At 47.0% G+C, this 234287-nt stretch overlaps 2 protein-coding genes and 1 long non-coding RNA gene across 14 annotated transcripts; all 3 read left to right on the top strand.

Annotated features, from left to right (window-relative positions):
- Positions 1 to 14526: 14526 nt before the first annotated feature.
- Positions 14527 to 25645, top strand: BGN (biglycan). Its single transcript, XM_031944748.1, has 7 exons — positions 14527 to 14637; positions 15273 to 15485; positions 16716 to 16929; positions 19170 to 19280; positions 20774 to 20867; positions 21050 to 21188; positions 24770 to 25645. The coding sequence occupies exons 1-7, from the start codon at positions 14527 to 14529 to the stop codon at positions 24965 to 24967; spliced, it is 1080 nt and encodes a 359-aa protein (XP_031800608.1). The 3' UTR covers positions 24968 to 25645.
- A 6604-nt stretch (positions 25646 to 32249) lies between these two features.
- On the top strand, positions 32250 to 64394 carry LOC116420375. Its single transcript, XR_004230652.1, has 3 exons — positions 32250 to 32392; positions 32659 to 32732; positions 64185 to 64394. It is a non-coding gene; the product is annotated as an uncharacterized LOC116420375 (long non-coding RNA).
- Positions 64395 to 64644: 250 nt separating this feature from the next.
- Positions 64645 to 171024, top strand: ATP2B3 (ATPase plasma membrane Ca2+ transporting 3). Of its 12 annotated transcripts, XM_031945134.1 has the most exons (23): positions 64645 to 64977; positions 78683 to 78880; positions 80352 to 80609; positions 81788 to 81913; positions 84231 to 84356; positions 85174 to 85218; positions 94814 to 94855; positions 102491 to 102655; positions 107446 to 107660; positions 110620 to 110862; positions 111915 to 112156; positions 114198 to 114432; positions 125631 to 125810; positions 127499 to 127586; positions 133567 to 133673; positions 137297 to 137488; positions 148204 to 148417; positions 151519 to 151730; positions 154448 to 154555; positions 156630 to 156812; positions 160672 to 160825; positions 169723 to 169728; positions 170650 to 170805. In XM_031945134.1, exons 1-23 carry the CDS (start codon positions 64773 to 64775, stop codon positions 170673 to 170675), a joined length of 3570 nt encoding a protein of 1189 aa, XP_031800994.1. In that variant the 5' UTR covers positions 64645 to 64772; the 3' UTR covers positions 170676 to 170805. The 12 variants fall into 12 exon arrangements, with proteins under 12 accessions (XP_031800994.1, XP_031800996.1, XP_031800995.1 ...); XM_031945136.1 differs by lacking the exon at positions 85174 to 85218; XM_031945135.1 differs by lacking the exon at positions 169723 to 169728.
- Positions 171025 to 234287: the final 63263 nt, after the last annotated feature.

Genomic DNA, 234287 nt, shown 5'->3' with positions numbered 1-234287 from the left:
CATCTCCCTCCCTCCCTCTCTCTGTGTCTCTCCTTCCCTCTCTGTCTCTCTGTCCCTTCCTCATTCTGACTTTGTCTCCTCTCCTTTTCTTCTCCTCTGTTGGTCTCCCAGCCTGTAGAGTCCCACCAGACGAAAGTGTGTCAGAGGCTCGGCCCCCGGTGCCCCCAGCCTTTCCCTCAGGGGGCTTCCCGGGCTCCCCAGTTGAGGAGAGCCGTGCACTTCCCTCCCCGGGCCAGCCGGGAGGGTGTCACTGGAAAGGCAAGGCAGGGGCCACTTTGGAATGAGAAGACAAAGCCGGCTCCTCCCAGAGCACCCAAATTCTCTCTACCTGAGGTCCACCAGGAGAGTCATGGCTTGAGGGAGTGCTCTCCTGCTGAGAAGCACGTCTTCCCACCCCCCACACCTTGTGGAAATACAGCCACCCACTTTTCCCAAGAGGCTCTAGCAATGGGAGGGGATGGAGGGAAACCTCAGGCTCAAGAAGGGGACCGGGCACGGAGGGATGAGGCTGCAGGTCTGGGCCATCTTGCCAACTCTGCTCTTGGCCTCGAGAGTCCTCCCAGGGCTGGGTAGGGCCCGCCTATTTCTGAGACTGAGTGTCTCCATCCCCCTTTAGCCAGCACAAGGGAGGGACGGGGGGGGGGGGGAAGGCTTCTTCCAAGAGACTGCCAGTCCTGCTGGCTGCCTCATGGTCAGTCTGGCTTGGGCTTCTCTACATGGGAGGGGAGGGGGACCGGTCTGTAATGAGCCAAGCTACAGCTGCCTGCAGGCCTCCAAGGTTCTTGAGGGGGTGGAGCTGGGAGAAGCTGGAAGCTTTTTGTTCTCCCCCCTCCCAGAAGGGCCCAGAGCCTGAGGGCCTCCCCCTCCACCCATGGTGCCATCCAGGGCCCCTCGGTGGCAAAGGTCCATCACTCAATCCGGTGCGTCTGGTAACCAGGACCCAGCCCTGGCTCAGCTCCACTCAGCCTGAGAGCAAAGAGAAGCCTGGCCCCCCGGGAGTTCCCAGCCTGGCTGAGGAGACAGGCGCGCGGCCCTCAGTTAACAGACAGATGAGGGGCGAGCTGGTGAGCCAGAGGAGATGCAGCTAATTGAGGCGTGTGATGGGGACTCAGCCTTTCCCCAAAGTGCCCATGCACAGACTACACTACAATAGTGGGAGGATGGAGGGTTCTCAGCCTGAGCAGGTCACGTCCCACCCTTCCCTACTCCCCCAGGTGAGGTCCAAGGTACTCTGGGTTCACTGGGGGCAGGGAAATAGGAAAGGCAAAGGCCAGCTAGCTTCACTCAGCCAACATTCTTACCGACTCGTCTTCCTGGACCCCCCCCCCATGAATTACTTGGTGGTTATGACTCCCCCCCACAGGACCAACTTCCTGTCATTCTCTTGCATGCACTAGGGAAACCAGGGTCCCGGGGTGAATCTTTCTGGAAGGGCAGGACTAGGATGTGCCTTGTAAATGAGGATTCACAGGTAAGGGGTCATCTTAGAGTAGTAGATGGGAGGGGGTGCCTTGGCCCAACTTTGGAAGGAGATTTAGAAGAAAAAAGACATGTATCTATATCTGGGTTGGGCTGGCACTTGTGTGAAGGGTGTGTCCCGTCAATTATTAGAGCGCACTAGAGTGCTTGGTTTAGTCAGTCCCCTTAGGTGGGCCACTGGACCGAGGAGTCGGGCTCCTAGTTGCCAAGCTCCCCAGCAAGGGGCCGCCTGCCAGGCCCTGGCCCGGACCCAGCAGCCTGAGGCCGGGGGAACCTGGCCGAGGCTCTGCTGAGGTGGCAATCCGGAGGAGCTCATATTGCCACCACTCCAATCCTCAGAGAGCCCAGATTCCTTGAACCCACAGCTCCCAGCAGCCTTTGGGGCTCTCTCCATTTGGCCACTGAGGGTGAGCTCCCTTCGCTGGGCACATACTCCAAGAAGTTTCTCCATTAGCGGGAATGGGACACGCACTAAACCAGCCAAAGTCTCATGGCACGCTCCTCGTGTCCAAGGGCTTGGATTTGGTGAGGACTGGCCAGACTAGGACTCTGGCCAGATCCGGCATCTCAGCCCAGGGCCTTGGGACCTGAGGAGACGGGCGGGCTCGGACATGGCTTCCGGATGGCAACAGAGGTCTGCACCTCTCTCCAACTCCTTGTTCCCCACACACGCTACACGCTTTCTCTTGTAGTCCAACAGTCCCATTTTCTTTCATTTAAGTCAGTCACTGGTCTGGGAGAGCAATAAGTCTCCCTCTTTCAGCCCTCACTTTGTGCCATAAAAAAAGCTGGCAGGCAAGCTGGCCAGGCTAACCAGCCACTCTGCCCTTCTTTTCTCTCTTTCCTTTTCCTCCTTTCTTCTCCCTTCTTGGACAAGTCTAAGTGGTTTAAAAGCAACAACAACGACAACAACGGGGCTTTCGCCTGGTGCTGGCCCCTGAGGAACTTGGCAGCTAAGGGCCTAGGACTACGGACTAGCCCACACAAGCTTTGTTTCCAAGGCTTGGCCGGCTCTCGGATTCTCTGCTCCAGGCTGGGGGTAGAGCTCCAAGCCTGCTCTGGCTTTCCTGGCCCTGGCAGGAAAAGCAGCTGCCATTGGGCAGAGAAGGGACCCCGGCAAGACGCTTTAAACCACAGAGAAGAATAGGCAAAGAAATGCACACACACTTTCCCAAGCGTGTTTTGTTCTGGAAAGTGGTTCCAAACACCACTAACCTGGAGGCCCTTTCCGGTGCCCTGCAGTGAAGCCAGGTCAGGCTCAGGGCTGCCCACGGAGCTGAGCTGGACCATCCCATGGATGGGGAAACCACAAATCGGGGGAAGAACCAGAGCTCAAACCCTGCCATTGTGCAGCAGATAGTTCACTTCCCTAGGCTCCGTTATCTTACCCCCACAATGAGGAAATTGGACCAGATGCTCCTGAGGTCCATCGGATTCCATCATCCTATGAGTGGAGTCACTTCATCCAAGGGCCTCAGTTTCCTTATTTGTAAAATGTGACAGGGACAGCTTGGGTGGCCTCTTCCTGAGATCCTATGTGAGGTCAATTGGGTCTCTTCCTTTCCTCTAAAACTTAGTTTTCTCCCTATAAGATGAGGTTGAACTAGGTGACCTCTGACATCCCTTCCAGTCCAAGGCCTAAGGGTAATTTGCAGAGGGGGCACCCACTAACAGGGGGATCAGGAAAACTTGCCATCAGAAGCGGCATCCAAGCTGAGCCTTGAAAAGCTAATGTGAAAAAGTGAGGAGCTAGGAAATGAACCCTTGAGAAGATTGGGGGGAGAATCAGAGAAGGAGGGGTCAGTGCTTCTGTCAGTCTCTGTTCGGGGTCCCCCCCAACTCTGCCTCCCACCTCCCTATTACTAGGAGCAGTTCTGCATGTCCTCCACTGAAAAACTCGGCTTCTTTCTCGATTTGGCCCAAAGGTGGCATTTCTTTCCCAATACCTAGAAAGGAAGCAGGCTCCAAGGCACAGCTTTCCGACTCAGTGAACATCTGCCTCAGCAATCAGCCCACGGTTCCCAGGGCACCTCGTCACCAAGGCCATTTCCTTTTCTCAGTCCTTTCTGGGCTAAACTCATGTTGTCTGAGTCAAAACTCCCAGCTGAGGGAGGCTGCCAGGCTTGAGGGAGGCTGTGGGAGGAGCTGGGACTTTCCCCAGAGCCTCTGGGTGTGGTCTGCAGACCATTCCCCTCTGAACCTGATCATACTGGATCAAACTAGAGATTTCTCTTGTACGGGGATCAGTCTCAAAAGAGAGAAGGCAGACCTCTCAACAGACAGGTTTCTTCTTTAAGGGAGAGGAAAAAGTGAGGAATCGTCTCTTGCCCACTCAACGACCATAGGCCTAGCCCTTCCTCTTCTTCCATACACCTTTTCCACTTTTGTCAGGAGCCTCTCAGCTTTTCATTGTCCCAAACACTGCCCCCCACCATGAACACCTTCTCTCCCGACTTGTCCCTGCCTCCATCGTTCCGCTCACTCCTCCAGGAAACCACCACCTAGACACTTTCCCGAGTCTCCTTAGTCAACTCCTATATCCCTCCTAGTGGATATCACTCAAAGGACCATTGGCAGGAACAGCATCACGGCCCCTAGATCAAGAGCTGGAAAGAGCCTCTGGCCTACTGCCCCAACATCTCCATTTGATAGAAAAAGAGACTGGAGTCTGATAGCTCCCGAGCAATATCTCCCCGTAGCTGAGGGAGCTTGGGGAGGTAGAAAGAGAAAGGAGAGAAGAACGAGAAAAAGAGGAAGAAAGCCAGGTAGGGTTGGGAGGAATAAAATGACTTCCAAACTTAGCCTGGGCTGGGAAGTGAGAGACTTAGCTTTCCCGTGTGTGACGTAGCCTGATGTAGTCTTAGGGATTTGTGAGACTGGGACTCTTTGCTGTTTCCTTCTGGTTAACAAACTATTCTCTCAGCAGAAACTCAAATGCCAGAAAGATGATGGGGGTGGGAAGGCAGAGCAGGGGGGCCATCTCCTTTTAGGGCCCCGACCTCAGACCTAATCTGAGAGTCCTCTCCTACCCCCAAGTCTCAGCCGGGCTGTTGGTCTGCTCAGTGCTTACTTTGGGCCAGACCTTCTTTCTGTCCTCTTGGCCCAAATCAGGGGGCAGCCAGATGTCTGGATGTTCCCACATCTGTGTGCTCCAGGGTCTAGCCCTGAAGACGGGGAGAGGGGATGGACGCTGAAATGCAGCCTTAATCTGTCCTGTCTCCAGCATGTCCCGGCCCTGGCCAAATCTGGCCCGAGCCAGCCCCACACCCAGGCCTCCTGATGGAAAAAGAAGTCACGGAAGGGAAAGTGTGACTTGTTGCCCTCCCACTACAGGCCCAATTTGGCTTTCTCCTTCCACTTCCCTACCTTTTAAAAGCCTGACAGCTGTGGAAAGGAGGCCAGCATGTTTAGAGGGCAGAGCCTGCCAAGGAAGGGAAGAGTTAAACGGCTGGCTTGGCCCACTCCCAGACCCCCCTCCCTGCCCCCTAGAAAGCATTCCCAGACACACTAATGAGAGCTGAGTCTTGCCCCAGCCAAAACACCTGTGACTCCATTCTTCCCTGAGATCCTGGAGAAGAGGGGGAGGCTTTGGGGGTGGGTGGGGAAGACAAGGGCACAGAGATGGCAGGCAGGAGCCCCGAGTGGGTCCCTTTCCCATCTCTATCCAGGAGCAAGTCTAAGGGCTGGGTCTAGGGTTATGAATGGGGAAACTTCACGGGCCCCTCCTGGTACCCAGGCACCCCCCTGCCGCTGATGGCTCCATATTGTGACAATATTGGTTCAACTACAAAATGGGCCTGAAATGGGATGGAAGCATTTGCAGGAAGGAAGGGGGAAAGTCTTCAAAGCTTGCTGCCTGAGCTGGGCGCCTCCCAGGGGGCTGCATGGACTGACTGAGACTGGAAAGTTCTCTGAAACATAGTTCAGCCAGCCCCATGCTTTGGACTAGACTTGCCCTCCTCTTCGCCATTTGAGGCCCTGGACCACTGCAGGGGAGCAAAGTGGGCCCCAGGCTGTTCTCCTGCAGGGATGAGAGAAACCTCAGTGCTTCTGGACAGACCCTTTAAGAAAATGTCAGAAGTTGGGGCGGAAAGGAGTTCCCTTTCCTCTTCCCGGGGGATTGTGGGCAGAGCAGCCCAAAAGCAGTACTTGAGCAGCTTTCAGAGAGGAAAGGCTCTGGCCGAAAAGTATGGCTTCCCTACCTCTCAAACTCAAGCTCCCTCCCAAAAGCTGGACTGGGACCTCAGAGGCATCGTGACCATCAAAGGAGGAACGGAAGCCAAAGTGAAGTGATTTGCCCAAAGTCGCCCAGGTAGCGATGATGGAGTCAGGGTTTGAAACCAGGGCCCGTGACCGGTTGTCGGGAAGGAGGGACGTCTGTGCCACCTACTCTGGGGAAAGTGGAATTGTATGGAAATGTTGACATGAGCAGAGATGCCATTTGAAATGGGAGGGGGGGAGGCAGCCAGCTGGCTGGAACAGAAAGAGAGAGCCAGAAGGGGCAGCACAAACTTGACAGGATACTGGAGGTGAGGATGCCCAGCCATCCCACCCTGGGCATGCAGCTTCATGTGGACTTAATTCTGAGTAAGGGGAATAATTAATTAGGGAGTCCTGGACAAGGGCAAACTTCCCCCCCCCCAATCCCTGTCTCTTCTCCAGCATGATTCCCCCACCAGGCCTCCAGACCTCTCCTAAAGCAGCTCCAAAGGTCTAATGGCTCCCAAGGGATTAGAGGAGCACACGTGCACTCCTTACCTTGGCATTTCAGGTCCTCAGAGCCAGCCTCTGGCTCCAGCTTATCTTTTCATCTCTCCTTCCCCCCCACCCAGAGGTCCTCCCTCTAGCTGACCCTTGCCTCCCTTCTTTGACTCAGTATCCAGAACGGCTGCCCTGTTCCCTTGTCTCCTCCTCTTTTTCAGCCCCCACATCCTCCAGAAAGCTTTCATTATCCGCTCCTAATCCGATACCCTTTTACTCTTGACCTGCTGCCCCACACACAACACACTTACCCAGTTGAGGCTTAAGCCTCTATGTTCTATAAATCTCAAAGAGCACCTTAATCTTATTCAAGTTTGGGACAGTGACGCTGTTGGAGTCTGGTTAAGATGGTCATTTCCCCCAAAGTCTCCTTGATGCCAGGGATTATGTCAATTTTTTCCCCTTTGCCAGGCCTGATACAGGACCTCCTTTGCACATAGTAGGCACTCAATGAGGACTTCCTGATTGATTGGTTGATTGATTTTAAAGCACTTGAAAAGTACAGGGTTTTGTATTGAAGAAGTGGTGTGACAGCTGAATGCATATAAGGGCTAAGGACCTGAAAGTCCCCTGACAATCACCTGGGGCTAGCCTGGGAGCCGAGGCACCTGAGGGCTAGCCTGGTAGTAAGGGAATCCGAATCTTTCCTTGTTCTGCCACAAACTAGTTCTGTGGCCGTGACTAAGTCAGAGAATCAGAGGCTTTGAAACTGGAAGCCCCCTAAGAGATTATCTAGTCCAACCCCTTTATGTTAGAAATGAGGAAACTGAGACCTAGACAAGTTAAGTGACTTGCCGGTGGTCACATAAGTAGTATCACAACTGGAAGGAATTAAGGTTCAGTCTTTCCACAAGCCTCTGCTGCTTCTCTCTTGGCTTCTTTCCCCCCCACCTGTCCAACAGGGGTCGCACTCAATATGCTCTGAGGGCTCGTTCTATATGTCTATGTCGCACTTTTGTCCAGGAGAGACTTAGCTGCTCTCCTAGGATGACTCACCCTAAACTGAGCCGGGCCTCTTGCCAGTCTGAAGCATTCCCTCAATAACGGGACATCTGTAACAGGACAGCATCATTTAGGGACGGAAGAGGAGACGGCAACAAGTTTCGAAATGCAGGGATCTCGCCAACCCGAAGAAGTCCCAACGTGGGAAGATCGGCGCATCGAGTAGACTTTGTGCGATGGAGGCCTGGAATTTTCCAGTCGGGCTAAACAATGATACCTGCGGGGAAAGAGTTCGCAGCCTGGCATCAGGCAGTCAGCATTTCTGAATCTCTCACCGTGGCCAGACACCCAGCAAGTGTGAAGGGTACAAAGAGATCAAAGGACAGTCCATGCTCTCAAGGAGCTCATGGCCTAATGGGGGACAAAACAAGCAAACTGTGACCCCACAAACCAGGGGAAGACTGGACCTAGTCTCAAAGGGAAGGCATTAACATCAAGAGAGGAAGAGGCTTCCAGGAGAAGACAGGATTGATGCCTGATGTTGGTTTCCAGGTGAACACTGAGTGGCCTTCTGGGAAGTTAGGGAATTCCAGACACTGCTGAGTGAGGCCATCTCCTAGCATCCATCAGGGTCAACCCCCACCAGAGGCCATTCTGAGGGATCATGTACGGGAGGCACAGTTCCAATTTTCGTACCTCACCAAGGCTTTCCGGCACACCCCCACCCCCGTTCCCGTCATAGATTCTAGGGAGACTAAAGGAGAGGAAGGAGCCCTTGCTTTCAGCTCATCATCACCTGCGGTCCATTATACAGATGACCTTGCAGGCCTTACATGGGCCTAGGCCCCCCATGGCACAGGACATGACCCCTCAAGGAGCCGCTGTGTTAATTAGGACGCCACAGCTACGAAGGAGAAAGGGGAGGGATGCTTTCTGGGGGTTGTGGCATCTAATTGGGTCTTGAAGGAAGTGAACAATGTCCACACTTAGAGATGGAGGATAATATGAATGAAGGCACTGAGATAGAAGGAGAACCGGCAGGGAGAGGCTTCCAAGCTTCCTGGGACTTGGCACGTGAAGGAGAGTGGGAGATGGGGCCAGAAAGGCCGCTTGGAGCCGTGATAGAGAGGGGTTTCAACGCCAGGGTCCAAAGTGTCCATTTTCCTGGAGAAATCATGGGAATGGAGAGTCACGGGAGACTTGGGAGGCAGGGAGGGAGACATGATGCTACTTGTTTGTTAGGAAGAGGATTTTAGCAGCTGCACGATGGGTGGGTGGATCGCAGAAGGGGGACGCCCGAGGCAAAGTACTCCCATCTCTGGGCCTTGGTCTGGCCTCAGACAACCTCGGAGAGCCTTTCCAGCTCCGACATTCTTTGGTTTTCCCATGCAATAGGCCGGCTCTGACCGTGGCCGTCTGCCCCGCCTCCCAGTCCCGGCAAAGCCGTCCCCAGCATAGAGAGGGATCCCCCAGTCGGGTCGCCCGGCAGTTTCTCCATTCACCCCCACCAGGCCAGCCGCCAGCTGTAGGCAGTGCGGTCCAATGGGTAGAACAGGATGTCAAGGAAGAGGCTACTTATTAGAGGGGCTGGGCAAGGAGGGGATTAGAGGCTGCCAGGGCTGGAGCCTATTAAAGAGGCCTTGTCATTAGCCCAGAGCTGGCTCCACTAACCAGATGGCCTGTATATTTGCTCTTCTCTCTCCCTCCATCTTTTACTGTTTTTCTTTCTTTCTGCTCTCCTCTCTCAGACTTTTCTCTCCCAGTCTTTGCTTCACTCACTCTCTTCTCTATATAGACCTTCCTCTATTCTTCTTCCTCTTTTTCCCCATGTCTCTCACATCATCTGCCTCTTCCTGTCTGTCTCCCTTCTCTTTTTCCCTTCTTCTCTCTCTCTCTGTCTCTCTCTCTCTTGTCTCTTTCTCTCTCATTCTCTCTCTGTGTCTCTCTCTGTCTCTCTGTTCTCTCTCTCTGTCTCTCTGTCTCTGTGTGTGTGTCTGTCTATCTGTCTTGTCTCTATCTCTCTCTGTCTCTCTTCTCTGTCTCTGTCTCTGTCTCTCTCTCTTGTCTCTCTCTCTTTCTGTCTCTCTTGTCTCTTTCTCTCTCATTCTCTCTCTGTGTCTCTGTCTGTCTCTCTGTTCTCTCTCTCTGTCTTTCTGTGTGTGTGTGTGTGTGTGTGTGTGTGTGTGTGTGTCTTGTCTCTCTGTCTCTCTCTCTCTCTCTCTCTCTCTCTCTCTCCCTCACTCCCCATCCCTCCTTTTTGGGTTTTTCCATCTGTATCCTCTTTCTGGATAACCCTTAGATTCTCTCAATTTATAACCTAACAGGAGCACGGAGCAAGGTAGAAGCGACTTCTCAGGTTCTCTAGTTCCAGCTTATCCTTTTAAAATGAGGATAATCACACCTCCTTCCCAGGATTGTTGTGAAGATCAACTAGGATAATAATCTTAAAGCCCTCAGCCTATGCCTAGCACAGAGTAATCCCTCTATGTCATTATTATTAAAGAAACTGATCTGGAGGTTGAGTCGCCCAAGGTTACACAGCTAAAAGGGGGCAGAGTCCAAATTTGAACCCAAGGCCTCGAACTTCACATACAGTGCCCTTTCTGCTGCTCTACTGGCTTCAGAGAGACCTAAGAACTATTCTTATTCTGCCATCAATTCAGTGTGTTCCCTTGATAAAGTCATTTGGCTTCCCTGAGCCTTAGTTTCCTCATCTGCAAAATGGTCTTGAAGTAGATGTCCCATCAGACTTCAGTCTCTGTGACCACGTGCCCCCCCCCCCACCGGAGGCTGCCTGTACATTGGTACATTCTCCTGGTTCGTGAGCCCCACAAGGGCAGGAACCACACTCTAGCTGAACTTTCCGGCTTCTCCAGTACCTAAACATGCACATGGCGGGTCGTTTTAAACATTGCCCGACATCTCCCGCCCGCGCGGTAAAAGACTCTCTCCTCCTGCCAATAAGGCTTCTGGCTTCACCTTCAGTGCACAGATTTTCCATGTCCTCATCTCCTCCTGGCCTGAGCTCTTCCCTAGCCCCCACACGCGAGGCTCGCATCTTGGTGAGAGATTTCCCTGCGGGCTCTCCCCCCCCCCACCCTCGGAGGTCATCCTCCCTCCCTCTCCGGCCCACACCCCCAGTTCCTCGTTCCTTCGGAGCCCCTGCTTTAAGGGGAAGCTGGGAAACCGCCTCTCACAGCCAGAAGGGATAAGGCCGGGCAGGCTCACTTGGGCGCTTCTGGGAGTGAGGGGAAGACAGCCCCTCGGGTGGACTGGGGGAAGGGCTGAAGGGAGGGGGCCTGGCCCTCAGTCTTCTTTCAAACTGAGTGCTAAAGGGCAAGGAGTGGGGATAGGAACCAAGACAGGGATGGGCGGTAGAGATGGGGATGGGGTGGGGACAAGGATGGGGATGGGAAAAGGATGGGGACAAGGATGGGGACGGGGATGGAGACGGGGATGGAGACAAGGATGGGGTGAGGACAAGGATGGAGACAAGGAGACAGGAATGGGGACACAAATAGGAAACCCTAAGCCTGAGTTGGGCTGTGAATGTGCTGGAGACTTTGATTGTGAACAAAATCAAACCTAATAGAGATATTTCTGTGTGAATAAGGTTTCCTGCTTTTCAAAGAGGTTTCACATTATCTCATCTGATGCTCGGGATGATAGAGGGGACTTACTTTTATTCCATTTTATGAGTGAGGGAACTGAGATTGAGCTGGCCAAAGCGACTGGCCCAACATCCCACGGCAAATCCGGAGAGTCCAACAAGGCCCACAGCTAATCTGTGGTCTGTTTATTATTTCAGACATTTCTATTTTACTAGAGGGGAAGTGCATAAGCCAGATGAGTAAAGAAACTCCCTCGGTTTCCCCTGCTGGCTCACGCTGGCCTTTGGGTGTGGAGAATCTTAGGCTAGCGTTCCTTTGTGCCACTTATACTGAAATGTGAGAGAGGCTGGGAGGGGGCATTTATTAAACACCTACTGTGCGCCAGACATCGTGCTTGGTTCTCCAGATACAAAGACAAAAGAGACAGCTTCTGTTTTCAAGGAGCGCGGATGTGTTGAACCAAAGTAGATAAAAAGTCATTTCAAGAGGGACCGAGTGCTAATCATGGTGGGAGAAGGCAGGAAATGCCTCCTGTAGGAGCTAAAGGCAGGGATCTTACAGGATGGAGGCAAGAGCCTATGTTGTGCAAAGGCGTGGAGGTGGGAACTGCATCGGTATTGGATAAAAACCAAGCAAGTTCCTTTAGCTAGAACAGAGCATTGTGATCTTGAGTGAGTCACCTGCCTTTGCTGGGTCTTTGTAAATGGTCTCAGAGCCCCCTTCGTGTGTGTGCTATTCTTGGGGTCTGTGACTCGAAGTGGGCTGGAGGGAATAGAAGCAGCCGGGGTGGGGGGGAGGGAGGGCAAAAATCGCAGCCCAGACAGAGGTGTGGCTCTGGGGTAGAGAGCTAGTGAGTGACGCCCTGGCATGGGCACACGGAGTGGCCACCGCTCCTGCAAAACCACCTATGCCCGAGCCGCCAAGCTTGGCCGCTGGCCCGCCAACTGGAAATGTTTTTCCTACCCTATAAGCCAGTCTGCAGCTGCAGCCTGGGCCTCCGAACAAACCCCGCTCTGTCCGGCTGGCGGCGGGAGAGAGGGAAGGGGAGGAGGCCAGGAGACAAGGAAAGCAGCCCAGAAAGGGCTGGTTTGTCTCCTCCTTGTTTCACGGGTCCAGGAGTGATGGGCGACGGGTGCCTCGGGCAGCCAAGGAGAGGAGGGTGAGCGGGACGCAGGCTGGAGGAAGCTGGAAGCTCAGAAAGGCGCACAGTGGGAGAATCCAGAGGCCTCAGTGAGCCGACGCACTCATTTTATGGATGAGGAAACTGAGGCCAAGAGAAGGGAAGGGACATAGAGCAAACAGCAAGTTGATGAGCGAGCCAGGACCGAACACCAGGCCTCTGATTCCCAGGCCATCACAGTGAGGTTGGGTCAGGGAGCAGAGGACGGGTTCTGAGGGGCCCTGGGGTTGCAGGAGGGAGATATTCTGGAGGATCTGGAAGCAGAGGCTGCCGGAAGGGAGCCATGTTGGGGCACGAAGATGAATCTTCTCTCCTTTTGGCTGCTCTGCCCACTGGGCCTTGTCCCCCAGCTGGTTCTTCGGTGGGTCGCGCTGCTCTGTCTCAAGCACAGTCCCTTGTTCCCAAGCCACAGCCCTCTGTGAAGCCCAGAGGGAGCTAGGGAGAACTAGGAGGCAGAGTCGGGGACACCTCACGACGACCGTCTTGTTGGAAACTCGTGTGAGAGGTCAGCGGGAGGTGTCCTCAGGTCCGCTCTGACCTCTCCATTTTACAGAAAGGGAAACGAAGGGCTAGCGTGGGCAGTAACCTATCCTAAGTCAGAGCCAGTCGGTTGCAGAACCGGGATGGGCTCGACCTCGAGCTCCCCCAAGAACCCTGGACCAAAGGCAGCCAGAAAGCCATGGCTACTTTAGCTTTAAAATAAACATTAGCCCCTTGGGTCCAGGAGGGAAGGGAGGGGGTGCTGGTTGAGCTTAAGTGTCCTCAACAGGCCGCTGGGCCCTAAGCCCTTCATTCTACCTACCAAGAAATTGGGAGCCAGTGAATTAAATGACTTGCCTAAAAGTCATCCGGGGAGTAAGCAGAAGTAGGATTTGCACTCAGGTCCACTGGCTGTCCCATCCAGCATGCCACCTTGTACCCCCTCCTTCAGCCAGTCCCAGGTACACGGGTATATTCCCCGGGTCCTGGCGGTCACCTTGGCTCTAGCCAATCAGAGTCTGTAACTCACCACACGGCCTCTGCTGACTCCCTGAGGTGCTCTGGGAAGCCTCTGGGGCCATTTTGAAATTCACTTTCTCCACCTGCAAATCTGCCACTGGCCCCCAGAAGGCCCGACCGTCCCTCTCTGGCACCCATTGGTGGGCTACCAACCTGGTTCCATTTCCACACCCCCGGCCCCTCTGGGTCAGAAAAGCCTCCCTCCCCTCTACAAGTACCCTCAGCCGGCCGCCCTACCCTACCGCACACGGGGCTGCTCAGAGCCTGGGTGGGCGGGAGCTGCCTCCATCACCCCCAAACATGCACAGCCCCCCTGCATGATGGAGGTAGCGCCTCAGAGCGAATCACCCCTAACTACTGTGGGTTTCAAGTGCGGGGAAGGGATCCAGGAGGCCCTCCCTGTCTCCCCAGCCTGACAGAAGCATGAGCAGCTAATTAGAAAAACATTTCAATTGCCTAATTAAGCTGTGTCCTCCTTTGGAAGGGACTGAAGGCTGCATCTGAGGGGGCGGGCTGCTTCTTGCCTCCTGCCTCCAAGGTCTGCTCCCAGGCTTCCACCAGTCCGGCCTCCTTTGGAGGATGGAGAACCCGGGACAGAAGCAGCAAAAGATTGAAGAAATTCCAGTATTAATGGAACCAAGCTGGATGGGGGCTTGGAGGCAGAGGTCCTGGCTTCAAATTCCTGCTCTGCTACTTACACTGGGAGCTCCCAGCAAGGCCTCTGCCCAACATGGGCCTCCACAAAATGAGGTGCCTTCCTGCTGTAGAGCTAGCACCCTATGTGTGACCCTGGCCAGGTCACTTCCCCTCTCAGATGTCTTTTCCCCTCCCTTCCTATGTGTACCCCCTTAACATGGAAACCTCTTTCTCCATTTCTCTGTCTCTGTCTCTCTGTGTCTGTCTGTCTGTCTCTCTCTCTCCCTCTCTCTTTATCTCTATCTCTATTTCTGTTCCCTTTCCTGCCTCTCCTTACTTCTCTTTCCTTTCTCTTTCTCTTCTCTCTTCTTCTCTCTCTGTCTCTTTTTGTCTTCTGTCTCTCTTTCTTTTCTTCTGTCTCTGTCTCTCTGTTTTTCTGTCTCTGTGTCTGTATCTCTGTGTCTCCCTCCCCTCCCCCTCCCTCCTTCTCTTTCCACCTCCTTCCTTTTCTCTCCCTCTCCTTTCCTCTCCTTTCTCCAATCTCTCTGTTTCTCCCTCTCTCTCCTCTCTCCCTCTCTCTCCCTCTCTTCTCTCTCTGTCTCTCTTTTTCTCTCTCTCTCCCTCATTCTCTCCTCTCTCCCTCTCTCTCCCTCTCTCTCCCTTTCTCTCTCCCTTTCTCTCTCCCTCTCTTTCACTTTCTCTCTCTCCTTTTTCTCTTCTTTCTTCTCTTCCTCCTCCTTCTCTCTCCTTATCTTCTTCTTCTGTCTGTCTGTCTCTCCCTTTCTTCCTCTCTCTCTGTCTCTCTCTCTCTCTCTCTCTCTGTCTCTCTCTCTCCCAGGAAGACCCTCAACCATGATGTCCTGCCAAGCTCACTGTACCTACCGACTCTGCCTTCGAACAAGGGTTTCTGGGTTCCCGATGGTGCCACCTGGGCAGCACGAAGCCACTGCCACCTCGGGCCTGCCCGACCTGGATGCCCTCACACCCACCTACAGTGCCATCTGTCCTTGGTGGCCTGCCACCTGCGTGGTCAGTGCTCAGACTGGGTGAGAAAACTGGCGGCTAGGGCTGAGAAAGGAAATTCATCCAAAACCATAGGCCTGCCGCTTCAAATCGAACAAATGAACCTCCCGCTCTTTGTCCTGGCGAATCTTGCCAAATTCTAATCTGTTGCCACGGTCCCCCACCCCCCAGTCTCTTGCCCAGTCCCACATTGATGGATCTGATCTTGGCCTTCCTCTGCTCCAGAGCCTTCTTTGGTTCCCCAGTGCCCCAGCATTTGTGGTTTTCCACCTTATGACTCCAACCCCTCTTCATCCTCACTCCCCCAGCTCCCCCTCCATTCCCTTCATTGTGGCCAGGCCCGTACCTCTGCATGCGCTGGGCTCCTTCTTCTCTTTTCCCACAGCAGCCCCCGTTCTGCCTCTAACTCCTCTAGACTAGCCAGAGTCTGGGCCTCTGCCCCTCCCAGTGGAGATGAATGGGCCCAGAGCTGGACAGATACATGGGAGAGAAGAACGGGGTGGGGGGGGAGGGTGTAGGCCAGAAAACCGAGGGCAGTGGCTAGAGAGGAGCTAACCCCTGGGTCCCAGCCCTTTGGCAGAAGATCTGGGACTACGATTTGGGTCTACTGCTTCCCAGCCCCAGATCCTGGGCCGCCGTAGCCTGAACCTCCCCCAGGAGGTGGCCCTGGGCCTGGCAAGGGAAGGGATTCCCTGAAGCTGATGGGAGCTCACCCGGACGGTGGTGGGGCTCTTCCCACAGGTCTGAAGACAGTCCCCAAGGAGATCTCCCCAGACACCACCCTCCTGGATCTGCAGAACAATGGCATCACCGAACTCAAGAAGGATGACTTCAAAGGGCTCCAGCATCTCTACGTAAGGCCGCGTCTCCCTTCCCCTCTGTGGCTGAGGCCCTGTTGGGGCAGGCCTGGCTGGGCCTGGGTCTGGAGGCAGAGTTAAGGGAGGGGTTCCCCCCGTGGCCTGCTAAAAAGCAGGTTTTTGTGTGGGTTTCGTGTGCTGGCTTCTGGAAGTGAAGGATCTGGATTCAGATCCTGCCTCTGATGCCTTGGGTGACTTTGAACAAATCCCTTCACTTCCCTGGGCCTCAGTCGCCTCCTTCATAAAACAAGGAGTGTCAGAGGTCTTCCAGCTCCAGAGCCCGACCCTATGAACCAATGTTTGTGTGTATGGTTGTGTTTGTGGAGAACAAGGGGCACTAGTGGTCCCCAGCTACTCCTGGTCACTACATCCTATTCTCAGAGTTGAAATGGAAGCCAGAGGATGGTAGCAGCCAGAAAAGCCACTTTCAGCAGTGAAACCCGGCTGATTGGCCAGCTGAGCTGTCCCACGCTCCCTGCGAGCTCCTGGCTAAGGTTGCAGTCAAAGAGAAAGCCCTTCCTGCAGTCCCCCACCTGCCCACCAGGGGAGACCCATTGCATTGGGATCTAGCCCAGGGCTTTGGAAACCTTCCACTCATGACATCTGTTTGCCCAAGAAATTTTTATGTGACCCCAGTTACACGGGTATACAAAGCAGGTCTGCAAAGCAAACATTTAGGGACGATAAGTCATAATTTTATGACCCTTATACAGTTAGGAGACCTCGTGTGGGATCGAGAACCACAGTTAAAGAAGCTCGGCTATGTTAGAATATTATCATTTCGGGTGCTGATTAATTCAGGCCCTTTTCACTTTGTCACATGGCACATCCTACTTTAGCACGTGTCCTTCCGACCCCGAGAAGTAAGGAAGACAGTCCTTGTTGAGACCAGGGGACATCTGAGGCCTGGAGAGAGGCAGCAGCTTCCCTGAGGTCACATAGTGAGCTTGGATTGAAAGCTTCCTAGAGCTCACAGAGTTTGAGATGTTCCCACCAGAGCAGGTGCCTTTGGGGTAGGTAAGGGGGTAGATGGGTACACACTTGGGAAGGAAGGAAGGGAAGAAAAAACTTCCCTTCCTTGGCAGGCCTCCAGCTGATGGTCCTAGCTGACCAACCAGAGCTGGCCATGTTGGGAGAAGAACCTTTGTTCTCCGTGCGCCTTCAGAGGGCCTTTCTGGCTTCAGGAATCTGTGACCCAGTGACTCTCGCCCTTCTTCCCTGTCTCAGGCTCTGGTGCTGGTGAATAACAAGATCTCCAAAATCCACCCTAAGGCCTTTAGCCCACTTCGAAAGTTGCAGAAGCTCTACATCTCCAAGAATCACCTGGTTGAGATCCCACCAAACCTGCCCAGCTCCCTGGTGGAACTGAGGATTCATGACAACAAGATCAAGAAGGTGTCCAAGGCGGTGTTCAGTGGGCTCAAGAACATGAACTGCATTGGTGAGTAGGCCTTAATCAATTTAACTTAATGCGAACATATCTACCTGGGCTATGGGCACGTCCTCTTGGGCGCATCTGATGGGAGAGAAGACTCCAAGCAATTAGTGTATCCGTAGCCCAAGACAGGAGAATGTCACAGGGAATCTGACCACCCTGGGAGACAAAAATACAAGTGTGTTTGCGTGTGTGTGTGTGTGTGTGTGTGTGTGTGTGTATGAGCATGCTATGTGAGTATGTGTGTTCATGTGTGCCTTCACGCGTGTGTGTGTGTTTAAGACCTCTGTGTGAACAATGAAGTTTTCCTACAAAGCACATGCACTAAAACTTAAGCCCTTGTGCTCTCAATCAATGCCTATTGACTCTTAATTTGCATATACGTCTAATGAGCCTGTGCATCTCGTTCCCAGCCCACAGAAAATTGAAGTAAGTTCTGTTGGGACGAGGATGGGAGGAGAGTCAGGGAGAAGAACATGCTAAATAGAGCTAGGCATGTTGACAGCAATAAGAAGAATCATGAAGTGCCCGGCAGGGAGGGAGGAAAGAGCCTTGGGCTGTTATAGCTCCACATCCTTGGGTAGCCTAGAAGCAGATATCACATTCCCACTTGGGACAGTGGTGGAGTCTGTTAGAACGGCTCCAAGTCACCAAGGAGTTGTTGGGTTGCAGCCGGTGACGCCAGTCAAAGAACGCAGGGGCCCCAACGCCTAACCTGCTCCTCCTCCTCTCACCCTGACTGTGGCTCTGGTGTCATTCTTGTCTTCTTTTCCCACTGGGGAGGAGCAAGCCCCTGTGTGGAGTGCGGGGAGGTGGGGGCTGGGTCGGAAAAGCCAGAACATTTCTATCTGGAGGAACTTTGGCAAGGGGAGACTGAAGGCAGGGGACGGGGCTCACTAGCTTTCTCTCCCTTGGTTTCTTCCCTCATCTTTTTTCAGAAACTTTGCTCTTCTTACTTCCGGATTCAGTCCGTCTCTCCCTCCCTCTGTCTCTATGTCTGGGACAACCACTTCAAATGATCACATATTCACAAAGAATCTGCCATATATATATATATACGCACACACACACACAAAGTATCTACTCTATACGAAGTACTATATATATATCTACTATATACTATATATATACTATGCTACTATATAAATAATATACTATGATCTACTATATATATAGTATCTACTATATCTGTAAAGTACTATATATATATATATATATATATATACTATATATACTATGCTACTATATATAATATATTACATATATTATATATATACACTATAATCTACTATATATATAAAGTATCTACTATATCTATAAAGTACTATATATATATATATCTACTATATACTATATATATACTATGCTACTACATAAATAATATACTATGATCTACTATATATATAGTATCTACTATATCTATAAAGTACTATATATATATCTACTATATACTATATATACTATGCTACTATATATAATATATTACATATGTTATATATATACACTATAATCTACTATATATATAAAGTATCTACTATGTCTATAAAGTACTATATATATATCTACTATATACTATATATATACTATGCTACTATATATAATATACTATATATATACTATAATCTACTATATATAAAAGTATACTATATCTATAAAGTACTATATATTTATATCTACTATATACTATACTACTATATCTATATAATATACTATATATATATATATATACTATAATCTACTATATATATATATACACACAAAGTATCTACTATATATATATATATATACACATACATACTGAATGTGCTCAATAACAGCATTCTGTTTATGATCAGAGTTTCTGATCAGAGGCACCGAGATAGGCCCCGAGCACAAATAATTATGAAGCAGAACAGTGCGGAAGAGAGAAAGCAGGAGACAAACTCCGCGCTAGCGGGGAGATGGCACATTTGACCAGGAGGATCACTGAAAGCGTCAGAGGTAGCCATTCCAGACTTGATGGCATGGGCAAAGAGTAGGGGAGAAGGTCAAGGATGTGGAGGTAGGGCAGGTCCCACTTATCGAGGTCTTTGGGCTTGCCTTTTGTCTCTCCCACTCCTTCCCCTGGCCTCCCCAGTCGAGCTCCTGTATGTGGGTTGCTCAGCTGGGGGCTGACCTTTATGGACCTAGTCAGTTCTGCTAAGCCTCTGTCCCGTCTCTGCTCTCTTGGCTAAGCCTTCATGGAATGTGGCTTTCGTTTCTTTCAGAGATGGGAGGGAACCCCCTGGAAAATAGCGGTTTTGAACCTGGAGCTTTCGATGGCCTGAAACTGAATTACCTTCGCATCTCAGAAGCCAAGCTCACTGGCATCCCTAAAGGTAATTGACTGGGCAGCTAGGTGGCGCTACAGTGGATATATCACTGACCCTGGAGTCAGGGGGACTTGAGTTCAAATGTAGCCTCAGACACTTGACACTAGCTGCGTGACCTCAAGCAGTCACTTAACCCCAACTGCCTTGCTGAAAGAAGGGAGGAAGGGAACAAAAGAAACAAAAGAAGGTAACTGCTTCTTTCCCACTCTTTCGAGGTCTTGGTTTTACCCAGAGAGAGAATTCCCACCATCCCTAGAAATCCTAGAGCTAGAAGAGATCATAGGGATCCTCTCTGCCAACTCACACCCTTGATCTTACAGAGAATATTGAGTAGAGATGAAACACAACCAAGTTGGATGAGGGTCTTCTGACCACCATGGTCTACTGCCAGGTCCCAGAGTCATGTTAATGGTGCAATTCCACATGATCTCTTCCCCTCTGGGGTGGGAGGAGTAGCGGGTGGCTACAGGGCAGCAGGTCCCCTCTGCATACTGGCCCTTTCCTGATGGGAGATGGACAAGAGCCTGTATGATATGGGTAGTGTATGGGAAAGGGACAGATTTCCCCTCATCCTGTTGAGGTATGGAACCAAATGTTGAGGTCAGGAACCGAATGTTGAGGTGTAGACCACATGTTGAGGTCAGGAACCGAATGTTGAGGTGTAGACCACATGTTGAGGTCTACATTTGGGGTACCTAAATGAAATTAGGGTTTAGTTAAGGTCTAGTGGCAGGTTTGGGGTACAGGGAGTCAAACAGAGTTCCCCTGCAACCCCCTTAGATTCGGCGCAAGGATACGGTGGTATATGAGGTCTAGTAGCGGCACGGATTCCCAATAAAAGCATTTATTGGCCCAGAGAGCTAGATTGATAAAAGAGATTTATTACTGAGTTTAGAAGTAGGAGATAGGTGAAGGTAGAGATAAGGAGGGCACTGGACAGAGGGTCCAGTGGACAGAGCGTCCTCACATGGCTACCATGTTTGGAATCTCTGCAAAGAGGGGTTCCCAGTGTGGTCCTTTTAAGTCAGAGACTTAGCTCGAGGGGCTTTGGGGTGTAGCCCCAAAGTTGGCTCAGATCCGGGTGGGGCTGGGACAGGTCAGGACCTTCTATTGGAATTCAAAGGGACCAGGATTTGTGAGTCAAAGGGTAATTTACATTAGCTAGAGGGGTTGGGAATCAAAGATTGGAATCTTTCCCGCATCAATCCCAGCATATTCCTGTCTAAACTCTTGCCTCTTTCCAAGTCACAGATGGGTCAGAGTGCAACAGCTCCCACTAAGATAAATCCGAGAATCCTGTGAGAATGAGTCTTTGTGCTGCCCCTGCTCTCCCTGCAGCCCTGCTCCTCTCAGAGAATGCCTAAGCCTATCAGACCCTTTTTTACTTCCCTCCCGGTTTCCCCTTCCCTCCCAGAAGGAGTTGTGTGGGACAAGACTGGATCTGACTGGCACTAATATTGGCCATTCTATCCCTCTCTCCACTGCTCTCTCGCCTCTAGATCTTCCTGAGACTCTAAACGAACTCCATCTGGACCACAACAAGATCCAGGCCATTGAATTAGAGGACCTTCTGCGGTACTCCAAGCTGTACAGGTCAGGTCCAGGAGCTGCTGAGGCCGTTGTGGCTAGTGCTGCCCCTCCCTCTTCACCTAAAGATGCCAGTTCGTTCTGAACAAGACCCGGCAGCTGGAGAAGAGAGATGGGCCTGCTAGCTACAGAAAGATGTCTCACCTTCCCACCCCTCAAATTCAATCATTGCTCTCTTCTCATTCCAGGTTGGGCCTGGGACACAATCACATCCGAATGATTGAGAATGGGAGTCTGACCTTCATGCCCACCCTGAGGGAACTCCACTTGGACAATAACAAGCTGGCCAAAGTACCCCCAGGCCTCCCCGATCTCAAATTCCTCCAGGTAAGAGTGGTCAAGCCCCAGGTCCCAGCATTCTCTGTAGGAATCAGGCCCGATCAGTTTACATCGCTAATCTCCCTGGTGACTTTGATCAGTGTGGGAAGGGAAGTCCCTTCCGGCCTCCGACCTGAAAGCCTGACGAGGTAAACCTTGAAAGGACCCAGGTTATTACTGTTGCTCAGTAGTGTCCAGCTGTCCGTGAGCCCATCTGGGGTTTTCTTGGCAGAGATACAGGCATGGTTTGCCATTTCTTTCTCTAACTCATTTTATAGATGAAGAGACTGAGGCAAACAGGGTGAAGTGACTTGCCTAGGTTCACGCAACTAGTCTGAGGCCTAATTTAAATATAGGAAAATCAGTCTTCCTAACTGGAGGCCCAGCACTTTATTCACCGCAGCGCCACCTAGTTGTTCAAAGGAGTCAAGAGATAATAGAAATATCTAGTTAACATGGAGGAAGAAGGAGACTTGGGACGGAGGCAAGCAGAGGCCAAGATGGGCTCTATTCCAGTAAAGTTGTCGTTTCATTGTTTTGGAAATTACTCTTCCAAGATGTATTCTTCATATCCCTGTTTCTGTGGGGAAATGGAAGCAAGCTCCATTCCCAGGCAGATCTGGAAGAAGGGAAGGGAAGCAAATTCTCTACTGATTTGCCATTATCCACACTTCCACCTCTTCCCTTAGTACAGATTCACACATAGAATCTATAGAGTCACAACAGATATCTGGATAATGCTGGAAGCTTTGCCAAGATCTCCACATCGTTCCATGGGACCCTCACAACCAGCGTGTAAAATTTTACAAATGAGGAAACTGAAGTCAGAGAGTAACGGGGCTTGCCCAGAGTCACCTGGCTAATGAGCAGGGGGGCAAGATTCTGACCCGGCCCTTCCACACTCTCGGCTCCATCCCTAAAATGACGCACCAGTGCAGGATTAGTCGTCCTGAGGAAGGCCTCCACCTGGCCTCATTCCTCCATGCCAGTGGGAGCTTGGGGGCAGTTGTGAGGAAAAATGGACAGGCTAAGACCTCTTCTGACCGCCCAGAAAGAGGATGGGGTGGAGGAAGAGAACCCTGAGAGAAAGAGCCCTTGAACTATAGATACAGAGATTATTGCCAATTTGGATAGCCAGGCGGTCCATGATGCCTTCGGGATCCCTTGGAGCTCTGAAAGAGCCTTAGGTTTAGCAAACCTGAAGCTTCCCTGAGAAAGGGGGTACTGAACTCATCCCCAGTTCCCAAAAAGGGGAACCCCAAAGCTGTAAGGTTTGGGGAGCAGCATGGCTATAGTGCATAGAACACCAGGCCTGAAATAAGGAAAAGTTGAGTTCAGTCCCAGCCTCTTGCACTTAGTTGTCGTGTGATCTTGGGCAAGTCACTTAGGCAGGAAAGGGGAAGGCTCACTCCAGCCTGGCCCCTCCCCTAGAACAGCATCTCAGACCCTCCCAAACATATGAGATCTGGCTTATCGGGAGATGCTGGTCATGGTTCAGGCCTGACAGAAGCAGGGTGAAGACCTTGGGATTCAATCCTTTCCCTCCTCCTCCTGCCAAAGAGCCCTGGCCTGGAAAATAAGACACCTGGTTCTGGTGTGGCCCAATGGGGTGAGCTGCTCTGGGGGAAGTAGGTCCTGAAGTTCTTCAAGGGTCCCTGTGGCCCTGACATTCTGTGACTCTGTGAAAGAAGACCCTAGCCCCCTCACTGTGCCTTTGAACGGGGAATGGAGGCGCCTCCAGCTGTGGCCATCTGGTGTAGGGGGGGGGAGGTGCCGAGGGGGAACCTGCAGCTGGCCTTGTCCCGGTGCCACACTCCCCATCCACTGAGCAGGGGTGCCCTCTCGTGGTTAGAGAAGATGCTTCCTTTTTCTTCTCTGAGATGCTCCCCCTTTAAAATGAGAAACAGAGACTGAGAGACAAAAAGAGAGATCTTTTCCCAAAAAGATTACTCTCTCCTTCCCGCCCCAGCCACCCCATGTAGCAAAGAATGGTCCCATGTTTCTGCTTCCAAGTTTTCCAGTCTGTGCTCTCTCAACCTTGGGCGGTCCTTAGAAACCTGGGCTTATTGGGGGCCCATGTTGAGCACCTTTTGGCAAAGGAAGAAGTAGCTAACGAGTCTCAAACTCTGTCTGGAGGATGGAGACCTCAAAGCCCAGCTAGTCCTAGCTAGACCTCCTGCTTGCCCTTCAGAGGGTCTTCTGGGCTCTTGCCTCTGAGCTCTCTGAGAGTGAGGTGAGACCTGGGGAATCGTGGATGGCAAACAAGATCTTTCCCACCATGAATCAAACAGAGAGACAGACAGACAGACAGACAGACAGAAACACAGAGACAGAGAGAGACAGAGAGAGAGAGGACAGCACTGCTCACTTTGGAGCAGCTTTTGTTACAAGAAAGTTCTTTCAGTTCAGTCATTTCAGTCATATCCCATTCTTTGTGACCCCTTTTGGTGTTTACTTGCTAAAGACACGAGTGGGTTGCCATTTCCTTCTCCAGATCATTTTACAGATGAGGAAACTGAGGCAGACAGGGTGAAGTGACTTGTCTGGAGTCACACGGCTAGTAAGTGTCTGAGGCCAGGTTGGATCTCAGAAAGAGGAGTCTTACTGGTTCCACACTTGGCGCTCTGTGCACTGTGGTGCCATCCAACCGTCCTACAGCTTTCAGTTTCTTCTCCTTCATCTCCCCCTCAGATTAAACACCCCTAGATCATCAAAAGATCTGTGATCTTAGACTAGGAAGGGACCCTTGAAAGCTAGTATGGGCCCCTCATTTGTTGAGGAGACTGAGGAGAGAATGAGCACAAGCAGTTTCTCTTCACCATAAGCACCAGGGAAACTGCTGTTTCCCAGGCTCACTCAGGAAGTGGCAGGCTAGGGTTCAGTCACAAAGCCACCAATACTAAAGTCAGGACTGGACATCCCAAGCCCCTGAGCAGAGCCTACCTAGGGATTATGGCCCCTGGAACAATGAAGTCCAATACTCCTGCATGTGGCTGAGGCAAAATGGAGCTGGGGGGTGAGAGCAAGCTTGCTGAGAACCTAGAAACCCAGGTATTCAAAGGGGTAGCTTGGGGGTAGACAGCCAGGTGGTGAGTGAAGCCCAGAGTGGCAGGAGAACGGATAAGGCCTGAAGAGGAGGAAGAGAACTTGGGAAGACACGAGGTGGCACGCGAGTCCAGCTCTCCTTCCTGGGCCTGGGCAGGGGGTCATAGATGTAGTGTCTTCGGGGAGAAAGCTCAATTCTGAGGAACACTAAATGGCTGCAATTGGAGAGGGAGAGCTGTCCCCTGAAGGGAGGAGTTTGTTAACAATAAAGGGGGTTCCAAAGGGAAAAAAACAAGCAGAGGGGAGAGGAACAAGAGAATAGGAGCTGTCTTTGCCACTGGCTACTAGTCTCCTCTTGCATGCATCTCAGGCTAGAGGGCATCAGAGGGAAGGAAGCAGGTCCAGGGAGAAGAGATGAGAACCACTTCCGGGCTCTTGGAGGCCCTGGAAGTACAGCCCACCATGTTGGCCTCTGTGGCCAAGCCCTGAGGGGGCTTATCAGCACACATATTAACCAGGTCTCTCCTCCTTCCCACCCCCAACAGGTGGTGTACCTTCACTCCAACAACATCACCAAAGTGGGCATTAATGACTTCTGCCCTGTGGGCTTTGGTGTGAAGCGGGCCTACTACAATGGCATCAGCCTCTTCAACAACCCCGTGCCCTACTGGGAGGTGCAGCCAGCCACTTTCCGCTGCGTCACGGACCGCCTGGCTATCCAGTTTGGCAACTACAAGAAGTAGAGAGGGGGAGGAGGCAGCAGGACCCCCTTGGGAAAGAAACCTGGCTGAGAAGGGAGACAACGGGAGAGAGACACAAAGAGGGTATAAGAGGAGGCGAAGTCATGTGTAAACCCAAACCCCAACGGCCCCACCCTTAGCCCAGTGGGAACCCTGCCTGGCAGCCACACTTGAACCCCAGACTCTGATCTAACATGAATCTGAGTCCCCGACTTCCCCGCAAACTTGCCCCAACTCCAACCCTAGTCCCGAGTGAGAGGCCTCATTCCTCTTGCTCTGGCTCCTGACCTGCCGCGTCCCATGCTGGAATTGAGTATAGATAGAGGTAGGCGTGAGGGGCTGGCAGGCCATGTGGTAGAGTGGGGGCTCTAGCTTTTGGTAGATTCCTTCCCCAGATCTGGTACTTTCAGAACTGAGGAGCCCGCCAGCCCAGTTAGGATTTCCCTCACCTACCCCCCACACACGCTCTCCCCATCCTCATCGATCTGAATCTCCAAAACAGATTCCCAAAGCTCCAGTTCTGGGCATTTCTTTGATGTGCTTTTATGCTGGATAGAGTTTAGTCCCAGTGTGTTGACCCAGCAGGGATGTCTCTCTCTTCCCCTTTCTCCTTTGCTCTTTCTCTACTCTGCTTTCCTTCTTTTGCTTCTTTCCCATCTTTTCTTTTGCTCCTTCATTTTTCTTCTTTCCTTGTCTCTGTCTCTTCTCTTCACCTTTTCCTTTCTGTCCTTTGTCTTTTCCCCTTTCTCTTGACTCTCCTTTCTTCATTTCTCCTGTCTTCTATCTTCCCTCCTTCCATCTTTTGCTTTCTGCCTCTTCTTCCAGGTCCTGCCTTCTTTCTTCCTCTTTTCTCCCCTTCCTTTCTCTATCTTTTCTTCTCTGCTCCCCTTTTCTCTTTCACTTTCTTCTCTCTTCTTTCTCTAGCTAGTTTGTCTTTCTTGTTCCCTTTCTCCTTCCACCCCAAAATAGTTTTCCCTTCCTGTTTTTCTCTGCTCTCTGTCTCCTGATTTTTTCCCATCTTTTTTCTCTCTGTCTGTCTTCCTCTCCCATTTCTCTTTCATTGCTTTTGTTTCTCTTCCTGATTTTTCTCACCCTCTCTCTCCCTTTTCCTCCTCCTTTATTTCTCTCATTTCCCCCTCCTTCTCCTTCTTTTTTTCTCACTTCCCTTTCTTCTCCCCTGTATCTCCCTCATTTCTCTCTCTCTCTCTTTCTCTCTCTCTCTCTCTCTCTCTCTCTCTCTCTCTCTCTCTCTCTCTCTCTCTCTCTCTCCCTCACTTCTCTCTCCTCCCATTCCTCACTTCTTTTTCTCCTTTCCTCTCTATCCTGCAATCTCACCTCCCCTATTTCCTTCACTTCTATCTCCTCCCCTTTCTATCTCACTTCTTTCTCCCCTTCCCTCTTTATTCCTCGCTTCTCTTTCTTCCACTGTCTCTCTCCTTTGGTTCTGTCTTTTCCTCTTTTTTCTCCCTTCCTCTTCTCTACTGCCTGTCCTTCAGATACTGCCATCTACTCTGTCTCACTCAGTCCCCAGGGAAAGTGGAAGCTAGTTCATTAACCCCTACCCCATGTGCTAAGAGGATTGTAGTTCTAAATGGTCAGAAAGAGGCTGGTGAAAGGCCTGTTTCTGAATGCCAGAAGAGATGGCTTTGGGTTAGGGACGGCATCGAAAGCAACACTAATGGGAACTCAAGGAGGGATCTGCCTTTTCTAGAAGCTGAAGTGGGAGAGGGCAGGATGTGACTCAGCCTCTAGCAGCAGCTTCCTCTCTTCCTTTCCCTGGTGGCCACCTTGGCCTTGCCCTCCAGACTCACCCTGAAAACCGTCAGGTGGAGGTGGATGGCCTCTGCCAAGCTAACTCCTCATCTGGCTGGGCCCACCCCTGCACTAGGGGGGGGAAGGGTACAGTTTCATCTTAGGGCCCTGGACTGGGAGGACAAAGATGCCAAGAGAATGCTTCTATAACACCCCATCTCCTGTCACCCCCAACCTAGCCCCAAGGAGCTGAGCTTCCTGTGAGAGGCAAGAGTAGTGATGGGCTTGCCCCAGGAGTAAGTAGTAAAGGGACTGGACTGCCTGCTCCCCCATCCCACCCCCCTCCCCTCAGCAGTCTTCGGGGCCCCTCCCCGGACTGTTTGGGGCACCCTCTGGTGTGACAGCTGTTGTTGGAATGATTAAAGAGCCAATGTGCAATAGGAAGCCCTGTGTGGCCCTTCAATGCGGGCTGGAGGGGGGCGGGGCAGGGAGGAGCCTGCTGGGGAGGTGGGGGCAGGGTGGGAGGCCCTCTCAGGCCCGGGCCCTCCCGCTGCAGCTGCTGCCGCTGCCTGCTGCCGCCTGCTCCATCTTTGGGGGCTGGGTGGGGAATGTGAGAAAAGCACCGGATTCAGAGTTCGGGAACCTCGGTTCAAATCGGGGCTTTGTGATTTACTACCAATCCTTTCTCCTCCCTGGGCCTCAGTTTCCTTCTCTGTAAAATGAGATTTGCAAAATGGCCCCCGAGGCGCCTTCCTACTGTACATCAATGATGTAGGAGGAGCCAGGCAGGGAGAAATCTGGGCCCTTGCACCACTTGAGCCCCTCCCTACCAATTATCAGTTTGGTTGCCACCTGCATCCAGCGAGCCTCCCGACCCTTTCCCTGAGGAGCTTCCGGTGGGCGTTAGCAGCCAGGTGTCACCTACAGCCCGGCCAGGGACGGGGCACCCAGGGTCGGGAGGTGGGGCAAGAAGGGGAGCAGGACTTTCCAGGCAGGGTCAGAAGATAACGGAAGGAGGAACCTGGTGGGGGGGGGGGGGCCGCAGGAAGACTAAGCAGGCAATGCCTGTGCGAGGTGAGGGAAACAAGTTTATAGAGGCCAAGCTAAGGACTCGGCACTCGCTCTCAGAGGCGGCGGGATCCCCAGAAGAATTCGGGGGGGGGCACACGAGCGGAAAGTTGACTTGGGCCAAAGGGCAAAAGCCGGACTGGAAGTGGGGGCGGAGCAGCCATTACAGAGGCTCAGACCACTGGGAAGCGGAGCCTTCCACCAGGACAATAGCTGAGAGAGGAGGTGGGCCCGAAGAAACGGGCTTGGGGGAGCTCTTGGATAGGCCTGCTGGAGAGAAAGGGACCAAGGAAGGCCTCAGGGCTGAGAGAATAATAGACGCAGGTTTCCTTCCTCATTGGGGGAGTGGCTCCTCGCCTAACTCACCCTCCCATCCCCCCCCCCAACACGCGTGTACACCCCGTCACACAAACGGTCGGTCCCACGGCCCAACACATTCCTGAACGCTCATGCTGGGAGAGTGACAAACGCCGAGCCGGCGGGGCCTCGGGACATCTGTTCTAGGGAGTGGTCTGGGGCACGTGAAGATGAAGTGACTTGGCCAGGATCACACGGCTTCTGGGGGCCACGTGGAACTGCAGCCAAACCCCTGACTCCGTAGCCCCCCGCCGGCCGAATGGGGCGGGGGGGGGGGCCTGCTGATAAACAGTAACCCGAGGTCGTGGGACACATTTTATTTTGCCAAGCGCTTCCTAATCTTTAATTGTGACGTCCTCCCTGCTGCCCCTCCCCCAGCCCTCTCTTTCCGTGGAGTCTCGATTCCTGCGGTGCCCGAGGACCCCGAACCCGGAGATTTCCTAAAGACAAACTCATCGGGGTAGAAAGGTGTGGGGGAGGGGCGGCTCGGGGGAAGATTCCACCTTTCCGAACCCGGAGAGCGCGCGAGCGGCGCACTTGCCTCGGGGAGCCAGAAGAAGGCGAGGAGGAGGAGCGCGGCCGCCGGCCGGCCGCCCTCGTGCTCGCCCGAGTAACTGCCCCTACAATGGACAGCGGCCACCGGTTTAAACAGGCGGGCCGTCGGGCGAGGCGGCCGGCAGCGCGCGCGCAGGTGGGCCCTGCTGGGCCCCCACGCCTTTCGCCGGCGCGCAGTTGGAGGGGGCCCAGTGGCCGGGCCCACGGCCCAGGCAGGGCCCTTACAATGAAGATTACACGGCCAATCAGGGGTCGTCATGGAGACGCGAGAAGGGGAGTAGAAGAAGATCGCTCTGCCTTTCAATAGCGTTTTCCGCGCGCACAAAGAAAGCCTCTTGGCCCGTGCGGATAAGTGGCCGGTTCCTGGGGTGCTCTCAATGAGGCACCAGGCAGGGCTGCGCTTCCGAATGCCAGCACGCGCGCTCGCGGGCCGCCGGGAGGCCTCCGGGCCCATTAAGGCCGGCTCGGGAACGCTCCTCAAATAGCCAAAGAAGAAGAGAATGGCCCGAGCTGGGGCCGGCAAACTACAGGGGCGAGGTCGCGGGGGCCGCCCGTCACAGCCTCGCCCCCGAACTTGAACATCATGCCGTCACTTAGCAGGCCACTGGATCAGCCCGTAGCCAACTGGGAGCAGAAATGGCACCCGATGGGCTTCTGGGAAAACGATGGAAACCAGGGCTTCCAGCCAGGAGGAAAGGGCCGTTAGGGAGATAGAAAGGTACCAGACAGGCGCCGCCCCCTTTGCTATAGGGAGGGGGGAGGGGAGGCAGGAGCGCATTAACAAAAGGACCCCGAGCAAGCCTGCAGGAGAGAAGCCCGAGCAGAGGGTTTGGGGGATGCACCAGAAAGTGGCCAGGACGAGAACGGAAGGACGTGTCCTGACTCAAGGCAGACTTGGGGTTCTTCCGAGGAAGAAAGCCTCAATTATCCACTCTGCTGCACACCTTGGGAGGGAGTGACCAGGACCAGGGAAGGGAGGCTCATGGGTTCAAACCCCAGGCTTCTTGGATTTCCCACCAGTCCAGAAAGCTTCATGCTCCTCACCGCCCACAAGCCCAGTCCCAAAATCCCAGCTCTCCGCCTGCATGTTCTACAGGGGAGGAAACTGAGGCTTAAGAGGGGAAAGAACTTAGCCAAAGTCACCCGTGGGATCCCAGATCAAGGGCTGGAAGGGACTCAAAGGTTAAGTACTCCAATCACTTCATTTTACAGAAAAGGAAACTGAAGCCCAGGAGGGAAAGTGACTTGCCCATGATTCTACAAGGCTGTAGAGTTGGAAGGGACTTAAGAAGCTATCTAGTGTAATCCCCCCCCCCAAAAGGAATGTCTCTATAGTACACCTTGACAAATAATAACCATGAGGAGGAGGAGGAGGATGGCAGGTAGTAGGCATGTAGAGATTACATTATCTCATTTGACCCTTACAAAACCACTGGGAGGCAGGTGCTCTTGTGTAAGGGATATGGAAACTGAGGCCAAGATAAAGTGACTGTCACACAGCCATTGGAGCCAGGCAGCCAACTTAGGCCTCCCTGACACCAAGTTCAGACCTCTAGCAGCCTCCCAGTCACTCAGTTGGCCCCTGCCTCCTGGCAGTCCATTCTGCCGCTGGCCTGCTCTGCTGAGGAAAAAGTACTGCTAAGCAGAGAAAATCGAGTCCCTTTCCTAAAGCGCTCCTTCAAATGCTTGTGGATGGCTCTGGTGTTTCCCCTGGCCCTTCAACAAGTCATCATGTTGAAAGGCCCCAAAGCCCCTTCTTCCCCAGCCCCCCAGCTTTCCTCAGGACACACCCTAGCTTCTAAAAGCAGGGTTCAGGACTGCTCCGGCCTCCTAGCCTCACACCTCTCTCAGCCTCTCCAGTCAGCCTCCCTTTGCACAGCTTCCCACAGAGTGGGTCTGGGGGCTGCCCTTTCACATGGCCCATGCTCAGGTTTTTCATTAGATCCACAATTCAAAGGAAAACAAGACTCTGCACCTCTAACATTCTACTGGGGAGGTGAGGGGGGAGCAAATACATGAAATATACCCAGAAAACATCTGCAAAATTACCCAGCCAGTCATTTGGGAGGGTGGGCAACTCAGCCAGGGGTCAGGAAAGGTTTAGTGTAGAAGGGAGCCCCTGAGATGGGCTCTGATGGAGCTGGAGGGGACAGAGGGGAAATGGGAGCACACGCAGACTTAACGGATTTGGTGAAATCAAGAAGTAGATAATAAAGCAAACCTCCACCCAGGTCTCAGGCCTAGCAGGCACCCGACTTCCTCACCTCCCCTTCTTCTGCCCAGTCACACAGTATCACTTAGTCTCAATCCTCTACTGTGGCCTCCCCACCCACTCAAAGCAACTGCTCCTACCCCGATTCCAGAGCAGAATCTCTCCAAGGACTTCCCCATCCCCCACCGGATCTGGTCTCCAACTGCCTTCCCAGTAGAAATAGAAACAATAGGAAAAGCTAGGTGTCCCTGGGCTCTTAAGGAAGCCTCGTACCACTACCCACTGCCCTCCCCTCAGCTCCAGGCCTCTGCTGGGAAAGGGCAAGGACTCACCCCCTATTCTTCAAGCAATGGGGAGCCACTAAGCGTTCACCTCCCCTCATTCCTTGTCACACCTCCTCAGACTATCTTTTCTCTCTTCTCTCCCTCCTTTCCTGGTCTGCCTCTTGCCCTTTATTATCTCCCTGTCCTTTTCCACAAACCAGCCCCTCTTCCCCCCTTTCTTCTCCTTCAAGTCCACGTTCTCTTTTCTCCTCCCCTCCTTTGGGAACCACTGTCCTTTATCCCTTCCTCCCCCGGTCCCCTCTTCTCCCTTCCTCCGGATACAATTCTCTTCCCGTTCAATTCAATATAAGCATTTATTTAACACCTATTATGTGGCAGACACCGTGTGGGGTTAGAGTAACACAGAAGCAAAAGGAGGGTGTGCCTCTTGCCCCTCAAAAAGCTTACTTTCTATTGGGGAAAATCAACATGGACGCAGATAATCAAATTCAAAATATATGCAAATTAAGTGCAAAATAATTTGGGGAGGGGGTGCAGTAAGAGCACTAGCAACATGCCAGGCATCCATCCGGGCATCCAAACGTGTCCTTCGATTCCCATAAATCACTTTCTTGCTCCTTTGAGGAACCCATCAATCAAAACATAAGTATTTTAGAGGCTTGGACCTAAGAAGGGGCAACTCGTGCTATCTCCCTTATCCCCCTCCGGGCTCTCCCCTCCTCTGTCCTTTCGGGGAAGCCCTTACCCTTCTCCCTCTCTCCCAAGACCACCAGCTCTTCCCTTCGTGTGTCTATAGCCCACCTTCTTCTCCTCCATGGCTCACCCTCCCTCTCAGAGCCAATCTCTCCTCCCCTTCTCTCCAGGGAGCACCTTCTCTCTAGTGCCCTCCCTTTCCAGGGACCACCCAGTCACCCTCCCTCCAAGAACAGCCTACCCTCCCTCCCTTCCCGGGACCACCCTCTTTTTCCCCTCCCTCTACCATCCTCTCCCTCCTTCCAGGGACCACCCTCTCCCTTCCCCTCCCCTTCCCCCACCCTCCACTACCCCCTCTCCCGTCTTCCACAGACCACCCCATCCCTCCCCTCCCCTCCGGCTGTCCGTGTCCTCCCTCCTAGAGATCTCAGAGCTGCGGCTGAAGACCTGCGGCTGGAGACCTGCGTGGCGTGTCGCGTCTCCACCCGTCCGGTGCCGGTGCCGTATGTATGTAGTGGAAGGACGCTGGCGGCAGCCACCCCCGCCCCCGCCCTCTGTCTCTCTCTCTTTTCCCTTCTCTCTCTCTCTCTCTCTCTCTCTCTCTCTCTCTCTCTCTCTCTCTCCCCCTCCCTTTCTCTCTCTCCTTCATCCCTCTCTTCCTCTATTCCCCCACCCCCACCTCACCCCCCCTCTTTTTCCCAACCCCATTGGCCGAGACCTGGCCTTTCTCCGGGGATTTATCTTATTTTATTTATTACTGTATTTTATTTTAGCCTTCCCCCAAAGCCTCACAACCCCGCCCCACCCGCAAGATCCCGCTGCTGCCTGGACCGGTGACCATGGCCGGGTAAGTCCTTCTCGCCCTGAGCCCCCACTTGGCCCAAGTTCCCCCCCTGAGCACCCCAGCTCTTGAAATCTACACCTAGGTGTTGGAGCTGGAGGAACAGCGGCTGCGTGTACGCTTGGAGATCGGGCCATGGGGATGGAGCTGGGCTCTAGGAAACCCGGGGGAGGGGGTGGGGGAAGAAGGGTATCACAGATGCAGGGATGTTGACGGGGAGGAGGAAGGGGAGACGAAGAGGGACAAGCGGTGAATGGTATAAGAGGGGGAGACGGTGCTGGGTACCAAAGGACTGTGAGGGAAGCCATACTGCGTTTGGGGGGCCTGGATGTAGTACGGGGACGTCATGCAGGGCTGAAAGTCAGGGTGCAGTGTGGGAGTCCCTGGTGCAGTTTAGGACCAGAAAATGCCCGGACTGAGATCGGGGGCAGTACTCGTTGCTCAGGGTGCAAGGCTAACGATGGGGGAGGGCGGTACGTGTGGCCGGGCCGGGGGCCGGTGCTGGGATGGCACAGGGCGGGGGCCGGGATGCTGGGGAGAGGATGGCCGGCCTAGCGCGATCGGGTCAAGGCCAACGGTGGGGGCGCCGTGGCTCGGGCTTTGCTGCCCCGCCCGCTCGGAGGGCGCGCGGCCCGGGCCGCCCCCGGGGCTGGGGGGGCCGGATGGATGTCTGAGGTACCTGCCGCGGAGGCGCACCTGCATGCCCTGCGCGAGCGTGCGGGCTACCGGCCGCGTGCGTGCCAGCGAGCAGGAGAGTGGGAGCTTGCGGGCCCGGCCGGGCCGGGAGGAGGCGGGCGGGGGCGGCCCGGCCCGGAGGAACGCGCTGGGCTGGCGGGGATGGGGGCGCGCGCGCGCGCGCTCTCCGCCCCGCTCCACCTGCCCCGACCCCCCAAGCTTGGCGCCGGGGGCGGGGGATGCGGTCACGCACGCCCACGCACGTCCCCGAATTGTCAAGGGAACCGGCGGGTGCGTGCGGGGCGTTGCGCGTGTGCGCGTGTATGCACGGACCCGGGCCCCCTCCTCGCGGACGCGCAGAGGGCGGTTCACAATACCTGCTTGTCCACACCCCCCCCCTACTCGCAGCTGCTGCGAGAGCCCGGCCTGGGCCCCACGTCTGGCCAAGCCCTTGACCGGGCCGGGCCGAGGTGCCCCCCCCCCCCGCCAAAGGCGCCGCCCCCCCCCCCAGTGTGGCGCCCGTTTTTAGCCTTATTTTGCAGAGGAGAAAACGGAGGCCCAGAGAAAGGGCCGTCCCCCTGAGGGTGAATGAGCCAGGAGCCACTCAACCCCACCCCCACTTCCACTCCCACCCCTGGTATCTCGAATTAAAGACAGTCTTGGGGTCCTGCTTCTGATACTTCCCAGTAAAGGACTTTCCCAGAATCCTAGCTAGAGAGCTGGAAGGGCCTTCCGTGGCCAGGCCAATCCCCATTTGACAGAGGAGGAAACTGAGGCTGAAGTAGGGACTTGAGCAGGGTCCCACGAGGTGCCAATGGACTGGGCTGGGATTTGAACCAGACAACTCCAATTCCCCTCAGACCGGGAGGGGGTAACTGCCTAAGGTCACCCAGTAACAGTGCCCAAATTTGAACCCTGCCTCTGTAACTCCAGATCCTTCACCTTTCTGGGCCTCCATTTCAACTGGAAATGTTTGCCCCCAGGAAGCTTTGTCCTGGAAAAGGGTCTCACTATATAACTGGGGAGGCTAGCGGCCTCTTTGTAGCCCAAGCTGGGCCCAAGCTAGTTACCCTCCCCTAGGGAAAGTAATACCAGAATCCCCTTCTTTGCTAGGGACATTCACCTCCCCCAAAATACTCTCATTTAAAGTACCCACCGTGTCCAGGCACTGGGAACACAGCTGGATTGCTCTCTGCCCTGGTGAAATGATGAGTGGGGAAGATAAGGCACAGAAGTAGCTACTACCCAAGGGAGTAGATGAGGAAATGGCTGCAGAAAATGCTGGGGATGGATGCACTGTGTGACCTTGAACTAGCCATTTCCTTTCCTAGGCAGCTTTCTCTTCTGTAAAAGTAGGGAGTTGGACTATATGGTCTCCGAGGTCCCTTCCAGCTGTGCCTCCTCAGTGCTATGTGTGACCTTGAATGAGTCCCACTCCTTTCCTGGGTCCGAGCTCCCTCCTTTGTAAAAGTAGGGGTTGGACCAGATGGTTGCTTCAGTCTCTCCCAGCCCCAGATCCAAGTCGAGTACGAGGTCATTTCACAGAAGGCAGAGCTTATTTCGACATTAACACATGCTAGGCGGTTTGGAGGTTAGAACAGAAGCCTGAGACGTGGCATGGCCCTAGAGCCCTTTTCCTTGATAATATCACCGGGCACCGGCCTTCTTCTCGTCCACTCCTCACACCATATTGTTCAGAACATAAACCACACCTTTCCCCAAGGAACACCAACCCTAGCCCAGAAGCAGTGTTATTCAGGGGACATGCTTTGCCCCTCACAGGGAACTCGTTTGAGAGAGTCATGGCCTATTTGGGCCACAGCAGTAATCCTGGGGTCTCTTCCTCAACGACCAGCCCCCCAATGTTTATGTCACCCAGGATCCTGATCTGGGCCCCCCGGTAGTGCCTCTGTCACCTCTTCACAGAAGGCACTCTGCCTATATCCAGTGAGAGGAGAGCCAGGAGGGGCTATCAGAGGGGCCAGAGCTAGCAGTGAGGTGAAAATCTAGGCTCCCCTGCTGCCCATAAACATTTTCTAGGTCTCTTCAGCTTGCTGCTCAGTGGGAGGCATGTATTAGAGAACTCTGCCATGATTCCCCTCTGCTTTTCATAACAACTTCGAAAGATCAGGAGACAGAAGGCTAGAAAAGAGAAATCACTTGTCCAAGATAACACAGCCAGTTAATGGCAGAACGAAGTCGACAATCCAAGTCTGTTCCCCAAAATGCGATTGGATAATCATAAACTCACCCCCTCAAAGTGGACTTTGTCTCCACTTGACATTTTGTACTAATCCCCTGTCTCTCCTCAGATGCCTTACCAGGCCAAGGGAAAACCCAAGTGGAGCCTCGATGTAGCAGCTAGTTCCCCTAGCCCCAAAAAGCTCCTTCCCTAGGGATCATCATGCTGGGATGGAAAGACCCCCAGCCTGGGGGCGGACTCAGAGGACCCTGGGCTCTAGAGTTGGCTCCCCCATCCCTTAGTAGCACCCTCCCCATGCCCTCCCCCTTCTCTGGACCTTGGGCTAGGGGCTGCTAAAGGCCTTTGCCATCGGTCTCTAAGGAGCTTGGGAGCTAGATGCACGGTGTAGGGGACGCTTCGGCGCTAGAGGAACCATTTTCCATGCAAACGACTCATGTGTTGATTTTAAATGATTTTCATCTCTTCATTAAAGTCAATTCCCTAAGGTCCAAGTTACAGTTTGGGTATTTGTAATTACATCAACATACTGTTAAAGATTTTTTCCCTGGTAGACTGACCTTTTCCAATTAGTTCTGACTAGAGGGGTTTGCTTAGAATGTTTAAATTAGGATGGATTTCAGTGAATTTTGCTTTGAGGACAGAACAGGGCCGAGAATTTCTTGATAGAAATCCAAAGACTTCATTCTGGGGCTCCCATTCATAGGAAGAGATTCAGAAGGAAGTCTGTCCCCCTTCTTTGCCAGATGAGGAATCTCAGGCCCAGGTCCAGGGTCACACACCTAATAAAACATCTGAGGCAGCTTTCGAACCCAAATTTTCCTAACTTCAGCGCTTATAGTTGAGTGGCAGGAGCAAGAGTACAAAAGTACAGATTGTACTCATTCTGGGACCATGGGAGCTGGTCTGGAGGTCCATGGAAAGGCAGGGTCCCCCTCAGGAAACACTCCTCTGAATCTAAAAGTTGGCTGATCATCAAGAACTCCAGTTCACCTGAAAGCTGATTGAGCCTTTCCCTAAGAGGGCCTTGGCTTGGACAGGAAGGTCTTGGCCCCTGAAAGGGAGGGTCTTGACTTGGAGAAAGAGGGAAGGGTTTTGAAGAGGAGGGTCTTGACCTTTGGAGAGGAAGGTCTTGGTCCTGGAGAGGAGGGTCTTGCTTGGCCTTGGAGAGGAGGGTCTTGGTCCTGGAGAGGAGGGTCTTGCTTGGCCTTGGAGAGGAGGGTCTTGCTTGGCCTTGGAGATGAGGGCCTTGGTCCTGGAGAGGAGGGTCTTGCTTGGCCTTGGAGAGGAGGGTCTTGCTTGGCCTTGGAGAGGAGGGTCTTGACTCGGAGGAGACCCTGGTTTGAAGAGGAGGGTTTTGGAGAGGAGGGTCTTGGCCTTGGAGAGGAAAGTCTTGGCCTCTGGAGAGGAGGGTCTTGACTTGGAGGAGACCCTGGTTTGAAGAGGAGAGTTTTGGAGACCCTTGGAGAGGAAGATCTTGGCCTCTGGAGGGAAGGGTCTTGACTTGGAAAAGACCATAGTTTGAAGAGGAGGGTCTTGACCCTTGGAGGGAAGGGTCTTAACTTGGAGAGGTTCTGTTTCTTCACCACATTTTGTGAGAGTGCCTGCCTATGGAAAATTGTCCACCGCTTTTCAATGCTCTGAGTGCCGACTCCCCTGGGGACGAAGGGCCCTTTTTGGTTATCAATCTACCGGCTTAAGCAATGTAAAATCTCCCCATTGGGCGGCCAAAACAAAAGTCCAATAAAATGTTGCCCGAGTCTAGCTAAGTCACCAAATGACAGATTTCAAGCTAGAAGGAACATTGAAGGTCATCTGGCCCAACCTTGTGTGTTACAGAGCGGAAGCTGGGTCCCAGAGAGATTGCTTGATGTGCTCAAAATTACCTCAGTGGTACGGGGGGAGGGGAGACGCTGAACTCGGGGCCTTCGAGTCCAAATCCAACACTACTCCTACTGCTCTCTATGGCTTCTGTCTTCTGTTCTGAGGTCAGGGCTGGGGCTGGGGCTGGGAGAGCTCATCCTCCTCTTGTTACAGATAAGGTCCAGAGAAACTATGAATAACCCAAGCGTGCACGTAGTAAGTAGCAGAATAGAATCTAAACTCTTTTGTTGTTCAGTTATTTTTCTGTCCGATCCAGCTTGGGGATCCCATCTGGAGTTTTGTTTGCAAAGATGCTGGAGAGGTTTTGCCTTTTCCTCCTCCCTTACATATGAGGGAACTGAGGCAAACAGGGTTAAGTGATTTACGCAGGGTCCCACATGTCTACCGAGTGTCTGAGGCCAGATTAAACCTCGGGAAGATGAATCTTTCTGATTCTCGGCCCAGTGCTCTAGCCACTGCACCACCTAGCTACCCCCTTCTGACGCTTAATTAAATTTAATTCATATTAAGTACTTCCCTGGGCAAAACACAGTCAGTTAAGAGGCTGAGTTTATGGTTTAGCAGCTGTGTCTGAGAGATGTCATCAGGGGTTGTGGGGGCTTTGGCTGGGAAAGGGGACGTGACTTCTGGACTGCAAGAGGAAGTGCGTTCCAAGAACAAGCCAAGTCTAGGCTGCGTGGAGCCCAGGACATAAGGATTGGAATATCACGGGACCAGAATGGCAGGATAGTTCGGGATTCGGAAGGGCCCTGCCTGCCGGGCAAGGAAGCTGAACTTTTATCTGGTGGGCGATATAGGCCGGCCCAGGGCTGGGGAACGAGGACACTGAGTCCCCGAAGCTCAGGCCGGACTGGCTGGGCGGTGGCTCCACTGAGCCTTCTACCCAGGGATGGAGCTTGCAGGATTCATGATGGGGGGGGGGGCAGAGGGAGGGGGTCAGCTGGTGGACTTGATGCCTACCACTCAAGAGGTGTGCTCCGGCCGGGCTGGGCTGGGCTGGAGGCCTGCCAACTTAAGCCAGTCCCTTCCAGCCTGAGCCAGTAGGAGAGCTGCCCAGAACTGCTGGAAGCCTCTCTCCTGCCTGCAGACCTTCTGCTGGGTAGGTGGGGTTGGAGGTTGGCCTGGGAATGCCGCCTGCAGGGAATGGTTTTCCTGCCCACGCATCAGCAGGGAAAGGAATGGGAAGGAGAGGGAGGGAGGAAGAGATTGGGGAGAGAGGAGAAGCTCTCAGATGTGGAGATTCTGCCCTCACTAGAGAGAGGTGTGCCATCTTATGCTCACGGGATCCTGGGACGGCAAAAGCAAAAGGGGCTCTGAGGCTGGCTGAAGCGAGCCCTCTTTGGACCGAGGAGGAAGCTGAGGCCCAGGCCCCAGAAGGGATTTGGCCAGGGGTCCTGAGCTAGAGCCATGACCCAGCAGATGGGAAGGGCTAGAGGCAGAGATTTGAACCCAGGGCCTCCAACTCCTGAGCTTTTTCCATTATGCTCTTTTACACTCACACACTGTCTCACACACACACATCCTCACACAGAGACACACACAGAGACACACACACTCACACACACACTTACACACTCACACACACACCCCCTTCACACAATACGCACACACTTAGGCATACATACTACACAATATATGTACCACAACACAATACACACACCTCCCTCACTGTGTACATACACATGCACTTCTATGTACCACAATACATACAACGTGCACTACACACGTTCCACAGGACATACACACTATACGATATCTATTCCACAATACATACAATGCACACACTCAGTAAACACACGAGAGAGACTCGCACAATGCACTTCACTGAGCATAAAGAAAAACAAAAACAAAGCCATGGAGCCTTCACCTGTGTGCCAGAAGAGAAGGCCCCGCTGTGAGCAAGGACTTTGGCCAAAATAGCTTCCAGCCAAGGGGCCGCTGGAGGGCTGAGCCTATCCCTGGGGGGCCTCAGAGGAACGTGAGGGGCTTGGCTCCTCTTAGCTTGTTCCTCCCAGCTCTAATTCCTCTGATCCTCGGCCCCCTTGTGAGCTGTTCTCCCTCCCCTTCTTCCGCAGACCTCTCTTCCAGTTCTCTGGTTACTCCTCTCTAACCCTGGCCCCGGAGAGCCCCCAGCCCCCATCTCAAAAACACATGCCCTTGGTAACCATGGGGATTGTGCTATGTGAACGGGCCACCCTGGCCTTGTCCCCACCGCTTGGAGACTCTTAAAAGAATTCTCTCCAACCTCAGCCCGAGCAACACCTAAACCTGTTAAACTAATCCTTAACTCAAATTCCCAAGTCTAGTCCAGCCTCTCCCAATCCCTTGAAGCTAGGCACCTAGGAACATCCAATCCGGCCCATGCCTGCCTACCCATCTCCTTGACAACACAACCAACAGGTAATCGTTTTGCCTTTCCTAGAATTCCCCCCGCCTCCCTAGGCTGTCCGTGAACCCTTGGGAGAACATGAAGCATTAGAAGTTATTCCTGTTAGCCAACTTAGATTCCCCTCTTTGCTACTTCCGCCCATTGCTTCTAGAACTGCCTTCTAGGGATTTCATGTCTCTTGTGGCTTCCGGAGAAGAATGGCTCTTTGGTTTCCAGAATTCAGCCCCTTGGTTTCCAGAATTCGGCCCCTCTGGCCCACCCCACCTTGATAGTTGGGGGATTGGTCCACCTGGGTGCTTTGCTTGGGGCTCCTTCATCCATTCTACACATTTAGAGGCACTCTTAGCCAGTTAGGAAGCACGGTTGGCCAATGATGCCCTAGCCAGATCTCCACATGCTCTTTACCGTTGTTTGTTCAATAGCTTCAGTCATGTTTGACTCTTCACGATCCCATTTTGGACTTTTCTTGGCAAAGATATTGGAGCAGTTTGCTGCTTCCTTCCCCAGCTCATTTTTAGGAAACTTAAGGCAAATGGGGCTAAGTGACTTTGCCCAGGGTCACACAGCCAGTAAGCGTCTGAGGTCAGATTGAAACTCAGGAAGAGGAGTCTTCCTGATTCCAAGCCCACTGCTCTAGCTACTGGGCTATCTGGGTGTTCATTCTATACAATCATTGGGTAGGGAATTCTCCTTCTGTCCCCAACAAGGAACAACCAGGAAATGGGAAAAAGTTCAGCATGACACTATTCCAGTTACCTCAAAAACCAGATCAACTGGCCCCAATATTCAAGGTGTCATGGTGAAGCGGAAAGACAGGGCTTTCAATCGCCTCAAATGCTTATTATCTGTGTGATTTGGGGCCACAGTTTCCTCTTTTGGAAAAGGAAGGGACTGGACTCAATGGCCTCAGGCATCCCTTCCAACTCTGTCCTATGATCCTTAGACAAACTGCTCAAGAGATCTCTTTGCTTCAAGGTGTCAACAAACCTTATTCTTATTGGGCACCAACCACCTGCCTGGCAATAATCTTGGTTTCTCATGAGATTCAGAAGATCTAAGACAGTCCCTGCTCTCTTATAATATAGAAGGCAAAGTGAGGCAGAGCAGACTTAAAGCAATGCATTGTGGGAGTAGCCCCCAAGTGTTAGAGGCACCTCTTACTACTTCTGTATGTTGTGTCTAGTCCAGCCTTCTGGAGGTTTCATCCTGCCTTACAGCTCCAAGGGAAGAATGGTCTCACTTGTGAGATCCCAGATTTGCCTTAGGAGCCTAGACCTAGAGCTAGAAAGAGGCCGTGAAATCTAACCCCCTCCATTTTACAAAGGAGGAAACAGAGGCCCAAGGAGGGGGAAATGACTTGCCTAAGGTCACACACAGGATCCCAGATCTAAAGCTGCAAGGGACCTCAGAAGTCAATCCCTCCATTTTGGGGTCCAAGTGTTGTAGAAAGGCAGAGGATCATGGATTTAGAGCTGGAAGGAACCATCTAGTCCAAAACCTTTATTCTACAGAGGAGGAAACTGAGCCTGAGAGAAGGGAAAGGACTTGTCCAAGATCTCACAGGTCATGAGTGGCAGAGCTGGAGTTTGAACTGTGTCTATGAGAGCAGAGGTGATCAAGGAAGAGAGTTGTTAGAATCAGACTGAACTGCAAAAGAAACTTAGCAATCATTTGGTGAAACTCCTTTGTTTTTCTGACAAGCAACTTGCCCAAGGTCATATTGTGAGTGGCTGGCAGGGGTGGGACCAGAACCTAGATCAATCCCTACTTCGACGAAGCCTAAGATGACACGCGTCCCATTTTTAAATGTGATCTAATTTGGGAGGGCCCGGAGTTGGGGGACTTAGCAAATGTGATGTTATGACTGAATTGATACTAAAAAAACTATTTTAACAGACATGAATGCTGAGAGGATGTAGGATGGAGGGCAAGGGGGTGACCCTCAGCCAGCAGTTCATACAGAAAGAGGGGTGTGGGTTTAGGCTCCTTAGGAAATAGCAGTACCATGTGATAAGCAAAGAAGCCAGAGCCCCCCAAATTCCAAGCTAGAGAAATCTCATGTTCCCCCTGCCAGCCCTGGGTGGGGCACATGCACCATGTTGGGTTCACATGTGGGTGGCTTAACCTATCTCTATAGGTTAGAAAGCGCCTGTGGTGGCGAGGGAATGCCATGTCCCCTGAGGAAAGATTGGAAGAGCCGGGCATGGTTTTTCAGCTGGAAGAGACTTAGGATGGAGAAAACAAAGTCATTTTGAAATTTGTGAAGGGTCATCACAAGAAAGGGAGCATCAGAATTTGGATGCCCTGGGTTTGAGCCCCACCTCTTGCACAGGCTGGCTATGTGACCCTGAGCTTTATAGGCCCCACAGCAGCTCCATAACATTCTTGATGCTGGAGAGATGCCATGATCCCTCCTAGAGGAATTTTTCTCACTGGGAGTTCTCTATACCAATGAGATTACAAATGCTGTCTAAATAAAAATCATAGGGAGAAGGAATAGGATTGTTTTCTGTGGCCTGAAAGGTCAGGGCAGACTTCGGGTGGAGGTTACAAAGGCAATGTGTCTCCGTGTGAGGAAGAATGTTCGGGCTGGCCTGGCCACCTTGAGAGGGAGTGAGCTCCTTGTCTCTGGGGGGCTCAAAGCGGAGACTGGCTCACCACCTGTCAGGTGTTGTAGCAAAGATTCCTACACTGGGGGGTGCGAGGGGGGCTCTGAGCTCCTTTCCAAATGGGAGTTGTGAGATTCCTGTTTCTCCTGATTCGGCCCCTTAAACCAGTTTTCTAAGTGTCCGCCCTGCTGCTTTTTCACATGTTTGCTGCTTCTCATATTCACTGCCTCCTGAGAGCCCTGAGCTCACGGCCTCTGTAGCATAGACGGGGAAGACGAGATCTGGCCCTTGATGACCAGGGAGTTCTGCCTCTGGCTGGGGGAGCATCTCTGCCTGAAGGGTGGGGGCAAAGCATCAAGGAGGTTTGGGGAGCCCCTGGGGTGGAAGGAGGGAGAGAGGTGGAGAGCAATGCAGGTTCCTTCTAGGAGAAGGAGTTTGGGGGCAGGAAGGGTCATCAGGGTGACTGAGCCACTCAGCTGCTCACCCCTCCTTCATCTCCACCCCTGCCCAGCCACAGAAAAGGAAAAAGGGCAGGAGAAAGGCCTTGGCCAAGATCACCCAGAATTGGAATGTCCCTGTAAGATAAGGTCTCCATGCCTTCTGACAGTACACCTTTCACATCCTGGCCAATGGAGTCTTCCTCATACACGGCTTCGCTCCCACCCTCCCCGTGCTTCAACAGTGTTCTGGTTCTAAGGGCAGCCTTCTTCCTTGAGGCTTCCCTCTGTGCAGGTCAGTTGAGGACTTGGATTCAAATCCCCCCTTTGCTACCCACTATGGGTGTGTCCTGAAGCAAATGTCTTCCCCTTTGTAAAGCTCAGTTTCCTGAAATATAGAACGAGTGGATTGACCAAGATGGCCTCCGAGGACTCCCTTTACCTCCTCTGGATGATCGTCCCCTTAAGCCTCAATTTCCTCTCCTGTAATTTGAGACAATTGGACTAGATGGCCTTCCAGCTCTAGACCTAGGATTCCCCGTTCAGCTCTGGAAGTTCCCATGGGCTGGCCCCAGCCTCCCGGGCTTGGCACAAACCCCATGGCCTTAAAATCCTCCCTGACCCAGCACCCTTTGCTGAGTGTCCTTCCTTGACTTCCACCACCCGGCTGAGAAGAAGCAGGGCCAAGTAGGGCCTGGACCTTCTCCCCTTCCCATGTCCCTTCCCAGTTTCCAGCAGCAGAGGCCAGAGTGAGGCACGGGGGTCAGTCATCATGGAAGGGCTGGCTTTGCAGCTGGAGTTGGGTCTCAAGAAGTACCTAAAATTGACGGGTCGATGGGGGGAGGGGGAGAAGGGTTTGCCGTCGGGCCAAAATAGTTCCCGGAGGGAAGAGAGCAGGAGCCCAGCGGAGGAACGTGGTGATGGAGGGCAAAGGGAAGCCTCTGCCTCCCAAAGCTTCCGCTCCATTCTCAGCTTTGGATCCATCAGCTCCCATTGCTAGAGTCGCTGCGGCCCGGGCGCTGTGCGGGACGCTGGAGTCAGAGGCCGGAAATGGAAGCGCCCCTGCCCTCGGGGAGCTTACGCGTGCTCACGTGGGCACCGGCGGCTCAGACTCCCTTCTGGGACTTCCTCCTCTAGAGGCCTCGTGGCCTCCGGCTCGCGAGCCACCTGGGAGTGTTTTGGACGGCGCCGACACCTGAGCCGGGCAGGCGGGATTAGAGCAGGTAGCGAGGGCGCGGGGGCTCGGCAGGTGCGGGGCGCTGACTGACGCGAGCAGGGGCTTAGAGCGCGGCCTGACATTCTCAAGTGTCCCGAGTTTTCTGGGAAGCGCCCCGCCCCCGGCACTTAGCGGGGACTTGTTGACCGGCCCGCATCCATCCGCGGCCCCTGCGACCTGCCGTCATCGCTCCCGCCCGGGCGTCTGCAGCGTGTATCTAAGCCCCGGCTCTATTCGCTCTGACATTTAATCAGCCGGTGTCCCGGCAGACGCTTTGTTTCCCGGGACGGGGCTTAGCGCCCCCACGGAGGCGGGCCGCCCCCGGGCCAGGTGGAAGGGGCCCTTTGTGCTGCGCGGAGCCAGGCGGACACCACCTTAGGTGCTCGGCAAATAGAAATTCAATTGAAAGAAAAGAGAGAGAAAGGGACAAAATGGAATCAAATTAGGGCCGAACAGAGCGAAGGCTTTGAATTGGATTAAGTTGAAGTGAATTAAGTTGAGTTGCGCCGAGGTGGGCGGGCAGGGGATGTGCGGGAGGGCAGGCCAGGAGAATGGGTGAGATGAGTTGCGAGAAATTGAATTAGAACTTCATTTGGCCTGTTTATTGTCTCCGCCGAGACTCCCCGGCTTCCGCGCCCTTCGCTTCCGTATCTCCTCATCAAGGTGCCAAGGGCCAGCTTGGCAAGAACTCGGGCTCTCTGCCCCCAATCCCATTTCTCCTCAGCGAGTGCGGCTGGAGGTGAGCCGGGAAGGGGCGGCCGGGGGGAGGGCCGCCTTCCGGGGAGGGCCACGGCAGTCTTCCCTGGGAGGGTGGGGCGGCCCCAGGGTCTCAGAGCTGAGCCCCCTGAGCCCACATGGTGATGGGGATGGAAGGGGCTCGCTTGAGAAACCACTCTCGGAGCCAGGAAGCCGCTTCCTTTCTCCCTTGGAGACCAAGTGCTCCCTGGCAATAAGAAGAAGAGCCAGCTCTGAGGAGCTGGCTGGCCTTGAGAGTCCCCAAGCAGCCTTTTCTCTCTCCTCCTCTCTCATCCAAACGTAGCCACCCTGTGGCCCAGTCCCCATGCTGAGGAAGAAGGAGCAGAGAGCCAGGGGACAAGGGGGAACCCAAACAGCCCACCTTCCAGTCACCTTGCTTCCTCTTCCCCGAGGACTGGAGCTGACTCTGGTACTCTCTCTCTTGAGTTTCTCACCCAAATGGAGGGCATGAGCTGTGCTGGGATCGGGGTTCCCAGATGAAAAATCCTAGGACAGAGTCCACCGAGTCCCCCCCCCCCTACAAAAATGGTGTTGGTGGTTTCTGAGCAGCCAGATGGGCAGGGACAGCCGGGAGGAGGGCCAGGCTCTAGGCTGTGCAAATGACTTATTGTGGGACCCTGGGCCTTCCCAGAGACTCGGCTTAGAGGGATCTGCAAGAGGCCACCGGAACATTTGGCCGGTCTACCTGTTAGCTCTGACATGATGCATTTGGAAAATGATTTGCAGTGATGGATGTTATATAAACCCCAGCTGTCATTAAATCCCAGAAGCTGAGACCGGGAGCTGAAAGGGGTTAGCAAGGCCAACACTTTCTGTTCACATGGAGAAAACTGGGGCCCGGGGAAGGGAAGTGACCTGTTCGTGGTCAAATGGGGATTTCTGGATCTGAAGTGGGAAAGGACCTCCGAGACCACCCAGCCATTTTACAGATGAGAAAACTAAGGGGAAGGTTACTGCTCCAAGTCACACATAGGATGATAGATCTAGAGCTGGAAAATGCTTCCAAAACCATCTAATTCAACCCTCTCGTTCTCCCCTGAGGAGAAATTGAGGCCTAGGGAAGTTGTGACTCGCTCGGGGTCACCCAGGTAGTAAGCAGCAGAGATAGTATTTAAGCTCAGGTCCTGTGACTCCCGAGTCTTTTTAACACTGCCTAGCCATGTGATCCCAGGCAGGTCACTTAGCCTCCCTAAAACTCAGTTTTTTCATCTGTAGACAGGATATAATTATCCTCATCCTCACCATTTCACCAGCATGGTGTGTGGAAAGTACTTTCTAAACTGCAAAGATGTGACATGTGTGCCTCTTATTTTGAAGTCTCGGACCTTGGAGGAGCTGGAGGTCAGGGCGGTGGGGCAGGAGGTCAGGGCTGTGTGCCGGCCTTTCCCAAAGCCATTGTATAGTTTTGCCCTGGGACCCCAACTCTTGCAGGAGAGGAGGAGTGTCCACCATAGATGTTGCTGTGGCTGTGGAAATAGGGAAAAGGGGAAATGGGGGTCAGATGAGCAGTTTTCCACTGAGATCTTTCTGTGGGGCACACAAAGGGAGAGCCGAGTGGCCCCGAGGAGCTGGTTTGCCAGCCGGGGAAACCTGTCTGCAGCCAGGTGTACACGAGTCCCAAACACCAGCAGTGTAAGATCAGTTGAGAGCACTTGGGGTGAAGGGAGGCACTTGCACCTGGGGGGATCAGAAAAGACCTCGTGAAGGAGGTGGCTTTGGAGCTGAGCCCAGCGGGATGCTGGGGATTCTGAAAGGCCGAAGGAGGGGAGAGCACATTCCAGGCCCGGAGGTGGCAGGTGGCGTGCTGAGCTTGGGGAGAAGCTTAGCCGGACTCTGGAGTTCTGGAAGGGAGCGATGTATAATAAGTATGGAAAAGTCATTTACAGCCAGGGCGTGAAGGGCTTTAAATGCCAAACGGAGGAGATTGTGTTTGATCCTCCAGGCTGTAAGGAGTCAGTGAAGCAGGAGAGTGCCCTGGTCAGCCCTGCCTTTTAACAAGATCACTTTGGCAGATTGGTGGAGGATACACTGGACAGAGGAGAGCCCGGAGGCAGCAAGAGCAATTAGAAGGTTAATGCAGTAGTCCGGGCCATAGGTGACGGGGGCCGAGCAAAGGCGCCGGGCTTGTGAGTGGAGAAAATCCCGGCTCAGAGCTTGGGAGGCCCCTCACAGAGCAGCTCGCCCAAGGTCTTTGTTTTCTGAATGTCATTCCATCATTTGTCACGTACAGTTGTCGTGACCCCGTTGAGGATATTCTGGCAGAGATACTGGCGTGGTTTGCCTTTTCCTTCTCTGACTCAGTTTACAGTGGAGGAAACCAAGGCAAACAGGGTGGAGTTGCCCAGGATCTGGGATCTGATTTGAACTCAGGTTCTATCCACCACAGCACTACCTAGCTGCCCTAATTGTACAAATCAGGAAACTAGGGATGCTAAATAAATAATATTTAAATAACAGAAATTATAAATATATTAAAATATAAACGAATAAATAAATTAAGGGCATATTGTAGAGATAACTGATGAGACTTGGCAATCAATTATTTGTGTGGGGTGAGGGAGAGGGAAGGGGTGAGGTTGACTCCAAAGTTCTGAACTCAGATGGCTTGGAAGGACGGTCAAGTCCTCAAAGGAAACTGGGAAGTTCAGAAGGTTGGATATGGAGGGAAAAGAAAACGAATTGCATTTGTGACATGGTGAATCTGCGGTGTCTATAAGACACCTGGCGTCCACCAAGTAGGGGCTGCTGGGGGCCTGGAATTCTGAAAAGCTCAGCCTGTCCACCTGGGACCCAGCTGCATAGATTCTGCCCTAAAGGAGCCCTAGGGAGCTCGCAAATGTGGACAGAGAGAAGAGTACAGGGCCCAGCATGCAACCTTGAGGGGCCCCATAGAAATCAGGGCAGAGTTGATGATTCAGCAAAGGACGGAGAAAGATCAGTCAGATGGGAAATTGGGATATAAACAGACACTCAAAACCAGCCAGTTTCTTTAGGCACAGAAACCCACTGCCCTTTCTGAACTGTTATTTGTGCTCCGCATTTGCTCGGTAAATCTGAGGGTTTTCTTTTTCCGAGGGTCAGCTTCAGTCCACAGGGAAGAGGGCAGGAAGGGGGTGCCGCTCTCAGAACTGACCCAAAAGACCAGTATCCCCTGTGCCCAAACATTGCCACTCTTTCTGTGATTCAGGCCACTCTTTCGTTCCCGTTTGGAAAGATTGTTGATGCGCCGTGTTCTACCACCTGCGGGGCCATAAACACAAGAACACTGTTGAGCTTTGCCTAGAACCTCCTGTGGAGCTCCGGGGGCCCAGTCAAGGGGCCTTGGTGGAATTGTCAAAGTTGTCTGTTAATTTGGGGTTGTTTTTGGAAGTGTTCTGAGGGTTCTGGGAGAACAGGAACAACCTGGGCTCTTTCTGCCATGTTTTGGGAGTGATTTCAGAACGTGGGGGTGGGGAAATCACACCGACTGGCCCTCAGCAGATCACCTGGCATATAGTAAGCGCTTACTGCGTGCTGGGTGTCTGGCTGCAGGCAGGCACTCCTGTTCCTCCTACCCCAGCACCCCTTTTGGGATGGCAGCTCTGTGGACCCTCTCCAATTAGTGGATGCACGGGAAGCCACACACCACTTCTTACTGTTACAGTAGGTGGAGCCAGGCCTGTCATAGGCTGCAGCTGTCATTCCGGCTCAAACCAGAGATGACAAAGGTCAAGCAAGAGTGACTTGCCAAGCTCAGAGATTCTGAGGAGCAAATCGCTTATGCCTAAAACCCAGAAGCCGAGCAAGACTCCATTTCATCCTCATGCGGAACCCACTCCCGCCCTCGTGGGCCAAAGGTGAATTCTCTGTGGTCCCTCCTGGGCTGTGTCTTATGTGTGTGCCTCCCCCCTATCAATTGAAGTTACTAGATAAGAATAACTTTCAAATGACTCTGTTCTGGGGCTCTGAGCTCTACAGATAGAAAGAACCTGAGAGACCATCAAGTCCAATCCCTCATTTTGGAGAGGAGGGAACTGAGACCCAGGGAGGGCAATAATAATATTAGCTGCTAGATTTACATGATACCTAAGCTCTTTACAGATATTTTACCCCATGAGGGAGAGGCTGTTATGATCCCCACTTTACAGCTGAAGAAACTGAGGTAGGTCGAAGTAAAGAGACTTGCTCAGACTTGCACAACTAAGAAGTTTCTGAGGCTGGATTTAAACTTAGGTCTTCCCACGTCCAGAACCAATGCTCTTCTCATGGCGGTACCCCCTAGAAGAGAAGGGATGTGTCCAAGGTGACGCATGGGAGCAGAACTCTTAGCTCCGAGGCCAAGTAGGCCAGCCCCTTCATGCGAGCTGTGTTGCAGCCAACTCCATCGGTCAGTTTTCAATGTGAGGGTTTGTACCTCAGCAAACTCTACAAATCAAGATTTGATCGATTGTTTTGTTGATTGTCTAGACTTAAGAAAGTGAGGGCAAAAATATTAATAATGCAGATTCAACTTCTGAGTACCGTGCAGCCATGCAGAAGGATGGGGGTGGAGGCGGAAAGCTAGTTGTTTACCAGCACACCCCGGCCTTCGTTTGACAGAGAAAGAAACTGAGGCCCAGGAAGGCAAAGGGATTTGTTCGGTGCCATCCATAGGATCTGGGAGCTAGAACTATAAAAAGGGACCCCAGGAACCATCTGTTCAAACCCTTTGTTTTACAGAGTGGGAGGTGAAGCTCGGAGAGGTCAGAGACTTGCCCAATTTGGTGTTCCTCCCACCTCTCGATTTTTTGCCCTCTCTACTACCCATATACCACTGGGTATCTTTGCCTGCCCAGGGTTATTTCCATAATATCACCCTTGTTAGAAAGTGAGCTCCTTCAAGGGAGAGACCAAGCTTTTATCTTTCGTCAGCACTTTGGACAGCACTTGGCACATAGTAGGTGCTTAAGAAAAGTCTTATTGATTTACTGGCCCCGCAAGGTGTAGATTTGCCGATAAGCGCTTAGCACAGTACATCTAATAGGTGCTTAATAAATGTTGACTGATTGATTGTAGTGGATCCAAATGAAGCGGTCTGTTCTCTCAAGTAGACTAAATGTCTCCTCTACAATCTGATTTGTGCCTGTCATTTACTCTTCCAGCTTAAGCTCCCTCCCTAAAATACTGAAATGTCTTGCTCACCCAGCCCTTGGCCAGGAGGTGGACTGTATTTAAAAAATAGCTTGTTATCCCACACATCCGATTATACCAGGCCCCAAACCCCATCTCCGGAGCTACTTCTTTGCCCCCCCCCCCAATACCCACAGAGCCTTTAAAGACAAGGCTTTCAGTACCCAGAGGCCACTCCAAAGAGATCCTTCCTGTCTTGACTGGACACTGAGAGCCAGAGACGTTCGTTTCCTGGCTCTCCTTCCAAGTCTCCAGGGAGTCAGTCCCCCTACCCACTTTGGCTCAGTCATACGGTGGGGAGACAGCCAACTCAGCCTGACTGGCTGCCTGGGCCCTGAGGGTCCCCGGAAGGAAACCTTGTTGGTCCTTCCTCACCAGCCTACTATCTTGCACACCCCCTCTCATTTCTGCTCCCTCTTGCCTCATACCCACTTTGAGCTGTTTCAGAAATCAGCTCCCGTGTCAGAGGACCCAGACCTGTTCCGCTGGAGGCCATTTATGGAAAGGAGTCTCCACAAGGGTCTGATCCAGGATAGCCACTTTGTACTCATTCAAGGGGTCCTTCTCCATCCTTCTAACCCTCCCACATGTGTAGAGGAGGAGTAAGTCCCCCCAGCCCATGTTGGTAGGAACCAGAGTGGGACAATATATCTTATATTCATTTAGTTCACCTCTGGAAGATGAGCGGATCTGGGCCGCTCTCATTCAGTTGGGCTCGGGATTTGGAATGAGAGGAAAAGAGCGAAAGGAGAGACCACGAAGTGATAGATGGAGAATCAGGTGACCTGGAACTAGCTCTGTCTCTGTTATTGACCCCGATACCAGGTTTCTTCCTCTCTGAACTTGTTTCCCCCTCTGTCAAATGAAGGGGTTGAACTAGCTGACCTTTAAGGGACCTTCTAGTTCCAGACCTTGGACTCTCTGTGTGTATTCTATTGTGTCATTCATTTCCTTTCCCTAAACCTCAGTTTCCCTCTCCATAAAATGAGGGGTTGGCCTAGCTGGCCTTTGAGGGCCCTTCCAGCTGAGATTTAGGGTCCTATGTATGACCTTGAGTCACTCACTTCCTTTTCCTGCACCTCTGTTTTCCTCTCTGTAAAATGAGAGCATTCCATGGTATGGCCATGAAGGCCCCTTCCGGTTCTCTCAGTCTTAAGTTCTGGGCTTGTCTCTTTCCTCTTTGAAGGGGCCCTAGAGGCTTCCTGCCCCCAACCCAAGAGATCCATCCTCATCTTCTTCCTCATCTTCCTCTTTGAAAAGATCATTTGGGGCTGAGTTCTAAACTAGGGATTCTTAACGTGGGGGTCGAGAACTTCAGAAAACTATTTCCCTATAAGTGACTTTCTTTGCAATCCCATGTATTTTAGTTCAGAAAACATCATTCTGAGAAGGGGTTTGGGTTTTTCTGGACGCCAAAGGTATCGATTAGCACCACACAAGATTTAGAACCCAGGCTCTAAGCTTTCCTTCCTTCCTTTTTCTTTTTTTCCTTCCTTTCTTTCTAGCTTTCTTCTTTCCTTCCTTCTTCAATGGCCAATTTTATTAAGTTCGCTACTTTCATAATGAAATCGCTTGAGATAAAAGGATCTGTGTGTTTAAATCAAAGAAAACTCAGCCAGAACTTCCAAAGCATTGCATTTTAAACTTCCATCAGTTCAAGTGCATGGCGTTATTAGTTGTCTGTATGTGCTGCTCTTTGCAGAGGGGAGACTTTCTAAGTGTGGACCCCTGAGTGGGGCCCCAGACTAGAGGGAGAATCTAGCTCCAAAAGGATTAGTGAGAAAATAGCCTCTCGGTCTAGTGACTTACCCAGGGTCACAAAACTATCAAGTATTGGAAGCAGAATTAAAAGCGCCCTTTTCCTGCCTATAAGTCCAATAGAAAGTGAGGGGAGCTTGGGGGCGGGGCTGGGGGCAACTAAAAGAGCTGCAGACACTTAGGGAAGGTCAGTCTCCAGCACCAAGGCTGCTTGCTCCCCAAAACTGCCTCCCTGTCCTTCTGAGAATGATCTGAGACAGGTCCCTGGACCTGAGGTGTGGGAGAGGAACTGAGGGAAGAACTGTGATGTAGGAGAGAGGTGGTAGGGGGCAGAGCTGGGGTGAGGGGAAGGCTTTTCATTCTCCTGGCCTGCAGGATGGAGCCTTCTCTGGGCCATGGGACTTTCCCCTTCCAGTTGCGAAGGAGGGGGAGTTTGTGAGCATGAATCTGTTCCTGGGGGCTCTATGTGACTACATGTGTTTAAGGGGTCAGATGTGGCTGATGGCGTATATGTGTGTAAAGGGGGAGGGGTGTGAGGAGGTGTGAGTGTGTAAATGTGCACATGGGGGGACCCCAGTGTCTGCTTCCTCTGGGCTCCATGCCACTCATACTGCAATGCAGTTTTCTCCTAGAAAAGCTCTGCTGTAATTGGCTAATTAGTGTCATTGTGCTTCCTCCTTGCCAGCCTCTCTCCCTGCATCATCCCCCTCCCAAGATGCTCCACTCTGAGCAGCGCTGCGTGTTTCCCCTCCCCAAGTCGAAGGGCTCGGCTCTGAGAGCGAGCCCCCAAGGTTCTCGCCAAGGAGAGTCTGACCTTCTCTCCTGTTGTGGCAGTGTTCCCCTGGGCCTGGGGTGGGGTGGGGGTGGGGACAGCGCTAATCACAGCAGCAGCAGGAGAGGAAGAAAGACCTGGCCCAGAGCTGGAAGGAAGGGAGGCCGCTTCCGTCAGGGAGCCGGGCAGTGTCCAGGGAGCAGGGCAAGGTCCGGGCAGCCAGAAGATTCACAAGAGACGGCTTGGGCTGGGGCTGGGAGCCGGGGCCCCGAGATCCTGGGGGCCCCTGAGATCCTGGGGGGCCCTGAGATCCCGGGGGGGCCCTGAGATCCTGGGGGGCCTAGCTCTGGAGAGCAGGCAGAGCTCCACACTCAGCTCCCGGCTGGTCCCTGACTTGCGAGTTTCTAGGGGTGTGGTGCCATACGGATGGGGAGACAAGGCCAGAAGCCTCGTTTTCCCTGGGAATGGCAGGGTCTGACCTGAGTATTTCAGCTCTCACTCCTGCTCGGTCCAGATGACAAAACGACCGGCCCAGCATTAAGATATGAGCCCAGTGAACCACCCTGACAGGGCGTGTAAATCCTCCCACTGCTCTTGTTGGCAATTAGGCCAGAGAGTCCTGTTTTCATCCATCACTCTACCAGTCCAGAATCATCAAGGGCTCCCCATTGCCTATTGGACCAAGGCCAGACTCCTTAGCCTGGCACTTAAAGACTCTGTGCTCTATCTCCAAACCCCTTTCTAGCCTTTCCTTGCATTGTTTCCCTACACAAAGCCAGTTCTCCCCTTCCCTGAAGCTGATCTCCCCAGCATCACACACACACACACACACACACACACACACACTCACACACCCCCCCACACCCGAGGCCCACTGCTGCCTTTGCACATCCCATGGTTTTTCCCTGAAAGGTCCCTCCTTTCTACTTTCCCCCTTTCCATTGTTTCTCAATGTCTACTCCCTCCATGAAGCCTCACCCATGCCAACAGCACAGTGACTGTTACCTCCTTGATGTACTGATGTGTGTCAGCGTGTGCCACACTCTCGGCTCTTCCGGACGGCCAATCCCCATCTCTAATTGAGTCCCGTCTCCTCAGCTAGCTTATGAATGCCTTGGCAGCAGGGCCGATGTCTCCCCCTCTACAGGGCCCAAGAGCAGACAATAGAAGCACCCGGCAAAAAACATTCGGCCTCGTGTCCTTGGCTGGAACAGGAAGTGATAAGATCTGAGAGGCTCAGAATCATGGGCTATTTTATCTTGGGCCATCTTCAGCTTTGACCCTTTGGTTACATGTTATTTCCAGCCCACCCCCAGTAGTTCCCTGAAGGCGGAAACAATCCAGGGGAGGTTGTTGCTGTGGCTGCCATTGTTGTCGTCGTGGTGTCGGAGGTGGCGGCGGTGCTAGTGGTTGTCACTGGTTCTGTATCCCCTGTGTGGTGCTTAACAAAGGCTTGTGTGGAGATCTGGTGTTGGTAACTCATGGCCATAGAGCAACTGGGATAACATTGGTGTTTTCAGAAATGGATTTTGAATCAAGAAGCAGCTTGGGAGGGTTGAAAAGACAGTTTCCCAAGTGTGACTCCTCTGGCAGCCTTTTGTCTTTGCGTTCAGAGGGCCCTTCAACTGAGGAGCCGCTGCGTTTTCTACCTATGGCTGCCCGTCCAACTGCAAAGCAGAATTTGAACACCAGACATCCTTCATCCACTTGGTTTTTCCTGTATGAATTGTTAGTTTGCTCTCCAACCCAGTTCAATACAACCCTCAAACCATGGATTAAGTGCCTACTATGTGCCAGGCACTCTGGATATAAAAACAAAATGAAAGTCAAACCCTGCCCTCCAAGATCGGCCTTCTTTGGTCGGCTTCTCCCCCAGGCTCCCTGTGCTGTTTCCCTAAGGGTTTGGGGGGTTTTTGCTTTCTAACCTTTTCAGTCTTCCTTTGGCACTGGGGATGGGGCAAAGGGAGAGGTCCCTTCTCTAGCCCTCACTCCTAGGGCATCCTATTCTTTCCAGAACCCGCCCTTCTCCAGAAAGCCATATCCCCTCTTCTTGGAGTCCATTTTTTCAAATTCCCCTCCCAAGTCTCCCAGCTCTAAAATCTCCTTCCCCCAGTCCCCCTACTCTACTGTCTTCAGCCCCACCAGCACACCCCCACCCCCTGGCTCCACTCTTTGCAGGAGACGTTTTTTGAATGGTGGCAAATTCTCTCAGGAAGTTTCATGAAGAAAGCTGGGCTGGGTACACACAGACAGCAACAGACATCCAAAGCCATGGTAAGGGGCGGGCGGGGCCTGGAGCAAGGCCAGGCGGTCAGCAAAAACGTAGCGAGCGCCTAGTATGTGGCAGGTCTTGGCCTACTAGGTGCAAATCGCTGGTGATCCAAAAGAACAAAGGCAAGGAATAAGAGCAATGGATAACTGCACTAGTACACTGAAATAGAAAGAGACTCAAATCCTGTTGGGAAGGTCTTCTGTGACAACTTCCATAAAGTCTAAACAAGGATGCATAGAATGAGAAAGGCTGGGTGCAGGGGGTGCTGGCTCTTGAGCCAATTGTTAAATTTCCAGTGTAGGCTTTGCCCTTTGCAAATAAGCAAATGCCACAAATTAGGGCTCGATTGATTTTGTTGTTTAGATTTAAAATAGTGATGAATAAAATGTGAATGATGCAGGTTAAAGCTAAAGGGGAGCCAGTTTTTAAATACCCGTCAGCACTGGATGGGTCAGTACTGGCAGTGCATGAAGTGAGACCATCTATCTACTGAAGGATCCAAATATAAGAGACCCAGAATATCAGTCTGGGATAGGGCTTCAGAAATCATCTCATGACCACCTTTCATGGAAAAACAGCGTGGAAGAGTGGACTGAGTATTGGCTCTAGAGTGAGGAAAAGCTACCTTCAAATCTAGCCTCAGACAGAAGCTTGTGTGACCCAGGGCAAGTTATTTACCTACTCCTTGCCTCGGTTTTTCCATCTGTAAAATGGGGGAAAAAAACTTACCTACCAGGATTGTTTAAGGACCAAGTAAGATAATGTATGTAAAGCAATTAATAAACTTGAAGGTGGTCAACAAATGCCATTTATTAGTATTTTACAGATGGGAACATTGCAGACAGTTGAAGGAATAGGAATTATCCGTTGTCACACAGTGAATTAATGGCCAGGTTCTAGTAGAACACAGGTTGGCCATCCAGGGCTCTGCATTTTTCTCCCTGCTCTATGTCCCCCCCGGAGATGCCTGGGTCCATCTCGATCCCTCTGGATCCATCTAGATAGCATTGGAGGGTCCCAGTCTTCTTTTTTTCATCCCCAGCATCCTTCCCCCATCAAGCTTGCCTTGAACTTTAAGCTTGTCCCGCTCCTCTCCCTTCTGAGACAAATGTCCACGGGAAAGTGACAAAGAGCAAATTTGACCCCCCTTCGAGGGAGCACATGCTCATTCTAAGAGGGGCCTTCTGGAGACAATGAGCAAAAATGCTTCTTTGGTGGAGATATCGAGCAAAGTGATAACTTGCTAGAGGAGCAGCCGTTTTATTACCCATCTGGCACCACTTGAGCTCCTGGTCAGGGTGGAGAGATGCCCTCCACAGGAAGGGAGAATGGGTCTCTAAATCACCCATTCCTTGTCCATCTCCACCTGGCGAAGCCTCCCCATCTCTCATGACCCAGCTCATGCCTTAGAGCTCAGAGTCACCATTTGACCCAAATCCATTCATTTTTTCACTCACTTATCGAGTATTTACTAAAGTACAAGGTTCGGCCATGCTGGAGGGCTCCCTTTCCAGTTGGGAAGACAGATCTCATTTCCAGGAAGCAACTAGAGACAAGCTAATAGAGCAGATTGAGGCAGCAAGAGCTCCCCTCAGATACTCAGCTCTATGAAGCCCTAGAATAAGGTGTTTCCCTCCCAGGAGCTCAGTTTCCTCCTCTGTAAAATGGCAGGATGGAATTCCCTAACGTCCAAGGGCCCTTCCGGCTCCCGAGCTTGCAGGTGAGGCTTTTCGGCAGCCTGTGCCTTAAAAAGAATTCAGAGCGGTGTTGCCAACAGTGCGGATGGAGATAGCACCGAACCGTCCTCACACGTCCTCTTAGAATTCCAATTCACAGCATGTAGACCTGGAAGACATTTGGGTTATGGTCTGAACAGAACTGTCAGACTCAAGGCTCCACCGGCAAACTCTCACATAAGGAGAAGCACATTCACATGTAATTGGGAGACATTTAACAAAATAAGTGGAAAATGCAGTCCACACAGAGAATGTTCTTTTGGGGTCTTTTAAGTCAATATGTTGCTCAGTCATGTCCAAGTCTTTGTGATCCCCATTTGAGGGTTTCTTGGAGAGATACCAGAAGGGTTCACTGTTTCCTTCTCCACATGAGGAAAGCGAGGCAAACAAGAGTGCTTAAAATCTACCAAGATCCAATGCATGAACCTCCTGGCAGTTTGAGGTTCATAGGAGGATCGAGTTCAATCTCCTCATTTGACAGGCATGGAAGCTGAGTCCCAAAGACGCCCAAGGGCTGACTTGGCTCTGACTCTAAATCCCAACTTGGTCCTGTGAGGGCTTCTAAGAAGAGGAGGGATAAGGAAGATGTGACTGAATGGTCCTGATCTCGTCTGCTTCTCGAATGTTAGAATGTCCACTCTGGGCATGTGGTTGGATGGAGCCAACGGCAGACCCCATTTATTTTAGCTTATAAACGAGGTGGGCCACAGTTTATGGAGGGAATAGAAGAAAGAGGAGAACCAGGTGTTGTCCTGGTTTCTTCCTGGAGTCTGATGGAGGATGGCATATGACCAAGACAAAACTCAGGGCTCAGATTCTCAGGTGATTCTGAGCTCCCAGCAGGTGGGATGAGCATGTGCTGGGGTGAGCATACAGCTTCCCAAGAGGTGACGAGTGAGGAGGTCTCTGGCCGCCTTCCATGAGAACTCTGGGCTCTCAGCTGGGCCCCAACACCCGGCCCTACCTGTTCAGTCCTACTTCCAGAGATCCGGCCCAACAGGACCAATGTGGTGTGATTGGCGATGGCTGTGATAGGCTTGTTTTCCCTCTACTGAGGTCTCGTCTTTGGTTTGGTTGACTTTCTGGTTAAAGGGGAGAGCAGGAAAATTAAAGCAGAGAGGTAAAGGAGGGAATTAGATTGGGGAATGAGTAACTTACCCAGAATTCAGTTTTTCTTTAAAAGGATGAGATTTGGGGGACCGGAGACTTTTGCCTGAGGAGAATTGTCTCTCCTAGTACCCTGTCTTGGCTTAAAGCTAGAACTCTTCTGGAGCCTCGGGGATTCTGGGAAAGCTGTGCGGGCACAGTCATTTCACAGAAATACAATAGAGAGGCCATCCTTGGACTCTGGGAGGGTCAGTGGCGGCCGGGCAGGTGGTCAGAATGGAGAGGGGCAATATGGGTGCAGACCCTGGAAGCAGAGTACCCGGGGTCAGATCTCACCTCTGGTACTTCCTATGTGACTCCTGGCAGATCACATCCATCCAAGCCTCAGTTTCTTTTGTGAAATGAAAGGATTGGCCTTGATGGCCTCTGAGGCCCCTCCCGGCTCTAGTTCTAGTTTACACTTTGTAAATGATGTTCTCCATCCCTGAACCACTGCTTCCCAGAAGCATCCCGCCCAGAATTGGCCATCGGGACTTAACAGGGACAGAATGGAGGGGAGGAACATAGACTGCCGCTGTTTGAATGATAGGTAAGTCTTGGCCTCCCAGCAAAGGTACCCCCCCAGAGGAAAAGGAGAGAGGGGGAGAGTTAAAAGGGATAGCAGCATCCCAGGCCTCCACCAAACAAAGAATATTCCTCTGGCGGAGGGCAGAGCGATGGGGGCACCTCTGCCAAGTAATCATAACAACATCAACTTATTTATAGGGCTTGAAAGCTTCCAGAGCACTTTAGCCACATAAAGCTCAAGGTAAGAAGCTGTTGGAAGCAAAGATGCTTAGGTAGAGGGGTAGGAAGGGTGGAGTTTCTGTCTAGATTTCTACTTATAAATAGCCAAGGTTCCTAAGAACCACAGTCACAGTCTCAGATGTGGCTGGCTGAGAAAACAAGAGGTTTGGGGCGCGGGGTGAAATGTTGAGTGAGCCTTCTGAACTTTTACGCTGTCTCTGGACCCCTCTGGCAGCTGAAACCTCCGAGGCCCTCCTCAGAGTCGGGCCCTCCAGTAAGTAAAGGAAAGGCTGCCTTTCGGTTAGAGATGGACGGACATGAAGATGGGGAGCGTCTTCCCCTTTGGGCGTGCGTGTCCTTTATGTGGGACCTCGGATTTAAAACTTTCCCTCCCCTTCCCCTCACTGTGCTGGGTCAGGGGTCAGGACGGTAATGGAGGTGACGTAGCACTGCCCTCCTGATATCTCATGGAACCCAGGTAGTGGAAGTACATTGTTCTCCCCACCTTAAGGATGGGAAAACTGAGAAAACTCCGAGGGGAGGAGAGTGACTCACGGTCTCCCACAGCGAGTAATTATTAGACTGGCAGTTTTCCCATTTATTTGTTGTTGAATTCTTGGTTCTCCCCAATCAAAGCTGAGGATTTCGGTGGGGATTTTGACCCCTTATATTTCCGAGAGATTGTTTTTTATTGACGCTTGTTCAGTTGCTAATCGTTGGCTTTAAAGAAATGGCCACCTGTCCCCCAGTCTAAACCTCGGCCTCCCTGAAGGCCGGTGCCCAAAGAGACCAACTGGTGCGGCTCCGGAATTCAATGACTCCGTGATCCCATGATTCTTTGAGCCGAGAATTCCATGCTTTTCAGAATCTGTGTCTGAGTCTCCTGGGTAACTGACTCCTTGAGTCCGGGGCAAGTGACCTTGGGAAGGTGTGTGCTCAGGGATGTCCTCTGCCGAAAGGTGACCGAGTTGCTGTTAGGGGCTAGTCTCGAGGGACTTCCGAGCCCCCTGCCTGTCGCCGGCAGGGGTGGGGGGAAGGAGGCAGAGGTGGCAGCTGCTGCTGCCCTGTCCCCACAGAAGGAGCCATTTGGCATTTTGCAGCATGTGCCCATGAGAAGGGGGGTGGGGGGATTGGGAGGTCTGTCTCTTTAAATCTATCTTTCTTTTTTCCTTTTCTATTCTCCCCCCCCCTTCATCCGCCTCCCTCCACTAGCACAAGTAGCAGAGCAGTGAGGGCCCTGGAGCTGCAGTGACTGTGCCTCTGAAATATTAATGAGGCCGTGCTCAGCCTCAGCTCCCTCCCCCCCCCCCCCGGCTCCCCGCCCTTCTTGGCTGAATGCAGGCCTTGTCCTTGGAACCATCCCCTTCCCTACCGGGTGGGCACAAAGGTGCGTCTGGCGGGGGAGGGTGGCGAGGAGGGCGTCGGACCCGGGGTGACCGAGGCACCCCGGGTCACGGACTCGTGGCCAAGGTCATGAGCTGCCCATTTGGGCACCAGCAGCCCCTGAAAAGCAGGATGGACCCCAGAGAGCCAAAGGATGACTGGGAGCCTATGAGAGCTCTGGCGTGGGGACTCCACTGTACACTTGGCTGCGTCCCCCACGGGGGGGGGCTCTGCCCCGGACACCTGCCCCGGCAGCGTTGGGGCACTCACCCTAGAAATCCTCCAGCCCAACCCACCCCTCCCCCAGGCCAGCTCTGCTACAGGCTGGTCAGCCCTGAGAGCCCGAGAAGGGCCAGTGAAGGGAGGAGCAGCCTTCCTGGGGTGCTGGGGAGGAGTGTGTGTGCTATGGATTCTGTATGTCAGCAACGTGTGAACGCCCAGATTTGTGCGCTGGCATGGGTGCGTGTGTGTGTGTGTGTGTGTGTGTGTGTGCGTGTGTGTGTGTAGGCAGCGTGCTGGTTGGTGAATAGAGATGTGGTGGGGGGCAAGTGGGAGTGCGTGTGTGCCGGGGAGATGTGGGGGTGCGGGAGATGGGGTCCTCCCTTCTCAACGTGGGCAGATTTCGCTCTTCCACTGCTTTGGTTTCGAGGGCTTGTGTGTACAAACCACGCTTGGGAGTGGGGGCGGCATGGCCACCTGAAGGGGTCCCAGGCTGCCCTGTCCGGGCCGCCCTCACTCGATGTGCCCGGTGGCTAGAGATGTCCATGCAGCGGACCTGCTTAGCAGGGGTGCTGCCTGGAGCAGCTATTGGGAAAAGGGCAGTTGTTGGGCTAATTTTCCCAAGTCCTCCTTCCCTTTTCCTGGGAGGGCCCAGAAGCGAGGCTCCTTCCCACTGCCTCCTTTCCAGGGTTCAGACATTCGTGGCACAAACCTGTATCTCTGAGGGCTGCTGCATAGAAGGTGTTACCTCACCCTCCCATCGAGGGGGAGGGAGAAAACTCCTGCAAAGCAGGGAGCACCTGTCACACTCATTGTGTCATTGGCTCCTTCCTTCAACAAGAAAGCCTGAGCATCTGCTCCATGTGGGCCCTGTATCGACGATCTGTCCTGAGGATAGAGAGCAAGAGTGGGGAGTAAGGAATGGAGTGCTGAGGCCAGCGTGTGTGTCTGTGTGTGTGTGTGTGTGTGTGTGTGTGTGTGTGTCTGTGTGTCTGTGTGTCTGTGTGTGTCTGTGTGCGTGTTTGGGAGGAGGATAATTCTCTGGGGGGGGGGCACTGTAAGGTGGGGAAGGGAGGCAGGAAGGAGCCCATAACATATGGGGGAAGGACAGGCAAGGAGCAGAGGCAAGCTGGAAGCCAGAGAGGGTGGGTGGGGTCAGGTTGGGGGGGCTGAGGAGCCACTTTGCTCAAAACGACCCCTTGGCTGTGGCCCCGAAGGGGAGCGGACGTTCCGTGGCTGAGGTGGGACCGAGCGCTCAGTGCTTGGAGAACTTTAGGAGTTGAACAGTAGGAAGTCTCGGGAGAATCCTCAGGAGGAGCAGAGCGGGCAGGCCCCACAACTGGCCAGAGCCTGGTGTGTTTTCAGGAACAGCCTGGCCTGGCCGGACCTGAGCTTCCCTCCGGGAGCGGGGCAGGAAGAAAGGCCGGAGCGCTGGTGGGGCCATCTCGGCGCTCTCCAAAGGCCCAGCTAAGGAGGCCAGACCTGCTCCCATGAGGAGGGACTCATTGAAGGGAACAAGGAGATCCAAAAGCCCCCCACCTACTGAAGGCGGCTTTTGGGGGAAGGGAGACTGCCGATTCCCCCTGGCCCACGAAGGGGCGATTCTGGTCGGCCAGCCCTGGTGCCAGCTGCTCCTTCTCACTCTCCTCCCCAGGCCTGCAGTTGGCAGCTGTTTTACTTCACTTGTAGGAATTGGCTGGGCTGTTAACCCCTCTGGCTCCTGTCGCCTCCCCCTATTTTCTGGAATTTGTGACTATTTAAATATAGATCAAGATCCAAAAGGGGGCTCAAGAGCCGTCCGGACCTCTCTCATTTGACAGAGGGGAAGATGGGAATATTTAAGGGTCAAGTGACTTGTCCAAGGTCATATGAGTAATGAGTTATCAGAGACCGGAAATATCTTTAATGTCAATAAGAGTCATGAGTTAGCTTCTGAGTACAAGAGCTCCTGAAATTCCCGATGCCACCTGTGGATTCAATATTCCTTTGTATTAATCAGGACAAGAGCCCACAAGGTTCCCTTGGGTAGAATTTTAAGGAAGGAGGACAGCAAGGGGCCAGATAATATACTGCGAAATAAATGTGCTTGCTAGTTGTATGATCTTGGCACCTCCCTCCCCCCTCCCTGGAGCTCAGTTTCCTCCTCTGTAAAATGAAGGAGTTGGCCTTGGAAGTCCCTTCCAGCTCCAGACTCCTCCCCCCAAACTTCTGCCGTTTCTACCCTGCTAATCCTCAATCCTGGTTTAGCCTCAACGTCCAGCCTCCCCACTCCTACTTCTGAGTCGCCGTGAGACGGTGCTGAAGGGGGCGCGCCATAGAGTCCCGCTATCTCCAACTGGTCTCTCACTACCACTGGACCCTTTCCCTGGTCTCCGCTCAGTCAGTAGAGGAGGTATGGGTGACAGAAGGGAGGAAGATAAAGCTCGGGACCAGGTGCTGCCACCGATAGAAAGGGAAGGAGTTGGGAGGAAGGAGGGACTGAAGTTGGCAGAGTGGTTGTGAGGATTGCTGGGACAAGGGTCTGCGGGAGAGAGCAGGGAGGAGGGAGGACTGACGGGCCCCTCCGGGACAGTAGGGCACTATGGGGAGAGACTCAGGGCTCGTGAGTGTGGAGGGGGGAGATGAGTGCTCACCTTCCTTCCTTTTCCCAGAGAAGGGGAGATAAAGATGAGCGATAGCTTGTCGCACTAGGAAGAAGACTTAGTGTCAAGTCTGAGCCCTGGGACCGTGAACAAGTCTGGTAATTTCGCTGCCCCTCGATTCTTATGAGAACGATCGTTCTGGTAGTGCTCCCTGCACCCCCTCCCTCCAGCAGTGTGTCTTGGTTGATTGACTGAACCCCGCCGGGCTCTGTGGCCCTCACAGCCTTGGATGGGGCTAGTTACAGTGGCGGCTCCAGCCGGCCGTGGGACTGCCTCTCTGTGGGCCCAAGTCGGCCTCCTATCCTCCGAGGCTCGGGGTATGGGCATTTCTATTTCATTTCAACCTTGAAGAAAGGAGGTTCAGCCTCCCCAAGGTCACACGGTTAGCAACGGCAAAACTGGGACCCGGCCCCAGGTCACCTGAGTGATAATCCAGCTTTTGACGAGTGTGGGCCTCAAAGAGCGGATTACGACCCCCCAAGGAGGTCACCTTGGAGAGAGAAGTTTCGATGAAATGGCAAGTGGGTGGAGACAGAAGCCTGTTTGTAAGGGATCGAGGAGGCAGTGGGTGGTTAGGAAGTGGAGGCAGGAGCTTAAACCACAAATCTGAGAGCTTGGCAGTGAAAGGGAGGAGAGGGAGGATGGTAGCTGGAGGACCCAGCAGGACCCAGTGAAAGTTTCCCCGAGACGGGGGAGCGCATTTGGAAGGCTGAGGGAAGGGAAGAGGAGAGATGAGTGTGAAGCGGGCCCCCCAAGAGGTAGGAGCAGATGGGTGGCAGCCCCACCGTGAGCAGCCGAAGCCCTCCCTGTGCCCCCTTCCCTCATCATCCGTTAGCAGGCACCAGGCTCACTGGTGTGGGCTGCCTCATTAGCTGTCATGGCACGCTGTGTCGTGAATGATGCGGCAGGAACCATGAGGGATGTTCGTGCGCGCAGAGCCCCACGTCATGTGGGAACGGGCAGAGCGAGGTGGCAATGAGGGGGAGGCACTGGCGCAGGGACAGGGGGGCTCCCGTTCCAAAAGGCCTTCCCATTAGGGTTCGGGGAACCTTCGAGGCATTCGACCGGTTGGCCAAGAGACATGGCCAGGGGTTAGGGAAGCCAGAAGTTTGGGAGGAGGAGGGCCAGGCTGCCGGGAACCCAGTCCCTGAAAACCGGGACGCCAGATGCCCTAACTCCTCAGCGATAACATAACAGCCTCAGCCTCTTTACAATTCGAACTCAGAGTTTGACTTGGACTAGGGACAGAAGTCAACTCACTTGTCTCAGATACAGGACCGAAACTTGACCTGGAGCCATTTAAGACGTGGACGTTCTTGGGGCGGGCACCTCAAACTCCTTTTCCAAACTAGGGCTGGGACTTGGGGACAGTTTGGTCCACTCAGAGCTGGACCAGAAGGGCCTACGGGGCTGGGGACATCCCTGGGGCTCCTCCGCCCCCTCTCCTTGACTCTTCTCTCTTTGACCAGGTTTTCCCAGTGCGGCGGAGACACCAGGTGTGCTAGATTGTAACGGGGATCCCCCCACCCATCTCCGAGAACAGCCTCGTCCATGGATCGGCCCCCTCTTCGGACCTCGACACACCACAGCGCTCGTGACTGTTAGCTGGCCGAGTTCCCAAAAGAAGATCGCTTCAGGCTTCTCCATAGCACGGAATCGTCGTTGCTGACCCCCTAACCAGGCACGTGGCTCACCCAGGCCACATGGCCCCTAAGGCCGGGAGGAAAGGTTGGGGGGTTCTGCCTGGGAAGGGTACCCAGGGAAGCCAGACTTGGGGCAGCTGAGTATGTCCATTCAACGATTCACCAAGTAAACGACCCCGAGAATCTGCTCACTGAAACCTGAGTTGATACGACTGTCTCGGTCATTTCGCTCCTGCTCACTTGGGCCTCCCTTCTTGTTCTCTGCTTTCCTTCTTGTTCCACCAGGTACTCCATATTGCTGCTCCGAGACCGCTCCGCTCGGCAGGGTTCCTCTTCCTCCAAGCAGCCCTCCCAGCAGATCCAGCCAAGTGCTAGCACCAAGCAAAGAAAGGGGTCACCAGTCGCCAAGGCAAGATGGGAGACGTGGCCAACAGCTCTGTCGGTCACCATGCCAAGAACCAGCAGCATGGAGCCAACCGGGCCGGGGGCTTCGGCTGCACCCTGCCCGAGCTCCGCTCCCTCATGGAGCTGCGGGGAGCCGAAGCTCTGCAGAAGATCCAGGAAACCTATGGGGACGTCAGTGGTCTCTGCAAGAGGTTGAAGACCTCCCCCACTGAAGGTAGGTGTGCGCCGTTCTCTGCCAGCCCTGATGGGGAATTGCCGGTCTGGAGCCCTTAGCCACCCAGTTGGCTGGGCACCGGAGGGCCGCTTCTCTACCTGCTTTCCACCCTACAAGCCAGGTACCCTCCTGCCACCATTTTCCGTCCCCCCCTTAGAGGTTCCCCCTTCCCATCTCCCAGTCAAAACTAACCCTCTTAGATTTCACGTCTTTAGGATCTCACTCTTGCTTTTCCAAATTTATCTTATGCTTCGGCCTGTACAAATAGTCTGTGGGTGCTAAGGGACTAAGGGACCTTTCCTCAGGTCATAGGAGTTAGAGCCAGGAGAGACTTCAAAGGTCATCGTGTCCTTCAAATGAGATCCCATTTGCAGAGAACTTAGCACAGTGCCAGCACACAACAGGCTTAATAAATGCTTAGCTCCTTCCTTCTTCTCCCTCATTTTACAAAAGAGGAAACTGAGTCCTAGAGAATCAGTGATGCGCCACTTACATATGGGCTCATAGGTTTAGAACCAGCAGGGATCTTAGAGGTGCAGCCCCCCCCCATATAATAGATGAGGAGACCGGGGGCCTGGGGGGTTAAGTAAGTTGCTCAGGATCACATAGCAGATGTCTGTGGTGACATTCCAACTCAGGCCTTCCCCATTTCAGGTCTGACACTCCATGCTGCCTTTCTCTGGGTAGATGGGGATGGGGGGAGAGGTGGGAGAGTATTGGGGAGGTGTTTTTCCCCCAAGTCTGTGATTCTGCAAAGGAAGGCGTTCACTTCACAATATGGAAACCGAGGGGAGGCATTAAGTGACTTGGCCAAGATCCCTCAGGTAGCAAGTCACTGAACCAAGACCCTCTGGGTAAATATATTTAGAATGGCCGGGGCATAGTGACGGGGGAGACACTCGGGGGCAGACGCGGCCGCCAAATCTCCCACAGAGTAGAGCAGCCACTCCTCTCCACGATTCCTCCAACGAGGTTGGAGGCCATTGTTTTGGCCAACAAGGGCTGAACGAGCCACATTTTCCCTTCCCTGGAAGAGATGGTGGCTGAGCCGGCCCCTAACAAAAAGGTGAGATTGGAATATGGGAAAACGAGGAGGAAGGGCATTCTAGGAGGAAGCACTGCAAATAAATGTGAGGAGGGGAAGGGGACCCAGCAGGTGCAGAGGAATGGCTAGAAACCAGTGAATGGGCGACTGAGGGAGAGCCAGGTGGAAAAGATTGGTTAGGGGAGGATTGCAATGGGCTTCAGGTGCCAGACTAAGGATTGTTGACTAGTAGATGGCCAGTGTGCATTCTCGACTCGAAAGCTTGGTAAATGTGCTGTAGTGAACATTGAGACCGGTTTGTTATTCTTATAAATGGGTAATTTTGAAAAATCCTCCCCACCTCGTAGATTAAATATTCCCCCTGCAATGTCATTAACGCTATTTCCTTGTCTGGCGATTCGGCCATCCCTTTTCCTGCACAGACTGCGAAGGTCAACTCCCGTATGGTTTCTGGGCCAATAACTAGAGCCCTGGGATTGTAGACTAAAGCTGAAGGAGCTTCAGGAGTTAACATATCCACTCCCAACCCTCCCTCCCTTGTTTTACAGAGAAGGGAACTGAGGCCCCCAGATGGAAGGGAACTTGCTCAGTGACACACAGGATCCTAGAGCTAGAACTAGAAAGGCAACAGAGGCTATCCGATCTACCGCCCTCATTTTACAGAGGGTAAACTGAGGCAGAGGGCAATGAGGTGACCTGCCCAAGGTCACACAGCCGATAAGAGCCAGAGCCAGGATTTGAACATAAATCCTCTGACTTTATTTATATTCATTTTTCTTTCACACTGCCCCTCCGTTAACATTGACTTGCCATGTCATCACATTCGTGAAATTAAATTAACAGAACAAAATCCCACATTAATGAGTTTGGGCTGTGAAATGAGGATAAAGGTACCTTTTTGGAGCCTGGTTTCCCGTCCCAGGGGTGGGTGGATTTGATTCCATTTGAAATGAGGAGCTTTGGGAACAGTCCGTGCCAAGGCCCTTCCCAGGACTGTAGGGAAAATATGAAATGAGCTCAGTAGCAAACAAATTGATCTCCCCCCAACCTTCTACCCCATCACCCCACCCACAGCTCTTTCTTATTCCTCACGTTTCCATCCACCTCAAGTCTTGTCCAGTGGACCCGACAATGTTTGTAACCCCTGTCCCTTTCTTTCTTCTACCATGGCCCTTATCACTGACCTTTCAAGGCCCTTCTCTCAAGGTTCCAGCATCTCCCCTCCCCATTCATCTTCCCGATGATCAAATTTAGCCTTTTGGTGGGACTATCTTCCATTTGTTCCCAGAATCCCTGCTTCCAGCTCTGTAGAGCTAACCCAGCAAAAGCAAGAAAAATGGATTCACATCTGGGTTCTTCCATTAACATTCTAGTCATATGGGAAAATCGCTTTTCTTCTCGGGGCCTCAGTTTTTCCATCTGTGAAATGGAGAGGAGGGAATACTAGCCATCCGTCCCATCCATCTCACAGATCTGTTGGGAAGCTTGAATGTCAGCGGGAAAGCGCTTTGGCAAAGTTGAAAGGGTGAGACAGATGGAAGGGGTGGATGTTGTTTTTCATGACGAACCCTTCTGGGATCTGTTCCCTGCGGAGCATTTTGAGCTCAGGGGATGATTCTGGAGAGTCACACAGTCAGTCACCCACCCTTCAGGTGGGGCTCTGCTGTGTCCCCAAGCCTAACTGCACCCACTCGCTTCTCCAGCAGAGGCCCGCTTGCCCAAGGAAGGGCCCGATCTGATCCTTGTATTTACCTTGGGGTCCCCAGTCAGTCATCTTCATCACTTCCCAGGGGCGGGATGGGGATTGAAGGCTCCCTCAGGGGGCTTGCACTGAATCCCTGAGTTGGGAGATGATAGTACAAGAGAGGCCCTCCACGACATCCCTGACAGGAGACCATCCGGCCTCGGCTTGAAGTCATTCCCAGGGGCTAGGCCGCACCTTCCTGCGAAGGTGTTGCCCTCTGCTTTTCAGTAGCTCTCCTCTTTCTGAGGAAGTTCTTCCCTGATATCAGATGGGAGGACTCCTGCGGTGGGGAGCTAATGCCACAAGGTGGTCTGCAGTGTCCTCTCAGCCCAATAGCCAGTCCTTGCTTTGTCTTCTGCATGCATTTCCAAGGCCTTTCTCAGCCTGGTCTCTTGTCCAGATGCTCTCGAGGTTAGAGGGGCCTTAACTTACAGTCGCAGCTGAAATACAGACTCTGGGCAGGACAGATTATAGCAGGCCTCTGTGGAACCTCCCCGGATTCAGACACCGCAGCCTAAAGACCCCATTCTCTTTCTTGGCGCCGAACCACACACTTGACTCATTGATCTTGCAATCCACTAGCCCCCCACCCAGATCTTTTTCAAATGGACTGCCATCTAACCATGATGCTGAACTTTTTGAGACCCCAGAGCACAGCTTTTTATATTTATTCCCATCAAATTTCTTCTTCCTAAATCCAGCCCAGTGTTCTAGCCCATAAAGACCTTTAGGGATCCTAACTGTTGTCCATTCCTGCCTCGCTTTGTATTGGAGAAGCTTGCCCTCAATGGCCAGGCCCTGGCCTAGGGCCCCCACGGGGACTTCTTTCCAAGTTGCCACCAAACAATCCATGATCTCCTTTGAGTGAAGCCAAAGCGGTGCCTTGAGTCCTCAGCGTGCACACGCACGGATGCTCACAGCCTTTCGGCCTCCGCCACCCACTCGCATTCACACTCAGACATGCACGCATGTCACAGGAGGATTCCTATCACACAGACACCATCCCCCTCCGTTCGGACTTTTGTCTTTCCCAGGTGTCGCTACCCTGCCTCAGTTGCCTTCTCAAACTGAAACTTGTTAGAACCTTGTTTTCTTCTTACCCTAGAACAGTGGTTCCCAAAGTATGGTCTAGAGAATCCTGGGGCTCTCTGAAACCCTTTTTGAGGGTCTACAAATTCAAAAATAGTTATTTCCAATATGGTAAATGTCTATAAATATAACCCAGATAAACAAAAACGCTTTGGAGAGATCCTCAATCATTTTTAATAGAATAAAGATACTGAAAATAAAAGTTTGAGAACCACTGACCTAGAACATAGCTACCGAGAATTTCTTATTCTAGACCATATCCCCACTATTCTATTCTCCTCTCCCAGCGTTGCGTTCCATCCAGGGATATCCATTTTGAGATGATGTTCAGGGTGGCCACGTTTTATTCCCTTCCTGACCGAACTTCCGACTCTCCATCCTCCGACAAGATACGTGTGAATATGTGTACGTGTTGTCACAGGACAAGATTCCTGGGCTCCCCAGGGCCGGCATGACCAACTCCCTCATTTATTGGGGGAGAGCCCCCTCCCACTGCATGGAGCTACCCGCTCTGCCTTTGTGGCCTTAGAGAGTTGTCTGGAGCTCTAGGCCCAGGAAGGAAAAGTTATTTGCTTAAAGTCACACATAGAACCCTGCATCTAGAGCTGGAAGGGAGTCACTTAATCCAACCCCCTCATTTTTCAGAGAGGGAAACTGAGGCAGGGGAGGGAAAGTGACTTATTCAAACACAGATCCCCTAACTCCAAAGCTAACACCCTTTAACTTGTAAACACTACTTCCCTCCCCATTTCTTTCCTATAATATTCGGTCTACTCAGCCATTAGGTTGCACTAAGTCAGCTGAAGGAGGGCCACCATTAAATCCTCCTATCCCTAAACTGGGATCTGAATGAGATTTCCACTAAAATCCTAGGTTCAGAGCAAAATGCTTCAAATCTCTGTAGTTGGGAGTCTCACTAGCTTCCCCATGCAGGAGCCCCCTTTCCAACCTCCAGTCCCTCTATGTGGTCACCGGGCCTCTGTTGGACACTTCTAGCTGAGGGATGTCACTTTCCTCTTTTAGTTAGGACTCAATAACACTAAAGAGGGAACTACAGAAGCTGCCTGGGATGTCTACCGGTGATGGGACCCTGGGCAAGCCACTTGAAGCCTCGTGGCTCCAGGAAACTCCCAGAGATCACCAGTGGGTTCCTCCCGGCACTGGCAGAAGTGTCATTAGCGATCACAGGTCGGCTAAGCCGCTGCCACCAAAGGCCTCTTTCGCAGCCTCGTTGCTGGGCAGGAAGCCCCGGGCTCCACAAGCAGAGGCCGAGATTGGGCGTTAGGTGATTATGAAGAGTTCACTGTGTTCGAGGCACTGTGTCCCTTCATCCCCAGCCCTTAGCACAGAGCCTGGCACGTGGTGGGGGCTTAATGAATCCTCCCTGAGGGAGTAAACTAGGCCCTAGGACTCTTGGCATTTGGAATCTACCAAGAGGACAGCCTTTAAACCCAGTCCCTGTGCCAAACCGGAGATGCCTGTCGTGTGAGAACCACTCTCTCTAATTTGGCAGGTTGATCACTGGGGAGACTCTACTAAGTCGAGAGAGAAAAGGGGATCCAAAGCGTTCCGGGAGGGGAATCCCCATCTGTACAAAAGCAGGCCTTGGAGACTCTCCTTGATCTTTCAAGAGCAGAAACTAAGAAAACCAGGCAGAGTTAGAGAGGTCGTGTCTAGCCCAAGGCAGTTACCCTGGTTAGTCCTCATGGCATCTCTAGGAAAGCCTCACCTGGCCAAGAAACGGCCAGTCAGGCCTGTGCCCATAGAAGCCACCAAAGGTTTTCAGCATTTGAGAAGGGGACTTTCTTTCTTTTTTTTTTTTAATTTAATAGCCTTTTATTTACAGGTTATATGTAGGGGTAACTTTACAGCATTAACAATTGCCAAACCTCTTGTTCCAATTTTTCACCTCTTACCCCCCACCCCCACCCCCAGATGGCAGGATGACCAGTAGATGTTAAATATATTAAAATATAAATTAGATACACAATAAGTATACATGACCAAACCGTTATTTTGCTGTACAAAAAGAATCAGACACTGAAATATTGTACAATTAGCTTGTGAAGGAAATCAAAAATGCAGGTGTGCATAAATATAGGGATTGGGAGTTCAATGTAATGGTTTTTAGTCATCTCCCAGAGTTCTTTCTCTGGGCGTAGCTGGTTCAGTTCATTACTGCTCCATTGGAAATGATTTGGTTGATCTCATTGCTGAGGATGGCCAGGTCCATCAGAACTGGTTATCATATAGTATTGTTGTTGAAGTATATAATGATCTCCTGGTCCTGCTCATTTCCCTCAGCATCAGTTCGTGTAAGTCTCTCCAGGCCTTTCTGAAATCCTCCTGTTGGTCATTTCTTACAGAACAGTAATATTCCATATTATTCATATACCACAATTTATTCAACCATTCTCCAACTGATGGGCATCCACTCAGTTTCCAGTTTCTGGCCACTACAAAGAGGGCTGCCACAAACATTCGTGCACATACAGGTCCCTTTCCCTTCTTTATGATCTCTTTGGGATATAAGCCCAGTAGTAACACTGCTGGATCAAAGGGTATGCACAGTTTGATAACTTTTTGAGCCTAGTTCCAAACTACTCTCCAGAATGGTTGGATTCATTCACAACTCCACCAACAATGCATCAATATCCCAGTTTTCCCGCATCCCCTCCAACAATCATCATTATTTTTTTCTGTCATCTTAGCCAATCTGACAGGTATGTAGTGGTATCTTAGAGTTGTCTTAATTTGCATTTCTCTGATTAATAATGACTTGGAGCATCTTTTCATAGGACTAGAAATAGTTTCAATTTCTTCACCTGAGAATTGTCTGTTCATATCCTTTGACCATTTTTCAATTGGAGAATGGCTTGATTTTTTATAGAGTTAATTCTCTATATATTTTGGAAATGAGGCCTTTATCAGAACCTTTGACTATAAAAATATTTTCCCAGTTTATTGCTTCCCTGAGAAGGGGACTTTCAAACAGCGGGGCTTCTGGTCCTTGCTCGGAGGCCTGAAACAGCCAGTTCACCAGCCATCTCTTTTCTACTGATCAGTTAGCTGAGGATTTTCAGTAATCATCTCCAGACCCATTTCTGCATAAGGTAATGCAAGGAGCAGATAGACCACTTCTTGCCTCTGTGATATTGGGTACCCTGGGCCACACTGTCTTCCTCTGTAAAATGAGGGGATTGGACCGGATCTCCTCTGATGTCCCTTTCAGGTTGAGGGCTTTAGGACCAGCCGTCTTGGCCATCCTCTGGCTTAAAACCAATGGCCTTCCTCCCAGTTCTTTGACTTTTCTCTCTTTCTGACCCTTATATTAGTCTTGTGGATTCTCGCATTCTCTCCACCCTGGTCTAGGCACCTGCCACCTCTCACCTCCTATGGCTCTTCCTGGCTCCAACTGATTCCCCTTTCTGATCCATCCTTCATATTTTGGCCAGAATAATCTTCCTTAGGGGCCTTTCTGATCATGATACCTGCTCCCAAAACCCTTTGATGGCCCCCTATGGCCTACCGAATGAGGTCCAAATCCTTGATGTTGATATAGGCCTTCCACAATCTCCTCCCACCAAGGAGCTTTCCATCGTATCCTCCTGCTCCTTTCATACCCCCTTCTCCTAAGGTGCCAAGTACATACGAGGGCTAGTCGCTACCTCGTGCTTGGACACATCTCCTCAACGGGGCCGAAAGCTCCCCAGGAGGACAGCCTGAGTCTCCCTCTCCTTCTTTGCCCCGGAATTGATGAGATTAAGACCCTGACCAAGGGAGAAGTCAGATTGGTGAGACCAGAAACTTCTGGAGGTCGGCCATAGCATTTTTTCTCTGCATTCCCAGTCACAAGCCCAGCTTGTTCTAGTTGGAGCTTCAGAAAAACCAATACAACTGAGCTTGGGCTTCAGGTTGAGGCCAGTGGCCAGACAGGAAACAGGCAAGGAAATGAGCGCCGGTGCGTCGGTGTGAGGAAACTATGAAACCAGGTATAAGGAAAGGAGCCCAGGTGTCCAGAAATGAGCTCAGGTGTCCAGAAAGGAGCCCAGGTACCTCTTTACCCTGGCCTCACTAATAGTATTCTCCCTCTCTCTGCCCCCTCTCTGCCCCCATGGCTTCTTCAGAAAAGCAACAGGAACGAATGGCTAATCCTGGGAAACCCTTCCTTTACCTCTCAGCCTTGTTCAGTATTTCAAATGTCAGGGCCCTCAGGAGCTTGTGGGTTTCTGGTCTGGGCCTGGAGTCCAGAAGGGAGGGGGAGAAGAAGGGGGAAGAGGAGGAGAAGGAGAAAGAGGAAGAAAAAAGGAGCAGGAGGAGGAAGAAATGGGGAAGAAGAGGAGGAAGGGAAGGAAGAAGAGGAAGAGAGGGGATGAGGGGGAGAAGAGGAGGAGGGGAGGGGAAGAAGGCTCAGAGGCTGGAAACTAAGCCCAGGTGAGAGGCCCCCTCTTCCTTTGGATACCCGAGCCCTAATCCCCACTGTGCCGTCTGTGTAACCCTCAGTTTGCTCCTGTGTGGGGCTGCAGGAGATGATCTCTAAAGGCCCTTTCAGCTCCGACAATCATTGCTTCTAATCTGATTCCTGTGGCATCTGGCTGCCTGACATGGGCAAAGTGCCCTGTCTGTGTCTGTGCCACCTGGCCAGCCCCTGCCCCCACTATGACTCATTTGCTGCCCTATCCTTCCTAGCCCTTGGAAGCAAGGAGGCAAGGAGAGGTGGGAGTCAGGGGGATGGGAGATCTCTCCTTGTCTCCTCTCCCTCTCCTCCTTCCCTCTTAGTTCTTCTTTCCCTTCTCTCTTCTGCTTTCTTCCTCCCTTTCTCTCCTCCTCCTTCTCTTCTCCCCTCTCCCTCTTTTCCCTCCTTTCTCTCTTTTCCCTCTTCCCCTTCCTTTCCCTTGACCTTTCCCTTGACCTTTTCCTCCCCTCTCCTCTTTCTCCTGCCCTCCCATCTTCTTTCCATCACCCGTCCCTTCCCTGCCCCACTTCTCTTTCCTTCAGCCTCCCTCCTTCCTTCGCTCCTCATCCTCTTTCTTACCCCTTCCCCCTCTTTGACCTCACTAGCTCTTGGGAAATCAGCCCATCCCTGCCTGAAGTTGGACGGGAAAAAAAAGAAAAAAAAGGACGGAGAACAGGAACTGAGAAAAGAAAAATGAATACACAGAAACAGAGAACTTAGAATAAAGGGAGGAAGGGAAAAAGACACTAATGGAAAAATAGTAAAACTGGGCTGCACATCAAGGGGCAAAGATGCCAAAGAAGGGACCAAGTGAACTGTCCTGCCATGGGTTGCCACTTTCCTTCTTGGACCAAACAACCACCAACTTTCCCCTAAATGGACTCTAGGGCGGTGGCTGCTCTTTGCCAAGGGGCCTGGAGAATTTCCCCCACTCTGTTTAGCCAATTCCCGGGGCCTGGGACAACCCTCCCCTCTTTCTGAGGGTAAATCCCCCAGCTGCCTATTAGCAAAGGGCCAGTGGGAGATATGGTGGCTGGGGCACAAGCTGGATTTGGGAGATAGAAGGGGCCAAAGGGATCCTGACTGTAATCCCTCTCTGTTCCTCTTATCCTCTGTTCCTTCCTAATCACCCGAGCATCTGATCCAACTTGCATCTGAAGGTGAATCTCTTCACAAACGTCACCCAGGAAAGGATGGATAGCCTCCCAGGATAGGAACAAGGGAGGGAAAAGAAACCGGCACTTATTAAAAAGCCTATTATGTGCTGGGTACTATGCTAAATGCTATACAACCTAACGGATCTCACTCGATCCTCACAGCAATCCTGGGAGGTCAGTGCTATTCCAATCCCCATTTTACAGTTGAGAAAACTGAGGCAGAGGCTGATTTGCTGGGAGTCACACAGCTAATAAAGGCCTGAGATAAGATTTGAATTCCAAGCCGATGCTTTCTCTACTGAGCACCTCAAGACGAAACGTTGTTTAGGGAAATTTCTCCCTTACGTTAAGTTTTGCCTCTCTGATGTACACAGAATGCTCCAGAGTCCTTGCTACCTCTCCATAGTTGGGGGAAACAACAAGAACAGATCTACTTTTCCTTCTTTGCGACCGCATTAAGATACTTCGAAGACAGGTCCTGAGGCTCTCCAAGTCTTCTCTTATCCCTCATGTGTTCCTCATTTGTTCCTCATGTGTCACTGTTGCCACCATTTTCTTCCTTCCTCTCTGACACTTGTTTTTAAACCTCCTTCCCAGAAGGCTCCATCCCTCAGCAGTGCTGTGTTAGGGGACAGGGAGCCCGCTGGCACTCACTGACCCAGCATCCTTTGCCAACGTCATCTCCAGTACTCGCAGGGAACTTACTTTCACACAGAACAGGACCTGGGGTTTCACTGGCCCTGGAAAATCCCAGAGGAAGAAATGCCTTCCCCTTCTCTTCAACAAAATTACCCTGAGTATTAAGAGAAATACTTGACTTGCCCCAAGATCATAATGTTAGATGTCAGATGAGGAATTCGAACCCAGCTCTCGTTCTCTCTCTCTCTGTCTCTCTCTCTCTCTCTCCTCTCTCTTTCCTCTCTCTGTCTCTGTCTCTCTTTATCTCTGTCTCTGTCTCTCTCTTTCTCTCTCTCTCTGTCTCTCTCTGTGTGTCTCTCTCTGTCTCTCTTTCTCTCTCCACTGTCTCTCATATTCTGATATGCACTGTGCCAAATGGCAGGCTTTTGACAGGTTGCTACCAACACTACCCCTGCCTCACTTCATGGGCGCTCTCCAGTTTGACTCTGGTCAACCTGTCAGTGCTCTATAAGCAGGCTGCCTAGTGTATAGATAAGAGACTTGGATTCAAGTGCTGCATCTGATACATCCTGGCTATTCTGATACATCCTGGCTGTGTGACCCTAAACAAGTCACTCAACCTCTCAGAGCTCTATAAGTTGACTCTTTCTGCCTATAACTTGGATTCTGCCCCCAAAGCGTTCTTCAGCAGCATCCCTCCAGCCTAGGCCCCAGAGGCTGGGGAATCCAAGAGCACCCAGAACTGAACACAGTAGTCCATGTTTGCTGACTGGGGCTGAAGGGGCCTTCCTTATTTCATACCCCTGATTCTTAGTGAGACAGAGACCCCCAGATCTTTTTCAGACAAACTGACCGACTAGGCTTCCGCCCCCACCCCCATAAGTGTGGAGGCAATTGATGGTCGGACATAGCAGTAATGATTCTATGCCCCCCCAGATCTGTGCCAAGGTCTCTTGGGATCTTTCCCATCTCATGTGCCGGCTAGCCCTCCCAGTTTCATCGTTTGGTAAGCACACCATCAATGTCATTGATTAAAAAAAAATTGACTGGAAGAACAAGGCCAAGGACAGACTCCTAGGATGCCTCTTTCCAGCTCAACTCCAATATTCTTCTTCTGTAATTTGATACTCTGTGATCTCATCCAGGAAGTGAGCCCTGAAGTACCCCTGTGTGCCCCCTGGTGGGACCTAGGAATAATATAGCTTGACCGGCTTTGTTAATCATCCATAGTGTAGGGGATGCTGGGACTTGGTCCTCTCTAAGTAGTCAGAACGGGGTGGGGGCTGCCACTCAGTGAACATCACCCAGATCTTCCTCTGCCACCTTATGTGCGTTTCCCAGATGTCTTCTCTTCTGGCTTTGGTCTCTGGCCCCCATCCTTAGGCGCACCCATTCCTTCTTGTCCCCGTGCTGGGTCAACAGAGTCTCTGATGGCAGTCATGATTTTAGTAATCAGTTCGATTAGATTCAATAGAATATACTAAAATAAAGAGAAAATTACCGATATGCAACAACTTCCCCACTTCCTCAGGAGTCAAAATGCGGTTCCAGTCGGTCTCTATTGGCTGAGGCCTCCCTGAAGCCAGCCTGGGTCTTGAGGCCATCGAAATCAGTGCGTGGCCACAGACAGTGGCAGGTTGGGGCGTCGGGAGACGCGGTCTCAGCTCCCGGTAGCCGCCAAAAGTTGAAGCCGAAAAGGTTATTTTCCCATTGCCAAACAGGGCTTTTGGGAGCTGGAGCCGCCCCCTCTGGGAAGAGCCCCCGTATGATGAGTGTCTCAACTGAGCTTCACAAGAATTTTAAGAAGTAGGTGCTGTTACTATCCCCATTTTTACAGATGAAGAAACTGAGACGGGCAGAAGGGAAAGTGACTTGCCAAGGGTCACACAGCTACGAAGTATCTGAGGTGCATTTGAACTCAAATCTTCCTGCCTCCAGACTCGGCGCTCACTCCACTGCGCCACCTAGCTGCATGGAGACAGAGCCAGATAAGCAGGCTGCGTAGTGTAGCAGATAAGGGACTTGGATTCAAGTGCTGCATCAGATACATCCTGGCTATGTGACCCTAAACAACCTCTTAGTACTCTATAAGTTGCAAAAAAAGATGCCAACCTGAATTGGCAGAGGGAGTTTCCTCACCCGAGAGTTCCCTCTACTAATGAAATCCTGAAGAGGTCCAGTCTCTAACCTATTAGAGATCCCTATATCAAAGGGCTTTTGTGTATCTAAAAGATCTCTCCAGTCTTATTAAATCAGAAATTCAATTCAGTTCAATGTTGTGCCCAGCCCCTAGGCTCCAGGGGGAAACTGAGGCAGGACAATTTGCTACTCTGTCTGGCGAGGGTGAAAGAGAAAAACAGGCTCCTGTATGAGCAAGGGCTAGCCTGGGGGGGAGAAGGGAGGGACAGGAAGGGCTTTGACGTGAAGAGGTACTGGAGTGGGAAAAGCTGAAGAGTTAAGCAGGGACTGCTGGGACTTTCTTCTTCAGGCATCTGGGAGGCTTTGGAAGGTGATGTGCTACAGCCACAGGTGCTCTGGCTTGGGCATTCGGACCCAAGTCCCAGAAGCAGCTTGCTGATTTGGGGCGAGGCGCTGAACCTCGATTTCCTGGGTCACAGGATGATCTCCAGCTAGAAAGCCTCCAAAGTGGGGCATAGCCGCCATCACCTTCCTCCTTTGGGTGGCTTAGTATGGGACCCCAGTCTCCTCCTCTGTAAGGGGGAGCCCTCTGCTGGGACTGCTCACCTAAAAGATAAAGAACATAGAAGTCCTCTGGCCAAAAATTACCGTGATTGTAGAAGTAATATGCATTTGTAAAGCTCTCCCAGGTTTGCAAAGCATTATGGGAACTAGGGCTTACTGGAGCCCCACAACACCACTGGGAAGCAAACGTGGCTGGGACTGGACCAGTATAAAAAGGAATTCCCTGGAGTGGCCACTTTATTTGAACTTTCCCTGCATGGTTTCATTGACCTGGAACCAATTACCACGTTTTACATGATCATAGGACCTAGTAGGGACAATGTAGTATTTAGAGGTTCAGGCTCGAGTTCAAATGCAGCCTTGGACACACACGAACTGTGTGACCCTGGGCAAGTCATGTGCCCTGTTTGCCTCAGTTTCCTCATCTGCAAAATGAGCTGGAGAAGGAAATGGCAAATCAGTCCTTTATCTCTGCTAAGAAAAGCCCAAATGAGGGAGACTGAACAATGACTGAAAGGAAACAATGATAATTTCCAATAGTGTCAATTCTAATATGGAAACCACTTGAGGGAATTCATTATTAACTGATTTCTCCCAAGCTGTATTGCAGCAATCTTCATCTCCATTTTAAAGACAAGGAAAATGAGGTCCCAAGAGCTGCTATCTTGCCCATTGTCACACAGTTAGTGATTGTGGGAGGCGAGACTGGGAGCCGGGTTCCCCACGACTCCAAGGCCAGTGTTCACCCTGTGAGAAAGCCCTCGCGGTTCGTCCAAATGGACGATCTCATCCACAGTCTCACGTGGTTCACTTCTTGCCTACGTCTGACACTTTGTCGCCTTGGCTCTGTCTCCCTTCTTGCCAACGTACAGGTCTGTCCGACAACGTCACCGACCTGGAAAAGCGGAGGCAGATCTACGGACAGAACTTCATCCCTCCCAAAAAGCCCAAAACCTTCCTCCAGTTGGTGTGGGAAGCTCTCCAGGACGTCACCCTCATCATCCTGGAGATCGCTGCCATCATCTCTCTGGGCCTCTCTTTTTACGCACCACCCGGAGAACAGAGTGACGGTGAGTGGGGGGTGGATCTGGCCTGGCCCAAGATGGGGGAGGAAGGCTGCCCGGGAGCGGGCTGGGGAAGGGGAAAGCCTAACGATTCGGGCCAGCAGATCTCGAGAAGGGAGAGACTCGGGCCCTCCCTCCAGGAAGCTTCCAGTTCCCCTGGGGGAGCCAAGCCTCTCCCACAGGAGACGCTCCGAGAATGGCATGTGGCAAAATGCGGAACGGTGTGGGGGAGACACTAGGGGCAAGAGAAATTACTGAGGGCCGGGGGAGTCTTGGAAGCTTTGATGGAGGAACAGGCCTTGAAGATGCCTCGAGGCTTCCTGAGCCTTCCTGCTGCCAATGCAGCACCTTCCCCAGCCCTGTTTTCCTTCCTCAAGAACTCAGAACCTTGTCCCCTAATCAAAACTCTCCTTTTCTTTTGGTATAAATATCGGCTTTCCCCTTAGCCTTCCCAGAGGTCTTTGCAGTTTTTGTAGCCCCTGAGATGCTGGCCTCTCACACATGGGGCCCCACATTGGCCACCTCAGGGCCTTGTATCCACTCAGAACCACAGTTCATGAGCAAGAAACATATGTCCTCCAGTCATCCCCAAAGACACGCTCGGTTCAAAGCAAAAGCGTGTTAGGGAAATTGGATAGTAAGAAAAATCACGCTAAACAATGTCCCAGGAGATGTAGGACCCACACGATCACAACTATCACCCACAGTATCAGAGGAGACGGCAGAGCACTCTGGGACGGGGCAGGGTACGCAAGTGGGAACTACATGAGTAGATATGGAGGGAGGGACAAGTCACACCTTCTCCACTGTTGGGCCATTGGCATCTCCTGATATCATCATGCTGTCACTGGGCCCACTGAGGGATCCTTCCAGGAAAGGATTCACCTGTCTGTTACTTTCCTCCTGTCGCATTATTCATTTTAAAGATGGGGAAACTGAGACCCAGAGGTGAAATGCTTTGTCCAGGGTCGCTCATAGGCTCCTAGCTCTAGAGATGGAAGGAACCGCAGAGGCCATCCAGTACGACCCCTTCATTTTACAAGGGGGAAACTGAGGCCCAGGGAAGGGAAGGGACTTGCCCTGGCCAAACAGGAATTCAAGCCCCGGTCCTCCGGCTCCGGATACGATACTTTTTTCTATTTTAAACTTCACACCCCCGGTGCTCTTTCCTTCCTTCAGTCCAACATAATCTGGTACTCAAGTGCCCATAGAGGCCTCATTGGCCGTTCTATTGACTCGACCCTTGGTGCCCAAGGCCCGCCGGGGTCCACCGGCCTTGACCCGGGGCAGGGACTAGGCCTTTCTCTTTGTTTTCTGTCTCCTTCCCCTCTCTCCAAACTCGCCCGTTAAGAGCATGTCAGGGCAGAGTGCACAGGGCAACGGGCTGAACGATGTTGCTCTGGACCTGTAGGATTACAGAAACGGTGGGGGGTTTTGCCAGGGCCTATCTAAGCCTTTCCCTCTCCCTTGGGGGCAGCATGTGGGAATGTCTCAGCTGGGGCTGAGGATGAGGGCGAGGCAGAGGCTGGCTGGATTGAGGGAGCAGCTATCTTGCTGTCGGTCATCTGCGTGGTGCTGGTCACGGCCTTCAATGACTGGAGCAAGGAGAAGCAGTTTCGTGGTCTGCAGAGCCGGATCGAGCAAGAGCAGAAGTTCCAGGTCATCCGGAAGGGGCAGGTTATCCAGGTTCCTGTGGCTGAACTCGTGGTGGGAGATATCGCCCAGATCAAATATGGTGAGAAGAAACTTGCCCAAGGGCCGAAGTTGTATTCAAAGGGGGTTGGGGCCCGGCTCTTCCCTTTCCTCAGACTTTCTTGTTCCCGTCTCCCTCATCTCTAACTTCACTCTCAAGATGTCTATTTCACCAACAGTTCTACTAGGGCTAGAATAAGAGCACTCCTCCTCCCCACCCATCCAGGATCGCCCTCTTTCCCTGTCGGGGGGTTCCCGGATTCTACAAAGGCCCTTCTAGTGACCGTGGCCTAAAGGCATCATTCTAACGATAGCTGGCCATTGTAGGCATGGTGGGAAATGCAGACACCACGTGGCCTCTGTCTCTGCCCAGGCTTGGCCCCTTCTAAGATGGTTTTACGATCTTCTTGCCCCTAGTCTTTAACCACTGTGATTAACCGGTTCTATACACCATCAAATGGGACAGTTAGGCTTTCCTCACCATGACTTTCCCCATGGCAGTTTTAATAAAGGTTTCAATATGTAGCAGGTCGGCATAAGAAATTAAGTGGGAATTTTTTGGAATTGTGCAGAAGCCGCAGACAACCCAGAAAGGCAGAAAATATATGCATATAATTGTGTAATAGCAACATATTTTATCTTTAATTTAATCTTTTAATAAAAAATCTTTAATAACTCTACTTTCTGGAGTATCTTTTAATATCTTTAATAATTAATTTAATTAATACTAATCTTTTAATAATTCAGACTTCTTCTCTGGTATGAAGGGAGAGCAAAAAATATGATGTGGATTTTCCCAGTCACAGCAGTGCTTGTCCCTAACACCCAAGAGGTGAAAGGGATGAGTGTTTGTAGAACCCCCCAGTTCCTCATGGGAGGCAGGAACAAAGGGCTGAACTCTAGCTCCCAGCCGCTCTAAGAGAAGGAAGGGGATAGAGAGGAAAGTTCCAGCTGGATAAAAGGAGAAAGTTTCCGACTGTACTGTTACAGAAAGGAGGTAGTGAGTTCTCCTATATTTCAGCAGAATCCGGCCAGCTCACTTGTCGGGGATGTTGTGGGAGTATTCACACCTAGGTATTAGTTGGACGGTGCCTTCAGAGGTGCCTCCCACCCCTTACACTCTAGGTTTCCATGAGGAGAGGAAGAAAGAGAAGGGGAGGGAAGGTTGGTTGAGCCCTCAATGTCCCAACTGACTCCTTTTCTCTCTTGCTGCCCGTCCAGGTGACCTGCTGCCCGCCGATGGAGTGCTCATCCAGGGCAATGACCTCAAAATTGACGAAAGCTCCCTAACAGGAGAATCAGACCATGTACGCAAAGCAGTGGATAAAGATCCCATGTTGCTTTCTGGTAAGCTAGAGTTCCAAGTCCCAGCTCCAGGAAAACACTAGGGAACTCTATGGGGCAAAGCATGAATGCTGTCCATGGGGTTTTCTTGGCAAAGGTACAAGAATGGTTTGCAGTTTCCTTGTTCAGTGTGTCCCCATTTTACAGATGGGGAGCTGAGGCAAATAGGACTTAAGTGACTTGCCTGGTGTCACTTAGCTAATAAGTGTTCGAGGCTGAATTTAAACTCAGATCTTCCTGCCTCCAGGCCTGGGGCTCTATCCACTGCACCACCTCTCTGCCCTGCCACTCTAGTATTGTTGTGAAGTCGTTTTTCAATCATGCTCCACTCTCTGCGACCCCATTTGGGGATTTCTTGGCAAAGATACTGGAGTGGTTTGCCATTTCCTTCGCCAGTTCATTTCATAGAGGAGAAACTGAGGCAGACAGGATGAAGTGACTTACCCAGAGTCACCTAGCTAGTGTCTGAGGCCAGATTGGAACTCAGGAAGATGAGTCTACCTGACTCCGAGTTCCATACTCTATGCAACATGGCGCCACTTAGCTGCGCGACCACTTTTGTAACCCTATCTAGAAAGGAAATGGAAGGAGACCTTTTGGTAGCATGCTGGCAGTGGAGCCAGAGGGCTTGGATTCAAGTCCTGGCTTTGCCAATTTACTTCTCGTGTGACTTTGATCAAGTCCCTTCCCCTCCCCTTCAATTCCTCCTGTGTAAAATGAGGGCTTGGATCAGTAGCCTCTGAGGTTTCTGCCTGCTCTGGAGCTAGAAGCTTATTATTCTATCACCCCTTGTATTTTTCTCAAAGAAGTCCCACTGTGGCCTAACCCTCATCCCAATTTGAATTCTATCCCTCTTTCCCCCAAAAAAGGGCTTTCCTTTGGGTCCAGTGAATGGCCTACCTGGAGGTGGCATATTAGGCTGCCATCTTCACACTTAGTCTGGGCTCATCCCTGCTGGCTGTTTCACGTCTCTTTCCCAGTCTGAAGATCACTTGTCCACGCTGGAGAAATTCAAAGGCAACTCTAGACTTTCTGTGGCATTTCCCCATTGGAAGTCTGGAAACTAGAGGCATGGAGGGATGGAGGGGGAGGGGGAGGGGGGGGCCAGGCCATTCTTACCCACCGGATAGTGACCCCAAGTAATATAGGTCAGGCCCGCCCAGTCACATCTCCTTTCAGGGAAAATCCAGACTTATGGAATAGAGAAAACTCTGCCCAAGTCTTCACTTCCAAAATAGATTTTCCCACTTTATGGAGTCGCAGGATGTTAGAGCTGGAAGGGATTCGGGACATTGTTCCAGGCCCTTCATCTTCTAGAAAAGAAGCCTGAGACCTCTTGAGAAGAAGGAAGTCCGTCCCCTAAAGCCACAAAGCAAGGATCTGGCAGCCCCCAACTAATATCCTAGATCCTCCTTTGTATATGCCACAGGGCGCTGTTCCCCTAACTGCCAAGACAAGGGAGGGTAGCTGTTCAGAGAACCCCCTGTGGGGTGAGAAGACTCACAACGAGGAGAACAAACTCTTGCCACTGGATTTGGCCACTGTGAGCTTCGTGGTCTGCAGCAAATTACTTCCTGTCTCTGAGAATGGGCTCCAGTATTAGAGCCAGAAGGGATTTTTAAAGCCATGAGTCTGACTCCTTCATTTTACAGATGGGGGAATTGAGGCTTATGAAGCTGAAATGATCTCCGCACATTAATTCGGGCAATAAAGGACAGCCAGAAAGGGAAAGGTGTGGAGGGAGGAGATTCCAGGGTGATAAGCAATCCAGAGAGGTAGGAAAGCGGGAGTTGTGTTCAAGATATTCAGGAAGGCAAGTTGGCTGGGATGTAGAGTATAGAATGGACTCTACTTTTTATTCCCCTGAGGCAATTGGGGTTAAGTGACTTGCCCAGGATCCCACAGCCAGGAAGTGTTAGTATCTGAGATCATATTTGAACTCAGATCTTCCTGACTTCAGTACTGGTGCTTTATCCACTGCGCCACCTAGCTGCCCCAAATGGGAACTGATTTGAGGTGAGTTAGGAGCCAGATTGTGAGAGGCCTTAGATCTCCAGTTAAGGAGTTTCAATTCAACTCAATTCAATTTGTCAAGATTTTCCCTAAACCTACCATTGATAATGGATTTGATTTCTCCCTCTCCTGAACCATCTGAGTTATGGGGTTTTGCTCCTTTTTTGTAGCATTTCTACCACGCAGATGTCTGCGCTGGTTATCTCTGTGTCTCCAACTCTACTGGCCCTTGGTTCTGGTTCATAGATGGGGGGAGCGAGGTTCTAGAGAAGCCAAAGTGCATTCTGACGCTTTCGTACTTCATCAGGTACTCACGTCATGGAAGGCTCGGGAAGGATGGTGGTCACCGCCGTAGGTGTGAACTCTCAGACTGGCATTATTTTTACTTTGCTTGGAGCCAGTGGAGAAGAGGAGGAGAAGAAGGAGAAGAAAGGTAAGCCTCTGTACTCCATTATCCACCAGCCCTTCCCCCAGACCCCTCCCCATCCCTTAGAATTGAGCCAAATGGGATCATTTGAGCCCCATTAACTCTATGGAGAGGAGAAATCGCCCTGAGACTGAGGCCCCTAGCTCTTCAGAGCCTAAAAGATAAGTTTCAACTTAAACAGCATCAACATCCATATGTTTCCTTAAGGCAGATGCTCCCCTTAAACTCTAGCCCCCAGAAGAGAAAGTGCTTTGAAAGTTCTACTGAAAGAGTTCAAATCCAGGAAGGAGGCCCCACATCGGGGCTAATGTGAAGTTGGGGGGAGGCTAAAAAGGTCTATAACGTCAGGGGCCTACGACCTCCGATGGCCAGGTCACGGCCATAATGTAGTCATAGCCCTTCCGTGTTCATCAGCACCAAGACATTAGATAGCGTCCAGGATGGTCCTTGACAATAAACCTTCCCTAGGAAAAGAGACAATCAAGTCAAACTTAGACTCTCCCCCGAGTCACCCTGTCCCAAGTAGGTTTTCCCCGACTCCCTGCTCCTTCTGACAGAATTAGCTCGGTAACAGCAGAACATCCCAGCCTAGGCCCAGGCCCACCTCAGCCACTCTTGCTTTAGCCTCCATCCCTCGGCGGCTCCAGAGCGAGGAGCCGCCGCAGGGTTCCCGCGCTCACAGCTCAGTGGCTCAGGCTTCCTTACTGTCACACAACATATAAAAGCGACTCACGTTCCTGTAGTGCTTTAAGGTTTGCAGAGTGCTTTCTTTGCATCACCCTTGGGAGTTGGTGGTGCAAGCATTCTCATCCCCATTTTACAGATGAGGATATCGAGGCTCAGAGAGGTGCTCATGGTCACAAAACTAGTGAGTATTGGAGTTGGGGTAAAATGTTCAGGCTCAGGCTGGATGACCATTGGACATGGATTCTGGAGAGGGGGCTCTTGCAGCAGGAGGGAGGTTGGGTGTTATGGGGGGGACGGGATGAATTCCTCAGATGGTGGGATTGATGCCTCCTGCTTCACAACTCCCCCACCTCAGTGGAGAAAACCTTCTCAAGTAAAAGGGCACAGGAGACTGGCCCAGGATTTCACCTGGCGCTCACAGAATCCTTCCTGTAAAGGAAGTAGAAATCTCTTGAGGGAAATGTAGCGTCTCCCCTTGCCTGGGAATCCCTGGGCCACAGGGGAAGAGGGAGAAAGGCAGGGCGAGTTCCGGGGTCAGGGAAGGGTGGCATCTAGCCCAGAGATAGATGGCCAGCCCTGATGGAGCCGTAGCGCCCAAACAGTCTCCGGGGGGATCCCTCGCTGCTCTCGGCAGTTTTCACATGGGGGGCAGGGGTCCAGGTAGGCCCAGGCTGTTTAGGAACAGCTGATGTGATATTGACAGCCTCCAAAGTGGGGAGCATGGTGGTGGTGGTGGGGATGCTGAATTCCTTTTGAAAGCCCAGGTCTAAACCAGCACTTGCCACAGTGAACAGATTGCCCCACTCCTCCCTCCCTCCTCCCCCTCACACACACATCCCACTCTATCACTTATGCATTCTCCCCCCCCCCCCAACCTCCATCGATAAGCCATAGTCTGGAGCCCAGAGACAACCTCATCATCATTCTTGTTTCCCGGCCAACAGTATGTTCAAGAGACTAAAAGAAATCATTGAATCCTAGAGCATCTCCTCCTTCATGTCATTCCCTAATTTCTGACAGCCCCAAAGCCATCAAAATCCACCAGAACCCTGTCCCGTATCCCTGCCCTTCCTGGGACCCTCGTCCCAGGTCCTGGAACTTCTCCTGTCTGTATCCTGCTTCTGACATCTGAGAACTGACTGTATTGAGGAGGTAGAGAGTGTAGGAAGAGCACCAACACCTTCAGTCTGCTTCAATCTAGTGCCCCCTAACTGAATTAAAGATTGAACCAGGCCTTCTCACCTTAGGCCTGGAATCCAGTCAACTTTGTGGTCTGAGATGATGGAGTCACAGAACGTTAGAGCTCCAAGGGACCTTCGAGATAATCCAGTCTTATCCCCTCATTTAAAAAAAAAGTTTTCCTCATGTTCTGTTTTTCTTACATTTTAATTCTGAATATAAACACCAACCATCCCCAAAGGCATTTACATAAACACGGTGGAACAAAAAAATTAGGGCTCTATGTGAAACCATGAATATCCATTTCATGATGTGCTTTGAGTTTGCAATTAATTCTACACTCATTTCCAGATTGTCCAACTTGTCAGTGATTCCTTCTGAGCTACCTTCTATTCTCTTCTTTTCCTTTTAAAATATGTTACAATGGTCCCCTTTGTGAGGGGCATAGGTATGTCATTTCTTTTAGGTATTCGTGTAGGTCTCATGGAAAATCCTTTTTTTTTTCTTTCAGTGTCTGCTTGCAATGATTACAGACTTATTTGCTCCTTCTGGTTGTGTGTCTCTAGATGTGATGTTTTCTTTTACTTACTTATCCTTCTAGCTTTAGTTCCTGAATTGGAGCTTTGTGCCAGGACTAGGGCCCATCAACCTACTGTATGTTTGTTTTGGGAGGGGTGTTCAGTTCCATTTGTTCTCTCACTGGATCTACTGGAGTTCAACTTGCCTGGATCTTTGAGGTTGAGTGCTGGATCTTCAGGGTTTTCTCTGGGATTTCAGGACAGTAATTGGAATCTCAGAGCCCCTGGGCATGGGCTCTATTCCTCTGAGCCAGTGGTTCTCAAAGTATGGTCTAGAGAATCCTGGGGATCTCTGAAACCCTTTTAGAGGGTCTACAAATTCAAAAATAATTTTTATTTCCAATATGGTAAATGTCTATAAATATAATCCAGATAAACAAAAACGCTTTGGAGAGATCCTCAATCATTTTTAATAGGATAAAGATAGTGAAAACCAAAGTTTGAGAACCACTGCTCTGAGCACTAGGAGGTAGCACACTAGCAACTAGTCACTATTTACTGTCATTCAAGCTACCACAATGTGTTTTTAATCACTCAAGGGCTTTCTCAAGGGAGTCCTCTATTCTTCCTGCCTCTAGATGCAGAATTTCGAAGGTCCAATGCGTCCTATTTTTTGTCTGTGGTGACACTTGCTTTGCTGGAAGTAGTCTCTTTTCCTTTTGTCTGTGTTCTTGCTGATTTGTTATGCAGTTTTGGGATGGAAGCTGCCACTTACTTAGTTTCTTATAAGATATCTTGATCATTATTAAACCTGATGTCAACTTCAGGATTTCGCTGAAGTAGGTATGGGAGAGAACTGTATTGTCTCCTCAGTTTAGGCAGCCATCTTGAAAGAAAGCAAACAGATTCTCTGACAGATGATTCTCTTCTTGACTAAATCCTCAGAGAGGAAATGGAAGCCTCCAAAAGAGCAATGATTTGTGCAAAGTGACTCGGATAGTGACAGAGCCAGGACTAAGCCCAGGATCTTATGACTACAGCCCAAGCTGTGAATGGAGCTTTGATTTATCTGGAAGGAAAAGTCTGTTGAGAGAAAAAAGTTATCTGGTGCCCAGGAGGCAGTTTGGGACCCCTTGGTCTTCTGGGTGCTTGGCCTTCTTATGTACCTCCGCTTTCAGTTCTGGTTGGAATCTCTGCCAAGGAGTATAGCTAATTGGAGTGGTCATTGGGATTGAGAGTAGAGATATCTGGTGGATCAGAGTGGTCATCGGGATTGAGATAGAGATGGTCATTGGAGTGGTCATTGGGATTGAGATAGAGATGGTAAGAACGGCCTGGCAGATACTAAATGTCTAACAAGAGTAGATTCAAGGTCTTTTATTCTTCAGGCTAAACATCCTCACGTGGCATGATTTTCAGACCCTTCATAAGCCTGGGCTCCCTTCTTTCAGTAGGCTCTAGTTGATATAATGATCAACATTGTAACAGTAATCTTAAAATGCAGCATCCAGACCTGCACACAGGACCCTGGGTGTGATCTGACCCTCTGACCAGAAGTCCCCTCTCCCAGTTACTACACCAGTAGTGCAGCCAGAGATCATGATAACTTTCTTTTAGCAGAAGCATCACACCATCGATCCATCTTGTACAAGTAGCTGCCATTGACTCCCCTTTATTTTACTTGTATAATTACTTATTTGGATCTATCAAATTTCATCTTGTTAGAATTTCAGGCCATTCTTCAAGCCCACTTCAGCCTTCTGGCACTTAGCTAATAAAAAATCCAACATTCAAGCATTCAATCCAATTCGAATTGGAATGAATGTTTGAATGTTGGATTTTTATTAGCTCCAGATTTTTTTACTCAGTAAATCTGAGAAATATGACATATATGCCTTCATTCAAATCATTGGTAAAAATGTTGATGACATGCCCAATGACAGATCTTTGAAGCACTCTCCTGGTGATCTCTCTCCAAATGACTTCTTTGGTTGACACTCTCTGGGCCTAACTTTTCAACCTGGTCCAAATCCATCTCGCCCAAAAGGATTTGGGAAGGCGCTGCCAAATACTTTGTTGTCGCCCATGCCTTTTTCCTCATGTACCCAATCCGGTAGGTGTCAGAAAAGAAAATTAAGATATTATGATGCAATCTATTCTTGAGGAAGTTACTACTGGTTGAAGTAACCTGTTCATGGATTTTGCTGCTGGCCTGTATAGTCTTTAGAAATAAAAAGAAACCAGGACAGCAACTCTTCCAAGGCCTTCCTCAATTTCCCCAGTTCCTAAAACAGAAAAACAAGTAAACATAAGCACGAGAGAGGTAACAAGAGGGTTAAGGAAGCAAGGTACTGTTTGAAATGAGCTGGAGTCATGTGGCCCAGACAAATGACCAACCAGGGAACAACAAGTTCTTTTAGTCTGTTTGTTGGCACAAAAGATGAAGCAAAGTAATTCATTTAATTCAGGAATCTTCTCTATACCTATTGGGTGCATTGCCCTAAGCTGAGCCCCAGAAGAGAGATCTCCCTGGGCCTAAAATCTCCTGGAGGCCAAGCCAGGAGGAGGCACCTGACTTGGAGATGAATCTTGGGTCTCCAAGGTCCTCAAGCAGGCTCTTGGCAGGTCTTAAATTTGGAAAGGTTCTCCGTCCATAACTTAGGCTTCTTTGGCAGCCAGAGAAGGAATCCCAAGAGGCTCCTTGGGTGATGAATTCTTTGGCCATGACCATCCACGTGCAAAATCAAAATTCAAAGCAGCCCTTAAGCCTGTGTATCCCCTTGTGGTCCCTTGGGGACGGTGGTAGCATGGCAGAAAAGGGGGCTTATACCACCGACCACTTTTAACGTAGCTGTGGGTGCTGTTTGCATGCACTTATTGTTGATGCAGAATGAGTGGAGGAATCGAAGCCAGCCACAGTAACAGCCGGCCTCCTCTCCCTTTCTTTGTTCTGAGAATAACCATAAAAGTCCTTTCAGTGCTCCTCAGCGCTCTTCCCAAATCACAGTCTGGGAAAGCCTTGGCCTTACTCAGGTCCTGGAACCTTGGGGATTTTGTGTGCATCTTTCTATCTTTTGTACATAAACTTTTTGTAGGGGAGCCCATCTGAGAGTTCATTCTGCAGCCACATCATGTCTTTAGATACCTGCACATTTTCTTTTTCAAAAGGGTCATTTATAGTCGTGTCATCAGGATTGTATTCTTGGCTTCCCATCCTTCTTTGGCCAATTTCCCCTTGGCTAGATGGGGCCTTGCTGGTCTTTTCTCTGAGGTCTTTGAAATCCCGCCATTTTCCCCTTTCTCTATCTTGGTCCATCAGATGGTTTGTTCATTGTATTCTAAGATTCCGGTCATTTTTATATCATTTCCAATGGCTTCGTAATGGATCTGCCATCAGTGGTCCAGAGCAACCATTGCCCTCTTCTTGATTCTGAGATGTTCTTAGCAGTAAGATAGATAGACCGAGAACCTTTAGCACATGCCTAGCAAGCCGAAATCCATCTTTCTCGCCGTCATCATCATTGTTGCCATCGTCCTCCTCGTAATTCACATCACTATGGCCCTGGAAGGTTCCCTGAGCCTGGCTTAATGCCCCTCCAAGGGATGGCTAGAGAAAGGCAAGGGACTAGGCTGAGCAGAGCTGACCCTGGCCTAGGAATCACACAGTAAGCTTAGCTCAGAGGCCAGCACCCTCCAACCTCTGTATCTTACCAGGGGAGAATGTAAGGTGTTGAGAGGAAAGATGATTTGCCCAATCACACAAGGCCAGAATCTGGCATGGGATCTTTACACTTCCCATTTCCCCAAGCTGCCCGAGACACAGCTGTTCTGTTTGAGGAAACCAAAGTGAGGGGAAGGGAAGGGAGTAAGCATTGCTATGGCATCTACTCCGTGCCAGGCCCCGTGCTAAGCACTTTACAGTTATTATCTCATTTGAGCCTCATGACCTTGGAATTATTATCCCCTTTTACAAATGAGGAAACTGAGACAGACAGACGGTCAAGCAGCTAGTTCTAAGTGTCTGAGGCTGAATTTGAACTCGGGTCTTCCTGCTTCCAGGCCCAGTGCTCTGTGTACTGTATTTCCCTCAGTGGTCTCTGCAAGGCCCAAAGATGTGAAATGGCCTGTCCAAATCCTTTGAGGTTTACAGTGTGTTTTATAAGTGTTCTCTTATTCAACTGTCACAACAGCCCTGGGAGGTGGGTGCTAGTATTCTCCTCATATTACAGTTGAGGAAACTGAGGCAGACAGAGGTTAAATGAATTGCTCAGGGTCCCAGAACTAGTAATTATCTGAGGGAGGATTTGAATTCAGGTCTTCCTGTTTCCAGACCCAGCCTCCATCTACTGTGTCACTTAGTCGTAGGCCTTGGAACAATTGGAGCCAGCTGCTTAAAGGAGTCTTAGAAGCTCAGGTGGTCCATTTTCTTGGCTTCGGTTCATGCAACAAGGCTGCTCCCTTTGGAGAGGAGGCTTCCTCCTTTCTCATTGGGGAGCCTCAATCCCATCATCCAGCCTGGAAAGATGCTGCAGAAGCAGCCTTGTTCCCCATCTATCTCCTTGAAGATGGTTGAGGAAGCCCCGGGCTGGTGCAAGTGGAGAACCCATGTTTCCGTAGCTACTTGGTTCTGTCTGTGGAGCTCAGCTCCTGCCCCCTCCCCAGGCAATCCCCTGGAGGTCGAGGGGGGGCTGGAGCCAAAGCCCTTCTGAAGAGTGGTCTTCTACTCTATGGTCCCCATTATGAGGGTGCTACATAAGCTCTAAAAAGCAAGGAAAACCTTACCTGTGCAAAAATGGGGGACTCAGCAAGTACTTGCTTGTATCATTTTCAAGAATACACAGATCTAGAGGCAGCTAGTGGATAGAGCCCCAGCCCTGAAGTCAGGAGGACCTGAGTTCAAATCTCACCTCAGGCACTTAACACTTCCTGGCTGTGTGACCCTGGGCAAGTCACTTAACCCCAATTGCCTCAGAGGGGGAAAAAAAAAGGAAGAAAGAAAGAAAGAAAAGAAAAGGAAGAATACACAGATCTTGAGGCCAGCTAGGTGGTGCTGCAGTGGATAAAGCACTGATCTTGAAGTCAGGAGGACCAGAGTTAAAATCTAGCCTCAGACACTTAACACTTCCTAGTGTGTGACCCTGAGCAAGTCACTTAACCCCAAATGCCTTACAAAAACGACAAACAAAGAATAAGCAGATCTTACTGGCTCCCAAAGGAATCGCTAGGTAGAAATCTTTGGAGGCTCACTTTAATAAGTGGCCAAGACTAATTTTGTAATGTGTACCTGATAGAATATTAGCGATGGAAGAAGTCTTACCAATCATATTGTCAATCCCTTTGAGGAAACTGAGTCAGGAGTCCTAGAGTCAATTCCAGCTTGGACATAGTACCTCAATGACCTTAGACAAGTCATTTGCTCAGTTTCATCATCTCTAAAATGAGGGGGTTGAAGTGATGACTTCTAGGGTTCCTTCCAGTACCCTAGATGCTGCAAGGATCTATGCTAGGATACGCAGAGATGCATAAGCAAGGAGCAAGCCAAGCCCCAGGTTGTTGGGTCTCTTCTCTCCTGTATTAACCAATATCCATTTTATTTCCAAGTTTTTGCTGCTGGTGAAAGGACAGTTGTTTGTAAAAGGAGTTCAGCCGCCCCTTGCTGTCTTCCTCTTGGCCGTCACGGCTTCCAAGGCTGAATTAGCGAGGCCTTGTCATATTAACTGACAAGCTTCCAGCTGATCCAGGGAGCAAGTTCAGCATTACAGGGGAAATGAGTCATTCACAGCCCTTCAAAGCAGAGCCCACCCGGTCGGCTTCCCGGGGTCAGAGCAGCCCGAGATAGCTGCGTGAAACGGCCTGCCAGGGTTCTCTGAGGCGGGAGGGGCGGAAGTATTGCATCACTGTCTAGATCTCCCTGCTCATCCGGTCTTGGAGTTCCGGCTCCATGAAGGCCGTTGGCTAGCCCATCCTGAGGCCCGCCGGCCTCCTTCCCTGCTCTCACTTCCTGGCCCAGAGTCCTCGTAGTCATACACTTAGGAAGAGCCCTTTGGGGGCATCTAGACCACCCACTTCCCTGTTTTACAGAGAGGAAACTGAAGCCTGGAAAAGGGAACTACTTGCCCAGGATCACCCAGAAAAGAACTGTCTGAGCCCAGGTCTTCCTGCCCCTGAGTTCAGCACTCCTTCGAGAAGGTCCTTGGATCCAGGGCCAATTGTTTGGAACCTGAGTCCCAGGCGCTTCCTCCTTTAGTCTCACTGCTTAATGCCCCTGCCCACACCTGTTTTAAGGGAAAGAAAGGAACGGCTTTGTACGAAGCACTCTTTAGCCTTCTTGTTTCTTCTCTCCCTTCTCCCCTCTCTCATCCTCATCCCCCTTCCCTTCCCCCTCTTCCTCCTTCCCTCTCCTCCTCCTCTTCCCCTTCTTCCCCTTCTCTCTCCCCCTCCTCCCCTCCTTGTGCTCCACCCCACCTCCACTTTCCACCCTGAATAGATCCCTAAAAAGCTGATTTCCGAAACATCCCTTAGTGGTCTCTTCTCTTACCTTCTTTCCTCCTGCTGGCTTTCCAGAGGCGGCCACAGCTCACAACTGAACTTCTCTTCCCACTCTTTCTGGTGATCTCTCTGTCATTTAGAATCACTGAATAAGTGTCTCACCAGCACCAAACTCCCAAAGTACACGGTAACTGACCAGATCACTAGGTGTAGAGAGAAATCTGGGGATTCTGGGACTCCAGGTTTCGAGGCGGAAGAGATGGTCAAGGTTAGAGGGACCAATTTCTTCATTTTAATAGATGAGAAAACTGAGTCAGAGAAAGAAGTTACTTGCCCAGGGTGGCATGGCTAGTAGTTAGTGACAGAAGTTACTAACTCCTACAATAAACATGCAATGCCCTGGGGAACCTACTCTTTAAATCAGGGGTTCATGACTTTTTTGTCTTGGCATTCTGGCGAAAAGCCAGTGTTTGTTATTTACATTCACACTGGGAGCAGATGCTGAATTTTAGTCTGTTAAGGAAAACAAAGACCCCGAAACTCTGTCTGCAGACTCTGGCAAGGTCTCTGAACCCCGAGGTCAGAACCCCTGCCTTACAGAAACTTTTCAGGAACATGAGTGACCCCAATATTAACTCGTTTGCTCCAGGTTTTCATGAGTTATGGAATCAGGAGCTCCTGAGTTCAAGTTCCATCTGCAACGCTTCTTGTTTGGGCCGGTCAGTGCCCCAGGAAGGAGTATGAATCAGGCAGAGAGGCACTGGCAGACCCAGACAGAGTTTTTCATACACTGATGAAATAGCAGGCCAGAAGCAAAAGTGAAATGTTTGCCGATTCGGGGAGGGCAGCCAAAGTTTGCTAACTCTGCGTCCATCTTCCAGGGTCAGGGTCTCAAAATCAGGGAGCTTCCTCTCGAGTTTTTTCACCAACTTATAAGCTAACAACCAAGCAATCGTTATTAGGTGAGGTGCAGAAGAGACAAGCTGCTTCGGTTCACTCACTCAGCCACTAGCCAGCATCTGTAAGAGAAGACCACTTACTGTCAGCCAACTATTGTGTCTGCTTAGATTGCCGGCAATAGGAACGGGATTTCTCAAGTCATTTGTCCTCATATAGTCCCCCTTCTAGCCAACGACACCATTTGGAGTCAGTCTGTGAGAGTTAAGGCTTGACCTATGCTTAGGGTCAGGGATCGGTCCAAGACAAGGGTCAGAGTTCAGTCTGTAGCTAAGGTCAAGGTTGTCGATAGCTCAAAGCAGAACTCCATTGATCTTTAGGATCAGGGTCCAACCTGTCTTTAGAATCAGAATTCTCATTCTCCAGAGGAGGCCAAGGCCCGGAGAAATGAAGAAAATGAGTGCAGCTCAAGGTCAGGTGCCTCCTGGGGTTTTCTCCCAGGTTTTAGGGTTCCCTCAAGCTGTAACCCCGTGAATTCCTCTTTGTGACCTCGTCCTCCTCATCCTCCTCAGTCACTCAACATCAGTCACCATGGGCCCCGTTTGTCTTTGTGTGCATGTGTGTACACGCGTGTCTCTGAGCCATGTTTGTCTGTTTTCAAGTGTTGTGTCTGTCCTTCCTCTTCCATTGTAGGCAAACAGCAGGATGGGGCTGTGGAGAATAACCAGAATAAAGGTAACTGGAAATCTGTGGGGCCAGCTCCTACCCCTCCCCTGCTCCCCTCCCCTAGCTTCAAGCCCAACTGGAGGGAGAAGGGAGGAGGGAGGAGGAAAAAGGGAGAAGAGCCAGTGGGGTGACTGGGAATTTTGCTCCATGGGCTGCTGGTCACTCTTGGGCTCTGGAGACTTCTCTAAAATCTACTCTCGGCGGCATAAGAAAGGAGGTAAGTGAGTCTCAGAACAATCAGGGATGCCGACGTAAGCAGAAAATGCCGAACGACATGGATTCGAGAGCCTTTAAAGACCAGCTAGCCCAAAGCCCATCGTTTTATGCTGGAGGAAATTGAGGTTTGGAGGGCTTCTCCAATGGCACAATCCAGGCTCTTCTCTCTAGGTCACCTCCCAATTCCTTATACACCCTGCTTCTTCCGTTAGGCTTTTTGTTTCCTTTGGGGGCCAGATCTGGGATTTCCTTGGCATAGGGGACTTCTGGTGAGGAAAGGCCCTCTACCAATGCAGCGTCGCTTGCGCTCCGCTTGCCCAGGGCAGAGAGAGGGTAAGTGACTTGAGCCTCACAAACAGTAGCTGTCTTGGGCCCAGGTCTTCCTAGCCAGATTCCCACTATGGCAGCTTCCTTGCCATTGTTCCTTTATGTGCAGATGAATTGCTCAGAAGCCATGTGGTCTGTTGGACGATCGTAGTTGGATAAGACAGAGATCTGCAGATACACACGTGGAGTTATCCCTTCCACATCATGGGACTTTAGGAGCATGGTGCCCCCAAGCTCTGGAAAATCCACAGAAAATTCTTCGGCCTCCCCTCCAAACAAAAGATGACTTTTTGTTCTTTTTATGGCGTGTTTACAGTCCCTTATTGTAAAATCCGTTTGCTATTCTCTAACACTGTACGTATCTTCTCTGCATTTCTGACTTTCTAAACTCTTCCTGTCGGCTGCTGGCCTTCATGTGCCATCTCCGGTTTTCACAAAACTCCCCCCAAATTCTCGTTTGATTTCTCACGCCAACCCACCCAAGACATATCAAAACCGGGATGGGAAAAGTTGTGATGTGGAAGGGATAGCTGCGTGTGCATGTACGTACATGCAAAAGTGTGTGGGAGCCAACTTGAACAGGTTCTGGGGAGTAGATTGTTAAATTTTCGCTGTGAATATTTACACATGGGAAACCAAAGGCTCCAAATCAGAGGCCAATTGGTTGTTCTTGTTGATTGTCAGTGGCATCAAACTCAAAGGCTACACACCGACCTACCTTATACTGTATTTTTCATTTATTTGTTAAACATTTCCTAGTTCTATTTTCATCTGGTTCTGGAGTTTGACATCTCTGAAGCAGGGCTTAGCAAACTACTTTTTTGTACAACTCAGAAGCCAGGGATGGTTTTTATATTTTTAAATATAAAGGAAGGAAGGTAATAAATATTTATTAAGTGCCTCCTATGTACCAATCACTATACTAAGCATTTTACATATATTCTGGATTTGATCCTCACAGCTACTCTGTGAGGTGGGTCAGATTATTATCCCCATTTTACGGTTGAGGAAACTGAGGCAGACAGAAGCTAGTAAGTGCCGGAGGACATATTTGAACTGGGTCTTCCTGACTCCAAGCTCAGTGCTCTGTGGACTACAGTTTGTTGATCCTTGGGCTAGATTTTGCCAAGAAAATCCCATGGACAGTATTGGCCTACTATGGCCCACGGGGTCACAAAGAAACAGACGTGACTGAACAAGTCTAGACTTTAAAAATGTTAATAGCAGATTTAATTGGAAAGTGTGTTGTATATACTTTTTCAGCAAGTCTGTTGTTAAAAATTTACCAGTATCCATTTGCATATATTATGTGGGGGAGGTATATGTGTGTACAGTGGTATATTTGGGAGAAACATTAGAGATCGCATGGTCTAGAGCAGTGGTCCTCAAACTTTTGTTCTCAATATCTTTATCCTATTAAAAAATGATTGAGGATCTGTCCAAAGAGTTTTTATGTGGTTTATAGTTATAGATATTGATCACATTAAAAATAAAAACTAATTATGAATTTGTAGACTCTCTGAAAGGATTTCAGAGATTCCCAGGATGCTCTGGACCAGACTTTGAGAACCACTGGTCTAGACCTTAGCTCCAGAAAGAAAGCTAGACCCACAAAGGAGAAGGAGTTTGTCCAAGATTACACAAGTTAGTGGTTAAGTCCAGACTCAAGCTTACAGCTCCCGGCTCTCAAGCCACCAGTTCTTCCTACATAACTATGATGAGTTATGACTATGATTAAAAGGCTGTGTCAGAGTCGGGAAACCCCAAGTCCAAGACCCGGTTCCGAGCCAGTCTAGCTGTGTGACTCTGGACCGTTCATTTCCTCCTGCAGGGTCCCCTAAACTCTCATTCCAGGAGGCAGCTAGATGGTGTAGTGGATAGAGTACTGGCCCTGAAGTTAGGAGGACCTAATTTCCAATCCAGCTTCAGAAACTTAAACATTTACTAGTTGTGTGATCCAATTGCCTCACAAAACCAAACCAAAATTACAAAAAAGAAAGAGGATTGTGTTACAGAGAAGGTGCCGGTCTACATTGGGAAAGGAAATCCCTCACTGGGAGCTCCCCACATTGAGGAGAGCACGGAGCCGGTCCAAAAAACCGAAACACCTATGACCCGTGATTTGGCAGTTTGGCTACGGACTGGCCGTGTACCTCCATCCTCGACATAGAGAGGAAATCGGAGTCACATGGCATTGGGTGCCACAGCCCTGTGCCTACTGGCATGGATGTCAACAGCATATGGTGTGTTGGCAGCACCCAACTCCCTCCCCACTTTCCCAATCTGCTTATGCTCTTTGTTATTTGCCACCATCTGAGAACTTGAGTATTTTCTCCCCAGAGACTTGGGAAGCATGATCTGGAGGCCTTGGGAGCCTGTCCCTTAATAACCCCTTGAGATTCAGGTTCTTCATCTTTCCGATGGAGGGAAGCCTTTGAAAAGCCTATCCCATTGAACCAATATAAAGCTGGGGTCACCCCGAACGGGAGGGAGACTAAAAATGGTGCTGGATTATTTGGCAGTCGGGTGACTCCAACAGCAAAAGATCGAGAGCCCAAGTTTTACACAGTGAAACAGGCCCCTACTGAAGTGAATAGCTCAAGGTCTTCCACCTAAGAGAAAGAACAGAGTCAAAATTTGGACGTGGCTCCTCCGATCTCAAGTTCAGGACATTTTCCGTCACGCCAAGTCGAGGTGGCAGCAGTGTGCTGAAGCTGGCTTGTACTGGGTTGAGAGTGTCCATAGTTACATTCTCAACATGAGCATTTATACCTCAGAAAGCCAGAAACTACAAAATAGTCTTTGATTTATTTTTTCGTGAGTTGTCAAGAAAAGTTGGTCATAGCGCTAATGAGCCATTTTTGGTTTGGAGAGCAGGTTGGTCAACGTTTACCAGCACCCCTAGTTGGCATTATTGGGAGATGGTATTGGTTTGTGATGTATGAGACAATCACCAGTGTTCTTAATGGTTAGAGGCAGAGTGAAGGAGTGGCTACAGGGCCCGTCTTGGAGTTAAGGAAAACCTGGATTCCAACTTGGCCTCCGCACCTAGTGGTCCTGCAACCCTGAGTAAATGAGAGAAAAATGAGCATTTAAAAAGGGGTCTCAGGTCCAGCCTTTCCTTCTTTGAGGATTGATAAGTAGGGACAAGGGCAGTATAAAGCATGATGGGATCCTAGATCCAGCTAGAGGAAACCTTAGAAGACCATTGAGTCCAACCTCCTCATATACAGATGTCCAATGGCAGTTTGGCAAATAGTCATTTATATATAATCGTAGCCTGGAAGAGACCTGAGAAGAGGCATTGTGTTTGGGCCCCCTCCCAGTTGTCCATCCTGGGAATCTTCTCCCCAGATGAAATCACTGGTTTGGGCCCCCCCAAAAAACAAAGATATGATCAAGAAATAGATCAAGACAAAATTACTATGTGCTTAGCTTGATGTGTTTGAGAAGGTAAGGGATTCAGCCAATCTGAATTAACGAGCATTTATTGCACAAAGGACTATGCTAGGCGTGGCGGTTCCCAGGTGAAAATTAAAAATGGGTTCTGCCCAAAAGGAGTTTCCATGTGCATGGTACCAGAAGAATAGCTTTGAATGCTAGCTGTGCTACTTAGTGTGTGATCTGAGGCAAACCTCTTCCCCTCTCTGGACCTCAGCTTTCCCATCTGTAAAATGGAGAGAATGAACATAGTGAGCTTGAATGTTCCCTCCAGTTCTAACAGTCTCTGGTCGTGTGACTAGGTGGGCTGTGTGGGCCCTTTCTAACTGAGGGTCTCCGGTGGCATTGCCCAGAGTTGGAAAAAATCCTCCAATGGATTAATCTTATTGGGCTTTTTGTCTTCAAAAGATCCCTGAGAGGCTTAGGGGACAGAGGACTAGAAAGGTGAAGAGAGGGACCTTGGGTCCCAGAATGATGGCCAAATGTAGCGTTAATGGCCGTCAGCCATAACTGCTGCCCCATCCCGGGCAGCATGACCAGGTCCACCTCCTCTGTAGGTTTTGTAGCACAGGGACAAGATCAGCATAGCTGGAGTTAGAGTTTAATCCATCATTGGAACTGAATGGGACCTTAGAACACCACTGAGTCAAACCTAGTCATTTTATAGACCAGGAAACTGAAAACATGGAGGAAGAACGTGATCTCGCACATAGTCACACAACTAGGAAGTGTTTGAGGCAGGATTCGAAATCGGGCTTCCCGATTACACATCCAGGGCTCTTCTACTTCCTGTGCATTGCTTTCGAATTTGCAAATTTCTAATTTGCAAAACACTTTCAATTGATCCTTCCATTGACTGTGTAAAGAAAGCAACACAGGGATGGTTTTCCCCATTTTCCAGATGGATAAGTTGAACCCTAGGAAAATGAAGTGACTTTGCCCAGTATCGTACAGCCAGTTGGCAGCAGTTTACCAAAGGGTGACTCTGAGGTGACTGAGATTCTGAAGCCTGGTTCTTCCTGGTATCCGTGATGCCCAGATCCCGCCACATGATCTATGTGTTCTGTATCTCTGTCGACATGTTTTGGCTTGTGGATGCTTTGCAAGTATCTCTGCTTGTAGCTGGAAATGAGACGGGATTCTGGGGGCAGAGGGTGGTGGAAGAGTAGAGGCAGGAGTGGACAGAAGGCTGCAGAAAAGAACCCAGCCACTGGATGCAAGGCAGGGAGGTGGTAGGAAGGAGAGGAAAGTGGGGGAAGGAGGCCAAGAGAGTGGGACAGTTGGCTGGGAAAAGACAGAGGAAAGGAATAGAGAGAATGGAGATGAAGAGCTGGACATAGCATAAAATCACAGACTCCTTCATCCAGCCTCTTTATCGTATAGATAAAGAAACTGAGGCACAAGGGAAATGATGTGATTTTCACACACAGGATCCTAGAACTAGGACTGATGGGACTTCATTTTACAGATAAAGAAACTGAGGCCTAGAGAGATGATTTGTTTACGGCCACACAGGTAGTAGGTGAGTGTCTCCTGTAAGATTTGCACAGGGGCCCTCTAGTTCTATAGCCAGTGATGAGATTTTGATGAGAAACTGAAATGTGAGAGACCTTTTTACCTGCTTCCTCAGTGGCCTGGGGAAACTGAGAAGGGGCTTCAGCAAAGACAGGGATTCTCCCTGCAAGGGCTAAGTCATGACAGCCTAGAAGCCCGGGGCATGTCAGCCTATCAGGTGATGGGACGCATTCAGTGGCCTCACTTAGCCCAGTGTTTCTCAAAACTCTTGTTCTCGGTGTCTTTATTCTATTAAAATTTATTTATTGAGGATCGGTCCAAGAGTTCTTATTTGTGTGGGTCACATTTATAGATAGTTACCATATAAAAAATAAAAAGACTAATTTTGAATTTGTAGCCCTTCTGAAAGGGTTTCAACTCCCCCCACCCAGGATTCTCTGGACCACACTTTGAGAGCCCCTGATGTAGGTACATGAATCAACTTGGAATCGGATTCCTGAACTCATGCTATAACCCCCAAGAGCTAACCCATCATACTTTTTGGCAAGAATAGCTCCTTAAGCCCTGTGAAAGATGGGGTTATTGTCCTGAGCCCAAGAACATGGCGCTCTCTAAGCCATTAACTTCGCTTGTAGTGAGAACATTGTGGCACTTTGTACCATCTCAGGAGGATGTAGTCACTTAGTGACCCTTTCTGGCCACTGGACTGCAGAGAACCAACAGGCAGCTTTAGGCCCCAGGCAGTGAAGAGGCCCCAAATTTCTATTTCGGTGACCGTGGCTCAGAGTACAAAATCCCCAAGCCACCTCAGCCCTGACATTGATCTGGCTTTATATTTCAACCTCATCTGGTGCTGGACAAAGGTGAAATTCAGCCGGGGAGCAGGTCCTGCTGAGTGTTCCCGGCCCGGCGTACCAGAGAACAGGAGGTTTGGCCCGTGAGGTCTTAAGGAGGTCATGTGGAAAGAGAAAATTGGCCGCTGCTTTAGGAAGGGTAGGCGCCAACTGAATTGAGGCGAGGGGCTAAAGAGCAGGTGGGATTTGAACAGGGGAAAGGAAGTGCCTTAATTACAGGTCCATGGTGCCCAGCACACAGTAGGTGTATGACTGAGGTTCGGTGGTGGAGAAATAGATTGAAGGCAAAGTGGCAGCAAAGGCATTGAGTCTACTTTGTTTAAGGAAGGGTGGAAATATTGGTTTCACTAGAGAAGTGGGATGGGGACATTGAAGAAACTGGAAGAAGACTAGCTCTGAGAGAGACAAAGAGGGAGGGCTAGCTAGGGTGTGGTCTGTGGAGATCCAGCTTCTTAGAAATCAGCTCCCAGAAAGCTTGTCTTAAATCTGCAAATGAAGAGATTTCTGGGTTGGGGGACCCCTTTCTGTCCCTGTTTGCTTCAAACTGTTAGCCTCTCAGGCATTTGTGGGGGCCGTGAGGCTGGCCCAAAGAAAGGAGGAATACTGTATGTGGCAAGGGCTGCCTGTTGGCAGGGGTGGTAGACTCTGGTTGCAGAATGAGGTGTCCATTGTCAGACAGGGCCAACATGATGGTTTGTTTCATTTAACTATACTACCTTGCTATAAAATCTTTGTGATGCCCTTCATCTCCAGCAAAGCCCTCCCTTCTAGCAAAAACAAATAAACAAACACAGACCGGTTCAATGAAACAAACCAATATTGGCCAGATCTGACAATTTCTGCCTCATTCTGCCTCCCAGGGCACCACCTCACCAGAAACAGAAGTCTTTCCTACAAGACAGCATTCCCCCCCCTTTTTTGGGTAAATCCTGGTGAATTTTTGCCAGAAATAATCCCAGCTTCCATTTCTTGAGCACTTGAAGCTTTATAGATTGCTTGCCTGACAATCCCCCTGTGGTTTAAGATCTCTGTTGTACAGATGAGGTAGTTGAGGCTCCGAGAGTGACTTGCATGGGTGATATTCAGATCAAGACTCAAACCCAGATTGCCCGTCTCTTTCCCACTCTAGTACGCTGCCTCTCTGATAAGAGAAATGATTGAAATCAAGTAGAATGTGTCCGGGCTTTTTTTTTTTCTTCCTGAAAAGACAAGGATTTTGTTTAACTCGTTCAGCAGCCAGAGCAGACCTTGACCCTTGTCCTCTTGTGTTCTTCCATTTCCTTTCATACAGCTAAGAAGCAAGATGGAGCAGTTGCCATGGAGATGCAGCCACTGAAGAGTGCTGAGGGTGGGGAGATGGAGGAACGGGAGAAGAAGAAAGCCAATGGCCCCAAAAAGGAAAAGTCTGTGCTTCAGGGGAAGCTCACAAAGCTGGCCGTGCAAATTGGAAAAGCAGGTATCAGCTGGGGATTCTTCTGTGAGTGCCTCCCCTGTATGAGAAGGAATTATGGGAGTGAATAAATAAATGAAATCAAACAATCCTCATAAAAGACAAGACAGCGTATGATGGTGGTGCTGGTGGTGGTGGTGCGGTGGGGGATGTCCAGATAGTCCCAAACCTTAAGCCTTGCTAGGCTGAGCTTCTTGGGATCCCAGCCGCTTCCCCTCCTTGGACCCAAGCCAAGCGCCATTTACCTGCGGGCCCCGGACACTTGCTAAGACTTCCCTTATCCATTGCTCAGCTGGATGTGCTGAGGTCCCGAGTGGGGCTAGCCAGGAGGTTCTGGACTCTTGGGCTTCCCGTATCTGGCCCTTCTGAGTCTCCACTGCCCTCCCTGGTTGCTCTGGGCTGGCATCTGCTCACCCTTTTCCATCTACCCCTTGTATCACCACATACACTCCATGCTCAGTAACATCTGTCCTATGGCATTTATTGACAAGCAAATTCAAAATAACACATCCACGTAAGACTGGGGGAATCAACATCCTAGCTTGGATTTCTGTGATACATGTTAAACACATTATTTCATTTGAGCCTCACAACAACCCTGGAACGTGGGTACTGTTATTATTCCCACTTTATAGATAAGGAAATTGAGGCAGAGCTGAGTAAGTGACTTGCTCAGGATGCCACAACCCCACTGCCTTGATTACTAAAAGAGTATGCTTGTGTGTGACCCAGTATGCTTCCTGTAGCCTTCTCTAGAGAGGCAGCAAGCTGAGTAGATTTGGACCCACTCTGCATCACCAGATCACCAGCTTCCTCCTTACTGTAGATTAAGAATGGGATCATTTGTCTCAGGTTCCTCTTGACCCCATTGAGATGAATGCTCCCGGGGGCTCTGCTTGAGCTCATTGACTCCTACTTTACAGTTTTCCTGTAGTTTTTAGTGTGGGCTTCCCTGGCCCCCGGGCAGACCCAGGTGGGTCTGGGCACCTGCTGTTGTCTTAAAATTTGGATTCTGGGAAGGAAGGCTAAGTGACATTGGGTTTCCCTGCACTTTGAACTTTTGTCCCGGGATTGATGTGGGAGACATCAGTCTCAAACTCAGGCTTTCCTGGCAGCCCACTCAGGGACCCTGGTGTCATGTGGAGTCAGCAGAGGAGCTCGCAGTATTGTGGTCCTGCGACATTATATGGGCAAAGCCAATGCAGTGTGGCCAATGTCACAACCACACACCCCAACCGGGTTTCCGGGGCTGCTTCCTAATCACCCCAACAGCAAAGCCAGTCTGCTGCTGTCACCCCCAAATGACACCCCTGTGGGGCCCAAATAAGGCCGACGGCTTCCGAACTTCCATTGCATTTAGAATGTAACAGAAATACAATCACAGTTCCCTCCGGTTATTCTTCTTCATTTGGGGGCACAGGGATGAAGCAGCCGAGATTAAGTGACTTGCCCAGGGTCACATGGCTAGTTAGTGACAAATGTCTGAGACAACTTATGGGTCCTTGGGACTCCAAGGCCTGTGCCTCATCCACTGAAGCGCCACCTAGCTGCCCCTCTTGTTACTCTACTCTAACCCCTGTAGGAGACGTGGGTAGTTAGTGGCCAGGACTCCTTGGCTTTGGTCTTTCAAGTCCAGAAATCTGCGGGACTGCCCAAGGCTGAGCCTCTGGTACAGAACAGAACCTCTGGTACAGAATAAAACCTCTACTACTGAATAACACACTTAGAGACACCGTGCTTCATGTTGACCAAGTGCCGGTATTAAGGAGACGGCTCCCGATTGCATCAGCCCCACACCCCTAGCAGTGGCAGGTGACTGGGCAATTGCCAAGCTGCTGCCCTAACAACTGTAGGTGCAATATCAGGAGGGGAAGATGACTCTTCCCCCATCCCCCAGCTAGATACTGATCATGAGATACTGCCCTTTGAACTCTAAGAACCAACGGGAAGGTAAAAACACATTAGCATCAGGAGGGCCGAGATTTCCCAGCAGGTGCCACTCCAGGAGGCCGTTTGGGCCCCTATTCCGGATCACCAGACCTGATCAAAATGGGCACATGTTGATCGTCTCCCCAGATAGGGGCATTCTTCAAGAGATGCCTGCAACCTCCTGTCTTTTTTGGCTGTACATTTCAGTATCTGCCTGGGGCAAGAGCTCTGGCCCCAAGGTTCATGAACTTGGGGGTTTTTATTTTTAGAATATATTATTTAGGATATATTAGGATATATACTGTGCAAAAAGCCTACAAATGTGGACTGGATATATATATATATATATATCCTAATATTAGGATATATATTAATTAGGATATATTATATAATATATATTTAGGATACATTAGGATATATATTTTTAGGATATATTAAATATATATATTTAGGATATATATATTAGCATATATCACCATATCTCAATATAACTGGTTTCCTTTGTAATCTAATAGAGTTTTCTTTTCATTTAACACATTATTCTGAGAAAGGGTTCATAGACTTCACCAGACTCACTTCCAAAAGAATCCATTACTGGTGCAGCTAGGTGGCACACTGGGTAGAGCACCAGCCCTGAAGTCAGGAGGGCCTGAGTTCAAATCTGGTCTCAGACACTTAACACTTCCTAGCTGTGTGACCCTGGGCAAGTCACTTAATCCCAATGGCCTCAGCAAAAAAAAACTCTATTACACAAAAAAAGGTTAAGAATAACTCCTATCCTAGCACCCCAACTCAAGGGATTATCAAGAACCTCCACTTCAGTTACTGTGTTTGGGCTGCAAAGAAGAGCTCCTACCCCCAATTTGGAGAGGAGGAGGGCTTTTGGAGTCCCAATCCAGCCAGGCAGTAGTCTCCAGTGTCTGATGGTCAAGTGCCCAGGCAGGAGCAGAGTCAAGGCATTACAAACTGAAGTGACATCCCTTCCTGGGATTTAGTTTGCAAGAGGAACAGGTTAAGATTTTCCCAGGTAGGTTCAGGGAACCATGGGGAACACAGTGAAGTCAGAGGGCTGAAGCCATACTTGTGTCCCCAAGGACTGCTGGGAGCCATCTGCTTTTCAAGGCTACTCATGCAGGACTAACGGGGCCCTGCTGCCATCTTGCCTCTCACCGATCTCCTCCTCCGGGCGCCGGCGCACAACTCAGTCAAATCTCGGAACAGATCGTTTTTCATTCCAAAACCTCCACGTAATCAAGATGTCCACGTCTCAGTCAAAGGCTCATTTGTTTGAAACACTTTTGCCTGAACGCGCTCCAGCCGAGGTACCCCGGTGGCCGGCAGAGTTCAGTGGGGAGACAGAATCTCTCTCCACTTGTTTGTGCACAGTCCTTAAGCTAAGAATGGAAATGGAAAAGCTATTCTTAGCCCTTGGGCCCCACAAAAACAGGTGGCAGGCTGGCTTGGGCCCACATACTAGTGGGCTAGTCACTGCTCCGCTAAACCGGGAGTTTGAACTAAATGGAATGGTGACCCTCTCCCCTCCCTCCGACCCGAACAAACTATATTCATTTGCTGAAACCTAACGGGGACCAAATATGGGCCAAATAATGGCTCTTCCCCCTCCAAAAGCCCCCAAATAAACCAAGTGAATCTACTTATACCACAAGCGACCTTTGGGGTTTTTTTCGATAACTGTTGAACTGGAAAGAATCACCAGAGTATTCAAAAGAGTCACCAAGCCAAGCCCAGACTACAGCAGTGTTCCATGTGGTATCACATTTTTGTAAATAGAAATCCTACTTTAAATGTATTTAGGGAACTCTTTATTCAAAGGAATCCTGTTGTGAATCCTTTTCTAAAGCTAATAACATCCTTCTAATTGGCCTTTTGTGTAAATGTACCATGATCCCCTCCCCATTTGCAGGGTGCTATTCTGGAAACCCCTGCTAAGAGATGAGCATGAATGAATGCTCTAGGGTTCGCTCCTCACAGGGAAGGCTTCCTTCCCCCCACTGCCCGCTGGCTTGCCACACTTCTCTCTTTCCCAGGGCTCTTTCTGGTCTTCTTGCATAGGGGGAAATCTTGCATCCAGGGCTGTCTTCACCATCCTTCTCCAATATGGGCTAACCTCCCTTTTCAAAAGGAAGTTCCCCAGCACCACCATACCCCAACAACCACCTCCACCATCCATTTCCACGGCCTCCACCGGCCAGTCTTCCACCACCACTACCAACACCACCATCTACAGGCAGCTCATGGTACTACCACGCTGTCATAGACAGTGGGTGGGCAGGGGCCGGAACAGCCTCAAGAAACAGAAGGCACTTGCATGAGTCAGGGTACACAGTGAATACTTGAAACCTCCCATCCGCGATCTTCAAGGTTTCCAGTATTGGCCCAAATCGGAGAAGGTGACAATTCCCCTTAGAGGATAACAGTGAGAAATCAAGTTTGCTTAAAGAGAGGTACACCCAGGACTGTGCTGAAGGTTTAGCAGCCAAGTATCTGGGGGGGAAAATACGTCAAATGTGCTTACTCCACACGCAGAAGTTTAATCTGCATTATCACCATTTTCCCCATCACTCTGAGACTAGAAAACGATCGACAGAACAAAACACCAAGCTCTAATCTGTATCAAGTGGCTGATTTCTGGGGTGTAAATAAATGCTCACACTGAAAATTTTAACAATCTGATTCTCCTCCAGCACAGTCCTGGCTACACCTGTCTTTCCCTACCTCACCCTACATGTGACTGGCCCTACAGAGTTCAGATAATGAAGTTTGACAATTTCTTCTCTCCTTTTCTGCTGCTTCTCTCCGACGTCCCTTTCCCTCCACCCCTGCCCCGGACTGCCACTGCTCGGTAGGTTTGGTGATGTCCGCATTCACCGTTGTCATCCTGGTCATCTACTTCGTGATCCACAACTTCGTCATCGGTGGCCGGACGTGGCTCTCCAATTGCACGCCTGTCTATGTGCAGTACTTTGTCAAGTTCTTCATCATCGGGGTCACCGTCTTAGTTGTTGCTGTCCCTGAAGGACTGCCACTAGCTGTCACCATCTCCCTCGCATACTCGGTCAAGGTAAGGGGCTGCCACCCCTAACCCCACTGTCACCTCTGAGGAAGCTTGTCTTATGTAATAATAATAGGCCAACATACTCCTTAAACCAGTGCCCACTGCACATTGGCGTGCTATCATCTTCCCCTAGGAGACTGTCCCCATAATAACTGCCCCCAACAACCCACGCGCCACAGAAGCTGCCACAAAATACTTCCTCACTTAGGCCACCGCTTCTGTAATAATAATATTTGCCATCATTTGCAACATATGATCAACGAACCAGTGGCCATTGGTCCACTGCTCTTCATGAGAGCAGAGACCATAGCCGATCACCACTTTGTATGTATTTGGTAATCAACCAGTCAAGAAGCATTTACAAATGTCCACTATATGTCTGTTTTTCAGCCAGACTGGTCTTCTTGGTCTTTGTTACATGGCATTCAATGCCTATATGTCTATATAGTCAAGTAGTGCGCTGGCTGCTGCAGAATCAAAAAAAAAAAAAAATAGAACAGTTTCCTGCCCTCAAGGAGGTTACGTCTTATTGGGAAATAGTCACGTATACATACAAACAGATTCCAAAAGATGCAAAGTAAAAATGAGGTCAGTGTGCAGGAGGTGGGGGAGATAGGGATGACCTGATGGAAGAGGTAGTTCTTGAGCTGAGCTTTGACATTCTCTAGGGATTCTAAGAGACTGTGGTGAAAAGAAATTCCATTTCAAGCACGCAGTACAGCCTATGCAAAGGCATGGGGGCAGGAGATTGAGCGCCATGTAAAGAAGAACAAGACCAGTTTGGCTGAAAAACAGAATAACATGCAAAAAGCCCACAAATGTGGACTGGAGCCAGGTGCTAACAGAGGAGTTTTATCTTAAGGGCAAGGGGGAATCCCCAGAATTTCTTGAGCCCAGGAATTATGTAGTCAGCACTGTGGACTACTTGGGGAATGTCACTGTGGTATCTAGAGGATGGTTGGAGCGGGGTGATAGTTGAGGCACCAAGACCCATTAGAAAACCATGACAGTAGTCCAGGTGAGAGCTGATGAGCATCCAAAATAGGGAGATCTGCCTTTCCTGGTAGGCTCCATGCTTAGCACAATGCCTGGCACATAGTAGGAGCTTAATAAATGCTCGTTGGCTTACTGCGCATGAGGAGGCATTTAATGAGAATTTCTCCAAATTAAATCTTCATTTCCCCTAGGCCGTTCACATTTTCATCTCAGACATAGATTTTTTTTTTCATTGTGGAATAATTGCCGGGGGCCAGCAGCCCCCCAGCAAACAAACCAAGATTCCTTTTGGTCCTGAGCCTTAGTGTCTTTTAGGCCTTTTTCAGCCCTGGGCAGAAATCTGTCGTCACATGGCTGGCTGTTCTTATAGTCTTATGGTCCACTTCCCTATAAATGCTTGTTTCCTTTTCTATTATAATACCATACATTATACGATATTATAATATGACAATAATACGGTGTACGCTATTGCACAATAATACAAAAAATCTTTATTAAACACTGCTATGGGCCAGGCACTGTGCTAAGTGCTGGGAATACAAAAAGAGACTTAAGAGAGTCCCTGCCCTCAAGGAGTCTACAACCTCATAAGAGAGGCAACATTCAAACCAATCCATATAAACAAGCTCTAGACAGGATAAATAGGGAAAAATGACCAATGGGAAGGTACTAGAATGACGAGAACTTTGGGAAGACTTCCTGTAGGATGTGGGGTTTTAGTTGCGATTTGAAGGAAGCCAGGGAGATCACGAGTCTATGTTGAGGAGGGAGAGCATTCTAGGCCTGGAGAACAGCCAGAGAGAACATCTGGAGCAGCGAGATGGAGGGTCTTGTTTTTTGAACAGCCTGGAGACTGGCGTGACTGGATAAAAATATGGGAACTGAACTAGATGTTTTCTAAAATCTCTTCCAGGTCTATAGGCATTTAATCTCTGTGAGTGGCCCGCAAAGCCAAAAACGACTGTCTAGGATAGTCTAGAGATGCTTAGAAAGCTTTCTCTAAAAAGCCTTTTTTCCCTTCCCACTTACTGGCAAATCTCTCCCCGCTGCCAGCCAGAATTATGATGGAGGTGGTCGAGTCAGTCCCCAAGAGAGGAAGGAGAATCCAAAATCGTCGAATAAAATCAGGACATCCTAGACTAGAATCTTCAAAGCCCAAAATAGCATCGTACATTGGAAAGGGCCCCAAGAGTCTAAGGCATCCAAGAAAGACGTTCATTGATTTTCCTTAGGAAGAAATTTGAAGCTGGAGACTCCATACTCTCCCTCGATTACCTGTCCCATGGTTTAATCTTGCCAATGGGCCCCAGTTCCTTATTTGTGTTTGCCCCACTCGCTAACTCTGAACAGCTCCCTGGCCACTTGGATCGCATTTTTAGACCACTGGTCAAAGGTTAATCTCTAATTCTCTAGAGAGGGGAATAAATTTGCAAACTATAATTGGGGGGGGGGGGGCACAGGACATTTAGAGATGCCTCCTCACCAGGAGTGATTTCATGTGATGAAGGGAAATCCCTACCTTTCAAATGCATTTGCTCCAGATAGTAGCCATCAGTTACAGCCAGTTGTTAGGCCATGTTAATATTTCTCTTTTGACCTAATAAACTGTTTATTTGACTAATAACTGCTGTGCCCATTAGGAACTGTTACCATTACAAAATGATGTTTTAATATTTAACATATACTGGGTTACTTGCCATCTAGGGGAGGGGATTGGGGGGAAGGGGGAGAAAATCGGAAACATAAGGCTATGCAGGGGTCAATGTTGTCAAATTATCCCTGCATATGTTTGGAAAATAAAAAGCTTTTTAAAAAATGCCATTTTTAAGAGCCTGGCTCTTATTAAGTGTTTGGGGGTTTTTGGTGGTGGTTGTTCCCAAGGCTATTTCAGAGGTACCTTTTTGAGGGTTAACTTCCTGCTGAGGACAATTAAATGAGCATCACAATGAATGTCCCCTTTGATTTGCAGAAAATGATGAAAGATAACAACCTCGTTCGCCACCTGGATGCCTGTGAGACCATGGGCAATGCTACAGCCATCTGCTCTGACAAGACAGGAACGCTCACCACCAACCGCATGACAGTTGTTCAGTCCTATGTGGGTGACACTCACTACAAAGAGATCCCCGACCCCAACAACCTGAACCCCAAAATCCTGGATCTCCTTGTCCATGCCATTTCCATTAACAGTGCCTACACCACCAAAGTGCTAGTAAGTCTGGGGAAGAGTTTGGGAAGGAGGGACAGGCAGAGGCTCCAGCCTGGAATGGGGGGGTTACTCCAGCTGGGGCTGACCACTGGCCAAATCCTCACTGTGCTAATGAGGAGAGCCCTCCAACAACGGAGCTGTCTCTTTAGGTGGAGAACTCTCAATCATTACAAAAGATCAGTGACCACTGATCAGGAAGCTGTTGTGGGAATCCCTGCACCTGGCAGGAGGAAGGCACCCCCCAGGTCCCCACCAATTACTTGATCCCGGGGTTCTGAGAGCTCATGGAGTGGAAGGGGAAAGTGACCTTAAGCACTTGAAAATCTCTGACATGCTGAACATGGACTAAATCCTTACAGTGTGTTCTCCAAACATGAAAACGCTTCAGTTTGTGAAATGAATCTTTCCTCTGCTTTTACTGTTTCTCCAAATTCAGCAAAACCAAATCAACTTGAAAGATGAGTTGTTGTTTGTTTAATCCCCCTGTCTCTCAGTCTCTGTGGCTTTGGCAAGCCTCGATCCCCAAACCTTTCCTCAATAGCACCATTGGGGAGATCAAAAAAGGAGGAGGCCCAGTACTTGGGCTCAAGGAACTCCCCATCTAACTAGGGAGACAAGAGACACCCAAGGGAGGGGACGAGGCCACAAAATCTCAGAGCCGGGAGGGACTCGGGCATCATCTAGCCCTACCCATTCAAAGAACGAGAGTCCCCTCTATAGCTTGCCTGTCAAGTTTTTACTTGAAGACCAGCCCTTCAAACCCTCGCTTCCTAAGGCTCTACCTCACCTTGGAGCACTTCGGATCGTTAGGGAGCTAAAATCCCACCCCGGCTACTCCTAGTTTGTCCCTCTGGGGTAGAGTTGAACGAGCCTGCTCCTCTTTTCCTGTGACAAGGCTGGAGTAGCTTTCCTCTCCCCTTGTGCTGGGCCAGCAGCTGGATTCCCTAGAATGCCTGGGAAAACACGTGGGGGGCAGGCCGGGGAGCGTGTGCTGGTGAGTACAGGTGGGCCAAGATTCCCTGGCCTGACAAGCTGATTGTCCTTTCTCCCCCCAGCCTCCAGAGAAGGAAGGAGCTCTCCCACGTCAGGTCGGCAATAAAACAGAGTGCGCCCTGCTGGGTTTTGTCCTGGACTTGAAACAGGACTTCCAGCCAGTGAGGGACCAGATCCCCGAGCAGAAGCTTTACAAGGTTTATACCTTCAACTCTGTCCGCAAGTCAATGAGCACTGTCATCTGCATGCCCGATGGTGGCTTCCGACTGTTCAGCAAAGGAGCTTCAGAAATCCTTCTCAAAAAGTGAGTAGTGGCTCCCTGCCTCTTCCTAGGCTTCAAGGCCGTCACTTATTCCTGTATTCCAGTACTGATTCCCCACTACCTACTGTGAAAGGCTGCTTCTTCAGCCTGGCATTCAAAGCCCTCTGATGTCTGGCTTTCCATTTCTACCTCCAACCTCACAACCAATTCCCCTCTTCTCCAGGCAGGCCAAGCTCCTCACCCTCACATCCCTCTAACTACACACCCAGAGAAAGAGATTAGAAAGAGCAAGAGACAGAGAGTGTTGCCTTGGACATTAGGTGACTCTCCCCAGTCATATAGCTAGTATGTGTCAGAGGCAATACGCAAATCCACCTCCTCTCTCTTCAGATCCAATAATCTCTTCATCACATGGTCAGAGAAGGTGGGACTTGACCTGGGCTTTGAAGGACAGGAAGATGAGCAGATGGCAGAATGGATCTCATGTCCCAACCTTTCCTTTCCAAGGAAGGAGGGTGAAGAGGGCCTCAGCTCTGGATATGAGAAAGAAAAGGAGTAGATAGATGCAACTTAGTTGTGGTCCCTCTGCCTTTTGGAAAATGAAATTATCATTAATTTTGAGAAGTTATTCACTCCTCTCTTTCAGTCAAAACAAGTTCCAATGGATATCTGGGTAATTTAAGTCCCCTGCCATTAATTACTGTATCGTTCCTCTGGGCCAGTTTTGTGGTCTGTTTCTTACACTTTTCATCTATGTCCCCTTTCTGTCCAGATAGTCTGTAGTAAACTCCGATGACAAGATTGCTTTTGTTTTTCTCTCCTTTGGTCTTGTCTCAAATGCTACCTGCCAAGCTTCCTCCCTCACCCTGCTTTCTGGATCTTCTCCCACAAGTATATCTGTTTAATATTCATTGCTACCCCTGACCCCATAGCCTATCCTATTTCTTTTGAATAAGGTATAACCTTTCACAGTTTAGTCATAGATTTCATCCCACCAAATCTCGGTGACACCTGTGAGGTTAGGTTTGCCCTGTTGAATTTAGGATTTCTAGTTTCTCTTGCTTGTTACCTAAACTTTGGGCCTTTGGGTTTAGATATTTGAGTGGTGGTTTTATAGCTAGTTCCTTTCTTGGGACTCTGTCTCCTGTGAACTGTTGGGTGCTATTCTCCTCTCTGTGATTTTGGTAGGTAGTTTTCTCTCTCCCCACACTTAGTTAGTTTAAAGCCTTTTTGAGTCAAATTGCAAAACATCAAATAAATATATCCTCACCACCTTTGTTAGGTATTCTCCATCCCCGTCCAAAAACCTGTCATTCCTATGTTTTAAACTGTGTCTCAAAAGTCCACATCCCATCCTCAACTTCCATCTTCTTAGCTAGCTGCTCATTTCCCAAATCAATTTTTTCTCCTCTGCATTCTTTGCTTTCAAGAGGCTTTCTGTTTTGGCCCCAAACCCTGAGAGTCTTTCCCTCCCAGAGTGATTTTATTTTCTTTTTTGACTTTGCCTCATTTGTACCTAGCCTAAATCACTAAATGGGTGTTGCCTCAGACAAACCGAGCCCTAGGAAAGATCTTAGCTTTAAAAGGCCAAAGTTTCCCAGTGCATCCAAAGCCACCTCCACTTATCCTGATTTATATCTTGTTGCTGGACCCACTTGGCTCTGGGTGACTCTGCACAACCTAAATCCATTTCACTTGCAAGTCATGACATCTTCCCACTGTCATTAAGGACAAATAACAGTAAGGATAGGCGGAAGGGAGGAAAGTCCTATCGATGTCTAGTTGAACTAGAAAATTTGTAAGGAATGTTAGAGGGTTTGAATTTTTTAAATTAGGATTTTTAAAAATTTGATGACAGAAAAAGACCCTTGGTATTTCTCCACTTGAATTCCAACCAGCCAAAAACCTATTCGTTGTTAACACTTCTCAAACTATGTTTGGCAAAAACCTTTCAGGAATTGAGGAACACAGAGCAGATTTGATTCTCATCAACTCAGACTGTTTCATCAATTTTGCTTTTTTGTTTTTCCCCTCACCCTACCCCCTCCTTTCCTCTACTTCTGTCCTTCACCCACTTCTCCAGATGCACCAATATCTTAAACAACAATGGAGAGCTCCGCAGCTTCCGTCCTCGGGACAGGGATGAGATGGTGAAGAAGATCATCGAGCCGATGGCCTGTGATGGTTTACGTACCATCTGCATTGCCTACAGGGACTTTTCTGCAGGCCAGGAGCCCGAATGGGACAATGAGAATGAGATTGTGGGAGAACTCACCTGCATTGCTGTTGTGGGCATTGAAGATCCCGTCCGACCTGAGGTAGGGATTTAATCAGAAGAAAATCTACCATTTCAATTGAACTTGAATGTTTACACAGTGCTTTTCTCCCAAAATAGCATAAAGTATCATTAGCCCTGTTTTTCAAAGGAAAGCCAGAAAGGTAAAATAGCTTGCTCACTATCACATGTCTTCAGATGCCAGTTCCTGGGTTCTTTCTACTATACCGTAATGCCTTTTATAATTCATACTTTTCCAACATCCTGAATTACTCCTCTACCTCATCAACCATTAAACTTCTCTTCTTCCCTCACAAGAAGCCGTTAATAATATTTGACATGGAGGGGCATTAATCTGTGCCTATTTCTGTATGTCTTGCTCCAAAGGATATTCTCTAATGTTCTTAATATGAAAATGTAGAATGGTACCTTTTCTCCACTCCCCAACCCAGACTACCAAATGTACTTTTTTTCTAGATTGTCATAGAAGGAGCAGATAGGAAGAAAATATAAACAGAGGCTGGAAAATTTCATTAAATCCTTGGATAATAGATTCCTAAGAGTGTTCCCTAAAAGGAACCTTCTGCTCCAGTGTGGCTGATCTCTGCACTGAATTTGGAGTCAGAACCAGTGTTTGAATCTTACATCTTCTACTTCTAATCCAGATGGTCTTAGGGAAGTCCCTTCAACTCCTGATAAATTTCTTAAAATGAGGGAGTCAGACCAAATAACTTCTAAGTCCCTTCCAGTCTCTGGAGCCCATCTGTGTCAGTCTAATTCCCCTCCTTGCACCAGATATTCCAGCCCGAATGTTCCTCTTTTCTGCCCATCCTAATCCAACCCACAGTTTAAGCCCCACTTCTTTCAGGAAGCCTTAGCTGATATCCCATTGTTTTCTTAGTCCTCTGAGCTCTTCTGAACATTAACGTTTGTAATTCAGGGTTCGGTCCTCAGTTGCCCACTGAGTGTTATTTGTGGGTATCTCCCCAATCAAACCGGGACCCCTCTTAGAACAAGTCCCAAGCTTCCTCTTCCATGTTCTCCCCTCACTGAGCCCAGGACTAGGCACACAGTATAAATTCATAGAATATTTGGTTGACTGATGGACTGACATTTGTGACGACTTTTGAACCTGGGGGATGCAGTCTGTGATAGTGACCGTGGCCCCTCTGAGATCCTCATCAAAGATTATATCCTGGCCCTGGAGAACCATAGGGATGGAACCAGGAGTAAGTAGGGCTGGCGTGTTCTCAGTTCTGAAAGTGGGGGATTTTTAGTTTTAAGCATTTGTCTTCTTTTTGAACAGAGTAGTAATTCAACTGGAGTTAAACAACATGAGCCTAGGGGAAAAAAGAAGTCAATGAGAGAGACAGATACAGACAAACACAGACAGACAGAGACAGAGACAGATAGAGACACAGAGATGCCAAAGAACCATGGAGTGTTGAAACCAGGAGAAACCTTGAGATCATCTACTCCAAACTCTTCATTTTATAGGAGAGGAAACTGAAGCCCAGAGAGAGAAGGTAGCTTCATTGAGACCACACAGCAAGCTAGGGACAGAACTGAGACTTCTTTTCATAAGCCATTCCCTTCCTCTTGAATGCCGCCTCTTCGGGAAGCCTTCTCTGAGCACCCAAGAGAGGAAGCTCAGAATCCCTGGGTTTGGGTTCTAATTCTGCCACCAACTAGCTGCGTGACCTCGAGCAGATAACCTCTCTCCTCTTGCTCTCCTCCAAATTCACAGAGCATCCGCTGGCCTTTGCTTTTCATGGCCCTTCCTTGTTTCCTTTTTTCCAGATAATGTTTTCCATTCATTATTTGCTCTGTGTTCCCTCATTTATTTTTGTATTAAGCTCTCGACATTCCAAACTGGTTCTTTGGGGGGCTTTGAAGGAGAGACTTGCAAACTTTTCCACTTGGATGTTTGGATTGGGGTTGGCTGTACTTAGACCCACCCCTCCCCCAAACATAAAGGTCCCACCTCTGTCGGGCCAAGTAAATGGGCTCCTGTTAAACACCTAAAAGGAAGATATTCATAGCAACACGGCCTCATTCTGCCAAGACCTTTCAGGATCGTAAACATGCTCTGAATAACTGGCCGCTTGTTGGCCTCGGCCCTAGCATGGTCCCCTCTCCATGTTTGGCATTTGCCTATGTGTGCGTCTGTGCTCGGGCACGCAGAGTTAACCAGTGCGGCTGCCGCCCTTTACCAACAACTCTGGAGCTGACCTCCCTGGGCCCCTGAGCCTTGAATGCCCCCCCTACTCTCCTAGACTGAGAATGTTCAAGCCAGAATGTACTTTGGAGCCCTTCCAGGCCACCTTTCTCTGTTTAACACTTGGGGACCCCAAGAGCCGGAGAAAAACAGATGGCCAGCTCAGTGTCCCAACCCCAAAGTAACACAGGCAAGACTCGAAACGTCTCCTGACAATCAGCCCAGAGCCTTCCCCGTGGTACAGTGGTGCCTTGGAAATCACAAGCGTTGAAGCCGGCCCAGCATAGCCAGCATTTGTCTAGCATCTACTGTGTGCCACGTACCTCTTCAGGTGCTGAGGTACAAACATTAAAAAATGAGAGTCGATCCCCACCCTTAAAAGGTTTTCATTTCTTCAGGCTTATCATGGGGAGGGTGTATAATGGATACACATACAAATAAATAAGCTCCATCTCAGAAGGAAAAAGGTGTAAAAGCTTCCTGCAGAAAGTAACACAAGAATTGGGTATTAAAGGAAGCCAAGGATACCAAGAGTGGAGAACTATGGATGCGGAATATTGTGTACACTGTCAGACCCAGTTAATGTTCTTTAGTTTTGTTATCATGATGTGTCCTCCATTTCTTATACTCTTTGTTACAAAGTATGACTTGCTGGATGGGAAAAGAGATAGAAATATTGGAAAATGAAAGTAATGTAAGAAAGAGATATGAAAAGTAATACAGAAAGATGAATTGGATGGAGTCTGAATTAGAGAAAGGAGAGACTTGAAGCAGGGAGACCAAGTAGGAGGCTGTTAGTAGAGTCTAGATGTCATCCATATGAATAGAGAGAAATGGACCGGCGGGAGAGATGTTCTGGAAAACGTATCAGTAGGACTTAGCAACTGACCGGATATGGGGAAGGGAAGGAGGATGACTCAGAGTTCAAACCTGGGAGACTAGAAAGACGGTAGTGTCCTCACAGAAACAGGTACGTTGGAAGGAGGAGGGGGCTTGGCGGGCAGCGTGGGAGATCATGAGTTCTGTTTTCAACATGTTGGGTTTAAGATGGCATCCAGTTTGAGAAGTCCCCAAAGTAGCTATTCATGCACAAATGGAACTCAGAGGAAAGACCAGGGCTCAGAATATTCAACATAAGGATGATTATTGAACCCATGGGAGCAAACAAGCCTATAGGCTAGACAATAGGAAGAGATGTCCCAGGATGGAATCCCACAGGCCGAGGAGCAGACAGACAGGCAAGAAGAGAGCCAGCCATGGCACACAAACCAGAAAAGAAGAGTATTTAGACAAGTGAACTAGCTTTCCCCTGTCACGTAGGTAATAGGGAGCCCCTGGAGTTTGTTGAGCAGGAAGAGTGAGATGAGATCTCCACTTTAAGAAGATCACTGGCAGCTGGGAGGAAGATAGGTCAGAGATAAGAGGGATTTAAGATGAGGAGATCAAATGGTAGGCTAGTGCAGTAGTTCAGGTGTGAGATGATGAAGATCTCCACAAAGTAGTGATTGTGTGCATAAAGAGAGAGTAGATGAAAGAGTGTGAGTAAAGAGAGAGTAGATGAAAGATGCTGTGAAAGAGTGAGGAAGTAACAAGACTTGATGATGTTGTGAGCCTGGGTGGCTTGGAGGACACTGGTGCACTCAACAGTCACTGAGAATTTAGTATTGGGAGACGCGTTTGGGGGGAAAGAGAAGTTCAATTTAGACATGTTGAGTTTGAAGTAGCTAGGAAACACTTGGTTTGAGATATTTAACTGGCATTGCTGATTCTAGACTAGAGCTCTGGAGAGAGGTTAGGACTGGGTACCTAAATCTGGGCATAAAGACTAGAATTGACCCCAGGGCAGTTGATGAGCTCACTAAACAAAAGAGTAGGGAAGGAGGAGAGGATTTAAGACGGAGCCTTGGGGAGTCACTCAAAGTTAGTGGGAGTAATCCGGATGAAGAAGATCCAGCAAAGTGGTGGTCAAGCGGGTAAGAAAAGAACCCGGAGAGAGCAGAAAATCTACAGGGGCTGTAGTATCCAGAGGGAGAGGGAAACCAATAGTGAAAAAGAATTCAGAAAAGGGTGATGATTGAGAATTGAGCAATTAAGAGGTCATGGATGACTCTGAAGAGAGCAACTTGGGTTTGGAAGCTCAGTTGCAGAGGGTTTAAAAGACAGTGAGAAGAGAGGAAGTTGAGTCATGAGTATAGATGGCTTTCTCAAAGAGTGTAGCCAAGAATAACAGCAGAGCTATAGGGATGGTGGAATCAAGTAAGGAATTTTGAAGAATGAGGAAGACATGGGTTTGTTTGTAGGAAGCAAAGAAAGAGCAAATGAGGGGATACAAGAGTAAAGCAAAAGAGGGGATAATCTGCTTTAAATATATATATATATATATATATATATATATATATATATATATATATATGATGGGGTGGAATTAAGGATTCAGGTAAGGGCACCCAGGTGGGCCTGCAGTCAGGGGACCCGAGTTCAGCTATAACCTCAGATTTACTCATTTACAGATCGCATGACTCTGGGCAAGTCACTTAATCCAGATGCCTCAAAAAAGCAGGGTGGACAGAAAGGGGAGAAAAAGATAAACGTACAGGGGTTGGCCTGGTCATGTGAGACAGAGATGAAGGAGACACTGGGGGGAGATGTCTGAGTGATTTAAAGTAAGATAGGTGGGAGAAGAGGAAGCTTTTAGCAAAGGGGCTCCAATTTTTATTGAAGCTCCTCAGCTAAGAGAGAAATGTAGGGTAGAGAGAAGGGGGCAGGGAGTATCTTGGGAGGGTTGAGGAAGAATGAAAAGATTTGTATTGATGAGGAAAGAAAATAGATCAGAAAGTGGGGCAGCTAGGTGGGGCAGTGGATAAAGCACCAACCCCGAAGTCAGGAGGGACTGAGTTCAAATCTGGCCTCAGACACTTAACACTTCCTAGCTGTGTGACCCTGGGCAAGTCACTTAACCCCAATTGCCTTGGGGGAAAGAAAGGAAGGAAGGAAAGAAGGAAAATAGAAGTAGAAAAGGATTGCCTTGCTTCAGGGAGGGTTTTGTAACTATAGCTCCCATAAGCTCATGTAAATAGGACAGAAGGAGGCAGATGGAATGAAGGAGAAAAGCTTTTAAGTAAAGACCTACTATGTGCCAGACATTTTGCTAACCATTTTACAAATATTATTTTGTTTGATCCCCACAACAACTCTGAGAGGCAGATGCTTTCATTATCCTCATTTTACAGTGGAGGAACCCGAGACAGCAAAGGAGAGTTTTTAATGGCTTATCCAGGGTCCCACAGCCAGTAAGGGTCTGGGGTCAGATTTGAATTCAGGTCTTCATGGCTTCAGGCCCAGGGCTCTATTCCCTTAGTGCACCATCTCTTTACCTCTGGGAGAAGAATCAGGTTGGGGCACAGCAATGCTTCATCAAAACAAGAAACTCTAGTGTTAAACTGAACTGATACATCAAGGGGCTGAGAAATAGAAGGAAAGAAGCTGCAATCATGCAGGGGGGATGGCCAGGAAAGAAACTAAGAGGTAAAGAGATCAGAGGTTACAGTGAATATTAAGAACCAGGTTAAAAGGCCCAAGGAGAAGGACTTTAAGACTCTCCCTTAAGGAGAAAAGGAGAGATGAGATGACAACAGAGGGAATTTCAGAGCTAACGAACATAGAAGCGGAACATTTGCCGGTGGTGGCAAGATCGAGGCTATGAGCATCTCTGGGCAGGGTTGAGGTATTGCCATGCATCGAGGAACTGAAGGGTTGGGATAGAGGAGGAAACCCTGTATGTAGAAGTCCCTTGGTATAAGGGGCATTGGGGAGGAGAGAAAGATTGGCCAGGAACTAGCATCACTAAAGAAGGAAGGCAGATATCCTTGGGTCAGCCACTAGAACCTAGATCGGGGGTGAATTTGAATAGTATAAACTTCAAAGGAGAAAAGCTACTGCATGAAAGTGATGAAGGCAGAGTCTGGAAGTGCCCATGGGGAGCAAGCAACTTCCCCGCCAACTACAGAGGTAGAGACAGAGATGCAGGACAGACAGAGAGACAGAGACAGAGATAAACCAGAGAGACAGAGAACTCCCACAGAAATAGCTTTGATTATTTAACGTGAAAGCCTTTAACTTTATGAGGTTCCTTGAGGGACCACCTCGCCTCGAGAATGGCAGCCCCAGAGTATCAGAAAGTTCCTGGGTCTGTCTGCGAGCTTAAGAGACAAGAGCCGGCAGCAGTGGGATGGCAGTGATAGAGCAAGCAAAGGAAGTCTTGGGCCAAGCCTTGTGGACCCAGTAAAGTAGCTCCTGGGCCAAGTTTTGTGGAATAGGAAGCATTGGGGGTAACTGGGGCTAAAACCAAGGAAAGAGGAAAGGCTACAGTTTATAGGAACAAACTTCGATGTTGCCCTTCCCTGGCCCTGTGAGTCGTGTGTGCTGTCCAATGAAATTTCACCAATCAGTAAGCATTTATTGCATGTTTTCTAGGAAGTGCAGCCAAAAAAAAGACAAAATTGAAAAAAAAAATCCTTGCCCTCAAGGGGCTTCCATTCGAATGGAGCAGGCAACATATTCGCCTACATAAATACATACAGAAGATACACCAAATGAATCCAAAGGTGTCTTGGGGAGGGAGTACTCTAGCACGTGGGGGACCAGAAAAGGCTTCGTGAAATTGAGGCCTGTAGTCCGCTTTTTTTTGTCCCAGGTGTTTTCCCTTTGCCAAGTCCTCAAACCTGTAAGTCTGGAGGTTCGTAGAGGTCTCTGAAGGAAATGGACCTTACTGGAGAGGATGTGCAGTTGTATCAATTACAACTCAGAAGTTACACAGGAAGTAATCAGAGAATTCATATGAAAAAAGACTCCAGGGCCTTGGGGGGGCCTCTAAGCTTATTATAAATGAGCATGCCATTTAAGAGTCATCCGAAAGAGCTGGAGATGGTTATCCTGGAGGGGAAAAGTAGGGTCACATGGTATCCATTTTCCAGTGTTTGAAAAGACTAGCAATTTTCTTTAAAAGGCAAATCTAGGACCAATGGAGAGATACTTCAGGGGAACAGATTTCAAGTTCACAATAAGAGAAAATAATCAAATGTGTCCAAAAATGGACAGTGCCTTTTCCCCATCACTGGGGAATCTCAAGTCACTGTCATATATATATATATATATATATATATATTTTTATCATAAAGAGGATCCTGACAGGATCAGGGAAGTTGGATCCTCTGCCTTCTGAGCTTTTTTCCAATCGTCAGATTCTCTTAGGTACCACTTGGTGGCAGCAGAGACTAAGAAGCAACTGTCATGGATGCCATCTATTTGATCACAAGATGGATCCATCTCTCAGCATTTCTCCTGTGTGATCTCAAGGATGTTGCATTGTCGCAGCAGCTACAGGTCACTTCCTGCAGGTCACTTCCTCTCTCCCGAGTCACTTCAGCTCATCTGCTCTCGCGGCTTTAATTATATCTCTGTGCTGAAGCTTCGCAAATCTGCTTATACAGTTCTAAGCATTCTGGTCTTCATCTCCACCTGCCTACTGGACACCTCCAAGCAGATGGCCCCTATCAAAAAGCAAAATTCCCCAAACCAAAGTCGTCGTCTTTCTCCCCATCTTCTCTGTTGTTGTGGAGGGCGTTGTCATCCTCCCAGTCACCCAGACTCCCACCGTAGTGTTTTCCTCCACTCCTCACTCACACTTTTCCCCCGGATCCAAGTCTCCCCAGATCTCTTGTACAGGCCTCCCTCTTTCCTGACACTGTCACGGCCTCAAATCTGAGCCATGGCGAGAGGCTTCTGGCTGATTTTCCTGCCGCCGGCCTCCCCCATTCCAGTTCATCCTGCACTGGGTTGTCAGACTGATCTTTCTAAAGCACAGGTCTGACCCGGCCGGCTCCCCACCCACCTCCCCATTCAGTAAACTGCAGGAACTCCCAATTACCTTCAGAAGCAAATATCAAATCCCCCTTTGACTCTAGAAGCCCTGCGCCACCGGTCTCTCCTCCTTTTCCAGTGGACTGGGGGATCTGGTGTCCTTCCTGTTCTTCGGCCAAGGCCCCCATCTCTTGGCTGAGCATTTTCTCTGGCTGTCCTCTGGGCCTCAAATTCCCTTCCTCCTCCTCTCCACCTTCTGGCTTTCCCGGTTTCCTTTGGGTCCCAGCTGAAATCTGGACTTCCAAACCTCATTAGTCCTAAGGCTTTCTCTGTGTCCATCACCTCCAATTTTAGCTTGTTTGTAGGTAGCTCTGAGTGTATTTCTCCCCTGTTAGAGCACAGGCTCCCCGAGGGCAGGGGTTGTCCTTGACTTTTCTGTGTATCCCCAGTGCTTAGCTCAGGGCCTGGCACTTAAGAAGCAGAACTTGCAAAATGTTGGTTCCCTGATCTATAGAAACAACACACACACACACACACACACACACACACACACACACGTCAATACATATCAAATAGCTACAAAGTGAATGCAGTGTATTTGGGGATAGGAAGTCACCGGGAACCGGAACAATCAAACAAAGAAGGCGTCACGTAGGAAGTCGTGGCCCTTGTCTTTGAGGAGATCTGGGAAATCTCAGAGGTGAAGGTGATGGAAGCGCTGGCTTTTTTTTTTACTTTAATTTTTTTAATATTAACATATGAAAAGATGTTACTCCAACTAAAACTCAATAAGTATGACTGACAATTCATGCACTAATTAAAAATGTAAGATCCTAACCACATGAAAAGCTGCACTGCATATGGATTGTTTTAACTATTCCAATGTGTATCTACTTTTTTTATTATAGCTTTTTATTGACAAAACATCTGCCTGGGTAATTTTTCAGCACTGACCCTTGCCAAACCTTCTGTTCCAACTTTTCCCCTCCTTCCCGCCACCCCCTTCCCTAGACAGCAGGTAGTTCCATACATGTTAAATATGTTAAAGTATATGTTAAATCCAATATATGTATCCATATTTATACAGTTTTCTTACTGCACAAGAAAAATAGGATCAAGAAGGAAAAAAACTGAGAAAGAAAACAAAAAATGCATCTGTTTTCTTACAAACACAATGCAGACAATTGAAGACAGCCGAGAAATAGCATAAAGAATCGTTCATTTACTAGAAAATTTCTATTTGTGCATTTTCGGCAGAGCACGCTACGAAAATCATGTTTGTTTTATAACAGAAACAACGGTGAAGTCCTGAAGTAGTGAATGGTCTAAAAGCACCAGACAGAAAAGACTGAAATCTCTTTGAATAGCAGGGTTTCTTCTAGAAGATGTCGAATCCCACCTTGACACTGTAAAACGGTTTTTAAGGTGTAAAATCAATTTTCCAGACAAGTGCTTCCAGAGAATATAATTGCAACTGCTATTGTCTCGGAGTTTACGGCATGAGCTCATGAGGCCACTGAAAGGAGGTGCAGGGGGAATACGAAGAAAAAAGAAAATGTGACAGTAGCAGAACAATGGCACTGCTAGTAAAACTGGGGAGGTACATTCCCTGTTTCTCTTTCTGCATTTAATAACTGCTACAACACAAGTCATTCTTTGAGTCCCCATTTGGAGTTTCTTCGCAGAGATATCTGAGTGTTGTGCCATTTCCTCCTCCAGCTCATTTTATAGATGAGGATACTGAGGCAACCTGGGTTAAGTGACTTGCCCAGAGCCACATAACTAGGAAATGTCTGAAGCTGGATTTGAACTCAGGAAGTTTTCTTGACTCCGGGCCTGACATTATCTACCGCAGCACCATCTTGCTGAAGTTGTTACTTAGCTTGACATTCAAGGCTTTTCTTATCTGGCCTTAGCCAACCAAGCTACACAGACACATACCCGCTCCTTCTTGGTCAGGTCCTTCCCCATCTCGCTGTCTTCCCTCATCTGATCACGACACCCCCTTCTCTCCTCCTTGCCTATCCTTCAAGGCTCAGCTTGCCCTCAGAAAAGTCATACAAGTAGCAAGAAGCAAAGTCTGGATTTCCTATCATGGAATAGATCATAAATAGACACTGTGTGATGTAGAGCCGAAAGGGATCTCAGAACTATCTGGTGTAACTCTCACATTTTACAGATGAGGAAACTGAGGCTCAGAGAGAAGGGACTTGCTCAAAGGTACTCAGAGGCAGGATTTGAACCCAGGTCCTTTCTAAATCCAAAATGACCAAGGATCTTCTCCACAACATATCTGAAAAGTGGGTATTCTATCCCCTCTGAGAGGTAGCCCTTTTCACTTTGGGACAGCTCTCATTTGGGAACAGTTTTCCCTTAAATTTGTCTCTGTATCTTCTACCCATTGTTCCACATTCTATCCTATCCTCTAGGGCCAAAGAGAGCAAGTCTTATTCCTTTTCTGTGTAACAGCTTATTAAATACTGAAGATAAACAGTCACACACACACACACACACACACACACACACACACACACACGTCTTCTCTTCTTCAGGCTGAAGTTCCTGTATCACAAACTTATATAATGGGGCAAGGTGGCACAGTGGATAGAGCACCAGCCCTGAAGTCAGGAGGATCTGAGTTCCAATCTGGCCTCAGACACTTAACACTTCCTGTGTGTGACCCTGGGCAAGTCACTTAACCCCAGTTGCCTCAGAAAAAAAAAAAAGAAAAGAAAACTGGTGACAAACTTATGTAGCCCAGTTCCTAGCTACTAGAAATCTCCTCCCTTTGGAATCCATAGACTTAGGTTCAAATCTTTACTCTGTCACTTATTAGTCGTATGATCTTGGCCATACCTCAGTTTCCTTCTTTGTAAAATGAGGGGTTGGATTAGCTGACCTCTGAGGTCCCTGCCAGATCTCGATTTAGGATCTTATGATGCTCTATGTGAACTTGAGCAGGTGACTTCCCCTCCATGGGTCTCAGTTTCCTTCTCTGTAAAATGAGAGAGTCGGGCCTCTGCGATCCCTGTCAGCTCTTCGGTCCTGTGATCTTCAGTGAAACTTAAGAGCCAGCAGGGAAATGATCTGCGTGGAAAGAGAAAAGGCCCTCTAGATACAGGGAGGCCAAATGTGACCGCTTCCATCTTTCTTGTTTCCTGTAGGTTCCTGAAGCTATCCGCAAATGTCAGCGTGCCGGTATCACAGTGCGCATGGTGACTGGAGACAACATCAATACTGCCCGGGCCATCGCAGCCAAGTGCGGCATCATCCAACCCGGGGAAGATTTCCTGTGCCTGGAAGGGAAGGAATTCAACCGCCGGATTCGCAATGAGAAAGGAGAGGTAGCTCCCAGAATTCCTGCCTCGGGGACCACACTGACCTGGGACTTCACTGGGCATGGCCAAGACTTGTCCACCACACACACAGACACATATCACACATACACATGTACATCACACACATACACTCACACGCATGCACGTCACACACACACTCATGCACACATCACACACACACCACACACACACAATCACACACATGCATGTCACACACATCACACATATGTACATCACACACATACATTCTCACACATGCACATCACACACTCACGCATATCACACAAACACACATCACACACACACAAACATACACATCACACACACATACATCACACACATGTACGTCACACATATCACACACACACACACACATACACGAGCATGAAACACTCGTTTCACAGTACAGATGTATGGTTTACATTAGTCACTATATTCAGTAACTTCAGAGAAAAACCATCATTTGCTCAATCAAGGAACAAGCATTTATCTGTTTTTTCAAGGCTTTAAAAAATTTAATGTGCTTAACTCCCACACCTGCAATCCAATTTTTGATGAGTTAAAGAAATAACGATGGAAAAGAGCAACCCTTATTGCATTTCTAAGCTATAAATTAACCCGAATAAAGCTGGGGGCTGTTATTTCACTGACAGGGAATTCCCTCTACATATTCACACAGTCACTTTGTGGCACAGGAAAGATTAGAACCCAGAGCTGCCTGGTCTCTGACCATTAGACTGTTCTGCTCATCAATATTAAGATTAATTTAAAAGATAAATTAATTTAATTATTATAATTATAATAAATTAATTTAAAAGATAAAAGATAAGATTAATTTAAAAGATAAAATTAAATTAATTAAAGATTAATTAAAATTGAAATTATAAAAGTTCACTTTTAATGCTTTTACCCAAGCATTTAATGTGTAAGTACCAAAAGTGGAGGCTGCTCAATATTACTTTGTTTATTGTTCCTGAAAGTGAAGTCAGAGGTTCCCAACCTCGCGTCCCCCCTTCCCAACCAAGGTGCTTGGCAAAGAGCTCTAAGTCATTTGGTATAAATAACCATTTTAGCCTGTTGAAATGATTTGATTTTCTTTCTTCTGTGTGAATGAATGAGAAGCGGTGTGTCCTACTAGACAGAAAGGGGCCTTCAGAATCAGAAGACCTCGCCTCCAGTCTGACCTCTGACCCACATGCCTATGAGACTTTGGAAAAGTCATTTGACTTCCAATGCTCTGAGGCAGGTCTCTCAGACTCGGGGATCGTGTCAACCTTCACGAAGAGGGAGTTCCCTCACTCAGAAGAGAACTCTGCAACAGGGAAATCACAATCCCTGTATCCAAGGCTAGGTACACATGCCTGGCAAGCCCCCTAAGTTATTCTTTCCACCATATAGGAGTTGTTTGAAAGTCAAGCATTATGGGAACTGAGAAAGGCTGGGGGCCCGGCCGAGAGGAAGCCCAGTGGGTTTTGTGACTTCCTCCTGATAGCTCCACTGTTTGGACCGACACTGGGCTGGGAGTGGGAGCGCACGTACTCGCCTGATTTTCCTCCAAGGCCCCAAACAAAGCTGTTCACAGATGATCCTTTTGGCCTTGTCTCTTTTCATCCCTCTGGCCTTGTCATGCAGTGATTTCTCTTTATCCTTGTCCTGTCTCGGCCTCAGCCTTGCCTCTTCTTTGTACTCCCCAGATCGAACAAGACCGCCTAGATAAGGTCTGGCCCAAGCTGAGAGTCTTGGCTCGATCTTCTCCCACTGACAAACACACCCTGGTGAAAGGTAAGACCCAGATCCCCCACTGGCTCTTTGCAGCCCCCTCCTCCACGGTACCCCTCTTCTCTGTCCTCTCCCCCTCTCCCAACTTTTATAGTACATCTTCTAAAGCTCAGTTATCGGGTTTTTTTAATTTTCCCATAATCCTCTACTTTGGGTCGCATCTGATACGATATTGTCACATTTAGGAGAAATGGAGCCAATCTGGGACCTGGCTTGAGAATGCTAGTTCTGCCCCTCCACAGAGTTCCTTCTCCCCCAGCCTCCACATTGGGAAATCCACAACAGCTTTGGGAGGCTAGTTTGAGGCAGACCAAAGAGCAGAGGATCATGGAAGAGAAAAAGATGAAGATGACACAGGACAGCAATAGCATCAGGTTTTGAACCTCAATACAAGTGAACCCTGATTTAAGTAATATCCCCTAAATAAATATCTTGGCGCAGCATGAAAACCAGAAGTGAGCGAAGTCAAGGTTCACAGCATCCTAGCTCTAGAGCTAAAAAGAGACCTTAGAGGCCGACTCCAACCTCCCCATTTTATCCTGTAAAGAAACTGAGGCACAAAAAGATGAAGTGATCATGGGATCACGCTGCTAGGTCATTTCTGGCTTTTGGGTTGACTTGAATTCTCTCACGCTTCAAGTTGGGGTCGAAGGAGCATGGATGAACCTGAGAGTCAGGAGACCTGATCTTTAGTGCACTTTGGCCCTCAAACTTTTCTCAGCCTCCATTTCCTCATATGAGGTGTCCCCAAATTCTTGGTGCAGTTTTAAGCTTTGAGTGCAACATTTTAATAGCTTACAACCCCACCCAGACTTTTGGGACACTTGGTGTATAATATGGGGAAGCTAATAACCCCAAGCTCTGAGGGTTGTTATGAGCTATAAAGGGCTGGGCACACCTTAAAGAAGTTCTATGTAAGTGCCAGATATTATTCTCCCAACAGAGAAACTGAGAGCTAGTGAGGAGAAGAAGGGGTATGACTAAGGACATGTTAAGTTTCAGGCAGAGCCCATAACTTCTTCCAGCCCCCCACCCCCACCCAGCGATGGGCCCTCGGCCACCTGGGAAGGCCAAGGACACCAGGGCAACGTTAGCAAATCGAAAAATTGTTGTTGCCAGTTTTTGTCCCCCTGTTTCCTCCGCCTCTTCCCCCCCCCCCACATCCATCCCTCCCCATCAAATCTGCACATTTTTAGAGCAGCTCAAAATAGCAGCTGCATGCTCATAGCCCTGGAAGGAGCGAGTGGGCCAAGGAACTTGCCCCACTGGCTCAGCCCACTGAGCAAAGTTGCCCCTGTAGGAGTCTAAGACCGCGCCACTGGTTATCAGAAGAGGGACAGCAGAGCAGGGAGAGAAAGAACATACCATGGAGGCCATTTCCCAAGGCCATGTCTGCTAGGTCAGGGTTCCAAGGGAGCTTCGGGTCATCTAGTCTCATCCTGTAATTTGGCAGGAAAGGAAACTGAGACCCAGGCAGGGCAAATGATTTGTCTAAGGTCATAGAGGTGGCAGAGCTGAGCTTGGAATCGAGACTCGGTACTTTTTCCCACTGGAATCTTTGAGCTAAGAAGGTCCCTTGGAGAACCGGTGGTTCAGGGACTAGAAGCATTCTAAACATTTTTTGGTTTGTCTGTTTGCAAGGCAATTGGAGTTGAGTGACTTGGCCAGGGTCACACAGCTAGTACTAGCTGTCTGAGGCCAGATTTGAATTCGTGTTCTCCTGATTTCCGAAGCATGCTCTACCCCATTGCACCATGTAGCTACCCCCATGCCAGTAGCATTTTAAAAGCGAGAACAGTTATTTGGGTACAAATGGTACTCAAATAACTGGGTGCAATTCAGAGAATATACACTGAAAGAACCACATTACACATAAATATCACCTGTGTGTGGCGCTCACTCAGTTCATGTCCCCGTTTACACATTCTCTCTGGACCTCCGTTTCGTCATCTACAAAATGGTGGTCTTATTTCCTGACCTATGACTCTCATAAGGTCACAATGAGATTTAAAGGAATTGAAACTCAATTGTAGATAAATGGTGACCTTAGTGGTTAGCTCCCGTGTGACACTTGGGATGTTGCAGCAGCGTGAGCCACCCCCTTCGTCTCGTGTGCTGCCTTAGGTTTATACAGCCTGGATTCTTCTTTGTGACACGGGCCCTGCTCAGAAAAAAGTCCGTCGCCTGTATTCCTAATTGAAGGAAATGTTCCACTTCAGCTATAAGTCAGTGAAAGAGACGCCTCTTTTCCCATCCAAATTCCCTGGCCCCCTGAAATCCATCCACAGACCCCCAGTGGGGAGAGGAAGTCCGTAGAACCCGGGGCTTTACGAGATTTGGTCATGATCCAGTGGAGGGTTTCCACTGGGTGGCAATGTGCTCAAACTACAAGCAGGCGGTCTCCCCGGCTCCGGCAAAAGGCTGCCCCTGCCTGTCAAAGCTGAAGGAATGGTTGGGCAGATACATTTCAAAATATCTATTACAAGCCCGGCTCTGGATTTAACAGATGAACAAATGGGGGAATAGCCGTCAAAAATAGTAAACTAGGAAAGCTCGAGTCGGCCCTGAGCTGGGACCTCCTCCCCCGCCTCTGCACTTTTCTCTCTCAATATGAACCGTACCCCCTCCCCACCCCACCCCCGGGACTCAGGCAATCAGCCGGCTAGGGCCCTGTAGTTGTTTGTTTGTTTCCAGACCTCTTGTGTGGCTTTTCCTTTGGGATCAGGAGAGGGACAGTTTGGAGGCACTGGTGCCCCAGGAGTTGGGGAAGGGTCATGTGTTTGGGACCTCCACCCCAAAGTCGGGTTGCTTAGAACTGAAAGTGAGAGAAGATGGAAGGAGCACGAGAGAAGTCTCACCCCCCAGCCCTGCACACACGCAAGCGAGTTATCGAAAGCTACGACTTCTGCCCACCTGTCCCGGCTCACTTACCTTCCTGATCCTTGTTGCCTTGTTCTTAAAACCTGGCTCTTCTCTAGCCTCCCTATTAGACTGGGAATCTCTCTCTGTAGCATGGCCTTGGGCTGTTTCCGTAGCAAACGCTGAGATGAATATTTTATATGTGTGTGTACACATATCCACATACATAGGTATGGGTATATAAAGGTTTACAAGTCAGTTATCATCTCATTTGGGGCCTCATGGCAGCCTTAGGAGGTAAGTGTGATTATTTTCTCCATTCTGTAGATGAGGAAACTGAGATACAGGAAGCTTAAGTGACTTGGCCAAAGTCACACAACTAGAAAGTATCCTAGGCAGGATTTGCCTCCAGTTTTCCTGACCCCGAGGCCAGCATTCTATCCACTGAGCCATCTGGCTGTCTACATGAGGCCTTTCTCGGTTCCCTTAGAAAGAGACGCCATGTCTGTCCCCAAGAACCAGCCCACGTATATGCCGAGGTCCATCACTAGCTTGGCTCTAGGAGGATGGCTATTTTAATCATAGTAGCTCTTGAGGACCTTCTAAATGATAATGTACTTGGGATCTACAAGGACAGGGATTATATAATTTATATTATATTATAATTTTATAATAATAGCTTTTTAAACTGGAAACTGAGTGGATGCCCACTGGAGAATGGTTGGGTAAATTGTGGTATATGAATGTTATGGAATAACATTATTATGTTATATTATATATATTATATTATATTATTATGGAATAAGAAATGACAAGCAGGATGAATACAGTGAGGCTCAGAGAGACTTACATGAACTGATGCTGAGTGAAATGAGCAGAACCAGGAGATCATTATACACGGCAACAAGAAGACTGTATGATGATCTATTCTGATGGATGTGGCTCTTTTCAACTATGAGATGATTCAAACCAGTTCCACTTGTTCAGTGATGAAGAAGAGTCATCTCCATCCAGAGAGAGGACTAGGAACTGAATGAGGATCACAACATAGTATTCTCACTCTTTCTGTTATAGTTTGCTTACCTTTTGTTCTTTCTGTTTTTTTTTCCTTCTAGATATGATTTTTTTGTGCAGCAAGATAACTATAAATATGTATACATATACTGTATTTAACATATACTTTAACATGTATGGGACTACCTGCCATCTAGGGGAGGGGGTGGGGGGAAGGAAGGGAAAAGTTGGAACAGAAGGTTTTGCAAGGGTCAATATTGAAAAATTACCCATATATATATCTTGTAAATAAAAAGCTATAATAATAAATAAATGAAACATATATAATAATAGCTTTTTGTCTCCCAAAATACAGTTTTTGACATTCATATCTTGCAAAACCTTGTGTTCCAAATTTTTCTCCTTCCTCCCCACTTCCCCCTTCCCCTATATAGCAAGTAATCCATCACAGGTTAAACATGTGCAGTTCTTCTAACCATATTTCCACTTTTATTGTGCTATGCAAGAAAAATCAGATCAAAAAGGGGAAAAATGAGAAAGAGAAAGAAAACAAGCAAAGAACAAAAGCAATAAAACTGAAAATACTATGTTGTGATCCATGTTTAGTCTCCATAGTTCTCTGTCTCAATTATGATGCCACTTTCCATCCCAAGTCTATTGCAACTGGCCTGAATCACCTCATTGTTGAAAAGAGCCACGTCCATTACAGTTGATCATCACATATCTTATTGCTATGTGCAATGTTCTCTTGGCTCTACTCGTTTCACTTAGTTCCTGTAAGTCTCTCCAGTCTCCTCTGAAATCTTCCTCCTGATCATTTCTTATAAAATAATATTCCATAACATTCATAGACCATAACTTATTCAGCCATTCTCCAATTGATGGGCATCCAGTCAGTTTCCAGCTTCTGGCCACTACGAAAAGGGCTGCCACAAACATTGTTGCGTTGTAGGTCCTTTTCCCTCCTTTAAGATTTCTTTGGGATACAGACCCAGTAGAGAGCCTGCTGGATCAAAGGGTATGCAGAGTTTGATAGCCCTTTGGGCCTAAATTGCTCTGGAGAATGCTGGATCATTTCACAACTCCATCAACAATGTATTAGTAAAGGACAGAGATTCTTAACTTGAAGTCTGAATTTTTTTATTTTTTTGCTAGCTGCTTTTCAGTATAATGACTTTTCTAGTAATCCTATGATATTTGACTTTCTGCATTTTAAACCATGATTCTGAGAAGATTCCCATGACCCAAAGATTCAGAATCCCTGGTACAGGAAACACCCACATCTGACCATAAAATTCCAGGCCACCAGAGAACTGAAATGTACAAGTGAAATATACAAAGAGGAGCCCAAGAGCCTTAATCTATTGTCCCCATCCAGCAGGCTCTTATCCTAATATAATCCACACAGGTGATCCAGGAATTGGGAAAGAGGAGCCTGAGTAGCTTTACTCACCATAGCATGAGTTCATCAGGTTGTTCATTGTCACCCGGGAAGGTAGGAAAAGTCTGACCTTGAGGGAATGAGACCTGGGATTGAAAAGGAAGCAATGATTGCTGGGAGGGAACCTAATGATGGTAGTACAGTACTGTTAAAAGTTTTGTATCTAGCCTCTATCCCTTACTGCCTCCGTGACCCTGGGCAAGTCCTTTCCTTTCCCTGGGCCTCAGTTTCCCCTTCAGTCAAATGAGAGGATTGAACTAGATGGCCTCTGAGGCCCCTTCCAGTTCCTGGTCTGTACTCCTAAGTAGGGCCCCATTGTTGTGGGAGAGGGAGGTCACTAAGGAGATGAGTCAGTTCACAGGCTGGATATTATGCAAAAGTGAATGAGAACTCATTGATTTTAGCTAAAAGAGGCTTGCCCCGGTCCCCACAGGCCACTGAGTGAATTCCACCCCCTCGTAAATAAAGAAACTGAGGCCCAGAGAAAAGAAATGACTGGCCCAACATGGGAGAGCTAGTGAGTGGCAGAATCAAGACCGGAGACTCATTTCCTAAATCCCAATCCAGGGCTTCCCCCAGTTGGTTGAATCATCAGGAAAGTTGGGACAACAGTGGTTGAAAAGTGACGGGTATTCGCTTCACTTTGTGGCCTTCTCCTGTGTGTTTTAGGGATTATCGACAGTACCATCGGAGAGCAGCGGCAAGTGGTGGCTGTGACTGGAGATGGGACCAATGATGGGCCTGCTCTGAAGAAAGCTGATGTGGGCTTTGCTATGGTAAACTTTTCTCCCTCCCTAGTCATGCTTATGATCCTTCCAGTCCCATAAAGGTTTGGGAAGGGGAGTCCTCAGAGACTCCATCTTGGAAAGCTCCAACTACACTGATCTCTCTCTGTCTCTCTGTCTCTCTGTTTCTCTCTCTCTCTCTCTCACACACACACACACACACACACACACACACACCATACTGTGCATAGCCAAAACGCACCTCCTGCTTGAGGGAAGGGAAATCAGACTTGGGGAAGGCCCAGGTTTAAAGAGATCAAGTGTAACTTTCAAGAATCTGATATGCCTAAGAGACAACCAAGAGGCACTCACTAGGTTATATGCTTAGTGAATGCAGAAAACCAGATAAAAATCATTGACCATTGGCACAGGAAACCCTGCTGTCAAAGCTGGAGTGGACACCCTTTCTGTAGCAGCTCCATGTTGTCTTTATTCTTGTTCGGTTTCCTAGAGATCATGCAAAGGGAAACCAACTCGGTGTCCCAAAGTCGGTGTCCCAAACTCAGTGTCCCAAAGTCCTTCCCAATTGGTTTTCACAAAATTCATTGGTAGGGAATAAAGACTTCCAGCTCTCCACACTCTTCTGCTTGTTTCTTGCAGAAAGAGTCAAGGGAGGCAATATCATTCAGTCATTTTTTGGCCATGTCTGATTAAATGACTGGTTCAGAATCACAGTATCCGTGACAAGATTTGAACTCAATTTTTCTTGACTCCAGACTCTAGTCACTGCAGGGTCACATAACTGCTCAAAGAGAGGCAGCATAACATAGTCAAAATAACAGTTCAAATTCTGAGTCTGCAAATTTCTAATTGGATGACCTCAGGCAAACCGTTTTCCCTCACTGGGCCTCATTTTCCCCGTCTAGAATGTAGGCCTAGGTTCCTTGCTAGTTCTGAATCCTGTGATCTAGTAATCTAGATCCTGTGATCCAGTGACTCTGATTCTAGGCAGAAGCTGAAAGCTCATGGGTTACTAAAAGGTTTTCTTTTCTTCTTGTCCCCTCAATACAGCACTTAATAAATTCTCCGTTCCTTCATTCTTATTATTTTATAAAGTGATACAGCCACAAATGACCAATGTCCAAGAGTGCTGTCATTTCTTCTCCCCTCTTTGGTTCTCCTTTCTGGCCTTAAAGCCGCTTTCCCTGGAAGACCCTTTGCCCAAGTTCAGCCACAAGAGAGGAAAAAAGAGAGGGAAAACGTGTAGAGTAGTGGGTAGAGAACTAGCATGAAAGGCAGGAATCCTGGGTTCGAGTCCCACCTCGGTCACATGTTGACGGTGTGATCCTGGACTTAACCCCTTCAGTGCTCTAGATATTCAAGTTCAGCCACAGCTTTGTCTTTGATTCCTGCCAAGGCTTTCAGATTTTCTCCAAAGTCATTAGCACTATTTTTGTCACGGCCCTAGAACCCCTCAGACGAGGCCACTGAGCAGCCTCATCCACATAGTCACCTTTGTCTCTTGCTCTTAGAATTTCAAGCTAAAGAAAAGGCAACACCTGCCCTTGCTCATCAAACATCATTTTGCAATCGCTCTTGCCATCTCACCACTTTCTTCCTCAGACCTGACAAAGAAAAAACACTTCCCAGCCGTCAAAATCTCTGAAGTAGGCAACTGGCTGGAACACTGGGCTGGATCTAATGAGAGCTAAGAAAAAATAATTAATTATTTATAATAATGATAAAGCTAATGTAAATAATAATAACAAAGCTAAATGTAAAATCATACACTTTGGAGTCAAACAATCAGCTCCCAAGTGTTGACGGAGAGGCCATCTGTCTGAAAAAGATCTAGAGGCTCAACGGGAGTCCTCAATATGACAAGGCAACCAAGAAAGAGAGAGAGGCTGAGTATTGAGAGTTGGGAGAACTTGTTCTGGCCAGACCATATCTGACCTCAGTTGGTTCTGTTCAGTACAACTCAAGTGCCTCCTCCCAGATCACTAGGGATGTATTTGGTATATGACCTAAATTTAGAGGCAGGTCACGCAGAATATGCAGAGATGGCCAGTCAGGAAGACTTGAGTTCAAGTTCTGCTTCTAACAGCACACTAACTGTATCATCCTTAGCAAGTCACTTTACTGGGTTCAAGAGGTGCTGAACTAGCACCAGAGTTCCTTAAGCCCAATGACAGTGCAGAGGGTGAGCAGGGAAATAGATTTAGTTGTTCAGTAACTTTTCAATCATGTTTGACTCTCTGTGACTCCATTGGGGGTTTTCTTGACAGAGATACTAGAATAGTTTGCCATTTCCTTCTCCAGCTCATTTTACAGATGAGGAAACTGAGGCAAACAGGGTGAAGTGACTTACTCAAAATCACACAGTAAGCATCTGTAATGTAAGTTCCCAATTCCTGGCCCAGTGCTCTATCCACTGCAGCACCGTCTAGCTACCCAGAAATAAATATCCTGTTGTTATTCATCTGTGAACATGAAGCTTCTTTCCAATAAACTATAAGGTCCTTAAGGACAGGGAGCATCTCATGGCAAAAGTGCCCATGAAGTAGACGTCATGTTTCGGCAAAGATATGAATGAATTAGAAACCATGCAGAGGAAGTCCGACTGGGGGCAAGCGCCTTCAGACGGCGTGTACCCTTTGAAGAGCATCTGAAGAACCAGGAATGTGAAGAAGAGGCTCACAAGAGCTCTTCAGGTGTTTGAAGGGCTGTCCCATGGAACAAGGCCTGGGCTTGTTTTATATCTTGGCCCTAGAGGGCGGAACCAGGAGCCATGGGAGGAAGTTGAAAAGAGGCAAGTTGGGGCTTGATGTCCAGAAATACTTCCTGGCGATTTAGAGTGGGCTCAGAGTGGAGTGAGAGGCCTCAGGACTGACCGGGCCTTTGACTTAGCATGGAGGACGAGTCAGGCCAGAGACACTGGAGGCAGGAAGGCCAGTTGGGAAGCCCAGAAGCTACTGGGTTTTGCAAAGACATTCCTTCTAATGCTAAATTTCTTTTGCTATTTAAAATAGGACTAGAGTGCAAAGCATTTTGTTTTATGGACAACTTTGCAGCAATATAACTAATACATTATGCTGCATAATGATTTGGGAAGAAACTTGGAGGTTATCTAGGCCGGTCCTCCAGTTTACAGAGGAGACATCTATCCATTTGAGACTTCGTTACTCAGTGTTTCAGGACAGAAAAGCAATAGCAAGGTGGCACAGAGAAAAGAGTCTTGGAGTCAGGAAGATGTGATCTTGAATCTTGTCTTGGACACTTACCAGCTGGGTGACCTTGGACAAGTCACTTTACTGCTATCTGCTTCAGTTTCCTCATTTATAAAATGACCATTAACAGCCCAGAGTTATTGTGAGAATCAAATGAGTTTAACATACGTAGAGTGCTTTGCAAACTTCGGAGTGACCCATAATTGTTAGCTGTTATTACGATTACAGAAAGGAAGGCAAATACCCTGTGAAAACTTCTAATGTCTCTGTGGGCTCCATCCATGCCTGTAGTAGGTATACACCAATGGAAGAGTAAAGGAGTCAAATAAAAGAATGGATTTTATGGCAACGATGAATTTGCCTTGTTCGGAAAGGGGGGAGCTGGGAGGTGAAAGTGGCCTATTGGGAAAGTCCTTCCCACGAATCTTCTGTGTGATTCTGCAGGGCATCGCAGGAACAGACGTGGCCAAAGAGGCTTCCGACATCATCCTGACCGACGACAATTTCTCCAGCATCGTCAAGGCAGTGATGTGGGGTCGAAATGTCTACGACAGCATTTCTAAGTTCCTGCAGTTCCAACTGACGGTCAATGTGGTGGCTGTGATCGTGGCCTTCACAGGAGCCTGCATCACACAGGTAAGCACCGTCTTGCCGTCAGGTCAGACTTGGCGGACTAAGACTCAGGTTCTTCTTATGAGGGCCAGAGGTGGAAACAAAAGCAGTGCCCTTATCTCAGAGCCTTCCTCTATAGAAAGAAGACAGTTTTAAACCAAAGTACAGGGAGGGGATCCATAATGAACTACTCAGAGTATCCAAGGAATGAGAGCAGTATTGGAGAGACCAAGCCTACTTTTCCCCAAGTGCTTCCAATGCTGAGAGGCTCTTGGGACGGGGAGATCAATGTTCTATCTTCATGGGTAGACTTATCTTTAAGGTCTGTATCATATCATACTGAGTAAAATACTAGGCCTGCCAAGGGTCATTTCTGACCCAAACTTTCTTACATGTTTGTAAATGAGAGTTCCAAAAGCTCACTGAAGAAAATTTGCTTCTCCAACTTTTGGAGACTGTGGAGGATGCTATCACTTCTTTTTTTTGTGTGTGTGTTGTTGTTGTTGTTGTTGTTGTTGTTGTTGGGATTTTTTATTTGCATAAAACACTTTCCTGGGAGGTGGAGTCAAGGTGGAGAAGAAAAGGCAGTGACTTGTTTTACCTCTCCCCCAAACCCCTCCGAATCCCCTTAAATAATGCCATAAAGCAATTCCTGAATAATTTTCTAGCCAAAGACACCTTAGAAGGTCAACAGGAAAGGGTGAGAGGGGAGCACAGTCCAGCCCCAGCAAACCGAAAGCAGATCTTAGGAGGCACTGAATCAACAGTAGCTGCTTCCAGAGCTCTCTGTCCATAAAGGAGATTGAACAACTTATCAGAAGGAGATTTTCTTTGCTAAAACCGAGGCAAAACTCTGTTGCTTTGCCCATAGTCAGATCGGGCTCACAGTCCTGAGTGGCAATCCCAGGGTAAGGAGGAGTACTAGCACACCAACTTGTGGCCACAGTGGAGTAGGGACCCTCAGCACATTTCCAGGGCAGGAAAAAGTGTTGTAGTCACTCACAGACCAGATCACAGGACAGAAGAGTAGTAAATGCGGCTCTCCCCTAGATCATACCACCTTGGAGGAACTGAAAATTTACAGGTCCCTAGAATTATCTCTGAATATAAGCTTGGGACAGTGCACCCTCCACCCTAGAAGCAGAGCCCCACTTTAACAAAAAGTTAAGTCAAGAAATAGAGTGGAAAATGAGAAAACTATAGAAAAAAATTCTGATCACAGAAAGTTACTATGATGAGGAGGAAAATCAAAACACACTCAGAAGAAGGTAACAAAGACAAAAATTCTACATCTAAAGCCTCCAAGGAAAATATGAATTGGTCTCAGGTTGTGGAAGAGCTCAAAAGGGATTTTGAAAATCAAGTAAGAGAGGTAGGAGAAAAAACTGATAAAAGAGAAATGAGAGTGATGCAAGAAAATTATGAAAAACAAGTCAACAGCTTGGCAAAGGAGACATAAAAAGGACTAAAGAAAATAACAGCTTAAAAAACAGAATAGGCCAAATGGTAAAAAGAACAAAAAGCCAATGAGAAGAAGAATGTTCAAAAACAGAATTGTCCAAGTAGAAAAAGAGGCACAAAATTTGAAGCGGGAGGGAACTGTTTCTTTTACTAAAGTTGTGTTCCCTTTAAGAAACTATTTCCTTTTGATCTGTGATCCCTTTTGGCGTCTCAGCCCCAACTGGGGAAGGCATATCCCCCCCCAGATAAGTTATCTTTCTGGGATGCCAGAGCCTTTGATTCAATTAGAAATCCTGGTCAAAAAGCATCCCTTTGAAGTGTTGTTAATTGCAATAGGAGATCCTGCTGAAAACTGATAAGAATCTAAGCCTGGGAACCTCGGCTCCTAAAGCCCCAAGACTCCTTAAAAAGGGTAGTATCTGGACTCATTCTTTGCAGATGGCCCATGCACTTTGCTAAGACCCTGCCCACTGAGCATTCTCAGCGCCAAATCTATTTCCAAATAGAACTCTGCCACTATAGAAGTCAGCCCCTTGGCAAACTGATTTCTATCCAAAATTAACTTTCATTTTGCAACTAATAATTTGGGAATGAGTGAATTCTTTCACTCTAAACCTGTGGTCAATTTAAAGGGGATTCTTAACAACTCTCTTACTGCCACGAACCTCTTGGCCACCAGGAATTGAGACCACTCAAACCGCATCAAATTCACTGAAGAAAAAAGAACTCCTTAAACAGTATAATTGACCAAATACAAAAGCTCACTGAAGAAAATAATTCCCTAAAATTTAGAATCAAGTAAATGGAAGCTAATGACTTTATGAAAAATCAAGAAAAAACAAAACCAAAAGAATGGTTAAAATAAAATAAATGGGAAAAAGTTAGAAAACAAGGTGAAATATCTCATTGGAAAAACAGCTGAATGATAAATGTGGAAATATGTATAGAAGAATTGCACATATTTAACGTATATTGGATTACTTATTGTCTAAGGGAGGGAGGAGAGGAAGGGATGGAGAAAAATTTGGAGCATAAGGTTTTGCAAGGGTAAATGTTGAAAAAAACTATCTTTGTGTGTATTTTGAAAATAAAAGGCTATTATTTAAAAATTGGTAAATACTACAAAAAAAGAAAAGAAAAGAAAAACAGCTGACTTGGAAAATAGAGTCAATTTAAAAATTATTTGACCTGAAAGCCATGATTTTTTTTAATTATAGCTTTTTATTTACAAGTCATATGCATGGGTAATTTTACAGCATTGACAATTGCCAAACCTTTTGTTCCAGTTTTTCCCCTCCTTCCCCTTACCCTCTCCCCCACATGTCAGGTTGACCAATACATGTTAAATATGTTAAAGTATAAATTAAATACAAAATAAGTACATATGTCCAAACAGGTATTTTGCTGTACAAAAAAAAATCAGACTTTAAAATAGTTTACAATTAGCCTGTGAAGAAAATAAAAAATGCAGGCAGACAAAAATAGAGGGATTGGGAATTCTATGTAATGGTTCATAATCATCTCCCAGAGTTCTTTCGCTGGGTGTAGCTGGTTCAATTCATTACTGCTCCATTAGAACTGATTTGGTTCATGTCATTGCTAGAGATGGCCACGTCCATCAGAATTGATCTTGATCATCATATAGTATTGTTGAAGTATAGAATGATCTCCTAGTTCTGCTCATTTCACTAGGCATCAGTTCATGTAAGTCTCTCCAGGCCTCTCTGAAATCATCCTGTTGGTCATTTCTTACAGAACAATAATATTCCATAACATTCATATACCACAATTTATTCAGCCATTCTCCAACTGATGGGCATCCACTCAGTTTCCAGTTTCTGGCCACTACAAAGAGGGCTGCCACATACAGGTCCCTTTCCCTTCTTTATGATCTCTTTGGGATATAAGCCCAGTAGAAACACTGCTGGATCAAAGGGATCACAGTTTGATCACTTTTTGAGCATAGTTCCAAACTGCTCTCCAGAATGGCTGGATGTGTTCACAATTCCACCAACAGTGTATTATTGATCCTGTTTTCCCGCATCCCCTCCAACATTCTGCATTATCTTTCCCTGTCATTCTAGCCAATCTGACAGGTGTGTAGTGGTATCTCAGAGTTGTCTTAATTTGCATTTCTCTGATTAATAATGACGTGGAGCATGAAAGCCATGATTTTTTAAAAAAGAGCTTAGATATCATTTGTCAAGAGATAATCAAGGAAAACTTCCCTGACTATTCTAGGATCAGAAGGCAAAATAGAAATTGAAAGAATCTACCAGTCACCTCCTGAAAGATGATTTTGAAATTTGGGATCTCCAAAACTCCAAGGAATATTGTTGCCAAATTCCAGAGGTCCCCGGTCAAGGAGAGAACATTGCAAGTAGACAAAAAGAAATAATTCATCTTATGGAGCCACAGTCAAGATAGCACAAGATTTAGCAATTCCTACATTAAAGGAATATTGTTGCATTATGATATTCCTGAGGGCAAAGGAGTTAGGATTACAATCAAGAATCCCCTACCCAGACAAACCTAATATAATCCTTCAGAAGACAAAATTAACATTCAATGAAATATAGACCTTTTAAGCATTCTTGATGAAAAGACCATAACTGAATGGAAAAGTTGACTTTCAAATACAAGATTGTTCTCTACAATCAAAAAGTAAACAGGAAAGGGAAATCATAAGGGACTTAATAAGGTTAAGCTGTTTACATTCGTACATAGGAAGGTAATACTTGTAACTCATAAAACTTTCTAATTATTAAGGCAGTTAGAAGGAATATATATAGACAGAGGGCACAGGTATGAGTTGAATATGAAGGGATAAGATCTAAAAAAATAAAATTAAGGGGTGAGGAAGAATGTATAAAGACAAAGGGAAAGAGAAAGGTAGGATTATCTCACATAATCTTACAGAGGAGTAAATTAACTCACATAAAAGAGACAAGAAGACACTTTTATAATGGAGGAAAAGATAGGGGAGCTTGGGTAAAGAACAGCGAGTGAATGAACCTATTTTCATCAGCACTGGCCCAATGAGGGAACAACATACACCCTTAATTGGTTGCAGAAATCTATCTTATTCTACAGGAAAGCAGGAGGGAAAGAGAATAAGAGAAAGGGGGAAGTGATAGAAGGGAAAGTAGATCGAGGGAGGTGGCACTCAGAGGCAAAACACTTTTGAGGAAGAACAGGGTGAAAAGACAGAGAATAGAAAAAACAGGTGGGGGAGAATAAGATGGAGTAAATACATTTAGCAATCATAACTGTAGGAAAAAAAACTGAAGTAAATTTCTCTGATAAAGACCTCACTTCTCAAATATATGGAGAACTGAGTCCCATTTTTAAAAATAGGAGCCTTTCCCCAATTGACAAATAATTAAGAGATATAAACAGGTTTCAGATGAAGTAATCAGTACTCTCTGGAGCCATATGAGAAGGTGCTCTAAATTGGTATTGATTGGAGGAATGCAAATCAAAACAATACCACTTCATCGGCTAATAAGACAGAAAAAGAGAATGGTAAATAGCGGAAGGGATGTGGAAAAAATGAGGCCTTAATATTCTGATGATGGAGTTGTAAACCGATTCAACCACCGTGTAGAGTAATTTGGAACAATGTCCAAAGGGCTATAAAACCATACATACCCTTTGACTTAGTGGTGCCATTATTATGTCTGTATCTCAAAAGAGATTTTAAAAAGCGAGGAAGGACCTAGATGTGTGGAAATGTTTATAGCAGCTCTTTTCTGGGAGCAGGGAGCTGGAAATTGAGAGGATACCCATCCATTTAGGAATGACTGAACAAATTGTGCTATGGGGCACAGTATTGTGCTGGAAGAAATGATGAGCTGGATGCTCTCAAAGTGAAATGTACTATGTATGTACAAAGTAACTAAGCAATGGTATAAGATGATCATCTTACTGTGAATGACTTAGCTCAGCGGTCCTCAAACTTTTTAACTAGGAGGCCAGTTCACTGTCCCTCAGACTGTTGGAGGGCCAGACTATAGTAAAAACAAAAACTTTCTTTCGTGGGCCTTTAAATAAAGACACTTCCTAGCCCTGGGTGAGGGGGATAAACGTCCTCAGCTGCTGCATCTGGCCCGTAGTTTGAGGACCCCTGACTTAGCTATTCTCAGCAGTACAATGATCCCCAACAACTTGAAAGGACTTCTGATGAAAAACGTTATCTACACCCAGAGAAAAAACTGGTGTCTGAAGACAGATTCTTTCACAAGATTATTTATATGGAAATATGTTTTGCATGACTCCGTAAGGATAACTTACATTGAATTGCTTGCCTTCTCAATGAAGGGGGTAAGGAAGGAGAAAGGGAGAAAATTCGGAACTCAAAGTCTTAAAAAACAAATGCTAAAAATTGTCTTTACATATAATTGGAGAAAAATAAAATACTAAATAAATTTATTTTAAAAAACACTTTCCTGATACCATAAGCATTAATGGTAGCACCTGTATTTTTGACTGAGGGTGATAGTGGCAAAAAGGATTCATTTTTCATCAGTACAGCAGCAATTCTTTATTTTTTTTATACTAATAGCTTTTTAAGATGTTCCAAGTCATTATTGATCAGAGAAATGCAAATTAAGACAACTTAATTAAGATACCACTACACACCTCTCAGATTGGGTAGGATGACAGGAAAAGATAATGATGGATGTTGGAGGGGATGTGGGAAAACTGGGACTCTGATGCATTGTTGGTGGAGTTGTGAATGGATCCAGCCGTTCTAGAGAGCAATTTGGAACGATGCTCAAAAAGTTATCAAACTGTGCATACCCTTTGATCCAGCAGTGTTACTACTGGGTTTATGTCCTAAAGAGATCTTAAAGAAGGGAAAGGGACCTGTGTGTGCAAAAATGTTTGTGGCAGCCCTCTTTGTAGTGGCCAGAAACTGGAAATTGAATGGATGCTCATCAGTTGGAGAATGGTTGGGTAAATTGTGGAATATAAATGGTATGGAATATTATTGTTCTGTAAGAAATGACCAGCAGGATTCAGAGCAGGACCAGGAGATCATTATATACTTCAACAACAATACCATATGATGATCAGTTCTGATGGACGTGGCCCTCTTCAACATTGAGATGAACCAAATCAATCCATTTGTTCAAGAATGAATAGAACCAGCTACACCCAGCAAAAGGACTCTGGGAAATGAATGTAAACCACTATGTAGCATTTCCAATCCTTCTGTTTTTGTCCGCCTGCATGTTTAGTTTCCTTCTCAGGTTAATTTCACCTTATTTCCAAATCTGATTCTTCTTGTGCAGCAAAATAACTGTTTGGACATGCATACATATATTATATTTAACATATACTTTAGCATATTTAGCATGTACTGGTCATCCTGCCATGTAGGGAAGAGAGTGGGGGGGAAGGAGGGGAAGATTTGGAACAGAAGGTTTGGCAATTGTCAATGCTGAAAAATTACCCATGCACATGTCTTGTAAATAAAAAGCTATAATAAAAAAGAAGAAAAAAGCTAATAGGTTTCTAATTTTCCAAATACATGCAAAGATAGTTTTCAGCCTTCATAATTTCAAAACCTTGTTCCAAATTTCACTGCCTTCCTCCCTGCTTCCCATTTCCCCTAGACAGCAAGCAATCCAATATAGGTTAAACATGTACAATTCTTTTACACATATTTCCATGTTTATTGTGCTGCCCGCAAAAAATCAGATCCAAGGGGGAAAAAATAAGACAGAAAAAAAGCCAGCAAGCAAACAACAACAAGAACAATAGAAGGTGAAAATACTATGCTGTGATCCCCATTCGGGCCCCACAGCGGTCTCTCTGGGTGCAGATGCCATTTTCCATCTATTGGAGTTGGCCTGAGTCACCTCATTGTTGAAAAGAGCCAAGCCCATCAAAGTTGATCATCGCAAAGTCTTGCTGTTACATGTACCATGATCTCCCGGTTCTGCTCATTTCCCTCAGCATCAGTTCATGTACATCTTTCCAGGTTTTTCTGAAACATCCTGCTGGTTGTTTCTTACAGAACAATAATATCCCATAACCTTCATATATCACAACTTATTCAGCCATTCTCTGACTGATGGGCAGCCACTCAGTTTCCAGGTCGCTGCCACTACAGAAAGGGTCGCCATAAACATTTTAAGTGGCAAATCTTTAAAAACACACACATGCACAACAATCATAACCCTTTACTTTTGACACCAAAATCATTTTTCAGAACCTGATGCCACCTCCTTTACCTAATCACCTCTCCCTCATACCAAAAAAACCCTAGCCCCCAAGCCAACAATAACCAAGCCAACGTGTTCTACAAAGCCACCAGATCTGACTCACTCCTACTCCTCAGTTATAAACTCCGTCATGACTTTGTTTTGTTTTGCTGGGGTAATTGGGGTTAAGTGACTCGCCCAGGATCCCACAGCTAGGAAGTGTTAAGTGTCTGAGACCAGATTTGAACTCGGATCCTCCTGACTTCAGGGCTGGTGCTCTACCCAGTGTGCCACCTAGCTGTCCCTCCTTCATGACTTTTACCTTCATTTTTCCATTACATTGCTATGAGGTTTGAACTCATTCTTACTTAGACTTTTGAAATGCCTGTGGACAACATCTGCCTTCCTCCTCCCTCAGACTGTGGCTATCAGGTGAGCAAAGGGAGAAAGTCTTAAAGTGAACATCCCAGAATCTACTCAGCTCAGGAAGCTAGGGGAGGAGGGTTGCCCTGGATCTTTAAGTACAAATTAGAAGAATTTGGAGAGGAAGAAGTATGATGAGCCAGACCCCAAAGAAGAACCAGGGTTAAGGCTGGAGAAGTTAGCTGGACTCAGACTGTAGGGATCCTCGAAGCACCATGATTGTCACGGGTACAGACTATGGGATAAGGGCCTGAATTGCCTTTTTGAACTCTGGATTTTGTCCAGAGAGCAGTGGGTCTTGAGCGCGGGGTGTGCACGCATGTGTGAGGTGCAAAACAGGGCCCAGAATGAATTAGAAGCCTTGGGAGACGGAGGAAAGAGAGCTGGACTTGGAGGATGAGGACCGGGTTCTCAGCCCAGATCAGCAGGAAGGGTTTGGGTGACCTCCAGGATCTCTCCCATCAATTGTAGACTCTAATCAGATGAGCATATGGTCCTGGATCTGGAGCTGGAAGGGATCTTGGTGGCCACTGAGTCCAAGCCCCTCATTTTTTTTTCTTTTTTTAAAAAATTATAACTTTTTATTGACAGAGCCCATGCCAAGATGATTTTTTACAACATTATCCCTTGCACTCCCTTCTGTTCTGACTTTTCCCCTCCCTCCCTCCACCCCCTCCCCCAGATGGCAAGCAGTCCTATACACATTAAATATGTCGCAGTATATCCTAGATACAATATCTGTGTGCAGAACCGAACAGTTCTCTTGTTGCTCAGGGAGAATTGGATTCAGAAGGTAAAAATAACCCGGGAAGAAAAACAAAAATGCAAACAGTTTACATTCATTTCCTAGTGTTCTTTCTTTGAGTGTAGCTGCTTCTGTCCATCCTTGATCAATTGAAACTAAATTAGATCTTCTCTTTGTCGAAGAAATCCACTTCCATCAGAATACATCTTCATACAGTATCATTGTTGAAGTATATAATGATCTCCTGGTTCTGCTCATTTCACTCAGCATCAGTTCATGTAAGTCTCTCCAAGCCTCTCTGTAGTCATCCTGCTGGTCATTTCTTACAGAACAATAATATTCCATAACATTCATATACCACAATTTGCTCAGCCATTCTCCAATTGAAGGGCATCCACTCAGTTTCCAGTTTCTGGCCACTACAAACAGGGCTGCCACAAACATTTTGGCACATACTGGTCCCTTTCCCTTCTTTAGTATCTCTTTGGGGTATAAGCCCAGTAGTAGCACTGCTGGATCAAAGGGTATGCACAGCTTGATAACTTTTTGAGCATAGTTCCAAACTACTCTCCAGAATGGTTGGATTCACTCACAACTCCACCAACAATGCATCAGTGCCCCAGTTTTCCCGCATCCCCTCCAACATTCATCATTATTTTTTCCTGTCATCTTAGCCAAGCTGACAGGTGTGTAGTGGTATCTCAGAGTTGCCTTAATTTGCATTTCTCTGATCAATAGTGATTTGGAACACTCTTTCATATGAGTGGGAATAGTTTCAATTTCATCATCTGAAAATTGTCTGTTCATATCCTTTGACCATTTATCAGTTGGAGAATCAAGCCCCTCATTTTACAAGAGATGATGATATTGTTGTTGCTCATTGTTTGTTTTCAAAGAGGACCAGTGACATCTGCAGACTGATGTGCTGACTTGGAAGTGAGGCAGGGTTGTGCAGCTATCAGTCTCCCTCTCCTCCAGAGTTGTCAGAGTCCAGTGGCCAGACCTGGGTCAGGCCAACTGGAGATGTTGCAGTGGGAGGCCTTGGCCTTTAAACTAAAGCCTTTTCCGGGTCTCACTTTGAGGTAATACTCATTTGCTAATCAAAGGCTAGGTAGGAATTGAGGCAAAAGATGGTCTAGTTTTCCTTCCCAAAAGAATCAGTCTGGAGGGGCAGCCCACCAGCTGCACCGAATACAGCATTGGTCTTAGAGTCAGGACAACCTGAGTTCAACTCCAGCCTCAGACATTTGGCACTTACTAGCGTGTGACCCTAAGCAAGTCACTTAACTCTGATTACCTCACACTTCTCCCCCCCCCAAAAAAAAAAAAGAATCTGAGAGGGGAAGACCTCAGAGTTTCTTGAACAGAAGAAGAAAGGAAAGACAGAAGGTAGGAATGCCAGTGAGGAGGCTGCTAAGGAACCCAAGAAAATAGGTAGGCGGGGTCCATCCCTGAGGCTGCTGCCACAACCTGGGAAAAAGGTGCAGGTGCATATGCATTCATATTCACACACACACACACACTCACTCACACTCACACACACACACACACTGACACACACATACACGAACACACACACCTACACACACACACCCTAAAGGCTTAGCTAAACACCATGCCAAACCTCAAAGCCGTGACAGAAGTGGCAGGGAATAGCACGCTCACACTTACTCAAATGAGCTGTCTCATGTTTTCATCTGAACCAAACACCCCTAAAACTGAGCCCAAACTGGGCGGCTTTTTTTTCATTCTACAAGGACCACAACTCGTACCTGCTCGGTCGGGAAGCATTTCTGTGAGGTAAATACTTCTGCTCCCGGTTCACGTCTCTGAACGGCTCAGGCGGTGCCGTGATCCCCAGGGCCTAACTTCTTCCTCCTCATCCTCTCTGCCCGCAGGATTCCCCTCTCAAAGCAGTCCAGATGCTGTGGGTGAACCTCATAATGGACACATTCGCTTCACTGGCCCTGGCAACAGAACCACCCACTGAGTCCCTCCTTCTGCGAAAGCCATATGGTCGAGACAAGCCCCTCATCTCCCGTACCATGATGAAGAATATTCTGGGCCACGCCATCTATCAGCTCACTGTCATCTTCACCCTGCTGTTTGCAGGTAGGCCGCTTCTGCCAGTTTGCCCATGCCATTCCTTCTACCAGTCAGGCTTGTGCGCCCACGTTAGCCTTGACGTGTGGACTTCAGCTCGGCCCTCTAAGCTCCCGGGAGCTGCCCATGTCCAGAAGTCGAGCGATTGCCCCGGCTCGGCGGGGACGAATTCCAAATGGGTTTCAGGTTTGCACGGAGGCCGAAATAGGAAAGGTACCATCCTAAATGAGTTTGAGTCAGGGAAGGAGGTGCTTTATAGGGCTACGGCTAGGGGAGCGTGGGTTTGCTGAGAACTGGAAGTGACCTCAGGAGGCAGCTCGTTAAATCCCTTCATTTTAAAGTAAGGGAACTGGCTCCCTTCCAGGTGAGGTGACATGCCCCAAATCAAGTTCTGAGACTCAGGTCTTCGGAGACTCCAAAGCCAGTTTTCTGTCCGCTCTGCCAAAGTGTCATCCTGGACTAAATCAAAGCTCGAGCCGGTCACAAAGTAAAATGGACGATTTTGGTTTATGGAAAATTGCTTTTGAGCAAATAAAATCAATGTGGCTAGAAAGGAAATGAGGCAGTGGGAAAGGGGAGCTTCGTTGCAAAGTTTTCTGATAAAGGTCTGATATCTACAATAGAGAGAGACAGACAGACTAGAGACAGAGAAAGATAAAAGCCAGCCTGGTATATTGAGTAGAGAACCTCGGAAACATTCCAGCCACGGTGGACAAGTCACTTAATTTCTTGTCCCTGAGGCAACTCTCTGAGACTAGATGTTGCAGAGAAGGTGCACACGGGGACAGAGAGGTTGTCCTCGTCTGGGAAGGGACATGCAACCCCCCACTGGAAGGAATCAGGAAAGACCTAGGCCAAGACTTGGAGTCTGGAAGACCTGAATTCAAATCCTGCCTCAGATGCTTACTAACTGTGTATCTGTTTGCCTCAGTTTCCTCAACTGTAAAATGGGGATAAGAGCACCTCCCTCACAGGGTCATTGTAAGGGTCAATCTACACAGACCTCATATTAACTAGTCTTCTCCTCGAAGAGGTCAGCAGTCTTGGCCCAGGAATTGGCAGGTTCTTGTCCTGAGACATATATTCTGACCTTGAAGAGGAAATAATAAATGAAAGGGGAGGAAAGGCAGGAGGGGGATCCAAGAGGAGGAAATGGAGAAGGGGGAGGGTCGGGAGCATATGAGTCTGCCCCTGATCCGTGCTGACACATATGGTCCACTCGTCTGCTTCCTCCTTCTCTCTCTCATCCCCCTTCTCCTCACTGACAAAAATCAAAAGTGACAGTCCCTGGTGGTCCTTGGCCCTTGTTCTGATTCATTCGGTTCGGTTCAGTTCATCGATTAAGCTTTTCCTCCTGGCCAGGCCCGGTTCTTTCCTAGCACGGAGTTACCTGTGCTGTGGATTGCCCGGAATACCCAGGCAAAAGTGGCCCCACCCTCAAGGAGCTAATATTCCATGTGAGGGAAACAACAGATAAACAGAGAAGTAAATAAATACCAAGTTCCTCTGTGGGCAACGTGAGCGGAGAGCGAACAGCTACAGGGCTTAGGAGAGGTCCTGGGTACGAGGAGTTGTTTAAGTCGAAGAGGAAGCCTCTCACGTTACAGAAAAGACAGGGAGGAGGGGAACAGGGACCTAAGCAAGGACCCAGAGACAGGACCCGAGGGAAGATCCACGGCCACCGCCACCCCACTCCCATCATGCACCCTGGCACCTCAGCCCCTTCCCTACCCTCACTCCAGAAAAGGGATTCAACCCTTAATGTTGCTTGAAATACTAAAGAGACGACTAGGCACAACACGCCAAAGTTATCAGGGAACGTTCGAGTCTGAGTTTGCGTGGAGGCCGGGAAGGCACATCAGACAGACCATTGTTCTCTCTCCCCCTGCTGCTCCCCACCGCAATGTTCCCCCAGACTTGGTGCCAACCTCCCCAGGTGTAAAGGGCCGCTTTATATGTGCCAGCTGCTATCCCTTGACCTTACCTGTTAGACCGAGCCTTCCAGCTGAGTTTGGAGCTGGCCCAGCACAGTGTCCTCCTCTTGACTCTCAGCCCCATCTCCCCTTCCCTGGAAGGCTCTTCCCTGAGGCCCTGTCCTCAGTCTCCAGTATAGATCCAAGACGTTTCCTTCTTTTCTGCCGGTGGTATGTTGCTTCACTACGTGGGCACTGCCAGGGGTTCATCCAGAGGTAATCCGGGGCTCCAGGCTGAATACAGCAGCAGTCTTTGTTGTGTCGGGCCTAGCTGCGTAAGGGGCCATTCCAGCCAGGTAGAGCGTGCTGCTGAGCACACGGATTTGGTCAACCGGATTTTGGGTGGAGAGGCACAAACAAACAAAGTGGGGGTAGTTAGGCAGAAGAGACTGGGGCAAAGGACTATTTCGGTGACCCCACAGAACAAATTCGTTCCTTCTCCTTTTTTTGGCCCCCGTCTGATGCGCAAGTGATTGGTGCCGATTCTTGCCCGATACTGAATTCACTGCATTACTTTGAAAAGAATAAATATTATATTTCTTTCAAGCCAGACCTTTCAGCCATTCTCCTCAGCTTCACTCCATCCATCCCTCTCAGTTTAGGGCAGTAAGCTAATCGTCACTGACCTTGAGTCAGCCGTTTCTCTTTTCTGAGCCTGAGTTCTCTCATCTCTAAAATGGAGGTCATCATCATCAAACTACTTACCTTATTGGGTTTTTCAGAAAGAAAGCGTTAATAGAAAGTTGTCGTTACCCCAACTGTAGACGGGAGTGAATCAAAATCCGGGATTGTGATTCATTGGTGGATCAGAACCAGCACCTGTGATTTGAGCCTCAGGGGCTAGGCCAAGTTTCTCAATCCAAATCCTCAGCGAGGTGAACAGATTGTCCCCTTCACTGTGATAAGAGTTTAAGTAAACCCTATGAAGCTGGAAGCTCTTCCATCTTTAGGGTCAAATAAGGCTCCCGGCTGGCCTGCTTGACTTCACAGGAAAGGGTGGTGGGGAAAAGTGAGGCTGAATAGGGCGGATGTGCCCTCTTCCGTCAGCCAAACACCGCCTCCCCCTCGCTGGCGTCCGCTACAGCCTGCCCATTGACCACTTCCCTTGCCCCTCTCTTCTTTTCCTCTCTACTCTAGGTGAGGTCATGTTTGACATCGACAGCGGCCGGAACGCCCCTCTGCACTCTCCGCCCTCAGAGCATTACACCATCATCTTCAACACTTTCGTTCTGATGCAACTCTGTAACGAGATCAACGCCCGTAAAATCCACGGAGAGAGGAACGTCTTCGAAGGCATCTTCAGCAATCCCATCTTTTGTTCCATTGTCCTGGGCACCTTTGGCATTCAAGTAAGAGAATCTAGGCCGCTCTGGCCACCTACTTGTCACGTGACCGTGGGCGAATACTGACTTTGGGTTGCCATTTCCCCTTCTAACAACAGAAGGACTAGAAGCTGAGGAGAATAAAGGCACCCAAATCATTGATTAAATGCTAATTGTTAAGAACTGGATGTACAAATGGGAGTGAACAAGACAATCCCGTCTTCTGGGTTAATTTTTGTTCTCGCAGGAAGAGGAAGCAACTCATAAAGGGAGACTGGGGGAGAGAAAAGAAAAGGGAGGGTTAACCTAGAAGATGGACCCACCCAAAGCAAGCCTGTGAAGTAGGATTTGGGGGTCCTTCAAGGCCTTAGGCCACCACCATCACCACTTTTACCCCAGTGACAGGCACTAGGCCTTTTCACTCCCAAGATCTTCAGCTTCTCTCAGCCACTTTCACCTCGTGAGCAGATCCTCTGGTCCCTAAGGAGCTGTTAGTTGGTGGGTGACTCAGTTGATTGCCCCTGCCCAAGGGTATTTACATTGGCATAATATATCCCTTTAAGCCCTGGGGGGAGCTAGGTACAATTGTGATTTCTCGAATGGACAGCAGACTTTCCCAGAAGCCCAGCCCATCCCTTGGTGTGTGCAGCCGCTCACTGAGCCTCTGAGTAAAGCTGGTCCAGGGACTCAGATTTAAGGTCTGCCCAGTTGTCCAGATCGGCAGAGAGGGCCGAGCTCTGTTTGGAAAAGCCTGCGGGGTGGTCCTGACTCTTGGCTTTCAGTTGGACTTGAAGAAAAGGCATTAAACCCTCACTTTTCCTTACGTGAAAGAGGGGACAAAGGAGGCAGTTAGTGAGCCTGACTCCCTATAAGTGAGGAAGAGGGGAAGGGGAGGAAGAGAGGGACTGCAGGCCTGGGCTCTGGGGAAAGGGCGGCTGAAGCAGCCTGGCAAGACCACCCCTGCCACAGGGCCTCCTCCCGGTGCCAGCACTAGGCGGGGCACGGTTTCATCAAGTGCTTCTTTGTTGGGCAGAAGGAATTTGAACATGGCCCCAAGCTCACTGGCCAGGTATTTCCCAAACTCAGACTTTCCAAAAACATCGTGCTGCTCCAGAGGTATCCCTTACTCGGGACTTCTTTGAAATTCCCAATTTTTGGCATTTATTTTTCAGAAGAAAAGCTGCTTCTCTTCCCTAAACCGCCCCCCCCCAATTCCCCAGGAAAAAGTCCAGGCTTGAGTTCAGAAGTGACTGGTGGGTCCGGCCCGTGCACCTGAGAGTCCAGGCACCACAAAAACCAAACCAGCTTCACCAGCCCCAGCCTCTTAAGGCCAGGCCATGGGGGCAGCGGCTCCAGAGTACAGAGAGAGCGCGCCAGAGGGCGGGAGCCAATAAAACAGAAGAGGCCCTTAGCAGCTATGGTCAGCCTCATTCCCACTCAGCAAACACTCTAGAATCCCTCTGGCTCACGGCCACCGGCCTCTGGGATACCTTCTTCTGATTAGTCTATTTAGTTTCTGCTGCAGTGCCGACCTGGAGCCCATCATGCAGGGGGCTTCACGCTGCCCTTTGAATCCCCCCTTAATTTTGGTGGCTAGAAGCCACGGGACACCAACTCAAAGGCCGGTGATAGGTCTTTGTTAGATAGGAGGAAACGGGAAGCCCATAGGGAGGGGCCATCTTTTTATGTCCCCACACACTCCCCTGCCTCTTGAGGCAGCAGGACTCCTTTCCTTCCTTAGTTTAACCCTTGTGGAGATGTGATGTCAATGCTGCATCCTGTAGAGAAGCACCCACCCACTGCCTCATAAGCCCCACTGCTTTCTTCTTAGCAGCAGCACACTTCCTCCAGATCACTTTAAGGCAGAGTTTAAATTTGTGAGGAGGTCCATCACATACACACACACACACACACACACACACACACACACACGCCCCAGTTAAGAACCTCTAGTTTAAGGAGTTGGTTAGCACAAGGCAGGGATGGCCCTATACAGAGACAGGGTAGGCAGCTACCTGAAACGTGCCACCTTAGAGCTCCCCTTTGGGAAAAGCATCATGTGCTCAATGCACATATGAAAACACAAAAGACCCTTGCATCCGAGTAAGGTTCGATGGGAATGGGACAGGGTCAGCAAAGGCCACGATGAACAATACTAGGCCTAGGGGAGGGAAAGGAAAGGGCAAGGCAGCAGCACACAGAGCAGAAATGGAGGCAGAATGTTTGAGCCACCCTTGGCCAACTCCTAAGGCCGGTGAGGGTCAGTCATTTCCCAAGATATCAAATCAACGATAGCTACCAAGACTTCACAGAGCGGCTGCACTCCCTGGGTTAAAGAAAGGGATTAAATGTGGGTTCTGGGGAGTTCCTCACTCACTGAAGAGAAAGCTCTTGCCCTTCTCCATCTCCCTTCCCCAGTTGCATCACCCACAGTTTCCCATAGGCAATACTTGCTTAAGTAAAGCCAAGCCCTATGGCATTCGAGGGAGGAGGCATTATTGCTGTGGGCTGGAGCTTTAGGTGGGCTTCCTAAAGAAGGCAGACCTCAGAATCAAAGATCACCAAGCGTTAAAGCCAGAAGGGACCTTAAAAATCCTATCATTTTACACGCAGAGAAACTGAGACCCAATGAGGGAAACGAAAGCTACTCCAGGTACAGGCCAGAGGGAGGTTAAGAAGATGGGAACAGCTTGGCCAGCCCTGCCACCAAAACGTGTGGCTCAGGTCTCCTTGTTCTCCTACAGATTGTGATTGTGCAGTTTGGTGGGAAGCCCTTCAGCTGCGCGCCTTTAACCATAGAACAGTGGCTCTGGTGCCTGTTCATCGGTATTGGGGAACTCGTCTGGGGACAGGTAAAAACTTTGTTTCTTCGGTGTTCTTGGCCCAGCTCCGCAGCCTTGCCTTATTCTAGATACCATCCATTGGCACCATCTGTGGCATTTCCCCATCATCCCCGGGTTCTCATCCCAGCTCTGCCACTAACAAACTGTAACCTTAGGCAGTAGCGTTGTCCAATAACCGGGAGGACCTTGGACATTCTGTGGGCTCCGAGGGGATGGGGGGGAGAGGGGGCGGGGTTCCTCTCAGTCTTTGCTCAGGTCATGCCACTGGTTCACTTCCTAGAGTATTTTACAAGTCATTGTTGTAACTGTTATTGCCGGGGGAGGGGGGAAAGGGGGGGGGAGTTCTCAATTGTCCTTGGAGTCAGCGGAAGGTTTGATGCCTCTGATAGTGCATTGGTTGTATATCAGCAAAAGAATATTAGGATTAAAAATGATGTGTTTTATTACATTCTCATATTACATTAGTGTCGTATAACAATATTTTATGTATTGCTCCTGAGCAAGTCACTTAAGCTTTGTTTGCCTCAGTTTCCCCATCTGTAAAATGGGGTTAACAGCACCTACCTCCCAGAGCTGTTGTGAGGAGCAAAGGAGATAATCATTGTAAAAAAGCACTTAGCACAGTTCCTGGCACATAGTAGGTACTTAATAAATGCTTTAGCCATTACTGTATAATTTTTTGTTGGCGCAAACCTATGATTTCATTAGTGTAGGGAGCTGCCAGAAAGAAACATTCTCTTTCCAGGAAGATCAGGATATGCTCTATAACTTAATTGTCTTGGAGAGTTCCCCAGAATACCGAGGAGTTAAGTGACTTGTCCAGGGTCACACATACAGTGTGTGTCAGGGGAAGAACTGAGGTCTTCCTGACTTTATCTACCTCTCTGTACAATATACTGTATATTATTACATGATAATAATCAGAGGTGCACTGGTGAGTATTTAACAACCACCTCTGGGGTGGGGCAGAGACTTGTGCACGATACATTTTTATGTTTCATCTGCATCATTAAGATTTTCACCATCCTTTTCTTAAGTCTAGATAATCAACCAAACAATAAATTGATCCTTGATTTGTAACATTTGTCCATTTCCAATGCGTAAATGCTCCCATTGAAAATTTAACAATAGACTCAACGCTATCCAAGCTGGCTCCAGCACAGCCCTGAAACGGAACATGGAATCACAGGCAGTCATACGGAGGGGGCCTTAGAGTTCATGGAGGCCAGCCAGCCATTCCCCTCCTGTTACAGAGTAGGACATCAGGCCCAGGGAAAAGTGCCTCGCCCTAAATAGAATGGAAATAAGCATCTATTAAGCACCTGTTAAATGCTTATTTACACATGTGAGCTCACTGGACCCTTACAACATCCCTGGGAGGGAGGTGTCATTATTCCCATTTTACAGATAAGGAAACTGAGACATACAGGGTGACGTGACTGTTAAGGTCACACTGCTAGTAAGTGTCTGAATCCAGATTTGAATCCAGATTTTTCTGACTCCAAGTTCTGGAGCCTATTTATGTCACCTAGACCTAGGGTCACCTGTCACCCTGTTTATGTCTCTATAAGTAGCAGACTCTCAAGGAAGAGGGCCGATGGTGCTGATCCAGGGAGATCAGGTAACGCAGAGAGGAAAGAGGGAGGAGAGCAAGTTCAGTGGGTCAGGCAGTAAGAATCAAGAGCCCAAAGTAGGCTAAAGTAGAAATAGAGTCTGGGCAGCCAGGGATGTGAAACCAGGACCAGTGCACTTCATGCTGAGCTAAATGCCCAAACTAGGCCCAGAGCGTGGGCAGGCCCAAGCCTTTGAGCACAAGCAAATACAAGGACCTGAGCTTGGAAACAAGGCAGCGGTAGCCTAAGAATATATGAGGTGAGTGCTCACACACACACACACACACACCCTGTTAGGTGAATGCTAGGAGCCAGAGGGAGAGACAGAGCCTCCCAGGTATACCATTTGCCTGGGACTTCTGCTAGAGCCCAAGGCCTTGTATTAAGCTGGGAGACAAAGGAGGCCCTTCTAGACAGTCCTTGGTGGACAATCATCTGTTTACTTTCTGGGGGCTTTTGACTCTGCTCAGGTCATTGCCACCATCCCCACCAGCCAGCTGAAGTTCCTGAAAGAGGCAGGGCATGGGCCAGGAAAGGATGAAATCACCGACGAGGAGATGGCAGAAGACGAGGAAGAGATCGACCACGCCGAGCGGGAACTCCGCCGTGGCCAGATCCTCTGGTTTCGAGGCCTTAACAGGATCCAGACTCAGGTATACCACTGGGGATGAGCGGGAGGAGGAACGACAGTCAGTTGCTTTGGAAAAAAAGACACGTTCACCACTCGGGTCCTTCAGATACCCTTGAAGTGTCCTTTCAAGAAAGCGGCATCTAGTTGTGCATGTTTTTGGAGGGGCGTGCCCAGTTGTTGACCAGATGATTTGACTTTAGTTAACATTGGTTGCTTTTCTGCCTAGAGAGACTGGAAAGAAGCAGAGGATGGGAGAGCTGGGCTTAGACCACTGAGGGATGTCCTCCTCTTCCATTCCGATCAGTTTCACAAAGCAGGTTGCCATGTTGGTTTGGTTTGGTTTGGTTTTTCCATCTTGTTGGTAACCCAAAAGAGAAAAGAATTCCAATTGTGCAGAATTCAGCAAAGCTCACTTCACCAAAGTGGACACTCAGGGAAGCTGCCTATGCAGATTCTTTTGAAAACAATGTGACGACACAAAGTGGTTATCCAGACCAAATAGGTCTGGCCCATTTTGAGCCATCTCTTCTTCCATTCGAAATGTAAGCTGCTCTCCTCCCTCCCCACTCTGAACCAGGTTGATTTTCTCCATGGGAATTCTTCTCCCAGATGGTACAGCGTATAATTCAAGGTGTGTCGGTGGTGATAGAGGGTTGAGGTACACAGGGAGGGGCTACGTGTGGGATTTTAATCAGCCTTCCTTCAGAGCATGAGGGAGGTTGCCCTAATGGATGGAACAGATCAATTCCCATTCGGGTTTCCATAACTGACCGTGCTGGAGGATGGGTGAGGATACTTGGTTATCTCTTTAAATATGGGAAACATATTTAAAAGATTCATTTTGACAAGGTCTGCTAAAGCTGGAGTCTTTGTCTTTTCTCCCTAACCTTCTAAGAGCCATCTTAAAAGCAGGTTTAGCTGAACACAAGTCAAAATGTGACCAAGGAGCCAAATTCTGGGGTGCAGTACAATACTCTGTCTGAATCGAGTCCTCCCCAGTCCAGTCACCCAGAACACCAGATATTTGTGCCGTGGCATTCCAAATTATTGAATTGCCCCTTTCCCAGACTTTCCTTAATAAGAAAATCCCCTCTTTTAAAAGACCTGTCCCAGAAGATTATCTTCATGTAGCTTTAAAAGGCACTATAAGAAAGGAGAAGGATGGGGAGATTCTTAGTGACATCCCAAAAACTAATGGTAAAATGACATCATTGCCGTGTTTAAGCGGTAGCCATTGGGTTTCCCAGCTGTGTTTGTGGGGAGGAAGAGATGCCTTCACCAAGCACAACTTTGAGCGCTCCTTCATTTAAACCAAAGCTATGTTTAGTTCAATTACCTGAGGTTGGCAGCTGGTTGAATACAAAACCTAAAATCTTATTTCGCACCACTTGGTCCTAAATGCCCTCACTTCTGTGCCATGTGGGCAAATGTGCCGCAGTTTCTTCCTCGTATTTTGTCTCCTGCACCACATTCTGAGCCCAGGCGCTTGCCTTTCGAAATGACCCTTGTAAACGGCTCAGTATTTTTCAGCTCAGGACACCTAGTAAATGCTGTCTGGTTTGAATAAACAGAAATCTGTTCAGCTAATAGGGCGAGATGGATGGGAGTGCATTGATTCAAAAGAGTATATCCTGGAAAAAATCAGGCTTAATCTGATGGATGGCCTCATGTCAATGCTATAGTTCAAGAGAGAGAGAGAGAGAGAAGAAAATGTAGATGCTATTGGGCAGACTTCTGCACAGTGACTCGCCCTGTTCCTGGGTCTCTCTCACTAACCTGACCTGAATGCACAAAGCCTCCTTTATTTGAACACATGTAGTTGGCTGACATGGTCGTAGGTGCCAAATCTGCCGCATAGACATGAGAATTCGTAAATGCTCTCCACCCCAACTAGAATAACAGAGCGCAATGGGACACATACAACATTGTTGGATTTTGCCTACCGGCCTCAGAAGGGAGCCCTGCCCTGTGCTCTGCCTCCTGGCCTCCTGCCAACACCATTTGGGTCTCGCTTCCAAAAAGGCCTAGTCAGTTCCTGAGACCCATCTAGGTCTCCACTGCCCCTTCGTTGTCCGCGACCGAAGGATTGGGTATCCTTCTTTCCCCCACCTAAAGTCAAGATACGTGGCTGGAAGAGAAAGCGAGGGCTCGGCAAACATTTGCTTTAGCTTCTGGATTTTAAACTTGGGAGGTTGGACTCAAAGGAAAAGAAACTAATAAGTCTCCTTGTTAACAGCCAAGAGTGTATCTTTCCCCTCCCAGTGAGCATTGTTCTCCTCTTGGGAAGTTGCCCCAGCCCTGGGGGGTGGGGGTGGGGGGCAAAGGAAGGAGGAAGGGGGTAGAAAGGCCTTGTCTTTGGCAATGGCCTTGGAGAAAATCAGATCTCATTCCTTTATGGTCACACCACATTTATGACCCCAGACAGTATTTCCTGCCTGGCCTGGACCTCCCCCCTCCACCTCCTTCCACGATCAATGCCTCTGGGATGCCTTCAGAATTCGGATCCACCCTCAGAGAACCCCGATCTGTCCCCGTGAAGGACACCAAAAGAATATAGATAGGCCGTTCCCAAAGCGGTGTGGGAAACAAGGGGGAGGACTCTGAAAGGGAACATCATCGGCCACTTGGATGAGAACGCTTGAATCTATCGGTTTCATAATTAGCACGATTGGGCTCGTTGCCTCCGAGTCACACCATCTAGGCTTGATTTGGCAAGAAATAAAAATCGCCAACCGACCCCAAAAGGAGAGTGGCTTCTCCCAGCAGCAAATGAAGCGCGGATCAGAATGCAGACAGTGATAATCCCGAATCACTCGGTTCCCTCCCTACCTCGTGCCGGGCCTCTATAGGCGGCTACCCAAAAAAAAAATTTTTTTAAACACACACACAGAGCCTCAACTCATAGGAAATCTAAAAACAGACCCAACCTTGTGCACAAAATCCACATTGTTGCTCGGAGCCTTGGGGGGAGGGGAAATGCAGATGTCGTGTCCCCTCCTCCCCCCTCACTGCTGTGGAGCAAAGACTCTCGGGAGGCAGCCCTCCCCAGTGCCAGCAAGCCCACAGGCTTGGTGGGAATCTTGTATTGCCGTAGTTTTGAAAATCTACCCTTCTTAGTTAAGCGAATTCTCCTTTTGATATTTCCTAGGGGATATTTTCCTGGCTGATAAAATAAGATACTCAGAAATCTGATCATTTGGACAGAGTAATAAAAGTGAGTAATTAATAGAGTAAGAACTTGATCATTTAGGGCACTCTAGGCAGAACTGGTTTTAAAGTAATGCAGTATTATGACTTTCATAGAGTATATAGAATAAGTAGAAATAGGTTAACTAAGTATTGCCTAGCAGAGGCATTTAGGAAGTCTGCTTTAATGGCTAGGGAAGCGGTATGTCATTTGTGTGGCGTATATATGGCTCGGTCCAGATCGGTGCAAATAGTGAATCCCCTTGAAGTAGTCACACTATTCGAGTTCACGCCGCCTATTTCCATTGGCTAGAGCCAATACTTTAGATGATTATAACTTCGAATAGTGCAGATCCGATTGCATAACACCACTTCAGGGAGTTCATGCAGTAACTAGGACCTGGCTGAATGGTATCATTTAAATGCCTGAAAATCTTTTGTTCTATTAATTAGTTTCAGTAACCCCCTACCATGTCCTTCTCCCCCATACACTCAAAGGTCTTGTTCGAATTAGTCACTTCTTCAACAAGCCTATTCTTCATGGATAGTACAGAGGTCAGCCTCTACCCAGCCCTATCCAAATTGATTATATTTTTCTAATCAAGTCCCCTTTCTCCTTTCCTAACCCCATTCCCTCCTTCACCATCTCTAGGAGGGTAGTACAAGCAAACTTTATCTCATTTTCTCTCCCACAGATGGAGGTAGTGAGTACTTTCAAGAGAAGCGGTTCATTTCAGGGTGCCGTGCGCCGACGTTCTTCGGTCCTCAGCCAACTCCATGACGTAACCAATATTTCTACCCCTACTCACGTAATTCTCTCTGCTGCCAATCCCACCAGTGCTGCTGGGAGTGAGTCTTGATTTCCCTTTTCTGATCATCTTTAAGCAAAAAAAAAAAAAAACCCAAAAAATATATATATATAAATATATATATACATATATATTACCCCCCCAAAAAAAACCCCTCCCCACAACTCTTTCTTCTCTTTTTTCCAGTCTTGCATTCTCTGCTCAACGTGGCTTTTAAGTTGTTCTTTTATTGCTCTGTCTAGTCCTTTTTCAGTCAAGATGGTGTATACGTTCTAAAGCCATGTTCTCTTATAATATTTCTCTCCATCTGTGGTCTCACTAGACCTGTTCTTTTAGCTGTAGTTTATTTTTTCTTTTGTTTCAGTTTAGTGCTCTTTTGCCTTTGATTTTCCATTTTACTTCTTTTGTATCTGCCAATGGTTTTTTTTTTTTTTTGTGAGTTTGGGCTACTTCTGGTGTTGTAACCTGTCTTTTGGTGTATTATATAAGGGTTTAGGAGCTCAGGTGCTCTATTTAGAAGGGTGAGGGGGCAGTGCAAAATCAGGAGTGTTTTTACCAAGAAAATTTCCTTTTCTGTATCATTTATGATGGAAGAATCCACTATCTGGGGGTGGGGCCCAAAATTGGTAGCATCCAGCCCTTTCTTGGAGTCGATTTCCAGGGGACGGATCCATTCTGAAATGTTCAGAATTCGACGGACGTTACTGCTGCCTTCCCGGAGATCATGGGCCAGGGCCAGTGTTACCCACCACTGGGCTACTGCTACTGCTCAGCAACAGGAGCGATAACACCGCTGCCTGTGCTACCTCTTTCCATTCTGGAGGGAAAGGCTCTGCCCTCTGAGCTTACTTCTCTAAACCCTCTGATTTTTCTATGTTCTCTATAAATTCAATCTCGACCAAATTTTGTCCTGTTCTTTGATTCTCCAGTGCACCGTGGGGCCAAACACCTTGGAACACTGGCCCCATTGTTTGGGGGATATTACTTGTTTCTGCCATGGGTCCTATTCCGGACGTGGATTCTACCACATCTCTGTTATTTAGTACGGCTTCCCTCATCAGCCCACAGAGCTAGATGGCTAAATTCTGACTTGGCCTACACTCTTTCTCAGGAAAATGCCCCATTATTCTTGACAAATGGCAAATCGGTTTTATTTTTTTCTTTTCCTTTTAGTTTAAAAATACCACAGGGCTTTTTCGAAAGAGGTAAGACAATTCCACTACTGTGCCAATCGGTCCCCCCTCAAAACAGGCAAAGTAAAAAAAACAACACAGTTGCTCGAAGCACCACCCCCACAGCTAGACACATACATCACTGTTCCCTTGTTAATGGTTCCTTTAAGGGAGACTGCTAAACTATTGACAGTGCTGCTGATTTCACGCACATGTTGGCCTGCTTTTCATAAAATGCCAAGAGCTAAGAGTAAACCTTCGAGTATAGGCCCAAAGGCTTTGCGGAAGTCTATAAATGCTGCCATTTTCTTTCCTTTCAGTGAGATGTAATCCCTTTGACCTGCAGTGAACAACATTTGATTATTTATACAGTCTGAAGGTCATTAACTGCGTCTTTTTCTCCCCATCACAGAATCTTTGGTTTTCTTTTAGGAACTGTTGTGAGGCCACCCATGGGGTGAGGTCCATGGTCCCTGTTGGCTAAGTTGTCATTTCTGGCTTATTTTAAATCTCCACCCTTTCGATAAGAGAGCCCCAACACGTAGGGATCGCCAGCCCCCCCACCCCACCCCCAGCCCAGCTTCCTCTAGGGTGGTGACTTGCAGCTGTGTCTATTCTCTGGAGCTCCTCCACTCAGACATTTTCTCCCATGAACGCAACTTCAAACCATGCCTGCCCACCGAGGAAGTCACTCATTGGTCCACAAGTATCTGCCAGTACCGGGCAGGCGTTCCCAAAGTCACCCGGGCCGCACCCAGCCAACAAAGCCGGCCCGTCACCAGACTCATCAGAAATCGCACTGGCACAAAAACACTGGGTATGGGGCTAGGTAGGGAGAAGAGCCACAGGGCCTCCAAACAGATTTGGTTTCAACTACCATAGGACATAAGCAGTCCAGTGCACCACTTGTATGTGGGACAGGAAGTGAGGGCAGGGAGGACTTCTGCTTTGGGGAGAAGAGTGCCATTGGGAAGCCTTTTCATCTTGACTCCATCTTTCTTGATATTGCTATGTCCCTCCTGGTCCCAAACCAATATCAGCAGCCAGACGCTTCCCTTTGCACTGTCTCTTTTATTCCTAGTTATCTCTGTCGGCTTCTGTGTTGTTTCAGGAGGGCATCAGCTCCCTTTCTCCTCCCCATGATGCCATTGCTGCCTTCTCCATAGCACTCTGACTTGACATTCTCTCCTGGGTCTCAAGTCATCAAACACCATTCCTTCTCCCTGGCTGCATGCTCGCTCTCTCTCTCTCTCTCTCTCTTTTTCTCTCTCTCTCTCTGCCTCTCTCCTCTCTCTTTGTCTCTCTCTCTCCCTTTCTTCTCTCTCTGTCTCTCCCTCTCTCTCTCTCCTCTCTCTCTCTTTCTCTCCTCTCTCTCCTCACTCTCTGTCCCCCCCTTCTCTTTCTCTCTCTCGCTCTCTGTTTTTCTATCAGTCTCTCTCTTTATGTCTATCTCTGTCTCTCTCTATCTCTCTCTATGTCTCTGTCTCTCTCTCTTTGTTTCTGTCTCTGTCTATATATATATATATATATATATATATATATATATATATATATATCTGTCTGTCTCTCTCTGTCTCTGTCTCTCTCTCATGCCTCTTGCCTCCCAGATTCCTGCTTGTTCTCCTGCCTGTCCCTGAGCATCCTTTGTATTCCTGGCACCTTCTCTTTCCCTGCAATGTGCCCGCCAGCCGCTCTCCTTTCTTTCTGCTCCTCGGTGCCTCCCAGGAGCCAGCAGGTGGTAAGTACAGTGGGAGAATAATTCCCACTGTTACCTGAACACTTTAGGTGAAGAATTCACCAAACATCAGCTGGGTGAAAAGTTAGCTATTTCTCACCTTTGCGAGATAGGGGACAAGGAGGGTTCTCCGTCCCCTGTGGCTCACACCTCCATTCCTCCCCAAGACTCAGAATTGAGAGGAAAGGAGGAAATAGTTTCTAGTCCCCACTTTACTGAACAAGGAATTCTGGTGCCTGAGATCAATTTCTCTCTTTTATGACGGGGTTATATTTTCTGGAAAAGATTCACTATTTGGAACGAGTCCAATAGGCAGAACGGCCCTGACTCTCCTATGCAGCCATCATCCTGTTGGGGGGCTATGGCCCACATCAGCCATGTTGGGGGTGACTAGCACCTAATTAAACTCATTCCCCGAGCCACACGGGAAAATCAGTCTTATTCCTTCACAGTCACAGCCCAAAGGCAAAAAGGGAACTAGAGAACACCTTTGTTACGTTTAGAAAGGGTGTGTGACCCAGCCCAGAAAGGGGATCAGGTCTGTGTCAAGCATCATCTTCTTAAATTGGGGGAGGCATCCAAGGAGCAGATATCACATCAGAACCAGGTACCCCTCTCCAGAATGGGGCTTCTCTCCTGAAAGCGACAACACAGTTCACTCATTTACATGTTAAAACAGTAGAGCATCAAAATCCGTCCTAATGATCTGGTCAGTCCTGATGAGGATGAATAACTGGGATTGAACACGCTTCAGGTGTGGGTTGAAATGATTGAAAAATAAGACAACATTTTCTGACAATTCCGAGCTGTCCCCCGGGTTACTGCCCAGTCAATGCTAATAATGCCTTGGGGCCCGAGGAAGGACAAGTAAAGAAGATGGTATTTATTGAGGGGCAGGTTGGGGAGGGATGTAAAGACCCTTGTCAAAGTTCTGCTTAAAAAGCCAGAGTTCTGAGTCACTGTTTACAAAGCCTTTTAAAGAACACACACCCAAGACATCCCCTGGTCATACTCTTAAGCATACCAAGGCTATATCCCCATCCCACGCACCTCTACATCCTGAATACTTTTTGGTCAGACTGAGCCTGAAATGAATTCTTGACCGAAACAGTGACCTGGGACCACCCCGTGCCTTTCATCTCCAAATTCAATCGCACCCCCTCCCATACCCATTTCTTCTAGTTCGACCTCAAGAAGGGCCATGGATGGACTCGGCTGCCTTCTGTTTGGAGTTGGATCTTCCCGGATTTTCCCCTGCTGTTTTCCCTTTTAGTTTGATCATCATTTGCCGTCATTAGCATTTGAATATTGTTTGCTGCCCGCTGCTGTGTTGCACACATCTGCTGCTCATCGGCACTTCTTCATTTGTTAGGCGCAATACTGGCAGCATGAGAGCTATGGCCAAAGAAAACCCTTCTGTTCCAATTCACTTTTACTTGAACGATTTTAGAATTAAAATGGTGGTCTAGTCCGCTCTTGGATTAGCAGTTATTGCTACTGCTACTTAAGGGTCTATATTTTCCCAGTCAAAAAGAGCATGAAAAATCCAACAATGGGACTTGCGATTTTTCCCTGGCAGTATAAATACGACCATTCTTACTCCACTAAAGTCAACTCATTCAACAGAAATCTGTCCAGTGCCCTGGGAAACCATCCTTGTAGACTCTCAGAACTTGCAGACTATCCATGAACTCAAACTGCTCACCAATGCTTTATCCATCCAGAACTCCCGTCCTTTCCCTGTGCCTCCCCCATCCTAGAAAAGTGGGGACTCGGTGGGATATTTGCAAACTGTTCTTTATAGTTCAGACTTACTGGGAAGTAGCCTCCAGAGAGAAAAATTAAGAATCTAGTTGCAGAGGGTAGCCTCCCCCCTCCTCCTCTTTCCCACCCCCTCTTCTCCCCATCTTCCTCCTCCTCCTCCTCCTCCTCCTCCTCCACCCTACTCTCTGGTGAAAGCTCATAGACCATAAAAACAAACTAGCACAGAATGAATGAGGCCTGTCTATCCCAGTGGTGAGCCTGAGGTTCCTTTCATAGTGCCTACTTTAATTCAAAGACATACATTCACAAACTCCGCTTTCCTTGTTTGTTTATTTTATTTTCTGTGTGTGTGCGCGTGTGTGTGTCCATGTCCCCCACGTGCCTCATTAGCTTCCCCCAGGGCCCGGGCATGGATGGACGCACCAATGATTTGGCATGCAATTCTCCCCGTTGAAACAAGAGGCCACTCGAGGCCTGTCCGCAGCCCTTCTTCCAGCAATAATGGGCCTTTATACTCGAATGTTTACTGTGGCAATAATGCATGAGTTTTGTACCCAATGCTTCCTCCGAGGGGGTTGCAGACTGTGTCGATCAGCCATGGACAGAGGCCTCCTCTATGTTGTCTTGTTTCTCTGTATCATGCCGGAAACAGTCACAGGCGGGTTGGGGGTTGGGTGGGTTTTTTCCCTTTTTTCTTTCCTTTTCATTTGATTCTGGCAGCATGCGAACCCTCCATCCAGCTTTGCAAGACCCGAACGCGGGCCTCGGTCGGAGGCCTCACAGCTTTGCGTTCACACCACTCTCCATGAGCATGTGGAGACTCTTTAACTCGGTGGTGCAAGAAAACCTCTCTGTCGAATGTAATGTGCAATGCCTTGAAAACTGAGCCCGGTCTCGTAGTGAAAGGAACTTTTTTGTCATGAAAAAGTCCCCGAATTTGTGTCTCTTCAAAGAAACAAAAATGTAAATAATGACAATAACTTTCACACGACACTTTAAAGCTTGAAAAACATTTGCCACACGTTCTAGCATAGATTTCGAGCTGGAAAGGACTTTTGAAGCCAGCTGGCCCAGCTTCCTCATTTCCCAGTGGAAAATGAGACCCAGAGAGTTTGAGTGACTTGACCCAAGTCGCAAAGGTCACAAAAAGCCATAGAAGCATTTGTACTCAGAACCTCTGACCGCTCTCTAGCACTGCTGTGTTTGAACCTCACAACAAAAGTTGTGAGGCGGGTATTAAAAGTGCTTAAAGGAAAGAGTTTCCCAATCTTACAATTGGGGAAACTGAGGCTCTGAGAAATTAAGAGTCTGGCTCGTCTGTTATTGCATCACTAATGTCAGAGGTGGGATTTGAACCAAAGCCTTTCTTGTGCCACTGAGGACCTGTATGGTCTCTCTAGACGGCCTTAAAATATCCAGAATTTGTCCAGTTCCTAGGCCATTTGGAGGCTAAAGAGGCATTACATCTTGCATTGCTGAAAGGACTTGGGGTTTTCTCTCTCCTGAAGAAATATGGGATCTTTTCTCCGAGGGCAACTGAAGAATTATTGGTGACGATGATGATGATCATCATCATCATCATCACCATGATCATAATGATGATGGTGATGACGATAACTAGCATTTCTGAAGCACCTGCTATGGGCCAGGCACTATGCTAAGAGCTTTGACAAATATCTCGTTTGGTCTTCACCATGAGGCAGCTGCTGATATTATGTCCATTTTACAGGTTAGGGGACTGAGGTTAAGTAAAACACAGCTATTGTCTAAGGTGGGATTTGAACTAATTTGTTAGTTAGTTGGAATAGTCTTCCTAACTCAAACTCGAACCACATAAGCTAGCTGTCCTTATTTACTCTAGTAAACCTACATTTTCCTGGGGAGAGCTGCTTCATGAGAAAGAGGCTGAAAGAGTACTGCCTTCAATGCCTTTATTGACATCCATGGAAAGTGTCTCCAAAGAAAGTTTTTAGAAGGGCAGGGTCTCCTACCTATCCAGTCCTTGTACTATACATTAGAGGAACAATACAAAAAACAAAAAAAAAGGATCGGTCAATTCCTGCCTTCTAGTGGCCAACGATTAATTGGCTTGGGAGTTGACACAATTCTTCCCAGTGAAGTTTAAACCTTGGCTTGGACTTGGAAAAGTGTGTCCTGGACTCCCTTGTGAGCAGTCATTTCAGTGTCCTGAGTCAAGATGGAAAAATTCTTAGATGTCATTTAGTCACACCTTGGGGAGGGTAAGATTCAGCCTCTCCAGAGATGCCAGAAGCTCGATGCTTTTCCCCTTTCTTATTAGGGATTCATAGCATCGGCATCTTCCCCTCCCCTGCTACCGAGCACTCTGCCAGCTTAAAAAACAAAATGAAACCCACCACTGAACTAGTTCATTTATTTAAAAAGATAAGGAAGTGAGGGGCAGCTAGGTGGCACAGTGGATAGAGCACCAGCCCCGAAGTCAGGAAGACCCGAGTTCAAATCTAGTCTCAGACACTTAACACTTCCTACCTGTATGGCTCTGGGCAAGTCACTTAGCCCCAATTGCCTCAGCAAAAAATAATAATAATAATAAGGGAAAACACAATGAGGTCACTACCCAGTGAGGTTATGAATGGCAGAGCCAGGATATGAATTCTCCTAGGCCAGTCCTTTCCCCCAATTCTACCATCTTCATAGGCCCTTCACCAAAAGAGTAACCACCTCTTGATGATTGTCAGAAAACTCTCACTGAGATTACTCTTATGAAGTACAAGTTTCCAAATGATTTCTACCAAGTGAACAGCAAATTATCCCAAGGCAACACGGGAAGAGAGAGTTTCAGGGGTCAGGGACTTCAGGCTGAAGTTACTGCTTTGCCAAGTGCCGAATCAAGATGCAGATTAGGGCCCATTAAATCCAACTGCTACATTTTCTTCTAATCGGGAACCTGACGCTCTGAGATGGAATGTCCAAGATCACACACCGAGTCTGTGGCCACACCGAGCCAAGAATCCAGACTCCCAGCCCAGTATTTGCTGGGACGCTTCCTCCCTCCGGCCCAATTTCAGACCCTCATGGGTCTTTTGGCCCTGGTAAATGGAATACAATGGACTCATCCCAGAGCCTGCTCCCTGGGGTTTCCTTCCTTTGAGAACACACATTCTGGTAACCCTTAAGAAAGTTTTTAAAAGGAAGCCCCATCAGTCTCATTGGGGAATTGCTGTGCCAATTAACTCCCCTCCACACAGGCTCATGGAAACACATCTGGTTTTCCAAGGCCGTGTCTTTATTGTATATTTGGAGGGCTTTCTTTGCAGTTCAAGGACCACCTCTGTATTTCCCTGATTAACTTCTCGGCTTCCAGCCCTCGGCCCGCTCTGACAGTGGTTAGGAAACAAGGTCTTGTCTATCACATTCCTCCCATTTCTGATGTCTGTGGCCACACAGACACTAAGCATGAAGCGGTTCTTTGGGGTTAAGCTGACAGTGTAGCCCAGGAAAGCTCAAAATGAGGAACATTGAAATCTGCCCCCGCCAGGGTCACGCCTGGGAATTCTGAGGTCCCCTTGAGCAGTCACAGTGGATCCACCTGGCCATTCCGTGTGAAAAACTCAAGAGTAACTCCTAGCCCATGGATGGACGGACCTGAAAGGGTCTGGACCCAAATGGTTTGTGTAAATCTTAAGTGGAGTTCTGGAGAAAATTGTAAAAGGGGAGAGGGGGAGGAAGGCAGAAAAATCAGGTGTCGAAGAGACATGGGTCTCTAACAAAGTTACTCAATAGGAAGAGATGGATAAGAAGTGGCAGAGGCCAGGGACCCAAAAAGGAGACAGATGGGCACCTGGGCTTGATCTCAGTTCCTAAGGCAGAACAAAATGAGAACGTGGCCTTCTTGTTGTTTTTTGTCCTTTAATTTTACTCGGCTTATTACAGTAAAAGCAAAAGGAGGTTTTCCTCCCCATTCTTTGCTCGTGTCCCCCGCTTGCTCATCCTGTCTCCACTGCCATCTGTCCTGCCTCCAGTGAATGTATGCTCAGGAAGCGAAACGCTTCTCTCAAGACAAAAGCCCACGTCCTTGTACTGGAACCTGCCCTCTGGTCGCTTAAGCTCACTAAACTCATCCATCAGGTGCCTATTTCTGTTGTAGAGTCTAACACCAGCATCCCCTCCACTTCCGTTCCTCTGGTTTCATTTGGTTTGGTTTGGGGTGTTCTTGTTGACCAGTCACTTGACCGTCCCCTGTTCTTATAATGTTTTGTCTCCTATACGTGCCACGGTCTGGATCAGTCCACGGTAATGCATTCTCCGATTTATAACTGTTCATGCACATTTATAAGGGACTGTACACGAAATGTCACCATGCACAGGTGGGATCGGAGATTCCGATGGGAGGGCCTTGGGAGGGGAAGGAAAAGGAGAAGGAGGGAGGGACACACTTCAGCCTCACTTGTGTCTACTCTGAATTTGGAGATCTGCCGTTGGTTCCCGAGGTCAATGTGGACTCCCCAGGCCCTTTACTTTCCTTACTTTAAACCTCGAGAGTAGCCTTCTCTTAAAGGGCTTCCACACTCTTTGGCTTCATGATTGTAACAGCTTCTCAGGCTTTGACCCAACTCTTCAGTGATGTTGGTGCCAGTGCCACGGAGGGCAGCAGGTGTCCAAACCAAGCGACCCTCTCTGATGTCATGTGACAGATTATGTGAAAAAAAAACCCAACAACATGGTATTAGATGGAGCATTTAACGCCACAGGACCAATATTAGTTGAACAAAGTCGTGGGTTTTTTTCCTGTGGGGTATGTTCAAAAGGTGGTTTTGACATTGTTTGAGGGCCACCTCCCTGGGGAATGCCTCAACTGGGAACCCGAGATCCCAAATGCAGGAAGCAGAAAGGTTGCCAATAGCTCTGAGAGCAGTCCAAATTAGCATGAGGTCAGGCTACTCGAACCTACTATTTTCCCTCCGTGAGGCTGTAGTTTCTCAGATCGCCCTAAAAGTCCTTCCACGTTCACATGCAGTATTCCAAGCCTGTGCTGCCCATTATGCCAGTCCCCAAGGGATGAACAGTTATAATGAAATAACTCCAGCAAGTCATTGAGGTGAACAGACCCAGTGGGTAGCAATTAGGTGAACAATTTATGGTCTCCTCCTTATTTCCTCCCTTCTTCTCCCATTCCCAATTCTTGCCCTCCTGCCCCATCAATTCCCATTTTAGATCCGGGTGGTGAAAGCATTCCGTAGTTCCCTCTACGAAGGACTGGAGAAACCTGCATCCAAGACCTCCATCCATAACTTCACGACGACGCCTGAGTTTCTGATCAATGACTACATCCACAACATCCCTCTCATTGATGACACTGACGTGGAAGAACTGGAGGAGCGCCTCCGAGCCAGCCCCCAGCCCCCCTCCAATCAGAACAACAATGCCATAGACAGTGGTATCTATTTGACCACAGATGTCAGCAAGCCAGCTACCTCTTCTAGTCCTGGAAGCCCACTCAACAGTGTGGAAACTTCACTCTAACCAGAACTTCTCTCTTTTCACACACACACACACACACACACACACACATACACACAACCACACACACACACACAGTCACACAAACACACACACTCATACACACACACAGGAATAAACATACATAGACACACACACTCTCTCTCTGTCTCTCTGTCTCTCCTTCTGTCTCTCTCTCTGTCTCTTTATGTCTCTCCTCTCTCTCTCTTTGTCTCTTTCTGTCTCTCTCTGCTCTCTCTCTCTCCTCTCTCTCTCTCTCTATGTCTCTGTTTCTCTCTCTCCTCTTTCTCTCTCTCTCTCTCTCTCTCTCTCTCTCTCTCTCTCTCTCTCATATGCCCAACTAACGAGAGGGAAAAGACAAGGCTCTCCTAAGACATTTCTTGCATATTATATGCAAGCAGTGGAACAAATTAAACAAATAAGGATTTGGCATGACAGACATTTGTACATCCAGACCACAAGGTCTAGCTTATTAAAAAGTGAAAGAGTCCAATGCTAGAGATGGGGATGAATGTTTTCCCTACTTGTTTTATTCTTTTTGATCAATGATGAAAGATAACCTCCACAATTCCATTATTTATTGGGGGCTTAGACTCTGAGATGGGGTGGGTTGGGTTTGGGGTTTTTTGTCGGGGAGGGGGGTTTTGTACACCCGGTGGGGTGGGGAGAATGGAAATGGATTTGTAAGTGAAAAAAATATGAGAGCAACTTCTATGGTTTGGGCTGAGCTCAAGAGCCAGGAAGGATGCTGTGTGTGTATGTTACGTATGTATGTATGTATGAATATCTATATTCCTTATTTCTTCCTCTCTCTTCAGTCCAGCAAATGGCCCACCACAGGAGCCACTCTCACACATATTTGCACCTTTTTCAGGCACTTTAATTCCGAAATGCCATCCTTTGTTGGAACAGGGATATTTTTTCAGGGAGAGAATTCTGGGTTCTGTGCATTTTCTTCCGTTCCCTCCCCCCTCATTTCTCCTTCCCCTCCACCTTCCTTCCTGCTGTGTTGGGGAATACTTTTGCTAAGATACCGTATTCCGAAGGGGAGAAATGAAAGGAGCTAAAACAGAGTTTACACTTTGAGACCAAGTGCGAGGTGGGGAGGGGAAGGGGTATCTTTAAACGGGTTTCACAATTTAAAAGGAATGTACCAAAGTGTCTAATTGGAAACATCCCATCCAACAGAGGAAGATGAACTGTCATTTCAGTCCTCCCTTGTCTCGCTCTAGTCCTAAGAATGTTTCTATTTCTTTCTCCATAATCCCAATGTCAAGAAAATGGTCTCTAGTGAATGAAGTTGAAGTTGCCGGTGCCCATTCAGGATCCATCGCAGGCTCTTCAATTTCTAACAGACACAAGCTAAGTGGCCGCAGACTCCTGCCAGGGAGCCATCATTACTGGCCCGCCACTTGGATTCTCACCGAGGGACAGAGGAAACCCGAAGCGGTTACATGCATGGGGCAACCGTCACCTCGCACCCAGACGAGGCCGGAGGAGAGAGAAGAGATCTCGGATCCGGTCCAAGATGGTGACTTGCCACCGAACCCAAACAAAGACGCCGATGGGGAGAACACGATGGCCAGAAGGGAACGAGAAGAGGACACCCTTTGTGAGACCCGGAAGACGTCACGGGCCGAGGCCTCGAGCTCCGAGTCTCTAGTGCTCCGGGTCACCCTCTCTACCCTGGGGGGGACTTAAAAGCGAGCCCTGGACAATCCATCAGTTTTTGAGAAAAAGCATTTTACCTCTGGTCTGTTGCCTGCTATTAGAGTCAGGGAATATGCTGGCTTTGGTGTCAATGGAGCAGTTCTGGACACTCTCAAACGCCACATGTCAAAAACCCTCTTCTGATCTCCGATGCTCAAAGCGGACGCAAAGGAGAATGTTGAAACCCATTTCCATTCAACTTTGTTTACTGTGGCTTTAAGGCAACATCGGGGGAGGCAAATGAAAAAAAAAGCCATCTGGAGGAATGGAATCTTGTTTCTGTTTAAATAAAACCTGTGGGCTCTTTCTCCTGAGGCTACAAATCAACTTTCTCTCCTGGGAAAGCCCTGTGATACACAGATCCCTTCTTTATGTGATGGCTGAAAAACACGTCTGTTTCAAACAGGCTAGCCCATCATTTCAAACTGTGGTCAGCCTCAATATTGCCTAGGAGTTCTGTTACACAGCTATGCCCACCCTTCTCTCCCTGTCTCTCCGTCTGTCTGTCTCTGTCTGTCTGTCTCTCTGTCTCTGTCTTTATCTGTCTCCGTCTCTGTCTATCTGTTTCTGTCTCTGTCTCTGTCTTTGTCTGATTCTGTCTCTGTCTCTCTGTCTCTGTTTCCCTGTCTGTCGCTGTCTCTCTGTCTCTCCGTCTGTCTCTATCTCTCTGTCTCTGTCTCTGTTTCTCTTTGTCTCTCTGTATGTGTATCTCTCAGTATCTATTTCTGTGTGTGTCTCTTTTTCTCAGTCTCTCTGTCTCTGTCTCTGTGTGTCTCTTTGTCCTTCTCTCTGTGTTTGTTTTTCTGTCTCTCTTTCAGTCTCTGTCTCCCTGTCTCTCCTGCTCGTTTTCCTTCTGTCTGTCTCTGTTTCTGTCTGTCTGTGTGTGTGTGTGTGTCTCTCCTTCTCAGTCTCTCTGTCTCTTTGGCTCTGTGTGTTTGTCTCTGTCTCTGTCTCTCTCTTTCTCAGTCTCTCTGGCTCTGTTTCTGTGTGTCTCTTTGTCCTTCTCTCTGTGTTTGTTTCTCTGTCTCTCGATCTCTCTTTCGGTCTCTGTGTCCCTGTCTCTCCTGCTAGTTTTCCTTCTGTCTGTCTCTGTCTCTGTCTCTGTCTGTGTATGCATGTGTGTCTCTCCTCCCTTTCTCTCTGGTCCTGGGCATAGGGCTCCAATTAGACATTATCCTACATACTTTCAGGGCACTTTAAGTAATCCTGCTTGCCAGTGCCCGGTGCTCAAACGAGCACCAGATAGTGTCGAAGAGACCGTCCAAGGCAAGGGGGTCACAGAGGAAGGCTTATGGCCTGCCACTGCCCCCACTTGGAAGCAAGTCGGAGATCCCAGACACAAACAAACCACTGTGGTCATTCAAAGTGAAACATCTCTGCTGACCAAAGACTAGCTAGCCAATTCTCTAGAGCGTGAGTTCAACGAGATCCCAATTTGAGGTGTGTTTGGGGGAGGGAGGATGACAGCGAGGGACTTCTTCCTTTTGCAACAAGAATGGCTGGTACTGATCTAGACAACCCGGCATTTCTTCCCAGCTCGTGGCTTATTTTTTTCTTGATATTACAACCGTGTTCTCTGTTTGGCCTTTCACGGCATCTCTTTGGATTTCTCTTGGTGAGGGACTGCTGCTTGGAAGGACTGGAGAGGGCAGATCGACGTGCCCATTTGGGCAATCCAAAACTGAGTTTGCAAGGGATGCTAGAAAACTAGCTAAAGGGTGTGAGTGAGGATTACTGAATTTCTTTTTCCTCCTGCTGCCCGTTCCCCAGGGTTCCTTCCTTAGCAAATGGGTGCTGTGTTTCACGTGGAAAAGTGGGATGCCTAAACCACAACAGAGTCCTTACGTTTACCTCTATTATCTTCTATAAGCTTTCACTCAGAAGAGAAAACCAAGCTGAGTGGACTCCAGTCCTGGCTACAATAAATAGCATTGCTTCACACCTAAGCAAGACTATTCCACTGGCTCTGAAACAGTCATTCTGTTGGAAAAGTACATCCCACTTTAAAATACCAGCTAGAGATAATTTAAAGCCATCCCTTCTTTCAAAAGGGCACATTGAGAATGTTCTCCATTTGTAAACTCTCACTGTCCTTGGTTTTTTTTTTTTTTAAGGCAATTCAATTTGTTGAGCATCTGCGTGTTCATAAAAATGAAACTGAACTCTTAAGTGTTTAATTTTAAGAAGAAAACATGTGTAAGCACATACACAGGCTTCTCGTCATTCGATATTGTAAATATATTGATAGAACAAATGAGCAAATCTATATTTAAAAACAGAAAAAATCCAAAAAAAAACCCATTGCTGCTGTATAAGGTTGCTTATTTACCGTAAATTTCCTTTACTTTGGGGGGAGTGGGGTTGAGGGGATAAGGTTGGAATCAGGACAGTGAAATTTGTTCTTCACGTCTAGTTGGGTTATTCCATCTTTTTTTTAAAAATAAAAACAAAAATGCTTATACATTTTTCTGGAAGAGGGGACCTCTCTCTTTACAAAGCATTATATTCTATTGAATGGCTCTATACACTTTGTTCAGATTATTAAATATGTTTTAAAATTTATCTGCCTGTTATAAAATGAACAAAAAATTATATTAAGAAAAAAGACAACGCCTGTATAGTAATTTAAAAAAGAAAAGTCTGTACTGGAGTTTCTGAACTTGGAGAATAGGTCAACACTTTTTGTGTGTATAAAAAAAAAAAAATACTATGTATCCTACAATCTCAGCTTGGATAACGTGTGGTTTTTTTTTTTGTGAGTCAGTGACTTCTGGCAGTGTCCTTGCCAAACCCAGCTAACAATGTAAAATAAATGGCAGCCGTGATACACGTCTCCCTGGCCTTGGAATAGCTTTAACAAGTTATTCCAAAGAGCCAAACATAAAAGGAAGGCGGAAATGTCATACTTCCTTGAGGTTTACAAAGAGTTTCCCTCCAATCCTGGGAGGTAGAGAATCCAAGCATTATCACCCCATTGCACAGATGAGGAAATTGAGGTCAAGTGATTTGCTTACGGTCACCCAGCTGATAAGTGGCAGGGCCAGAATTAGAATCTACAATCTCTGATAGCAAAGCAGGGCTCTTCTCAGTGGGTTGCACTGTTTTTGTATCCCTAGCGAGTCTCTTGAGGATCTACCCCTCCATCTTCCACATTGCTACCCAATTCGGTTCAGTTGAAGTATGAGCGGGGAGGACAACCACCACACTAGTAGACAGAATAGTTTTGTACCAGCGGACAGAAAAAGAACTGGAGCTCTCAACTTTACCTGGAGGATAAATGGGAATATGGATAAATAGCAATGTAGAACTATAGGATAATCGAGGTAGGCTACACAAACAGGAGGCCCATACAAGTTTTGGCATTTCAGCATTTCCAGAGAGCCTTGATTTCATTAGGGTGGCAAATGTTTCTACCAGTTCCTGGGACCCCAAATTGCCCTCCCCAAAATCAGCCTTTTGAAAAGCCTTCGCAAATACCAAGAAGTAGAATCTATCATTGAACCGATAATTCAAAGTCTTTCCAAGCTCGTGCCCCACTAGGAGAGCCTTGAGGAGCCCGGGAGCAATAGGGCCGTGCCCCAGTGAGTCATGAGAAGACAATATCAGGAGGAGGAAGTTGGCATAGGGCCATTCAGTGAAGAAAAAATTACAAAGTTGAAAACAAGAATCCCCATGAAGAGTCTAAAGTAACAAGATTTGTTTAGCTTAGAGAAGAGCAATCTGCAAAACAGGCGCCCATCTTCCAAGTGTGTAAAGAAACATTTAATGTGTGAAGAACAGCATTCATTTCCCCTCATTTCTGCTGAGGACTTGCCCAGAGAGGTTATAGCACTGGGAAAGTCCACTTCCGAGGAGCTATGAAATATCACTGTCCTCATCTGGATTTTTTTTAAGAGAAAGAGAAGCCAGTTCTCTCTGGGATGGACAGTGTCGAACCTTGAATGGAGACAGAAGCTTTCCCTTATTTGGCAAATGTTAGCCACCTATCATGTGCAAGGCCCTGTACTGAGGGAGGTGTGGGCGTCTATAAAACAGGCCTAACATTCATGAAGGTTTTACTATCTGGCAATAAAAATCAGCACGGTGCTTTATGGGCACCAAACTCGGTATAGATACTTGCTGATTCTTCCATTTCAACAAGCCTGGTACAAAGATCATTAGGGCCTTAAAAGAAAAGGAAACTGAGGGAATGAGAGGTTACCCAAAGTCACAGAGCAGGGTCTTGAGCTCACGGAGTCTCTGACTCCATGTTCCGGGTTTTCTCTACTACATCATCAGGCCTCTTTGGTACTGAGTGGTCACCTAGGAAGAAGCTTTCTGATCTCGTGAACCCATCCACATGAAATGGAAAATTACTTTACCTTCTAATAATAAACTAGTCTATTAATACAGTGTTTTGTTCCATTTCATAACTTACTCTGGTGATTAATTCCAGTGAATTTTAAGGGGAAAAAAAATCAACCAATCAACAATATCCTTCAATACTTATGAATTTCCAATTCTCAGCCACTATAATTTCCCATTCCCACCCCCATCCCAGCCAGTGCAACCCCCAAGTCATCTGAATCTATTTTCAAACTTGAATAATAATCAAGTGAGGAAGGAATATGACAATTGGCCAAAGAAATATCAATTTCCACATTTCCTCTCTTGATAACAGGGAGAATCAACACTTTCCTGGGCCGGTCAGAGAAAACATGATGAGCAGGAATATACCATTAGCCCAGACTTAGAATTTCTTTTACTATCTGGTAAATTTTACTAAAATTTACTATTTTACTTGGCCCAGGTAAATCTGTAAGAGAGATTTTCCACACTGGTTGATTTCTGGATCAGAAGGTAGAAAAGGGGAAAATCTTGTTATTAAATATAAAAGAGAAATATTCATTTCTCACATATATGTGTATATAGACATATACATGCATATACACAAACATACACACACACTCTATGTACCCTCCACTATCACATAATCACATAAAGAGCAGAGCACTTTGTATAGAGTAGACATTTAACAAATAGCTGTTATTTCTTTTACTGTGTGACTGATGAATCATTGTTTTGTAATCTCCATACCAATGTCCCCTCTTTCAATGACAAATAATCTTTCAAATAATCCAGGACTGACTCATTTGTACAAGGCCGATAGGAGGCCTTGCTCAGACAACGTGTTGTTTTTTTTTTTTTTATCATCATTTCATATTTGGCATTGACAGGTTTTGACCTTCTGGATTCTCGAGAGATGCTATCTCACACAGCAGATTATTCTGCAAAATTCTCTTCCCATTTACCCTCATCATCAGAGCCCAGGAAAAAAACTGGAGGCTTGCAAATTAACAGAGCAGTGTTGGATGCCAGTTTCCTGGTTGGCTCCAAAGCCTGTTGGATGTGAAGTTGCCTTTTGTTGCCTACAATGCCATTTCTGAGTCGGGCTGGAAAAGGTAGGCTTCTCGGGGACAGAAAAGGAAAATCAGAAATAAAAGACAAATGGCAAAGACCCACTGTCCAGCTTGAGCCCAGTTCACTTGTGAGCTCTGAGGAGGAATTGTCTACCTTGGAAAAAATGGCCTCTCATTTGATATAAGAGATCTATTATCCCCCACCACCACTACCCTAAAGCTACATAGTATATTCCTGTAACACGAATCCTCTTTGCTCGTTGACGTCTGTTATAAAATATGAGCCAGGTTCCTATGGAAAAATATTTCATAGACTTAGTTGAAAAATCTTGGCAGGAAAATGATTAAACCAGTGGTTAGCCCAGCTGTATTCTAAGAGCCTGCCTATAGCCCTTTCTGGAGTCTATGGCTCTTTATCCAATGTTCAGGTCCCTTTATTGTCCCCCTCACTCTCTACCCAGCATTCACTCTGAAAAACCAAAGTATTGACTGTGTACCAAAGGAACTAGAAGGAACGGCCCCTCTCTAGAGGCTTGGTTTAGCAAGAGAAGACATAAACACTGATAATTATAATGCTCAGTATTCATCTGCTGCTCACAACCACCCCGTAGAGTAAGGCAGTGCTATTATTCTCTCCATTTATCAGATGAGGAAATTAACACTGAGGGGGGTTAACATATCCAGGGTCACACAGATAATAAGCATCTGAGATAGGATTTGAAAATTTGTATTTATTTGATTTTTAATTATGGAACAAAGCAAGTGATGGGGTGAATGAACTCCAGCAAGTGACCATGTCTCTGGTAACAACCCAGTATCTGAGTGGGCCTCAGTGAAGAGCAAGCTGACCCTGGAGAATTATCTTGTACAGAAGGAGCTATCCTGTCCTGAGCCCTGCTGTTATCTTTTTTATGTTCTGAATATTTTATTTTCCCAATTACATGTAAAACTTTTTTTACATTTGTTTTTAAAACTTTGAGTTCCAGATTCTCTCCCTTCTTCCCCACCCCGTGCATTGAGAAGGCACACGTGAAGTTAGGCAAAACATTTCCATAAAAGTCAAGTTGCAAAAGAAAACATAGCTCTCCCCCTTCCAAAAAAACCCACAAGAATAATAGAGTTGAAAAAGAAAAAGATTTGAATTTTAGTCTTCCTGACTGAGTTCCACATTTTACCCAATGCCACCCACTTTAAAAGCAAGGAGGGACACCTTTAAACTTCAAGGAGGAAAGATGGGATTGGGGAAGATGAAAGAAACTGGAAAGGCTTAATGCTTTACTTTCAGTATGTGACAATTGAATCCCAGCCAGGAACAGTGAAAATTAGTATTTGTGACATAGACTAAAACATTTCCTGAGAGAACTCACCTCTAATGAAGAGGAAATTAGAGCGATAATTAGGAGTTACTTTGCTCAACTTTATGCCAATAAATTCGATAACTTAAATGAAATGGAAGAATACCTTGTCCAGATTAACAGAGGAAGAAGTAAATTAGTTAAATCGTCCCGTTTTAGAAAAAGAAATAGAACAAGCTATTAATCAACTCCCTAAGAAAAAATCCCCAGGACCAGGTGGATTGACATGTGAATTCTACCAAACATTTAAAGAACAATGAACTCCAATGTTATATAAACTATTTGAAAAAATAGGGAATGAAGGAGTCCTACCAAATCTCTTTTATGACACAGACATGGTACTGATACCTAAACCAGGTAGGTTGAGAACAAAAAAGGAAAATTATAGAGCAATCTCCCTAATGAATATTGAGGCTAAAATCTTAAATAAAATATTAGCAAAAAGACTATAGAAAATCATCCCCAGGATAATACACCATGATCAAGTAGGATTTATACCAGGAATGCAGGGATGGTTCAATATTAGGAAAACTATTAGCATAATTGACTATATCAATAACCAAATTAACAAAAATCATATGATTATCTCAATAGATGCAGAGAAAGCATTTGATAAAATCCAACATCCATTCCTAATAAAAACACTTGAGAGGATAGGAATAAATGGAGTTTTCCTTAAAATAGTCAGTAGCATCTATTTAGAACTATCAGTAAGCATCATATGTAATGGGGATAAACTAGAACCATTTCCAATAAGATCAGGATTCAAACAAGGTTGCCCACTTTCACCATTGCTATTCAATATTGTATTAGAAATGCTAGCTTTAGCAATAAGAGATGAAAAAGAGATTAAAGGAATTAGAGTAGGTAATGAGGAAACCAAATTATCACTTTTTGCAGATGATATGCTTATACTTAGATGTTATACTTAGAGAACCCCAGAGATTCTACTAAAAAGCTATTAGAAATAATCCACACCTTTAGCAAAGTTGCAGGATACAAAATAAATTCACATAAATGATCAACATTTTTATACATCACTAACAAAATCCAACAGCAAGAGATACAAAGAGAAATTCCACTTAATATAACTGTTGATAGTATGAAATATTTGGGAATCTGTCAGCCAAGGGAAAGTCAAGAAGTATATGAGCAAAACTACAAAACACTTTTCACACAAATAAAGTCAGATCTAAACAAATGAAAAAATATTAAGTGTTCTTGGATAGGCCGAGCGAATATAATAAAGATGACAATACTCCCTAAATTAATCTATTTATTTAGTGCTATGCCAATCAAACTCCCAAGAAACTCTCTTACTGACCTAGAAAAAATAACAACAAAGTTCATCTGGAAGAACAAAAGGTCAAGAATTTCAAGGGAACCAGTAAAAAAAAAATCAAATGAAGGTGGCCTAGTTGTTCCAGATCTGAAACTATATTTTTATATAGTAGCACTCATCAAAACCATTTGGTATTGGCTGAGAAATAGACTAGTTCATCAGTGGAATAGGTTCAGTTCACAGGACAAAATAGTCAATAACTATAACAATCTAGTGTTTGACAAACCCAAAGACCCCAACTTTTGGGATAAGAATTCACTATTTGACAAAAACTGCTGGGAAAACTGGAAATTAGTATGGCAGAAATTAGGCATGGACCCACACTAAACTTTGTATACCAAGATAAGATCAAAATGGGTCCATGATTTAGGCATAAAGAATGAGATCATAAATAAATTAGAGGAGCATAGGATAGTTTACCTCTCAGACTTGTAGAAGAGGAAAGAATTTATGACCAAAGAAGAACTAGAGATGATTATTGATCACAAAATAGAAATTTTTGATTACATCAAATTAAAAGGCTTTTTTACAAACAAAACTAATACAAACAAGATTAGAAGGGAAGCAATAAACTGGGAAAACATTTTTACGGTTAAAGGTTCTGATAAAGGCCTCATTTCCAAAATATATAGAGAACTGACTCTAATTTATAAGAAATCAAGCCATTCTCCAATTGCTAAATGGTCAAAGGATATGAACAGACAATTTTCAGATGATGAAATTGAAAGTATTTCCACTCATATGAAAAAGTGTTCCAAATCACTATTGATCAGAGAAATGCAAATAAAGACCACTCTGAGATACCACTACACACCTGTCAGATTGGCTAAGATGACAGGAAAAAATAATGCTGAATGTTGGAGGGGATGCGAGAAAACTGGGACACCGACACATTGTTTGGTGGAACTGTGAATGGATCCAACCAATCTGGAGAGCAATCTGGAATTATGCGCAAAAAGTTATCAAACTGTGTATACCCTTTGATCCAGCAGTGTTACTACTGGGCTTATACCCCAAAGAGATACTAAAGAAGGGAAAGAGACCTGTATGTGCCAAAATGGTTGTGGCAGCCCTGTTTGTAGTGGCTAGAAACTGGAAATTGAATGGATGCTCATCAATTGGAGAATGGTTGGGTAAATTGTGGTATATGAATGTTATGGAATATTATTGTTCTGTAAGGAATGACCAGAGGAGGATTTCGGAAGGGCCTGGAAAGAATTACATGAACTGATGCTAAGTGAAATGAGCAGAACCAGGAGATCATTATACACTTCAACAACGATACTGTATGAGGATGTATTCTGATGGAAGTGGCCCTCTTCAGCAATGAGAGAATCCAAATCAGTTCCAATTGATCAATGATGGTCAGAATCAGCTACACCCAGAGAAGGAACACTGGGAAATGAATGTAAACTGTTTGCATTTTTGTTTTTCTTCCCGGGTTATTTTTACCTTCTGAATCCAATTCTTCCTGTGCAAAAAGAGAACTGTTCAGTTCTGCACACATACATTGTATCTAGGATATACTGTGACATATTTAACATGTATAGGACTGCTTGCCATCTGGGGGAGGGGATGGAGGGAGGGAGGGGAAAAATCGGAACAGAAGTGAATGGAAGAGATAATGTAAAAAAATTTACCCATGTGTATGTTCTGTCAATAAAAAGTTATAATTTTTAAAAAAAAGCATTTCCTGAGCATTTCTCCTATTTGCCCCATGTGAAACACTGGAAGGGCTATAAAGAAGACAATCTCCTTCCTCTCAAGCATCTCTTCATCAAGCAGTTCAAATGAGAGGCTGGACTAAGTCAAACCATTTCAAGATGAGCTTTCCCATTAAGGATCATGCTCAGTAGAGCTAGGACCTAATTATCTTGTCCGGACAGACATAGATGTGACCTTTTGTGTTCATCAGATGGCGTTGCCTTGCTTTGTACAACACTTAGTACAGTGCCTAGTACCAAGTAGCTTGTTGACTTGGAAAGTGTCTTCTCACTGAAACTAATCTCCCAACCCACACAGTGCCTGGTGACAGTGTGGCACAGTAGAAAGGGCAGTCTAAGAAGGTGGGTTTGAACCCTGACTCTGCTACTTACAACCTGCATAATAATCAAATACGTTCACCTCTAAGTTTCAGTTTCCTGCTCTGTAAAATGAGGGGCTTCAGAGGTCCCTTCTAACAGCAGATCTAGAACCTTATGTGTGAATCTGAATGAGTCATCTTCTCTCTGTGGGACTCAATTTCTTTATATGTTAAAAAAAAAAAAAAGAGACCGGACCGTAAGATCTGGGGTACCTTCCAGACCTAGACCTTATGACTTTTTTAAAAATTAAAATGGAGGCAAATTATCTTAGCTCTGAGAATGGTGGGGCATAATTGGAGATAACTAAGCCTATCAAAATCTCTTGAGTTGGAACCCACTAGGAAGATGCAGTCCTACGTGAACATGATATTTCGTTCTTGCCTTGAGACAGGCAGGCCCAAACTTACAAACCAGCTGTGAGACCAAATTCATTTTTTCCAGCTACTTCACAGAGAATCAATCTTCTGCAGAGCACTTGGTCCACATAAACCTGTTTAACCACCAATTTGATGGAACTATTGCTAATGGCAATAGAGTCACGCCTCAGGGCTAAATAAAGGAGGGCCTGATTTAGTGATTTGAAAGGAAACTATACATGCAAAAGGGCACCGCCTTTAAAAGCAATCCTTCTGTCTCCCCCAGCTTCACTGGCCACAGACCATTCTTTTGGGCGATGTTGCTCAAAAAATATTGGGAATTTCTAGGGGTCAACACTCAATAAGATCACCTATACTTGACACAAAAGGACTTTGAGCTGCTGTTGTTTTCTTTAATCAAATCTACCTTTTATGGACAAAGATTTGTCGTCATTGAAGAGAGCCAGAGAAAGAATTCCCAGCCAAGCTAACTGCCATTCATAACATTGTCATCATCCCTTTTGTCTCTGGACCTCAGTTTCCCCCTATGTAAAATGAGGACATTGGACTAGATAAACCCTAAAGCTCCTTCCCCAGCTCTGACATTCTCTGGTTTCATGAGAGAATGTCAATAAAAGAACTGGGAAAGCAGCCCACGTGTGTCTTGCTGAACACTGGGTGATGAGGAGGAGGCATATAAGCTCAGAGAGCATCACCTTCCCAACTCCTACTCCTATCAGATAGACCATCCCCAATCACTGTCCAGCACATGATGTTCCCAAGTCAACCAGTGCCTGTACTGCTAATAAACAGTACGATCACACAGAGAACATTTTCAATTTATGGGACCACTTTAGGTGACAGAAGGATGACTTTAAACAAATACGCAAACCATGCTGTTTTATCAATCACCTAAGAATCGGAATCAGCAGTAACCAGGACTACCTAGAAAAGACAAGTTGCTTACAGGAATTTACATTATCTTTTATTAAACAAAATAAAAATGTAATTTGTCTACGTGGACAAGTTATGCTTGCTTTAAGCTTGCCTTTAAAAAACATCCCAAAGGGCAGTGAAACATGTATGCAAATTTTCATTTGAACAGAGCGATGCTGTTTGCAATAAAGCCAAAGGTTTCTGTCCAGAGATCTCCCAAGGTGTCAGAGGTTACTGAAAGTTAAAAACTGCATCTTCCTCATTAAATACGGACCGATTCATGTAGCGTGTGAATTCCATGGAATATTACGACACATAAGAAATGGCAACTATGAGGGTTTCAAAGAAATTTGGAAAAATTTCTATCAATCAATGCAGAACAAACAAAAAGCAGCAGAACCAGAAGAACAATATACATCACTATTATAACAGTGCAACAATGAAAAGAATGATCAAAAGTGGAAATCATTTATAATTCTAATTGGCTCTACTACTGAATAAGATCCATCAGAGAACAAAGAATAAAGTTTAGGTTTTTTCCTCCCTCTCCCCTCTATATCCCCCCCATTCCTGACACTGCAAAACTGCTCCTCGTGTCCAGTGTTCTTACTTGGACCTTTCAGGCAACTTTTTGAAGTCAGGACCCATTTGAATCATGGCATGGCCAGTCCTCTCAAAATTCAAGCACTTGCTTCTTTTTGGATGGTTCTGAAACAGGAGATTTAAGAGGATATAGTATAAATCTGAATAGAGACGGTTTATTAATGAATGACTTAGGAAGATCTTCATTTACAACCTAGAAGGAGAAGAAAAATGGGTTCAGCTCAAACTTGGTCTCAAAGAAAACTGTTATCTTGATTTTCTTCAGAGGAACGAAGCTTTGTTACTCTAGGAATTGGACATAGGAAGGAAGCTGGATGTGGATCTTTAACAAAATTGGTTCAATTTGGACAAGTTCGTGTCAATCAAAAGTTTCTAGAAGATCCTACCTGGAAAGATCCTTAGATATCAGCTGATCTAACTCCCTCATTTCACAAAGAAGGAAATTAAGACCCAACAAGAGAATTTGATCTGTCTAAACACTGCAGTGAGTTAATGGCAGAAATGACATCCCAGTATTGTGCCTCTCTCCAATAAACCACTCAGTTTTTTCTATTTGCTAACTCAATTGAAAGAATACAGTCATCCAAAATATCTAAATTTTATGGGTCTCTCCAGAATAAGTGATTTCCTTGTCAACAAAGAGCCAAAGAGAACAACAGGATGTCTAAACTCAACCCTTTCTCTTGTTTGGAAGGTTTCTTTCTTTATAGAATTATTATAAAAGTTTATGTGACTTCAGCCTGAAAGGCACTTATCGTGGTAATAGTGAAAGCAGGGATTTAAAAAAATCACTTTAGAAAAAAAAAAAAAAAGAATGTGGCACATCATGGCAGTGGAAGCTTCAGGATAAGCCACCATGGCAACCAGCAACATTTCTGCAGTCAAGACAAGGTTGATCCAAGTCTCTAAGTAATACTGACATGGTATACTTTACTCAAAATGCAAACCTTCCCAAAGAGCACAGATGTGAGCTGAATATGAAGGGATAATACTTATTTAAAAATAAAATGAAGGGGTGATAGAGGAATGCACTGGGAGAAAGGGAGAGGTGGAATGGCATAAATTTTTTGACATAAGAAGGCAAGAAAAAGCCTTTACAGTGGAGGGGAAGAGGGGGAGGTGAGATGAATGAGTGAACCTTACTCTCTTCAGAATTGACTCAAAGAGGAAATAACATACACATTCAATCAACATGGGAGTAGAAATCTACCTTATCCTGCAGGAAAGAAGAAGGGAAAGGGGATACAAAAAGGGGAGGATGATAGGGCATTTGGGGGAAGAGGGTGGCTAGTAGCAAGACAATTCTTCACCTAGACCCTGTTGACTTATTTTGGACCCCAACTTTAACAAGCTGAGTGATCCACTTTCCTAGCCCATAGCAGATCAGAAGCAGCAAAATTGAAAGCAAGGGGGGTAGAGGTAGGAGGTAGGACTGGAACTGAAACTGCTGCTAGAGGCAACAAGAAGCAGAAGCTGAAAATCAAGGTGCTATGACCTCAGGCACTGAAGAATACATCAGCTTCATTGAGATACTATTTTTGTCACTTATCTCACTAGCTTCCTGAATCCATGCAGTTAATTTACAAAATTCAGACTAAAAATGTTCAATATTTTATCAATTGTTAGAGGTGCCACTAAAGAGAGTTGGGCTGATGTTGCGGTTGTTTATTTGGCATTTCTGAAATTGTGGGAAATGGACAGACGATCCTAAAAAGAATCAGGGTACATTTGTATGTATGTGTTCCTTGCTAACAATGCAGAGTCTCACAAGATAGGCCCCCAGTAGGGACTGCTACGGAACAGTTCTGGTCTCAGTTTGGCCAGCAACAGGTTTCAGCACTTTAAGGGGACAGGATATACATATACATGAGATACACACGTACTTTATCCAAATGGTGTCTGTGTTCCTGAAAAAAATTACAGGAAAGCAAATTTTAATATATCAGATTGTGGGCACTGAGAAACTCAGTGTGGTGAATCTTTTGTCTTGGCAACAGTTTCTGTGGAGACCCAGCTTGGAGGAATGTGGAGAGGCTCAGAACCAAAAGACTGGCAACTTGCTAAGTGAGAAAGTCCTTGGTAATGGTACGAAACCGAGATCCCTACAGAAAGGCCCTTGGTCCCGAGTGGCACCTCTGCTTTTGTGGCCAAGGTTGCGGGGTGGTGGTGAAGGGACCGAAAGGCATTCTAAATGTCAGACCCTTGCCTCCTTGGTAAGCTCAAAGTTCCTTTGGAAAGAGAACACGGAGCCCACTTTTTGGGACTCAAGATTTTCTCTTGGTCTGCATAAAACCATCAAAGACAGCACATCAGACCTCCTGATCTGCTTAAGATGGGCGTCGGATCACAAGAAATTTTAGAAGAGGGTATATATGCAAAGAGGGAGTTGATAACTGCAACAGAAACTTTGTTTTCCATATTTTAAGGTGCATCAAAGAGGGTCCAGAGGCCAGAATGGGAGAGAGCACCAAAAAGAGACTAAGGAAGTATGACTGGTTCAAATGAATGGGGGGGGGGGGGGGAGGTGGGCTGGAATATAGGAGAGAAGTCATGAACGGTACGTAGAAATGGAACCGAAGAGGACTTTGAAACAGAGGACAAGTGATCTGGCCTTGATCCTGAAAGCAAGGAACCAGAAACAGAGAAGAGAAAGCAACATAATTAACAGTGAATGTATTTCATGACGAGGGTTATATCCTGGGCAAGGAGAACGAGCCCAAGAGCTGAGAGGAGACATTCTGCAGAGGTGGCTGCAATAACCCACACCCTTCTACTTCTTTTACTATCCCTTCTTTGCTGACTTTCTTGCCTCCTCCTATCTCGTAAATGTAGGCATTGCTCAAAGATATGTCCTTGATCTTTCCCCTTGATTTTCTGTGTGTGTGTGTGTCTTTTTGCCTTTATTTTTCTCTCTGTCTCTCTTTCTGTCTCTGTGTCTCTTTCTCTGTCTCTGTCTCTCTGTCTCTGTGTCTCTTTCTCTGTCTCTGTCTCTCTCTCACTGTGTCTCTGTCTCTTTCTCCATCTCTCCCTCCCCTTCCCATTCCCTCCATGCTAGAGATTCAACTATCACATTGACCTAAATGAGTCTCAGCTTTGCCCTCTCAACCTATATTTCTAACTACTGACTATGTGCTCAAAACCAAGCTTCTCTTTGCCCCTAAACAGGCTCCTCCTCCTCTTCTTTCTTCTCCTCCTTTTTTTCCCCTCTTCCTCCTTTTCTTCCATCTCTTCTTCTTCTTCCTCCCTATTTCTCTTGGCAGCTGCCCTGTGTCCCCAATCACCCATTTCTACTGCTTTCCTCTCCCTCACATTCAATGAGCTGCCAAATGTCATAGATTCTACCTCCACAGCTTTAATTTGTGTCTCCTTTTGATTACCCACAGCTCTCACCCTAGTTCAGTCCCTGATGGAATAGCTCTTGCCTAAACTATCTGGTGGGTTTCCCAAATCAAGCTAATACCTGCAATCTCTTCTCTGATCTAATCAGCTGCTTATCATGCAGTGCACTCATCACATCAGTCAAAAAACCCTGATTGTCTAGACTCCTTCCTTGGCATTCGAGACCCTTTGTGCTATCCTCTCTTTATGGATCTCTCTCATTCTATTCCACTTTTAAGTTTTCTATTTCTCAAAACAAACCACTTGCCATTCCCTGAATATGTCTAGGTTTTTCCATTTCTGTGCTTTGCTCATGTCATACCCTAGATCTGGCCCATTCCCCGGGAACCCACCTTCAAGGAACAGCTTGAATGTTCCCTCTTCCATGAAATCTAGCTTGGGAGCTCCTCAGGGCCAGGGCCAGGGTCAGGGCCAGGTCAATTGGGTTAATTGACCTTTATATCTCTCTCAGACAAGAAACATAATTCTTTGAATATATTTCAATGTTTCAACTTACTTCAATATTGATTGACTAAATGACATCCAAGGCTTAGGTGAGAGACCTAATAACTGGTTTAAAAACAAAAGAACACATTTTAAAGATATCACTGTGATCTTTTTCTTGTGTGACTGCTGCTCACTTACTCAATTCACAACCTCACCTATCAAAAACACAGCTGAGAGCCCAAAAGCAATAAGAGCCTCAGTTCCAGGCGTCCCAACATCCATGCACTTAACAAGAGAACAGTTCCTATAATCTATTCGTGAGAGTCCCTCCAGCCCAGAAGTCAGTACCATTTTCTTTTGTTTTATGGGAAAGAAAACACAAATTGATGAGCGCTTATCTACGTGCTTTAAAATATCATCTCATTTGATCCTGACAACAACTCTGGGAGAGAGATGCTAATATAATCCCCATTGTACAGTTGTGGAAACTGAGGCAGACAGAGATTAAATGGCTTGCCCAAATTAAGTATCTCAGGCCAGGTGTGAATTTGGGTTTTCCTGACTCCAGGCTCAGAACTCTACCCATCTTACCACCTAACTTCCTAGCAACTGATCGGAAAATTTTACACATGAATCTAACTAATCTTGGTTATTGAATTTTCCCAGTCCAGATGCAATTTCAGGGGGGAAGGAGTGCAGAAGTACTCCTTCCCCTCCTGAAGTTAACGCAGCTACAGATGCATTAACTTGAAAAAGCCATTTATAGCACGGGGCAAACAAACCCCTGCACTGCAGCAGCCCCTCTTGGGTAGCATCACATTTGGCACAGAAGATTAACAGGTCTTTGGATAAAGAAAAAAATGCCTTTCTTTCTCATGGTTTTCCCCTTTAGTTCTAATTTTTCTTTCCCAATATGACTAATATGGAAATAATGATTATACATGTATAACCTATATCAGATTGCTTGCTGTCTTGGGGAGGGAGAAGGGAAGAGAAGGAGGGAGAAAAAATTTGCAACTCAAAAATCTTTCAAAAATGAATGTTGAAAATTATCTTTACATGTATTTGAAAAAATAATACTATTAAAACTTTAAAAATCAAATTTAAAAAAAAAGAATCCTTGATTCAAGAGAGAACTGTGGGGAATGAATGTTAATCAAATCATAGTCTTTTGACCTTTTTGTTACTGTTGTGTCTTTTTTTCTTCCTCGTGGTTTTTCCCCTTTTGGTCTGATTTTTCTGGTAAAATATTATTAACATGGAAATACGTTTAAAATAATTTCACGTTTAACCTATATCAGATTGCTTGATGACTTGGGGAGGGGAGAAGTTAAGGAGGGAGGGGGATACATTTGGAACACAAAATTTTACAAAAATGAATGTCGAAAACCATCTTTACAGGTATTTGAAAAATAAATACTATTTAAAAAAAAAAAAGAAGGCAGTGAGGTGTGTAATCAGAGTGATCAAAGGAATAAGGTTTAGTTACCCTGAACATCCCCTTATGTGAAGTCACTCATTTGACAGCAATGCTAGAAAATAAAGTACAACTGTATTTTAAAAATCAGTATCAAAATTTATCAAGTATAGATTGGAATCAGTGAGAGGAAGCATCGCCCCCAAATTCTGTGCCTGAGAAATAATGGCACCTGGAACAATGAAGCTTGAAAGACTACCAGAAGAAAATAATATATTAGGAATTGGAAGGAACTTCAAGTCCCTGCCTCCTACACAATGATTTAATGATATGCATGTAATTCTCAGGCCCTGATTCCCCACTTACACAACTGAAATCCTATCTCCTGTAGAGAGCCAATGAGCTTGATTAACCTGTGGGGAAGCACTTTTTAAAAGTTAGTTGAATTGGTTGTTCATTCCTCGTTTTATTTTTGTTTTGTTTGTTTCGTTGTTGTTGTCATTGAAGTTGTTGAATAGCCGACTAAAGGAGGCTGCTGGACACAAATAACTGTAGCTGACTAGCAAACAAAATGAATGGTTTTTTAAGGTTCACTGGTGCAGGACGTTTATATCATCTGCTCCCACCAGTGTTTTTGTGCCTTGGAAGAAGGGGCCCCTCTACTCCATGACAGTAAAGGGAGAAGTCCAGAAGTCCAACACGGTGCTGCAGGGAGGTGCCAGAGCAAAGAAACAGGGGTCTTCTCTCAGCCGTACCAGTTGATCCCATTCTTATAGAGCCGGAAGAAGGAGTTTGAAGACAGCCACATCACCTAGAGTAGCCATTGGACAGCCAGCATATGTTCTGCTCAGCACTCCCTCGCACCCTTACCCTAAAAGCACAACTTGAACTTGGTCATGTTTATGCTTTTGGCTCACATCATTCTCTCCCCATGGCATGTCATTCTCCAGCACCCCCTCCATTTCTGCTTGTGAAATCCTACTAGCTTTTACAATTTCACTCAAATACTTTGGATCTCCTTCGGTATCCTCTGTCCACTGCAGATTGGGCTTTTTTTTCCCTTTCCTTTGACCTCAGAAAGTACTTGGTCTGAAGCTGTTAAGCTCTACTGTATAAGCATGCTTTGCCCCCCCCCCCACCAAAGATGGCAGTGATGTTTAAATATTTCCCCACTGCTTGATAATGTCGCTTGAACAAGGCTATGCAAAGGTCAATGTTGAAAAATTATCTGTGCATATGTTTTGAAAATAAAAAGCTTAAAAAAAAAGCTAACGCCAGTTAAACTGAATCAAGAGGAACTTGTCTTGATGACCCTGATGGATAAAAAAGGAACAATCCTTTGCCTTCAAAAAATGTTAAGATCTGGCCTGGCGATTTCTTTCGGTTGGCTATCTAATCATTAAAATTGCTACATACTCACTTGTAAAAATCTTATTCCTAGAAAACAATCACATGGCTTCCACTGATGAACAATGGAAAACTGGAAACACATCGGGAAGAATTCTAACAGGTTCTCCTCCTAACTGGCCTCCACCTCCCAGTAGGATACATGGGAAGGAATCGGGTATATCATTGCAAGTGGAATTCCTAGTAGAGCCCAGCTCCAAGGGGAAGGAATAATGAAGCTCATGAAACTCAGCAGCAATGACAGTCACCTTATTACATAAAGTACTTTCCCCACCCCTTGGCTGATCACTCTTCTCTAGTCACCCATGGACAGTTATTCTTAAAAACTTGTCTTGATGACATCCCACGGATGCCTAGGCTTTTACTGTCTTCCCCTCTCATAAAGTATTATGTCTTCTAGAAAAAAATCAGTGTGAGGTTTTTTTAAGCTGCAACAGGGGTATAAATCAAAACTCTTCACTCCGTCTTTTAAAAAATCACATTCTCAAGCTTCTCTAAATGGGATTTGACTCATCTTAAGGAGAGATAATATCAAAATCTGATGCTTAAAAGTTTGACTCCCCTATCCCTAACCTTTCTGTTATTGTTCTAAATAGCTCTTTCTAATCAGAACTGTGCACCAAGTTCAATTGTACATAATTGTAACCACTTGACTTTAACAAATTTTTAAGCCTAGCTGAATTGGAAATCAGCTAAAGCACATAATATCAAGCAAAGGTAACTAAGCCCTACATATTAAAAACAAATCAATTTCCCAAAAAGTCTTTTAAGTGAACGTCGTGAGATTTGGCAGTTATTCATCAATACAGACTTCAATCTGGGATAAGAGATAATCCGTTGTATGTTGCATGTTAAATAATGCTAACATTGTATGTCGGCATGCAAAAAACGATAATCAATACTGGGAATTTCACACATAGATGGAAATTAAAATGGAAAAATAGAGATTATGCTTGCAATCTTGACTTGGAGTTAAGAAAACCTGGTTTCTAACCTCAGTTCTGCCACTAACTCTGTGTGACCTTGGGCTGGTAGTACTGGAACCCCTCCAGGCTTCATTTTCCTCATTTATAAAATGAAGGGATTAGTACTATGTTACAACAGAGGATCTATGAGGAAAATGTTGTGGAGAAAAAGAAAGAAAGAAAGAAAAAGAAAGAAAGAAAGAAAGAAAGAAAGAAAGAAAGAAAGAAAGAAAGAAAGAAAGAAAGAAAGAAAGAAAGAAAGAAAGAAAGAAAGAAAGAAAGAAAGAAAAAGATTGAATAACAATCATAACCTGAAGATTTGAAATTAATGACTTTTAAGTTCACTCTGACATGCTAGGAGTTTATTAAACATAAACAGGGGATCAAGGAAAAAGAGTGAAAACAAAGCTCTTCTGGTCCTTGAAACATTAACTTATGGTCCCATGGACCGGATTTGATGAACTCTTTGGATAAGGAACAAAGAGCCTGACTTGTTCATCTCCCAACTCCCTGAAAGACCTTGGTGATATTCCTTCCCCACAGTGTCTTCAGCTGCCCACCAATTCATCAGTGCATACTTTGTGTGGATGCTGGAAGGAGACTCAAAAATGCAAAGCCCCTTACCGTGAGTAATTCCACTGAACGATGTTCCCTTTCAGTTCCCAGAACCAGGAGTTCATCTCCAAGGGCTTACTTCTTGGATTCAGATAGCTACCATTGGGGAAAAAAAATAGGATTATAATGTTGGGAGTGCTGGGTTGTTATTTTTTCTTCTTATTCCTCTTTCACAGCCATTTCCTGAGATTAGAGTCAATGGGATTTGTTTGTAAAATCCTTAACCGACATGATGCTAAAACTACAGGGCACCTTTGCTGTGTAATCAACTAGGATAGTTTTACTTATATTTACAAAAACGATCTTTCTTTCATCCAAGTGTTTAGCACACAAGGTGAGAACATTAACCAAATGGGTGGAGGAATCTAAAGTTTAATTTCCAACCTTAATGGACCATGTCAATTCCCATTCCCGTGTCAATTAGCAAAACACCCATTTGAAAAATATGCTTTTACCATAGCCCAAGATTAGTCAGATATAACTAGGACTATAAATCATTCAAGCCCTTCATCCCGAAATATTGGTTCTTACATCTCTTTCTAGTCCCATAGGGTTTGATGTAAACTGCATAATAAAGCCACGTTCACAATAGAAAACATTTTTGAGCTTTGAACTTTCCAGGTCATTTTCCTTCCAAACATATTTTCATTTTATTTTTCCATCAGTCTCCCACACACAGGAACAGCCGGCACCCTGTGAACACGACCCATAATCAGGTGATCCACACTGAATCATCACTCCCAGTTACTCACTAATCTTCCAATTTCCCCCACCCACTTTCACCTCCACACACGTATACACACTGTTAATAAGCACTACCAGCATTTGATTTTTCTACTGCTCTTCCCTGTTGTTATCAGGCAATTATTCCTGATGGACTCTGAAATTGCCCTCCTCGTAACCTTTACCTGTTCTTTTGTATTCTTTCCCTCTGCTTTTTAAAATTATCGTTCTTAATTAGGGGGGAAAATCTCTTTTCCCATAATCTGTCCTCTAAAACTGAAGAGAAAAATCACTTCCCTTTCTCCCCTTTCCCCCCCCCCCAACTCCATTTTGTTCCTGGAAGTACCAGTGACTCAATGCTGGTTAGCCAGCTTTCCATAAATCAGAGCCCACAGACTACATTGAAATACTGGTGGGAGAAATCTGCAAGATACAGTCAGAACAGCCTGACCAACTTAATGGATCCTGGGATCATTCACTGACTTGGTTCAAGCTGAGCCGTCCACTGACTATTTGTATCGGTCACTGATTGAGAAATATGGAGACAACCTTTGGGCTCAAGCTGTCCTACAAGCTAGAGAAGGCAAAGACTGAGGTAAGTCTATTCCCCAGCCACCAAAATAGATGACTGGGTTTCATGACACGTGTAGACCAACTGGCACAAGAGCCATTTGTTCTCTGCTTCCCTGCCTCCACTCTCCTCCTTAGCCAAGCTTTCCGGAAATAAGGCTGCCGATTTCAGTTTCTAAAACACCACATTCATCATCATGCCCCTACTCTACTGGAGAACCTATGATGCACACCGTCATCACTATATCCATTTCTCTGCTGGGCAGCTTAACAGGCTCTTCCCCCACCCCTTTTCTAGCCAATGATTTTCTCCTGCTTCTCTATAAGCTCTTTCTGCTCTCTTCCGTCTCTACACCATCTCCGCACTCACCATGATCATTCCCACTGCCATTTGCACCTTGGTACCTTTGCTGAATGTTGGTCCCCTCTCACACCTTCCTAGCAAGCCCTCCCTCATCCCTTCTGCTTGGCACCACCACCAATAGCAGTAGCAGCAGCAGCAACAGCTTAAGTCTTTCTCAAAAGACCTAGCTCAAGGTGTGCCTCCTCCACTGAGTCTCCTCTGAAGGAGTCTAGCCTATACTGATTCGCAAGTCCATGTCACCAAATGACTAGCTACTTATGCCATATGCACTAGTTTTGTCTCCCTGATGCGCCATAAAACTCTTTCAGGCAGACAGGCGAATCTAATAAAAATGACAATTCTATCTAAATTAATCTACTTATTCAATGCCATAGCAATCAAACTGCCAAAACATTACTTTATGCTGCCAGAAAAAATAATCACAAAATTCACCCCGGGAGAACAAAAGGCCAAGAAATATCAAGGGAGTTCATTTAGAAAATGCAAAGGAAAATGGCCTAGTCGAGCCAAACCTAAAATTGTATATAAAGCAGTGGTTATCAAAACCCTCTTAGGCAGAGTTCAAATTCTCTGCGTCTTTGCGAGCTACTACAAAGCTGATATTTGATCTTACCTGTCGGTCAATAACTTAGTGTGCTTCGGTGAGTCTTATCCAAAAGGCACAGTTTGAGACAGTGGGGACATCACCTGTACAGAGATGCTGCTCTTTTACAGCTCCTGCAGGTAGATAATGGACTTGGCAGTAAGATAAGAGGTCATAAACACCCAAGTTCGCCTCGCAAGAACAAGGTATAGTAAAGAGTGCAGGCTCTGGCATCCCGAGAAGAACGCTAGTGGGAAAAGGGCAGGCTGAGAACTTCATTCTACCCTGGGAACGTTTTTCAAAACCCAGAAAAAGAACCATGCTCCATCCATACTAAGTGTGTGCCCAACAGCTTCAAATAGGTCTGTTGCCCACAGAGAACTTATAACCAGAAATCGGCTTTATAGTTGCTCAAGCACAAGCAAACATATTCATTGTTTTTTAAATGTTTTATTTTTTCCCAATTACATGTAAAAAGGATTTTTACCATGTTTTCAAATTTTGAGTTCCCAATTCTCCCTCCCTTCCCTGAGATGGCAAGCAATTCGATAGAGATTTTATATGGATAATTGTACAAAACACATTTCCTCATTAGCCAGAAATATATTCATCGTTAAGGTCATCTTTAAAAAACAAAGGATTCTATTTCTATGGAAAAGATGAAGAGTTGGGTCAATTATAGTGAGATTTGAATGTATCAGAGAAGGGTAGGCAAGCAGATTCACTATTTAGCACTTACTAACAAGGACACCAGATGGCAACCAGCTGGGCACCAAAGTTGGAGGATTTTGTCTCCTCTGCTTCCAAGGCCACCACCTATCATCTGCCAAGATGAATGCAATAAACTTAATAGGCATCCCTGCCTTCACTGTCTCCCGACTGCAACCCATCCTTCATACTGCTGGGAGAATATATTTTTAATGAGATCTGATCACTACTCTTCAGTACAGTGGAAGAACACCGTACTAGGAACCGGGGGACTTGGATTCAAATCCCACCTTCCATTGGCTAACTCAGCTGACACCTCAGTTTCCTCTTCTGTAACATGGGTCCAAAAAGCCTAATTCACAAGATAATGGTCAGGGAAGCACTATATGAAGGGGAATAGTAACTGCTCTGGCTCTTTTATTACAATAATGCCTTCCATCTCACGACTTTCCCCATCATTATTTCAATATATCACAGATTAGCATAAGAAATTAAATGGGAATTTGGGAAGAGTTTTGCAGAAAGCACAGATGACACCAAATGCCAATAGAGGACACAGAAAAAGTTTAGAAACTCAGAAATGCCTAAAATACATATTTATATATAATGGAATATCAACATATTTTATCTTTTAATATCATAATAATTCAGATTTCCTCGCTGATATGAAGGGAGAGCTAAAAAATTCTATGTAGATTTTCCAAATTGTAAGGACAACATGCTCCTGAATCCCACACCACAGAAGCGACAGCTGTACTTACTAAACCAAGGTCAGGCTCTTTTGCCAGACGTTCGGATCTTATCCAATGAGGCACCATATTACTTTTCTAGTCTCATCTCTTTTACTCCCTTCTACACATGCAATTCTCCATCCCAACAGAACGATCTTCTGCCTCATCCCTTCAAATGTATCCTGGAACTGCTTACCATTACTTACGTTTTCCTTATTACATTTCCACGCTTCCTCTTCCCCATTCCTGGAACAGCCCTACTTTTAATTTCCTATTTATCCCTTAAAACCCAAGGAGAGGCTTTAAGGCCATTTGCTCTATGAAGTCTCTTCAGGTCCTCTGTCTAGAACAATCTTCTCCCTTAGACTTCCGAGAGTATTTGCTTTTGCGATGTTCGAATGCCCCTGTTAATGTAATTCCATGTATTCTAGTTATCTGAGTTTGTGTCATATTCTGCAACTCTACCTGAAGTCCCACAGGGGCAGAGCCCATGTTAAATCCAACCTTGTATCTCACCCAGTGTCGAGTAGTCTTTCACCCACAGACTTTCAATAAATATTTAGCAAATGAGTGAAACTTGTGTATAACATCTTCTTCGTTTGTCCTTCGCCTTTTTCCTCTGCTCTGCAGTTCTATGCTGTCGGATGTGTGATAACGCCCTGCTTGGGGTCATTTGTCCAACAAGCTTGACCCTCCAGAACCTAACAGAAGGAAAGGAAAAAGGGCCCCTTTCTGAACTGCCCAATGAGATGCCAGGAATCCTCATGCCCTAAATAGAGCCCAGCTTCCCGAGTTTTTAGGCGTGAACCTCATTGCAACAAATTGGAAGCGGCCAATCAGAGGGCTCAGGGGGGTGCAACGAGCAAAAGCAAACAGATTGGACATGGAAAAACCCGAGAAATCATAAAAAGCAGACACCCCCCGCCCCAAGCACAGCAAATAAACATCTCTGAGACCATAGTTGCACTTCCTCCCAGGACAGTAACTACTGTTGATAATGAGGCCTATAACCATCAGGAAAAGAGTAAGTGTATGTGTAGGAGTAGCAAAAAGTGGGTTAAATCTAGAATCAGGTATGAGTTGTTCAGTTCTTTCAGTCATAGCTGACTATGAGCCCATTTGGGGGCATTTGGGGAGTCCAGCAGAGATGCTGGAGTGGTTTAGCATTTCCTTCTCCAGCTCATTTTACATATGAGGAAACTGAGGCAAACAGAGTGAAGTGACTTGCCCAGGGTTACACAGCTACTGCCTGAAGCCAGATTTGAACTCAAGTAGATGAGTCTTTCAGACTCCAGGTCTGGTGCTCTATCCACTCCAGGGCCCTCTAGAGTCAGAGACCTAGATTCAAATTCCCACTACACTACTATTGCTTCATAGGATCCTTGATTTAGTGCTGGAAGTAACCTTAGCCCTACCTAAGAGCAACCCCATCTCCACGCCCGAATTTTACAGAGACTTGTCCAAAGTCACACTTTGCCTCTCCAGGCTTTAGCTGCCTCATCCATAAGATGATGGAGTGGGGGGACATTCATGTACTACTATCATACTAAATGCTTTCCAAATATGATCTCGTCTGCTCGCACAACAACCTGAGAGCTAGTTACTAGTATTATTCCTATTTTGCAGTTCAGGAAGTTGACTTGCCCAGGATCACACAACTATTAACTGTCTCAGGCCCCACTTGAAATCAGGTTCTCCTGACTCCAGGTCCGAAGCTCTCTCTATCCACTGAGCCATCTGATTGTCGCCCATGCACTGGTCCCTATTGCCAACCTGTACAAAGCAGGCAGTTTTCTTCAGGTTTTTACCCATGAGACTGTGAGTGTGTTGAGTTCAGAAGTCATGTTTTGACTCTTCGTTGTATCCCTAGCACATAGCACGGTGCCTGGCACATAGTAGGTGCTTAATAATTGCAAATTGACTAAAAGACTGATAGTCTAGCTCTGTGCAAAGATAGCAGCTAAAGAAATAGCCATTGCTACATTTTGCTTTCCAGTGACTCCTAGAAATGACATGTGAATTAAAAATTAATGGTGTTGAAGACGTCGTGGCACTTCTGTTTAGATGGCAAGCTAGGAAGGGGAGGGTTCCCCACCCCCACCCCTCTCTATACAAAGAAGCTCTCAGGGGCTACAATAGAAACTTACCACAGTTCCAAAGGAACGTCCTCTCCATACAGAGACATTCTTGCTTAACATGTTCTAGGGTGTTGCTTTCTAAGCGAATGGGTTTGTCTGCATTGATGCTCAAAGGCAGACACAGACCATCCCTGGGGAGAGTTAACATGGCCACAATGGACCAAAGATTTCCCTCTGCTGCTAACTGACCCACGAGGAACCAAAGCTTGGGCAGCATGGCGTCAGCCAGTTGGCTGATTGAATACCTAGATACGAGGCACTGTACATCAAACGAGTGACTCTTTTACGTACCCCGTTCTTATTTCTACCTCCAGCCCTCTGCACAGTGCATTTGGTGCCCACCTGACCGATGCATCCCCAAGACGCTTTCTGTTCCTCCTTGGAAATCATCCTGTCTCGGGAACGGTCCAGTCAAAATGGGCTTCCCGCTGTTCTTCACATACAACACTCTGTCTTTCACCTCCGGACTATGCCTGGAGCACAGCTTTCTCTTAGAATACTTAATTTTCCTCAAAGCTCGGCTCAAGCACCACTTGGCACATAAAGCCTTTATTTCCCTAGCTGCCTTTCCTTCCCCCAAACTATTTTATCTTGACTTTGGGTACAATTACATATTTCTTCTCAACAGAACATAAATCCCTCCAATAAAACAAGAAGTGTGAAGGTTTTGTAAAGGTGAACACTGAAAATGGTTTTTAAATAGTATTTTATTTTTCCAAATACATGAAAAGATAGTTTTCAGAAGCACCTTCTATGGCCAAGGTACTGGACTTAGCCACTCAGGTGCGATAAGAAAAAGCCAAAGTAGCTTCTCGAGGGCAAGAACCATTGCCTTGTTGTGTCCGGCACGGGGCCTGGCCCATGGGTCCATGCTGATTGATGAATGTAGTGATTGTCTCATACTCCTTTGGAACCCTCCAGGCCCAGAGATCCTTCTGGGCCTCCAACAATTGCTTAACAACAAAGAACTGCCAGAAGTGCCATTTTTATGTGGCTTTCACTTCCAAAGCCCCATCAGAGACACAAATGGACTGATCTTTAATCACCCTCTTGATCTAGGGGGCAGAAACCTCACCAAAGCTCAGACCCTGCAGGCGTTAGTCTGAATTATTCACAAGATCACATCATGCCCCTGCATGCCCATTTCAAAGCTGGGCCAAGTGAGGCTCACAAAGATGTTAGAGAATGGCACCCTTGCCGGGTCTCACTGGCCAATTTGTTAGCAGGCTAGCTAGATCTCCAGTGAGAACCACAGAGCTGTTTTCTCTGAGCTCCTGTTCCTTGGCCACCTGCTCGGTGCCGTCCAACACATGGCAGATCAGGTGGGAGTCTCGGGAAACCAGTGTTCCAATGGGCTCTCAACCCCCAGGGTACTTCCCTGGGCTCAGAACTCTTCCGATGGTCACCTTCTCCCCACAAGAATCTGACCCTCTCAGCCCTAACTAGAAACAAACTGGGCACAATAAAAGGAAGGAAGAGTGGGAAATCCAGGAGAGGGAGGAGGGAGACAAAGCCAACATTTATATGGGACTGCCTCCAGGTGAGGGAAGCCACGCCAAGTTTTTCAACTTCTCCCCTTCCCCTGCCTATCACCGTCCGAGACAGCAGTGGCAATTGGATGGGGCTGAGAGAGGATGAGTAAGGACACAAAAAGGGGCACAGTTGAAGGGGAAAGGAGAGAAATAGAAGTATGAGAGGGAGAAACAGAAAAAAAATGAGAAAGTTAGGGAAAAAAGGAAAGATAGGCAGGGTGACTGAGTGGTGCTATGGATAGAGAGCACTGGGCTTGAAGTCGAGATGTGTAAAAGCCCACCCCATATCACCTCCCACCTATCATGTCAGCAGATGGGATGGCAAAGGAAAATCATAAATATTCCAGGAGATATGGGAAAATTGCTACACTGATGCATTGTTGGTGGAGTTGTGAACTGATCCAACCACTCTGCCCCTTTTTTTTTTTCATTTTTATTTATTCCTTTAGATCATACATGTATTCATATTTTTACATATTTCCATATCTCCATATGGGAGAGAAAAATCAGAACAAAAGGAGGAAAACCACAAGAAAGAAAAAAATCACAAGAAGAAAAAGGTGAAAACAGTATGTTTTGATCCACATTAAGTTTCCTTAGTCCTCTCATGAATCTATTGGAATTGCCTCGTGATCTAAACATTCTGGAGAGCATTGACCTTCATAGACCTTGACTCTCAAAGATCACAGTGGGATTTTCTATCCCAGGAAGCCCTCAAGATCACTTATCTTTCTCTACAAATGTTTTCTTTATTTTAAAATTTTTTCAATAGTATTTCATTTTTCTAATTATATGTAAAGATCGTTTTCAACATTGATTTTTGTAAGATTTTGAGTTCCAGATCTTTTTCTCTCTCCCTTCCTTCCTCCCCCCTCTCTGAGACAACAAGCAACCTGACACAGGTTATACATGTGAAATCATTTTAAACATATCTCCATATTAGTCATCCACATATGCTTTCAAGAGGCAAAGAAAGTTCCAAAGACTTCCCTGCTACCATGAACCCTTGAATGGAAGAAAGGGAGGAGAGCAACTCAGAAAGGGAATATTAAACATGATTTTTCAGAGTCCGTGGAGGGAAGAAGTGATGCTTCCCATTTTGACTATTGAACCATTCCCAATAAAAATACATCCTTATCCTTCAAAAGACTTAGGCATGGAGCTGCTCCAGCTGCTCTTTTGAATCAGTCCACAAGACCTTTCCCCAACTGCTTCTTATCAGGTCCAACGTGTCAGCAGCCTAGAGCAGAAGCTGTCCACCTTGGCCCCAACGTGGCATGTTGCGTCAGAAAAAGGAGTTGTACGTTCCTGTGACAGGACAGACGACTGCCTCAGAAGCACCGCCTGCCTCCAGACTTGAAAGGAACCTTGAAGATCATATAACCCAAGGCCTTGTAGTTGTATTTGTGTTTTATTTTAAATCTTCAATCTGTTGTTTTTGACATCACCTTCATTTCTGAATATATCCCTCCCTGTCCCCCACCATAGTGGGATGAAGTCAGGTTGCAAACATTTACTAAGTGCCTGCTGTGCTTTGGGCACTGTGTAAGCCCTGGGCAATACAAGGAAAGACAAAAAGTGGCCAGTCCAAACTCAGTGGCTGCCCAGCAATTGGAGAATGGTTGAGTAAATTGTGGTATATGAATGTTATGGAATATTATTGTTCCATAAGAAACGACCAGCAGGAGGATTTCAGAAAGGCCCGGAGAGACTTACACGAACTGATGCTGAGTGAAATGAGCAGGACCAGGAGATCATTATATACTTCAACAACAATACTATATGATGACCAGTTCTGATGGACCTGGCCATCCTCAGCAATGAGAGCAACCAAATCAGTTCCAATAGAGCAGGAATGAACTGAACCAGCTACACCCAGGGAAAGAACTCTGGGAGATGACTATGAACCACTACATAGAATTCCCAATCCCTCTATTTTTGTCCACCTGTATTTTTGATTTCTTTCACAGGCTAATTATATATACACTATTTCAGAGTCCAATTCTTTTTGTGCAGCAAAATAACTGTTTGGACATGTATACATATATTGTATTTAATTTATACTTTAACATATTTAACATGTATTGGTCAACCTGCCATCAGGGGGAGGGGATGGGGGGAAGGAGGGGAAAAATTGGAACAAAAGGTTTGGCAATTGTCAATGCTGAAAAATTACCCATGCATAGAACTTGTAAATAAAAAACTATAATAAAAAAATAATAATTTTTTTTTAAAAGTGGCCAGTCCCTGCCCTCAAGGAGCTTACGATCTAACAAGGGACAAGCCATGCAAAAAACATTGTACAAACAAGATAAATCCAGAGTAAATTCGGGAAAATCTCAAAGGAAAGGCACCGGCATTAAGAGCGAGTGGGAAAGGCTTTTTACAGAAATCAAGATTTTAGCTGGCCATGGACTTGAAGAGGGAGAGGATTCCAGGCACCAGGGACAGACGGTGAGAATGCCTGGAGTGAAGGATTCTGTTCATGAAACAGCAAAGGAGGCCAGTGTCACTTAACTCAAGAATAAGTGGAGAGTGGAAGGGCTAAGGAGAGGAAGGTTACAAAGAGCATTAACAGTACTGGATGCCTGGGAGAACAATGGCATAATTAATAGTAATAAAGAAGTTAGGAAGAGGAATGGTTGGGGGGGAAATAATGAGTTCAGTTTGGGCCATGTTAAATTTAAGATGCATCTGACATATCCAATTTGTGATGTCTAATGAACAGATGGAGATGCAAAATGGAGGTCAGGACGAGATTAGAGATGCACACACTGATCTGAGAATCATCAGCATAGAGATGATCATTGAATCCAAGGGCATTGATTTTCACTAAGTGAAAAAGGCAGAAGAGAGGGAGGCCCCGGACAGAGCCCAGTGGGACACTCATGGTTCTCAGGCATGAGCTGGATGAAAATCCAGTAAAGAAAACTGAGAAGGAGCTCTCAGAGGGGACGTAGAGAAGAAAGATTATCCAGGAAAAGACTTTCAGCAGCAGCATCAAAGGCCACAGAAGGGTTGGAAAGGATGAGAATCACAACAAGGTCACTGATATTTCAAAGAATAGAAATAAAACTAACCTCCCCATCACTCAAGTCTGACAGTGTATGTCATGTTCTGCACCCACAGTTCCCTAGGCCTGCAAAGAAGGGAGGGAAATTACAGGAAAGACAGTAGGCTTTCCAAGGGGCTGTTTCCAGCCGTAACCACAACACAGTTAAAGGCTGACTACTTTCATCATCACAAGACCTCACAAAAGGTAAATAAAATAAAATAAGCACAGAGTTTTCCTCCACCTAAGAAGGAAGCATTTTGTCCTCTGGCTTTTTGGGGGAAGGGGGAGTCAATTAGCCAGAAGTAATCAAGAATTGACTGTGTAAATAGTCCAGCATCTGAATTCCTTTCACTAGATCAGAGCATACCATCTCCCTCTCCCTGAAACTTAAAAACATCATCTTTTTTCCACAGCTTTCATTTTTTGTTCTCAGGGATGGCTCTCCAGAAGAGGGTAGAGAGGAGGAATATGTAGGTTAGGTAAAAAAGAATATCAATAAAATGTAGGTTTAAAAATAACAAAGTGCTTCCAAGTTGTTTGGAACATGGACATTGTAAGAAATTATTTGGCTTAATTCTGTGTATTACTTAAAACAAATTAGTTTTTCCTTTTTTTTCCTTTTAAAGTTGGAGGGAAGAGAGAGAAAATAACTGCTTGTTTGTTGGTTAAACATTAGAAAAAAATAAATAAATGGCTATAAAAAGAAGAAAAAGATGATGTTGAAGAAGAAAAGAAGAAAAAGAAGTAGTAGTAAGAGGAGGAGGAGGAGGAGGAGGAGAAGGAGGAGGAAAGAGGGAGCTACTCCACAGATAGTAGGTGCTTTGTCAATTTATATTTTTATATATTAGATATATAATATAATACATATATTAGAAATGATATGCTTATATACTTTAGGAAGGAATAAAATTAGATATATATATATAATACATATATTGGAAATTATATGCTTATATACCTCACTTTAGGAAGGAATAAAATTAGATATATATAATATGGTACATACATTAAAAATGATATGCTTATGTCTCTCACTTTAGGGAGGAATAAAATTAGATATATATAATATAATACATATATTAGAAATGATATGCTTATATACCCCACTTTAGGGAGGAATAAAGGCACCACCCTCAGCAATTGTTATGATTGTGATCTTTGAAATACCCCATTCAGAAAAACCAAAATACCCAAGAAATGTTCTATGAGTTTTGTGTTTTGTATTGCTTTGTGTGTAATATATAATGTGACACTCTAATTGTTTCAGGCTTTAATTTTGACATAAACTATATTTTTTGACCCTTGCCAAAAAACCCAAAACAAACCAAAACCAATCGGGCAGCAGCTTTTTGTCCCTTCCACTTACGGCTGTTCAATCATGTTTGTGATCTGTTGGGGGGTTTCTTGATAAAGGTACTAGAGCGATTTATCACTTCCTTCTCTGGTGCATCCATTTGCGCAATCAGAGCTTAAGTGACTTGGCCAGAATCACACAGCTGGGAAGTATCTGAGACTGGATCTTTCTCATTCCAGAGCCAGTACTCTATCCAGCGAGCCACCAGCTGCCTTCTTTGTTGGAGTCATCTGGAGTCAAGAAGAACCGAGTTGAAATTCCACCTCTGTCACTTACTGGCTGTGTCACCTATTTGCCCCAATTTTCTTATGAAAAGATTGGACTGGTGGTTTCTGGGGTCTCTCTCAGCTCTAGATCTAGGATCCTATGATCTTGTTATGTTGGGCTAATCCCTAACAGTTCTCTGGGCCTAATCTTACCCATCTTGTGATACCAAGGAGTTAGACTAGCTGGCCTCTGAGGTTGCTTCTATCTCTAGGTCTATGCTTCTATTAAGTCTCTGTGACTCAGTTTCACCATTTCCAAAAAGGGGCTGTTGGTTCCGGCCCTAACTTACCTACTTTGCAGGACTATTATGAGGGAGACATTCTGCCCCTCTTCAAAGTTCTCCTTAGCCGATTGCCAGGGAATTGGAAATACATGAGTTTCTTAAGGCAGGAAAGGAAGGAAAGAGAAGGGGGAAGAGAGGGGACAGTGTTTGTGGCTGGCTGGAGCAAGTGGGAAACTTGAGGGCAGAGAGTGGTGGGAAGAGAAGACTTTTTCAGCTCCTGGCTCCCGCCCACAAGGCTGACAAAGAAGAGGAAGAACAGCCCAGACCCCGGATCCCCAGCCACCCCAGCGGTACTACTGCGAAGGGGCTGTCTTGGAAAGAAGTCGCTCCTGGACTACACAAGGAATATGCGGACCGAATTACAGCCCCAGTGATCCCCTGGGGACACACTCACCAAGGGCGTGCCACGTACCCAAACCCTGCCCTGTGTGCTTGTTGGGCCCCCCCGGAGGGCTACCAGCTCTCCCAACTAAAGGTAGCAGCCACTTGGGCCCCTCCATTCTTCTGACAAGGAAACTGGGGCACAGAGTGAGCCAGACCACACACAGAGCAAGGGGGCTCTTTGCCTATTGGTGGGCACACAGTGAGACTGGACAAGCGCCAGAGCCCATTTACTGACCCTACAACAGATCTCCTGTTGTGTAGCATCAGGTAGTCCCCAGCCCCTTCTCTTCCGCAGCCCCAGGGGCTGCCAGCTGACTCCGAGCAAGCGGACTGAGCCTTGGCTCTGGAGTCAGGGGGCTTTCTTTGGGCTTGACCTACGGGGATACGTCATTCCCCCCCCCTCCTCCAATAGAATGTAAGCTCCTTGAGGGCAGGGGTGGTTTTGTTTTAGTCTTGGTCTCCCCAGCCAGCCCTCAAAGTCCCTTTCAGGTCCTGGATGCTCTTGAATCCATTCCCAAGTCTGCTATTCCGTGAGCGTGTCAGCTTGGCCAAGTCCCTGCCTCTCTCTGAGCCTCAGTTTCCCCATCTGAGAAATGAGGAGGATTGGGCTAAGTAAGGTTCCTGAAGGCTCACTGCCTTAGCGTTCCAAGTGTTGAAAGGTTCGATTCCATCTTCAGCACCAAACGTTTGATCAAACACACAGGGAAAGACAGTCACTAGGTGGTGCAGTTGTCCAGAGGAAAAAAAAAAAAAGGAAGGCGTCCAAAGCCTGCTTATTGCCAGTATCTGGGCCGTTTCCTGTGCTGGTGTGGTTATGGCAATCAACACTTGATCCCTCGGCGTGTGACGGCAGCTCTCGCAAACGGCGCGGCCTTGACAGAAAGCTAGGAGGCCTCGCGTCTCTGGGAGAGGGCCCCGATGTCCTGCAGTAGGATTAGTCCGAAAGGTCTCCCCCTTCTCATATTATCGGAAAACAGGAAGGAGGGGGCAGGACACATCTGGCACCTCGGCCCCTGAAATACAGGTGGGGGTGATTCATGCGTCTTCACCTCCCCGAGCCTCAGTTTTCACCTCTGTAGAGTTGGATCCAAAGCACTTACACACCAAGTAGTTGTTTTAATTAAATTGTATTAATGTCCTTTTTTGTTTTCTTTTTTAAAAAATTTCATTAAGTAAGCAAAAAAATAGAATAGAAAAAAAGACAGAAAAGGAAAATAAAAACAGAACAGAACAGAACAGAACAACATCATGTGCCCAGCAGAATATCAGGGAGGATTCAAGACATATAACAATAAATTTCCATTTCAAAGAAGGATACATAGTAGTAGAAGAAATTATATTCAAAAGTGTCCATCTTTTCATTAATGTCTTTTTAAAAGATATTTTCTATCACCTAAGGACATCCCTCTCCCCCACTCAGCTACTCATACCTTTTGAGGTGAAGGGGCAACTAAAAGAGAAAAAAAAAACCTTTTAAGAAAACTCATCCTGACCCTTCTTCAGTCTACTAAGTCCTGGGCCCACAGTCTCCCAAGGAGGAAAATGTATTTTCTCAATTCTTCTGCAGCAAACTTTCTAATCAGTATTCCAGTTGTCTTTTCTTCCATTTACATTGCCATCATATATATATGTATATATGTATGTATATATATTGCTTTCCTGGCTTTGTGTACTTCTCTCTGCATCAGTTTAAACCAGTCTTCCAGTGCTTCTCTGGATTCATCCTAGTCATCATTTCTTAGGGGGTGTTATTAACGTCCCATTAGGTACCATCGTCACCTCTCTTAATTAGTTTAACTCTTCCCCAGTCAATGAACAGCTTTTGTTTTCACATCAGAACCATTTCTGGGTGAACCAGAAGAACCATTTCTTCCCTACTCTGTCCCGTCAATTGAACAAAGGATCAGTTAAACAAATCACAATTGCCTGACAGTGGATCCAAGGTTTTGCCCTTCTAATTCCCACCCTGCCCCTTTCTGCTGAGAGGATGGAAGTATCTTTCATTATCTGTTCTCAGGGACCACTATTAGTATTTCATTTATTCAAAGTAAGGGTTCCAGAGGGTGGTTCTGAGGAAAGCACTTTGGAAATTTTAAAAGAAATGGGAGCCATTTCAAAGACTTTATTTGCCAAGGGGAAGAGACACATATGTAATGACATTTGAAGGGGTCCCCAGAATCAGGCCGATGCAGTCGGAAGTCCTGCTTTGATCTCAGCTGGTTCTGGCCAGTCAGTGTCTGATTTGGGCATATCTATAAGGAGGACTGAGAGACCAAGACTGGAATAATCCCTGGGGTGTTTGGGCCCAAACCAGGGTCCCAAGAGTCAGATGTTCACTGCGCTGTAAAATGAAACAGGAGCTATATACAGTAAGGTTTTCTTTTGAGAGGCCAGGTGAGTCAAAGATGCCATTAGGGCCTGGCCTTAGGTGCCTTCTCAAAAAAAAAAAAAAAAAAAAAAAAAAAAAAAAAAAGGCAGTGAATAGGGTGGGAAGGCTGCTTTAGAAAGGAACCAATTGATTCAGTTCTTGCCACTACCACCACACACATCCATCCTTCTCTCCCACCCCCATCTTCTGCCCAGCATTATCGACTCACTTTCTGGAGAATCAGGATTCACAGCAAAACATAGAACCAATGAATAACTGGGCCTGAGTCCCAGAAATAGGCTGCTTTTTCTAAGGGGTGATGGGAATATCCTCCCCCACTTCCCGTTGCCATGGTTTCCATTCACATAGCAGTCTCCTGTTAGCAGTTCCATGCAATGGTTCCATGCAGGGAGCCGATATAGGATCCCCATGCCGGCTTGGTATGCAGCTAGTGGCGGCCAAAAAAAGAGAGAAGGACTGGAAAACCCGGCCCCAGAAATCGAGGCAGCCAGTGAGTAAATGTAAGGTATTTGGGTTGTTGTTTTTTTTTTTTTTAATGTCCTTTGAGCTCAGAGATCAAAGAACCTTGAAGAGACACTGGACTCAGTGGGGGAAAACCAGAGAAATGTTGAACCCACCAAACCATTTTACAGAATAAAAAGCTAGTCGTGGGCATGGTGCATGGATTGCCGGAATTGTAAATGTGATCTTACTACAAAGAGAATGGAAGAGCTGTAGGAGAGGTGCCACACCATGTAACATCTGGGCCACTCCAAACCCATGGTACTTCCTGAGGGCATGAACTAAAAATGGAATACATCCCAGTTAACCCCTGCCAGGTAACTGACTTCTGGAGCCTGCCCCTCTCCCTTCCCCCAAAGGGCAGCCATGTAAGAGCCAACCCAGGTGAAAGTTGTTTTGCATAGTCAAGTTAGTCAGTAGCATTTGCCCATCCAGCTGTTGCCTTGAAAAACTCTGGCAGGTATGTGATCTCCATGATGGGAGTTTCAAGCTCGGAAAAGCTCCCGAGGTTGGGTCACGAGGTCTGATTCTACCTTTTCTGTTCCCTTTTTGTTACAACTAATTTCCTTCTCCACCTACCCTCCCACCATTTCCCTGAAAAGAAAAAAAAAACCTTCCTTCTTTTAATCCAAGGTTGCCCTAATTAAGAAGAGCACAATAGAAGATGAAAATCTGCAAATCTAAAATTTTCGAGCACCCAGAATCATCAGCCTCCCTGGAGGCTTTACTTATGTATCCCTTCCCTGTCGATACATCCTCTATTTTCTCATCGCCTTTGCCATTCAAAAGGGAGGATGAGGAGGGCTGGTATTTCAGCTTTCTATGCGATCATACACATGCACACATACGCCAAGCTCATTTCTTCCTGGGCACCTTGGCTCAAACTCTTCCCCGTCCGCATGCCCTCCCCTTCACTTAGCCCAGTCCTACTGACGCTTCCAAAGCCAGTTGGTGTTCCCTGGGCAAAAGCATGGAGTCATGAAGGAGCACGAGATCAGGTTTTGTTTGGGATAAGGGGTTGAGGGACATGGAAGTTGGAAGAGAGACCAGCCACTCTAGAGCACAGGAAGTTCATCATAGGACCCCAGGAGAGTTGATTTCAGTACCCAAAAACAGCAACAACCTCCTATAGGGATGTTGGGATACTCAAATAAGAGAACATTTAAAGCACTTTACAAACCTTAAAATGCCCTATAAATGTCAGCTAGTATTCTTCTTAAGCACCTGCTTTGTACACAGGTAGAGGTGTGAGAGAAAATAATGTGTGGCTGGCCTGGGATGCCAGAAATCAACACTCTTTGGATTTGATCCTATAATCCATCCTGATCCTCCCCAAAACTCGATGCAAGAGTACTTGGGTTTGGGAGCAGAGAAAATCTTGACGATTCATTCTTCCTGGTTCTTTTGTGTTCTAGATGTGACAAGTTCTCTTTCTATCATAGGAACTTAGAAATTTGAGCTTGGTGCCCAGAACAGAGTAGACGCTTAATAAATGCTCGTTAATTGGTTCATTGATTAAGGATCTGAGGGTTGGCTATATGAAGGATTTCTCTTATTTGAAGGAATATTGATTGATGGTCTGCATGGTCTCTCCCTGGCAGAACTTTGGTTTCTTGTCTTTAATATGGGCTCAGTAACAAGAGCAGACTATTTTATAGAAGTGCTGGGAAGAGTTTCTAGCAAAAATCTTTTTAAAAAGAATCTCCACAAATCTAGGAGAATGGGAGAAGCACTAAACTGGGAGTCAAAAAAACCTCATTTCAAGCCCCATCTCTGTCATCACTTAGCTGTGTGACTTTGGGCAGATCAGTGAAACTTTCTGGGCATTAGGCTCCTCATCTGTAAAATGAGAGGAAGGGATGTTCCAGATGATACCGTCCCTTCCAGTTCCAAAGCTACGAAGAACTCTAGGAAAAACTGAGGAGAGACAGCTGGAGGAGGCTCAGGAATGATTTCCCAAAAGAGATAACATCCAAGATGGGAATGGAAGAAAGGGAAGGACAGGATTCAGTCCAATAATGGGGAGGGGAGAGCATCTGCAGGAGGCCATCCAGGCTGGAAAGAAGCAAAAGTCTCAGCATGCCTTTTAATTATCATTCAGAAAGTGGCCATTTTGATACCTGATTCTTAGAAAGACAAGAGGAGAATGCATAGATGAGGCAGCTTACTAAGACTAATCAGCTACAACAACAGCAATAATAATAATAATAATCATGGTTCTCTAGGGTCTTCATTACAACCCTATGAGATTAAGTTGTACAGATCTGATTGTCCTGATGTGACAGATCTTTGTTGAACTGGCCAAGATCACAGAATTAGTAACATCAGCGTGCCCGAGCCTTGAATTCCTCTGCTACACCCTCTCCACTTAGGAACTGGGACTGAACTTCTGATCAAGGTCATAAGAAGTCATGAAACATTAAAATTTGAAGGAATCTAAACCATCATTTAGGTCAATCCTCTGACTTTTCAGATGAAGAAAACAAGACCTAGGGAAAGAAAGAGATTTACCCACAATCGGCCAAGTAGCAGAGCAAGGGCTAAAACCCAGGACCCTGACTCTTGTCAATCCACAACTGATTTAGAGCCAGCAGTAGTTCAGTGGGAAGAACATCATGGCTCCAACTTGAGCAAGACATTTACCTTTTTTATGAGATTCACTTTGTAGAAAAAAAAAAGAAAAGAAAAGAAAAAGAAAAAAGAAAGTATTGATTTCATTTCTTTCAATGAGCAAAAGTCTATCTTCTCTCCCATCTACTACCACCATTGAGTGATAAAAACAAAATTCTTGTTGTAAACATGAATGGTCATGAATAGTTTTAAAATACCCACATTGACCAGGTCCAAAAACTACATCTCAGCCCTCACCCTCACTTCTCTATGGACAGGCAGACAGTGTGTTTCATCATTAGTCCTTTAGAAACTGTCATTGGACATTAATGCAGATTAGAGTTCCTAAGTCTTTCAAAGTAGTTTGTCTGAACAATATTGTGAGGACATAAATTGTCCACCTCTTTTTGCTCACTTCCCTTTGTATCTGTTTATACAAGTCTTTCCATGTTTCTCTGAAATAATCTTTCATTACATCTTACATCACAATGTTATTAAATAATATTCATATTCCATAGATTGTTCAGCCATTCCCCAATTGACGGGCACTCCGACAGTTTCCAATTCATTGCCACCATGAAAAGAGCACTATAAATATTTATATACACTCTTCATTGGAATTTGTTTGACTTAGGATTAATTCCTCCCTTAATATACTCTCCCTTTTATTCTCTCTTTTTCTTTCTCCCCTTTCTTCCGGGTTTGTCTTGAAAATACCCATCAGCATCAAATCTTTTTACTGCGGGATTATTTTTTGTTTGTTCATTCTTGCAGCCTACTTCCTGACTTTGGACTTTATGTCAGAATCAGGCTCTGGGTATTTCTGCTTTAAAAAAAAATTTTTTTAATATAAAAAACCCCTGTCTATGCTGAGTTTGTGTCTTCTAGGGTCCTGCTACTGTTTTCTTCAGTTACTAAGTGTTGTGTTATTCTAGGATCTCAGAGCCAACTCAAATTGGGGACCAAAAGCTTTAATTGCTCTCAAAAAGTAGCCTGACCTAGAACAAAATTTTCCTGGTCTGAACTGGATTTGGGTTCAAGCCACACACCTATAGGCTTGCCTAGTTGAAGTTTTAGTAGATTCCGAACTCGGCCATTATCATCCAGCTAGAAAATTCTGCTTGTTTAGAATTTCAGAACTGCAGTGCCCCACTTGGCACCACAGATTCTGGCTCCCCATTTTCTTCAGACCTCTATTCTTATTTCTTTTTGCCGGAAAAATGACCTACTGGGATTTTTTTCTTGGATTTTCTGATCGGGATTTGATGTTTTCTGTATCTGTTCAGATGTATCGTTTGAGGGGATAGAATTCAATGGCAACTGTACCAACTTGTTTCTTCACTTTCTTCAGCTATAAAATGAAGTACATTGGACCAGATGACCTTTGAGGTCCCTTCTGAAATGTTTGCTTTAACAATGTTATTTATTTCTTCAATAAATTTTTATTGAGCATCTGTGGGAGTAGGCAGGAGGAGTGTGTGGAAAGGACAAGAGGCACAGAAAATTATATCCTAATACAAGATTGCATGTGCTTAATCTGGTCTTCAACCCAGACAACTGGACTGGAATGACTTAGATGCTTCTTCCAGCTCTCGATTTACGATCATATGAGATGCCAAATGAGTGACACTCATTTAAGAGAGATATTGACAAACTGGAGAGCATCCATTGGAACCAGCATGAGGAAGGGCCATAGGGCCAGAAAAGGCAACCTGTACGGTGGAGGCCTTTGAGTCCATATTCAAAGATGATCTGTTGAGTAGGGGATTATTGAGCCAGAAAAAGAGCATATTCAAAGGAGAATATGATTATTTTCTTGGAGAACTTGAAAAGCAAGTCAACAAAACATTTTTGTGGTTTAGTCATATTGGACTCTTCATGACCCTTTGAGATTCCATGCTGGTGTGATTTGCCATTTCCTTTCCAGCTCTTTTTACAGAGGAGTAAACTGAAGTGAGCAGAGTGAAGTGACTTGCCCAGGGTCACAGTAAGTGTCCAAGGGCTAGATTTGAACTCAGCTCTTCCTAACTCCAGTCCCAGCACTCTCTCCCCTGGGCCACCTGGCTGCTAGGACTGTAATAAGTTGTGGAGGTGTAAAGAAAGGTGAAATACAACATGATTAATATGGCAATATTTAAAGCGATTGCATGTGTATAACTTATATCCGAGTGCATGCGGTCTTGGGGAGAGGGGAGGGAAGGGAAGGAGGGAGAAAAAAATGGAACTAAAATCTTACAAAAAGAAATGTAGAAAACTATCTTTACATGTAATTGGAAAAATAAAATACTATTGAGAAAAAAGGGGGGGGAAAGAAACAGAACAAACCAAAACCAAAATCAGACACTGCTCTCAGGGAGTTCATAATTCAATGGGAGTGGCAAGATTCAAACAAACTTGTTCAAATACATAAGATACAGAATAAAGTGAAGATAATCCCTAGGGAAGACTCTAGCATCAAGGGAAACTGGGAAAAAATTCTTGTAGAAGATAGGATTTTGGGTGGGATTTGGGGGAAGCCAGGAGCCCAAAGAGGATGTCTTCCCTTTCAGGAGTATTCCAAGTATATGCTGGAGTTGAGAGATGGAAAGTCTGGTGTGAGGCCCTGCAAAATCTATAGGAAGGTGGGAGAGAGGAAAAGAAAGGTGTAAGATGAATAGAAAGGTAGGAAGGGAACCAGGTTATAGCAAAGAAAATAATGAAAAGAATAAAGAAAAATGCATAACTCTTCCGAACCGCAAATAAACTAAAGCAGCAGGCATTCAAACTATTTGATATTGGTTAAAAATTAGGGAAATACATCCATGGAACAGACTAGAAAAGGACAGCTTGTTGTTAGGAAGCATTTTTGGGACATCCAGTCTAAATTGACCACATGAAGAAATAGACAAAGTAATAGGCTATCAGCAAGTGGGAAGAAGATTCCGACAGCAAGCTCCGAAACTTTTTTGGTTGTTCTTGGAGCCAAAAGAACAAGTCTGATCCTTCATAACCCAGCCCATTCCCCATTTCTGCCCTACTGCTTCCCAGTTTCCTCAGTTTTCTCTTTAAGAGTTTTGTATTTTTCCAAATCCGTGCAAAGATAGTTTTCAACGTTCAGCTTTGTGAACCTTGCGTTCCAATTTTTTCTCCCTCCTTCCCCCCACTCTCCCAGATAGCAAGCAATCCACTATAGGTTAAGCATGTTCAGTTCTTCTAAACACATTTCTATATCGGTCATGCTGATGAGAAAAATCAGATCAAAAGGGAGAAAAAACAAGCAAACCAACAACAACAATAACAGTTCTTGCTCTCTGGATGCAGATGGCATTTTCCATCCCAAGTCCATTGGAATTGTCTTGGATCACCTCTTTGTTGAAAAGAGCCAAGTTCGACACAGTTGATCCTCGAATAATCTTGTTGCTGCTGTGTACAATGTTTTCTTGGTTCTACTCACTTCACTCAGCATCACTTCATGGAAGTCTTTCCAAGACTTTCTGAAATCAGTTTGCTCATCATTTCTTATAGGGCAATAATATTCCATAACATTCATAGACCAGAACTTATTCAGTCATTCCCCAATTGATGGGCAGCCACTCAGTTTCCAGCACCTTGCTGCTACAAAAAGAGCTCATGCAAACATTTTTGCACATCTGGGTCCTTTTCTCTTTTTTATGATCTCTTGGGGATACAGACCTAGTAAAGACACCCAGCAATATTTTTGAACCAAATGGAGAGTTTAGTACTAAGTAATTTATGTTTTCTACTATGTCAAACACTAGATTGTTGAGTTCCATTGCCTCTGATTTTTTCCTTTTCTACTCTGTTCCATGGATGTATTTCCCTATTTTTTAACCAATATCAAATAGCTGGAATGCCTGCTGCTTTAATTTATTTGCGGTTAGGAAGCGTTATGCATTTTTCTTTTCTTTTCATTATTTTCTTTGCTATAACCTGGTTCCCTTCCTACCTTTCTATTCATGTTACACCTTTTTTTCCTCCCTCCCACCTTGCTGTCTCAGCAGATGGAGGAGCAGTAGCAGAGAAGGATGTGATTTACTGGCAGAGTGGTTGACCATTTATTCAGGTGCATTGTACTGGAGGCTTCCTTTTGAGTTGGAGTTGGAGAAGGCCTCTGAGGTTTCTTCCCACTCTGAAAAATTCTATGATGATCTCAGAGGTCACTTCCGACTCTGAGATCCCAAAATTCTGAGATGGTGCAGATTGTTGTTGTTGTTCATCCTTCATTCTGGAAGAGGGCCACTTTCATCAGGAGAGTATGTCTTGCTTGCAAGAGAGTTGTATTTAAGTGAGGCAGGGCTGGGCAAAGTCACCAGCCTTACTCTCCTCCAGATGGGTAAAGATAGGGGAGAGAGCACACTGTGAATTACAGTAGTCACCAAGTGATGGGATTTAAGCTGAGTAAGATTTGAATGGATGTAATGAGGATGGCAATGAGAGGAGGAGGATATTCCCAACAAAGGCAACAACTCCAGCGATGATGTGAAGGTCCTGAATCAGGGCAGAAGTGTTTTTATTTGGGGGAAGGGGTTGGCGGTAGGGCAGGAAGAGTTCCCCGAGCAACAAAAAACTCTGGAGCTTGCTGGTGGCTCCGATTGCTGTTTCTTCAGCTCACCAGATGCCACTTTCCCAGAAAGAGCCAGATGTACACTGTGTGACAGGAACCTCATTCCAATATGAGGCTTAATTTCTTCTCCTTCCCTTGCTTTCTGAATTTCTTTTTTTTTTCTTTCAAACTTCCACTTCTCAACTGTGGTTGCAGTTCCTGCTCATGGAGTCTTTTCCTTTCTGGCTTCATTCTTCTTGGATTATTTCTTCCATCCATCCAGTCTAGAATAATTCCATCCTTTCAGATAATCTAGAATTGAAAATGATGTACCTTAATTTCCTTCAGTCATTCCTTTAAAAAGGAGACCAGCTTACATTTATAACACCAAATAATAAAAAGAGCTAGTATTTATATAGCACTTACTGTATGTCAGGCACTGTACTAAGTGCACGACAAATATTATCTTATTTTGTCCTCACAACAATTCCTCGAGATGGGTGCTCTTGTTATCCCCATTTTACAGCTGAACAAACTGAGGCAAACAGAAGTGAAATAATTTGCCCAGGCCCAGATAGGTAGGAAATGTCTGAGGCCAAATTTGGACTCGGGCTTTCCTGACTCCAGGCCCAGCACTCTTTCCTCTGCGGTGCCACCTAGGTGATGAATACCTTAGACACAGACCCTGAAGGTCACTGGACATATAGTCACCCCCTCCAGTGACCAGTCCTTTGGAATAGCCTCTCAAAACTAATGGACTAGCAAGTTGCCTATTTGCTTCTGAGTTTTTGCTCTTTAATTTATTTTAATTTTAAATGAATTTCCTCTTCAATTTAAGCTGGCTGCTCCTCTCTCCCTCTCCTTCAGTCCACAAATCACCTCCGGGACTTTGAGATCACCAGGTGAATATCACTCCAGGTTTCTTGCTCAAATATCAGACATACAACACAATGTCAAAAGCCAAATGTTTTTCCTCAATGGGACAGGTCAGGGCTTCCGAGCATGAAAAGCTTTGACATGAAAAGCTGAAATTCTGTCTCTCTTGTAAATCAAACCTGTTGTTGCCTGCTTAAAATTCAGGGAGACGGTATTAAGTTGCTTCCTTAATCCTTCCACCGTGCCTATCCAACTATCCAGTCCTTCTCTTTTCCTTTTTAAGGCTAGAAATTGGCCTTCTGCCTCCTTTTCCTTATACAGAGATTGAGGTGTTTCCCTGTTCCTTTCCTATGACTCTTTCAAGGCGGATCCCTCTTCTCCTGCCTAGTTCCTAGCCTCCTCAGAGTCTACAGGTGGTATAAAAGTTCATTTTCGAAAAGGAAATGGCAATCCACTTCAGTATCTTTGCCAAGAAAACCCCTCGGACAGTAGGCCCGACAGGGTCGTGAGAATTCGGACAAGACTGAACAAAAGTTCATTCGCATAAAATGCTATAGGTTGGCTCTTACTCTCCCTGAAAGGTTCCCAGCTCCTAATAAAACTCCTTAGAGGAGTGGTACATATTTGCCCCCTGAATACTGTCCAACAAATGCTAATATAACCATTTTTAAAATGATAAGTCATTTCTCCACAGGGTCTTTGAATGTATATATTCTCATATGCTTTATGTATACATATCATCTAGGCATATATCTGTGCACATTTATGGAAGAATAGCAAGTACTATTTGTAAAACACTTTCAAACTCTTATCTCATTTAAGCCTAGAGATCCAGGTGAGAGAAGTGCTACTGCTAATTAGGGGGTTTAATGTATTTTGGGGTTTTGTTTGTTTTATATCACCTCCATTTCTGAATATATCCTTCCCCTCTCCCCTCCCAGAGAGCCATCCCTTATTACAGAGAATAAAGGGGGGGGGGGGAATCGTTCAGCAATACTAACAAATACCAAGTCTGATATGTGCGGAGTTCCACATCCATAATCCATTCCCTTTCTCTACAAAGAGGAAAGAGAAGTTCGTTCTCAGAGCTCTTCTTTAAGGCCAAATTTCATCATTGAAATTTCAAGGATTCTTTATTCCCCGTCGCATTATTGCCATTTACATTGTAGTTGATGGGTGAGTTGTTTTCCTGGTTCCGCTTACTACATCAGTTCTGCATTCTCCATCAGTTCATGTAGGTCTTCCCCTGCTTCTCCATGTTCATTGTCTTCGTCGTTTCTCACGGCGTGGTAATAATTCTGTCACATTCATGGAATATTTATATTCCCCAACCAATGCATGCCTAGTTTGTTTCCATTTCTGTGCTACCACAAAAAGCGTCTCTGAGTATTTTCTTTTTTTTTTTCTGTACAAAAAGAATCAGACTCTGAAATATTGTACAATTAGCTTGTGAAGGAAATCAAAAATGCAGGTGGGCAAAAATATAGGGATTGGGAGTTCAGTGTAATGGTTTTTAGTCATCTCCCAGAGTTCTTTCTCTGGGCGTAGCTGGTTCAGTTCATTCCTGCTCCATTGGAAATGATTTGGTTGATCTCATTGCTGAGGATGGCCAGGTCCATCAGAACTGGTCATCATATAGTATTGTTGTTGAAGTTTGTAATGATCTCCTCCTGGTCCTGCTCTGAGTATTTTCTTATATGAGCCCTTTCATAGCCTGGGCTCTTCCTATTTTTCCTGTCTTCTCACACTTTGTTATTCAGTTATATATGACAGTTCTTAACCATGCAGACCCTACTGTCCATGGAGTTTTCTTGGCCGAGATAACCAGAGTAGTTTGACTTTTCCTTCTCCTGTGGAGAAAGGCAAATGGGATTAAGTGATTCACCCAGGGTCACCAGCTAGTAAGTGTTTGAGGTCAGATTTGAATTCAAGTCTTTCTGACTCCAGGCCCAGCACTCTATCCTCTGCATGCCCCCTTACACTTTATGTACTCTAAAAAAGCCGCCATACTCTTTTTTTGCTGTTTTTCTCACACAAGACTCCATGGATAGTTTGCACTGCTTTTGATGCTCTTCTTCCTCACCTCTACCTAGCTTCTCTAGCTTCCTTCAAGACTCATCTCAAATCTTTTCTTCTTCAAATGTCCTTCCCTGATCTCTCCTCCCCCACCCCACCCCCATCCTTTCCCTTTACAATTACCTCCCATCTGCACTATATATTCCTTTCATATACATGCTTATTCTCATTCTGTTTCTTCCATTTAGAATATAAGTTCCTTGAAAAGAGAGACTGGGTTTTGGCTTTTCTGTGTACCCCTCGGGCTTAGCACAGTGCCTGGTACATAGTAAGCTCTTAAAAGTTGTTGGGGGGGGGCAGGTATTAGACCTGCTGACTGTTTGACCTTGTTGTTGATTTGACCTGGTGAGAGCTCTAAGTCAGAGGGTTAAGGAAATTTTAGACACTTTTCTGCATAATTCCAAATTGCTCTCCAGAACGTTTAGCTTTCACAGTTCCACCAACGGTGAATTAATGGTCCCTCTGCCCCTCTAATATTAAGTATTCTTACATTTTGTCATTAACAATTTCCTGGATATGGGGGGGAAATTTAGAGTCACTTTTGTTTGTATTTCTCTTATTTGTGTTTGGAGTGTGCTTTCATGGGTTATGGGGAGTTTATATTCTTTTGAAAACTTTGATCATATCTTCAGACTACGTACCCACTGGGACTCTTGTTCTGGTACATTTGTGTTGATATAAATATTGGAAAGCAGAATTTTTCCAGAGATTTAAAGTGAAGATTTTTTTGTCCTAATTGACAGTTCTCCTTCTAATCCTCGCTGTATTGACTTCGTTTATGAAAACCCTTTTTAGTTTTATGTATCACAGTTATTATCTCCATTTTACAAATGAAGAAACTGAGTCTCAAAGAGGCTTCTAATCACAAACTATGTCAGAAGGGATGCAAACCTCTTTCTTTTCCCCCAAGAAAAACTAAACACATATGCAAACACATGCATACACGTACTTGTTCTCATGCACTCACACACATCCCTTGGCTCTGCTTAGCTCCTTTCTTCATACTCATTCTGTCACATGCTCCACTCATCCTACTCTCTCATTAGAGCATAATGGGTAATGTGCATTTTGCCTTTGTGTCCGGATTGTTCTGCATGTCTATGTCTTAACAGATCTCTTTGAGTCTATGGAGCCAGTTTTCAATTATTTGTGCTAATGGAGTATAACAGTGGTCCCAGACACTAAAAAATTAGAGGCTTGTACCAACCCTATGTCTCCAGGATTTTTATAATAATCCCAGCTCCTATTCCTATAACACTCTTAAGGTTTACAAGGTGTTCTCTCCACAACAACCCGGGGAGGTAGATACTTCTGAGTATTGTTAGGCCCCTTTTACAGAGGAAGAAACTGAGGCTCAAGAGGGTATACGAGGTGCCTTGTCTATGGCAAGCACTTAATTAATGCTTGTTGAATTGTATTGCCTGGAGCTAGGAAGCCATCTGAGCCAGGGCTTCAAGCCAGGCCTTCTGACTCCAATCTCTACTACACTTGGTGGCCTTGCCAATGTAATGCATTCAATGACTATTTTGGCCTTGGTAATGTTTCTGGGCTTAGGCTGATATTACAATGAGTTTCCCCTGCCTGCCCTGTGTCAAGCCAGATGGAAGACAGTCGTGGCTAGATAACTGAGGGGAGGTTACGCATCACTTCCCCTCCCTGCTCCTCAGTTTCCTCTTCTGGAAAAGGAGGGGGTGAGACCAAATTTCTAAATTCCTTCTGGCTAGGAATCCAAAACCCTAAGTTATTTTACTAGTTCCATGTCCCGACCCTCTCCCACCTCTTTGGGAATCAGCCAAGCTTCTAAAATTAATATTCTTTTTCCCCCAAAGCAAAAATGAATATGCCCATTCACACACACACACTCTATACTCATGCACTCACACACCCATCAGTTTGGCCTCTGCTTGTCTCTTTTCTTCTGAGATAAATGGAAACCCTTGTCCTGCTGGTGGTTCATCAATAATCAAAGTCTGCCACTGGTTAGCTCCGTGGGCCTGCAGTTGGGCTGGAAGGAAGAACACAAGGGACAAAATGATGAAGCCAGATTTTTCTTTTGATACCTTCATTCAAAGAACACATCTGAAGGACTGCAGGCTCCTAGAATGATTGTTCGAAGAAGATAATTTAGCAACGCTGGAATTCAAAATGCTTATTGTACTCCAGCTGATCTCTCGTGGCTTCCGTTCCGTGCTTGGCTCCATTGTTGGGGAGACCAAAGAAGGAAGGGCTGTGGGCCCTGCCCTCAGGTAGCTCATGGTCATTGAAGAGAGAAGGTGCCCATGCTGGGAAAGTATCCAGCGGATAGAGCGCTGAGCCTGCAGACAGGAAAATTTGAGTTCAAATCCAGCCTCAGACATTTACTAGCTGTGTGACCCTGGATGCGTCACCTAGTTCTGTTTGTCTATAAAATGAGGATAATAATAGCACCTACCTCCCAGGCTTGCTGTGAGGAGTAAATGAGAGAGTAATTGTAAAACACTTAACCCAGGACACAGAGGAGAAGCTATATAAAATGTTAGCAATTATTCTTTATTAGTAGTCATTTGATTAAGTCCTTATTAAGTAAATCTAGCTGTTTATGTTAATACTTCATACTCTTGCTTTTCTAAAAAATGCTTTCTTGATCATTTTTTGCCTTTACATAGCAGTCTTTCCCACCTTACCTTCAGAACCCTTCCTTGAGACAAAGAAAAACAATTAACCACAAAATGGTTCAACAGAAACCTACTAAAATATCAGATCAAATGTCAGTCCTGGTAGTCCCCAACTTCTATCGTGACCCAAGAGATAATGGGCTTTTCTAAGTGAATGAACCATAAAAAGCTGGATGGTAGAAGGCCTGGGGTTTTCCATTTGCTTTGGACACCACTGGCTCATCACAGAAGGTTTCTGGATAAATGTGGGCATAACATGTTTAACCTTGTTTAATACTGGATTGAATTACTTGCTGTCTAGGGTAGGGGAAAGAGAGGAGGGAGAAAAACATGGAACACAAGGTTTTGTCAGGGTGACTGTTGAAAACTATCTTTGCATCTATTTTGAAAAATAATAAGCTATTATAAAAAATAAAAAATAAATGAATGGATAGATAGATAGATGGATGGATAGATAGATAAATGTGGGCAGACTTGGATATCAGGAAGATGATCATGACAGTGGGTCAATGAGATGAAGAGTGGGGACAACAATTAGGAGGCTGTTACCATAACCCAGATAGAGGGGGATGTGAGGCAGGGGCAGTGGGAATGGACAGGCAGAGAGAATAGGACTAGCAGGAGCAATGCTGTCTGTATCCAATGGGGATGTCAACAGTTACTGTAATCATTGTTGTTGTTCAGTCATTTGGGTCATATCTGACTCTTCACGACTCCATTTAGAGTTTTCTTGGCAGATATATTGGAGTGGTTTGCCATTTCCTTCTCCATCTCATTTTACAGATAAGGAAACGGAGGCAAACAGGGTGAAGTGACTTGACCAGGGTCCTGCAGCTAGGAAGTGTGGAGGCTGGGTTTGAACTCAAGAAGATAAGTCAACAGAGTAATCAAGTCAAAATAGCCAAATGTCACCTCCCATACCTTTGACTACTGTCAAATGTATGTCAAATGTTTTGTACTGCGTACAAAAAGGAAAATCAAAGCATTGCCCCCAGACTTGGGTTACCTGTCTACCTAGATGGGGTGAGCACAGGCCCAGCAGCCAGGCCAAATGGTCACTAGAAGCAGAGTTTCTTCCAAGAGGAAGAAGAGAGCCACGAGGTGCTCTGGGGAGAGATGAAGAGCAGACTTGAAGGCTGCCTTCTGGTTGGCCTGGGCAGAATCTGGTGTGTGAGTGAGATTGTGTCTTCTATTTATAGCCCAGACTATAGCATGATGCGTGATTCAGACTCAGCAAGGGCCAGGTAGGAAGGCAGAGTTGGAGGTAGAGTGGAGGGGAAAGCCACAGGAGACAGCAGTACTCAGTTCAGCCCCCGAAGTCCTGAGCCTGTACTCAAACCTCCAGCCTCGTCCATCAGCCAGGCATGGGCTGTCACAGAAGGCACGTCAAATAACACCCCTCACAGAACACCCCTCACAGAATGCCCAGGAAAAGGGAAACTCCATCTCAAGGTATTCCCTGCGGTAAAGTCGGAGCCAGAATCATATATCTGAGAAGATACTAACAGTCACCCTCTGCTTTTGATCCTGGACAAATCAGCTCACTACTTTAGGCTTTCCCTTGCCCCCAACTACACACACACACACACACACACACACACACACACACACAGAGTAAAGCTAATACACAAATGACCAAATGAGCACCACAAATGCCAAGTGCGACTGCCACTGTCTCCTCAGTCTCAAAATTACCTGAGCAGAGAGGGCTATTATGCTCCTCAGTGTGCAGATGAGGAAACTGAGTCTCAGAGAGGTAAAGTCTAGACCCAGTCAGTCACCCTGTTCTGGAGGCAGGATTCCAGGCTGGTGCTAGCCAGCTCACAGACATCACTATCCCGTGACTTCTCAATATTTACACAGATACTGGCTAGATTGGTTTCAGTGTTGTTACCAACATAGGCTCTCAGAAAGATGACCTTTCAGTATCAGTGTGGGATGGTGAGGAGGGTTTGGAAGGCCCACGGGCATCTCTGCGCCTCTGTTAACTCGGATCTAAGATGAGGACAATCAGCCCCGTGGCACCTCTGAGGCTCAAGTGAGATGTCTGGGAGGCACTTTGAAAACTTTAAATGTTAGGGAAATGTTAGACAAGATTTTTAAATCCGAGGGGACTGAAAATACAATGGAATGGGGAAATTCTCTGCCCATCCAGGCGCCCCAAATACACCCCAAAGATCCCATCTCATTTCGGACTCCCTGCTCCCAGTTTGTTTTGATTCTGGCAAAGAGTCTCCAAGACATATTTTCAATCTCGCTATACCTACCCCTAGGTTTCTAGTCTCTTTGCATGTCCATATTCTTATTGTCTAAATCTGTCTCTCTGTTTCTTCCTGTCTCTCTCTGTCCCTCTGTCTCTGTCTCTTCTCTCTTTCTCTGTGCTTCTATCTCTCTGTCTTTCTGTGTGTCTCTCTGAATCTGTCTCTGTTTCTGTGTGTGTCTCTGTCTCTCCTTCTCCGTCCCTCTGTTTCTGTTTCTGTCTCTGTCTCTCTGTCCCTCTGTTTCTGTGTGTCTCTGTCCCTGGCTGTCTGTTTCTCTCTCTGTCTCTCTCTGTGTGTCCCTTTGTCTCTGTTTCTCTGTCTCTGTCTCTCTATCTCTATCTCTGTTTCTATGTCTGTCTCTCTGTCTCTTTCTCTATGTGTCTCTGTTTCTCTCTGTCTTTGTCTCTCTGTCTTTCTTGACTCTCTCTTTCTGTCTCTCATACTCCCTTCTCCTCCTTCCCTCCCTCCCTCTCCCCACTCCCTCCCTATGTGTATCTCTCCTCTGCCTCTCTGTGTCCATTTTTCTTTCTTGCCAACTCTTTCCATCTCCGTCTGTCTTTTACCTTCTCCATCTATGTCATCCTCTTCTCAGCGTCTTCCCGGCTGGTTGAGTTTGGGGGCTTGGTCACATGGTCTAATGTCTATGCCAGTCTCTGCTTTTGGGATTCCTTTTCCCTCCTATCTGCATTCCCAGGATGCAAAGCCGTTCCCAGTGTGGGAAGCCAGCACTGAAGGGATAATAGCTGCTCTCTAAATTTAGACAGGGGAAAAGTCCCCATAGATCTTGCAGAAATATTTCTGAGCCTTGTGAATTGGGGGAACGATAGGATTCATTTTGATGTACTACGTGCCTGGCAATGTGCTAGGGCCTAGACCTCAGTCTTTAATCCTTACAATGAGGGTCTGAAATCTATAAAAAGGAGAAGGGACAAGAGGCTTTTGGGGGGCTGGAGCCATGTGACCGATCTCAAATTAAGAAATGTAGTAAATGTTGGAAGGAGGGGACCCCAGTGATAGTTTGGGAACGGTGCTCAGGAGGTCGATCCAGAACCAGAGGAAGATGTATGCTGGGGACACTGATTTCTAGCTGGAGCTGAGCTCACCTCCTAACACACATACTTACTAGCTGGGTGATTCTGGGCGAGTTCTTTAACTTCTCTCTGCCTCAGTTTCTTCACTAATAAAATGAGGCAGTTGGACTCTGTGACCTTTCAAGTCCCTTGTAGTCATGATCTGTGATTCTATGAGGTTAAAGGAGGGCACAAAGTCACACAGGACTCAAACTGGCATCATTTAAGCCTACAGCCAATATTCATGTCCTTGCAGGGCCCATCCAGATGGTAATCCTGTGATTCTCTGATGGATTCAGGTCCCATCAGCTATATAGCCACACATCAATTACCTAGAGCCACAGTTTGAAGAGTATCCCAAGTTGGCCGAGAAGTCGGCAGCATCTCATCGTCAGCAACAGACTTAAGCCTGTAAGAGATCCCTTAGCCCAACTCTCCCATTTTACAGATGAGGAACCTGAGGTCTGGAAAGGGTCAGTACATGGCTCAAAGTCACAGAGATAATACACGGTAGACCTTGAATCCCAATAAAACTGGTTCTCTTTCTACCACACCGTGCGCATCACACTCATTCTCGATCCAGAATTCCCCTACATTTCCAAAAAGTGGTAGTCTAGCCTCCGACCCTAGAGGAAGAGCTGGGAGGAACTTCAGAGGTCATCTACTACGACCTCCCTCATTTGACAAAGAGGGAAAGTGAGGTAAGCAAGGACATTGACTGGCTTACCCAAGGTCCCACAGGTCAAAATTCAAGGCAGGTTCTGAAAGCCTCTGATGTGATCTCTTTCCCCTGTAATCACCGGACTCCTCTCCTCTGCTAGAAGATGCAAGTGAGGGGGATGCCACGCCCATTCCACTTTGGGACAACTCTAATTATTAGGAAGTTTTGCTTTAGATCAAGCTGAAACCTGCCTCTCTGTACCTTCTACTCCTTGTTTCTTATTCTTTCCTCATGGACAAACCGAGTCAAATCTGGTCCCCTTGTCCCTATGACAGCCTTTTAAAGACTTTCAGAGAGCTATCATATTGCCCATCTTCCCCAATTCCCTTGAGTTCTCTCCTCCCCAAGCTAAATGTCCTTGGTTCTCTCAACTGATCCCCATCTGGCCCCTACTCCATTCCCTTCTCTGTGCTTTCTAGAGCTGGACATGTTCTACCAACTTGTCAATGTCCTTTCTAAACAAGGCATCCAGAACAGGCGTACCACACTCTATCTTTATCTTTATTAGTCTTGCATGAATAGTAACTTCTCACATTATAGCTTTTAAGCTCATTCATTCAACAAACATTTACTAAATGCCTGCTGTGTGCAGGGGACCATACTAGGCACTGGGGGAGAAACAGATCAATAAGAAATGGTCGTGTGGCGCTTCCTGTCTGGCATGGGCCGGGAGAAGCCGTAGCATTGGAGGCAGTCTGAAGAGAAACTCGTAGAAACCCGGGAAGCAGAGGGGAAGAGGGAGACCATTCCACACTAATTCAATTCCACGAGCATTTATTCAGCATTGTTTATTAAGTATTGATGATCGTGGTAACAGTCTTTATCCCTGTAATCCATCTTTGCCTCCAACCAGAGGTGGAACGACTCCAGAGACCAATCTCCATCCCCACGCTCACATATACATATTCATTTCTACAATTCCTGGCCACCTCATCGGGTGATGGAATAATAGTTTCTCCCTTATAGGATAATTAGCAAAGGTACTTAGCATGTGCCTTGGCTAGGTGGAACTACTTCTCTTGAAAATGGGGGGGGGGGGAGGTAGAAGGAGAGGTAGTCCATGAAAGATCAGCAACCGTGTCATCGTTCTTGTTGATATTCCACACAAACTATCTCACAAACCTTTCCATCTATTCATTCATTCATTCATTCAATATCCAACAAAGATTTATTTATTAAGCACCTACTATGTGTGATGGGAGTAGATGAGAGGAATCTGTAATCAGTTTGATAAGCATCCCAACTGACATGATGAAATTACAGTGTGTAAGCCCTTTGAAAAAGTCACTTATCTTGAAGGTAGGCATGTGACCTGGAAACTTTGAGAGCCCACACTGAATAAATGGTGGTATATGAATATTATGGAATATTATTGTTCTGTAAGAAATGACCAACAGGATGATTTCAGAGAGGCCTGGAGAGACTTACACGAACTGATGCTGAGTGAAACGAGCAGGACCAGGAGATCAGTATACACAGCAACAACAATACTGTATGAGGATCCATTCTGATGGACCTGGCCATTTTCAACAATGAAATGAACCAAATCAGTTCCAATGGAGCAGTAATGAACTAAACCAGCTACACCCAGAGAAAGAACTCTGGGAGAGGACTATGAACCACTACATAGACTCCCTAATCCCTCTGTATTTATCCACTTGCATTTTTGATTTCCTTCACAGGCTAATGGTACACGATTTCAAAGTCCAATTCTTCTTGTGCAACAAAATAACTGTATGGACGTGTGTACTAATATTGTATTTAACATATACTTTAGCATATTTAACATATTTAAAGCTATAATAATAAAAAATAAAATATTAAAAAACAGAGTCCACATAACTCCTTTGATTGACTTCCAGTGACCAAGATTGTAAGATTATTGGCAACTGAAAACCAAAGGAGAGAGACTCTTGTCAGAATAACCATTCCTCCCCCATAGTCTTATGAACTAAGTTTCATTATTTTCTGGTCAGGAAGAGAGCACTCAGCTCTCCACTGAACACCCAGACTAGGACCAGCAGAGCGTACCTTTGTTCTGCAGGGGTGGGGAGGGGGCTTGGGAAGGGAGAGAAAAGGGGCTTCTCAAAAAGTGGGGAGTAAGGCAGGCAGAGTAATTCCAGATCTGAAACTGTACTACACAGCAGCAATCATCAAAATGATTTGGCACTGCTTAATAGAGAGGTCTGTCATTGGAACAAATTAGGTACCACAAGTTACAGAAGCAAATTAACCTAGTAGCCTGGTGTTCAATAAACCCCCAAATTCTAACTATTGGAGCAAGGACAGAAACTACTGGGAAAACTAGGAAGGAGTCTGACAGAAAGTAGGTACAGACAAAGACTTCTCACTATATGCCAAGATGCGCTCCAAATGGATCTATCACTTAATGTTTATAAAAAATCATATCATAGACCCCTTAGAGAAGCGAGGAAGACATTACCTTTCCAATCTATGACTAGAGGAGAGAGCTCATGACTAAACAAGGGAAGAGGATCACGGATGATGAAATGGACAATTTTTATTACATAAAATTTCAAAGATTTTGTACAAATAAAAATGGTGTGCTTAAATTAGAAGGGAGAGCTTGAACTGATTGGGAGGAAATCTTCGCAGCAAGTTTCTTTGATAAAGGTTTCATTTCTCAGCTACATAGGGAACTGATGCAGATTTATAAGGACAAGAACCATTCCATGGAAATATGTTTAAAAGAATAGCACCTATTTAACCTGTATCAGATGACTTGCTGTCTTGAAGGGGAAGAGGAGAGAGAAGAGAAGGAGGGAGAAACATTTGGAACACAAAGTCTTACAAAAATGAATTTTGAGAACAAGAGCCATTCTCCAATGATAAATGGTCGAGGATATGAATAGGCAATTTTCAAATGAAGACAATCAAGCTATCACCAGTCATATGAAAAAAAAATGCTCCAAATTAAAGCAATTCTGAGATTCTAGCTAATAACTATCAGCTTGGCAAAGAGGAAAATAAATGTTGAAGGAACTAGGAGAAAACAGATAAAGATTTATTAATCAAGCCCTAGCAGGCACTGTGCTAAGCACTGAAGATGCAAATAGAAGCAAGTTCCTTTCTTCAAAAGAACCTACATCTTAATGGGGGGAATTGAACATAAAGTGAAGCTGGAAATGGGTGGGGAGGAGGTTTTATAAAGGAGGGGTAGCAGGGAAGTGACCTGAAGGCATCATCCCTGGCAAGACAACCAAAAGCTCACCTAGTAATCTTCTGTCTCCAGTGGAGGAGAGCGAGGTAGAAAGGAGGGATATTGGGACTATGTCCAAGGTGGAGGTTGGTAGAACGAAGAACCAAGGACAATGATTTTTAAGACAACCTTAACTCAGCTTCTGAGCTCCAGTTCCAAGAGAGTGAATGCATCCCTTGGCAGAACACATCAATGCACTGTTTACGGAGCTATGAACGGGTCCGGCCATTCCGAAAAGCAATTTGGAGCTATGCTCCCAACTGCATGCCCTTTAACCCGGCTATTCCAGAACTAGGTTTCATACCCTAAAAAGATCACAGAAAGAGGGAAGGGATCCATAGAGACAAAACTACTTACGGCAGCTCTTTTTGTGGTGGCAAAGAACTGGAAACTGAGGACATGCCCATCGATTGGAGAATGGCTGAGTAAGCTGTGATATATTGGGGCAAAGAAATGTTACTATGGCATAAGAAATTGTGAAAGAGACCATTTCAGTGAAACCTGGGAAGACTTGCTTTAATTGATGTAGAGTGAAGTGGGCAGAACCAGGAAGACAACTTATGAAATAACAACAAAGACTTTTAAGGACTCAAGAGCTCCAACCAGTGCAATGACCAACGACAATCGCAGGGGGCTTCCTATAAAGAAAGTCACACACCTCCTGACAGAGAGATGATGGATACAAGATGCAGAAAGACAGACCTTTTTTGACATGGCTAATGAGACAATTGGTTTTGCTTGGCTATGCATGTATGTTATGAGGGTTTTGTTTTTCTTCTTTTTTTCCAGTGGAAGAGGACAGAGCAATGCTTGTTGATTGTAAATAAAGTAAAGTAAATTGTAAATAAAGTAAATGCTTTTTGATTGAAAAAAAATAAAAATTTGAAAAAAGAAAACAGATTCCCTCCCCTCCTAGCCCAAGAACAATAATGATAACTTATAGCTGAGGCATTAAACACTAGATGAATGCTTTCTTACCCACAGCCTGAGAGTTCAAGAACAGTGTTCATGAACTCTATTTTCTTTTGTATGAGAGAGAGGGTTTTTGATTCTCTAAGCTTCATGACCCCATAATCTAGTCTTGTAGACAGAGAAGGCAGCCCCAGTTTGGGGAACTGGATCCAGTTTGAGAGTTCCCGAGTTCAAACTTCCAGGTATCAGCCTCCTAGAGGGAGATGTCCTGAACATTGCTTTGCAGAGAAGGCATGAGTTCATCATTATGGCCCCTTCAGCTGGAGGTTGAGCCATAGCATGGGAGCCTAGGAGATCAACCATCTTTGTCACTGCTGTGAGTTGTTCAAAGATCAAAGGTGAAAGGTGAAAGGTGAAAGGAGGAGTCTAATTTAGGATATGATATGTTTCTGTATCTATCTATGGATTCCTGTGAGTCTTGGATGTCACGTATCTTATGTGTGGGATGAAATAGAGGCTATCACATACCCATCCTGAATTAGTACACTGAGTACCTATACAGGAACTGGGGACGATGTTACTCACATTGGAGGAAACTTCGACATGAGTTATATCAAGAACATATTTAAATATTTTCTTAGGTAGAGACATGAACCAAAAAGTGAAAATGACTAGCTACCCTCAATGCTCCGGGTCCACAGCAAGCCTGAATCTTTGGGAGGCTGGGAGCCATAGGTCATATCTGCACCGGACACTGTGCTAGACACGAGAGAGACAAAGATGAAAAAAATAACGATACAAAGTAAATAGAAACCAATTCCAAGGAAAGAGTCCTGATTACTGGGGGAATCGAGGACAGACAAGTCTCTTTTGGAAGTGGCTACACTTTCGCTGAGATTTCAAGAGAGGTAGGGATTCCGAGAGATGAAGATCAAATAGAAGTACATTCTAGACAGACCTACAGAGATGGGAGCTGGACTGTCACATATTGGGACTGACAAGTAAGCCAGTTTGTTTGGAATAGAGAGCTTCAGAGAGAGTAATGTGAGACCAGTGTGGAAAGATAGGTCGGAGCCAGGCGTATGAAAGGCTTTGAAAATCCAGCGGGAGAAGTTTGTATTTTATTCTAGAAGCAACAGAGGCTTGAGTGGGGAGATGCAGTCAAATCCTCTTTGTGTCAAACACACAAGCAACAAATCATAATGGAGCACCTGCTCTGAAAATAGCTGGCATTTCTAAAGCGCTTTCCCGTCACATGAATCTGACACACGGAACGCAATTGAGGTGCTACATGTATTGTATCTTCGTTTTGGAGATGGGAATACTAAAAAGTTATTTGCTTCAAGCACCACAGTCAGAAGAGGGTAGTGCCCCTTGGGTCTTCTGCTTCCAAGTTGTGACTCTCGGTATCCAGAATGAATGATGTTCTCTGCTTTCATTGGCTCTCAGCTGGAGTTCAGTCTCCAGTTAGGGGCACCCCCTTTTAGGGAGGATGCTATCACACTGGAGGGTCTCCAGAGGAAAAAGGTGAAGGAAACAGGACTCTTCAGCCTAGAGAAGAAAAGACTCGGGGAGACCCAAGAACTCCCTTTAACAGGGTTGTCTTGATCTCACAGGACAATGGGGGGAAGCCACATGGAGACTGAATAAAGGAAAAGCTTCCAAATAATTGGTTGTCCCAAGGTGGTATAGACTGCCTCAGGGGTAGAAAGGTCACTAACATCTGCAGAGTTTCATGCACAGGTGAAATCTTCTATTTCACAGGGATGGGAGAGAGAAACCATCTGCTCATTTAGAGGTGGCCTTTCGACTCTGAGCTTCTGGGCTCTTCCCAGGGATCTCTTCTCTATGGCAAGGCACTGAGGGAGAGACCAAAGAAAGAAGGTATTCTGCCCTGAAAGAACCTCCAGTCTAGCCAGATAAATACTAAAACCTTGGAATCTTTTCATTTAAATTTAGAAGGTTATCCTGTACATTCTACCCCACGGGCCTAGAATGGAGGATATGCAAACTAGAACATGAGCTGCCCATATAATAAGACCAGTGGAGACCTAGTGAGGACAAATAATAACTAACATTTATATGGCACCTATGATGTGCTGAGCACTGTGCTAAATGTTTCACAAGCATCATCTCACTCGAGCCCCTCAACATTCTCTAGAAGGTAAGTGTTGCTATTACCCTCAACCTATGGGGAGGAAACTGAGGCAGACAGAAGTTAAGTGATTTGCTCTGGCTCATTGGTCTGAGGCCAGATTTGAACTCAGGTTTTTTCGTAACTTCAGGCCCAGTGCCCTGTCCACTGAGCCGCATAGCTGCAGATCCTTGGCACTGGAATAGGTGAGGAAGGTATCCTGAAAGAGGTATGACTTGAGCTGAGAACAATAGATAGGTTAAGACAAGATGGAGAGGAGGCATTGAGTGGAATGACTGAGTAAAGACTTGGTTTCCTCACTACCAGTCTTGATCAACAAGTATTTATTAAGTGGGACACGTTGTGGTGTCGTATCTAGCCCTAAAACATTGTAGAGTACCCTGGAAGAGATCTGTAACCACTCACAAGAATTTGACCTGACCATCTACGTAGGAAAGATCAAGTGGATGAAAACTATCTAATTCCAGATTATGACAGTTGGACAGAGAACCTATATAAGTATCTAGGATCTTCAGTAAAAGTGAACAAGTTGGGCCTAAAATTAAGCAAGAGGAGAGTGAGCTCGATTGCCTTCAGGAGATTGCAAACCTCCTTTAATGACTCTAAAATTCTCACGGAAACAAAGGTCCATATTTTGTAACCAGGATTTTTCTGGACTTGTGGGCATGAAATACAAGAGGACAAGAGAGAGGCGAATGGAATGAGCAAGCAAATGGTACAACATGAAACCAATGAGGAACTTTGAACATTAATAAAAGTAAAAGATGTTTTCAGGGAAAATGTATGAAAAGATAGACTGATCCCACGATAAGGGCAGAGGAAGACAGGTAGACAATCCAAAGGCTCCACTCTCGATGAGAAAAGAAATGGAAGAAGGCCTCAAACGTGTTGGCTGAACCCCCTATGGGGAGCCATGGACAAACGTCCCACAGGATAGGCTACCCTGGAAGAAATGCCCAAATCCTTGAAGATCACAGGCCCACTGGAGTATTGGAGCAGGCTCTGTGCTAAGTGTGAAGGAAATGGACACAAAACTGTAAAAGGTCTTGCCTGCCCCAAAGAGTTGTTCAATCGTTATTCAGTCGTATCTGCCTTTTCTTGGCAAAGATACTGGAGTAGTTTGCCATTTCCTTCTCCAGCTCATTTTACAGATGAGGAAATTGAGGCAAACAGGTCAAGTGACCTGTCCAGGGTCCAGTAAGTGTCTGAAATCAAATTGGAACTAGGATCCTCCTGACTCCAGAGTTGGTGTTCTATCCACTGCACCTCCTACCTGCCCCATATTCTGTACAAGACAAAATAAAAGCAAAGGATTTTTTTGGGGGGGGGGGGGAGGACACACTAGAAACTAGAAATATCATGAAAGACCTTTAGAGGAGATGGAACTGAGCCTTCAAGGAAACCAGGGATTGTAAGAGACAGAGGTAGGTGGGGGGAAGATGCCATCACAGAGAGGAAAGAAGGAACAGTGAGCCCAGTTAGGCAGGCCAAAGAGTGCCTCAGGGTAAGGAATATATAAGAAGGTAGCAAGATTAGTTGCAGCCAGGTTTTGAAGGGCTTTCAAAGTCAAAGAGGAGTTTGTGGAAACTAGAATAGGGAGCTATTGAAGTTTACTAAACAGACCTGAGTTTCAGGAAAATCACTTAAGTGGATGGCTAGAGGTCGGATGGGAGAGAAGAGGAGGCTAAAACAGGCAGACTGAGTAGGAGGCTGTTGTAGCAGTCCAGCCAGAGGCTCTAAAGCCTCTAGAAATGAGGGTGCTGGGCATGTGAGGACAGAGAAGGGGAAGGATGGGAGAGATGGCAGGGAGGGGAAATCAATGAGACTGGATGCCTGCTTGGCTGGGGGGAGGGAAGATGACAGTGAGGATGGTGGGAGATGGTGGTCCCCTCGAAAGAAATAAGGAAGCATCATGGGGGGAGGAGTAAGCTCCTCAGGGGAAGGGTTTTTTCCTCATCTTCATACCCCCTAGCATCCAGCACAGTGGCTAGTGAAATTAAGTCTTCATTAAAGTGAATTCTTCCTTTGTGTCTCCCCCTTCTCTCTGGGTCACACAAATTCCTTTTTGAGCTTTGGACTAAGACACACAGAGAGCAAGAGAAGACCATGGGACAGCCGGGAATGAACATATCCCAAAGCCAGGAGGCTAATGGAGGATCAGCATCTTAGCCAAGCCATGAAGTCATCTGTTTATCCTTTCTTCTCCTTCTCTTAAGTGGGGGCTGAGGCCTTTGAAAGATTGATCAGCCAGCTGGACTATGAAGCCAAGCCTTTGCTTTACCAGGCCCTGAAATGATACTCTTACTCTCATCCTTCTCCCCTTCCCCAGCTATCCTTTGCCTGTTCAGCCAGTGGGCCCTGGATGGAGCTCGCTCTCTCGCTCTCGCTCGCTCTCTCTCTCTCTCTCTCTCAAAGGATTATATCATTTGTAATGTATATCCAGAGAAAGACAGAGACAGAGAAGGAAAGAGAAAGGGGAGAGAAAGATGGAGGGGGGCAGAGAGAGAGGGACAGGGTGGGAGAGGGAGAGACAGTGAGAGGGCCCGAGCAGGAGGGGGAGGTGATGCAGCCAGGCTGAAGGGTTTTTACTTTGTTTTGTTTAAGGATATTATTGAAGCTCAGACCTCCAGAGTGGTCT

This window comes from Sarcophilus harrisii, chromosome X (assembly GCF_902635505.1).
Source record: "Sarcophilus harrisii chromosome X, mSarHar1.11, whole genome shotgun sequence".
NCBI lineage: Eukaryota > Metazoa > Chordata > Mammalia > Dasyuromorphia > Dasyuridae > Sarcophilus > Sarcophilus harrisii.
The sequence above is the reverse complement of the archived record's forward strand: the minus strand, read 5'-3'. Positions and strand labels throughout refer to the sequence as shown.

Bases quoted from the DNA above. Each gene is read 5' to 3' on its own strand.
- ATP2B3 (XM_012553184.2), top strand. From the start codon at position 64,773: ATGGGAGACGTGGCCAACAGCTCTGTCGGTCACCATGCCAAGAACCAG. The intron at 80,610-81,787 runs GTGAGAAGAAAC...CTGCCCGTCCAG, and splicing joins TATCGCCCAGATCAAATATG to GTGACCTGCTGCCCGCCGAT. The intron at 160,786-170,649 runs GTAATTCTCTCT...TTCCCATTTTAG, and splicing joins ATATTTCTACCCCTACTCAC to ATCCGGGTGGTGAAAGCATT.
- BGN (XM_031944748.1), top strand. From the start codon at position 14,527: ATGGTGCCACCTGGGCAGCACGAAGCCACTGCCACCTCGGGCCTGCCC. The intron at 14,638-15,272 runs GTCAGTGCTCAG...GGGCCGCCGTAG, and splicing joins GGTGGCCTGCCACCTGCGTG to CCTGAACCTCCCCCAGGAGG. The intron at 19,281-20,773 runs GTAATTGACTGG...TCTCGCCTCTAG, and splicing joins GCTCACTGGCATCCCTAAAG to ATCTTCCTGAGACTCTAAAC.